The 288358-nt window shown below is 38.5% G+C and overlaps 5 protein-coding genes across 19 annotated transcripts; 2 read left to right on the forward strand and 3 right to left on the reverse strand.

The window, feature by feature from the left end:
• Positions 1–22120: 22120 nt before the first annotated feature.
• STAU2 (staufen double-stranded RNA binding protein 2) lies at positions 22121–192639 on the reverse strand. Of its 4 annotated transcripts, XM_051768593.1 has the most exons (15): positions 192530–192639; positions 173720–173927; positions 172528–172658; positions 167799–167958; positions 165355–165490; positions 142231–142390; positions 138127–138234; positions 131692–131904; positions 129148–129285; positions 125838–125969; positions 121863–121923; positions 107264–107571; positions 84160–84273; positions 24080–24168; positions 22121–23236 (listed from the first exon to the last, which is right to left on the reverse strand). In XM_051768593.1, the coding sequence occupies exons 2-15, from the start codon at positions 173916–173918 to the stop codon at positions 23143–23145; spliced, it is 2043 nt and encodes a 680-aa protein (XP_051624553.1). In that variant the 5' UTR covers positions 173919–173927; positions 192530–192639; the 3' UTR covers positions 22121–23142. The 4 variants fall into 4 exon arrangements, with proteins under 4 accessions (XP_051624553.1, XP_051624562.1, XP_051624571.1 ...); XM_051768602.1 differs by lacking the exon at positions 84160–84273 and having other exon boundaries at positions 192530–192621; XM_051768611.1 differs by lacking the exons at positions 22121–23236; positions 24080–24168; positions 192530–192639 and adding an exon at positions 71991–74421.
• A 571-nt stretch (positions 192640–193210) lies between these two features.
• Positions 193211–237361, reverse strand: UBE2W (ubiquitin conjugating enzyme E2 W). 5 transcript variants are annotated; one of them, XM_051769307.1, is made up of 6 exons: positions 236967–237081; positions 220689–220780; positions 216766–216868; positions 214062–214217; positions 212873–212948; positions 193211–194671 (listed from the first exon to the last, which is right to left on the reverse strand). In XM_051769307.1, exons 1-6 carry the CDS (start codon positions 237027–237029, stop codon positions 194649–194651), a joined length of 513 nt encoding a protein of 170 aa, XP_051625267.1. In that variant the 5' UTR covers positions 237030–237081; the 3' UTR covers positions 193211–194648. The 5 variants fall into 5 exon arrangements, with proteins under 5 accessions (XP_051625267.1, XP_051625284.1, XP_051625294.1 ...); XM_051769324.1 differs by having other exon boundaries at positions 193212–194671; positions 236991–237107; XM_051769334.1 differs by lacking the exon at positions 236967–237081 and adding an exon at positions 237248–237361 and having other exon boundaries at positions 193215–194671.
• An 11602-nt stretch (positions 237362–248963) lies between these two features.
• Positions 248964–263063, reverse strand: ELOC (elongin C). 5 transcript variants are annotated; one of them, XM_051769195.1, is made up of 6 exons: positions 262030–262137; positions 261641–261710; positions 254632–254694; positions 252915–253058; positions 251590–251737; positions 250474–251358 (listed from the first exon to the last, which is right to left on the reverse strand). In XM_051769195.1, the coding sequence occupies exons 3-6, from the start codon at positions 254633–254635 to the stop codon at positions 251247–251249; spliced, it is 408 nt and encodes a 135-aa protein (XP_051625155.1). In that variant the 5' UTR covers positions 254636–254694; positions 261641–261710; positions 262030–262137; the 3' UTR covers positions 250474–251246. The 5 variants fall into 5 exon arrangements, with proteins under 5 accessions (XP_051625137.1, XP_051625125.1, XP_051625155.1 ...); XM_051769177.1 differs by lacking the exons at positions 250474–251358; positions 261641–261710 and adding an exon at positions 248964–249189 and having other exon boundaries at positions 262030–262144; XM_051769186.1 differs by lacking the exons at positions 261641–261710; positions 262030–262137 and adding an exon at positions 262936–263063.
• Positions 262960–266845, forward strand: TMEM70 (transmembrane protein 70). 2 transcript variants are annotated; one of them, XM_051769118.1, is made up of 3 exons: positions 262960–263259; positions 264272–264383; positions 264772–266845. In XM_051769118.1, exons 1-3 carry the CDS (start codon positions 262960–262962, stop codon positions 265218–265220), a joined length of 861 nt encoding a protein of 286 aa, XP_051625078.1. In that variant the 3' UTR covers positions 265221–266845. The 2 variants fall into 2 exon arrangements, with proteins under 2 accessions (XP_051625078.1, XP_051625087.1); XM_051769127.1 differs by having other exon boundaries at positions 262960–263256.
• Positions 266846–266996: 151 nt separating this feature from the next.
• LY96 (lymphocyte antigen 96) lies at positions 266997–277871 on the forward strand. 3 transcript variants are annotated; one of them, XM_051769258.1, is made up of 6 exons: positions 266997–273345; positions 273612–273744; positions 274772–274861; positions 275794–275922; positions 276717–276769; positions 277766–277871. In XM_051769258.1, the coding sequence occupies exons 2-6, from the start codon at positions 273651–273653 to the stop codon at positions 277865–277867; spliced, it is 468 nt and encodes a 155-aa protein (XP_051625218.1). In that variant the 5' UTR covers positions 266997–273345; positions 273612–273650; the 3' UTR covers positions 277868–277871. The 3 variants fall into 3 exon arrangements, with proteins under 3 accessions (XP_051625218.1, XP_051625210.1, XP_051625201.1); XM_051769250.1 differs by lacking the exon at positions 273612–273744 and having other exon boundaries at positions 266997–269111; positions 273261–273345; positions 274815–274861; XM_051769241.1 differs by lacking the exon at positions 266997–273345 and having other exon boundaries at positions 273353–273744.
• The last annotated feature ends 10487 nt before the right edge of the window (positions 277872–288358 follow it).

Genomic DNA, 288358 nt, shown 5'->3' on the forward strand with positions numbered 1-288358 from the left:
CAGCTAACTTTCTAGCACCGGCCAAGCCCTTTTTTGGGGGGCAGTGTGCATCTGATCATGATTACAATTTGCTTGGCTACTATGAAGGTGGGTGTTTACATCAAATACGCTGTGGGATTCTCTGATAGTGGCAAGTACAATAAGCCACACTTTTGCTTTGATCAACTATTCTCATCAGGAACAAACTGATCAATGATAGCTTTTGGAAAGAGATTTTGTAGCAGGGAGATGGACAGGCTGTAAAGCACTGGACCACAGGGTTTCAGGGACAAAGGAAGTGTTTGGACAGCAGTCTGCAAGCAGGGAGAGCCAGAGATGAGGCTGGGACCTGCAAAATAAGCTGGTCACCCGGCAGCAGAAAGATTGTTCTCCTCAGAGTTCACTATCACTGTTAGTCACCGAGAAAATATTGGAAAATGTAAACTACGAGTAAACTTCTCATGGGCTAGAAAGCTAAGCTGATTCCCAGAGCATCCCCTGTGAACTGGAGATGGGAACAGCATACAACCACAGGCTCTGAAGTCAGTGACCCACGTTCAGTGACATGGCCTGAGCTTCTGTGTCCCCGAGCAGAGTCAGGGGGTTAGAGTTGACTGTCTCTAACCAGCGTTGCTGTATTTTCCTTTGTCTTACCATAGAACAGTGTGACCACGTGCTGTGAGTCATCCTAGGAGATTCTGTACTATTTTTCTTAGAAGCTCTTGTAGCAGAGAGAAGCTGTGAGAAGCACAAGCCTTGGAGGATCACAACTTATGAAGGCAACAGAGGAAAAGACCAATCTGTTATAATAATAGTTTAAACCTCAGGTGGTTTCCTGAAGTGTGATTTTGTGAGCCTCTCAAGGCCAGTAAGCTCACTGGTCCTGTTGCTTGTTTCTGCTGTGGACTCTTCTGCAGATGGACATAGATATTACAAACAGCTATTTTCTCATTTCCAAATGCATGTGTATGCCCTCACAGCATGGTGGTGGCATTTGGGAAGCCACTATAGAGGCTGCTCTTTGCCAGAGCGTCAGGTGACTGTTACGTGCTAAAGAAACAAAGACAGAGAGGGAGCAACACCTCCCTGTTAGATTTTTCCTGTCATGTGTTACCAGGTAATATTCCAAAGCCTTGCAGACTGCACAGCAGCGCTGACGATTCACCACTGCTTTAGGGAGTTCTGTGCTGAGCTGTGTCTAAACTCATCCCCGGTGTTAATGATTCCTGCAATGCTGCTGTGATTCATGCAATACCTGTTGTGTTCCTTAAATGCACCAGCTGATGCAGCACAAGCACATGACTCTCTTAACTTTTCTTGTTTGGTTTTTTTGCCCTTTTTTTTATTTTTAAGGGTTTCTCTTCCTAATGGATCATTGCAAGATAAGGATGGGTGTGGAAGAGAACTGAAATGTGACCTGGTGATGTTAGCATCAGCGGGCCTGCCAGCTCACTGTCTTTTACGGTGGGTGTTTCAGATTATTTAAGGACTTCTCAAACCAGAATAGCCACACCACTAACCACAGAAAAGCTTGGAACCTCGTACAGCCCCAGGGGCCACGTGCTAGCAAAAAGATAAAAGCTGGACATCTCTGTTGGACATGACAGGATCAATGCAGAGCATTTCCTTCATGCACCATGAGAGGATCACTTGCATTTTTCCACACAGAAATGTGCTCCCAGGGAGTCTCTGGGGGAATGCAACATACTTACAAAGGAGAGGGCCACATTTTAAAAAGATCTGGATGACGCTGCACCCCACAAGGGCACGGCAAAGCCATGGTGCCTGTTGCAGCCTGAGAGGAAGCAAGTTGTGCATTGGTGAACCCACCTGGGCTGGAGTGGCCTGCCAGTGCCCTTTTGTAGGAGAATCATAAACAGGCCTCATATTCCACAGAAACCTTGAGGGCTTTCTACTGTTCTGTGGGTTCATGGGAAAGTGCCATGACTTTTTTTAAAATAAATTTTCTTTTTTTCAGATTGTGATGATGTCAGTCCAGAAGTTTGAATCTCTGCCTGGCTCCTGCAGTCCCCATTAGCTTTGCTTTGGCAATAGCTGTACATTTGTTTTAACAAAAACAGACAACTCTTGCTGTGGCACTTCCTAGTGTTTTGAAACCAAAAGGTGCTTTTCCAAACACTTTGCAAAACAGAAGTCCTGCAACTGCCAAGGGAGCTAGAAGGGAGATGAGCAGGCAGCCAGATGGGTAGGCCGGCAGAAATGGAGGCAGAGCTGGTGCAATTCCATTTAGTGTTTTAACATTTTCAACAGAAATCAGTCTCTCTCTATATATATATGTTTTCATCAGAAAGAAAAAAACATTTATCTAGAAAACTTTTAACTAGCTGTGGTGGCAGGGATGGTACCGCTGTCTGGGCCAGAGGAACCAGAGGGGATCTTTCCCTTGTTGTTAATGAGCTCTGAAAGAAACTCTTGTAGATCACCAGACGAAGGCCTTGCAGTTCCTTCTATAGTCACGAAATTGCCTCTTCTGGACATACTACACACTGCATCATTGGCAGTGGTTTGGACTGAACCTTTAAAATTATGTGTCTGGTATTTCTGTTGACTAAGAACAGAGGAAGAAAAGAGCTTTTCATTACCCCTGCTCACAATGCTTTTCCCAATTTTTATTCCTCTTGATAACCTCAGCCATTCTCTGCTCCCAATTTAAAAAGAGTTGGGTGGATCTGGTCAAAACCACACTCGTTCCAACCGAACAAAGAGCTGCACTAAATCATTATGGTGACAAGAATATTCAGGCTGGGGATACATCTAGAGCTGGGAGCCCATTCTTTCACTTGAAATGGAAGAGGGGTATTTAATTTATTTGTATTCTTTTGAAAGTGTCCACTGAGATGACACAGGCACAAAGCAGACTCAGCCTACATAACCCTGAATGACAAGCCTCCATGTGGGAGATGTAGTGAAACCTTCCTGCTCAGTGAAACCCAGATTATTTCACAGAATTATCTCCAAAATGAAAATTGAATGTTGTGCCAGACAGAAAGATCAAGGTGTGTGATTTATCCATGTCTGCCCTGCCTCTCCAGTGTTCTTACCCCACCTTAATTCCTCCTTGCATGCTTTCTGTCTTGGACTTGTAAGCCCAAGGTGTTGAGGGAGAAGAAGGCTGTCTGAACTTTCATTTCCTGCAAGGGTTTCCTGTATGATGTAAGAATGAGAGTGGGAGCAGCAAACAGGTCCTCAAGCATTAACTGTGTCAGGATGTTTGAGATTGTGTGAAGCAAATGGTACTCAGAGGCTTGAAGGAAAGTTTTTCTTCATCAGTAAGTTTAATCATTAGGGAAATATTTTTTTTAGTTTTCCTTCTCCCCAACTCTCATAGGAATTTGAAGGTTAAGAAAGGGCCCAAAAAGCCGAAAGGAAATGTCCCCTCTCTTCAAGTTTATTATTGAAAGTGGCCAGATGTTTATTTGTGACTAGAAAAGGGAAGTTATATTACAGAATATGACACTTCAAACCCCATGGTAAAAACAAAAGTGAAAATGGAAAAGCAGTCAGCTGCATTCATTTACATTTGTGATCCACAGCCTGGGGCCCTTTGACATGAAGATAAGAACAGAATTTTTCGCATTTTTGTGCACTGTGAGTGTTGTCTGTCTTGTACATTTGATTGGGTATGATACCAGATGAATCCAAAGTCATCTGGAGTGGTGGGTGGTGGTACTGTAGTGGAGGAAATGCACTACATGAACTGGTTTGAAGTAAGATTATGTTAAGGCTTTTTTTCTTTCGCATTCCCACTTGGAGTACCCTTTTGTGCTTGGACTCAGACCTATGAATTGTTGCCTTGCATGGGATAAAAGGTCTGCTAAGAAAAGCGTTGTAAAGTTCTTCAGCAATGGACTAATTATTCTGGCACTGGATTCTAAGCAATAATCAGAGTAGGGGAGGTAGAAACACCCTAGCTTGTAGCTATCCTCCTAACTTTAATGAAGAGGCACCAGGCAAAACATCTACTTCCATTCATTCATGGATTCATATGAGCATTAAGGATCTTCTGCCATTGCCAAAGAATGAGAAGGCTTATACTGCCCTTTAGTGCTTACACCAGCAGCACTTCAACATGCCCACTTGAAATCATTTAAGATGTTTTTCATTTTCAAGGAACATGAAAAAGATAAATTCACCAGTGAACTCATAGGTTACAGCAGAAATTATACATGTGCCCTGACATCAGATTCGGGTTCCCTACACCCAACCAGTTGCTATGAACTTCTCCAGTGAAAGAATGTCCTGGAATGAAAGACACATTCACACTACAAGTATGATTCACCCTACTTTCCCCATAAGTCTGCACAAGAGCCAGACACAATTTTTATGCCATGAATAGCTAAAGAATATGAATAAGAGGTGAGACCAGCAATTCCTGTCCCATAGACTTCCACATATGAGCAGAATGTTGTGACTTCCAGTTATATCACCAAGTGCTGGATGTGCTCAGAAAAACAAATAAAAATCTCAGTGCTGTCAATCAGATTCTCTGCAAATTCTTTCTCACATATGGTCACTTTCTGTGCATGTGCATGCCAACTAAGTGTTGCTCACACAAATGCACACAGAAGTGCTGTCCAGAAGCATTTCTTTTGCTAGCCAGGAATTACTACCCTTGAATACATCTTGGATCTAGGAGATTTTAGACTGGAAAGGAGTTAAAAAGTGCTCATGTTTCTTTGAGCAATATCATGGAAAAAGTAAAACAAGCCCTGTTCAGGCCACACTGGGCATTCCTGTGTTAATAAATGAAATAGTAACAAAACACATTCCCAGGCACCAAAATATGTTTATGTTGCCAAATTTTTTGTTGGGGTCCCTGGCACACTTCTGGCTAATGCCAAGAAGCATTTTCCTAAAATTTTCCCTGCCTGTGTCAGGAGATGGCACAAGCCATGGACCAGATCCATTAGGCAGAATGAATGTGCCTATCCCATGCTTTGGTGGGCAAGAAAGCTCAGGAGTATGGATGTACCTAGAACATGCCTTTGGGTCTCAGGGTTGGCAAAGTTTGAGTTACCAGTATTGATATAGCTAGTGATGACAGAAAAATCAAAAAGATATTTGCTAATCCCATTCCCACTTAATTAGTCATACAAGCAGCATGTTTTGGAATACTACAGGAGACATACCAGAAAACCACTGGAGACAAACTTCACACTTTCTGGGGAAAAAAACCCAGCAAGTAAGGGGAACAAAGAGCATGCCCAAGCACTCAATGGAGACAGTAGGTTGTCTGGCATGGGTAAATATTACTCTGAGCCTGAGGGTCCTCAGGTGTGCTTTTCCGGTTACATCCCAGAGAAGCTCCTAGCTGTGTTCCAGGCCACACGGAGACAGAAGCATTCAGCTTATATTTGTGTATCACCTTGAAGATGTTTGAGGTTTGACTATTGCTAGTGACACTTGTGCCACAGGATAAGTCTCCTCCTGCCACAAGGCAATTCTCCATAAAGAGAAGCTACCTGAAAGAAGAAGAGAGGAGGGCCCAGAAGGCCACCTAAAATGGCCTCAAGTGTCAACTACTCTGAGTAAATGGGTACCTTTCTGGTGATACTGTTCCAAGAAATGGGATGTTATCAGAATGTCTGTAAAATCATCCTTGGTAACAAGATGAAAAAGGGTTGATAAGCCATTGGCAAAGAGATCTACATCAGCATTTGCAAATTGAATAATGGGGTGTCCTTTGAGAAAGAAGCAATTGCTTGTTCTCAAGGACATCTGCAAAGCAGAGGTGAAGGAACTGGGTGCTTGACTCAGTATCAGGTGAAAACACTGCCTGAACTAAAGGAACAAGACACACTCCTTACCATATCCATGTGTGATTTTCCAGGCAATGCAGTGGAGATGAAGAGTCGCTCAAAGAGATGTACAATCAATGTGTAAACAATACCTACCTACTCACAGAAATCAGAAGTCTATGGACAGTCAACATGAATGTAAATTACACTGGTTTTCACTAGACTTAAACTAGGGTGGAATCGTACAAAGGCTCTGGAGCAGCACAACACCTGTTAGTTACACTGAGTGCTGTTACAGCCTCTGTGAGATACAACTATTGGCTCTGTCTCATGTGTGTCAGCATTATCCAACCCAGCTGGTTGAAATATTCTGGATTGCTTCACAGATCTGGTACAGATAGCCTGTCTCTGAGTCAGTGAACTGCCAGGTCACAATGAAAACATGCTTTTCCTTCTGCTGTCTTTCTTCACTAGTAATAGCCTAATTTCCTTGGAATTTGACATATACAGGTTATGAGTGGGTTTGTACATTTTAATCTGATCAATTGCTCACAGTAATTCATCATTTTTCAAAAGTGAAGAAATAAAGGTATTTCAAAAGGAAAGTCAAATTCTTAAGTCCTCCATTTAGGCTGCAAAAAATATAGGAACTAAACCCTTGCTTTAAATATGAAATCAGGAAACAAATATGAGTGGTAGACCTGACACAAATTAGAGCAGACTTGATTTAGTTTGGGTATTGAAAGAGTTTGGTTTTTTTTTCATTTGCCATGCAGACTAAGGTAGGACTGTTCCAGATAATATGGAACTTTACAATAAATGGGAGGTAAAACTTTGATAAGCTCATTTGGCTTATTTTTCTCTAATAATGGTAACAAACAACAGCTGACACAGGACTCAGAGGGCGCCACCCAGCAGGCAATCTGCAGGACCAGGTCCAGTTGTGGTCCAGAGTTCAATGCCCCTCCCAAGTGTGATTTGTGCCAGATGGAGCAAATATTTGATACAGTCTTAGCTGGCCAGGACAAAGCTGAAGGGTAAACAAAGTGAGTTAGAAGAAGCCATTTCAACTGAAAAGAGGATCTTAGAGATTTGTGTTCCTGGCATATTCAATGGGGCTTTCCAGCACAAATTAACAATGGATCAATTTATATGTGCTCAGTGGATTTGGTCTCGCAGACCGAGCTCAGCCAGAGGATTCCAAGAACATTCCTTCAGGAGCAGTATTTGCCCTGGAACTGGATGCTGTTCATCCAGAAATACACAGATGAAGAAGCAGCTGCTAGAGAGGAGGCAGAAAACTGGCTTCCATGAACCCTGTACATACTGCTCTGTGTCTAATATCCATGAGGAAAGGAGGGATTCTGATCTGGCTCATGGATTTACTAAATGGTAAGGACAGATGATGAGTTTATGCTGCAAAGTAAGGAATACTATATAATATGAGTGAAATGTCAATGATGTGGGGAAAAAAAAGTGATACAAAAGAGTGCTATGAGTACAAGGCTGGACATGGCAGAAGCAGCATCATTAGTGTCTTCTATCACAAAACATGACAGGAAGGGGTAAAGCCTAGAAATGAGGATCAAGTCTATCAGTGAAGAGCACTTGAGATTGAATGACAGAAGACAGGAAAAGCATATGTCTATACTGATCCAGGTCAGACATAAGTAATGTTAAGATTATGGAACAGAAGGTCCAAACCTGGAGCAGCCTGTAGCTCATCTAACAGCAAGAGAGTGATGAGGGAGTGTGGGCTCATCCACGCAGCAGTTTTGAAAATGGGACAAAGTGGCACTGTAGTGCAGTCAGTGCTCAGCTATTTGCGTAACAGGGCCATGGGAGAAGAGCAGCACGAAGTGGATTCAGAAGGATTCCTGCAGTGACACTTGGATGGGTATACAGAGCCAGCCCAGCTCACATCCTTGTTACAGTAGTGTCAATTGGGCTGGGAGCTGCCTGAGCCTCTGTGTAGAGGTCTCCATGTTGCCATGTCCTTCATCCTGGGGACACAATGCAGTGACACTTGGCCTAGCCCTGAGTGCAGCCAGCTCAGGCTCAGGAGGACACATCTGTTCAGGCTCCACACTATCCAAAAACAGCTAAGCAATTTTCCAGCCCAGGCTGACTGTGGCATCCACGGTGGCCTCCTGCTGTCACTAATTTACAATTGTCCACCAAAGATGGAGAAGACCTGAGTGAAGTGGTTCTTATTACAGCTGGATGATTATGGGTAATGGCAGCTGTATATATGTTTATAACTCAAAAAATGATTATATAATATTTAAGCTGATTATTACTTGGAGACCTCTACATGCCAGTTGTAAAGTCAGTTGGGATTTAGAGCAGGTCTCATGTTTAATTTCTTAAAAAGCACAAAGCTTTTAAGGTTTAAGATACTGAAGCATCAGCCATGAATACACATATAACTGAGGAAGTTGTGGTGTACCTGTTACAAGGATGTATTCTGATGAACTTAAATGTGTGTCATGTTGCTGCCAATCACAGCAGAGTCAGAGAAGTGCCAATTGCTGGAAGTGACAGCTCAAGCTTGTCATGTCCCCTTTTCTGAAGCATAATACAAGCTGCCTCACTGGGTGGTGGATTAGTTTTGAAGAATTCCATTAGCTCTAGGTTCTAGAGACAAGTTCTAGAGCTCTGTGAGTCCTTATTCTCCTTAGCACATCTACAGCACTATTCAGTTAAACATTTGGAATGATAATCTTCAATTCAGGGGAAACTGCTGCTAGTATATGAATTTGTCATTGTCAAAATGTAAAACCGCTTAGAGACAGTGATGGCCAGGAAGAAATTATTGTTTCACAATGGTCATGAAAAGGTGAAAGGGTTTGCTTAGATAATTTCTAGATAAATATTCAAGTAAAACAAGGCTGGGGAAACATGAACCATGAAAATGAATTACATATACAGTTTATAATGCTAAATATGTTGCTCCTTCGGCTCAGAAACTTGAGTGCAATGTAGACATTGAAGTTTAGTCTGTTCCTGCTGAATGAGGTGGGGTACCCACTTCCCTGAAGTATTTTGGAAATCCCTATCCCTTCTCTTCATGATCTGCAATGCAGCATGTCTGTGTGGACTTGAAATACTTCCTAACACAGTCTTTCTTGCCTGCAGCTTGACTGAAGAGATTTGACCATGCTGCTGAGTATGTGCTTCCCAGACTGGTTCATAAAGGCAAGACTGTTAAATTCTGACACTGTCAAACAACACGTTGAATTTTCTTCAGTGGTCTTGAATCTCTGTGATTACATCTTTAACACATCAATAACTTAGCCTCTGGTTAGCAAAGATCACTGAAGCATGACTAATCAGCAGATGAAAGTGTCTTTGTGAGGATTAGCTTTAATGAAAAGAAAAGGGATAGTTATTTTGGTAGTTTGAAATCTTCCATAAATCAAAGCGAATACTGACAAAGCAGGTTCATACGGTAAGAATGAAGCTATTGTGAATAAAATTAAGGGAACAGCTACTTTTATATAAATCACAGGCCGGGACAGCATTTGTAAGAGAGTTCATGGGAACAAGATCATTTAGCTTCTTCAGGTGTAAATAAGTGATATTTAGCTAATGTTAAAGCATCCCTAAAGAAAAACAGATGGATGAAAGTCCTCAGTAGAGAGTTTCTTTTTTGGTTTTCATTTTCTTTTATTTTTTGCATGCAAATTATACATAGCTAGTTTATCTTGGACACTTTGTTCTGTGCAGGGATAAACAGCCTTAGTATTTACCACTTCTGGAGAGGAGGACATAGCCAGAGAAACTTTAGTCTGGACCCTGATAGCGGGTGTTTCTGACTGGTGTAAATTATAAAGTTTCTTGGTCTTCTGAAATGTGGCTTGAAGGAGCTCACAGGGGCCGTGGGGGTAGGGGCAAATAGAAAGAAATGCAAAATCCACACCTTTTGGAGAGTATTCTTGTTCAGCTCCTGAACTTTAGACCTCCTATATACTACTGGGTGGTTAATGTGCTGTATAAATAATCACCCCTTGAGCTCCTCCAGGCAGTGAGTCAGAGCACCCACGCTGAAAGCTTAACCTCTCCAGTGACTGTATGGGAAGCCTGAAGTTAGACTGCATGTGTTGATGAACCTAGCAGCTCCCTTCCCTTTATGTTCTCCTGTTGGTTTATGCTGTGCCTTCTCCATTGCTTTATTGTGACTTTTAAATTTAATCCTGTGCAAATGAACCCCAAACTAATAACTATAATATTCAAGTGTGTCTCTCTGCCTCTGACTTAATTGAACGACCTTTCAGGTAGCCTGGGGCAAATGGAAAAAGTGCTCAGATCCAGGTTCCCTTGCTTTCAGCTATGCTTTTTTACTGCTATCATATACACTTTTTGAAAAAAGCTATTAGAACATCCAGTCCACAAGTTGCAGAAACTGATGTAAATGGTTGATTGGAAATCATAAATGCTTGCTCATCAGTCTAAAAAAATGTGGCATTAAAGGTAAGGCTCTACATAGAAATACTGGCTTATGGTACTGCTCAGTTACCCTACTGGAGGGCTTCCCATATTCTGGAATCTTTCAGTTTGGGTGCCTTTTTTTTCTTTTATGCTATTTTTTTCTTGTGCTCTCACAGTACAAGTTTTCGTGAGACTCCTGAATGAATGATAGAGCTCTACTGAAGAGTTTGTGATCTAAGGTCTTACTCTAAGCTATTTAGAGTTCAGCTTTTAGATAATTTCCACATAGCTGAGGCTAATGATTATATAAATGTGGATCTCTTTTCTAGCTAGTGCCAATTTTTCTTTCTTCTGATACCAACATGCTTTGTGTTCAAAGTAGTGGAAAGGTGTACATGTGTGTGTGTATCTGGGTTCTAAAATCATAGTTTGATTATTGCAAGTTTTTCTAGGGAAATTAGAACAAATGACTGTGTGGTTACATAGGGACAAGAGTAGAATTAAAAAATAATTTTCATAGAAGAATTTACCATGCTGTCTGGTATAATTATTCTTCCATTAAGTAGTTTTTAGGGTCATGGTGAAAAAAATAAAAAAACCCAGACCAACAAAACTGTAATTCATGATGTTTACATGATTCATAATTTATAATGGAAAGGAAAAGGAACGTTATGTGAAAAAATGCTGTGCACATTTTGGCACAACATTCTACTGGTATATGAATCATGCTTGTCTTTGGTTAACTGAAGGGAAATAATCCCAGTAATGTATGTAAGGCAGTCATGCCCACATGTCTGGGGTTTTTTATATCCAGATTTCAGTGGAAAGAGAGATACTTTTTAAACAGATGGCAAACAAGTCCCTTTCCCCCCAACTACTTAGCAAATTTAATAACATAGCTAATTATAGGACCATGTATGTTAATCCATTCATGTGCTTACTCCATATATTTAATGTCACAAGACAAAGGGATCTATGGAATTGCTGGGCAATGGCAGCTAAATTACATCCAGACCATATTCCCTCTTTAAGCATACTTTTGAGACTGCATCTCTTGGGATTTCTGTTGGCAATTCAGTACAAAAGCTGATGTAAAATTCTATAGCTGCAGTCTGGAAGTGATGTTAGCAGAAGCTGAAATGCACTCAAAGACTATATTTGCCTGGTCTAAGATGATGTCCCATGTCACATTTATTCTCAAGGGTAAGAAGGAAGAAGGTGAGGACAGTTGCTCCCAGTGAATTTTCCCCTTGGCCGCTGGCTGCATCATGGGGCCAAGATGCTCCCTGGGCTGTTGGCAGGAGTACCACAACCATCTGATGAGTCTGGAGGACCATTCTCTCCCTCGTTCAGAGCTAATGCATGTCTTTTAATCTATCTGGACCCTCCACTCTGCTACAGAGGACCTGACCACAACTAATGAAATACTAGACCGAGCCACCATTGATTCCAGCATGTCAAGCACCTACTGAGAGCTGCCTGTTGAGGGTCAGCGAGTACGAGGAACCACCTCTGAGACTGTGAAGCATCAGCCCTGTCTTAGCAAGCGGGAGAGAGCATGAGTGCTTCTTGGTGGTGCCTTTCATGGTATTCTGCGTGCGTTACAGCTAAAGCATGTATGACGCCATTCATGCTTTGAAAACATGCCTCTGTGAGGGGAGAGGCGTGCTAATTACCTGTGAGGACAATGGCTCACTTCACTGTGACTGACAGTCTAGAGTACCCTGTACCAATAAAAGCCTGATCTCAAGTGTCAGCTGCTCTGAGTAAACATATATGGGGTTCTTACATCAAAAGCTGTCTGTACAGTAAGGAAAACAAGCTCAGAACCAAACCATCTCTTGGCCAGCCTTATATTTGTCATATGTAAAAGATTTGCCCATCAGGAAAGATCTGGCTGTTTACATCACCCATTCTTTTTATGTAGAATTCAAAGCATATTACTAAGAAAGTTTAAAAATTCAGGTTAAAAATGTGAAACTTGTAAGAGAAAAGAGTAATACTCTCTGGATCAGGTTAAACACCAAAAAAGGTAGAGAAAATTAAGAGTATTTGAGTTCCATAATCTATGGATCTGCCTACACGTATCTGTTTGCTTCAAGTGCCCTTTGTGATCTGTCAGAATTATTTAAAAACTCCTAAAAATGTATGGAAAAAATTTAGTCACGTATCACAGACTAGCTCAGGAAAGAGAAGAGTCTCATAAATCACAGAGGGATTAAGGTGGGGGTGTGGGGATTCAGAAAACTGAGGGTTGGTGATGTCTGTTTCTATGCAAGTGCCATCCTCACCCTCCAAGTGTAGGGGCGAGGTGTCTTCAGTTCATTTAACCATTGTGACACCCATTCAGTTCCCACAAAATGCAGAAAATTCAAAATATTCATGCTGCAGAAGCGACTGAAAGCTAATCTCCTGTTTGAGTTTCCCTGCTAATTTCCATAATATTGTTCATTTCATAATTAAAATTATTTTCTTCCATATTTTAACTCTTGGACCTCTCAGAAAGAAAAACTGTAGTGAGTTTACAGCTCCTACATTACCCCTCAGAAATGCAGGGTTTTTCCCCAGCCTATCTGTAAATCTCCACGTGGGGTGAAGGTGCTGCTGCTCCGGGCTGGTGCTCACCCTGTTTCTGCTGCAGGCTTGTACCCACAGACCAACAGTCTCAGACTTCTGTGCAAAAGCCTTCACTTGAAAAAAACCTTCCAGAAAAGATTTCCACTGAGACCAGTCCAGTGACTCAGCCCTCTCTGCTATTGCTGCCTTTCTCTGGGACACATCCCAACCCATGCCTTCACTCAGAAGGCAACATCCCCTTCCCACAGATGTATTTATCTGAAGTTCCTTGCAATCCTACAACAACCCCTCCCCTGACCTCTATATCCTATATTCTTCCTAAAGTCTGTAGGTTGCTTTTAAAAATAGAGCATGCCCTGGCTGTGTGTCTCACTGGGCAGAGGGCCTACTGCCTGTCATCCTTGATGTCTTTGTTACTACTTGTTTCAGCTGGTTGTTTTCTCGGTATTTAAAGGCTTTGTTGTGTTCCACACTTTCAATTAAGGAGGAAAAATGCTCTCTCTGTTGTAAGAATGAAACTGGCAGTTGTATGCTTTGGTTTGTAGCATAAACAGTTGCACAAGGATCCATTGGCAATCTTCCCTTCACTAAGGAGGCTATCAGCTAAATGTCACAGATGTGTCTGGGTCTTGCCAAGAGCTGGAAATGTACTGGGAAACTTCTGAAAATGCCCTCAATGAAAAAAAAAGCTCTCAAGGATGTAGTGGACATGTGCTAGCTGCAGCAGAGGAAGGAGACTCTGCGAGCATATGGTCAGCATCTCCTCTTGTGCATTCCTCCTTACCTCTGGAGTCCTCTTCCTCACGTAAGAGGCTGTGCCTCTCCCTTCACTTGAAGCCAGTCTTCTTCCTCAGCAGCTCGCTTCTTTCGTGTGGCCTATAAAGCTGAGCTTTTCCTCCTCAGTAACAGGATCACGAATAACATAAAACATTAAAAATGCCCTAGCCCCTTGACACCTTCATTATAACTAAAGCAACAGTGTGATCTTATTGCTGGAATGCTTGCCCTCCTTTCCCTCATCACCCATCATCACTTCATGGTTTAACTACAGCCTAATCCTGCAAACACTTCCTACCCAGCAGAGCACTTACCAGCACCTAAGTAGCCCACTGACATTGCTGGATTATTCCAGGTAGTACATTCTAGGAAAGCTAAAGAAGTGTTTGTACCACTGGGCTGTTTGGTTTGCAAGCTCTTGGGGGATATTACCTTTTGTCTATAAAGATGCACGCACACGCACAGTGCTGTATAAATAATTAATAATAACAGAACTCACATCAAACTAGCACATATGGGAATTGGTACCACTGACTGTTCTGGCTGCTAGAAAGAAAATCACAGAATTAGAGTTTGGAGGAAGCCTCCTGATAGTGTATCTGAGTTCATGGTGTTCACCTCATTTTAGGGAAGTGTTTTCTCTTCCTCTGCACAAGAGGAAACATTGAAGGACCTTCACCTGGCAAGAAATGCACAGGAAGCATGTTTTAAGTTTAACCAAAATTTGATTAATATCTCTCAAAGGTAAATTAAAGTTCTTATCACCCTGTGTAACCTTTAATTGCATAAAACAGGAGGTCTGGGTTTTATCAAACTATTGACTCTTTGTGTTAAGATTTCTTTGGCTTTCAGCAATGCTTCACAAACTGTTCCTTGGTGAAGGCCTTAAACAATAAAGTAACTGCTAATTTTATTTCCAATGGACTCAACCTTTTAGTTCTCAAATTTCTTGCACCCTTTTCTCTCTGAAATACAATGGAATGAATCTGAATGGATCGAAATGATCAAACAAAAAACTTCCAGGTTAATAGGAAAAACAAAGGCCTCCCTTTCTTTTAATATGATCAAGAAGGAAAATAAACCTAAGCTATTTGTTAGAACACAGTCCCCTCTTGACTTCAGATGTAATCTGGATCCATGAAAATGAGCCTTTTTGTAAAGATACTGAATATGTCATGATCATACATTTCTTAGGCTTACATCACCTGTTGGTAAGAGGGAAGTTCATCACTCAAGCACAGTAGTCATGAAAGAAGGTAGTTTCCTTCTCAGTAAGAAGACTTCTGTTTCCTTATGGGGAGGGTGACATACGTACATCACATCCAGCTGCTATACTTTCCATGTGCTTTTGCAAACCAGACTGAATTCTAAGATGCACAGGGTGAGATTACTATGAAATTTTTTTGCACTGACGGTGTCTTTGACTAGCAGGTAGAATATACTTTTTCAACTTCAAAAAATGCTTTAGCCACCAAAACATGGAAGTCACTGGGCTACTTTACATCTCCATGGAAACCATTCCATTTTGTACAGAGTAATCAAATATTCAGTGGTTCAGAAAGTATAAAAGTGAATGTGAGTAACTGCCTCTTCATTAGCTAATATTGATATTTCACTATTTTAAGGAAAAATCCTTAGAATACCATACTCTCTCTATCCTACTCTGCAAGTACCTAAGAACCAGGTAATAGAAACAGTATTCCTTTCTTGCTGATTTAGTAAACACTGAATAGATCTGTTCCAAATTGAGCTGGAGAGATGACACACAACTTCAGCAGAGACTACTGAGTAAAAAAGCAGATTTTTACTGGTAAGAGTTCCTCCTTCACCAGTACTTTGTATCTTGCCCAAACCAGTAAGAATCCCTGAACATCTACAGGACAGGGTATCCTCTCCTTGGGAGGAAGGGAGCATCCAGCTTCAGAGTCCCAAAGTGTCTGGAGTAGGAAACTGTTCATGTGGCTAAGCAAAGTGCTTCTGAACATGCCCAGAAATTGACCTATACATGGGAAATCTGGGATACATAGAGATTTTTCCATAGCTAGTTTGTCACAAGTAAGGCACTTAAACATTTGTGTATCTAGAACATAGGTGCTTCTGTTTTCAAATTGGCAGACAGATCATTTGTGTACATATATTCACATGTACATAGACACAGAAATATGTGTAGTTTGAATCCATTCACACAGAAACACACAAGTGTATATATAATTTTTAAGTATAGTGTGCATATATAATGATATACATGTTATATATATAAGAAAAAATTAGCTCCATTTTAAAAAGCCAGTACCTTTTTACAGATTTTGCAAAACTGCTATTTCGTCTTAATCACTCAACTGAAATATGAAGGACTTCGGTCTGTAGAAAGAACGCAAACCATGTTTTGCTTGGGTGAGGATTCTTAGAGGTTTTTGGTAAACCTCTAAAAATTTAGAAGAAATTAGCAAAAAAAAAAAATCATGAAAGCTATTAAGTCTCTGATTTCACAAACTCTTGTTCACAAAAAGGTTTTCACAATATTTTTGAAATCTGTGTGGAAACTTTTGCTTTGGATCTTGTGCAAATGAAGAATTTAGGAATACCACTGATGCTGAAGGAAGGGACAGAAGTCTACTGCACTTAACCTTCAGGTACCTGCAAAATCTGCCAGAAAATTTTATACATAAGGGTGTCAATGCCTTGACAGTGTCATTTCTCTTCAACAAGCCACTTATTTTTGTGGGTATTCACAACAGGCTGATAGATCTGCTGGTGTTTCAAAAGCAGTTTCCAAGTGACTCCAAAGGTGATACTCAAGATAATCATGCCCAGTAATGTGATCCAGTGGGGATCACATTTTCAGAAGGCATCAGAAAATCTCATCCTTTCTGGTATATTTTAACTAGGTCAGTGCTATTAATATTCTGGCCCTGAGCTGTTTTGTCTATGAGCTAGAAGAAACATTGAAACAGTAGCAACACAGTGCTGTGTTGATCACATGCAACAAGTATTTCACAATAATAAGAGTAGCTGTGTTGAAGTGAGCTGCATAAATTGACTGCACAGCCATAGGCTGGGCAACTTTTCTTTTGTAAGGAACTGTTACTTCTCTGTGCCCATGTAATTGTTTACCCCTAACATGCACTGTACATTGGAGCTGTAGTCTCTGCTTACCAGATATCTAACTACACTATTTCTAGTGCATCTGTAAACACTTCCCAACTTTACCAATTATCAGTGCAGTTGAACATTCATTTACCAATAACCCCAGCAATCTAACAGCTGGGGCCTCACTTAATAAGGTTGCGTGTGAAAGCTGGTCAAAGTATAGTTACTGTGCTGCACCTTGGATGGGTACTTCTTCCTTAACAAGAAAAAAATTCTGCAACTCTTACTTTGTATTTTGTTCCTGTATAGTAGAAAGTCAAGTTTGGTGTGCATTTTGTCATTTTATAAAATTAAATTGTCATTTTATAAAAATAAAAGGCAAGAAAGTTCAGTTTAAGTACTTGGGTTATCACAGTTATATTGGATCCAGCTAGCTACATGGCTTGGGGTTACAAGACTGGGTTAAAGTCATGTTCTGCTGAAGTCAGTGGACAAACATCTACTGTCTTCAGCAATGCCTCAATGAGCTCAGTCTTTCAGTTTCAAAAAAAAAGAAATCAGGTCTATTTTAGGCAATAGGTAATCCAATTTTTATCCCACAGACAGATGTCACATTTTGATTTCTTTTTCCCTATCATATTTAAAAATGTCTTCTTTGTTTTGAACCACACATGAAGACCTCCTATCTTTAAACCCAAATAAATTTTCAAAATTCAAATCTATTTCCAGCTCTGTTCAAATACAGTGAATTGGGGGTGTGGTGGGGGCTGGAAACAGGCAATTTTAAAACCGGGAATTAGATGACATTGACTTTACTATTATTGCCCTTGAACATTTTCAACAGCTACAAGTGGTTTAGAAAAAAGAAAATCTGTGCTGCACGTATAATATAGTAAATAAGCAGGTTTAGGTGATCTGTTTTACTGCACAAATATATATTTAATATATGGTACTGAGAAGCATAAACTGTTTTATCCATATTAATTTTCTTCTCATTTATTGTGTGCCGTTGGATAAAACTCTGTGGGTATTCAGGCTCCCCTAGATCCTGGTTATCATAAATAAAGGAAAATTTGAGCCTTAGACAAGTTATATTTTCAGGTTAGCAACCAGTCTGTTTTGCTTTCCCTCTTCTCATAAATCAATCATTGAGATCTATTTAATTAAGAACAGATTAGAAATATTTTTACTGTTATTTTTTAAATTTCCTTTGTACTGAAGTGCTATGGAGTTAAAACGCCATGCACAAAAGTGCACAGCCAACCATGACTAACCGCATAAAGCAAATAACAAGCTGTATGATCAAAAACAAAAGTCAGTGTCGTTCATGTGGAATAATAGAAATCATACCACCAAAACACTTCATACACGTCTCATCTACCGACGTACACACTTGCTCAGCTCCTATCACATGTCAGGAATGCAGTTACAAACAAAAAGGGACCTGCAGGAGAGGTAAATACCCAGAGGGGAAGCAGCATTTCCCCGTGTCTCATCCTGATGGTACCTTAGGCTTCAGCTTGGGGTTCATCAGCTGTGAGGAGGGAAAGGCAGAGCAAGCTGTTACTCAGGACATGCTTCTCTCCTTCCAGCTCTTCTAGAGAAGTCTTTGGGGAGCTATGCCAAATATACACATTGAACACTATTGCCCAGGGTAGATAACTTGCCATGTTTGAGCTGGAAAGCTGGTGAAAGACAGTCGCTACCCTTTCTCACTGGTCACAGAACAATGTCCCCCCAAAGCATACAAAATCATCATGTCACATTGTATTCAGGGCTCTGACATAGTCCCTGTCTTCACCATCATTAACAATCACCTTTCACTGTCTGCTCAGTTTTCTCAGGGGTTGTAAAGGCCATTCTTGTTTGAGCAAAGAAAATATTACCTGTTTATGGGGTGCAGCTGAGAGTGGGGGAATTGTGGATGTGGCTGGGAGAGGATAAAAAGATTTTACCAAGCATATTTTTTTTATATAGTGTTTTGAAACAAGCAAACAAAACCTCAACCCTCTGCCTATTAACTGGAAAACAAATCCAGTTTAAAATTTTTGCTCAACTCTCACTGCAGGAAGTGGGAAACTTTCTGCTGTTTCACGGGGAATTGGAGTAAGCCGGAAAGAAGAGCAACAACAAGCACCACCCACCAATAAAATGCATGTAGTAAAGCACTGTCAGAGAGATCAAGGGGTTTGCATACACTTTAGGAAGGATTAAATTTCATTGTCATTTCAGGCCATGGAGGAGGATATTCCATATTCCTGGAGTCATTCATCCCAACTACTCCCCTACTGATTTTCAAAATCTGTTGTGATGCAGCCCTTTCCTCATGCTTCAGAGGGGAGAGATGGCAGAGGAAACAAGCTCTCCTGAGGTTCCTCTCTACTGTTATCCAAAGACCCTTTAAAAATGCTGCTGATAAGCGCTAAATATTTTAAATCCTATGACTATGACTTTGATCAGAGGAAATTACATGCCAGTTTAATTCTCGCTAGAATTCAGTGAGGATTTCAGCACCACTGTAAATCGAAGGTGAATGCTGGGATGGCTGGGGACAGATATCTGCACCCTGTTTTCCAGTTCTGTGTCCCCAATGCTACCATGTTTTGGATTTGTCAGAAGCAGCACATCTGTCCCTTTGGAAATCAGTGCTACATGTGTCACTGTACAGAAGGGAAACTTCCAGAGTGTGTTGAGTTGTTGACAGGCCAGTGTGCTACTGAAGATGACAACTCAGATATAAAATTAACTGTGTATTCACTGTGTATTAACTGTGAATTCCTGTCCTTTGAGTCATATCAGATACCCCATTCACTCAGTGAGGAGCCTTTTCCTGTGCAGGTTCTTAGTTCACTGACCCCTGGAAGGTGTTGAGAAGATTTTCTGAGAGGATACCTGAGGGTCCTATTTTCTCTAGGACATAATTCCTCCTGATAAATGAGTATTATAGCTCCAGAACTGATGACAATTAGTGTTTTGAATCCTTAAAGTGTTGAACACAGTGCCATCAATAGTGTGCTAGATAGGAAAACTGCCTATCCTAGGCCTTGTCCCTTATTCCTGCCCTTATTCCTAAGCACCAGTTTGCACCTTAGATCCACTTCTGTAAAACATGGCATTTGATCATCTTTGAAAGTGCTCTGAGACACAGGATGAGGTGTATAGGATGTGTGCAGAAGAGGGAAATAAACTATACTTGGTGCTCGGCAAATAGAGATTTGACAAAGACTCTACCTCAAAGAAGGTATAATCTAAAAAATAAAAATAAATTAAAAAATATTAACTGCTGTCAGAAAAGTAAACAACCCTTTTAGAACTAATAATAACATTCAAACATATTGATAGCCTTCCAGGGTCCATCATTAGCTATTTATTAAAGAAAACTAGACATAAAGTCTGCTTTGTCCCACATGTACTTATTTTAGGAAGTAAAAAATTTAAAAAATTATCAGGTTACTGGAAGAAAATAAAGTAGTTTTTATATCATCGGATTTAGTTTCTCCCCGGCCTCTTTCAGATACTGGCAGATCAGGAAATCAGAGGAACAGCTGTGAACCAACAAGACGGAATATTGGAGACAAGTCCACTGGCTGCTGCAACATTTCTGCTGCAAGGATTTCCCTCAAGCTCTTGGAAGGTTGCTAGTGATTATGCCAAACTACATTTAAGGTGCATTCCTGTATATGCGTGTGAATGCTCCAGGATTTTCTTTGAGAAAAGAATTGTTGCAGTTGGACAAACTGAAAGCTCTTCCTTGACACAGAAACCTTGGAGGCCTTAATGACACCAAAATGACATCATGGTGTTCAGGTGCAGTATCTTGGTGAGCTGCATACAGAGGTCTTTGTGATGCCATCGGTACCAGTAGGGAGCAGGAATGCTTTCTTCAGATTATTCCAGGAAAAACTCTGTCAGCCCTCATTGGGGCCTCTTTGGTAAAGCTTTTAACCTGTGTGCTTGAAAGGTGCTTTAAGACTGCCATCTATGTGCATTTTACATAAGGCTGCACAGACTTGCTAACTTGTGATTACAACAATCTTTAGTAAACCCTGCATTTGGAAAATAGTTGGAAAACTTGCTACTGTATGACCATCCTCCCCCAGTCTGCTTCATGTTTCTACAGTTTTGAGAAAAAAATGAGCCCCTCAACTCAGTTACTTGCCTTGTCAGAATAAAGCACAGTTTTGACCAGCAAGAGAATTTGAAATATCAGTTTCATAACTGATCATAAAGAAAGATACTCTTTCTTTACTGTTGCCCTGATTGGAGGGGCTGAATGAGCCCTCTTGGGCTCAGACAGCTGGTTGCATGCTTTTGGTTGCATTTTGCTCATTTAGAGTGAGGCAAACGTCTCTTTGCTGCACTCCACATGCACTGGAGCAAGCCTGGTGCTCAGTGCAGAACCCACCTGTAACAAAGCAACTAATTTGAAGTTTACTGGGTACATTTTTGTGTCTGTAGCTAGAGAATGGCACCCAGCATCAAGCTTCTGAGCAAACCAGTACAAAGGGCTCCTCTGTAATGATGGGACAGGGAACACACCACAGTGGTTCTGTCAATGCCACAGAGACCACACAAGTCTCCTTGTCACATTCTCCCCAGTAAGCACAGCCTCTCACCCTTTGGACAGAGTTGTCAAGGAATGGCTTTGCCTCTTCCTTTTGTTCTTATTCTCCGTAGGAGGGGACAGTAATGCCTTTTGTATTCTGCATACTAGCAGGTACTGCTAAAACACAGACTGAGCCTGTTTCTGAGCTCTCTGATGAGGTGAAACAGCAGAATTTCTTCTCCAGTTGCCAATTAGGCAGGTAACATATCCCTGAGAAAGATGGTGTGCAAGAGCTAATTATTTTTGTATGCTGCTGCCTGAATAACTTGAGTCTGCCAGGTGCCAAATGGCTCTGGAAATCTCCCAGTTCTGTGGGAACTGAAAGGTTCAGCTTGTTCCTGACTCTTTTATGAAGTCAGACCCAAGAAAACTTCAAAATTCTAGTACAAAGGCTCCTTATCTGCTGGGGGTGAGACTGAATCATACCCATGAGAAACATGAAGTGGAAAAAAGGAACTCCATCCACTGATTCTGTGAGAACATGAGCCATGCTACCCTAAAAGCCTGTGCCAGAGGTGAATCAATGCCACCGTACCTCGCACTATTTCCTTACATTGCTGTTAGTCTACTTTCCTGCATGAGTCACTTGGGTTGTAATCCCTGGTTTACATGTTTCAGCAATCTTGAGCAATGTTGTTGTGACTGTTATGCAGCTGGGAGAAGCTTTATGTTTGTTGCATTAGGTCTGCATAAAATAAAGCATCCGTATTTTGGATAAAAATTGACTTAAATGCCAGCATGTCTGGTCTAACACAGTTAGTTTGCTGAAGGTGGTGGCATGACAAAAGGTAGGTTTGAACCCTGACTTTGGTGTGGTAGCCAGTCATTTGTTAGTTTGTAATTGTTTTCTTTTGTCTTAGTTGTCTACATGTGAATGATAAAGAAAGAGAAGACACTGTCATTGTACACATGAACTGATGTGGTTTTACTGCATTTGGCCACACACTTAAAAGAAATATGCTGGTACAGAGCAGCCACAGGTCTTATCTCTGCTGCCACTCCTTTCACAAAAGAATGATCTTTACATCAACAGTATTCCATCCTTGGCATGGTAATGTTGCAGTCCTCCCTTTTGCTCTTGGTCTGAATGCAGAGATTAAAAACACTCAGTTGATGCAAACGGTAGGTTGATACAACACACAGAATGGGGTGTAGATGTGCTTCACACAACAGAGAGCAGAATCGAAGGGGAAAATGTTGCTTGGAGGCAAGACGCCTCTTTAATTGATTATGGCAAGGAAAATCAAATACCATGTCTGCTTTTTTCCTGTAGTATATCGAGACTGATCATAACTAACATCTGTTCATGTTAAACAAATACTTGTCATGATTTAAACTTCTGTTTGCATACAACTCTGAGTAGTGCATCTTAAAGTCATACATATTCATATAGAATGAAGAATGCATAATGTCTGCATAAAAAGATAAGCTGTATGACTATATATGAAGACAACAACTACAATTCTCACAGCACTGTCATTGGTTAATTTTAAAATATTCAAGCATTATTTAGAAAACAGTAAGCTGAACTTAAAACTACACTACAAAAAATTGTATAACTGAACCAATGCTGACTTGTTTTCCTCAATATTAATCAATTTTAAAGTTTCCCTTTTTTTCCCCTAACACTTTTTTTCTAATTAGTTGTTATTTTAACCTCCAGTAACACGATCAGACTTCTTCTGCCTCTGGGTAATTGAGTTATACTCTGATCTTGAGTTCTAAGGGAAATGTTCAATTTTATTTTTTTTCCACAGTTGAATAAACAGTACCATGTATACTATCTCTTGTGTTAGAATAGTGTTGTCTTCACATAAGACTCAAATAATGGTATTAGTCATTCATTTCCTTGTACACATACACCCTATTGCGTGTTGACAGGTTTATAAGGATGCAGTGGCAGCCGTGGGTGCTGGGAAGCTCCTAGACGACAGCCTTTGAATCCTTGCAGTCCTGAGCAATGGTGCCTGAGTTAGTCTGTTTATTGTCTGCTTTCTCTCCCAGATGCTTGACTTGTCTGAAAGATTAATACATTAACAAGAGTGGTAAGGTTCAGGGTTGCACATCTTTAAGACATGTTTATTACCAGATGGCACATGAGATTCAAAGGTCACCATGGAAGGTAACATTTTAAAGTGAAACAACAATATTTATGTTCAAATACTATGCTGATGAGATCATATGGAAAAACGTTTCTGATTAAATTAGTTTATAAATAGCCACAATATATCTATTGAAAATTCCAAATGCCACTTCTAGTCTTACTTCTTTTATTCTATTACTTCCTAATTTATTTAGCAACACAAGACTACCTTCTTACATAAACAGACTAGCAGCTGGAAGAAAAATCTTTACTGGATGGACAATCCCATTTTCTTAAATGAAAATCCAGTGTGAAACTTGCTTCTATTGTTTACTACTTAAAGCCAATATTCCATATCACAGTTTTTTAAGACCTGAAAGAAATTTAAACTTTTAAATTCTCTGAGGTAAAATTCATCTAGCAGTCATAAGGACTTATTGGCAGACAGCTATCCTTATTTACAGGCAATATTATGTGCTACAACACATTTGACAAAAATCATGTTATGCTACTTACACAGAATCCATACAATGAAAAGAAAATCCTTTTCTTTAGCATTCATAGGAGGACTGACTGTCTCATAGCTCATTAGCAAACATTATCAGTAATGCTAAACTTGAAATCGTGTTTATCCTCTCAAATTGTCACAAACTGTATATAAATTCCAGAGGAAACAGTTTTGCATAGGTTTAAAGGGGCAACTAAGCTCTTAATTAACATTTCTTATCTACTATGCCACACAGGCATTAAAATGAAGAGGATTTAAATGGTACTTACTTTTCATGTGATCCGTTCTCAACTTTCATAGCCCCTTCCACTGGATCCAGTCCTTGTTCTGAAAACTGTTTCAAGGCACTTAACGCTGCCTAAAGAAAAAATGAGTTGTCAAAAAACCCAGTGACACAACTGTATTAACACCAAATGAAGGAAGGTGTGTGTTTTGATAAACTAAATTAAATTAATTTCCTCTACATCGAAGCCATCTAGGCTGCAGAGCGAATAGAGTGGGTACTCAACCCAGCCTGTGCATGGATTGAGGATATTTTCTTCTTCCTGAACATATGCGTGACTCCAATTGGTGTCAATTCAAGCTTCATCACCTACATAAAGAACATGATATACTTTCAGTTCTTGCCTTTCTGGCTCTCCAGAAAGCCTCTCCAGTTTCCCTATGTGCTTTCCTAGAACTCACACTTTCCAGAGCTCCTATGGACAAGCTCTTGTCTTGCAAATGTTTGCAGAAGGTGTGAGCACTGGGAAGAGAGTCAGCAGGACACTACTAATACTCCAGTATCGGGTCTCAAACATTACAGTCTGATGTCTTATACATATGTAGTGATGTGTGTTGAACAGGGTGAGCCAATATGAAGTGATTATGCAGCATCAGCAATAGAAGAACAATCAGTTTTTCTGTGCAAGTGTGTTCCTCATTGACCACCTTCTCTCTCATCTCCACGAGCCCTGCTTCTTCTTTCCCCTCTATCTCCTTCAGTAAAGGACAAATGATTGTTTTGTAATTAATTTAGCAGAGGTTGATTATGAAACTCCCTGACACTACGTGGCTGACTTTGTAAAAACACCTAGCACAATAAAACAGTTGAGGTCAGTTCTGTCACAAAGGTGAAATGTAAAGCAGCACTGCAAAATGGATTTTGCATTTTAATCACTTCCACCTAAGATGCATTCAGAACTAACAACAGGGGAAAGAAAAGGTAACTTTTTCACAGACATTGTGCCCTAAGGTAACACCTCAAGCAGTGGAATTGGCTGCAGGCCCTATGGTGCTGTTCTTCAAGGTGAAACAACAAGTGTTGTTTAGAAAATTGGAAGTTGCTCTCTTCTTAATTGTTGGCATAGAAAGAATCCATCTCTATCTTCATTTCCCTCAGAGAGGAGATACTCTTCTCAGAACAGGAGCTGCCATTGTAAAGAACTACTAGATTTGCTTTTGTACTAATTCTTTGCCTGGATTCTCTCAACAACTCCTTCCCTTGAAAGGTATGTTTATACAACTTAAATATTATTAGACAATGTGTATTTTGGTGAGATGAATAGCAGCACAAAAATTGCCAGGCTGTCCTGAAGTAAAAGACCATGTGTCCCAGATTTGTCTATAGTAAAGAGTAGCTGCTAAAGCTTCAGAAGGCTGTACAAGGTACTGTCACCCATAGTGCATGAAGATAGAATCTTTCTAGTCTGTGAAATTTTATGGGTTTTGCCCTATCAAAAAAAACCCCAAACAAATGGAAAAAAAAAACTAAACATTTTATAAAGTCTCTTGGTAAACCTCAGATTATCACTGTTACTTACAATCCACTCTACCTTTACCATGTGTTCTGGGTCCCCTGTGTGACACAGCTAACCTGCTCTCTACTTGCTTCTTCTACTTGCTTCTTCTTCACATCCATTGCAATAATTTCCCCCTTCATCTTAAAACTTCTGCTGCCCTCATCTTTCTTTTGAACCTTTTTCTATGCAATGGCTAAAGGCTGAGCGTCAGCTTCACCTCAATAACAACTCCTCCCTTTACTGGATCTTTACTTTTATCACCCATTGAGTTCCACAGAGAGTGAATTCTCTCTTTCCTCATTTCTTCTGGTTTTATTGACATTTTGATATATTTGCAAGACAAATATATCAAAATGTAAGACAGCTCTTTCTCTACCACCTTATAGTGTCCCTTTTAGTTTCAGATGTGCATTCTCAAATCTTGTAAGATCTATAAGGTCTTTCCATCCTTGATCTTGACTGCACAGCAAAATCACTCTTCAATCCCAATAATTTCTGCAGTAGCAACAAGGGTTTTCATGTATTCTCCTCTCACTTCTCTGTTCCAGTAATCCAACACGTCTTCATCCCAGCTTCTCTCATCTTCTCTCCCTGTGGTCCTTTTCATCACAATGCAAGCTCTACTCATAATGTGAGGATGAGGAGTGATTTGGATTCCTGTGCTTCCTTATACTTTAGTTAGCAACTATGAGAACCACACAATCCAATGGATAGAGACTGGCACCCAAGAATCTCCTGTCCTCTCATATTCATTTTTTCCCCGATGCTTATCAGCAAAACTATCAGAATCTCCTTCCTTCTCGTGTATGGCAAATCAAAACCCATTACCAGGTTGCACTGTAAGGAGAGAAGGAAGCTGGGATGCCTGCTCCTCCTACACATATGCTACCTCATATGTTTTTCGACCCACCTTGTTTACTTTTTAATATCCATTCTTAGCTTCCTGGTCTGATGTGTGAACTGTAAACTTGTTGTGGAAGAACTACGTGTTCAGGTTATTTGTTTGTACAGTGACTTGGATAAAAAGGCCCTGACCATAGCCGGTAAGAAGTAGAGCCAAGTAAAGTTTCATTGAAGCTTAAATCACAGACTGATCATATGATATGCAGAACAGTCTGGTCTTGAATAGGGGTAATTGAAATCCCCAAATCATCAAGAGATTAGTTAGACCAACCCAAACTTCCTAATTCTAGAATTGCTATGAGTATCTCTGTTACTACTGTTTTACTCACAGAAATAGTTATTTGCAAGGCATCCCACATAAATTACAGAGAAGCTTTCGGGGTTGCTTTCCAGCAAAATTGCTTTGGAACTTCCTGGAAGAATATTAGCCACTATGTCAATAGAAACAGATCAAGAGGGTCCCTCTCCTCTTCTAACACCAAGGGAAGAAGTACTACAATATAAAATAATGAACTCGTTGCCAGTAAGCAGGGATCATTACTATACGGGTGTCAATAAAGTAAATATGGAACAATTAGAGGAAACATAAAATGAAAATACGTTTTGAGGTATGTAATGATAAGCATGTTTCATACCAACACAACTTCCAAATGCTAATGTTCGTAACATGGTGCAGTCTCATTTCTCCATCTCACCCTTCTTCAAGCCATGCCTTTCCCAAGCTGAAATGTGATATAAAAGGTAAGATCTCAGATCTATTGTATTTGTGAAACCAAATATCAGAGGGGACAAGCAGCAGGAAAGCAGTCCGGTACCTGTATTCTTGATCTCCCAACTACAGGCATCAGGGTGTTTGTGTGAGCCAACCCTTTACACCATCGCTCATTGTTAGGCTTCTCACCTTTGCTGCTTTCAAAGCCACCACTCTCTCCAAAACTTTGTGCTTCTCACTACTGAATCTCAACTCCCTGCATCTTCTGCCTCAGTCCCACGTCTTCCCCAGGCTACTCCAGTGCCCCTGGTCTCCCCCTCCTTACTGCCTACCCCAGAGCGATGACATCTTTTACAGCAGAGGCAATCACCTCTTCTTCTTCAGAAATCTCTTCCTACCCAAGTCTCTGAGTTTTTTTCCTGTTGCTGAATGCTCTCCCACCCTGTTACTCCTAGCTCCCAGAGCTAAACTTTTCTTCACCGGGTTCTCCCAACCTCCTACACCTTACAGTCCCTCTTTATCTTCTAATCTTTATCTTCTTTATCTCCTAATGTGTTCCAGGTTTATATGAGAATCTAATTTCTTTTTCATGGAACCATGTCTTACTCTCCATAAGATACCTGTGGGGGAAGTCTAACTACTTATAACCCAACATTTGCAACAAGATTTGAATTTTGGGAAAGTTTCTTCTCTTTTTAAAATGTCCATTCGTGGGATGTAACTGAAGGGTAGCACAGGAATGGTAGAGAGAGCCTTGCAGTGCACTAAAGACTCCCCCTTTTCTTTCTCCCATAGCCTGCTTATATTTGGAAGGATCAGCAAGCTAAGAGAAGCATGTGAGTAAACAATACTTTGGATCTTAATAGATGTCTTTAATGTTTCTCCTCTCCTCATCATGCCCCTAGACAGACATGAAGATGCTGGATTCAGGAAGGAAGCTGGTAGCTGAGAGGCTGTGACCTGAATAGTCAGCAGAGTGACACAGAGCTCAAGTAATCTGCAGTGAAGAAGAGTTACATGCAGACACCAGGCTAATTTAATCCATGATTCAATTCTATTTGTCCCAATAGATTTACACCACTTGGCTTAAATATAACTTATGAATGGCAGATAACTTGGATTAAATGAAAAGGAAAAAAAAATAATGGAATATTCGACAGTGAATCTGGTGAACAATTTCCTCTTTTAAAGGCTCAACACTTCCTTCCATTGATATTTTTCTTACAATAGAGCATCTGCACAGATACAGAGAAATTTTTCTCTCCCCTGAAGATTTTACAATTGTTTTATGAGCAAAACCCCATAGGTTACAGAACAGATGTCCTTACACATTACTTGTATCACTTGTTTTCTGTGTAGCTACAACAGTGCCAAAAATATGATGCCAACAGGATGCACCGCACTGCTAGCTGTTTGTCTTGGCTGCCATTTCCATTATTAGTATGTGTGTGTATCAGGATGAGGATGGATGTTTCCAGTCATTTTTCAGCTTTCCTCAAGTCAATTGGCAATTAGTAAATAGCACTGAAACTTGTAAATATTCTTCCTGTTTCTCACTCTGGGGATTAAGTGTCTTATAATGACAGTCTAGTAACATTAGATCATTCTTTTAGTAAGAACAGCATACAGGCACTACACTAGCCCATGTGCATTTAAGATCACATCCTCATGATAAAATTTTCACATGTTTATTTTAGCACAGTATGCGGTTTGTGTTTTTCCTCTTAAATCTATATTACATTTCAGCTTATTCCATGAAGCTGAAAATTGTAAAAGTTTGTTGTTCTCCGTGGCCCTTCCAGTTGACTTTACCAAGGAGGTCTAAGACAATCCTAATAAACACACTGCTTGATACTGTTAGTTCACTGGTGATATGTCTCCGGACATTAGTTTTCTAAGTACATAAAAAAGCATATTCAGCTTGGCCTTAATCAGTGTTTTCTGAAGACATAAAATTATAGGCAGAAACAGCAAGACTGAATTGTCAGGGTACAGAGAAAGTCATGAAGGACAAAATTTTACTGTCTTGAGTAGCTGGGTCTTAGTTCAGGACTAGGTTTGCAGAGTCAAATGACTCATTGTGGTGATATTGCCTATAGTCACATGCCATATACATAAACACGTCTCTGCCTGTTGCCCAAGTTTAAGCTTGAGAACATGTTTGCATACCAGGTTACCAGTGATAGACAGGCATAACTCTAGCCCTTTATTTCAGCTGCAAGTCAAAAGCCTGGACAAGAGCAGAGTTAATGCATGAACAAAACTGGTAACAAGTGTATTTACAAACAAACCAATATTAATTTGTTTTCTAAGTCAAGAGAAAAACTGTCCCCCAAATCAGTGAGTTTCTTCCCCTCTTCCTGACTATTGAGGCCTCAAAAGGCAATGTCAGCTGTGCAATAACATTGCAGCAAAGCTGTCTGCATCAGTAACGAGATGCACTTCATGACTTTTTAATATGTGGATTTAAATTTCACATTTAAAGGCTATTGAAAAAAAACCCAACAATGTCATAGCTGTAGAGGTGAGTTTGCGGGCTCAGTGTCCCAAAACTGATCAACTATTTAAATTTGTATGTATTCAAAATTATTGTTCTCTGTGATTGTTTTTGATTTCTCTTGATGAAGAAAATTTTGACTAAGCTTCCACCTGGCTTTAACTTGACCACACTTGATGCATACAGAAATGCACAAAAGGAAGATATATTTCTTTGTGTAGACTTATATACAGACACACAAAGTAGATAAAATTTGACTCCTTAACATATCTACTTAATTCTCTTGGATTTATCAGGTTGGCTACATACAAGCTAAACAAAAACTACATACTGCAAGCAAATCCCTTTTTCCCACAGCTTCTGTTGTAAATGAATTTACTATATTGCAAGCAATAACTTCTGCTAGGATTTTTCACCACTTTCTTTATGAAACAGAACAGAAAATGTTCTGTTCTCTCCAGTTGATTAGATTTCATATGAACCAATGTTAACATCTGTTTGAAAATTCAGTTCAGAAAGATTTTTCAGAGTGCACAGTGTAAACCTTAATTAAATGACTTTAAGCTCTTTCCTCACACAGCTTATGATATGCATGAAAAACACAAGGTTATAATCTGATTAACTCATGTAGTTTACATGGAAATAGCGTTTTCCAAGCTGATTAATCTCTGCACAAAGGCGTAGTCACCTGATAGGCACAAGAGTTAAGGCTACTGATTGCACCTGTGAGAGAAACAGCTTGGAGGTTAGGAGGAGTACATTAACTTCAAGCAAAGAATGATGATTCAGAGATGTAGCTTAGAACAAGTCCCACATAGTAGTTAATGCTGCCCCCAGGCAATTCATGCAGCCAGAATTTAAATGACACACAGTCCATGTACTACCTGACCTTGCAGCTTTCGGGGGTAATCCTAAAGAGAGCATTAACTGTTCTTGAATAATTTTTCCAATATATCAAGCAGAGCTTGTATCAACAATAGCATGCATGTCACCATCTTCTACCTAGTTTTACTGCACATGTGTACTCATTCCTCCATACTTCTTAATATTCCGAGAAGTGAATGGAGTGAAGTACACTATTCAACATGGAATTTTATTTCCATAGGTTTTGATCTCCAACTTAAGTTCATCTACTTTATCTACTTAAGTAAAGGGTAGGTCTCTAACAGTAGGGAGAGTCAATTGGGCATGGCTTATTTTCACATGTGAACCACCACACTAGAGATCTGACCACCATTCTTGGGACTATGCAATAATTCTAGGAGTAATTAATGGCAATGCATTCTCTCAAAGCCTAAGAAAGAGCTGCATAATCATTTGGGGTGAGACAGTTCTATTGCTTTAAAGGTGATACAATTTTTTCCAGTCACAAAGAGAGAAAAACATGCTGAAAAGCACCTAAATTTAAAAATAATTAAAAGGTATGCTTTTGTATGAAGAGGATTTCATAAATAATATTGAAAGTCAAAACATAATTAAGTTTACACTAGTATAAGAGATTAACCTGGTAAAGAGAGGCTAGTCTAATTGCCAGGTTTAGGTTGTGTTCTTACTCGTGGATGGGAATAAGAGAAGAGAGTATTGCTAAAAGATCTAGATGGGACTTGGACTGTATGGGGCTGGTCTTAAATCTGTGTCTTCTCAGACTCCTCCCACACACATATTCTCAGCTGTGAGGCACAACATACTCAAGTGCTACCAAGACTTTTGCCTGCATGGCAATCTATGCTGGAAAACAGTAAGTTGGTACTTCTTCATGAACATCTCAAAAGAGCTTTCAGGTTTAATGCCAGTATCTGCTCAGGTATGTCTACATCCTCTAATGCTGAAGTGAGGTGTGAAAATTTGAACACAGCACCAGCAGTTAAAATAAATCTTAAACAAGGCTCTTTTCTCAGATAATTTCAGTATTTTTTCAGTGCATGTTCTATAGTTTTTGTCTAGAAATCGAGAAGTTCTTTTAAAGTAAATTTATTTCTAAATTTAAAACTTCATATATTTTCTTCAGTTGCTGCAATTTCAAGAATGAATACAGAAAGAATCACGCACATTGCAGCTTACTTATGAACATGAAGAAAAATATTATAAAATTAAATTTCCAAGCATTTACACTACATATATACAACAGAATTTCACCAGACAGCAATTAATCTTAATCTTGCTTCTAATTTTATATCCTTAGACAAAAAGTACTATAATACTAACTTTCATTAGTTAGAGAGAGATAGTTATCTAAGTAATATAGGTGCTTTCAATAATTAGAGACTTCCAAATGAGAGCATTTAGATGGCCAATTCTTGTATAGGTAGGTAGAGGTTTAAATCATGCCATTGAGACAACACTCAATCATGATTGAGAAGCTGCAGACAAAAAATTATAGGAGATTTTAAGAAACATGGCTTTAAATGTAAAACTGAAAACAGCAGAATGTATATCCTCAGGCAAAATCCTGCACCAGCACTGAAGAAAGGCCATCATCACTGATGGCTGGAAAATATCCTTGTCAGCTGTGTTCTCAGAACAATTTGGTTTATTTAATTATTTATTTGTAGGCATTTCTCCACATCACTGCAATAGATTTGCAAGTCTGCTGTCATTAACCCTATATGTATTGCAGGAGATTTTCACCTCTTCATTTTAAAAAGGTGTATTGAGGTTCTCAACTGTGTGAGTTCATGGTGACTTCTAAAATATGCTGCAATATACAATCTGCTTCATTTGTCTGACCTCTACAGTTCCATCCTGGTTTTGACATCACTGCCATTGCCTTCATTGCATAGGTAGCAGAACATAAATGGAGCAAAGACCATGTTATTCCCAACAAGGGAATGGGCCCTGACCCACATAGTAGTGTAGATGTAGCTAGATCTCTTAGAACAAAATTAGAGCTCTAAACTGAACTGTATTTAAACAAGATATAAGTATTTATTCTGTTATTTACATGGTTTTCTTAGGCAAATGCTCGTGCAGCGTGGTCAAAAAAAAGGGATATTAAAAGATTCATGCATTCATGGAGATCCACACCAAAATTAGTATACAATAATGTTCAAACTATTAATTATTACTCAATGCTTATATCAACATGATTACTTTTTCACTTAGTAAACTGAACTTGTAAAACACACTCACTAATATTTAAATACTTTTTGCCTCTCCTTGCAAATATCCTCTTCTTTGTGAGACAAAATGTCACTAAGGAACAGAGGTAGTTTTATTATTCCTGTTTTTAAAGTGAAGGAAACTGAAGTGAAGAGAGAGTGCATAAGCACATAAAGGGCTGGCCCAAGGTCAGGCAATAAAAGTAAGAATCAGTTTTAGTAGTTTACATGCATTTTGTCATAGCTCAACACAGAAAGAGGGAGATTCTGAAAAAAGGTATTTAACAATAGAAAATCAAAAAGTCTACGCCGCAGCCATTTAGTTCAAATGCCTCATGCCTGTCGCTATCACCCATCCAGCTATCATCTTCCCAATAATGCTAGGCACTTTCCATGAAATAGTGGAGAAAAGGACTCCCTTTAGGAGAAATGGACAGGTAAGAACCTCTCACATATTTGATTTTCTGGAATATTGTAAAGAGTACTTCCCGCTTCCCCCAATATTTAACAGAACTACCATTTTTTTCTTTAAACTTCACATGTTTTTATGTATAAAGACCATATACTTTGATTTAGACATGGGAGCAATTTCCTATATATATCAGATTCCTTTGTTTTATCAATTTCTGAATGAAAGAATATTTGTTCTCTCATACTGAGACCATTACCTTAAAATTCTAAGTGCATGTCAGTCTAAACATGACTAGAAACTTTGGTTTGAAGACAAAAGCAATAGATTACACTTAATGCAAAGCACTGCCCATTGGCTTCTTGAAGCAGCACATTGTAGCTGGAACAATGAGGGAGTTAAGGACGGTAGATTCTTGCATTACCACATCTGTAATGAAGATCATGTACTAAATTGTATCCTATCTTTGCTTCTGTGTAACTCTACTCCTGTGGCCCTCATATTGGCATTCAGAGAAGGATAATTCCAGAGCCCTAATGACCAATTCCCTTCTTCGTTCTCCAAGTCTCATTTTACAAGCATGCATGTACATCCAACAAAGTACCAAATCTAGATTGACAGCTAAAAGCATTATATTTAGCATATATGATATGTACTTAGAAATTTGAGTGTTTCCAAAAGGAAAAAGTTTTTGATTCTGATCTCAGAGTATTTTTACACTGCATTAACTGGTATTTTTCTCCTAATTGAAGTTGATTTAAGTGTTATCAGAGTCAGGCCCAAGAGCTACAAGACAAACTTTTCATCTGAAGTAGTTTGTAATGTAATTTTGTCCTTGCTAACTGTTGATGGCTTGTCCTCATCCCATTTCAACCTACAACCATCAGCTCCTTTAATGGAAGTGTCTATAAAGATCTTCTCTAAAATATGCTTTTGCAGCACACTTAATGTCTTTTAATGTCTTTCCAATTAAATCCAGATGTGAAAAGCTTAAGGAACAGTTCTCAGGACTGAAAAAGATGACATAAATCTTGCAGCTGACAGAGATCCCACTGAGCTCAGTTGGGGAAATTCACAGAGGACTTCTTGTGGGCCAGAAAAGCTGCTGGGTATAAAGACAGATGTGTATACTCCTATTAAAAAAATTTAAATAAAAACTGACTCCTACAATGAGGTATCCACAATTATCAGGGACATTACTAACTCAATCCCTCAATGTGCTGAGCACATCCTGTGCGGTACAGATTTCTCTCATCTTTTCGGGAAGCTTATCAGAGTTGAAGGGGGTCACATCTGTCTGGGAAAGAGCCCTTCACCTTTCAGGACTGCACCTCTTAAACCAGTGTATGGCCTGATACTGGAAAACACTGTCTGCCTTACTCTTGTTCTGCTATCAACAGGGAGATAATGTACTCGGCAAAGCCAGACTGCATTTCTGTCCTCTCTCCTTTACCTCCTCCATAATCAAGTCAGCAGATTAAATTGTGGTTTCATTACAGAAGAGTCCCCAAATGTGCTATTAATTAAAAATTCTTACCAATCTGATGGGAAGTTGGGCATTCTTAGTAGCTGACTACCACTGCTGGGCAAGTGCTGTTTGTCCAGATGTCAATTTGGCATTTGTTTTGCTGTAATCACTTGTAAACCCTCAGGGTTTTTTTATTTAATTTTTTCATTTTAACAGCAGTGCATTATCTTATTTCACCAATCCCAAATTAAATGTGGGCTCAGATAAAGCCACATCTTTCAGAGGGACAGGAAATACACACACACACAGAGTTCGCATTAAAGAAAGTCTCTAGAAAACTGCCCAATGCTAACAACTTTAATATTTTCCTACCTTCCTGCTACTTACTTACTTATTTTTGATATTAGTAAATTACCCAAACAGATCAATGATTTTTAAAGAGTTACATCCTTGTGAAGCAACAGAAACAAAAAAGGAAAAATGTTCCAGGATAGAAGAAAACCCCATTTGTAACTGAAGATTAAGTTTGGGTGCATGTTCATTAGTGACAGGGACTTCATTAGAGACATTTTGGAGAGTATTATTTAATTTAACTGCATTTTTCTAATGCCCATAGAGAAGTTTTAGCACAGTTGGTGTCATGAGTGAGTGTATGGAAACATGAAACTAAACACCTAAACTGAAGGATAATCTTATGTACTCAAGTACAACAAGAAGTGATCTGATGTGGGATCTGGACAGTAGTGCAGATTTAACACTGAAAGCAGCAGGCTCCTAAATACACACACAAAAGCTCTTGAAGACAAAATTCCTCTGTTTCACAACTTGCTTTATTTTCCACAATGGCCAGCACTTTTCAGACTATCACTCCTGCAGGGTTGAAGGCTGGATCTGACTCCCACCAAAATCACTGCTTCATGACCATCACTCAGGAGACACTAGGAATGCCCTTCCCTTGGAATGAGCTGCTGCTGCCATAAGGATCCCACTCTTGGCTAGCTCAGGGAATGAGCTCAAATCTTTTGCACTTTGCTGCCAGGGACCACCAGGCCAGCTCTGATTTATGGCTTTTTCTTTGCAGTTTTATGATACAAGAATGTTCACTTGTAATTACAACAGCATTTGTTGGCTCCCTGCCTTCACTTGGGTATGCACAACACCATATCCTTCATTCCAGACTTTTTATGTCAGTACCCCAAATTTGAGAAGAAAAGTACATCAGTATTACAAAGGTGCTGCAGACCTTGCTACTACTTAAAAAGGGGACTCATACATATTTTCTGGGGGACACGCATGACCAGCTGGATAAGACACTCAACTAGGAGTCCAGAGAAGAGCTAGTCAAAATCCTTCATCAGAAAAACACTAGATCAAGAAAAAACTTTTTATGAGAGTGTATGACTTTTGAGAAAAGATTTTTTAGATCCAGGATAGACTCTTCAGTCAAAATATCACAGACAAGAGCAATACATAACCACTGTACTTGGTGTGGCACAGTCATATACTTCTTGATTCTTCCCCATGAAGAAAATTCAATAGGTCTCTAGTTTTTTTCAAAGTAAATGAAAATACTTGTACTCTTGCTGTGTTTGTGGGATGAAAAATCTGTTTCAGTCAAAAGAAAGTGATCCTGCCATTAAGTTGCTGTATCACCTTGAAAAAACACTTAAGCTCAGTATTTTTCAGACATACACTTAGCTCGTGATTTTGAGATCATCCAGCACTACATTTCCATCCTTTGTGGTTTAAATTTGATTTTGGCATTTTCAGTAGAGGCATGACCTTCTTCAGGGAAAATTCCAGGTATTTTAGATACCATTTAATAGTTAACCGTCAAGCAATTTCCAAGTCTTTTAAACAAAGAATACTTCTGTGTTACCTTACTTTATAGAGCCATATTTGTCCCATTTTAAGTGGATGTGATTAGGAAGAAACACTAAGCTTAGATTTTTCTACTAAAGGAGAAAAGTTTAAAGCCAATAAACTGTACCTAGGATTTTAGCTGGGAGATGAAATAAAAGGCACATTTTTTCCTGGTCACTGAATTTTTAACCTGGGTCTGTTGCTCCTGCTGTTAAGCTCCTATACATTCCTTACTAGCCTGTAGCATCCAACAATCCCTGGCAGTCCCCTCTCAGAGCCTGGCATTAGAGGTGAACTCCAAAATAAAACCACTATTTGGGGAGAGCTAGTGTATGGAAAGCATCACTTATGTTCTGACAGAAGGCGGCAAATGAAAAGGTTAGTTTTTAAGAAGAGGACTTCTACAGAGTTTTAAAATTTTAGAATAGATGCATAAATTCCAACCTACCATTTGGACCTCAGAATTCTGGCACAATCTGAAAAACGTGGAAGACGCTGCTGAATTTGGTGGATAAAATGAAAGCTATACATTGTCTAGCTCCTTAGTACAGAAGACTAGAGGTTGAGCCTTATGCTTTGACTCAGCTTTCTATCCCAGGTATGAGAATACTTTTCAAGTGCCCCAAAGTTTGTCTTTATTGTACAGCAAGCAGGAAAGGAAACACTTTGGTTTTCTAGCAACAAAACAAATACTGTTTCTGTCCCTCCTATGCCTTTTGAAGCTTATACTCATATTTCTAATATTCTTTTTTCAAAGTAGAATATTTTAGCCTGCCTTTTTGCAATACAGGAGCAATAACATGACTTCACTGCTTCGCCTTTTACCTCAAAATCTTGTGAGGGTATTTGGGTATTTTCTTAAGGTGAAATAAAATAACCTGCCTTCAGTGGCTCATCACTCCAGTGATCAAGTTAAATTACAGCATTGCAGAAAAGTCTCATAATACATATTTTTCCCCTGCCTAGTTCAGTGCTGCTATTTTACACACAAATTCAACCATTTCTTTAGCAAATGTGTCTTGAGGTGAAGGATTAGTCTTCATAAAAAATAATTTAAAAGCAGCTACCTTCCTGTGCATTTTGTGAAGTGGCAGATGTACTTTTTGTTGGATTATTTTGTATTTTCTATTGCTTGCACATCCCCTTTTTAATGGAAAGGCCAAATTTACCTTAAGATTCAGCTTCTGCTGCTGTTTGTATGGTGATACAAGTAGGAACTGGCTGTGTGCATCTGGATTTGCTCTGCTACTATTTACTTCTGTCTGCTACTGTGGCACAGGCAGGAAAATAAAAAGAGTACTAACGATGTGGGATGGGATGGATCAGGCACTTTCAGTCATCTCCACAATTGCTGTCCTGTGTGCTTCTCTGGTAAGAATGGTATATGTTGGGTACTACGTAGCTCAAAAGTGCTTCAAGAGAGACAAGCAGGAACCAGATTTCCTCAAGAACTTTAACTTCTTGAATTCAGGAACCTCTCCAACTGGCAGCTCAGCAATGAAGATTAGACACTTCTTGACTCTGATTAACTGAGCTCTGCAACTATGGACCTGCTTTTACTCCATTTACAGTTACAGTCAAAAATACAGATATATCTCAAAAAACTTTACTGAACAGCTGACTTTTAGTCTGGAAGATCTGCTAACGGCTATTTTATCATTTCATCCTAGCATCTATTATTAAAATTCATTAACCACAGCTGTCAAAAAAGCTTATTCAAAATCTTGCTAGTTACAAAATAACCTGTCAGGATTAGATTCAATAAAAAATTCAGGTGCTTACAAATTAGGCGCTGTAAGAGCAAAGTTTTAAATAGCACATCCTTGGAATAAAATCAAAGGTCTAAAGTTAAGTACTCAGTTTCTTTACTCAGCATTAAGAGCAGAGACAGGTTTCTCTGAAGAATGAGCTGAGAAACCTACATGTTGAGTATGGAGCTACCTGCAGGCTGTGAGGTACTCCAGACCTAGAGGTGAACTCCTGGTTCTCTCTGGAGTTCAGCTGCAAAGCCAGGCAGAGACCTTGAAGCTTGGTCAGCTAGTGTCTACAAATACACAATCCTCTTCTCAAGACAGCTGGCTCTTCCAGCTCTCTGACAGGTCTGAGTAGAGCTCACTGTTTTCACTGAGAAGGTGACCACTGGAGAAGTGCATGGAGGTGAGACTCCCCTTTTTGTCCATGGCACAGGTGTGAGCACTCTTGTCCAGGGTGTAAGAGATACAGATTTCATGTTTCTTACCTTTAGGTCAACAAACTACACATCCTACCTCATAGGTGATGATCTAACCTCTAACTTTACAGATAGGGAAGATTCAGCTGTTGCAGAAAAAATAAGTCAACACATATGGGTCAAAGAGAAGAATTAGCCTGACTCCATAGGATAATGATCACAGTAGTTACTGAGCTGTTCTGAGGATCACCCCATGCTCCCTAGATAATTTCTGTTCTTTACCTAATTGATACCTTAACATTAAGTTCAGAAGCGACAAAAGCAGGAACTACAATCCAGTACTTCTGATTTTCAGTGGCTTCTTTAACCTGTAGTATGCAATAACATTCTTTCTCATTCTTTCTCTGAGCAATCCTGAGTATTTAAAATTTTTGTTATGTGGTGGCTCTGGTGATCTGCCTTTAGACAGTCTCCTGTGACATGTAACTATGAATACCTTAAGGCTGTGGAAGGAGCAGAGTCTGAGTTCACATTTCCTGAGTAAGTCTATGTTACTGTGAAAAGCATGGAAACCACTAGCAACTACTCCAACCACAGTCAAGAAGAAAAGCCTTCAGGATGCTGTTTCATTTAATATTGTTCTGTATGAGGTATGTTAATTAATATACAGTTATTTCTTAATAAAAGATTTTATTAAGATAAATAATAAAAATCCTTCACTATTCAAGCTCTCTTTATGCAAATGATTCCTATAAGACCACTCATGTATGCAAACCCTTTGAGAAGGTGCCAAGGATCAGGCTACATACAATTTTACTGCACCATGATAGAGTAAAATTAAGTTAGTTAAAGTCAACACACTCAGAATAAAAGCAGAAATACTAATGTAACTTAAATGACAGAAGAGACTAAAACATTATGGCCAGGCTCAGCTCTAAGAATTTAATAATTTTAGCTGTCACATAAACAGTACAATCAAAGCATGAAAACACTAGCTTTTTAAGGCTGCTACCAGAAACAGAGAAAAAACATTCATAACGTTATGCATATTACACAGTAATATTCCTCAAGGCTGAATAAGACCTAACTGAAACCATGCTTGAGATAACTGCTATGCTATCAAGTTACAGTAAAGAGAAGAGGAGATCAGACTTATTCTTTCCTTCACAATGAAATCAGTATAAACAAATCATATAATGTTTGGACACCAAACTCCTGAAACAAAGAAATCTAGAAAATCTCTTAAAACCACCCACAGACTCCCCATGCTGGTCTGTGATTATACAACTGGAGAAGATCATCCAAACTGTGATGTAAACCAATGTCAGTCTGCAAGGGATAGTACTACAATGGGTCTAACAAAAAATAAAGCAAGTCCCTGGAAGAGCCACCAGTAAGAAATACTTTCATGCTTATCTAACCATTTTCCCTGTAAATGAGGAAAACTTTTTTAAAACTCAGAGAAAGAAGACAACTTAATACCTACACTTAGGATGCAAGAGACTCACTCTCGTCTGTCTTTACTAGACTGCAAAACACAGCCAGCTAAATAAAAGTGAGCCTGGGACCAACCAAAAAAGAAAAGACTTCTTAATGCACTCCAATGCCTACTGCTCCTCTAGGAAATCCATTTTGTGCTCATTATTTGTTATGTGGAAATATTTACCCTTATTTTTAGAAACATATGCAAAACAGCATATCTTTTTTTTTTCCTATGGACTACTCACAAAAAGAGATCAGATGCTGAAAATCTTTCAGTTCTACCAGGAAAACGCAGTGTTTCTGTAGACTGTATTTCTACCTCAGAACTGTAACTTTACTCCTTGCCTGTCAATTGGAAGCAAACTGTTCTAGATATTAAAAAATATGTGCCTGTCTAGAAGAGATGTGAAAAAGTCTGCCCAGCTCTCCATCTATAGATATTGCCTCAACAGTGTAAACCTCTGTGTACCTCTTAGGTGAGGCTTCACAAGATTCAAGACACACAATATTAAGGATGCTAAAGCAGTGGACTTACCCAGTTGCCCTGAAGGTGGGGTCTATGACCTATCCATTTTTGCCCTGTTTCTACTCAATTTAAGATCACATAAGACCAAAAAGATGTTTTACTGAAATAAGGGGTTAATGATATGATACAAGTTAATGATATGTTTCCCTTTGCAAATGCTGTGACATACCTTTCTTTCTAGATATGCCATAGAGGAATTCGATCATTCGAACACATTTATGATAGAAACTCACATCATTAAAATCATCCACCCCTGCAAATTGGTTAATTTATATTTCCCTAACATTAATTTCATTCTTGTTTTTAAGCCACAATTGACTGAACTGTAACTTGGTATCAACAATGGGTATTAATCATAAAAAAGAAAACAAAAGAAGCAGTAATGAACTGACAGAGCTTGTTAGTCTTCTCCAGTAAGGGTGCAACAATTAGAAATACAGTGAATTAATATCAACCATTCAAATGCAGCAAAAAAACCCCACTCTATATAAGTAGAAGAAATGAAGAATGGTAGCTGACAAAAACTCAAAAATCTTGGAGAAAAAAATCTAATAATTATTATACTTAACAAATTATGAAAAGAACACTTCTTTAAGAAGATGGCAAAAATATTTTTTACTAAAATGAATAAATTGTAATTCTTAAGAAGCATAGAATCATAGAATCAACCAGGTTGGAAAAGACCTCTAAGATCAAGTCCAACCTTTGAAAGAAAGTATCTTCTGCAGGATTTACATAAAGTTTGTTCTTTCATATAGTCATATATGCTTCTTATATTGCTATATTGCTAATATTTGATCTTTTTTAGGTCTTATTTACAATATCATGCCTGTCTAAAAGCTGTGCTACTGGTGTCAGTATTAACAGCAGCTGCACGTTAACAATGCACTTGTACGTGAACAGTGTTTTTCAGAAAACATAAGAAAAAAAGATTCTATCTGTTTTTCATGAGCACTACATCTCCCATGTTTTAACTACTGTAATGATTTAATTGAAGTTTGTCATATATGAAGAGCTAAAGTCAAATAATTTCCCCTAATATTTTTATATGATTTTTCATATGCAATTTTAACATCAAATGTTTATAATTGAATATAAATTATTTTGAATTCTAAAGGCAAAATACAAGAGGAAAAAATGTATTTTTTTAAGTTCCACATTCAATCAAAGTGTAACTCCCTCCCTCCACTGGAGCTGGGGCAGGAAGCAGTCTTCAATAATTTTCAGAATCATTTGCTGATATTCTCTGTATCGCAGTTACAAGTTCACAACATACACTGCATATTTTAATAAACAACATGCTTACTTTGCTAATAATTTCTAAAAAGAGCAAACCACTCCTTTTAACAGCTGCAGTGGCCCAGATGTCACAAAAGCAGAATGCCTTTGCTATGCAGGGGAGGGAGGGGCAGGCCTTCCCTTTGCACAAGCACATGGATGCCCCAGCCAGCACCAGCCTTTCACAAGCACATCACGCCTGATGGGGTAAACATGGAATGAATTTATTCTGTACCAATGACAAAGGAGTTTCAACCTGGTTTGCTGAGGGAAAACATGCCTCAGTCTCCCCATTGCACTACAGTGCAAATGCTCAGTTTTTCTGATTTGGCAACAGGACCAAGACCTAGCCTTGAAAAACTGACTCCATAGAGAATATGACATGGATATGCCAAATAACAACTTACCAAGTAGTCAGAGCTTTTTGTTTCTGATGAACAGTAATGTTTGGCAGGCAGAGTTGCTGCTCACATTGTTTGGCTTGTGGGAAGGTTATATTTTCTATTGTGGTCCTTTTAAAGCTCTTAATACACTGTTAGACTAAAAAGAGCAGGCAACAAAAGTTCTGATTTCTCCTGGAAAACAGTGAAGTTCCTTCCTTGTAAAACACTGTGGAAGGTCCTACCTGGTACCAATAGAAACTCCAGCCCTCTGCTTTCCTTGGGAAGCACCAGCACACAGCTCCCAGTCTCCTCCTAAAATTATTAGTGTCTCTGTACCTAATTCACGTTTTTAACCAATTCCTCTCAGCAGTGAAAAAGGAGTCATCACACCCGTTTTACTGCTACTCTGTCTCAGTGTGCAGGTTGCTTTGGCTGACAGGGTGAATCTTATCTCTGGGCATCCAAAGAGCTAAGCATGGTGTCCAAGGGGAATGGAAGAAACAGGTTTTTGCCTCTAACATCCCGTAACTGGAAAAGGGTAAGCAGAGGGTGAGGTGAGGCTTGAGATCAGACAGAAACTGCTCTGTGATCCTCATCATGCAAATGAAGGACTTAGTCATGCAGTTTTCTGTTTGGAGAATGCTACCAGGCAGGAGTAACTTGACAGCTGAGCTCTCATAATAGTCACTTTGGATTCCTGTATACTCTTCAGTCCTGTACATTGTTTTATTAATTTGCATTCAGATGTAGAAAATTTCATGCACCTGCACTACACAGCAATAAACCCCATATCTACTAAATCTGCCAACACAGAAGCCAATTCAGCTGGTGGAATTATTTGATGTGGTCACTCACTACAAAGTGGGTTGAAAGCATAAACTTCTCTCAAGCCCACCACTGTGGAAATAACTGCAGCATTTTATTGATGTGGGCAGAACCCAAACGAGTAAGAGAAATTTTCAGCATGCTTGAAAAAAAAGTTACTTTTTAAACAAAGAAACAAAGTTCCTTTGTTCAGCTTTAACACATTTCTTGACTTGTATTACCCACTTCTCCCTTTCCCATTCCCAAGGAAGTTTCCATTAATCATCCCTCTAATGGAAACACTTGTGTCTGATCCCTGAGCAGTGGACACAGGCATAGTCTTGGGCTTACACTGAACAAGAAGCCCAAGGGAAGCCTAGCTGAAAAGTTTGGGAAAGCAAGGATGCCTTTTTAAAATAAACTTTGGAGAGGTCAGTGGAACAGCAAGGGGTCAGCACCAGGCAGCCATTGGGTGGATGGCACAGGAGAAAGACAACAACACTTGTCATTAATTATATCTGTTGGAATGCTACACATTTCCCCCCCCAAGTGGTAGTACTCCAGACATCCAAGCACAATCTCTCCCACGTCCTACTCGACCCCAGACAGGGCACATGCCAAGAAGCTTTCATACACTAAAAGCCAAGAAGTAGCTAATACAAGCAGAGGTTAAAGAATTTAAATTGTCCCTCCACTTTGAAATATTTTTTCCTTTAGTTCAAGGCCATCCTCATAACTATCTCCTTTACCAGTGAAATACATAATCCCTCAGAGCTAAATATGGTTAGATTTCTGTGCCCCAGCTAACAAAACTCTGACTTTCTTTGGAGAGGAATAACTACGAGGAACTGGACTGCTCAAAAGAAGAACTCCATTCCTAAAACTGATCCTGAAAGATCCTAATACCATGTACCACTTACTTAGATGTATCTGATCTGCAGAGGTGTTTTCTCCTATATACATTTTTTGCAAATTGTCTGCAAATGCCAGAGTGCATCACTACTGGTGATGCTCTTGTAAAACCTGGAACTAACCCTTCTTGTAAACCTAATTTTTTCATAAACAGCAGTATCTTTTCTTTTAATAAAAACTCCAATAAATTGTTGGTTGGAGAAGAAATGGCAGGCTAGTAATTAATGAATGGATCCTTCTCACTTAACCCTGAATTCACCAAGCACATAGTCAAATTTCATTGTCTGTGCAGAGGGAGACAGGTATCTCCAGAGCATGATTTATCCTATCCTAAAAGAATAGGTGGGAGGAATCAACCTCTGGAAATGCTTCTCTCTGTACAGAAAAACTCTTAAAATTAGCCCAACCTGGAACCACTGTAGGTGTCTGAAAGGTATACAAGATGCTTTAGAGACTGTTTAGTTTAAGAGGAAACTTTGAGTATTGTAACTCCAGCATAGTAGTTATAGATCATAGAAGTTACAAAATATGGAGTGATATTACCTGTGCACGTGGTGAAAATTTCTGCTTTTTTCTGCAGAGTGGTCTAAGATGTCTCAAAATCAGCTTGTGGGTTCTTTAGTGTATATGAAACAAAAAAACAGAACTTGGGGTGGATGGAGTGGGGAAATGTCAAGCCACACGAGAGAGGGGATGCTCTGTACACTGCAGTATCCTATGTTGCACTAACAGAACTAGACAGACATAAAAACTTGAGCAAGATTGATCTCTATATGCTAAGACTTGCTAATGGGTTCTGATTATTAAGTGGGGAAGAAAAGAAAGGCCTGCACTGGGGCAGGCTTCACTATAGGCCATACTACTCTGTGGCTCGAGAACAAATTCCCCTACAACGCAAGGAAACTCCCTACCCTAAATCCATATCTGTAAGTTTGCAGTAGAAAATAATGTATCTCTGTGTAGAGAACAAGCAGACCTTTAGAGAGAGACAATTCCTCCATCAGATAAAACACCAGACCATGTCTCTGTTTTCATTTGAATGATGTATCCAACAGGGAGTATTTAAACTGAGTGTTAATTGTCTGCCCATTCACGATCCAAGATGGGCTTTGAACCCACAGCCTTAGAGCCCAAGTTAAGTCATCAAATGTTTTTGAGAACTTTTCTTTAACTTTTTCTCTGTAGTTTTCAAGCTTTCATACAGTCATAAAACATGGGAAAAAACAGGCTCACTATACAAACACAAAATATTGTGGAAGAAAACATATGCTGTGGTAAGACACAGTATCCACAGGAAAGTATTAATCTTTTTTTTTTTTTTTACTGGAAAAAAAGGAAAAACTACCCAATGCAGAAAAAGCAGTAGCATTGTAAAAGTAAATTGTTAGATTCATAAAGAGCTCCAGAGTGAATGACAGCATTTGGTTCTTGGAAGTCTGTTCTTCAATCCCACAAGAATTGTGGGATTCAGCACTGAATAAGAGAAGTAAGAATAGGGCCTAAGTTGCATATAAGAATTTAAAAAGCAACCCTTCCTGCCCTCCTCTCAGAAAACAACAGCAAACGAGTAAAATAATGAGCCTAGGTGTGTTGATTTAAACCATTTGCAAAATTGCAGTTCTGAGTTGTGCTTGTATTAAGCAAAGCCCGGATGCCAGGTTTCCTCTCCTGTTCTGAGAAATTCATCATATCTAGAAACTGCTTCTGCAGGGTATTAAGAGACAGCCTAAAATACCATGTAAGCACAGTGAATTCACTACTTGAAATCCCAACGAGAAGTGAAAAAGACACCTGATGGAATAATCAATTTCAAAAAGAAGCACTCTTAGGTAGTTGAATTAATTCCTCAGATTTCACCTGAGACCTCATTATGAAAGCAAGTTGGCAGCAAAACACCAGTATGCTTCCTTCAATTTAGCTCCATGCTCTCCTCTGATAATGTGCATTGATTTTCCTGGCCTGTGCTACTTGGACCAGTGATGTAAGATACAGGCTTGTGAGATTTCTGTTTGGTAGTTATAAACCACATAGATTCATCAATTCACAAAGCCAGAAGGGAATTTAAGTTGGTCTAGTCTGTTCTCCTATGATACTGCTGTCCTTGTGTTTTGACCAGAGAAATCCCATTCTGCTCCACAGAATGTTAGAGACATTTAGAAGCTTCTTTCATGGGTAAGTACTTCTCTGTTCAGAACTCATTCTTTGTCATCTGAATTTGCGTACCTTCAGATGTTTGCTAGTGGTTCTTATTATGTCCTTCTCAGCTAGATTAAAGAGTCCCTGAGGAACAATTTTTTTTCTTTGTAAGCATTTTTTCTTAAAGAATCAAGCCAGTTCCCAGTTTTTTCCTTTAGACAGCACAGCAAAAGAGCTTCCAAGTCTCTCACCAGAAGGCATTTTCTCCACTTCCTTCAGCCACTTTTTTTTGGCTGTTTTTTGAACTTACCTCAGTGTTTCCATATCCCTTTAAAAATGCTGACATCAGAACTAGATGAATTCTTCGAACATCAGCCATATACAAGGATAAACCTTATATTTCATAATTATTAGTGACATCCATGTTTAAGTACTGTGATGGGACTTGTTATTCAATTGCCCGCCTTGATCAGTTACTTACAGGCTAAAATTCTCCATTCTGTCAGTATGGCTTTGATCCCTTGTTCCTTGATGATTAATTGTGCAGTTAGCTGAGTCAGGATGGACTTTGTTGAATCAGCAAGGCTTACCACATTGTATTCAACAACTTACCGCCATTTAACATTCTACTGGTCTTTGTGCTATCAGCAAACATTACCAAGATATGATTTCATGCTTACTTACTTCCAGACCACTGATGAACACACTGTATGTAACCTAAGACTGAAAATTAAAACTGAATTTTGAAGTGGCTTACTTCTGCACGTGTAGAGAAAGAGCAATACATTCTACTGTGCACTAGAAGACATTTGTCAAGATAACTCAGGATATGCTGTATATATAATAAATTAAAATTCCAGATCACATTTTCTGCCTCAGTCTCCAGTTTTTGTGTAAACTAATGATAGGATTGGAGATATTTATATTTGTCAAGAAAACATTGCAGGACAAGCTATCTGATTTCTGTGCAGATTATGTACATGGACCCTCCTTTTTGATTCTAGTACGCAGAATGCTCAAAATCCACGGCCTTCTCACACTTCCTTGGCAGATCAGGCTTAAGGATTACATATGGGATCAAAGACTTGAAATATGTATATTAGTCTGCCATTCTCAACAGAGTCAGAAAAAGGAAAAAAGAAAAAAATAAGGGATATGTAGCTCACACCTTTGCTATAATGTAAGAATAAGGTTGAATATTGCCATCAATGTAAGCTATCAAAACTGCAAGCTGGGAGCTTTCACTACTATACACCTTGTTAATGCAGAATACCATATTCTGCTGAACTGAAATATTTGAAAGTTTCCAAAGAGATCTTTCCTAATTGTGGTGCATTGACTCTGGCTGGCATCTAAGACTCACCCAGCTTCTCGCTCCCTCCCCCACAGTGGGATGGGGGAGAGAACTGAAACAGTGAAAGTGAGAAAAACTCATGGATTGATAAAGAGTTTAATAAGTGAAGAAAAGGGAGATAGAACCAGGTGATGCAAAGGCAATCATTACCACCTCCCACCAGCAGACCGATGCTCAGCCACTTTCCAAGTGATAGATACCTACAAAAGATTATTCCCCTGCTTTATTGCTGAACATAATGTTATACAGCATGGAATACCTCCTTGGCCAGCTGGGGTCAGCTGTCCCAGCTGTGTTCCCTCCTGAACTCTTGCCCAGACTGCTTGCACTGGGGCAGAGTGAGAAACAGAAAAGGCCTTGACTCTAGGCAAGCACTGTTCAGCAGCAGCTGAAACAGTGGTGTGTTACCAACAGTGGTTTTGTCATAAATCCTAACTGCAGCATCATACAGGATGCTACAAAGAAAATTAACTCCATCTAGATACAGTATACTACTGGACAACAACAGAGTGATACCAGATATGGAATTCAGATTCTGAAAGCAAGAAGTCAAGTTGCTAACAGCTCTGCTCTAGCTCAAGTGGGTGTTTACTTTATTTGGCTAAAGTTGTAAACAGCTTTATATCCTGAATTCAACAGCCTGAGACTGCAGATTGTTATAACTAACAAAGTTATGAATGCCCACCTCATGTAAACAATACTGTGTTTCTTTCATGAAAATAAAAGCTATCTGTATAATAACTGATAGGACTCTTCACATGAGACAAGGGTTTTTTAAAGCAAGTTGTTCTTCACTGAACTTGTACTACTTTTTTAAAAATAGATTTTACACAAACTGATTTGTCTTTATTGTCTCGCAGTCTTAAACTTCTTGCTCTGCCTGCTTCAGTATTTGAAAATCAATTATTTCAAAGTATTAATGTTAATAAGAGTTGGTTGCACAGTTTACTCTAAAAGAGATTGTTCAAAACATTCAAATTGCTTGAAATTCTTTAGAGTGGTCTCACATAGAAGTAAAGGCAAATACTATACTTATATCTTACTCTTTTATTAGCTTGCCAGCTCATTTTAATTTTCAAAACTCATGTACTTATATACTATGCACTATATAGTAGCAGCCTGCACTGTCTCAGTGACAGGATATTAAATAGCTTGCACTCTGTTTCCATTTAGTGTAGAAAGGAATCTAGGTCTGTTGTATCCAGAAATGGAATTAAGTTATCAGAGAATATTGATTTCAACATTGAAAAATGATGTGCCTTTGATGAAAAATTTAATTGTGAAATAAACTTAAAGTAAAAATGAAATAGAATGCCATCTGTTAATTTCAAATAAAGTATTGGAAATAAAAGACAAAATCAAGTTCTGAAAATTCAGGTTTCCGCATCATCCTCACTCAACTGTGATGTTATTACTGGCCAAAACAACTTGGTTTTGTTCCCATAGCTTAGCTAAAAGTTTATTTGTTGATATATGATCTCAGAAAAATCTTTCTCTGAGATTGGAAAACAGCTTAGACATCCAGCCCTTCCTTTGGAAAGGTTTTCTAAAGGCTCCATTGCTTTGCTCAGACTTTTGTGTCTGGGCTCATAATCTCGGAAAAGCAAAGCCATGAATCCCTTACAATTATTATTTTATATGAAATGGCCTGTTCTCAGGCTGTTATTCCAACCAGGGTGGCTGGCAAGAGAGATGAGGGTTATACCTACCTAGAGTATAACAGGCTCTTCCCACTAAGCTCCTGAAAGCTGACACACTGTGGATTTTCTATCTTATAAATATCCAGTTTAAGAAGAAAAAAGGATCAGGTAATCCATGAATTTCAGTGATATTGGGATCCCATTACAAGCAGAAATCTTCTAACATTCCATTGCCTGATGTTTCCTTGAATTGTCTCACAGAGTTCAGATTGTTGAACAGCAGGATTTGAAGTTTGGAGGAAGAAGATTTGGATACACTGGAATTCTTTGAGATGTGAACACCAGGCAGGAGAACAATCACAGTCCACTGATTTTCAGCCCTCAACAGGGCCAGATCCAGGATATTTCACTCACTTTGATGACTATTCCCAGGGTCTGCACTGGAGCAGTTCCTGGGGAGCACATGATGAATCCCACAGAAGCAGGTACCTGCCTGCTCCAGGGGCCTCGCTGCAATGACTCCCCTGGTCCATCTGCATGGATTATATCTGGGTGGCAAGAAGGCAGGAAGGAAGGCTGCTGGGCACCTGCTTCTTGTTCCTGTATGAAGCTGAGAGTGTGTACCAGTCTCAGGAGCTCAAAAATTCAAAAGTGATTTTCTAAATAGTGAGCTCAAATACTTTTGCCAGTCATTATATCAAATGGATCCAAAAGTCAGAGGAAGTAGGTAGTAGGGCTTCTTATTAATTTGACCGTGCAGATTGATAATTATTTTGTTGTGAATTTTGCTCTTTTCTAGACCTGCCAGAAACAGGATATCCTAAATTCAAGGTTTCCACACATGAAGGAAACATCAAATCACACTAAAAATATTCAGGAAAAAGAGCTCTGATTTACAGGTCATATTCAACTCTCATTATTTATCAACAGTGTCCATCCTCTAAGAAAAATTTCTAATTCACTGAATCACAGAATATGCTGAGTTGGAAGGGAACCACAAGGATCGTCAAGTCCAACTCCTGGCCCTGCACAGGACCATCCTCAAGAGTCACCGTGAGCCCCAGAGTGTTGTCCAAATGCTTCTTGAACTCTGTCAGGCTTGGTGCTGTTAAGTTTGAAGGAAGTACACAGGATGGTTTCGAAAAGTGGCTTTGTGTTCTTTCATTTAATATTAAATCTAGTTTTCTTTTTTTTCCCCTGAGGAAAGGAGGCCCACTTCTTTATGTTCTCTTGAAATATTTTTTTCTCACTAGTTCTGATGAAACTTCACTACTTCTGATGAAGGAGGAAGTGGAAATGCCAACATTTGATGCTGATTCAGAGGCACCCACCACAAGCTGTAAAAGCTGCTGCCTAAAAGAGATTATGTGTTCCTTGAACTATTATACATTTAGGGAGATATGAATAAACTTCCAAATTCCAAAATGATTGAAAAAAAATAGAAATACTCCCACAGGAAAAAAAAAAGAACAAAAGAGAAACAATGAAATGGAATCAATTCATGCCAAATTTTGCCAACACATTTTATATGAATAGATGTTAAATGTCCTGGAGTTATTTCTACAACTAGTCTACAAATAAGAAGTGTCAGTACAAGAAAAAATGGGTTTCATCTGCTTACTTTTTAGTTCCAGAACACTTACAAACCTATAGCAAAGAAAAATCCAAAAAGACTTCCATGTTCAGTAGATTATACAATGAAGAATCAGAAGACTAGTTTGTTCTTCTATAATTTAGAGCAGAATTGAGGCTGATTAAATCACACTAGACGCTGTACAGAGCATGCATAATGTGAAGTCTTCTTTGACTTCATCCTCTGGATCCTACATCAGAAAGTGAAAAATATCTAAAAAGGGACCAATTTTTCAGAGTTTTCTTAGTCAGATATTGTCTATTATATAGGCATGACAGTCACTTTTTGCTGAGGTTAGTTTCATTGTCATTACTCTCAATCATCTCTTTAAAATACATTTAATAGTTTCAGGACACTATTCTGTTTTTGATAAGAGCAAATTATTATCTACTCCTTCCTTTGAAAGTTCAGACAGAAAGAAAATTTAGAACCTTAATTTCACTAGTCCTTGGCACTTATCAGAGGATTTTTTTAATCAGCAAAGAACCATAGTGGCTGAAAATCTGAATGTAACAATCCAGGCATTACTGAACCAAGCTATTTCATAATATATTGCAGTTCAGTTTCAGTATAACCTTAAGCTTTATTGCATTCTTATGTTTAGGAGCATATTTGCCTTAGGCATACTATTTTTGACAGTCTAGAGTACATCCTCCATAAACCTAAATTCATATGGTAAGCTCTTATTCTTAAATCCAATTTTATCCTTATTTTGAGGGTAAATATAAAGATAAGGATCAGTTTCTATACTTGCCCTTAGCTTCTTCAGAAAAAGGAATGCAAACTGACAAAGCTTCTTTATTTCTACTTATTATTCTTATTACTTTTCTGCAGTTTAGATCACGATTTCTTTCACTTATACTGGGAGCCTACACATTGCACTATTTCTGCATGACTGCTTGTCAAACAAACACCCCAAACAACAATAAACAGCTCCATTTAATAATTAGAAATTCAGAATTTTTCAGCAGAAACAAGTAAAATACATTTTTTAAATAGAAGGTGACTGACTGAGCTGGAAGTTGGAGTTGTATGCCTCAAATTTAGGAATTGAGACAGCTAGAAGTAAAATGAAGTAAAACAAAGTCCTAAAATAAAGATCAGAACTCACAGTAATAAAGTAAACTTTTAGTAATAAAGCAAACTTTTAGTAATAAAGCATAGTCACACACATTAAATATTCAAAGTTCGTAACATGTTATGTAGCATGTGACTATACTCTCTAGACATACATCAAAAGTACTTCAGATGATCCTGTTCTGACTAGAAGGAGTTCTGACTACTCACAATTAGCATTAAATGAATAGGGTTTTTTACTAAGGGAGAACAACAAAATTGTATATAGGTAGCTCTGCCTCCGTTTTGGATGGTCATAAGAAACAGGATGAATGTGAAATACCAGTTTTAATTTACAAACAAGGCAACATTTTAGGTCTTATAAAGATTTTACACATGGTACAGGAAAGAAAACAAAACCTTCACAATGTCGTATGTTAGGAAACGATGCAATTAAGTCGAAGTGACAGTCAAGTTTCTATCTGAAAATTAGGGTGGCTAATCAGGAGCATTGACACCAGCTGGTTTTAGCCTCTGCATAAGAACCTGAGGTGGCAGTGACATGCCCTATGGGCCTCTCTCCATGACAAACTTCCTCCACACACTGCAGAGCAAAGTAGCACTAAAGAATTACTTGAGAGAAAGTCTGTCAGCCCCTATAAATTTGAGCAGAAAGGTCCAGATGATTTTAAGAGAGCAGTACTTGATTTTCTTCTAAGGAAGCTAACATAATGCAGTCCACTAGTTAGGAGCCTGCTGTGGCGAGGTGTTGAGAGCTCTCTAGTTCAATGGGCTGTAGTCAGCGTGGGATGCTGAGCACATTTCAAGTTGCTCCCTGAATCATGCAGGCATCCAATATGCTCACAACAGTTCTAGCAGTCACCCCAAAGATTTGCACATAACCCACGGACACAAAAAAAAGAAGGTTGAAGCATATGGCAAGATTTTTAATTTCTCTGAAAGACATCAGAGAACTTTACATGCAACCACAAAATATTCCATATTCAAATGCTTCAAGGCTGTTTGTAAAAGATCACTGTCATGCTGTGGGATTGATTCTTCTGTCATTCTCCTTTTGCTTTAGTAACCCCCTGCTGAGAATCTGAGTGCACTGGCTCCGCAGTTCTTCATGCGATAGCATTTATTGAAAGATACCAGCAAACACAAAGCTGTAGTTGGACGCTAATGCAAGTATAACTTCTTCAGATGCTAACGCAGGTATATGTATACAATTCCAATGGTTTGCAGGTTCAGATTTGTCCTGTCATCTACCCAGGCTGTCTGCTTCAGCTTAGTAGTTTTAGAGGTGTGTGTGTTCCCAAATGGGTGATGTGACAGCTGCAAAATTCTGCTCTTGCTCTCAGCCCGTTTGTCCCCTTTCATCTTGTGTGACCAACCAGCCCTGAGTATGCTATCTAATCCTAGAAGCTCCTTCTAGGACTAACTTATTGCCAGTTTTGGCCAGACAGCTGCTTTATCTTTCCCTATATCCAGGGCTTGCAAAGTGGTTGCAGCCACTTTGACTGACAACAAGAAGCAAGTTGCCTTACCATGCTAATCTTTGAGATTGTCAAAACAATCCACAGTGTGGAATGTTGACAATATGGTTAAACTCAGATCTTCTGCTCCAAACACAAATGTCCCTTATGCTTTAGGAAAGTCTTTTGTAAATCTTTATCACATCAATGGTTACACAGCTATTTCTCTCGATGCCAATATCTGCTTCAGTAGTTCCTTGCTTGTTTTCTCTCCACTCCCCCATTCCCATTCCAGACTTTGTGTTGCCCCAGCAATTACACTGCTACAATTGTCTATCAGGACATATCAATGACCAGCCTACAAACAGTCTGACAGGAAAAAAGTAATTACATTCAGAATTGGTTGGTTTTCCCATCTCATTCTTCCTACAGGCCTGAAGAGTTGCACCAAGATGAGGGGTGGTATGTCAGGTAGTTTCAACACTAACAGATGGTCTGTGCAACCATGCCTGATGTACTACATTAGAAACATGATTCATTGGGAAAGTGAATTCAGTTATACAGGCTGACTCACACCAGGAACCACAGGTGTACTGTGGAATAGTGCAACTATGCTTGGCAAGATGGCCAAGCCAACCTAACACAGTGTCTAACACACAACCTAACACTGCTAAAATTGGCTGTCCAATCTCTCCCCTCTCACACCGGGAACGTGCTCCTGACCTCAGTTTTCCACCACCATGGGCATCTGACTGAGCCCCAAAGGGAGTCGTACATCTATTACCATATTTTTATATGGTTCAATTTTTTCTAGGTCTAGACCTCTAAAATGAGTCCCCACAGGGACAGGTGCCATGCAAAGGAGACAGGGCAGTCATGCAGTTGGGAACAAGATGGTAGTAAAGGGATGAGACTGGCTCTTTTGGTAGCAGCGAGCAATTAAGCTGGTTTAGCTTTGGTGTCAAAGTACCTAATGACTAATGAAACACAAAGAAGTACTACCTGTCTGTCAGTCTTCAGCAAACATAAAAGGGCAGGAACATTCATTTTCCTGGCTTAACATAGTAACATGTGTTAGAACTGGGAAAAGAAAGTGGATTAATTTCTGCTGAGATGAGAGGTTTGGGAAGATAACAAGCATGGCTCATTAGCTCCACTAGGGGTAGGGAAGGCGAAGGTGCCTTTTCACCTAGGGGCTTAGGTAAACACAGAATTTTCCAGGAAAGTGCTTTAAGCAGTCAAGCTTGAGAGGAAACATCAGACTAATGTTTCCATCTTAGTTGTCTTTTTAAGTAACAGCGAAGATACATGCTATGAAAATTACACATATATGATTAATTCTGCTTATACTCTATCCCATGCAGGTTGTCATTTTAAATAGCCTTTTATTGATTCTTTGGTAAAAGGTTTCGGAAATGCAGCTTCTCTCAGTTGATGATTTGACAATATGGAGACTTTGGCAGCGATGCCAACTATAGAGTAAAAAGGGCTTAGAGTAAGATATGGCATCCCACTTAGTCTGAGATTTTCTACTTCTTATAAATGGATGTGCACTAAATGAGAGAAGCTAGGCTGTAAGATGGAGAAAGTCTTGTAATAAAATATTATGGTGCTCGGAAGTATGCTCTTCTACTAGGAATACCTGGATCTAGTGGAAGATGTCCCTGCCCATGGCAGGGAGAGTAGAACTAGATGATTTTTAAGATACCTTTCAACACAAAAAATTCTATGATTCCATGAATATAGACACAGGAACAGCAACAACAACGAATTAGCAAAAATTAGAAGAAGATTATTTCTCCCTCCTTCACTTTGCCCACAGCACAGCATCAGCTGGAGGTGGTCATCTGGGAGAAGAAAGACTCAGTTTATACTCTTAAAATTTGTTGTCGTTTTTTATCTGAAGTTTTATTTTCTAAATGTATGAACAGTTTTAGGAAATTTTAAGGTATAACAGTAAGGTGTATTTGGAATTAAGCTACCCTTAATTAATATGATAGGAGCCTATTTGGTTATACGGTGAGGTACAGGCCCATAGCTCATGCTTCTCACATGTCAACACTGGACATTTTAATTAGCACACATTTTTAAGTAGTTAACTCTTTGACTGGTTATAACACTAAATATAACACTAAATATAACTCTTTCAAGTCAGTGAAGATCCAGTGAATTTAGCTCCAATCTTTGAGGACTCCACAGAGTGTGGCAGGAATTTGGGCCATGGGTGACACTGTGCAGCAAGCGCTACCTCTATGGACATACATCCACAAGCTTGATGGATATAACCTGATAGGTTATCAAGAGCCTGAGCAGAACTCAGCATGACAGAGGAGCAATTTGTTTAGCTTTGTACCCTGGATACAGGTTTAGCAATACACTGACCACCCCAGTTAGCAGCTTACAGCACTGCAAATGGAGTTGAAGCTAAGTGCTTCTTCACTGGTGACATGCTTTATCATGAAGAAGGTCTGTCAAGACAGTTTTTCCTTTAAATTCTTCTAACCAAAGGTTCAGGGATAAACAACTGCCATTACAAACAGGATGAAACTGTGACTTCTCTCTTATGGAATCCAGGCCTTCAAAGTTTAGATGGTAATTCCAAGTTGTTTTCTTATCCAGTATTGCTTATTCACCTGTTACCGGCCCCACAATGTTTTCATTCAACAGAGAAAAATTTCCTTGATTCCTACCTCTCAACAAACAGAAATTAACTGACTTGCTTGCAACCATGCATGAAGACATTAGACCCAGCTGCTGTATATCTATAGCAGGCCTCAAGTTAAGATTAAAACAGTGCCAAGTAAATTGACCTAACCAGCAGTTTTCTCTGGAAAGAATACTGAACAGGACTGTAATATACCTCCTCTAATTTTCTTGTGTCAGCAGTAAAGATAACATTAGGTATTTGCTTCACATCATTTATGAAGGAAAAAAATTATTTGCATGGGAAAGTGTAGCAAGGAGCTGAAGTGGTAAGGGAAAAGCCCAGTGAAATGTTGGTTTGCAGAAGGGAATCTGGGACAAAAATAGTGAAGGGCATTAAAGCCTTCCCTTCGGTATTCCCTTTGTCCAGAGCTATACCCCACTGTGATGCCGATGCCTAAGAATTGCCTGCACAAAGCAGTCTGGGACAGGCTCCTGCTTCACTTGTATGACCTTACCCTGGGAGAGAGCTTTCATGGAGTGAGGATTTCACACCATTTCCCCATGCAAGCACAGTCCCAGCAGCAGAAAGTCACCGGGTTCCACCCTGAGATTGGGCTTCCGCATGGTCCCTGCAGCCATCATGGCACTGCTGGCAGAGATTACTAATTACGGCCACATGGGACTGTAGTGCTGACACCTGCCCACCCAGACAGAAACCTGTAGCTTCCTTCAGAGGGGCCTCCTGCAGACATCACATCTGAACAGCTGTCAATCATCCATGCCCCAGGCCAGATTTGTGCAGATGACCTGCAAGTGAAATACTTCCCCCTACTAATCCCTGGTAGCCACCGAGGGCTCTCTTTAACAACATAAGATATCACTGTGTCAAACAGAAATGGTACTGGTTATGAACCGAAAGTTAAGTTTTGTTTCCTAACAAATATTTATATTAGAGAAGAAGGCAACTCAATCAGTGACCTGTTCTTTGCTTTTAGTTTTCTTTTAGCCCACTGATTCTCAAGACAGCAATAGCTATAGGAATCACAGCTCCCTAGGGCCTGGCAGCTCCACAGTCCAGCAAGTGTGCCATATTACTGTGCCTGAGGTTAGGCCCTGGTGAAAAAAGAGCAGTAAGAAAGCTGAGCAGTGAACATCCAAGGGGACCAGGGATCAAAGGACACTCCATCTTCTGGCTTTGGAGGGGTGATAACAGGACAAGCAAAGTCTGTCTGTTAAATATGGTCTGGAGATGGTATCATCAATAGGGACTTCTTAACCAACACTGAAGGCAAAAACCCAAACCAAAATATGAGCTTGAAAGTATGTGAATGTTTAGCTATTCATAGCCCAGCTGATCTGTCAAGCCATGTACTTGCTCCCTCTGCCAACAAAATTATAAGGATCTAGATACTTGGGATTACATATGAGAGAGAAATTTTAATGAATTCAATATGACACCTTCATGTTGCTTATTTTATATGGCTACTCAAATACATATATTTTAAAAATATAAATGTATTCCTCCTGTGGGGAGACAAAAAAATGGCTATTGGCCTGCTGTTGAAAAACAGCTTATGTGGCAATTTTTAGCTAGATTTGGTTTAAAAATGAACTATGCACTTATAAAAAATGCATATTTTTCTAAAGAGAGACTTTCAAAGAGTCTTTTGAAAATTAGCTATGCATTGGAGCCAAATATTTCACAAAAAGAACTTGGAAACAATATACTGGTATTCTTTCTTGGATTACTCTCAAACGGAGGCTTCTGACTATAATAGTATGCAGCACTTGCATGATAGGGACAATTGCCTTGGAACTGAGAAATCATTTCTGCAAAGCACTAAAAATGCTGAAGATCAGCACTTTGTGGGTGACACTGCTGATTCTTTCTGGGACTAGTTAGTTGCTCAGACACTCAAACAGACTTAGTGCTACTGATGTATTTCAAATGTTAAACATAATCTTCAGATCTTAATACTACTTCAGCAAATGATTGTTCCTTCTAGCATCTACAGATAAATCCTTTAAAGTACCTTCTGCAACAGACCGGTGTTTGTGAGTATACAAAAATACTTCAAGAAAAGCTACGGATTAACTCTAGGTCAAGGTATATGTAACATGTAAAACTGTATTTTACTGGAAGCAGTTAAATCTATTGCTTGGGAATGGATGAATTACTTTTATAGAGAAAACACTTACGAAAAAATAATCAGGTAGATGTTTGTGGCCTAACAAGATTTAATGGTAAACAGAGGATCTATTTTAGAAGGCATATATGGACTACATAATTTTACAATGTCTTAGACTGTTTAATTATTCAGAACAATTTAACCACCAGCTTTTCCTACTCAGCTGCAACACTTCTAAAAAAAAGCTAATACTTACACATTAAAGTGATATTCCAGATAAGTAACTAGACTCCAAAAATTTTATGGTGAAGATTTAGAAAAGGATTAGCATAAGTAGCTGTACCGATGCTGGTTGACTTTCAAGTAACTACCCATGGCTTGATTTTTCAGAAAATATTTGCTCAGTTCTGAAAAATCAGTTTCTCTGATGAATTTTTTTTTAAACCTAAGCATTTGCAATCACAGGTCACTTGAAAATTTATTCTCACTTCCCACTAACGCTTTTTGATAACTACACTTTTTACACTTCTAACTACTAATAGTGAAACAGTGAAGAGAGAGTTTCTAAAAGTGAATCTTGTCAGCAAATAAATCATTGGTATGCCACTTAAATAGCTTCACTCTTGGCATGCTAAATATTCATGCTCTGATAAGATTTTGGCATGATCCTTTAATTACTCTTGCAAAGAACATAAGTAATTAAATCATGAAGTACTCAGAGTTCTGGGTATTGTTCCTAATCAAAGGCAATATGCCTATATGCAGAACATCACTATTGCTATTACAATGTAAATAAGGCAGTAATTCTCATAAAGAGATACCAAATAAATCACTACAGCATATTAACTCTGCAAACACTAAGTGTTTGGCTTTGTCATTCTCTGAAAATAGGGAATAATAAAATCTCCTTTAAAGTGCCTATATAAAGGCTGAAGAAGTAAGCTGCTTTCCTTACGGGTTTCTCAAACTCTGTTCTACAGCACAATTGGCTTTGTGTGTGTTTGGGGAAAAGGGGTCCAAAAGCTTTGTGAATTATTCAAGAAATCTAGAAGTCTAACAGAGGATATGTCCCAGAACACTTTGTCCCTGGCTCAGGGCCTCTGCTCAGCAGGACAGACTAAGGGAAAGCATAGTCTGAAGCCCTCTAATTGAGGCCTACTGGTGATTCTTTTCTTTGCATGGATCTCCAGCACCCACTTGCTTTCTCCCCATAGGTGCCAGTGTGGATGAAAAGCAGTCTTCTCTGCACTCCTTTTCTTTTGCCGTGCTTTCTTTCCATTCTCTTCTCTCTGGACACATGGATTAGGGAGCTAAAGAATTGGGCTCCAGGCCCCAAACTGTTTTATTCCTGCCTGTAAGTGGGATGCATACACGGAAAATTCTGGGTTATGTATGAGTAGAAGTGACCACCTACCTGTTGGTCCAATACAGAATCACAGGATCACCAAGACTGGAGGAGATCTTCAAGATTACCTAGTCTGATCATCAACCTACAGCCACCATAATCACCCTTAAATCATATCCCCAAGTGCCACATCCAGATGACTCTTGAACATTTCCAGAGATAGTGACTCCACCAACTCCCTGGGCAGCCTATTTCAATGTCTAACCATTTTTTCAGTAATTTTTTTTTCAAACATCTAATCCGAGCCTCCCTGATATAATTTAAGGCAGTTTCCTCTCACCCTTTTACCCGAGACATGTTAGAAAAGACTGACCCCCACCTCACTACAACCTCCTTTCAACCTCTTCCAGACTAAAGCAGTTGCCTCAGCTGCTCTTCATAAGACTTGTGCTCCAGACCCTTCACCAGCTTCATTGCCCTTCTCTGGATATGCTCCAGTACTTCAATGTCGTTTTTGAAATGAGGGGCCCAAACCTGAACACAACACTTGAGGTGTAGCCTTGCCAGTGCCAAGTAGAGGAGGATGATCACTGCACTGGTCCTGCTCACCACACTATTGCTGATACAGGCCAAGATGCCACTGGTTTTCTTGACCACCTGGGCACATTGCTGGCTGATGATCAGCCACCTGTCAAACAGCATTCCCAAGTCCATTTCTTCTGAGCGGCTCTCAAGCCTCTCCTCCCCAAGCCTGTAGCAATGCACGGGGTTGTATAAATGGTTATTTACCATTGTATAAATTCTAGGGAGGGACTATAGTACAGAAACAGATATAAATGCTTAGTGTGGCCCCAGAGCCTGCTCTTGGCAGCTCCTTATTCAGCTACAAACTTATCCAAATTCTGAGAGATCATCAACACTATCTGCTGCTATGCTGTCTATCTGTTGCCAATACAGCCCCAGACTGTGGAAAGGAACTGAGAACTGAGGCTAACAACCTAATCCTCAAGTTAAACCTATTTCATAGAGCTTCAACACTTGATCAGACATAGTCCATGAAACCGTAAAAAACTAAGACTGAAAGACATGAAGGCATTGGCTATGTATTTGCAGTATGGCACAATTTTTACGTACATGCTCATTCCATTCCTGTCTAATGCCACTCGCAAGATGGGCATATTCAAAAGAGTCACTCTTTCCCAAGTGTGTCCTGTTACAAACCCAAAGATTCATGATAAAGAAAATGGTAAATTGTGAGAATGCTCTGGAAGGCAGCAGAGCCCATGAAGTAGAGCACTGTGCCAGCGTTTATACTTCCAGGTTTGCCAAGCCTATGGTGGCTAACTTTTAGAAAGTTGATGAGCATCCTCATCCCTCATTTCCCTATCCATAACATATGCAGAATAATATCAGCTTTTTTGGTAAAGTATTTGAGATAGATATACCAGTAAAAAGGGATATGTGATAGGCAGGTCTGTCTTTTGAAGACAGGAGTTTCACACCTCATACAACCCTCTCTTGTCAGTGGAAAGACTGAAAAAAACTCCACACCTTTCAGTTTAAACAAATCTAAACATTCTTAATCCTTGGATCACACCTGGAACTATTTATTACCAAGATCTGATCTTGTGATGGGATTAGTTCAGCCTCAGTATTACAGTAACTCCACTGTGGTTTCACTCATAACAGGGAATAAAAAATACATACTTCTGGAGTTATGTTTCATATTAGATGGTGAGCATATTTGTATGAGCCCTCATTTTCCCATTCGGCTTCAGAGGATCCCATTACAGAGTTTTGTATGGTTACTTTCTACTTCTGCATTGGGTCAAGCTTTCCCCAGGGTACACTTCTAATTCATGGTCTTCTACATTATTATTACCCTTCTGACCTAAATGATTAGCCAAAGTTTGAGGCCCTGAGGGCTGTTTTTATTAGGAGAAGAAAATTAGGCATATCCAGTTAAAAAAAACACCTCCAAAGTCACCCACACCCAATTTCACTCCTGTTTCCTTCAATGCAGGAGATAGTAACAAAAAAAATCCCTGCCTTCCCTTCTTGAAGCCTTTTCAGCCAGACTCAGACCTTTGTAGGACTGCCATATTGATTATCTAATTCTTTCTTATTTTCACTTCTTCCTTCTTTGAGTTTTTTGCTATGCTTTTTCTCCTGCTTTATCTGTTTTTCTTTCTTTTGCTTTTGGCTTTCTCTTCCAGATATACTCAATTTCCACATAGATTAATTTAATAGCCAGTCATACCCTTCTTCCTCTCAGTTCAAGTGCCTGAGTGCCCTCACATATGCTTTTGTTTCGGGAAGTGAAATGTGCTAGAGTTTAGGGTGGAGGTTGCTATTGTTTGAGCCGCTTCTAGCATAAGCTTACCTGTTCCTTAGAGGAAGGATGTAACATTCACCAAGTTCCATGGTATTTCACCCACAGATGTATGCCACAAGTTCACATTTTTGGAATGCTGTGGAGACCTTTCTGGTTTGCTCACATATCCCACTCAGCTGACTCCAGAGTCTGAAGGCAAACAACACTTCTGCTGGTTGTACCAGGGGAGTGAGTGAAGGCAGCAGTCCTGTCCTCCCCCAGCCTCCTCTCCCTCGCTGCTTGCAGGATAAACAGCTGTAATAGCTCAAAGGAAAGTGTGGTAGAGTGTCAGGAATGAGAAGTCAGGAGTGGGGGAAAGGCAGGACAGTGCTTTTGGCACTGGTGTCAGTGCACCTGGCTTGAAGTATTCATTAAACTAGCCTCATCCATTGAAATATCCCTAAACTCTGAGCAAGCAGAAATGCTTGTATAGTGGATTCCAGTAGCTGCCAGTTCTAATCTGAGAATTTGGATAGGATTGGCATGGAAAAGCTGTGAATTTTTAAATTATGGCAGTTAGGTAGAGTAGCATAAGGGTCTCAATGCTTTCTGCCTGTCATAGTTAAATATCTGTCCAAATGAATTACAGAATATAACAGGAAACCTGCTGCTGATGAATTCTACCATGATCCTACACTGACACAAGGGGGTTTTGGTCTTTCACAGCTTTAGCAGCTGGAACCTTAAAAATTTTAAGAAGACCACTGTGAAAGAGAGGGACAATTTAGAGTGACTTGCCCAACATTAACAGTGGCATTTGTGGCACAGCACCCACATACCCATTTCCTAGCCCACCTGATCCCAGTGCTTTCCTCACAGCTGGAGTCCAACTATTATCTTGTGTCAATAAGCTGTGAAAACAGCTATAGAGAAACATATCAGAGAATGCCCTGCTATTATTTCCTCTTGCAGATGCACATTTTCAAATAAAACTCCAGCATCAGTTCTTGAGGCAATATATGCAGCATTCTCTAAACTGCTTAAGCAGTTGTGCTATACCTATAACCCCAATCTATAACACAAATATTAAAGCAGAAAAAGCGTGCATAAAATCTATATTACCACATTAATCTCAAAAGGACTTTTGGCTAATATAAAATTCAGTATCATCTTCATTGATGGTTCAGGGAAATAAAGTTGTAATAAATTGCCACAAGGCAAAGTACTAATGATTGAATGAGGCTACGCAATTAAGATGTAACTTTTTAAATCACCGTTGAGGTTAAATGTAGAAGAATTATGAGTAAAAGGGCAATTAAATGCCAGACTTTTCAATCTCAGGTCTCCTCATCAAAGATTCAGTTACCTAAATTGTTTTTCACTCTTTAGAGGAAGAGCTGGGTGTAACAATATTTCATGCCCCACAAGAGGAAGTAAAGAATACTCTTTCAAACAAAAGCATTACCAGGCTATCAAAATCTTAACAAAGAAAAATAAACTGATCAAGACTGATCTACCATGGCTCTCAAGTTCCCGAATTCCTAAATGTTAACATTAGGTGATAAAAGGGAAAAGAAGTGTAAAATGTAGCCATTATCATCTTCATATCGCAACTTCAAGTAATATATATCTTAATGAAAGGTGAGTTGCATGGGCAGTGCATTTGATATTTCTGTAACTTTCTATATAATTTCACATGGTGTATTTAAAAATACTTTCCTTTTGAAATAGTTTAGGATTTATTTTTGAAGAGAAAAATGGATTCACTTATGCTCTGATTCTGCTTATATGTCTGACTGACTTTGAGTAAAACTATTCAAATTTAAGTGTATTCAAGACTGTCAAGCCAATTTAAATTTTTTTCAAGGCACATATGAAAAATCTAATACTTACTGACTGAAAAACTAAACTAGTGCCAATCTACAATCATTCATGAAAGTTACAGAAATATGCTATGCATAGTATTGAAAATAGTAACCTTCTTCTTAATTTTTTTTCTTTTTCCAAATGATGATGTGCTACTACATTGGTATAAATCAGTATCAGAATTTTGTATTGTTATATCATATCCATCCAAAGTTTCCAAGGCATGTTAAGATGGAGCAATTTAACAGCCTGACTTGTTTTGTGAGGTTTTGTGCCCCTATCTCTAGCACGAAAAGAATGGGGGACATAAGAAAAGAAGTTTCTCACCCAAGATCAGTAATATTTCTATTTCTGCACTGTAAGATTTAGGCTACTATATCTGCATCATATAAACAAATAAAGACCACATGCAATTTTCCCTTAGGCAGAATGAAAAAGGGAGAAAAGAAAAAAAAGAAATAAGCATATTTGACAGATGCTAGTCACATCATTTACTACATGGTAAGCTGTTAGAAGGCGTATCTATTTCAAAACAACTAAATAAATTCAAAATTCACACCAGTTTGTTGCAAGAGCTCACAGTTTTTATTTTAGACTTGGAATGTGCTATTTTGCTCTAACTTAAAATAGCCACACACAACCCTCCTTTAAAAAATACCACACTGAAAAATGTTCCCTTAAAATACACAAGACAAAACTGATTCTCTTAGTGACTGAAGTGAAACCAAAGTATCTCTAAATAAAAAATTACTTAAAGAGTGGATAGAAGAGTTTAGGAAGATGGGAGGAAAAGAAGTATATTAAAATGCTGTGCTTTTTACCTTATGCAAAATAGACATCTTTATCCTCTCTCGATTTACACCACTAATGCTGTAGCAACAGTTGCAACTGTGCTGTATGAGTTTCACTGTACATCAGTTTAAGTAATTAATGTTATTTACTACTGCCATTCTCATCAGAGTGAAAAATCAGTTTTCTGGCTTTCCATAAACTTACAAGCCTCCTCCTAGAGCTGTTTACAAGAGCCTTTCCAGCTTAACATTTCTGAGATATGTAGGCAGCTTTCCTGACACATGGAAAAGAGTGCGAATTACTGGAGTATCCAGCATCATAAAACATGGTCACTGATATAAAACTGAAAATGTACATACCAGCTTTTTATTGTGCGTTTACAGCCCAATTCAAGTTTATGAATAAAGTTTCATTAAAAGCTGAATTATTGCATATTGGATGCACTGGCATTATATTAACACTAAACCAAAAACCAGAATCAACTTCATTTCTCTTGGCTCTACATAATGGAGCTTCTCTCTGTACATCTGTAATTTTTAAAAATTCCTCCTGCTTCTACAACAACCTTCTGCTAATTTTCTTCAATTTTCTGCTCCACTAACTTAAAAGTCATTTCCTTAAGAAAACAGATGACAGACAACCTGAGTGACTGATTATATTGTGCCATCACTTTGTTTTTTCTCTGAGGCCTTGGTTTAAGAGGATGGATGTTAGTGTAAATGACAGAAAGGGGAGCTTCGCATAGGATTTCAGTTCTGTTCAAAGACAAGCTAATGCAACCTTGCTGAGGTGCAATCAACTTGACAAATGGATGCTGTGCAGCCCTGTGCCTCCCACTGAAACCCGAGAGTCTGATTTACACAATATTCCCCCTGTAAACGGAGGGAAGCCCAAATTCCAATCAGACTTAACGCTGCTCGGCTGTATAATGGGTTGATCTGATAATTCCTCCCATATAATGAAATCTGATAATAGTGGGAAAAAATACATCAGAGAGAATGGAATACATTAATGAACTTGTAAAAATACACTTAAGTCTTAACAGATTTAATAAACAGAGGAAGGATGGCTCAAACCAGGAGTCTTCATATGTGGTCAGCAGTTCTCGGGTTTAACAATAAAGCTGACTGAAAATACAGAGTTTCTATTTACAATTGACTGCATTCACCACACCTTTTTTCAGATGGCCAGGAAATGAAAAAAAAAAAAGCATTTAAATATCAAAGTGAGCTTTGTAATATGTTTACATGTCTTGCCTTGTTCTGTTTCCCCTTCAAACTAAACTAATTCTATGATACAAGCTGTTTTCTCAGGGAAATGTGAGTCAGATAGAAATGTTTTCCTACCCGAAAAACAGGGTTTCACTTACTGACTGGAAAGAATAGGAAACATTTGCTTTTAGACTTTTAAGATTTTTTTTGGACTTTAAAAACAAAGACAATTCCATTTCAGAATGCTTTTCGCACAAGTTAGGCAGCTGGCACAAAAATTAACTGAATGTTTACACTACAAAAATGTCTCAGAAATCTCTATTACAATCAGTGGATTTTGTGTATTGTAATAAACTACTCAGATGGTCATTGTTCTCTACAAATAAATATTTTGCCTTAGCAGCTACAGTTGCGACCAGAAGCTGTTCTCACACATCTACAAGTTGAGTAGGGCAGGATTTTTAGGGTTTTATTTACTTTGCTGTTGTCACAAATAAAAGAAAAAAAGAAAAAACTTAGGCAAACATTTCATGCTGAAGTGAATGGATTTCAACAGCTGCTGATTTGGTGACATCGAGAACCCCAGTGGAGATGTCCTGCTGAATTAACGTCTTGGAAATGTTAAAAAGAAACTTCAAACAGCCCTTGTTTAGCAGGCGGTCGAGGCTCGCTCTCGGTGGGGATCATGTGAAGACTAGCAGAGCAGTCACTCAGTCATGAATCAGACTTGTCAATAGTTGCCTATTTTCTCAACAGGTGTCTCAATCACACGTCATAATCCTTCCCCCCACAGGCTTCTGTTTAACAGAAATGGCTATTGCACAGGACACTGGTTTTCCTTGTATGAGACATATACTGACTTCTTAATAAGCAGCTCCCTCCTCCAGCCTCTACTGAGCTTTATACTTGGTATAAACATGTCTCTCTCGCCTGTGTGAGCTAGCAGGAAAAGAACGAGAGCTGTAACACAGGAGCAAGGAAGCTTTTAATCCTTTGTTATTGCTGAAGATAAGCACGGCAAACACCGAGCGATCATTCGCTGTTTTGTCAGATAAATATGAAGGGCTGTTACACTGAGGTACCCTTTGTGAATCCCTACACATTTGGTACTTGGACAGAAAAAGGCCTCACTGACATAAAAGATCTTTCTGTAACTAAAGATGTAGGGAAGTGTTTCACATTAACTAAATAAAAAAATTTAAAAGTTTAAATTAAAAACCCAGGAAGCCATTTTCAAGTAGGTTTTTGTTGGGTTTTTTTGGGTTTTCTTGGTTTTTTTAATAACTAGCTTTCAATCATGACTTTTTGCAGAATTTTTTGTTATTAATTTTCTTAAGTTTTGAAATCCTCATTTCTTTTATAGGACACACACACACAGGTAATTACAGAAGTAAATCAAGTCCTCTGGGTCCCAGATGTCAGAATCCTGAAGAAATACAAGTCTTAACAGAAAATTTTAAATTACATACAGTTTTTATGCTATAGAAAAGTGCTTATGTCTGTGCTTATATCTGTGCTCTTTGAACCACATCAGTATTGAGCAAAACAAAAAGATTTTAAGAAAATTTTCTTTGCTTTCCTATCAAAAAGCAACAAACCAGTAAATATTGTACAAAGCATATTAAGCTTGTACAAATTATATCATTTATAATGTATCACCAAACTACTTTGGGCTTCCTCTTGTTACCTTTATTTTCCAATTTTACCTATTATATGTACACAAAATACTGATGAGCTGAAGTAATCTTCTGTATTTCTAGGCCAGTCTCTTCTTGTATCAGTGGAAGAAGTATGCTCATAAGATAATGTGGGCTGGTTAGTAGTAGCATGCTTCACTTTTGTAGTAACAGCTCCTGTAGAAACTACAGCTTCTACATGACTTGCAAATTAAACATAAAAGGAGATTTACAAAAAAATATATCAGCTCTATGCAATGTTTTGAGATCATAAGCTCCCTTGTATCAGACTTTATAAAAAAGTTCCCTAAGGAAGGTAAACTCTGCAAATGTAGCATACAACATAATAGTTTCCAAATACCTTTGAAATTCATGTCAAATGAAGTTAGACAGTAAAACTAGTGTAGTTTGATCATTCCAGCTGTATGTCAAAATTCTTCCACATTGCTGAATAACATGAAAGTACAGCACCAGTTTCTGTCACCCTCAATTTAAAAACTTTTGATATACTACCTTTGAGCATGGAGTTGTTTAAATACTATCTCTAACATCAGTAAACTGCATGTACCACCTGCACCACGACTTGAATTACTGAAACACAACACTACACAACTAAAGAAATCTGCTCAGATTTCAGCAGAAAAAAACATTGTTCTGAAGAAATTTATATCAAAAGAAAATATTTCAATTATATTTCAAATGTGAAGTATAATTTGTGTATTTGATGTATACTCAGATATTACTTTATACTGGATACACCACAATGACAAGGTATTTTAAATATGTTGACAAACACCTATAGTCTGGGCCAGGTCTTGAAAATGCAATGCAAGTGAATGACTTTACATACAAGTTACTCCTGTGAATTAATTTTAACTACTCACGAGTGCTTTGTAATGACATAGATACTTTTGTAATTTCTGTAAGAATGAATATAAAATATATACATTACTTACAATATTGTACAGACAGCATGTCAGTATATTCTTTTCTCTTTGCTCTAGGGTAAGTTGTAAGAACTCTGTTCTTACTCATAGTCCTAATTTTATTTTATTCAACATTGTATAAGTATTTTGACATAAGACTGGATTAATCAATTGGTTTCAACAGCATTGCTCAGATGCGTGCTACTTCCTGCGCATTTGTAGACAGAAAACATGAATTTTTCAAGTTTTATTTTCTCTGTAATTTTTGACACTATGTAAGGATACTATGCAGAGAATATGCCAGAAGATTATTTAGAAAACACAAATACAGTCTCAGCAAATGCAACCTTTAATGACATTTACTTACAAAACTTGCCGGACAGTGATTGATTGTTTCTGAATGGGAGCCCAGCCTCATACAAACCACATTCATCAAAAGCATCCTGATCATACCACCATATTAACATTTTGAACTTTACTCCCAGTACTTAAGGAATAGAACTTGTGAAATAATCAAATTTAGGGGAAATTGACTCTTGTTTTCTATGTATAATGATCTACATTCAACATGGATAATGCATTCTTGCTGCACTCTCTGCTTTTCTCCTAAGCACACAGTAAGAATTGATAAAAAAGAACCTATTTTGGAGTAAACCCCCAATGTTGACATGCAATCATTATAAAATGGAACTTTCAAAGGATAATCGGCAATGATGCAAATTCCATCTCATTCAGATGCAGCTCATTTATTCCAGAAAATGGACAAAATTATAATATTACTATCAAAAGTAACACAAAGGCTACAACAGCAAATGCTTAGACACATAGTCAGAATGACATCAAGAAATAGGAAAGTGCTATTACCAGTAGGGATAGCATTGATATACTAGAACTTGACGATGCTTAGCTCTAAGCTCCGAAGTTTAAAGGTATATTGACAGATTAGATGTTTCTGAAAAAGAATAAGGTAAGTATGTAAAATCTTCCCTGTATGTCAAGACTAAATAAGCTTAAGTTATTCTGCCTAGGAGACAAGGTGTGGGTAAACTAACAATGGACCTGCAATACCCACGATGAGAGAGATTTGCAGGGAGATATCTCATCTCAAAAGTAACAAAGACAAAACCAAGATCTTGTAAACGGTAGAGGAAGGTCAGATTAGAAGAAAGGTGCACAACTTCTCCCAGACTACAGTAGAGTAAGAGTGATACTGAGACTTTTTTCTGTCAGACAAGGAATGGAATGGAAACTTCAGCTGAAAACTCTGAAACCTTTAGCAAGTTTCCAGAGCCAACGCACTACCTCAGTGTACTTACACTGTCCATTTCATGACCTGAAAGAACCTTCCAACTTCTTCATATAACAGAAACCAAAGCACATCACCTGCTTATGCCATCTTAGCTGGCAACTTGGCTTGCTTACCTTCTAATTTCAATTTGAAATTAAGAACATGTTTAGGAATGCAGAAGTTTGTAACATACGACCTAGAATCTTGTTCCATCTGATAAAGACCATCCCCACCAAAATTGTACTCCTGATCAAAATGTCAGTCAAATAACAGTCTTTGATACTCTGGGCTGCCACTCTCTCAATTGTGAATGATTTGTGATTTGGAACAAGGTTTTAGAAGGTAGATATACAAGGGAAGTAAGAGGCATTGCTCAAAATGAGACCCATGATACACTAGCTCTTCAATATACAGCCCAGCACACTTATCTATTCTCAGGACAAGGGTCATGGATTCCTGTGATTTTGACAATGAGCCTTTACTTTTCTATGCTTCTCTTCACCTCTTTTTCTAAAATTATGAACAAAATTTCCCCCTTCAGTCACTTTTGGCCAGCAGGAGGCAATGAGCATGCAACTGCCAGCTACAATGTTTTGTAAAAGAAAGAGTAAAAGAGAGTTCAAAATACAAATTACTTATTCTACTAAAAAAATCATGAGATGGCTGGAAACTCCAGCTTTCATGGACTTTGGGCATTAAAAACTAACAGAGGAACATCAGTTCTTAATATGACTGTGTTCAAAGGTACAGTGTTTTACTCTCATTCACTTAAACAAGAGCCCAGTCAAAACAAAGATGGGATCCTACACCCAGGTGATGTACCCACATTTGGTATTTCACTTCAGATCAACCTCCATTCACATCAGTTGGACTTACATGTCTGATTCTGTACACTTGCACAGACCAATCCTCAGGTAATCTAACAGGACAACTCATATACAGACCTACATGAGTATGAAAATGTTTACAGCATCAGGACATTTGGTCAGAATTTCCTAATGAACTAATGATTTAAAAGTTCTGGGTGGTCTTTGTTTCTGAATACCATAGCATTAGGTATCTCAAATCAGAAATCTGGAATTAGAGGGTATATTTGAAATGTAGCCTTTAATTTTTCTCACAAGGCCTTGATTGTACTTTAGACTTTGGATCACTGTCTGTATTATTTCTGAAGCCTCATGACTAACCTTTAACTTTACTAAAATTGTTCAGACATCATGAGTGCTACTACATTGTTACACATGGCACTGTCCTTAAGCTGCTGAGGGAACATATCTTGCCTAAATACCTCAGCAAGTGATGACGACCTTTGAAACAACTTCTGGCAGGCTGTTACATCATACTGTTCCCTACCTTCTCACGCTTTTTTTCATTAAAATAAGTCTTTCAAGCAAATAATATATTCTCTTTTTATAATCTTTCACACTACTTTAAAAAGCTATCCTTTTTTATGTAATCAAAACAGTCTCCAATACCTTTTAATCACTTAGCTTTTCCTTGTCTAAAGTTGAAAGCTTATTGAAATTATCACTTTCCTCACCACCATGATCAGAAACTAGATGTTTCTTAGGATATTCCATAACTTCATCAAGTTCTATACTTCCTGTTTTTCCAACTGGATTCAGTACTGTTCTCTTCCACTGCTTATTTTGTCACATTTCCCAAGTTTTACTATAATCCAGTGCTTGTTATATTGCTGTATGTTCTAGAGGCTATTGAGATATGAAGCGCTCTTGGCACGTTATCCTAAAAGGCATATCTTGTCCACAGAAAACAATCTGCTTTTGAAGTTAACACTTAGCTTGCTACTCTTCCTTTCAGTGATATTCATTGATATAAAGTATAACTGTGACAATTCGATTTGGTCATTGGCTTAATGCAAGTTATTTTGAGTTTTGGCAGGTAAATAAAGTCCTGCTGTCTACTCAACTTCGATTTGCCAACACTATTAGGACAGGAAGATGTATGTCTAAACATATTGAAACACAGATTCATAAGGCAGATATAGTGTGACCAGTATGACCCAAAAAGTGTATTAAAGCAATCATTTCTCTAGCTGAAGAACTAACACGTATTGCATTTAAAAAGAGTGTGTTGAGGGTAAAGTGTGGACGTCCTTTGCCACACTGCTCAGCTGACTCTTTGAGGAGCTCCTTTGCTTCTAAAAACGCAGTCATGAACTCCGCTCAACAGTGAAAGTTACTTTCACTGAGCAACTCCACCATAATCAAGATGTCAGCTTTTGCTTTTATCTTTCATATTTGATTACAACTCTGTTACAACATTTGCTAAAGAGGAAAACTAGGAGTCCAAATTCCAACGTTTCTTTAAAATTCCAACTACTGTTCTTTACTGAATGTTGGTCATTTAACCCTCAGAAGCACTTTGACCTGAAGAGTGACACAAAGTCATCAGAAATAGGAAGGATGCAGCCAACATTTTTATTTTTCAGGATATTATACATACTTCTTTTATTCCAATTAAAAGTCACAGCAAAACAGTCTTTATGAGAAGCGTATGAATTTCGACTCTTTCCATCTACATTCATCTCAGGTGTTACCTTTTCTGAATGCAAAATGATTCATTTAAAAGTGTAACAAAATATATATTGTCCCAAACACAAATTCCTTACACTCTACTAAACACAGACAGGGATGGCTAGAGGCTACAAATCTTTAGGTTCTCCACTGATGCATAAACTAAACAAAAAAGACAACCTTACTTGTTTCAGAAAGCTTTATTAGAATAGGAATCTTTGAAGACAAACACAAAAGATTCTAATATGTTTAGATTTTATAATGTAAACAACTAATTTAATGCATCACTAGCAATATACAATAGTCGCCATCTTGCAACATGAATGCAAGGAAGAAACTGATGTAATCTGTGAGATATTTCAAAATAATTAATTTGAGAATAAAAAAAGAACTTTTATTGTGTAAACTCTCCCTGTTTGCCTTTTTAAAAAAGATCAGAAAACTGCAGCACTTGAACCTTTGCTAAATGAAGGTAACAAGCAATCTTTTGAACTGGCCTCTAAGAATGTGTAATTGCCTGAGAAAGGGTATTTGATCAAAAGCGTTTTAAGTGTTACTTATCAGGAGAGTTCCAAAAAACTCAAAATCCAGTTTATTTAAATGAGGGCCAAGAAACTTTCAGATTATCTTAAAGTAGTTTGACATGCATAAATTGTGTCTAAATTTGCCAGCATGTCAGCCTTCTTTGCTAGTATTTTTGTTCTGAAAGGGCAAACGGGATTTTAAGCGCTTTTTGGTCAAACCAACATTTGATGCCTCCTTTTAATTCCCCTAATGCTTTCTCAAGCTCATATCTTCTTGCTTAACTATTTTGCATCTTATAAAATTATAGCAAACGTCTTTCCCATTTTTTTTCCTATTATTTTCCTCACAAGTAAAGACAGACACATGATGACAAAAAAAAGGTTCTACGCATTGATCCTTATTTACATTTTATTTAATTGGAAAGAATGATCCTGTTTTGTGGTACATTCCAAAATCAAGTCCCAGGTTCTGCAGTATTATCAGCACTGATGAACTGAGGCACCCTGGGAAGCTCCACTCACATGCACAAAACTTTACATATGCCCAGCTCCCCCCTAAATGACTGACAGTGTATTATTATACTACTTCACATAAATGACAATGGGGTATTGAATCAAACATGACAACATAAAAATCTCCTCCATTCATAATTTCATACAGCATGCTGTGCTAGAAAAAACTACCCCAATTACTCAAAACAATGTTAAAGTATGAAATATTTAGGCAGTAGTCTGAAATAGGACTGACTTGATGAACAGCCCACTATTTTGAAGTAATTTCTAATCAGGTATTCTATGACCTCACAAATCAGCTAAAATCTTTACATTAGTGGGATAAGCCTTGTAACCAGCATCAGCAAAAGGTGTGATTTTTATCTAAGTGGTTGAGCATGGGGGGTACAGGGATGGCTCAGAGCCCCTCTGCTATCAGCACACAGAGACTTGAGCCTTCGGCACTTGTCTTACTTTATCAAGCAGCCAATATAAGAAATTCAGTGCAGCAGATGGCAAGATGTCCTTTATGAATCCACGCAATGTAACAAAGTTTTAAAAATCTTGAAGCAAATGTAAAGTTCCTTAAGAGACTGAAGAGCTAAATGCCAAGGAAGGGAAGCTCTTGTTTTGTCTGCAGGTTATGCTTAGAAGAACTACATGTGGGAAGAAGAAGATATTGTTTTGGGTGCCGCTGGGGACTCCATTTGAACATGTCTTACTACCTTAAATTGCCTTTGTAGCCGACCTGCCAGTCCCTGCTCCAGGTCCATGGAGCAACTTCCAACCATGAGGAAGCACACGGCTGGGAGGTTTGAACAATGCCACCACCAGCTGGATATGTACTGGTGGCAGGGATAGGGTTGGCTGTAGAGCAAAGTAAGCATATTCTTCCTGAAAAATAGGATGGATATTCTGCATTTTGAGCTTTAGATAACTTCACAAACTTGGAAGTTATCTGTTATAGTTTGTTTAGCTTTGTCCATTTGTGGGGAAAAACAAAGGGCAGGATTCACTTGATGGTCAATACTGGACTGCAAAAAATCATAGCTTAAGCTTCTTCAACTCCTAGGAGGATATGAATCCTTCTTTTCATGCTTCAGAAAAGGGGGGTTAATACAAAATGAGAATTCCCCCAAACTTTTCTGCTCATGAAGCTTTATTGAACAAACTGTTCAGTTAAAAAAGAGCATTGCACTTTGGTTACCACTTTGTGTTCCTGTGGCTACCCAGCTATGTTGCTCTGTAGCACAAGGAAGGTTCCTAAAGAGGGTTCATGGTCCTGTAGAGACAAGCATAGAATAAAGTTTACATCTTCTACACCTTGCATGAGTGTGTGAACCACTGAGGTTCCCACCAGTTTTGTGAATCTCAGCCATTTTCCTAGTTTCATTACAAATGCCCAAGTACAAAATTAATTATTTTTTTTGGCTGGAAGCATTTTTTCTTTATTTTGGACCAATTTTAACTGGTGTTTTTTTGAGGGGATAAAGGATGAGAGAGGAGATTTTGGACTGTAAAATCAATTATTTGTACAGCCGCAAGGATCTGTGGAAAACTAGGTCTCACAGTCTTTCTAATGATGGGAAAGAGAAAGAATGAATATGAAGAGATATTGATAATATTTAAAGTTTAACTTGAGTTCACTGCCTTGGTTTTGCTTGATACCTCTATTTTAGTGTTTATTATCTCAAGTCCTGGATCCTTGAGAGAATGAGTTACTTGGAAGCAGTCTTACATTTAGCATATGTGAAGGATCTTGCTGGAATGAAGCATTAGTACTGGAACACAGACAGTCTGTAAGGGCTATGAAATGAAGGACACAAGTACATGTGGAGCTTCTGGGGATGCAGAAACTCCTGTATCAAGTGAGGATATTGCACATTTGTTGCTTTGAAGAGAAGGTTAGTTGGTGACTCCTTCCTCTCTCAAACAGTGGGATGTTCTGACTTGACGATCTGAGAAACCCAATCCTCCAGCAATCCTACCTCTGCCAAGAAAAGACATGACTTTGCCTACAACAGACTGAGGAAGGTTCTTCAGCACTAAAAACATGGGCCAAGCTACATACAGACGAGTGCATAAGTTATGTAGACACAACAGGTGACAGGAGCTTGCTGTGGGAATGTGGCACTGGAAGACTGTCCAAGTTTACAGAAGTGCTTAGACTAGCCCACCACCAGGGCTGGTTACGTTGTGTAGACAAAAAGAAGGAAAAGTTGTTTAAACTCTGAACAGATAGTCAGAGGAAAATTGTACTGATTCAATGAAACTGAAGTGGTAGCAGAGAGGAGCGCTCAGTTTTGTTATCCCACTGTATTTCACAGTACATAAGCTTGGCTATTCCCCTGTAATTACTTATGATACTTGACCTCATTTATTTCCCTTTAAGTCTATTGTCAGAGCATTTATTATGAGATCCTGGCTTCTTGAAATAAATCCTTGAAATGAAGGAGTGTAGGATGTCAAATTTCATTTCTACTTGCACTGTGTAGATCAAGGGGTTTATGATGACTGTGCAAACCAAAAAATTTGAAATTTCATTTGTACTAGGTGCATGCATACAGCCAGCCATGTGATATTATTTCAAGAGAAGTGGAAAAATTAGGTGGCAAACACAATTTTGGCAAAAGCACAGTTCTTCAGATGCCACATGTGCAAATCATTATTTTGTCTTGTAGAATGGTTAAGGAAATGTATTTTGAAATGGCAATTATATAATTAGAGTCTTAAGCAACTTGACTGAATGACAAGTGATTAAACACATATCAACAAACAGATATAGCATTACTTTGATTAGTGTGTGGAAAATGCCACAGAATAACTTTGGCAAGCACAGACTGAGCAATAAAGTTGAGTGTATATTTTCCTAACAGCTTTCTTTGTCTAAAATGGAGGTGCCTACAAAATAGGCAGTTGAGTTTTGACTGTTAGTTTTAATTCATAACTTTGAAAGGCTTTACCAGCCCTAGAAATTAAAATGAACACGGCTACTAAAATTAAAATGCTGCATGTCAGTGGTCAAGATGAAAAATCTAGATCTTTGTCAATCCCAACTGCAAGACAAACTAGTGAGGGGGTAGTGGGGGCTCCATTCACTTGATTTTTGCTTCTATCTCTGTTACCAACTTTTGTCTAGTAGGTGTATGTCTATCCATTTTTAACTGTTAAGTAGGAGAAAAACCTACCTCTGTTGTCTTCTCTCTGTCTTTTCCTTACAGAGAAAAAGGTGTTAGATTTCTTGATAATATAAATGGGCTGAATCTCCTGCTGCAGTGTGACAAGGCAGAAAACTAACTGACACTTAGTTTCTCCAAACTTCTCCAATACCTTTCTCTTTCAAGCCTTTTCCCTTCCCTAATAGCCAGAGCAGCAAGCAAATTCAAGATTCTTACATTTCACCATTGTCCAGCTGAGCCTGAAGTAATGGCAAAACAAACCAAACCAGAAACAGATTGCAAACCAAGGATAGAGAACAGTTGGCCTTTGGTCCATGGAAGATTGGCTCACTGCATGTTGTTAATGCTTTTCTTTCCACTTCCACATGTTACATTGCACTGAAAGCCTCCTAAGGTATTTTAATACAAGTAACTACTAAGGGTGCAGTTCCAATACAGCTAAACTTCTGCAGGTTAGGGCTGCTATGACCCTGCTCTTCCTTCCTCCTTCTGCATGCCAACCCCGTTCTCCTCTTTGTGCTGGATCATGCTACTGCACAGTGAACAGCTTTAAGGGTACTAAAGAAGACAAACATTTCTACAAGAAAATCACTTCTTCAAGTGACATTTTACAAGGTGGGTAAGCTGAGGCAATAGCTTGCTACTGTGGAAGGGGACTAACTACCCCTCCTCTCCTCTTGGCTGGGCAGTCCTGATGTCTCCCTTGTTTCAGCTCTGGTACTCATCTAAGTCCCAGTGGATCATTTCAACTCACTGAGCTGGCTGAACACTAGTTCAGCAGCTTAGTAAGCAGACAGGACTGGAAATGAAGTAAACAGGAAAGAACAACCGAGGTAGAGCCTCTTACCTTGAAGATATTCCACAGCTGCCTGGACACGGGCCTGTTCTAGGTGGCCCTGCTTGAGCAGGGGCCTTGGACCAAATGACTTCCAGTGGTTCCTTCCCACCTCAACCATTTTGTGATCCTGTGAACCTCACTACTCTTGCGAAACCTCACTGGTAGTAGTCATGAGGATACTTCACCTTTTTTTTTTTCCCAACAGAGTGGGAAACAGCCCTCAAAACATACATGGTCTCTGCTTGTCATCAGTTACACGCCAAGCATGTAAGATAGGCAGAGACTGAAACAGTAGCATTTCATACCCTGCTGACACTGCTGTGTAAACAAACGCAGAGCACTGCATACACAGAACACTGAAAAATCCTATTATGCATCTTCAGGAAGAGGCACTCACATTGGGAAGCTCAGGAAGCTCTGAATGAGAGCACTGAAAGGGTCTGGCAAGGACATAGTCGTGTCTTCGTTTGCATTTTTTTTCCCCATTCGGCAGTTAATTAATAACTCACTTTTTGAAAATGGAAGATTACAAATCCCAAATATTTGATCTTGGGCTCATCAAGGAAAACTTCAGCAGCTGCCAGGGAAAAGCAAATGTTCTGTCACGTACATCCAGAACAAGATAATGAGAAACAGAAGATGAAGAATACGGAGAGAATGTACCAACACTTCCACACACAGTTGTGGGGAGCAAAGCAGATGAGGGAAAAGTACCAAATAGCAGACAACAACCCAGTGAGCCTAACTAAAACCTGATGGGATGACTCCTGACTGCAACGTCAACCTAAGAGACAGAAGAGTGAAGCGTGGTGCCATATACCAAAAGCAGTTTATATTTCTGTCCCACATGAACTGTGTCTCTTTTGGAGTGCTGAGCAGTCAGCTGTGGCCATGCCTGACCCACCCCTGAAGGGTATGGAGATGTCAAGAAGGCAGCTGCCAGTGAGACCACATTGGCAGGAGAAGGAGACCTAGTAGTGTGGGATGTTTTCACAAGGTCAGGTAGGAGTCCTGATGCTGAAGGGGCTGTAATGGAATTGCCAAGCTGTGGGAAAACTGCTAGAACATTTTTACTGAGTAAAACTATAGTTTTATCATTTTATTGAAGAAGCCACCTTGGAGAAATGATAACTGCATTTACAATAAATAAAGTAGAAATGAGCTGACAAGTGAAGTGCATAACATCAGCTAAGAAAAAAAAAACAAAAAAACAAAAAAAAAGGAAAAAGAATACATGTCTTTTTTAAAGAAAATCCTAAAAAATTTTCATTTTTTTTTACTATGTCCAGGACACAAAAACCCACTGTGAAGTAAATCTGAACATCTAGAAAATACTAATTTCTCCCTAGAAAAAAATTAATTTTAAGCAGGAATTAACATAGTGTCCAGTAAATCATCTGTTTCTCTGATGTGGAAAGGTATCTTAACAAAAAATGCAACCCCATTCATCTTTTCTGGTTATAGCACTGGACAAACTCTTATCCTCTGCATACTCACTGACTACATGTTTAGTTCATTTGGCTTTTGTAAATTCCCTGGATGTTGCCTCCTGAGCATGCTGTACAAACAATTCTCAGACCATAACAAATACAGATATGCGGACCTTCACATGTATCATGCATTTGCTGTTACAAGGTTCTTCTCAAACCTTAATGCCCCAAGCATCTTCCCCTGAGCCATCTCAGGTTTTTTGTCCCTTGAGAACTACTCCTGCCTTTCTTGTACTGAAATGACCTCAGGAACTGCTCACATCTGGGCATCACTGCTCTGTTAACCCTGCCCAGAAATGCCTGTTTGCAGGCCAACAATGATGGTTTGCTAGATGCCACATTTCAGTTTGCTTACCACTGCTGTCAAGCTTTCCATCAGTGATTTCTGAAACTGCTGAGCGTGGCATCTTCCTTTCAGTACAGCCCCTCCCTGCTGGGCTCTCTCATCAAGTCTATCTTATCAGTAGTTCTTCCACTTCTACAATTTCTGCCCCTGCTCATTCTCCTTCCAGCTATTTTTATACTAGAAAATTAAAGTGTTATTAGTGGTAGATTTATATACAATATTAAACAATTGCTATCTGTCCTACAGAATAAAAGTATTTTATTCTATGCATTGCAAAACACAGGAGAGTTCTAAAAATACGGTCTAACATACAACACAAATATAATTGATAGCATTAAGAAAGCAAGAAATAAAAATATAGGCATAAAAGATTCATTGTCACCCCTTTAACAGCATATCTCATTGGGACTACTAGGTGAAATAAAGAGCAGAAGTCAGTAACAAGCAAATGGACAGTATAGCCAGCTCCAAAAAACATGCATATGTTAAAACCTCCAAAATCATCAAAAAGTATTAAAAAAATGAGACTTTAATAAAATGCACTGCTCTTTGATCTGTCTCCTGAAACTTAAGTAGAGAACTGGTCACTCCTCAATGAACATCAAGTTACTAGGAGTTAAAAATCAATTTTACAGACAGAGTACTCCATGGCAAGCATTCAAAATCTCAAAATGGGTCTAAGTTGTTTTTTCTCATCACTAGGACCAACTTTTAAATAATTTTATTTAAAAATGAATGCTCATACTTTCAAATTGCCTGCTGTTCAGCAAGCTTTAAGAATGCACTCAAGATGTTTTTTCTTTCACAGCTATGACAACCACAGGGGTGTGATATGCCTGAAGAAGAGCTCTACAGTCACTCAGAGCTGAAACATTCAGAAAAACAGCAACTATTATAAAGACACCAAGGATGGTAAGATTGCAAGTTTCTAAAATATACATGCAAACATGGAAGCTGAGTCTGACATTGGCTTGTTCAAGATGTAGCAGAGCTATGTCACTTCTTAGATTGAAACTATGTCTCAGGCCATCTTGTTTGACACAGCCTATCAAATTTAACGTAGCTATCATTACTGTGACTCCAATAATATCTACTGAGTGAAGTACATCTACAAGAACTTCATGGTATTGACTAGAATCCTTTAGGAGAAATAGAAATCTCTATTTCCTTCAATAGTTTGCAATAGTTACATCTTCTAACAAATAGTTCTTAGTATGCCTGTGCTCGAGAATTTGAAAAACTCTTCATGTAACACAGTTTGCTAAAACTGTAAGATATTTATCTGCATCACTAACAAGCAATTCCGGTTTCAATACTTCGAGACACAGGTAAAACTCTGTAAGACTTTCAGACTACGCAGTAGAGAAGATGTTTGGTTTTTTGGTGGTGTTTTTGATCATCTGCTTAGCTCTAACTTTCTTTTTCCCACTCCTAAGGCCTTTAGACAGTCGCTGCCCCATTTCTCTACACTTTCTTAGTTTTCTGCTTCATCACGCCTATTTTTGCTTATATAGCCTCCTATCTATGATTTTTTCCCTTTTCTGTCTCCCACTTCTAATACCTTGAATTTTCTCAGTGACACAAACAAAAAAACTACCAGGACTTACTTTCTGTTATTTTAAATCACGCACTTTCAATTCATTCCTCAGGTTCACATTATAAGCTCGAAGTCCATCATAAGTCCTGAGAATAGATTGCCTCCGATGCCACAGCAAGGTAAAAAATACCAGGTTTCACTACCATTAAGGTTTGATTAATAAAATCACTAGAAAGTAGTGACTGTTTTAACTAAAAACTGCCTGTAGCTAAATTTCACTGAAAAAAACCTCCAAAGAATAGTTGCCATTAAGGAAAGAGAAATTTGTAATTATGGTTAGATAATGGGATACAGAAAATATAAAAAGAAAATAAAAACAAAATATTAAAGAAATCATTCAGGAAAAAAACCTAATTCTAAACCCTATTAAATTTCTACTGAAGAAGTTGGCACACCTGAATACAAAACCTAACAAAACATGTGGCAGGACAGACCGCAGTGGTGCTTTAGGAATGTTTCCCTTCTTTTGCCAAAAGAAAAATGAAAGATCAGCAATTGCTTCCACAATACTGCTTCATGAGCAAATGAGATATGCCTTGTCAATCAGACATTTGAAATACACACTAATTAGTGTATCAGTATGATATGTTTATATTAATCTGAAATTGCTCAGATGAAGTATGTGGGGAAAATATTTGAACTCATTAAAATCACAAGCTAAACCAATCTAAAGAATGAAAACTCCCTACAGAGGTACAGGAAAAGAGCAAGGGACTTGAAAAACTGCTGTGTCAAGTCTTGGCATATTTGAAAAAGCCAGATAATATACTTATATAGGATTGTAACTACTTTGGTATCTACTGGGTAAAAAATCTCCTACTGGATATGAGTAGAGAGACACATTACAAAAGACAAGTCCAATCTAAAAGGTATTCTATGGTGCTGGAGATGCCATTGGCAACATGGTTTTCTTTTTTTTTTTCTTTTTTTTTTCTTTTAATTTCTATTTCTTTTTTTTTATCAAGGTACATGATCAGCTACCACATACCACAGTACTGTGGTTCTTCTGCCACAATATAGTGACAAATCCGGTATATAGCTTTTTTATTAGATATTCTCACACAACAGATTTCACCCCTTTCCCACATAATATTTCAGAGTCTCATTCAGTTTTCCATAAAAAACTCTAGAAATTATAGAATCAATATTTTAGAATGAATGTGACAAAAAATATCTTCATAAGCACAAAAATAGACAATTCCTGAAGTCAAATTATGCCAGGCCTCACAGTTGACACAAATCACTATGTCTACAATGAAATCACAAGCTTCCAGGTGACTAGCCCATCCTAATCAATGTACAATACTACAGAGACAATTTAAAATTGACAGATTACGTAAGTCAAAGAAGATTTTCTAGAATTTGTTTTATATCATATGGATATCTTACACTTTTTTAACAAGACTTTAAAATGTGAATAACTTCAGCTTAACAAAGGTACAGCAGTTCTCTCTCCTATTTTTATAAGAATAATAACTATTTCAAATAAACCTACTGTGAGGGTAATTGTAGCAAACAAGGGAAATCATACCAATCACACAGGAACAAGAAAGAAAAGGGGACTTTTCCTTTCGTTAGTCCATTAATAGCTCTAATTTTGTCATCAACTTATTAATTTCAGTGCCTGACAAACACTGGATTTGCTAATGATTTTCTCTATTTATTCAGGTGATGGCAAATGATGTTTTAATCCAGTCCTGCTACCCCCTTATCAAAAACAACCAGTCAACAGCATCCCTCTTCCCCAGAAAATGAAATTCCTTTGACATTTAGGAAAAGGATGAGCAGAAATTTGTGTGTCCAGTATTTTCTTTTGCTCTCAGCTCAGACAAAATCTTTGCAAAACCGATTTGGGTTCAAGTAACACAACAACTACCCCATCACGCAATAGCAAAACATTTTTCTTTCCATTTTAAGAACCCTGTGGAAAATTGCATAACTAAAACCAATGATGAACATATTTTAAACTTCAAATTGAAGCAAGATGAGGGAATTCTAGCTACATAATGGCCCAAGCAAACTTAATTGGTACCTATTTGCAAACATGATATGATACAATCTTTATCTATGTGATTTTTATGAATTTTTTTTTCTTCCCAGAAGAATGTCCTGTTTGGAGCACTGAACGGGTGCATTTGGGATCAAACTAATGCTGCACATCTGGAATTTCCTAATTTCTAGGTGCTTGACTTTGCAGGCTCAATACAACTTTTTCATTTGGAAGTCTTAAATATATAATTATTCAGATGGCTTAAATGTGCTTTTTGCTTACAAAGTCTTTTTTTCTGTTTACATATCATACTCTAGCCTAAATAAATTTTAAGACAAAGGCCAAGCTGGCTGGTAGCCCAGAGTGTAGTTGTTACCAAATTGACAGGGACCACCTTAAATTCATTGAAATGTCTAAATATCATACTTGTGTTATAACTATACTTTAAGAGCCTGTCTTTACTGAAAGAAAAATGGAGCGGCTTTAGAACAGCATAAACAAGTTGCTGGATGAAATGAGAATTGAATGTCAAAGTACGGTCTGACTTACCACAGCTCTCCATTACTGTAAAACATCAAACACTTAAGGGCAGGAAGTATCCTCATGTTACCATGTAAATAACTAATGGGCTTAGTTCATGTTAACAACTAACTTAGGAACTTCCAATAAAAAACCCACCAAACACAAACATGACTGAGAGCGTCTGAAACTTCTCCAAAAGTAACTAATTCTGCTAACTCTTAAGGCGACCTTCCTTTTTTTCTCAAAGAATCTCGCATAGAGTCTGATAAAATATATGGTAAATGTGAACACAGTAAAATTTAAAGATGGCCTGTAAAGGCAAGTAAACATGGTAATTTTTTCTAATCTACTGAAAATATGAAAGCTGCAAGGTTTGGTTTAATGTTTTCTTCTACATGTCCTGTTTTGCTCTTAAAACTTTCAGAGTATCGAAGTCTTGTCTTCCTTTTATACATAAGAGTGTTGGTGGACAAGACAACTAGAATGGAAGCCCCCCCTCAGCTCCCATATGAAGCAGCAGGGTGACAAATTATTAACATTGAGCCTTTTTCTTTTCTTTTGGCTTTTTGCCAGAATCTTGAATTAAATGTTTTATCAACAGCCAAACAAAATGGGAGTTTTACACAGTCTGATTAAAAATGCCTTTCCCCTCTCAAATGCCAGTTTCTTGTGACAGATGATGGCTAGAGATGATGGTCTCATCTCTCTGCTTTTCCAGCTACTCACGATCTTCTAGCAAAAATAGGATAGACAAGACCTGATACACACATAAGACTGAACAAAACTTTTGTATAAACCTTACATCTGACTTTAAAGCAAGTTCTTCAGGCTTTCCTAATGTGTCTTAAAAATACGGAAAAGGCAATATAGTTTTGTCTCCATGTCACTCTTTAGATCTAATCAGGATTTTACTAGGGCAAGATAGGCAAATCCCACTGACAAGAGCATGCCATATGAAAAACACAAGACGTGTCGAAATTTAAAATTCACTAATGCTGACATTCTGGCCTTACCAGATATTAATAAAATTACAAGAGTGTGGGGTGAAGGTATTATACCTGGTCATGGCTGGCTTCAATGGAGCTTCCGATACCTTGGAAAGTCATCTGCACAGGAGACAGTGTCAAACAGGTCATACACTCTTTGCCATTTTGTCTATCACTGTAGTGTACCTATAACAGAATAACATACGTAATCTGCTAAACACCAGGTTTGTACAAGGGAGTCATGCTAAAATACTGTCCCTTTTCAACAAGTTTGTAAGAAGAATTCCAGACATTTACATTGAATTCATCTTTAATATAAAACAAGGAGTGTGTAAAATAGTCTAGATAGTCACATGCTGAACTGGGGCCAAATTTTCCGTGATATGTCTGTTGGATAGTTTTTGAAGTGCTGTGTTCTTCAGATTCTGAGACCTTTCAGACTGAATTCAAGATGTTATATGTATATAAGGATCTAGTTTGAAGTTATAGTTTCCCACCTACATGGCATTTTTAACATCACATTTTAGCTTAGTTATAAAACACCCATGTAAATCATTATACCCCCTAAAACCTGGCAATAATAGTTTAAATTTTTCAATTGTAATTCCATTTCTACTAAAATCCACTAACTCCTTTGACATGGCTAATATGGTATATTTCAATTAAATCAAAATGACAGGATAAAATGGAGAAGAATTCACATTCTTCTTGAGATGTCTAGGCTATCCTTTCCTAAGAGTAACTCATTCCCTACTGAGGTCAAGTTGCGCGTGTTGAACCTGAAGCTTTCGTGAAATACAGAGGAAGACAGTGCTTCTACTCGAATTATTCTCCTTGTTTTCAGGTTCCTCAGATGGTTCTTAAATCCCCTAAAGAAAGGATGGATTTTAATATGATGCGGAAAAATGAAATTAAATGTTGCCAGTGTTTCATTATTAAGAACAGGTTGCCACTCATGCTGAATTGTTGAAGTATTACAGTTCTCTGCATAGCTCCTGACTTCTAGACAGGCAGATCAAGCACTTTCTTCTGCAGGAGAGGTGGAATTTAGTTTATGGTGGTAATTTACATTGACTATGTGACCCCTGTCAGAACTGGAAAGAGAGATCAGCTCTGCTGGAGACAGACCTTTTATGTTGGTATCTATTTACAGCTGTATGGCTCTCAGGCAAAAGATACATGGTAAAGCCTCATCTTGACAGGCTAGAGAATAAACTATTATTTCTGAAAACAACTAGGAACCATATTAGGTTTATTCCTGTGGAAACAGTTTAGTGACACATATGACAATTGTACACCATGTGTATTAAATCCCCCGTGCCTAACTCTTCTCTGCCACAGGTGCAAATTGGGAATACTTCAACGGAAGTAAAACCAGCGCAAAACCGGCTGAGTGAGAGGAAAACCAAGTTGGTGCTATGCTTCAGAATTACTTTACTGACACCATATTAAACCAGTTTTGCTGTGGCCAAAAGTAAGATACAGAATGCAGAAGTCTTGTACTGTGTATAGAAATACTGATTTCATTCAGCCCTTCTTAAAGCATTCTGGATTACTCCTGTCTCTCTTCCTCTCAACCCCCACAGTATGTACCTATTAAATTGCTTGTGGCTCTCTGCCAGAAAAGCCATACTACTTACTTAGAAACCACAAGAGGCCCCTTCACATATACAATGGTTTAACTTTGATTAATTGAAAGAGGTATGAAGGTATGAAATTTGGCTGGCAAATATAAACTGAAGTTCTTTAAATGTCAGGAACTACTGTTATGACAAAGGTTTATCAAGCTTCCACAACTATTTCCAAGCTAGATATTCTACTGAGTATGTGTTGTGGGAATGCAGTGTGGAGAAATGGGGCAGCAAAGGTCAAGAGGATGACTGTGTACTGCAAATATGACATCACAAAAGGGGCAAAATCTGGTGACCAAGAACAGCACATATGGAGAAATGGGAAAATGGTATTTTCTGAACTGTATAGTACATTTGTAGGCTTATTTTTAATGAGAATAATATGAATAAGGTTACAATTTACTAACGTCCACTGGAATAAAGCAAGGTTAACAAGCTGAAAGAACAGGAGATATCCAGAGGAAAAGTCATTAGTACTACATGACACTACATTATCTACAATAGTAGATTTAACTCACACCTACTTTAGAGTCACACACTGAAATTAAAATAAACTCAGAATTTTGGTATCTTTCTAGGCTTAACTTTTCCAAAGGGACTTCATGCTGCACTTCTGGTCTCATCTCAATGTATCAAGGCCATTACTTTGCAATTTCTTAGACAACAGCCCTCTAATTATCTCTTGTTCTGTTGAAGCAATTGAGTTGAACCAAAATAAACACTTTCTATGTTAATAATATGAATAGTGATATAAAAAACAAAAGACTGGACTTTGAATGGGACCAGAATAAAACTATGTCCTTTCATCAAATCTCTCCAGTCTACAGATTTGTGCAGTCAGCAGAAACATTCAGACTTTTTCTCCATTTGGCATGCGCACGTACAATTCCCCAGTAATCCTATTTTATTATTTATCAGTCCAGCTGTTACAGTCTCAAACTATGTTATTTCTTTCTTCTTCAAGTTTGATCTGTGATCCAAAGTTTGGGGTTTTTTCCTTTGGTCAACTAAGAGTGCTAGGTATTTACCCATTTGAGCAGAATGCCCAAAATAGGCACTCAGAAAGAAATAGCAGTAGTGAAATAACTATCAAATAGCCCAAATAGCAGCAGATACTTCCAGGTTTTCAGCCAGCAGCATGTTGCAAATATTTTGGTTTATATGTCCATGCTATTATGACTAAGTGTGGGAGGAATCTGAACAACTATAAGACTAGTTTAAGAATATCAAGTCCTCTAAGGCAGGGGAACATGAGGGCACAGGAAATACTTGAATCAGTGTACCTGTGATCAAGGAGTGGTGACTGTAGGTTGGCCAAGTGCTCTGATGGTGATTACATAGCCATTACTGAGATTCATGACGACAATAATAACACTATTCTAAGTTCCTCAGTGCCTCAAGAGTCAGGAGTGTTTACCTACAGCTCATCTCACCACAACTCTGTGAGGCAGATAAGGCTGCTTTGTGGATAGACATTAAATGACTTGTCCAAATTTACTAGGCACTGACTGGAGTGAATGGTAGTGCTAGGACTAAAACCCATCATTAAGGCCTCTGGCCTAATCACAATTGGTCATTTTCTCTTTCCATATTATAGAGGTAAAAACAAAAGAGTTATGAAAATAATTACTATCTATGTTCAGGACCTAATTTTCTGGGTTCAGGTTTTTATAATTAAGGGACACTCACAGATTAGCTCAGTGCATTTTAAGGATTAAACAGCAATGAAATTTCACTCATTAAAATTCAGAGTTTTATTTAGATAACATATAAGCAGAGATCTGATAGAACAGCATTAGGATCTGGTCAGAAAACAATGGCCGGCATGGTCTGTAGCAAGGGTTGTGCAAGTTTCTGAGTAAAATGCAGGACCTCCAGCCTCAGACTATTATGAGTGATTTACACATAACTCTCCTCCAAGATTTGTCTACACAGCACAAAGCGGTGCCACCCCAACAAGATCCTGGCAATAACTGTAAATGAGCCTGCTCATTTATTGGGAAAAGCATACAGCACTGCCAGCTTTTCTCCCGGGTAACTACATACACCTAAGATAAATCATGTATACCCAGCTCAGGAATCCCAAACACAGCACTCCACTGCGCTGTGAGGGCAGGGCACGAATACTCCTTCTGTAAAATGCAAAGTGCATCCCTGGCATCAAAATAAAGAAATCAATTCTAGAAGTAAATTTTTCTGCAAGCACATGCCATGGATTTACTCACACATATATGATTACATGTTCCATATTCACAAGATGGAACTGTATGTTCTTTTTACAGATTGCTTCAGTCGGGAACAAGCTGCATGGTATGAGTACGTATGGAGGGGTACAACTAAACTGGCATGTGTATATAGAAATGTATGTGAAGATCTAAAACCATTTGACAGCTATGTTAAATTTGGCTCTTGTTTTTAATATTTTAAATTACTGAAGAGATGCAAATATTTTCATGGGCATTTATAGCTGCACATAAAGGAAGACATAAGATGAATGTTTACAATGTTACAACTGAATGTGGAATGACATAGCCAGAATTCTTAACTTTGCATGTTATTTTATAAAGGAAAGACTAAATTACACTGCATAAATCTGCATAAGAAATTACATTTAAGGTTACTTCTATCATAATGCTGCTCCAAAAGCAGGAAATTTCCCATGTTTTTCATATTTATATAAAGATGTCTCTTCTATCTACCTTTACTATAACACACTTTCCTACTTGAAAGTGTTCTGATAGAAACTGCAAAAAATATTGGAAGATTAATCTTGCAATAAGTTACTTTAAACCACTAGATTAATATGCAGTTTTGGATAATAGCCGCAGTTAAACTGCATAAATTATTCTGCAAATACAATGTCCCTAACTTCAAGAGTTGCCTTCAGCAAGCACTTCTGAATTTGAACATCTGTCCTTCTGCATGAACAAGGGCTATGGTTTACTGAGTCACAGCTGAGGAAGGTGAGAGACCTGTTGTACATACCTAGTACTTAAGCTTAACTATTATATACCAAAGTACTGTTAGAAACAAGCTAACTGCACTAACAAGAGTCTGAGGGCAACAAAAATAAAGGTTACTATTTTCACACACTGCTGCTTAGATGTTCACAGTTTGAAACACAACTTCTGTCGGGACAAACACTTTCTTTCTTGAACATTTAATAACTTACAAAAATAATACAAATTACCAAAAGAAAGAAGTCATCTGTGACACTAGAGTTCAGGTTTCCAAACCAAAAACTATTCTGAGTCAAAGCATCAGCAGGAGCCTTAGAATGCTAGACAGAAATAAACTAGGTAATAAAATGCCATTATGTTCAGCAGTGCACAAATCTTTTGGATTGACAAGCTTGGACTATTTTGTTAGAACAAAGGATGGTATTCCTTTAAATCTGCCCCTTAAGGGGAGAGGACCCAATTTAGTCCTGAATTTACAGAATAGTTTCCAAGATTTCATACAGGCTGCTGTGGACTTACAGTCACAAGAAAACTAGAATGGGCTCAGAGATCAGATGTTAAAACAGTAATTTTGATTTGGACAAGAGTTGCATGAAACAGTTTGCTTCCTTTAGCATCCTGGTAAAAAGTTGTCTTTTCCATATTGGTCTTTACTCTTCCTTTTTATGTGGTTCATCTACTGTTAGTCATGTCAACTACTACAGGAAAAAAATGAAACAATCCAGTTTGTGGTTCAAGTCTGTTTCACGAATATTTAATGCTGAAGAAATACTTCTGGCACAGAAATAAATTGAATATACTTGCTCATGTCAACCATTTTCTCAAAGCCAACTTTAGGAACTTTCACCATATAAGATTCTAGTACTTAAAAGCATGAATCCTTGTATTATCCACAGAGCTTTCCTAAGAAATAATAGATCAGTCTCTTAAGACACAGAGCACCGTAAGAGAGATTCCAAATGCCACTTTTCATTCTTACTACCTGCTTTACAATCCCCCTTCTTTTTCTTTTTTTTTTTCCTTTTCCTTTTTTCTTTTTCTTTTCTTTTTCTTTTTTCTTTTTGTGTGAGGGTAGAACAGGAGTACAGTAAAAACAAAAAAACAAAATTGGGGGAAAGCCTCTTACAAAAAGTAGAAACATAGACACAAAACCCAAGACCGAGTTGAAAAAAAAAGATTGTCCCAGATGAAATAATAAGACATACAATAAAAAAAAAAAATTAAAAATTAGAAAAAAAGCATTGAATCAAACTGTTTCCTGCAATGCTGGAGTTCCTTGATGTAGTGCGATTACTAAATATAGTATTTTACTAATCTCAGCAGGGTGCTGGCTAACTGCATGCCCGTCAGATGTTTTTAACGGCCACCCCCTGTGGAACAAATCTAAGGAGCGCATGAAAAACACCCACATTTAAAAAAGCCCCCTTGCTAGATCATTAAGGAAAGATAAAGGCCTGTACATTCGGATGTGATATATAACACAATCATTGTGTCAAGAAAACATATGTTTGATTAGTGCACCTCAGGTTCATTAATCGCTGTGTCTGCTTCACAGCAGTGGGCAGAGTTTCCACTGTAGCTACTGCACCAAAGGGTAAAGACACTTGGTAGCTTGAAGACTGACAGTTCAGCAGTAAATCTTGAGCTATTCCAACATGCCTCTCTTACACAGTTTGAATAGGAGCTGTATTGTAGCCTTAAATCTTCATTAAAATACAGTCCTAGGGTTTAGACTGAGAAACAAACCATTACTGCACCATAAATAGGGAACAAGCAGACAAGGTATTGTCACAGGTTACTGTGGCAGTATTTTATGTTCCTGACTACAGCAAAGCAGACACTTGACATCTATAAAAACAAGCGAAGTACAAATAAGAGCAAAAAAACTTACTTGATGCAGTTCCCAAAAGGAATATATAAAATATCTGGTAAATGCAAAGCAAGTTTATCATCTGAGCCAAAGAAGCTTGTATGTCCTTTTTTTCAAGCTATTTAGATATCCCCTGAATTCAGAGCTCCTGTTCCTGTGATTCTGCAGATCTGGGAAGTCTGGTCATATATTATGCGCAGTCAAGCAAAGGAGACCCAGCTCTGTCTTACCTCTGGGTGTGATGTTTGGTTTCACTAAAGAAAACATCAGCTAACACCACTGCCATCATAGCAGCATAGAGGATAATCAGTACAGTAAGGTGCTTACTGTCCTCCTTCCATCTGTTAAATCTCAACCCAGGTATGTATTTATAAAGACAGTGTCCCTCTGGAGTACATGCAAACTGAGCAACCATATTTACAACGGCTGGCATTGAGAGATGCAGAGACCTTTGCAAACCTATCAGTTTGTCTGATAAGGAAGCTGAAATCAGGAGATGGGACGTGACTTTCTATAAAAAAAAATAAAAATAAATCAGGCTTACATTGAAAACTACCTGGCTCCCCTGTTCATTTCCTCTGTTCCATAACAAAGATAAGTATTTTTTTGTTGACATAGGAGAGAGTAGCTTAACTACAGTGAGTTTAAACACTGAGTACAACCCTCCCCCTAAGTGAATAAGAAAATCATGAAAAAAATTAATAAATTAATTATTCAGAAATTAACACACTGTAAAGAACTACAGAATAATGTAAGCTATAGTTGACGTGGTTTTTGCAGAAACAACTTGTCTGCCATACACCTATAATTATTCAGGTAAAGACTGTATTTCCAGGGAGAGGAGTTTTAATTAATTTTATAATTCTCAGTCAAAGGAAACGTGAAAAAACTGGCAACCCTGAGATCTCCTATTTTCATCACATGGCTAAAAAGTAGGAGGGAAGTGAGAGATTCTGTGTTCTGCTAATAACATACACAGAGGACAAGCATGGTATGGAGCATTTTTGGAGGAGCCTGCGTCTTGAGTATCAATCTGAACAACTGACTGAGAGAGGAACTTGGTTAGTTTGGAGAGAGAAAATTGCTTTGGTTTAAAATAACTTTCTAGCAACAGCATGAATGGAAATGTTCTCAGGAACACACTTTTTCAGGATGAAGGTTGTCACTGAAGTGAAAAGCGAAGCAAGCATTAATGATTCTCTGTTTACAAACTGCATGTGAAAGCCTTGAACGCTGTGTTAATGAAGAGGGAACAGCATTACTGTGAAACTGTGAATAGAAAATCAGCTGCCTGAGTTTGCTCAGAAGTCTGATGCTGGTACAGACACTGATATTGTGCATTAACCTAGAAATAGGGCAGTATGCTTAAAGAACCATCCTATAATTAAAACAAGAAACAACCACTTCACTTCTGAAAATTACCCTGCCACCAAAACCTGGCCAGAGAAACCCAATACAGCTTCCAATTCTGAATGAGACTGAAAGAGATGACAGCCAAAAAAACCCCTTTTCTGAAAGTCTCAGCTTCAATCACAGAGAGGGGAATAAACTGTAACTTGTCTCTTTTCTCCTTCTTCACCTTTTCTTGTTGCTTCTCTTTTTAAGGGATTTTGCCTGAGAGCTGAGTTCCCTTAGTATAATTAAAGCTAAACCCCAGTCTGCTATGAATTCACCACTGCACCTTCACATTTTTGCCAACTGAAACTTCCAGTCTTTCAAAGTTTGGGCTCTATTCCAAGGCTAAGCCCACAGCTAAGTTATCAAGTCACATTAGGATTTACTGAGAAAGATTTTGGCAGAGAACACAGCCCGGTGTGTTTAGTGCTGGCTGCAGTATTTTGAGAGATCCTGATAGCTTTTAAACTTTCTCATACATAAACCCCTTAAATTCTAAAATTGGATATGGAAATATAGCTCACATTTTTTCCACAGACCGAGTTACATGAAGGGGTATGTGGGAGGATTTCGAATTATTATTTGTAAGATGCCAAGCAGAAAAGCTAAAATGTTACCAAGGTGACAACCACACCACACCTGGGGACCCACACAACACTATTAGCCAGTTATTCTGTTTACCTTCTTTCCTTTTAGAAACTGAAACAAAAAAAAGAGGCACCTGGCTGTTTCTGGAGGCAAGAAGAACAAAACTTTAGCAGTTCTTGAATAGAGGGCCTCTTTGCTTGTAAGAGAGAGAAAGGCAACGATGGCCAGAACAGAAGAAAGCTAGTTTAGACAGATTTCTGGACGGAAGCCAAGTAGTTGGAGACCTTGTGCTAGATTTGCATTTGTTTTCCTAATTCTACATGCTCATGAGTTAATTCAGAAACACTTTTCCTGCACCAAATATTACCTCCTACGGTATACTCTGAGAACAAATATGTTATATTTCCATACTTGTACACCTTTCCTTATGGAAACTCACATGAGAATGATTCTTATGGTTATTTTTTCTCAGAATGCTACCACTATTTTGACTTCCTTTGAGGTCAAAAATAGGATAATATGAACTAGATGATCCATAGTCCACAGAAACATTTCCAAAATAGATGAAAAATATAAAACCACTTTTTGTAGGTCTACCCTGAGTCACTGCCATCAACCTTGGTACTGCTTACCTTCCCTCAGAAGTCAAGTGATTAAGAAGACCCTATAAACCAGAGTGCAACAAAGTTCAGGTGCTTTGATTTTTACATGAAGAGGAACAAGAACAATTCTTACTATCACCTTGTTCTGTTTTATCTCTCCCTCTATTTCACATTCCCAACATGTTTTCTTTCTTTTGGCTAGTCATGTATAAATCAGGGTTTGGAAACCTTGAAGTCCTTTCCTATATAACACAGCCATTTGAGAACTTGATTTTTAGTGCAGCAGGACACCTGCAAGTTTCTGAGAGCCAGGTAAGGACTTTCAACTAACAGGTAGCCTGGAGTTCCATGAATCAGAAATGTCCCTAAAATTGTCAATAAAATCCTCACTGACCTGCTGCCATTCCTTGGAGGAAACTTCTTTCCCTGTAAATACAACAAAAAATAGTAGTTGTGTTGAATAAATGGCTAAGCTTTGTAGAAAATAACCTGATAAAAAGGTGTAAGTTCTCTTCTGAGCACAATGACTGTAAGTTGTGCTTACAGTCATTGTAAGGATAAAGGTAGCTCTCCTATTTCCTGACTTCTGCCCAGTGTCACACAGCTGTAAAGATTTCACTGAAGAATAAAAAGATGTACCAGTTTTGACTGGGATGGAGCTTGTTCATAGTAGCTGGTTTAGTGCTATGTTTTGCCTTTGTGACCAAAAGAGCATGGGTAACACACTGATATTTTAGCTATTGCTGAGCAGTGCTCACACAGCATCAAGGGCTTTTTTGCTTCTCACACTACCCCACCAGCAAGGAGGCTGGAGATGGGTAAGAAGCTGGAAGCAGACACAGCTGGGACAGCTGACCCCAGCTGAGCAAAGGAATATCCCATACCATATGGCATCATGCTCAGCATGGAAAGCTGGGGGAAGGAGGAAGGGGAGGGAAGAGGCATTTGGAGAGATGGCGTTTGTCTTCATAAGTCACTGTTACGTGCGATGGAGCTCTGCTTTCCTGGGGATGGCCCAACACCTGCCTGCCCATGGGAACTGGTGAATTAATTACTTGTTTTGCTTTACTTGTGCGTGTGACTTTTGCTTTCCTTATTAAACTGTCTTTATCTCAAACCCTGAGTTTTCGCACTTTTACCCTTCTGGTTGTTCTCCCGCATCCCACTGGAGGGGAGTAAGAGAGTAGTTGCATGGAGCTGAGCTGCCCACCAGGGTTAACCCGTAACTGTCCCCTCTGGCACCTAGTGTGGGGCATGAGGGGTTAGAGATAACAATAGGTTTGATCATAGTATGCTATATCAAATTTATATCTCTTTAGATATTAATTGTCAGGCTCCTGTGCTTGTCATGGGGCTTGCTTGCCTGGCTGTAGATTAGAAACTATTGCTCATTACTGGCTGCTTTTTGCTTCTGCTGTTTGCTTCTTCTGTTCTCCTTATCATCCTATTCTGCTCTGCCTGGGAACGTACTGATAACAAGAATGGGCTGGCAGATGGCCAGGGCAATGCTGCCATACCTGTGCTGGACAGGCTGGATCTCAAATTCACAGGACTGTGACTGTGGGTAAGTTCATGCTGGAGCAGGTACAACCAGAAACAGAGGTGGCCATAGAGTAGTCTGTGCCAGAGCAGGTACTTCCCTGCAGGGTCTGTGGCCTATGGGTATTGTCATTCTGGAGCAGCTACATCCCTAAGGAATGTAGAGAAGCCCACACTGGACCATATACTGCCCCAGTGGACTGTGGACCTGTGAATAATCCCAAGCTGGAACAGGGGCAAGGGGAAGAGTTCACTGCAATGAACTCTATGGTCTGGTCCAAAGGGACAAGGGGTGAAGACTGTAATGTAAATACCTTTAAATTTTTGTAACCAAGGATTTGAGTTGCATGTTACAAAAATTACTGTAGCAGGAATCCCCTGTTGCTAGCCCGGTTAGGAGCAAAGGGAGCAAACCCTATTGCTACAGCCTATTGTTAAATCCTACAACCTGGCCCAAAGGAACCTGGGGTGGAGACTGTAATGGAAATACCTTTAAATTGTTGTAACCCAGGATCTGAGTTGTGTTTTATAGGAATAACTATAACAGGAACCATCTGAACCAAGAGAGGAAAAGCCTGACAAGAAGATGCGAAAGTGCAGCAGTGACCCAACCTGAGCTGTCTTTGGTGCTCAGCAACTCCATACAGCACACCACCTCTCCTGTCCAGAGTGACCACCATAACAGATTGAATAAACATGGACTAAATGAACTCAATGGACATTTTGTGGACCTTTTAAAGGGGTGGTCCATAGACTAAGGGGATGATATCTGCGTATATATCACGGGATAGGAAAGAGTGGGTTGTTAATGAGGGAGTGTGGGACCTGAGCATGATGTCAATGGTATGGAATAAAGAGTGGAAATTACATTGGTTCTGGCTGGGATGGAGCTAATTTTCTTCATAAAAGCATGTGTAGTACTGAAGTTTGGATTTGTGACCAAAACACTTGATAACACACTGACATTCTTGCTATTCCTAAGCAGAGCTTCCAAGTCAAGGCCTTTTCTGCTTCTCACACCACCCCACCAGTGAGCAGGCTGGGGGTGCACAAGCAGTTGGGAAGGGACACAGCCGGGACAGCTGATCCCAACTGACCCAAGGGATATCCCAGACCTATGACATTCTGTTCAGTGATAAAAACTGGGGAAAGGTGGAAGGAGTGACATTTGGTGCTACAACATCCGTGTTCCCAAGTCACCATCACATATGATGGAGCCCCACTTTCAGGAGATGGCTGATCATCTGTCTGCCTGCGGGAAGTTGTGGTTGAATTCCTTGTTTTTCTTTGCTCGCACACACAGCCTTTGTCTTTATCTCAGCTCTCGAGTTTTATCACTCATGCCCTTTTGATTCTTTCCCTCATCCCACCAGGGGGGAGAGAGTGAGCAGCTGTGTGGAGCTTAAGCTGCCCACTGGAGTTAACCCACAACAAAAGTCTATAGTAATTGGAACATCAGGCAATAGTTTGTTAATTGGTGAAAGTGCAAACTTCCCATCAGAAAAAAATCCCACAGTTTCCAGAAGAGACAGAAACTGAGATAATGAGGACTTTGTCAACCATTTCTAAAGGTGTTTATACTCCCTGTGGGCAAGAGAAAAATATTGCTGTTGGGATTATTGTACTGGCCATTGAGCACGGCACAGTACAAACATACAGGAGGATAATACCCTCTGCCAAAGGCCAAGTTTCAATACTTTTGGTGATGACAGAGCACAACATCATTCTGCACATCATTTTACAGAAACTGATCTGAACAATGAGCAGGTACAGTCCTAGTACACCTGACTAAGACCCAAGGCACTGGGACAGGAAACAAAAGCCTGAATCCACAGCTTGTTTTACAGAAGTAAGTATTGATAATACATGGTAGCACAGTCACTCAAGCTATTTCAAGGGAATTAAAGAGTAAGAACTCATTATATTTTTCAATATAAATGTCATTATTTCTCTCTGCCCTTTGAGTGTTAACACTAAGGTGAATCAGCTGATCATAGTTCCCTCTGGCCCTGACTTTACGCTACTGTTTCAGAACAATTTCACTAATATTTGCAGTCTGGTCAATCCTGCTGGAAAATATGGCTTGGGGGGTGGGGTTAGATGCACAGTTATACACATAGAATTACTGGGGGGCTTGACCCCAGATGCGGATAAAGCAGTATTTTCTTTAACAGCCTTATTTCAAGTGTTCTCTAACACTATTCTACAAACATCTTCACTTTGTAATATCCTCATTTTTCCTGATTTTTGGAGATAGGATCTTCAAAGAACCATTCATCTAAAAACATTTTGCTGACATAGCTTTCAAATCTGTATAACATTAATGATGTCAAGACGCCTGATGCTATAATTTCAAAGGCTTCTCTTAATTATTGTTTGTTTTTTCTAATTTGAATGAGTGATGCGACTTTTGTACCCCTCAGAACTAGCCCATTTTCCATGATTACAATCTCAGCCCAACACTGGCCACGAACTGTCTGCAGCTGACACATCCAAGGACAGAACAGTATCGCTTCGTGATACAAAAAGTATCACTTTTTGGATGATTTTACAGCTTTAAATTACTTGCTATTAGCATCCATAGTGCCTGTGTCAATTTTAAAAATGTTATTTAGGTGCTTTTTAAAATCTGACCTGCTCAGATTTTATGTACAGATTTTATGTACAGATTTTGTCGATTATGTACAGATCAGATCAAAACTATAACTCTTTCCTTGAAGTTCTCTGAGGGTTGAATTTCCCTGAAATTCTCCTCACATACCTCAGTAGTTAGATCCAAGCACTCCCAAATCCAACCTTCACAAAGTGTTTAGTTTTGCTTAAAGCCACTGCAGTGAAAGGTTTGAGTTCAGTGTCAACCCTAATATAAGTGTAGAAATTTAGTTTCAGCCTACTCCTGCCAACAATTCAAACCCATGCCCTGAAATGTATGAGCCACAAGTAAACCTGACTCTAGAGCATCCAGCAGGACCTCTCCTGTACATGCAGTCACTTAGAAACATGTGCCGTTGGGGAAATGAGAAATATTTAGAAATGCCGAACAATAAACTATTAAGTCTATCAATTTATAAAATGGAACAGTTAACCACCAAAAAAGTGTGGAGAGGAAAAAAATAACTGTGTAACCATTGCAACCAAAGGAATACATCACATAGAAACTATATCCTGTGTGAGGTTTTGCTATGTAGCCACTACAGAGAAAAAGCTACGATCTCCAAGCCCCGCCAATGCACCAAGCCAAGTATGGCTGCAGCCATGCACTGGGACAGACTGTGGGCACTCAGTCATGGCTTTTTATATTTTACAGTCTTTGCTTCATGGAAACTCCCAGTGGAATTCCCTACTGGACTACTTGCTGGTTACATTTTGCCTAAGTAAAAAGTGGAGGTTCAAGTTATTCATGTGCAAACAGCTTCTCTAAATGTTTCCATTTAAACGAACTCTCAGAATAATTTACTGCACTTAAACAGCCAGCAGAAACAACTGAAGCTTTCCTAATCTGGTTACAAAACAATGGCCAAAATATCACACAGTCATTTAAAAATAACAGTTTTACCAAAACTAAATTTTCCTTTAAACCATTTCTAGTCAAAGTCTGCAAAACAATTAACTTGTAGATGATATTCATAAATATGAAGCAAGCACTAAAAATGCTTTATTCAGAGTTTGTAAAGGCTTGCTTTAAGTATTTGTGTTTAATTATCACTGGTAATTTGAAGCTTGAGCTTTGAAAGTATCCAAGCTAAACACCTGTTTTTCAGCGCCACTGAGCTGCTGCTTATCAATTACAAATATCTTTAGAATAATAAACCATAAAGAATAAAAATGCAATTTTTTTAGCACTTAACTATATATTGGTCCCAATAACTCTTAATATTCAGGGCTTACAATAGAACATGGCTGAGATCATACACAGTTTAAAAGAATTAAGTAACCACATTTTAGAGATGTGTCTCCTGCAGCTAAAGTAATTCAAGAAAACCATTCAAATAAGCAAATAACATTGTTTACATTTACAAATGAAACATCATATGAGTATTTATTGATTTTTTTAAAAAATTCAAAAAATACATTGTAACAGAACAGAATGTATACGTTCTTCAATGAAAGACAAAACTACGGTTATCATCTGGACCAGAATACAAATACATGCTAACAATTTAAAAATCATTTTGGGTCATTCAGGAAACATGAAACAAGCTAGCTGTTTGCAAATGTAGTAGTTATCTACTTAGTAAATAAGCCTGAGAAATTTAGCTTGCAAAGAAATTGGCTTTTAAACTCTTAAAGACAAAGAGCTTTCTAGGTTGAAATGGTGAAGAGACCTGTGTTGTGCACCTGACAGGCCACTGAGCCACTTCCCACAGAGATTCTATTCACTGCTCCACCTCGGCTCAGCCACCCATCAGCAGCAGTTTCGCATCAATAACCAGGCTTATTCAAGCAAGGTGTTAAAAAGCATGCTAAGATGATGTAAAACCATCAGTTACATACACAGTGGATAGATGTTAATAATTGAGATTCTTTACCAAATTCCTTGGTTTGTATTAGGGCCAAGTAAAAAGCAGTAGTCTAGTTCATGGATGAAACAGATTATACTTTTTGGCTCAAGGTAAGACCCTTTAAAAACAATTTCTACATAAGCATCTAGAATCAAAGCATGAAAAAAACCAGGACAAACACAACTAATCATTTTACAATAACCACATACTGTAGGCAAGTAGGAACCAAAACAGTAACATAAATTGTGCATCGGTTCTATGAAAATAAAGCATTACTAGTAGACACAAGCAATCTGACAAGATGTGAAAGTGAGCAGTGAGAACTCCACGGATTGAACTTCTTTTCATCAGAATTCATCTGTTTCTACTGCAGGCAGGTAACAAATCGAACTCAGGAAGACTGAATTCCTATTAGCAGCTTAACTCTACTACAGTGAGGCTGAGGCTTTTACCATTTGTTTCATTAAGAGACATTCAAACTAACGAAGCAAAAATGACATTTCAAAAATGAAGACCAAAAAAAAGCTGAATGTATATTTTAGACAGAAACAGTCTTAAGTTAAATCCACAACTGATGATATCTGATGTCATCATCATGGCTAGGCTTTGCGAACGAAGATTTGGGGAGGGCTCTACCCACGTTTGTTGCAAGCGTGTTGGATATCTGACGTAAGCAAATGTAATATATCTATGCTGCTTATACCAACAGAACATCTGACACTATTCCTTGAATCCTAGCAGCCTCTTTTAAGTCAATTCCCATTAATGCATACTTTGTAAATTACAAAAAAATCCATTATCAGGCATGCAAAAATTCCAACAGAAACCTCCCATTTCCAGAATTTGGTTATATGATCAAATTACATATGCTAGAGCATATGAAACCAACCTTTCAAATGAAACAAATACACAATTCTGAAAAGGGAAAAAAACCCAAACAAAACAAAAGCTCAAACCAAAAACCTATGACAGGAAAAATATATTTCTACATATCTTGTCCTATCCTCTGATGGTGCAACACAGTAAAATGAGCCATTACCCATATACACATATAAATTTTCATGTAATGTGATAGGGAAGAGGCTTCCTTTTCCCATCTTCCACACCGCAGAAATGACTGGATGTACTACAGAGGCTGCCACTGTCCTATGAAATGTAGAAATTGCTGGGTGCAGGTTATCAGTGATGAAGGACTCATGTACTGACCCAGTATGGTTCATCTTACATTCTATAATATTGACTGTGATGGCAAAAACATTCTGCATTGCTCTGACACCAGGTCTACTTTCACTACTGAGTAAAACATAGTTTTCAAATGTCCTGATCCCAGCCAGAATAGGGTTAATTTTTGTAGTACTTAGAAGGGGGCATGGTTAGGACCCAGAAGTTATTCTACACCACCTCACATCATTGCTGGGGGTGGGGAGAAGGGATTCTCTTCCAGGGAAAACAGGGTCCCTTTCGGTTGAGCAGCATGGTGGAGGAAGTGGTCGGATGTTGTTTATTGTCCAGGGCTTTCCGTGTGAATCCTTCATTTCTTGCACCCTCTGTCATTAGTATTGTTGCTTTTACTGTTCATTTTCTTATCTCATTGCTGTTTCCAGTAAATTGTTCTTATCTCAGCCCTTGATCTTTACCTTTTGGGCCTCCAATTCTCCTCTCCATCCCGCCACAGAGCAAGGGCTGGAAGGGAGGGGGAGAGAGGGAGTGAGCAGCACATGGTTTAGAGAGTCGCAGTGGGAGCACTAAATTGGGGAGTACCATTCCTAAACCATGACAGACTTTTTTGGCACCCAGTGTTGGGCACGAATGGTTGCGATAACAACTGATTTGCCCAGAGTGAGTTGGAAACAAACTTGATCTAAGCATTTGTTGTATTAGGCATAGAGCCACCGATTACAATGTTGCTTGGTCCGTTTATGTGCTTGTGGTACCTAACCCTGCATATATTCCCATATGTGCTGCTCACGATGTTTTTTTTCTGAGCAGGAAAGGGGATCAGGATTGCTTTGTTGCTGTACTGTGTGATATCAGCTTATGATATGATAACATCAAAGGCAATAAGGGTCATTTGGGATGTGTATTCAGTGTTGTTCTTTTGCCTTTTTCTCAGGTGCTACCTCTGGGAGTTTGTTAATAATCGTACCCAGTTTGAGGGGGGGAATGGGGAGGATGATTTTCCCCAGCTTTTCACCCCTTCTTCCTTCTTCAGGTCTGTTACAACAGCTTCTGAGAATTTTCAATTCCTTTTGGATGTTAAGGAAAGCATGTTCTTGTTGCTTTGTCTGCCAGGTCTCCTCAGTGTGGTCCACACCATGTTTAGTTAAGAAAGATTTCTAGGAAGGTCATTCAGAGATCCTCCCTGAGGGTGGACATTCATGAGTGGCATGGAATATGGGAGAAAATGGGCCAGTTTTGGGGGAAATTATCTGTTCCAATGGCATGGAAGTTCACTCCCGAACAACTACAAGACCTTGATAAAGTGACAGATTACTTGCAAGGAGAATGCTGTGGCAACTCCAGAGAGGAGCAACTTATTGAAATGTATTGAGCCCTGGCTACTCTTCACCGGACACAGTTCAATACTAGACAGCACCCTCATGGGGAGAAGGAAAGCAGACCAACAGGCACTGTGGCCACCCAAACTGCAGCAGAACCACAGGAAGCTTGCAGGCTCTTTCTCTGTTATGAGGAGAGATAAACAGATGCTACAGGCCTGTGCATAGGAGAGGACCTGGGGAGGGAGGCCAGTGAAGATAAAAAGCCTTGAAGAGAACAGGAGGAGTGTCTTTCTGAGGCAGTGCTTTTTGCTGCACTGCTAGAAGTTTTTCCCTTGTAAGTCTACTGTTCTTGACTTTGGAATAAATTTTCCTGAACTCCTTCCACTGCTTGGCATTTCAGGGGTACTTGTGTGTTATCTTACTTCACAATTAGGGAAAATTATTCTCTCAAGGATGATCTAGTAGTGCACCCAAGCAGGTGGAACACCATGGAGAAAGGTATCCAGTACCTGAGAGAATTAGCTGTGCTGGAGATAATCTATAAGAATGCAAATAACAAGCAGTCCCCTGTAGATCCAGATGAGGGCCAGTGTACAAAACCAGTTTGTACAGAGCATGCTATCATTGTACACCAACTCACGGGCATTGATGGCAATGAAAGAAGGAGAACAAACAGTGTTTCAGGTGACTACCTGACTCTGGCAACATGAAGATTGTCTTTTTCCTCCCTACTAACCTGAGCCTCAGCTGCAGAAAGACTGTCCAAGACTGCAGACAGATTCGAAAGACTCAAGGAAATTAGAGAAGAAATGTCCCATGTCCCGCCAGTGTGGACCAGACTCTCTTCTATTGGGAGCAAGCACTCCAACAGAAAGCTTGGGAGAAAGAGGGTACACACCACCAGGTAACCAATGGTTCTACGTGCATGACCATGAGGAAGTTGGATGGAAAACCCACCTCTACCGTAGCAGCATGGATACATGAGTTGAGAGGAAGAACAACCACTCCAAGAAATTCTTCAAGGATAGATGCCACTCCAGTTTCCAGAGGGCAAGTCCTCAGAATAGGAGACCTGATGTTACCTCCAATCCTCTTGAATGGACCTCCAGTTCATATTAACAATGAGCAATGAGTACTATTACCAGAACTTGAGGGGCCCTGCCTCCAGCCAGGTGGAGGAAAGGGACAATCAGATCTATTGGACTGTGTGGATCCAATGGCCTGGCACATCAGAACCAGAAGAGTGTAAGACTTTAGTTGACATCAGTGCACAATGTATCCTGAAGCCGTCAAGATATGTAGGGGCAGAATCCATCTCTATTGCTGGGGTACAAGGGGAACACAACAACTGACTGTACTAGAAGTTAAAGTGAGCCTGACTGAGAATGAATGGCAAAAACACCCCATTGTGACTGGCTGTGATGGACTCAATTGTTGTTAATGTCTTAAACACTGCCAAAATCATAGAAAGACTTTTTGTCAAACTGCGAGGAAGCAACTGCCTGTCTGTGACAGCACCCCTCTCCCAAACATGCTTCCTGATCGGAATCTGGACTGTGATGGGAGCTTCAGATAAGACTATTGCCTAATTTTCTCAGGTCGGAGGAGAAGTAAACAAGGCTCATCAGGTGGTGGAGGAGAAGAGTTTTGGGTGTGTGATTCCAAAATCTCTCCACACCAAACCAAAGGAATAATCTCCAACCACTCCCAGGAAGACCATGTACACACAGGACATTCACATGAGAGGCACCTGAGAAGGGGTCATAAACCATTAAAGACCCCAGACTCATTCCTGACATCTTCCACCACAAGAGGACTGCATGTGATCCAAGTGATGCAACAAATCCAGAGCCTGTTGCAAGAGACCGTAGAGCTTTTCCCTGCCAGGGCTGGTGCCTGGACATCTGAATGTATATTAATCCACTGGACTCTATGGTGTGTGGGACCCTCACCACCAAGAAGACCAGAAGAACGGAACACCACTGGGTCCATGGAGTGGTGATACATTTTCTATTTTAATCTTTCTCTGTCATGCTCTTTCTTGTTCCCCCCATCCTTTTTCTATTTCTGTCTCTCTCTCTTTCTCTGCCTCACATCTACTGTTAAATAAAATCCATACTATTGACTCTGGCATACGGTCTCATCTGCACCTTAATTTGGGCAAAGGCATTTCTAATAATTTTAATAACTGGATCATAACACTGGCCTAGGGACCCTGTGCATCCTTGGCACAGATTACATCAGGAGAGGGTCCATTTCAAGGACCCAAAAGGGCTTTGTTGGGCTCTTGGGATAGCTACTGGGAGACAGAGGAAATCAGCTGAATACCTTGCCTGGTCTCTCAAAGAACCCTTCTGCTATGGGACTGCTGAGGGTTGAAGAATAGTTACTGATGGCCACCGGAATGGTGCACTGTCAGCAACACCGCACCAACCGAGAGTCCGTGACCCCCATTGGTGAGATGATTCATGAACTGGAGAGCCCGGGAGTGGTCAGCAAGACTCGCTCACCATTTAATAGTCCTATATGGCCTGTGAGTAAGTCCACTGGAGAGTGGAGACTGAGAGTCTCTCAGTCTATTGTGGCCTGAACAAAGTCACATCACCATTGAGTGCTGCTGTACCAGGCATCCTGGAACTTCAGTACAAACTGGATTAAAGTGGTGCCACCATCAATATTGCTAATGTGGTTTTCTCCATTCCCTTAGCAGCAGACTGCAGGCCACAATTTGCTTTCACCTGGAGGCGTGTCCAGTACACCTGGAACTGACTGTTACACCCCAACTGAAAAAGAGATACTGGCAGCTTATGAAGGGGTTTGAGCTGCTTCAGAAGTGACTGTCAGCAAAGCACAGCCCTCCTCGTGCCCTGACTGCCAGTGCTGGGCTGGATGTTCAAAGGGAAGGTCCTTTCCACACATCATGCCACCCATGCTACGTGGAGTAAGTGGGTCACATGAGCTCAAATAGGAAACCCCAATCACCCATGGATCTTGGAAGTCATCACGAACTGTCACGAAGGTGAAAATTTGGGACTATCATGATCATCAGAGGAGGAGAAGGTGACATATGCTGAGGAGGCCTCACCATATAATCAGCTACCAGAAACTGAAAAGCGATATGGTCTCTTCACTGATGGTTCCTGTTGTATTGTAGGGTAACATCAAATATGGAAAGCTGCCAAATGGAGCCCTACATAGCGAGTTGCAGAAGCTATTGAAGGAACAAGGTGGACCAAGTCAGGTTGCACAGCTGACAGCTGTCCAGTTGGCTGTAGATATCGCTGAACGAGAGAAATGGTCAGTGCTCTACACTGACTAGTGGATGGTAGTAAATACTCTGTGGGGGTGGCTAGACCAATGGAAAAAGACCAATCAGCAGCACAGAGGTAAAACCATCTGGGCTCCTGAAGTGTGGCAAGACATCTCTGCCTGTGTAGAAAAGTTGGCTGTAAAAGTCCATCATGTAGATACACATGCACCCAAGAGTCAGGCTACTGAAGAGCATCATAACAACAGACAAGTGGATTGAGCTGCCAAGACTAAAGTGTCTCAGGCAGACATGGACTGGCAACATAAGGATGAGTTATTTCAGGTTTGGTGGGCCCATGACACCTCAGGTCATCAGGGAAGAGATGCGACATACAGATGGGCTCATAATCCAGGGGTGGACATAACCATGGACACCATCACCCAAGTTATCCAGACTACAGACTACAGCTCTACATGCTCACAATGGTAGAAGCAACCACTGGATCGCTGGAGACGCATCCTGTGCCTTATGCCACTGTCTGTAACACCATTTGGGCCTTGAAAAGCAAGTTCTGCAGCAACATGGCACCCCAGAGAGAACTGAGTTGGACAATGGGACTCATTTCAAAATTAGCCTTATAGAGACCTGGGCCAGAGAGCACGACAATGAGTGGGTATACCATATTCCCTATCATGCATCAGCATCTGGGAAAGCTGAATGGTACAAGGGACTGTTAAAAACCACATTGAAAGCAATGGGCAATGGGACCTTCAAACATTGGGATATACATTTAACAAAGGTCACTTGCTTAGTTAACAATAGAGGTTCTACCCATCAAGCTGGCCCCACCCAATCAAAACCTCCATGTACCGTAGAAGGGGATAAACTCTCCATGGTGCATATGAGGAATGCATTAGAGAAGATAGTTTGGATTAATCCTGTCTCAAGCAAAGGTAAATGTATCCGTGGGGTTGTTTTTGCTCAAGGATCTGGGTGCACTTGGTGGGTAATGCAGAGGGATGAGGAAACATGATGTGTACCTCAAGGGAATTTGATTTCTGCGTGAGAACAGTCTGTAATGTTGAACTGTGTAGTACTGGTTGCTGAATGACCTCTGTATGCCATAATTACCATGGACAGTGAGGATGGACTGCTCCAGATACACCAGTTGTGAGCTCCTGATGCAGCTTGCAATCAGCCAAGAGCACACCAGCCCTCCTGCCCTGGGAGACATCTAAGACGGATAGAATCCACAGTCATGGACTAAATGAACTCAACAGACATCTTGGAGGGACAGCCATTGACTCTGGAAAGGACACCTGTGCTTGTGTATATGTGTCTGTCTGTCTATCTATCTATCTATCTGTCTATCTACCTATCTATCAATATGTATATAGTTGGAAGGTGTAGGATTTGGGCATGTCATAGGGTGAATAATGTCCTGGTTCCAGCCAGGAGACCGTTAATTTTTGCAGTACTTAGATGGGGGCATGGCTAGGACCCAGAAGTTATTCTACACCACCTCATATCATTGCCAGGGGTGAGGAGAAGCAATTCTCTTCCAGGGAGAACAGGGTCCCTTCCAGTAGCATGGCAGAGGGAGAGGTTGGATATTGTCTGTTGTCGAGGGCTTTCCGTGTGAGTCCTTCATTTCTTACACCCTCTGTCATTAGCACTGTTGCTGTTACAGTTAGTTTTCTTATCTCATTGCTGTTTCCAGTAAATTGTTCCTATCTCAATCTGTGATCTTTACCTTTTGTGCCTCTAATTCTCCTCTCCAATCCATCACAGGGGAGGGGGAGCGAGCAAGCAGCTCATGGTTTGGAGAGTCTCAATGGGAGCACTAAACTGGTAAGTACCATTCCTAAACCACAACATCAAGTTACTACTAAGAAGTGCAGGGTGGTAAGCAAAGAAATTAATAACCCAGCCTAGACAACAAACACAAAGGTAAGGTGGTTCACTGGTACCTTCTGGATCAGAGTCGAAGGGAGAAACCAATGCCAAAGCAGTATGTAAAGCTTCTATTTCGAAGAGATGAAGACTCTCAAAGAAGTGCAAGTAAAAGGCATAATTTAAGCTTGTAATTATTTGAAGAGAAGACAAAGAAGAGAAAGATGGGCTGCAGTAAGATGAATGTACGGAAGGAACAAAAAAGAGAAGGAGGGATGCGTATATTGGTGCAGAGTTGTATCTCCCGGACCCAGAAACTGCCTCGGACACCATCTAATTTTACAAGATAAGTTACATGCATGCCCACATTCAAGAGGGCAAGAGTGAAACCTTGATGGCAATGCTACGATTCTGGCTGAAGAGCTTCATTTTCCCCCTCCCATACCTGAAAGCCTTGAATCCTTGCCAAATACTCCAGTTGTTTTGAAGGCTGCACTGTAGAACAGGGGGAAGCAGGAGATACTCCTTTTAGACCTATGGCTTCAGCAGTTGGGGACGTTCCATTCATGAGAAGTTCCCTGGCAATCGTAGCCGTGCTATTTGTTGTAGGAGATATGCTGAAGAAAGAGCTGGAAGTCTGGCTCATTTCTTTGGACGACAAATAGCTTACAGTGGTACCAGGGGCTGATTTGTTGCGGCTTGCTTCCATCTCTTGATAAACATCAGGAGAGAGATGGAGTATTCCCTTTGGTGCTGAAAATAAAACCAAAGATCATTCTTATTACTCTAAAATGGGTTTGACACATGTATAATTTTCATTAATACATTTTACAGTGAAAAACATAGTAAGAATTTAGAAGCAATACCTTTCTTTTCGCAGTAACTGTAAATGAAATGGCATAATTTATTTAGAAACAAAGCAGATCTGAAGCGCCCCTCTTTTTCCTCTTCCCCAATTCTTTTTTAAAAAGTTCAAATTTGTATTTTAACACTGTAGCTAGCACAGAATACACAACCTGAACAATGTTTCGAGACCTACAAACCATGAGGAACAGATCTTACTTCAAAATAGTAGCACAATCACTATTTACCCTACATTTTTCTACCTCCTTTCTGATACAGTAATCTAGGCTGTTTTTTCACAAATAATTGAAATTAGTCTGTATAAGCACCATTGCCACCAGAAGTAGTTTTAGTTTTCTCTCCCACCAACAGCTGCTGTTTGTATTCTCCTGCTGCTCTGTTGCTTATGCCAGCACCAGCACCTGTAGGACCATGTAGGGATGTTCATGAGAATGAGCTGTTGGAGGCAGAAGGGCAGGGTGGTTTCTTGCAGTAGCAGCTCTGCCTGATGTGCTGGCTTAAAGTGTTTGCTGAATTACTAGGGCAGCCTGTGGTTAAAAACCTTTAAGCTGCCCTGCAACCACATTGTTACTGTGCTAATGACTGATGTGACTGACTGCTCTGCAGTGAAGAGGAATTTATTTATTTATTTATTTAGCTCTATATAGGGCATCCTATAGTTTGCAAATAGCTCCTTGCCTTTGAGAATGTTTAAACTGAAAAAGAAAAGCATGTATGCGCCATCATTGATATCGACAGGAGTTACAATGAAAATTAAAAAGATATAAATTTATTTATGTGAATTACTTTTAAATATTTCCAGTGATATGTAAATTAGGAACAATGTGTCTACATTTCTAAATTTTAATACATTTTTAGAAAATATCTCAACCTAAACTTGTTTGGAAACATGAGTACATACTTGATCAGTTTTGCTGATATTCCTGTGCCTGGAAATGTGCAGAATTAAGTATGAAGTTTGCTAGTTTTCTTATACAATGAAGCATTTGTTGGAAACACAACTAACCAATTAGCTGATACAAGAGGAAGACTTTTTTCTTATTACTAATACATCATAAAATGAGCTTGAAATGTGTAATTTCTTATTAAGAACATACTTTAATCTTCTAGCATATATCTGAAAATAACATGAGTGAACCTGAGCCATATGGCATTTCATTCTAGGGATAATAAACCTGTTTGTTACCTGATTTAGTAATCCCAAGAGAAATCAAAGGGTTCAATGGTTAATTCACTTGCAGCACATATTAAATTAATTTCAGAATGTAGAATAAATTCAAAGAAGAGAAGGAAATTAATTTCCAGTACCTAGAAAGGATTCCTCTAATACTAGTAGCGCAAGTAGTACTTTTAAATAAAATGTCTACCACAAGGAGAAGACTCAGAAAACATTACCTGTAATTAATGTCCTCATTTTCAACTATACGGTGAAAATGGAAGTTCCTCACTGCCGACTCAGCAAACTGCTTACAGGTGAATCTTTTAATTGATTTACTTGCACATTTGGCTTTTAAATTCATATTGCTTTCAGAAATCTGGAACATCTGCTTATACCATTCACAAAGACATATCTGTTATTCACCTGATTGCTCTCCCCACCTACCTCTGTAGGGCTGGGGAGCTTGGTTGGACCCTGAACTCTAAGAGTGTTTTACCCAGTTTAGAACTGGCTCCAAAGCCAGTACACTGAACTCCAGAGCTGAACTCTAGAGCTAAACACAAATCCAAGACAATTGTACTCAGAAATATGGAGGACAGGATCCCTAAAATTTCTTTTTCTCCATCTGGGACAATTTAGAATATAATATTATAGATAAACAACTGTATAAATACACAGTATTATTTTATTGCACATAATCATTATATGATAAGACAGATTTTATACTCTTTTCTGATGCTATAGCCTCCAAGGCCCACCACTGCTCATATTTTTAAATAGTCTTACACAAGATATGACATTAGTGAAAATAAAAAAAAAGGATAATACAGATCTTGATATCTGATGTTAGCTTACAAAACCAAACAGCAACAATAATACTAAGTGGCAGATGTTCACCACCTCCTAAGAACTGCCCACTGTAAATCTGATTTCCCACAAATATTTCAGAAACAGAAATGAAAACTGAACAAAAGATAAAAGTCTACTTGTTTAGAAATAACATAATATTAGCCCCCCCAATCAATTTTAGAAAAACATAGTACAATATTAACTTCAAAAAAGTTTAAAGAAGTTTAAAATCAAATCCAGTGCTGCAGATGTCTGTTCCATTGATGTAATATTACTTAAAACAAACATTTTACATGCTTTCTCAGCCATTTCACTGTTTTTACATGATCCACCCAAATATCTAACTGCTGTCTGGAACAATGGTTTGGAATACTTCCAGATTACTAAGCTTTCTAAATGTTAAAATAACTAATATGCAGCATATGATGAATAAAAAGATATTGAGCCGAGCACAGCAAATGCTCCTAAAGTACTGACTTTAATGGTGATGTTAAATTAATAATAGTACTTTTACACTTTGCAACACCTTACTGTTAAAGACTTCAAAGTGCTTTATAAGCAATAATGAATTCAAATCATACGTTGGCTCTGAGAGGCAGATATTATATTAACATCATTGATTATCTCTGGAAACAAAGTAATGTAATATTCTAGACATTACATTAATATAGTTGCAAGATATTAACTTTTTATATTCAGGACCTATGTTTCATGAAGCTTCTTACAAACTTGTTTTAAAAAGCCAATAAAAACTTGGTCTCTTCGAAAACTTCTATCAAAAAAATATTAATTGTAATTAATTTTCTATTTTTAATATATTACTGAGGATTTTTTAACTATCATTTCTCACTGTTGTATGCTTACTTCAACTCGATTGTATCGTAGGAGAGTGTATAAATATATTTAGTTGCAGCAATAAAGTTATAACATGACAAGGAGTACAACAACAATAGAGGATTAAGTGCAAGAACAAAAGAACTCTTCAGAAATTATCTCAATGAGTCTTCTAACAATCAGTTGATTAAAAAACATGGGAGAAAAAAATACTATCCTCTAACACCTTTATGCATAGCAGGAGAACATCTCCAGGTGAGTGTTTTCATCCTCTTGTCAGTTTTCAGCAAAAAAAAAAAAAAAAAATTGGACTTTTCTGCCCACTAAATATTTATCCCAAACTAACTTCACCATATTCCAAAGGTAGAATTGTAATTACTAGGAGTCACAGGATCTGTAATAGACCAACAACATTGTACCTTCTGCTGGACATTAATTTAGAGGTAGATTCATGAAACATGTTAAAACAATTTCCATTTATATTATTTAAACCTGTGGGCAAATGTGCTACAAAAATACACAGGCTAGCTATGCAACGTAATTACTAACATTTGAAAAGCATGTCCTATTCATTGTTGGCTGTAATTGTTAGCAGTCTCTCACAATCTTCTGAAGTCTATGAAAACACACCAAAGACTTCTCTTACCTAAGAACAAATTTCTTCATCTTCCACTGTCTACTTTTGCTGTCAGTACTAGATAACTGCAACACAGTTTAGACTCCAAAGCAAATGTATGATTAACATACAAAATGGCTCAACTATCTTTCATAAGCCTTCCCCCGGAAATGTAATCTCAGTGCTTTACACCTTTTTTCATAGCAGCCATAGCAGAGGTGGTCTTCAAAAGTTCTGTTTGAGTGGTGTTATTTTTATCACTTATCCTTTCTCTGTAGTGTCCCCTTGGCTGGGAAAACAGGGGGACCTTTCTACAAAAGGGTCCTCCACTGTCTGGAATTCATGGAAAACAAAACTAACCATCAGAGGAACTTTCTGCATGGGGAATGGGGTGAGGAAGGAGAACAACTGACAATATTACCAAATGAGCCTCAGTGTAATAAATAAGACTGCAAAAAAATGGAATTTGCTGATACGGGGACAGTGACAAGTTACCCCACCATGATGGGCTACTAGATTAAGAAAAGTTCAGAGTGATGACAGTGTGCCCTGCATGTTCACAGGTATTAGTGTCTACACGGGTACCACTGGTGACTCATTTCTAATTTTCTGTTTCTGTCAGGAAGACCAGAAAACATCAGAAGTTGAGATTTCAGTTCTATCATTCAGCTCCACAAGATGGTCTATAGAATCAGGCTTGTGTTGTCAATCTGCACATACATATATATTTGTCTGCATTAATTTTCTCTTTTCTACTTGATCAAGTATCACGGGGATACATTTCTTCTGCCTTCGTTCAATAACTTCCCCTGGTTCAAGGTCACTCATTGACTTTTCATGTTTATGAACACTCGGTATATGTGGCCTAAACCACAACTTTATTCTTGCTTAGAGAATATAATTTTCTCTCTAGGCTCTTGCTTATATATATATAGTTGTTCATGTGTCAGAAGCAGTGTCAACTGGTATATGACTTCCCTCGACACTGCTGAAGAGCACATGTTCTTCCCTGCACTACACTGAGTGACATGGTGCATCAGCATGAAGGAGTGCTTTCATGTCTTGTGTAATGAGGCAGAGTAAAACATGATATAATTCTGTATGTGACACACTCATAAATTAAGTTTAGCACCCTGGTATTTAAAATAACCCTTCACTGGATGAAGGAAAGACTGTTCATAAAGAAATAATCAGTATTTTTGGAACTCAATAAAATATTCAATGGAAAATCATCAAAAAGCTCTTTCAGATTATGCTACCTGTATTCACATTGAATAAAGCCTTCTTATAATGTGCTACTTAAAGTACAGGGTAAAATCTTGTAGTAAGGCAATAAGAAGGAAAGCTTAGAACCAGATCTCATCCTGACTTCACAATTTTGTAAATTAAAATGGACAAGAACTTAAGAGGCATGGAGGACACTCACATGCAATAATTATTCCTTAGAACTGGCAGGTTCTCAACATGCCCTAGAATATGGTCCATTACAAATCCACTGACAGCAAAAGAGAGAATTTACAAAACCAAGTAACTACTTCAATAACAGGACTGAAAAATGTAAATACTGTAATAAAAAGATATTATCGTTTTATACTCACTCACTGTAAAAGCCTATTTATATACTAGAATATTTTCAAATTTTATTAGCTCAGTAGGAACTCAGAAAAGGTCAGTCAAACAATTGAAGAGGCAAATAGTATGGCCATTACGTTCTCAGCAATTGTCTACACACAATCTTGGCTTGAAATACCAGATGCAATCATTACCTACTTAACATAGCTATCCGTGGTATTTCTAAGTCACCAGCTACTCCAATATTCAGACATGAAAAAATGTTTTGTCATTACACAATGTCATTCAATCAAAAGATCTTTTCTACATGACCCTAAACAAACCAATGTTATATAAAGCCACTCATTAAAATACTAGTTTATTTAACCTTAAAATAACCATGACACTGAAGTAAATACTATTTAGTTCTCCATGAAGTCAGGTTGTGATATCTTTAATTTCACTGGACTATTTTCTGTACAGCCAAAACAGAAATTGCATTATTGAAGAAGACTTAAATTGTATAAATTTCTGCAACATTTGGCACTTAATTCTTGTGAGAAAAGTCTTTTGAATTCTCCCACAGCTTTACTCCTGCTTGGAAACATAAGATTTTGGTAAAAGTAAAACCTAGTGTTTGCAGTGGGTGATTTCCACAGGATATTCTATGAAATATTTCAAGACAGATGAAACATCTACACTGTAAGCTTCACGTAGTAATTTCTGCATCACATTTTTCCAACAATATGTCAGTGTACCACTTAACCAAAGACTAAGACGAAGCAGGTTCAGAAAAGAACCAATCTAAATGCAGAAGGGGGGACAGTTATTCTTATCAGTAAAGAGGATCAGCAAATTTGGAGCAGGAGCAAATCAAATTAATGAGCTGGTAGATCAAGCTGCTTGTAAAAGCTGCAAGAAAGTGATGTTTGTGGGGATAAAGCAATTAGGAGAGTGCCTAAGTGCAACTGCAGGTGACCTGTGCAGGCAAGACTACTATTCATTAACCAATTAGGAGGGGAATGAGAATGGTGATGATGATGAAAACAAAGGCATGACCCACACGAAGAAGAGATGAAAGAATGAGCAAGTCTACTAGACAAGGAGAGAGAGGCTGCTGAAGCTAAGAAGGTCAAGGGGGCCATCAACAAGCACAGCATAGGTATGAGTGAAGATGAAATCAGAGGAGGAGAAAGCGATGGGGGAGTGGAAGTCATAGGGACAAGACGTTTGATGTAAAGGAAAGGGAATGGAGGAGAGAGTGGAGAATTAAGTCTTGGTTCTGACAGCAATAAAGTCTCAGTTCAGGCAATTCAATTTTTCAAGGACATCATTATCCCAGACTAAGGGTGAGGTACATGGTGGGTTCCAGATTGGGAGGAAGGGCACAGGCAAAAGAGAAAAGACTTTAGAAAAGTGAAAGTATTTAGAGGAACACTGTATTCAGGTGAATTATGTGATCCTGCTCCATTTGGTCAGCTGAAGACAGAAAACCAAATGCAGATCATTTGCAGAACTACATAATTAAATTTGAATTTGAGAGTTAACATCAAAAATGAGCTCTGCATTTCTACATCACATGCATATTTTTTCAAAGGAATAGGCTAAAAACGTTGAATAAATGTAATTCATATTGGAATTTTAGGGGACTGGGAAAACAAAAAGAAATTATCTGAAATCATCTCTACCCACAGACCTGGCTATCTACTGTCATGGTGGCTGTTCCCTCTTTATACATTTTATACATCAAAAGTTTAATGGTTAAGCAGTCTCCTAGAAAGCTGACTCGAGTTCCTTCTCAGCCTGTGGGCATCCAAATCACAAGCCTCCCAGCCCAAGTGTATGTTCCCTACATAGGCAAAATCTATACTACTCAAGAACCAGGCAGCAGGTTGTTTGCAACAATTTTCTTTAATCTGTATCTAAAATATGCACAATATCTGTAAACTAGACAGAGAACACCAGAATACACCTCTGCATCTTCATTCACAAGAGCTTTAATCAACAGACAAACTACAGAGCCATGATTCCTTTAGATCGGTCCTTCCCTGTGGATTTCTTGCATTTTAATAGCATCTGATTTTTCCTTTTTTGTCTGCAAATCATATTAAATACACATCTCCCAAAGGTGGCTGCCATTATCCCGATTACTCTGCACCCCCTAAGTACTCTCCTTCTGCTAAATAGAAGGAAACAGATAAATCTAAGTCTCCCAATGTTCTGGCCATATGCTTAAAACACTAGGCACTTTATAAATACACACTAAACTCAGTAAAGAGAGCACCTCTGAAGATGCAAAACTTGCAAGACTTCAAACACCTAACTGAGCATCTCAAAAGGGGAAACATGGGAAAAGGAAGAGGACCACTGTGGTTGTCATCTTACACTCCAGAGTTGTGCTCAAATCCCATTCACACACAAAACCACTAACTTGGCTCATCAGTAGTTCTAAAAACAGGAAGTAAAAAAACCCACATTCTCCGTTTTGTTAATATGAGGTGGTTTTTAATATTAGGTGGCTTAGAAGTTTTTTCAACTATTTCCAAAAATACATGCAAGTTGCATTTAATTGGTTTTATGCTGGATAAAATTATTCTCATCATTAGATGAAACTGAAAAATAATAAATCAATTATTAATAATGGCAAATACAACATGGATTTCCCAGTTTCAGTAATTCAGGGAAGAAACAAAATTGGAGAAATCTCCTTTGTTTCTAAATTTAATTTTCCCTTCAGTTAGAAAGAAAACTTGATTAGAAAATTAGCACATCAACTTAGCAGTTACAAAGGCAAGGTATTTTTCAAACATAACCAGCTGTGGTAAGAGACTCTAGATAAGGTTGTGAGACAGACAGAGTGCAGACAAGTGGTTCAGCTGATGAAATTGCCCCAGTGATGGTATAATGTTCACCTGACTGTTTGCTAAAAAAACCCTCCCAAAACAGAACAAAAACCACCAAAATCAACAGATGGAAAACTACCCTTCTGTGCCCTGTGTTTCATCAAATAAGTGGTGTTGTCAATACCTTTTACTGTGGTTTCTATTCAGAATGCCAAATAATTCAGCAAATGTTTAGTGATGTATCAGTCTACCTCCTAGCAAGAATGCATTATAATTGACAATGTTTAGTAAGTTTGGAAGCAATTCAAAAGCCAAGTCCAATGCAACAGCAGTACTTAGAGAGTAAAAATGCATATGATCCACTGCAAATCACCTTTGAAATATACCCAAAAGAATTACATATTTCAGCAAGATATAACACACATAAATTCCAATTAAAAATGTCTGAATTACAAAACAAAAACTTTATTCCCAAACTGTAGATTTCCATTACTATTCATGGAAATACAGGAGTATTAAATTATCTACTGGAAGTTTTCACCAAAATCCCCAGTTGAAAAATAAACATATAGAGGACTATAAAAATGTCTTTATAAAACTAGTGAGAGCTAGAACTACAAAGTTCACATGAATTCTGTTTCCTTCAAAACGAAGATGCATTAGTATGTAAAATTTCATAAATACATGATTTATATTCTGTTTATTTTCTCCCAAAAGCTAATGAAGAAACAACTGAGTAAGAATCTGAATGCTACCATACAATTAGGGTTTACAATACCACCACATATTTTTGTATTTTTTATATTTCTTATATCCTTGATCTATTATTGAAGTAGATTTTTAAAAATACTAAAATAGATTTGATTTACAGAAAAATCTCAGATTTTCTCATCACAAACTTAAGAAACTCTTCAGAATATCTATTTGCTTTTTTATCTCCTTTTTTATTTTTTTTATTTTTTTTGTCACTAAGAACAGTTGTATGAGATCAAGTATCTTTGTTCCTTAGGAGATCATCTGCTCCTGCTGTTCATTTACCATCTGAAATCATAATCATCTGTTGGTGACAATCTAATCATCTTCACAGTAACTAATTTTGATGTCACAAACAAATGGCTATGATTTCAGGTGGTAAAGTAACAGCAGGAGCAGATGCACTCTGAAGAACAAAGACTAAAGTCATGCACAAATCCCTAGTAATAAAATGTTAGGCAAGAAAAACAAAGAGTCTGTCCTTCACAGAGAGGTAGGATTGCCCTGAATGCATTCTTTTTAATTAACAGTTTTTCAGTACTTACTTTGTGACTCCCAAAATTGTTGGAAATAGGTAAGGGAAAAACTATACTATAAAAAATCGAGGGTAGGAAACATATAAAAACAGTTATGGTAATTTTTTTCCTTGTCATAAATATGATATTAAAAAGTACTATTATTTTTTACTTTTATTTTTATATTGTTCTTCATAGCTTATCTACAGCTTCTCTAGAACACATACCATAGGATTTGTGTGATTACCCCATCCAGAAACATAAAATGAAAATATGTTCCCATGAAAATGCACTTTGCATTAGGATTGTTTATTTGTTTCATGTTTTGCTTTTGTTGATAACTGCTTAAGTCAAATCCAGAGAGATAAATGAGCATTCTGTTTACAGTAAACATCTTCTGTATGGGCTAAAAATGCTTCTGGTCTGCTCATAGTCTCTCAAAGTCTCTTCCAGAAGCATCAGGAAAAAAACTCAGTGAACATTCTTGCCATTTCACACGTAGAAAATGTCTAAGATATCCCAAAACAAGAAACAAATAGATTCATGCTTCATCTTTCTTTAAAATTGTGAAATGAAGAGGAAAGGTAAAGAAGTGAACCTGTGGGAAGAAGCTTTGCCGGTGAGTAGGAGGGACAGAAGTGAGGTTTGCCACAAGGATAACTGCAAAAGTAACATGATAGAGGGGAGCAGGAGAAGTTAATTTTCAAGAATATTTAATAGGGAATACTAAATATATATTGAGTGAGTAATTAGGAGGATACAGACTGTGGGGTTATTTCTCAGCAAAAACAAACTACATAATAACAGTGCAATGAAATCTGTTCTTCAACTGTACTAAAATATAGAACTGTTATGATTTTTGATTTTGTTGTACTAAAGTATACAACTTCCCTTTACTATTCCAGTTTTATTTGACTCAGATGAAAACAGTGCATTATGTGTACAAAGAAAGGGTATCTGTCTGCAAAAGTGTGGAACTTGTTTGGAACTGCCTTAAACCCTGCACATCACAGGTGCAGGAGACATCATGCATGTAAGTGATTTCTTTTATTCAAAATGAGAAGACACTTCTACTTTCCTCAGTTCTCCTCAACCACAAAGCTCTGAAGTTATCTTGGTCTCAGGGGCTTAGGGGAAGATCAGTGGGTGTGCACAGGGAAAACTCTTAATACTAGCTCTTCTTCAGGATTTTTTATGTATTCCCTATTTGGGAAACTAACACATCATACTCTACTAGAAGCAGAGAAGGCAAAGTGTTCATACGTAAACATGTACTGGCAGACCATTCCCATACAAAACATTAGCACCATTTATATAAGTAAACATGTCTGGAAAACTAGTGAGAAATGTCAAGTAGTACTGCATAGGTCTTCTCCAAATGCAGGAATCCTCTGACCTCAGTCACATCCTGAACAACAGGCCTCTTCATAGAGCCATTCAGTACAAAGGTATCAACTGAACTTACTGGTTAACTAAAAAAGATAGAAAAATACTCTGTATATTTGCTACTGTTAAGCTGTAAATTTTAAAGAAAATAACCTAGAAGAGAAAGGCCTCTCAGGAGGTGAAGAGTTAAAAAAATCAGTGAAAAAAAAGTATATCCCTACTGACAACACTTCGGGTTCAAACTGCTCCTATTTTGCAAGAAGATAGTACAGTCTCATTGAAATAATAAATGATACTGAAATAATCTATTCAACATCTTTGTTGGTGACATGGACAGTGGGATCAAGCGCACCCTCAGCAAATTTGCTGATGACACTGAGCTGTATGACACGCTGGAGGGAAGGGATGCCACCCAGAGGGACCTTGACAGACTTGAGATGTGGGTCCATGTAAACATCATTAAGTTCAACACATTAAAGTGCAAGGTCCTGCACCTGGGTCATGGTGATCCCAGGCACACCTACAGGTTGGGCAGAGAACTGGTTGAGAACAGCCCTGTGGAGAAAGACTTGAGGTGATGGTTGATGAAAAACTCGACACAAGTTGGCAGTGTGTGCTCGCAGCCCAGAAAGCCAACTGTGTCCTGGGCTTCATCAAAACCAGCATGGCCAGTGGGCCAAGGGAGTGATTCTACCCCTCTACTCCGCTCTTCTGAGATCCCACCTGGACTACTGCATCAAGCTCTGGGGTCCCCAACACAAGAAGGACATGGAACTTCTGGAGCAAGTCCAGAGGAGGGTCGTGAAGCTAGTAAGAGGACTGGAGCACCTCCCCTATGAAGACAGGCTGAGAAAGTTGGGGCTGTTCAGTCTGGGGAAGAAAAGGTTGCTTGGAGACCTCATAGCAACCTTCCAGTATCTGAAGGGGGCCTATAGGGAAGCTGGAGAGGGACTCTTCGTCAGGAACTGTAGTGACAGGACATGGGTACAAATTGAAAGAGGGGAAATATAGGTTAGATATCAGGAAGAAATTCTTTACTGTGAGGGTAGTGAGACACTGGAACGGGTTGCCCAGGAAGGTTGTGGATGCTCCAACCCTGACAGTATTCAAAACCAGGTTGGATAAGGCCTTGAGCAATCTGGTCTAGTGGGAGGTAACCCTGCACATAGCAGGTTGGGACTTCAGGATGATCTTTAAGGTCCATTCCAACCCCTTACCATTCTATGACTCTATGATACACTTTAATCACCTGATTATTATTAATGTCGCCTCTAGATTAGAACTCTCAAGAAAGGGGTTAAGAGATTAAGCACAGTGGTTTCTGAACAGCACTGTTAGAAATAAATGTTCTGTATTTACTGACATGCTAGCTACAACTCCTTTGAATTCCAATTTACTTTTAGATCAGAAGAATGGAAATGCAGGCATTGTGCATTATAAAAGCATCCCAGAATGAAAACCTCTTTCTGTACTGTGGCCTGTGGTGGCTGCAAAAAGTTCTGTGAGCATGTCAATCTCTGAAAAATAAGTTAGTTGGTCAGCACAGGTTTAAAACATAATTTTGTTGATCTTGTCTCCTGTTGAATGAGTTTGCCTTTGTGTTCTCCTTCTAGATTTGGATTTATACATATAACTGTCAAAGTTGTCTTGTCGGATGAAGCCTGAGAAAGGGATTGATTTTTCTCTTTGGTGTAGCAGATGATTGTGGTGTCATCTATAAATATCTTTGCTACAAGACACTGAAAGTATAGAAGAGAAAAGTCAGAGATCTTATTCTGCTGTATCAAACTCTAATATGTTAACATTTGAAGATATTAACATTTAAAGATATTTCACAGGCCTTGACTTAGAGATTTTGACAAGACAAACAGAAGTCATCTACAAGTATGGATATAGGTTGATGAAAGAGCTGTAAGGAAGCAATTAATAAGAAGTCTTAGATCTTGTAGAATACTTCCTTTCAGGGAAACGCAATGGTATGTGGTGAATCCAAGATCACTTTAAATATTAGCAAACTGTTGTGTAAGTTGAGGCACAAATAAGTCCTCCGGTCTTGTGTCTAGGAAGACCACATATATACTGAAATACCTTAAAACCTACTTTTAGGACCATGTCTTTCAGATGTGCATAGGCAAAAAATAGAAGGTAGCTCATGTGTGTATCCATCTCTAGTACAATCCTTAGCTGAGGGAGATAATGTTTGGGACTCTTAAGTTCAAAACTATACACAGTCCTAGAGAAAAATCCAGGGCTCATGAAAAAGTGAAGGAAGTACTATTTATATTATCTATGCCACTTTAAAGGTAAAAATCTAGCTATAAAGTTACCAAGTTCTATCCTACTCTTTACCTGTTGCAGTGAAACTCAATTCAGTCTTCACCAACAAGGTTTCTTGGGCCTTTGTGTCTCTTCCTTCTCTCAAGGAAGAGAGAAACTACCAGTAGTAGAATCTGATCAGAGTCAGGAATGCCTTGAGAAAAGATAGAGCTCAGCCCGTATAAGTCACAGAATCACAGAATCGCAGAATCCCAGAATGGGTAAAGCTGGAAGGAACCACTGTGGATCATCTGGTCCAACCTCCCTGCTCAAGTAGGGTCATCCCAGAGCACGTGGCACAGGATTGTGTCCAGATAGTTCATGTGTATCTTCAGTGAGGAAGACTCCACAGCCTCTCTGGGCAATCTGCTCCAGTGCTTGGTCACCTGTACAGTAAAGAAGTTCTTCCTCTCATTCAGGTGGAACTTCCTGTGCATCCATTGGACCAAATGGGATATACCTTAGCATTCTGAGTCAACCAGCTTATATCATTGTGAGGCCGCTCTCTGTTGTCTTCAAAAAGTCATGCAGATGCCTGGAGAAAGGCATCATCATCAAAACAGGCAGGCTGGTCAGCTGCACTCTAGTCCTGGGAAAATCATATAGTCCTCTTAAAGCCACTTGTGGTCACACAATGTGACTGCCTTTTATGATAAAATGACTGGATTTATGAAGGAAGGAAGAGCATTGGATGTGATTTACCCTGGCTTTAGCCAGACTGTTGACAATATATCTCCCACAGCATACTTGTCTCCAAGCTGTGATGTTAAAGTCTGGGTAAATAAATTACTAGATGATGGAAATCTGTTTGGACGGTGGTATGCTTTGAGAGACCTAATAGCAGCCTTCCAACACCTAAGAAGAGATTGTCAAAAAGATGGAGCCAGGCATATATACTGAGATATATAGCAGAAGAACAGGAGATGATAGTCATAAACCAAAAAGAGATGTTCTGATAAAAAAAAAAATTTAAAAATTCAGTGTGAATATAGTTAAGCATTAGAACAGGCTGCCCAGAGAAGCTATGGAATCTCTGTCCCTGGAGAACTACTAAAAAGACATGAGCAACCTTGTCTGAACTCTGTACTGACTATGTTTTGAGTAGGCAGCTTAGATGACCTCCTAAAATCCCTTATAAACTGAAGGATTCAATGATTCAATGAGTAAATAAAAATCTCCTTATTACTGCACTCATTCATACCTACATTCACACAGAGGACACTCAGGAGTTAATTCATCTAATTGCAATAAAAATCCTAAAATATTTAGAAAAAGCATTTCAATTGTCTCAAATACTCCAAATCCTACAGAGAGCAAGAGAAGTAAGTATAAATACAAATTTAGAAAGCAATACTTACTGTTATTCGTTGGCTCAGAAAACCCAACATTCTGACCATTCCAACTCTTGTTTTCTCCAAGCTGAAACAGGTAGAAAAAGACAAATAAATAAAGAGCAAACTACTCCCTAAACAGAACGTTCCTGTTTATAAATTTAGTTGAAAGATTCTAAAAAAGGATGACTTGGGATTGCCACATCCAAGTGGCAAAATTTTGCTAACACATCTTAATTTTTGTCTAAGGTTATTTGAGTAATGTACCCTTCATGAATAAACATTAACAACTATTGCCTAACACTGAAATAAAAATGTTTCCCCAAGGATTAGGCTCATCTAAATAAGTTACCAAATCAGACCTAAATAAAATTAAATATTTTAAGCAGCTCTCAACTGAAAACACAAACAGACAACAGAGAAATTACATTCTAAAACTAGAAGACCCTAATAACTGCCTACAAAGGAATGCATAAATGCTATAAAGTACTTTGGGTGTAATTTTATAATATTTATTTGCTGGGAATCCATTTAGTTGTTGAAGTGGAAGCAAAAATAGTTGCAATTTTCCATTATTTTAATATATTTTTGATGAAGCTAATTGTCCTCAAATTAATTTTATTATGTTTAATACTGGGTATTACTCTGACATGGAATAGGGGAGCAATTAACAGAGTTTCAAAATGAGGGCATCACTGAAGTCTACACAGTAAATAAGATGGCAGTGTTCTAGGTTTATTGTAGAAGTGGATAAACAAGTCCAAGCTTCCTCACTACTTAGGAGCTATTGACAACCAACTCTATGCATGTGAAACAAATGATCCTTTTCAGATTTCACTGGGATTTTGTATGCACACAGAAAACCTCGCAGCAAAGCAGGCTATATGCCATGTTGGCATATAAATTGTACAAAGCTGTAATCATTTGCTCTGGAATATGGGGTTGATTGTAAAGTGGAAGAGATGCAAAGGGGGATCAATGAGCAGAAATCTGCCTATGCATCCCAGAAGTTGTGTTAAAGCTGTTTAGATTACCATCATGCTGTAACGAAGAATACTAGATGATATGTTTTCCTTGGGAAAGAGCACACTATGCAAAGTAGCTATTCAAATTATTGTTTCCTTGCTTTTCATCATCATGTACGTCCAAAGTGCTTAGAGCCTTGGCATTGTGCAATGAAAACAGGGGATATAATATGGAAAGGGAGGACAGGTATTATAGCTGGCTTTTAAACTGGTCACCCACCTCCATGCACTTCAATTTCACATAACTTGTTTTATTCATATTAGGAAGCATATATATCTATTGGAAAATGTGGGAGACAATAGTTCTTCAAATGAATAAGCAACAGGAAATCTGTAAGTATGTTTGCGTTTACTGCTGTTACAACAGCATGGTTGTGTTAGGAATCCATACTATTCATCCATGATATGATACCAGCACAAGCGCACTGCTACAACATAAGAAGAACATATCCAACTCCCCTCATTCTTCTTTTTTATTGTTTATTAACTTGATCATGATGGGGAATTTAACAAGAATTCATCTATCAGTAAGTGACCCTTAATGTTGCTGCCTCACATGAATGCAATCTACTCTGTTTTATTCTCTCTAGGAGAACACAAGTGCCAAGAAGAAACAAAAAGACAGAAACATGAAAAAATTATAACAACTCTCCATTCTTATCCATGGAGCTAAAATTCTGACAGCTGCAAAAAGTCTCCCAGTGCACTTTCAAATTGCTCTCCTCAGGGCTCTGCACAAACATTACTGATTTCCTCCAGGAATAAGACTAGCTCAGAAAATAGCAGAGCCTTTACTTTTTTTTACCTAGATTACCTGTGCTGCCAGCAGCACCATGCATTGCTCTTGTAACACTCTTGGTCTTCATTAAAACTATGAATACAGCCACTATTTTTTTTTTTAAAGAAAGGAAGAATGGAATGAAAAGACTCAGGGAAGGAGGGACACTGAGGAAAAAGAAGTTGCCTTTTCTATTAAAATCATCAAAAAGCATACAAGTGAAATTGTCCATTTAGATGCCAACCTGCTACATCAGCCAGTCTACACTAGGTCCCATTTTGGATTCAAAGAGAGAAACAAGTATATTCTAATGGTGTACTTTATTGTGCAATTTATATGGAAGGAATTTTTCAGTGTTCAAATTGATAGAGATCTAAGAGCTATTTTCCCCCTTCTCCACCACAGTCTAGTTAGAGAATTAGAATGCTTTAAGCTACACAAACTAACTTGTGCATCTCCAAATATGTTCAGTCTGTTATATACAGAAGATAAAGCCAGATGTTCTAGATATTTTATGTCCTTAACCCCAACAAAGCTATAAAAATTTGTTATGATCTTGTTATGATACTGTCATTACATAAAATTTGAGTAGTTCACATTTTTTGGATACAGTAACATGTTTGTTCATTGTGTTAAGAATAGTATTAGGCCACTATATGCTATTCTACCAATCCTAAAATGTATACATCTGCAAGTATGTAATTAGACCTGATTTTCTAAAGGTAATGCACTTGTAAGTAATAGTTTAATAACTGTAGGGAAACCAAGCAGCAGCATCTCTTTTTAGCCCTCAATTTCTTTTAAGGATTTCAATGTAACCACAAGTTTCCACTGCGTAGAGCTCTCCAGAGCAACTATGTTGTGGGCTGAATTTTTTCAGGCTTTATCTCTGGAAAATACTGAGTAAAATTAGTTCAATTTAAAATCCAAGAATGAAAGCCTATGTTTTCCTACTAGGGGAAAAAAAAAAGTTGACTTCTCTGTTTTTTCTTGTTTTTCATTAAAGCCCTTTGGCCATATTGGCAGTGAAGAAAAAGCTGAAACTTTTATACTGTAGAAAGTATATTCTACAGCAAAAAAGTGTCAGCATTCTGGTGAAAATGAATTATCATTTGATTCAGTCAGAACCCTGTTTTTAAATGGCTATATCTGCACAATGTGTTCTCACTAGGAACATCATTTAGCTTCCAAGTACTCTGTTTAGAGTATTTCACACCTGTCTATGACTAAGACATATAGTGAAGAGCATAGTGAAGGTGAGTGTGAACAGTATACATATTGCTGCTACTCTCAGAGGAGAGGGAAACAGAAGGAGGTGGGGCCAAGTAACCAGCACAGCATTTATTTTTCCTGGCTAGAAGTACTGAACATATAGAACAGAGTACCTTCATGTATATATATACATATCAGAACATTCTGTTGACCTGAGCTAGCTAGTGTAGTCACAATAAACATGCAAGAAATTATCAAAATATATACACGCAGTGACTGCATATGACAGAAGTTGCTTAGAGTGACAGCTTAGTCGAATACCTTACCAAATATCTTTTCAGGATACAAAAGGCAAAATCTTTAACACCCAATTTTGGTTACTAAATCTCTTATTAATAAACACAAGGCAGGAGAGGAATGCTAAGTTGCACATAGTTAACATGGAAACACATACCTGCAACACATGAATTTAAAATGCAATTTCTTCTCCATAAAAAAAAAAAAGTGACACACATTTTCTTTATCAGTCATCAAATCTGAAAAGGCCATTCTTTTTCTGGAATGCTTTTAGTGCACATGTAATGGGAAGATAAACATTGACTACTAAGGCTATTTCATGTATGAAAATTACTAACATAGTTCCTTTCAGTGCTCTCGTGGATGCCCAAAATGGAATAAAAGCAAGAGGCACATTCATCCTGATTTGTAAGAGGAAAGAGATGCACACGTCACATGTACACTTCTCCACACACGCTATTCGGTGGAACTACCTTTCTGTTCCTAGTAACTCTTACAGGAGCAGAGGCTGCACTTACTAATAGATGTGGCTATAGAGCTGTAGCTAAATAAAGGCTAATTTGTGACAAGCAACTCCCTAAAATAGGGGATGCACAAGCTTAAGTTTCCACTCTTACTAAGTGATTAGCTGATACAGGCTAAAAATTTAGACAAGGGTAAAATACGGGCATTGTAACAATTGGTTCTCACCTTTTCTGGCTGGTCTTGAAGAGGAGTAGAGGCTTTGTAACCCAGTTGTAGCAACATTGCTTCTGCTGCATTTCTTTTAGCTATTTTCTTGTTTGGGCCTGTTCCAGTAGTAATATCATTGCCTACTTTTACCTTAAAAAGAAAATATTGATCATAATCATGACAAATACAAGATTCTTTAATATCACCATGTAATACACCTGATCTATCAACAGCTGTCAGTTCTTCTGATGAAGATGCAATCTTGAAAGAGTAAAAGTAGTGCAATGTGGGACTACAGTATTAGTTCACACAGAGGAGCTTGTTTAGATTTTTCAGAAGGTTCCCAAACTCATATCAAAGAGCCATATTTTTCTGTATCTCAGTGCTCATGTAGTTGCCTCTCTCTTCCACTAGCCTCTTGCGTCAACCCCTTTATGCCTGATGAACTTCTCCCCCACTCTTTCTTAATACTGGAAGTGCCACAGGGTCTTACTTCCTCTTTCTTGTAGGAGCAGCAGCTCCCCAGCATCATCAGGACAGTATCCAGAACAATGGAGAGACAAATAGTGACCTGGAGATTTAAATGAGAGTGGCTTCTAAGGAAAGATGAAAACCATATTTGCATTCCTCCCACTTGGTCACACTTGCAAGGAAGATGGGGGCTGGGACCACTTATACCTGATTAGCTTTGATCAAAACAGTCTTTGGAAAGAAGGCTCCTAGTTGGACCTGTGGTCTGTACAGCACAAAGGGTTTCTGACAAACACAATGCCTTTCATAAAATGAGGAGAAATTAAAGCCTTAAAATAAGGACAAATTGTAGACAATGGATAGCCACAAAGTGTGTGGCTCTAACTTAGTCCTTGGCTTGGGTACCATTTTTAAAACTTCTGGAGCTGTATGGGTCTGGTTTGTGACATTAGCACTGTCATTAGTATCCATTTATGCAATATTCATAGCTTTTTGATAGGTATATTTTATTCTGTCCATTAAGCCCTTTTATTTGCGAAATTGTCTCTTAAAATAGTGCACAGTTTCAAAAGCGTGTCAAAAAAAAGGAAATCAAAATAAAATAAAAATAATAAAACAGCCAAGGTGATCTGAACAAAAGAAACCTCAGAGGTCAAAGACCCAAAACAGCCTGGAAGGAGCTTTAAAAAAAATGCAAAAACAAGCATACTAACGTTAAATAAATAATAAATGTTATTTAATAGTTTATGTTATTAAATAATGCTTCACTTTCCTCAAATTATCATATATATATATATATATATTTTCCTAAAAGTTTAAATTCTTATTTACTCAAATACTTATTAATTCTAAATATTAAGAAAAGGATGAAAATAATAATCATCATGACTATTCCTTTAACGTATATATATATAATTAAGCAAAAAGTTTCAGCTACCAAAGCCAGGAATATTAATAATCTTGAAACATAAACCTTATCTTCTATGCAGTTCACAATAACAATTAGAAAATAGCCAATCTGCTACAAGTTTATATGCAATAAAATTGAGGGACTTTAATAGGACAAGACAAAATGATAATTTATAACATAGCTCAGAATAAATCAATGTGTTGCTATTTCTCAGACCTGTAAAACTGGTTTAGCTATTATTATAACCTCTATCAAGGATTAAAGGTCTGACTACAAAGAGAAAGATCTTTCTGAAATTAACTTTGGGAACAGAACACCAACTAATGTCATCAGAGGTTTTCTTCTGTTTATCTAGTAGCCAGGACAAGTAATTGGATCCATTTCATCACATCTAAACTTGCTCTTTGTGTGACAGATAAAAATGAACATATTATCTCTGGATATTTTACTTCCACATTCAATTAAATTAAATGAAAACATTGTTTAAGTAGTTTATACAAAGGTTTTTTATTCTGATAGGGTTTTTTGCATGCCATAATGGATCCACTGAGACTTCCTGAAGGCAGTAGAAGCAGCAGTACGATTTTAGTTTGAAAATACTGCAAAAGGGTGAAAATGGAGTTTAAAAGTATTCATAACAAAGCAACTGTTCTATGAAATTTCTTTGACTTTTTTTTCACAAGCCTTCTTAGATAAAAGGAATCTTCTACATATTCCCTGCTTTTAAGACTCTTTTTTTATTCAAATTAAAGATCTGAATTCCTCCAGCAGAAAACTAAATTCTCAACCCATTTTTCTAATACTAGGCTGTGTTACACTGTCCTCTTCTGAGGTCTCACACAACAACCACTAACTGTGGACAGTCCCATGGAGGTTTAAGCACAGGAAATGAGATTGTCTGTGACAGAATTGCTCTTTTTCAAATAATTTCAGGTTTCACAAAAAGTTGTAAATGCAAGATTACATTCATGAAAAGGATTCTGAAACAAAAAGAACCCAACATCTTTTGCTTCAGAGAGAAAAATAATAAATCATCAGGAAAGACCACTGAGGTTCGAGAAAATTAAGATTGCTAGACTATCTTCATAGACACGAAGGAGGAAGTTACAGATTTAAGTGAAAACATAACTAATTTTCTGGAGAAGGAGGTGCTGGAACATCATAAATTCTGCTTCTGATCAGAAGTGACATTTTGGTGTGGTTTGTAGACAACAAGTCAAAACATGTTGAGGTATGCCGTTCTGAGTTGTTCCGGCACAAAATTACCCTTGAGTGAAAACACAAAGGCACAGAATCCTTTCCTGTTCCTAATCTTTCTCAATCTGCCGTTGTGCTATCTAACAAAATATCACAGTTATATTAAATTTTTGTACATGTTCTTAATTTAAATATGAAAGAAACATTAATGATCTACTGTTTCTGTATTAGGTCCAGACAGAGGACAGCTGAAACACATGATAGAAGGCTTTTCTTTGTTGTATTTCAGATATAAGCAAAGCCAAAAAGAAACTGAAAATCTGAATATATTTACAACACTATTTTTTAAAACCAAAATGCTTGGTAATATGGAGATATTAATATCCATACTTCAGAATACTAGTTATTATTGCAATCCTCTGATCAACAACAGCCCAATTTTTTTTTCCAAAAGACAAGTAAATAAATCATGAACCATCAGAGATAAAACCAGCAAAAAAAACCATATGGAAAACCACTACAAGCAAAGTGCCTAGAAGGCACGTAACCAAATGGCCATTTGTTTCACCAAGACAAAGAAGAAAGTTTAGACAGGCTTTCTGATACTGTATTTCATTCTTCTCTTCTATAACTGACTTTAAAGCAAAGAGCTAAACACAGGAAGATCCACTTCATATTACGCCAACATCTTGCTTGAGTTTGAACAAAACAAAGCAAGTCCATTATGTCTAACGTGACAGCAAATGATACCTGCATAACAAACTCTCGACGGCGAGGCATTCCTCTCTCTGAAAGAAGAACATACTCTGGTTCCTTCTCCTTTTTGGCCTGTTGGATCTGAGCCAAACGACTGATGGGATTCATTCCTTGACCATATTCTGGTCCAGTCTAAACCAGGTTTAAGGAAAAGAATCATTATTTCAGTATATATTATACAATTACTACCCTGCTTCAATAAAACATTTACTTGGGTTATCTCTTTAATACTCCCTTTGAGAGAATAGGAAGTAAATTTGTAAATAATTTTCTGATCATGACACAAAAGATAAGAATCCTCAGGCTCAAAGCTGGGGAAAAACGTGGTCTGATACAGCTGCAGGTAGTGTGCATACCTGGCACCTGCAAGTTACAAATACCCTCATCTATCTGTGGAGGTCCTTATGAGGATGGATGAAAATCGGCAGATTCATCAGTCAATTATATCTTATTGCCCTACTTCTAGGACCCTTCAACCCAACCCTTTAAAATAGGTTGCACAATGCTGGAACATGCATTACACTACGAAGAGATGAGATTTACAAGAGATCAAAAAAGATTTATCATATATAATACAGAAGCTTCCTCTCTCAGCCTTCCTGCTTTCCTTCTTAGCACCCCTGCCTTCCATCCTACAGTGTAACTAAAGGTGCAGAAGGTTTACTCTGTGTGTCATGTGAGTTTAGCCTCAAAATACTTTTATAAAGTGAATGGCTAGAAATGTTGCATGTTGTGAACCACCGACAAAGTATTTCAAATGCTTAACAGACAATAATCCTCACAATAACATGTCAAAATGTATGGTTGGTGAGGGAATTGTTCTGATGGGGGAAAAACGAAAGAACTGACAAAGTCGTCTGTCCAAGATTACAGAGAAAAGTGAAAAACTACAATCATTACAAACTCTCTGGTTCTGGAATTCTTTTAATGAGTTATTGCTCACATGGCAAATGCTCTCTCAAAGGAAATAGCTATGAAAATATTTGTTTGTAGATCTTAGGAAGAAGAAATTAAGACTCACAAAAATTTAGTTGAAGTCATATTTAACTGATTTATATACCATAACACAAAGAAAGAACTCACAAATGTAAATGGCATTTGAATGTAGAATTGTTTTTATGTTATTGAGTTATTTCCTTTTTATGAAACCATTTGTCAGCTAAGAGAAGATGAGCACTCATGCTTCCTTGAGCTTCTCAAATAACAAGCAGTGTTGCAGAACCTGAAGACATTATCAGCAACTGAAGGCAAAGATTAGAGAGGGATATTATATTTAGAAAGCTGTGCAGCAAATCCTTGTAGTGTAACTGCTGAAGTAGTTAGAGAAGATGTAGGTGAAAGAGCTAAGACAATGTCATACACAAGGGCAGCTGTGTGGGCAAGAAGCCAGGCAGAGACAAAATGCAGGGCAGGCTAAATAAAGAGCCAGCCACAAGATACAGCTTCATAAATATATATACAAATAAAAAGAAGTTTTCGTTGCCACTTCTTTGATGCGTAAAACACTTCCAGGTTAAATTGAAAGAAAGGAGCACTCTGAAAGCATTTCAGAAGTCTGGATATTCGAAAAATAAAAACCTTCTACACATTCAGCTTATTCTGACAATTAGTGTCTCTTTCTAACAAGGCCAACTTTGGCTAACTAAATTTAAGTTCATAATAGTAAGTGGTATATGGTAATGTAAGGAATTCTTACATTATTATACCCTTAGCACCTTTCTTGAGAAAAACTTTCCAAAATGAGAAAGCCAAACCAAAAGCCTTTTCAGATCTGCCAGCTTTAAAGCTACATTAATGCTGATGGGTTTCCATCAAACAATTTTCCTGCCAATTTTTTCCTAAACGTTTTTGAGTTAGACCCCCAGAATCTTAATAGGAGATAGGTATCTAATTAAAGTAGGTTTTCTTGAAAAAATCATTGACTCTGTTTTGAAGGCAAATGAAAAGAGAAAGATAATAAATAAGTCCTCTGTACATTTTCCAAACCCAGTGTTGCAATCTCCAAAGTATTTGCTTACATTAAAGGGCTTTTCTGGTGGTTGCTCCTTCAGAACTCTGTACCTACTTGGTACACTCACTATATAGATTCCTAAGGGTCATACTTTTAGCAAAGTAAGTAATGAAGCACTAAAGTAGTACCCCCTGTATTTACTATTTCATGTATCTCTCTCCCTTGTCAAACTGGGGAGGGGGGAAAGCCCAGAGAGAGAGCCACTACATATGCTAGTAGGGCCTCCCAGAGGAGATGATGCTAGAACTTCACATGGCTGTACAGAGCTGCTTGGAGGGCTTGATCCTCTACTTAGACTTGATCCAAACCCTTGAAGACTTCAATGATGTGAGCTATTTACAAGCCATTATGTTTGAAAATACATTCTCAGGACTTAAAAAAAAGGCATATTAGCACAGGCAAACAATATTGACACTAACCAGTAACTGTAACAATATAGACAGAAAATGACAAATAAGCCTTCATTGATTTTAAATCTGACTCTTTGTGAGCAAACATCCTTAATTCTGTCAAAAGTGGACACATACCTTCAATATTGTTTTTGGACGCTTTTTAAAGTAAAGTTTTGGCTTTTCAATCACAGGAAGAGGAGGAAGTTTCTTAAGTTCTTGTAGGACAGCCATTGCAGCACGTTTCTTTGAGAGTTTCTTACTGTTGCCTTCTCCTTCTGCAGTGAATTCTCCTACTGTAACTCGTGTAACAAAGCTCTTCATGTGCGGAGGTCCACTTTCTTTAATCACCTTTTAAGAGAAATTGAGTCAAATCACCCTACAAGAAGATAACTTAATGTTTGAATCTCTGCAATGAACTTAGTACTAATGCAGTTTTCCTGCTAACTGAAGGTATTAGATGGGTTTTCCTAAAACTTGGACAAGTATTAATGACAGTATAAGATTTGAGGACAGAAAATTAAGACTAGTTAGATAAAGCAAACCTAACCACTATATTCAGTGTTTCACAGAAAATACCACAGATCTATATTTTTTAAAATATTTATAGAATAACACAATATACAACAATAATTCATATTTAAACCAAGGCTGCTGGTTTTTTCCCTTGTAAGGTGCTTCACACACTAAAGAAATTAAATCCATGAAGGTCTACCAGGCTTTGGCTATTTCTTTACATAAAACATATTCAAAACTGTATTTATATGGCACCTTATTTCAACCTGCTTATTTTTTTTCTATTATCATTGAAACATAAGATGTTCACAGTTCCAAACTTCAGTCTCAAAGATTCATATTTTTATGCTGTCCTAGCTGCAGGCAGCATGCCTACTCTTACCTTGCCAGAGTACACAACTCAGAGCGATATCCCATATATTCAAAGGGTTGACAGTTTTGCCTCCAGCAGTACCAAAAGAAATTACCAAAAGAGCTACCATAACTCACACAAAAGCCAATCATTTCTGAAAAAAATTTATTTATTCACTCCCTTCCAAACATATTCAGGATGACAGTGAGAAAACCCATGTGAAGAAGTACTTCTCCACTACTACAGGGCAGAAAGAAATTAATGAAAGTTGTACCTTCCTTTGGCTCTTTTTCTGTCTTCACTTTCTCACACACACACACACACACACACACATGCATTCATCTCCTTTTAGAAGGCTATACTGTAAGGATGCACTCATCCACAAATCACAGCACTGCAAGTGCTAGGATAGCCATCTCTTCATGTATGCACCGTTTACTGGTCTGGACAATGTCTATCAGGAATTAGAGACCTCATTTGGGAAAAGGTTCAGTTATTTTTGTTTGATGGGCGGAAGCAGCTACCTAATTTAATCTTTGTTATATGTAATATGTATAAGGAGACAATTAGAATATCTGACAGGCATCTCTTCATAATACCTTCAAAATCAATATAAATACCAATTTTTATCAGTAGATGGAATTATATCAAACCATTTGTTGAAGAAGAGTAATGCTTGAGTGCAAGGGAATTGAGGTAAAGGTGCAAGGGCCTTCTTGGTGTAATAACTATAGTTTTAATGTGCTGAAACCTTCAATCTTAATATTATTACAACATGTTTCGTATTAAAGTTCTTTTTATCAAGGTCGTGTCCCTTGCATTATTTAGTTTTGCTGTTGCACTGTAATGAGGTCTCCTAAGGCTTGTATTTCTTTTTTAAGCTCTCTTTTGTGGCAACTTCAGCAAATACATACCATTGCATATATCTATAAAAAGACATAAAACGAAAATTAATGGACAACTTTGTCCACATTTTCCCAGAATATGATGACATCTATGCCAGCATGGGATTTTTCTGTTGTAGTCCAGGAATGTTCCCACTCTGAGACTCCAGGTAATAATTTCAGAAGTGTTTTCAAGAAGTGTTTTCATTTGAAAGTTGCCCACTAGTGCTTCAGCATGAGAGAAGGCAGCAGCAGTGCTTTTAAGGCACTGACCCACACTGAGCCACGGGATGCTGCACTGCATGCACCAGAGCTGGGATGAGCCCAATTCCAGGCTCTCCTGCTCTCAGACACAGCTGAACACCTTCATTGCACTGCAGCGTTTCCCACTCTGTTTTACAGACATATCTTAATCCATCCCTGTACATTGCTATCCAAGTATTACACCATGCTGTCTGTAAAAATGTCATGGCTAAATTAACCTTACTAAGGTCCTTAATCTTTTTGTGGTTCTACTAATACCATTATATAGGTGTTTCTCTTTACATGAAATATATCATCATCATGGCTAGGCTTTGTGAACGAAGATTTGGGAAGGCTCTATCCACATTTGTTACAGGCACGTTGGTGGCTAATAAGGCCAACACGAGATAGACATGTCTGATTGCAAAAGGCACAGCAGAAAGACTCCTTAGATGGTGTATTCTGCAACACATGTTTCTTTCTGCGTTGTCTTTTCTCCTCGAGAGTGGTCCTGTGTGCTTTCTCAAAGGAAGCAGCAGCGTTATAGACGGTGTGTCTCCAGACCTCCCGACTGGGGGCCAGAGCAGACCAGTTATGGTGATCAATATGGCCAAGGTTGAGATGTTGTTTCAGGGAGTCATGCAATATAATGTATTAATAAAATATAAAAGAATGTCTACACTGACCAGATGAAAAAGGACAAAATAAGTTGCTTAAGAAATATAATTGCTGAGTTCCTAAAATATTAGTTTTATACAAGTTTTCTCATATATATATATATATATATATATATATATAAATGCACACATATATATGAGAGCAAGAATGTTAATACAAAACCAGATTACACTTTCATATACACAAAAATATATTTCTTAATATAAAACTAATGCATTCTGGTGTGTTTTTAATCTTTTAAATTTTAAGTATGTGACACAAGGTAAATAATTGACTGAAAAACATTAAAAACTGTTTCTTTGTTAGTGTGTAAATGGAAAAAAGTCTGTGCTGTCAATGGAATGAATCCCATAGGATTCAGATGGGATCTGGATCAAGCTAAACATCCAAATGTGGTAATTAAGCAAAAAAATATTTACCTAACAACATTTTTGGTTAACCCCAGATCTTTTTACTCCACATGATTTCAAACAGTTGTGCTATGAGCCTTGGGACAGAAAACACTAGAAAGAAATTCAACCTTTGCTATCCAAGAACACTATATGCATTAGGACATTAAACTATTTCCTCAGTTGAAAGATACGACCTGTGGACCAAATCATGGTTAATTTAAAGCTGAGAATTTGATTAAGGGTGACAGTTCAATACACTTTTCTTTTTCTGTTCCGTGGATTTAAAGAATAATTACAGCAAGAGAAAACACATGGGGCGAAAACACATCTAAGGTCAAATTACATCAAGAATGAATTTGGCTCAACTTAATGAATCATGCTGACAAATGTAAAACAGCGGTACGATTACAGTGAAAGAGTAATGCTGCTTCAATTATTAATGAGACTCCAGGTAGAAAATTCAGAGGATTACAACAAGATTAAAGGGACATTAAAGAAACCCCAAGAAATAGAGGAGACAAAAATCGGATCAACAAACCCATGTCACCTACATCCATGTATCCGTGATTATTTAAAAGTTTTAAAATACCAATACATTACCAGGTGCTTGTGTGGCCAGACATACCAGATTTTCTCAGTCAAAAAAAACCAACACCTGGATGTCTGGGTGTAAAACTGAAGTGAGAAAGGGTGACCATCATGCAAAACCCAAAACCCAATTAAGAGCTACTCAGTAGTCAATCATCCAAAGCCTTAATCCGAGAGCAGAAGCCAGATAGGTGTGAGACTTCCTGTTGAGAACCAGTCTCCCAGAGTCAGCAATTTGGACTGTTGCTGGTTCAAAATAAAGAATGTCTGTCTTACTTTGATAAGAGTGGGATATAAGCAACTGTATCTCTTTTTCCCAGTAGACCACTGGACAGGGATGGAGGGGCAGAAAATCTGCCTGTTCAGGCACTCTATGCCTTCACTCCTGATACTGACAATGAAAAAAAATATATTATTGTATTTGCTATTCTAAAGAAATAACACTACAATCCAAAGAAAATACTGAAAATAATATGACAATCTGAAACACCCCAACATGTTCTAATATGAAGCTGTTGACCTCCATTATGTTTTCTAGGATCACCAACTCCTTACTAACAAATAAGAAATAAAAAAAACATATATCTTGCAAAATAACTGAAAAATGCAAGACTTTAGCCTACTGCTAAAAAAGGAATAATAAGCGAAATGACCATTCTACAGGTACTCTTTAACAATTCCTACAGCAATCACTTCTGTATTCCTTCTTAAAAACTGTTCATTGAGAACCCCACAAATGCCTTAGAGCAGTTGCATTTTTACTTAAAAGCTGATGAATCAAGGTTAGCTAAGGATGCGCCAGTGAAAAGTATGGAGTAAAGCTTGTTCTTTGTTAGAATTCAATGTTTCTCTTTTAGTTAACAATTTAATAGATATAAACTCCTTAAAACTCATCCTAAAGTTCCTAGGCAACTAAAACTAGCCCTATTACATTAAACAGGATTGTCCATCCCTCATGCAATTCTGAGGGCACGCTTACATAGAACTTTACATATATTTATGATGATTACTTCATTACATAACACAGCACTGTTGGAACATTGGCTAAAGCTTTGTCAGATGAAGAAAAGACAAATTATTTTATAGCTACTGCACACAAAATAAAAGCTAGAAAAAGTTTTGATGCCTGCCTGGAATAATACAAGACCATTTGTAAATAAAATCCTATTAGAAACATCAGATCCTGGGGATTACCCATAATTGCTTAGTAGTTTTATTGAAAAATAAGCCAGAACCAAGTTCAATCAAAACTCTATTTAAGACTGTCACCTTTAGTTAGATTTAAAGGCAGGAAATAACACAAAACCTGTCAGGAGAGCAAGAAACTGTCTTTTCTCCATGTTGCTAACATTCTTTGGCAAGTGACACATTAGACTTTTCCTGTACTAAGTATCTCTGCCTTCATTTTCTCCTTACCAAATGCTCTCCCCTAAGTAAGCTGAAACAGGAATGAAGTTAAGAAGACATTCAAAGCATTATCCCTCTTTTCTTTCCATCCTCCAAGCTACTCTGTCACCAGTGACCATACATCTTGTATTTTAGCGCATTGATTCATATTGGAACTATTCCAAACACTTTTAAATATTTAAGGTAGAAAACAATGTGTGAAAACTGAAACTCTAATTATAAGCTTCCTTTTTGAAACACAGGCATGTGTTTCCATTATGCCTGTCTTATATAAGAGTTAGGTTCTTGGCATGTAGTGGCAAACTGATACTCCAACACGCCCCGACACCCCAGTTTCATCCTCAGATTTTACATTCTCTTAACTTTCTAACTAGCATGTATCACACAGACCATATATATGAGGCACAAACGCTTTTGTTATGCCAAGGAATTCCTTAGTCACAAATAGTATTCCTTGTCTTTGGCTCTCTGACCCACGTTATGAGAGATTTCTCAGATTTCTAAGAAGGTCCAAATAGCTCATTTGATGTTGGCCAATTCAGGGACATGGGCCAAACACGTCAGTAAGCTGCATACAGCACACTGTAAGGCATGCCACAGTTTAGTTTTTTTGGTTTTTTTCATATGCAAATACATGCCTATATTTTAAAAGGAAAAAGCACTGAAGAAAATAACCATCACCAATATAAGCACTATCCACATCTTTCATACATACTCAGTTTAAATGTAAAACAAAAAGCAGAAAAATCAAACATTAAAAAGCCATTTATATTAGCATTTCTGCATTTAAAAAAAACCAAAAAAACCCACCTTGGAAATCTGGTGTGTCCTACCACAACATTAGACTTTTACAACAAGCTTTTGTAAGAACTTTCTCATCAGAAAAATTTTTCTCATCAGAAAAATTTAGTATCACTCATTCTTCCGTACTTACTTAACTGATAGCATTGGAGCTATTCCAAATATTCTTTATTACTTAAGATAAACAAAGGTGTCAGAAGCAGGTTCATAGATAAAATCATATGAAACAAACAAAAAAAATCATGAAGGCTTAAGCAGAGATAAGAAGTCAAACAGAGTGGAATACAAAAATACTCATGACTTTCTGAAAACAGCACATCAGAGGCAAAATGTTTCAATGGGAACTTTTCTAGTCCATGAGTGACTATAGTTAAAGCAAAAACTTTGGCTGTTTTGAAGATTATTTCAAATAAGACTAAGTGTGGCTACCAATTCTAATCCCACAGCCCTATACAGAAGACGATTTAACTGTCTTTCTGCCATCCACTTGTTTGCAACCAAATATTAGGTCTCTAAGAGTTCTGAAAGAGCATCTATTTTAATAGTAAAAAATCAGTGTCTTAGACTGTGATACACTAACAATTTTTAATTTGTCATTTGCATGAACATTAAAGTCATTTTTATAGTGTATTACTATTATTAACTGTCTGCAGTTGTAATGGCACTTTGTTTTAATACTTCTTTAGTAAACATATAAAAATGTAACACATACCTCAAAACTGACAGGTATATTGCGCTTCAAAGCGATTTCAAACACTACACTGATCTCAGACTTGTTTGCATCTTTATCTTCTTCTGATTCTTTTCCTGTTTCTCCATTCTGAAAATGATGCATACATAATCATATCACAATTCTTAAAAGATAAAAACAATATATTATCCGTCTCCCCCAATTTCTCAAAGACTTTTGAATTCTCCTGCCAGGATGTAAATCAGCGCTTGTACATCTATCTCAGCACCCCATTATCAGACACCTGCTGACTGTGAAGCCATATATAATGTGCTCATGCTTCATAACAAAGGAACACATATACATTAATTTTTCATTAATTATAGATGGCAAAATAACAACTCTGGATTTTAGTCTTATTGATGACATGGATAACAATTATCTGAATACACACTTCTTGTGTCAAACATGACGATCAAACAGATCCTTCGATCTGTTTCTCAGTCGCTCTGTGGGTACCCCTTCTAAGCAAGGAAGAAATCTGTACTTCTTGGAAAGTACAGAAGACAGCATTTCTCTCAGAAGAAATTCAGTGAATCAGTCCCACACTTGGACTAGGTCACCAGGTTACAGGTGTCCTCAGCAGGTCCAGCTGGTTAATGGCCCCTCCCATCAACTTCCCTCTAGGAGTTATGACCAGTGTGAAAAGGTAGTGACAGAGAACAGCTTGCTCAACACAGAACATTATTTATTTATCCGTAGGAACATAACAAACAGAGAGGCTAAGAGATAAAAAAACAAAAGGCACATGCAAACATTATCCTGCCTAAAATTCAGCTTTGCTTTACACTTCAGGAAATATTAATTTTCTCAGACAACAACCAGCATAGGGATCAGTCAGCCTTTTGCAACCACTGCCTTTTGGTGTTTGTCCCCCAGGCTGCATTTCCTTAGTTCTCAGAGGTTTCACTTTCAGCTACTTTCAAACTGCAAAGCTCTGAATGCTTCAAACTGGGATCTCTCAACAACCATGTAACCTTGGCCAGGCTCCTAATTTTTTATTAGTGGAGGTAAACTTCAAAGACACTTGGGCTGAATTAGGTGGATTCCTGCAGAGCTCCCGTCTTACATAACAAAGTCTGATCTAAATCATCAGCCACTAGCATAGCTACAAAAATGCAGATACCAGAATTATAAAACACCATTAAAAAAGCACTAGGTTCTTCACATTAAAATGAAACTTATCAATCTTTTATCTATCATTCATTAACTCTTAATATATTAATCCTTAAGACAATGCAGGACCAAAAATCCAGCACTCAAGTTACAGCATGCAGACGTGGAGCACTTTTTGTCTCATTAAACTTTTGAGTCTGAAAAAAGTCATTTACATCCCTGACATTGATCTGGAGCTAAATGCAAAACAAAAAAATTATAAAGTTTATAGAACCTGCTGAAAACAAAGGGTGCAGTGAAAAACAATAACAAAGGTAGCTAGAATGAAGTTATGCAGGACCTCTAGCTCATTTCATACACTGAAAGCATGAATGTAGGTCATTACTTATAGGACCAGCAAAGCATTGATTAGGTTCACTGAGAAACATCAACAGAGTTAAAAGGACAATATTTAAAGGGGAAAATATATTTTGGAGATACAAAGAATGGAGTACTATTATTCTGTTAAAAGCCTTAGTGAGAATATTACTTGGTATTGTATTCAATTAAGTTTTGTACTTTATAAAGGACACTGATAATCAAAAAAGATGACAAAAAGAAGACATAAGGATGAACTACTGATTAGAAAAAACAACCTTGCACTGACACAGTATGAAAACAATCAGTTCTATAAAAGGATTCAAAATTACTTAAGCATAATTTGTAAATATATATGGGGGAGAGATTTTTGATACCTGTTTGTTACATTTAGCAAAGAAAATACAAATTAATAGAAAATGAAGCTAGGTGTATTCTAGAAGAGATACCTCACAAATTATCTTTGAAACAGGGAATAATCAAAACTGGCATAATTTACATAAAATAATACAATGCTCACTGGACTGTCAGCAAGCCTCCAAGTCAAGAACATTTAGGTTTTCTGGCTGTACTCTAGCTTAACCAGATATGTATAGTTTAAACTAGAAATTACTGTTTAAAATTTCATGATTAATACAAACACATCTGTCCAGAAAATACCTTATTGTCCCTCCTGCCCTTAAAATTTAACTCCTTGCGTATTTTTCCAACAAATACAGTAGAGAACTTAACTGTAAGTGGAGAAAAGAGAGGATCAAGACTTTGACGCTTAGATCTTAGTATTGAGCAATAAAGTTTCAAGCCTTAGACATATGACTTCCCTAAGGATGATGAAATATGTTCAGGAGTGCCTCAGGCACTTTGGATTTAAATTTGATCCTCATTCCACAACTGACACTTTAATTGTAAGGCCTTTCTTAGCCTCACATCTATGAGACAGCAGAGGTGCTTTGGCAGACACACAATAGCTCTTTTGTGAAAGCAGGTTCACATTCGCTGCAACCCTGCCCTGTTGGGTGATTGCTTCTTGTTTCTGCTCACCTTACGCTCTTCTACATGTTTGTGCAATGAAGTATTAAGACAGCAATATTCCTCTTCAGTGGTTTAATATGGATAAAAGATTTTATCCTTAAATAAGTTTTTTTAAAGAAAGGGAAAAAAGGGTACCTTGAAACGAAAGAAGAATATACAGAAGTCTGCATTAAGTAAACACGGCTATGAAAGCCGAAAGATAAACCTGTGTATTTCCATAGATCCCATTCTAGTCAAATTCATTGAGTTACTAATGGGATTACCAGATGGGTACGAGCAGGTCTGTCCTTGCTCCCCTCTCTACTCTCCTTGGGAGCACAGTGGCAGTGACTGGGGAAGAAAGAAGCTCAATCTCATAATGTAATCAAGGCCAGTCAGAATCTGATGTGTACTGGTTCTGATCCATGCACGATGTTTGAGGAATGACGAATCAATCATCTTCCACAGGTGACTCAAGATGGTCAGTTTTGCTGAAGATTTTACTGAGCTGGACCACGGTCCGTGGTGAGGGCACATACCACCACTGCATAGCAGCCCTGTGTGCATTTCACATGAGCAGCAGCAGGGAGAAGCCTGAACCTTGTCACCACAAAGCCCTTAAATTCTATTTCAACCAGCCCCCCGTTCTCTGGAGAGCTACACTCAGCTCCACATGATGCAATGCTCTGTACTCCCTCCATCATGATCTAGGCAGAGAGTTACCTCAGCCTGTTACCGCCAGTCACCCCCAACTCTAAACCATGAAGTGTCAGAGATGTTTTTTCATGATTCACCTGCAACCAGCCCACCTTCCCCTCAGCATAACCAAGCCACAGAGGTTTTCCTGACTGAGCACTTGACTTAGTCTCCTCCCAAAGGACACTTGCTATTGAGATTCTACAGGATCTCAAGTGGTCGTCAACTGCTGCACCAGAAACTCACAGTTCTCCCAGAGGTCTTGCAAGTATTTGGCTTCTTTGACTGGGAAATATTATTATATTTGTCCTTTCAATTTACAAAGATTATTCTGAGAATAATTTTTCTGTTAAATATTTTTTAAAATATGACACAATGTTTTAATTTTTAAGCAGCAATATACACCACTTATAAATGTAGCAGTGAGAAAGCCAATTATTTAAAAAGGTGACTAAAAGCCTATAACCAGGTGATCAATAACTGCCAATGAGCTCCATCAGGTTCTTAAGTACATTGGGGACAAGTAATTTCAACTGTAAAAATTGCATTAATGGCACAACACATATTTAAGGTTAATAATTCATTCTCCATAAAGTCACTGATTAAATGGACATTTTCTCCACTTTTGGTATAATTTCAAATATTTCATTTTATTTTGATTTTATTTTTTACTTAATCACTGTTGACAATCCTATTTTTAAAATGTCTACTTATTTTTTGTTATTTAAGTCTAGTGCTATGTTAGGTGTGCCTTTATTAAGAAATGAGTAATTTAGTATCACTTCTCTAATTACTGAGGTTAAAATGAAAAAAATACTAAAAATTAAACATTGAAAAACTGGCAATGAAATTATTCAATTTGGTATCTTCACGTGAAGATTAGGAACAGTTTTCTGAAATACAAACCTGAGGTAATTTTTCTGGAATAGGTTCATTCTGGAGAGCTTGAAGGGCCTTCATTGCAGCATTATGTCTAGCAGCTTGACGAGTCTTTCCTTCACCAAAAAACTCACTGTTGCCAACAGTTAACTGGACATAGAAAATTTTAGGCACTGGGCAATGATACCTGGAAAAAAGTCACAAAGAGAAAACAACAATAAAATTTAGGAATTTTAGCCAACCATTTAATATAATACAGAGTAGTACTTGCAGATAAAACATTATCTTTTCTCACAGAATAAGACCCAGTAGCCAAACACATGGACTGCACCTCAGCAAGGCAGTTGGTAACTCTGAGAGCAGCTCCTACATACAAACCATCTCCTCACCTACACTTGTGAGCTCTGCAGTGAGCTCTACTATCTATCAGCCCAACAGCCCAGCTCTGCTCTCTTCTTGGTTTGAGTCTTGGGAAGATGAAAACCTAAGGGGAACCAAAAATTCCAGTGGAAGCCACGCCTGGGAGACTACTTCTGTCCCACAGACAAGTGGCACAGAGGAAGAAGGATTGTGAGGTCGCTCACATGGAACTTGTCAGTATAGCTCAGCTCTAAGGGGCAACAAAAGTCAGGTGGTAGAGAATACACGTAGCAGAAATGGGTCCTCATTTGACAAATAACCTGTCCATATTTTACAGCAATGTAAAAAAGTCCAGGATTCCAAAAGCATGGCCAAAAGTAAGGTCCATTACAACAAAACTAGATTCACTCAAACACAGTACTAGATTCATTTAAACAAAGTACTACATTTTTCTCATTCCTCTTAAGGGATCCTTTTTAAAATGTGTTCTCTCTACTTTCATCTCTGGACATGGATGGTGATTTTTTGGTATGAAGACTTTCTGAATTTTCATTAATAATTGTAACCCATTTATTTCAACTGTAAAACAAAAAGTTTACCAGAGAGCAGCACACTTCAAAACCAAACAACTGCAATCAAGCACACCGGTCTCAGTGTCCTTGAACTTTGTGCCTAATTCTAAAAATACGTTTATGTGGAAAGAGCAAAACCATAACACTGGCTCCAACAAGCCTCTGGCTATAGGGTCTTGGAGGAGTGAGCTAAATTGCCTTTATGACATGCAAAAAGTGGGTATTTACTTTGATTTCTTGTTTACAGTTTAACACACTTATAGGGAATTATTAAGGCCTGGAAATGCTTTTGCTTATGTAGCATTTTCACAAAATTATAGAATAACTCAGGTTGGAAAGGCTTCCGGACATCATCTGGTCCAATGCAGCACCCAGAGCATGGTCAAGCTCTGAAATTACCCTGTCTTATTCAGGCATTGTCCAGGATATTGTGGATATCCTCAAGGATGAAGATTCCACAACATCTCTGGATGACCTTCCAGTGTTTGACCACTCTTTCTGGAAAACAATTACAAAGGTTCTACATGCCTAATGGAATTCAAACACCATGGTGCCATTAGTTAACTAAGCAGCTGTCAAACCAAAGAAACAGACAGTTCAACAATGTCAACTTCTGTCCCACTCCACTGTGTCCTTTGCTTCTGACATAGAGCATTCACCCCTTTCCTCCCTCTTCTTCTAAAAGTAAACACAATATCAAGACACTACCAATATGACAAAATCCACAATAAAAAAGTACAGCGGCTTCAGACTGAGATTTACCTCAAAAAGAATGTCAGTTTTTCAAATGAAAAAGGATATAGGGTATAAAGATTTCCCCTATCATGCTGTCTTGTAGGCCCTTAATTACTTGTGTGTATACAATTGGAGTGGGACCCCTTCAGTTCTGTTTAGTTGGTTTTAGGGTCTCTCTTGCCAACATCACCCTTAAGTTTTTGCCTACTAACTTGATCCATCACTTCTTGCTTGGTTATAGGTTAACTCCACTCTCTGTCACCTTAAGGCTCTATTGACCAGATTAGCCAACCTGTTGATAAAGATGCTTGTCCCACTCAGTCAGGTGGATCCCATCTCTTACAAGCATCGATCCTCAAAGAAGTTGCCATAGTTGTAAAAACCTGATCTCTCTTGTCATGCTTACTACGCATGTCCCCTTACAGTATCATTGGTGTCCACAATGAATCCTAGCAACAGCTCTGCAGCTAGTTCTGACTCAAGGTCTTTGATGCACCAGGGAGAGCTGCTCCAGATGGTGCTAGGAACCGTGTCATGTGGTGCATCACCACCACTGCTGAGCACACACGCACCATCCTCAGCAGTTTCTGACTTCCTTCTGCATGAACTGCTGTGCAAACTGCTGCATCTGCTGGTTGTCTCTGGGAATGGTGTTCTAGGCCCTGCACTTGTATGTGCTTCTCTGTAGTACCTGCTGAGAGGGTGCTTGACCCTCTCTAATCAGGAAACAACTGGAAGGAAAGCTCAATGTAGCTTTTGATCAGGAGTAGCTGACAACTTACTGGCAGCTGCTGAATCTTGCTAAAAGCCACAGCCTCCAGTAGCTATCCTTTCCCTGCAGCAACAGGCACCCTCAAGTTCCTTGAAGAGTTCCCAGAAATCCTCTCACCATCCCAGAAGATCTCAGATGTAGAACTAGAGCCTGGAAATGGCTGCATGTGTTATGCAGCTTAGTACAGGACAAGCCATATTATGCAAAAGCAGTAGACATCTTGATAGCATGTCCTATCTCATTACTTCACTATCTTCTTTAAATAAAAAGAAATATAGTAGTGCTGTTAGCAACTATATATATTTAGGGAAAATACAATATCCATCGGAAAATACAATATCCTGTTTCCTGTTGAGTTACTAGGCCTACCTTTCCCTCCATTGCATGCAAAGGAGGAAAGCACGTGAACTTAATCCACTTTATAAACTCAAATCCCACAACAGGCCTTTGCTTTTTCCCTCCCCCCTTCCCACCTTTTCTTTTAAAGAGTGTTTAGGGAGCTATTTATGTGATAATATGGAAAAATTATATTCAGCCCATGGCTCTAGAGCCTCGGCAGCTCTTTGACACTGGCAGAATGATTAGGCTTTTACATGGTTTTGATTAAACTTTTCTTGCTCTGCTTGGCCTCAAGCAGAGTCAACAGAGCACTGATAATATGAACATTGCCAGGAAAGTGCAAAGGAGCACCTGAAATCCTCAGAAAAGGGACTATATCTGCGAGGATATTGGCTTCTTTACAACAGAGAGCATGTCAAATAGAAACAACATCCTCTTTTCAGTGATGAGGATAGAGACTGTATTAACAAAAACCTCAAATTAATCATAATATTAGAGTCTGAAAGTACAGTGTGACAATTAAAGTTACTTTTCATAATGAATGATTCTGTATCCTAAAGATGTACACTCATGTAAAGAACAAGCCTATGCGAAGATAAAATTATATATCTGCCACTGATCATTAACAAACCTTCCCAATATATTATATATGAGTTACTACAAAGGGTTGAAATAATTTACCATCTTCTGAATGTTTATCTAGAATTTTTGATTATTATGCAATAACATATCAGCACAATATTTTCAATCTCATGTCAGTCCTACACTCCTCAGTCCTCTGTCACTCTCTTCAGCCACAGAACTGAAACAGTCAGAATTTCAAACAGCAACGCATCACATACAGACTCATTAGGCTTCTAAAAGTTTTTAAATTACCTTCATTTAAAAAATATGCATCTCCCTGCCTTCTACATGGTAGCTACGAAGGCTAGGATTTTCCTTGGAGAAAATTCTTATGTAAAAGCGATTCTCAAGTGATACTGGCACACTCCTCAGAACATAAGCTGACAAATACAGCCAAATGACAGAGGATTATAAGGCTAGAGGACAACAAAAGGACATGTGAAATGATACATTCAATTCAAGAAAACAAAGTGTGATAAAGGATAATACACAATATAACCTCTAAAAACAAGCTCATTTTCATCTGGCTCTTCTGGACATTTGTGATTCTTAAGAAGATTCCTCGAGTAGGAGGTCTGGAAAGCAGGTTCCCTTTATTCCCTCCAAGTTTCAGAGCATCAGTAATCTACTTTTTAGCTAATGCCACTGGTATCACTTTAGAATAGTCAAAACGAAAAAGGGTATTTGCTCCATGACCGTGACCTTGAATGCCAAGTTTCAGCAGTGAGTAAATATTTACAACTAGTTATAAACCCCTAAAAATAGGGGTTCATAACAGAAATGCTGACAGACCTTAACTAAGTTGGTGTGAGCGGGCGCCACTATAATTAAATAAATCACCAAGGTCTGTTGACAATTAGAAAACTCATTTTGGTTTGCCACAGAGACAAACAAAAATTCTGTTCATTATAATTTTACTGGAATATGATGTCATAACATGTAAGCATACTGAAACAATCTGCTGCTTTTCTAGCCAAAATATTAATTGCATACTAAGGAGCCCTTGGGGCCTCTTCCTTTTTGGCCATCAAATCCACTCACATAAAGACAAATAAAGTATTAGTACATATGTTATGTGTTCATACTGCATTTCCTGCATTTCTCTGGATTCCTCAATGCCATAAATGTTTCTGATAAATATTGTTACTTTATTTTTAGAAGGGGAAAAAAACAAGTGCAAGTTGCAACTCACAGAAACCAGGAATTTTATTTAGATTTAGCTTCATGTTAAAAACTCAGTGAGGTTTTCTCTGAATTCTAATGGTCAATATATTCTTCAACTATGTAAAAAAGAACAAATAAAAACAATTATTTCCCCACTACACAAGTTATTTAGGAAGTATTACCCTATTCCCATTTCATAATGCAAAGTGAAGAGGAACTGGGACCATTTTGGCCAAGATGAAGACCACTAAAATACAAGATACAACATGGTATGGGAAAGTCATTCTTTAGATGCCAGGTCAATGCTGAAAGGGTCATTCTCCACAGTTTTTCGCTTTGGTTCCTTTTCCATACGAACTCAATCAAGCTGGCAGCCCTGCTGGCACTGCTTAATCAGGAAAATGTTGTGGAGCTTTGTGAGTGGAGGGATAGAAAGACACAGACCATGCAGGGAGTAGGAAACAGCATTTGCTGTGGATAACTTTTTCTCCATAACATTTGAAATTTCTCTAGGGGAGCAAGTTGCTTAGTGCAGCTGTTCCCTGGCTATGTCCTATTTTTCTAAGCAGTCCATTAGCCACGTGCATGAACTCACAGATGTGAGTTCTATGTTTTGAAGAAGGAAACATCCAGTATAGTCACTTTTGTCTTCATACAGTGCATCTTCTGGTTCTTTCAGCAGGTCCACAACACCACCTGGGAACAAAGAGGCTCTCTTGCCCAAGTACTCCTTTTGAGAACTACAGTTCATTATTCCTGAATTGTGTCTACTACAGACCAGGCCGCCTGATCAAGGAAAGCCTATTGGTGAAGGCTTCTCGCTCCAGCTTCAGGAAGGATTGTTCTCGCAGGCTCTTGTCCTGCTGGGGGACTTCAACCACCCTGACATCTGCTGGGAAAGTAGCATGGTGAGCTGAAGGCAATCCAGGAGAATCCTGGAATCCTCTTAACCGGTCTAGTTAAAGAGAGAACTTAGCAGCAACTTAGGGAAAAAAGAGAATCTATTATCTCTGGAAGGAGGGTCAGGTAACTTGTGAGGACTACAAGGATTGTCACAAGATCATGCAGGGAGAAGATCAGAAGGGCCAAATCCCACACAGAACTTGATTTGGCCACTACAGTTAAAGACAACAAAAATTTCTATAAATATACTGGCAGCAAAAGGAGAGTCAAGGAGTGCCTCCATCATCTGTTGCATGCAGAGGGTAATATAGTGACAGGGGATGAGGAAAAGGCAGAGGTACTTAATGCCTTCTTTGCCTGTCTTTAATATCAAGACCAGTTTTCCTCAAAATAATCAGGTCCCAGAGCTGGAAGTTGGTAATGGGGAGATGAGTGAAGCCCCCATAATCCAGGAGATGGTTAGTGACCTCTTATGCCAACTAAACACTCACAAGTCTATGGGCCCTAATGGGATCCACCCCAGAGTAATGAGGGAACTGGCAAAAGAACTTGCCAAACCACTCTCAATCATCTACCAGCAGTCTTGGTTAATTAGAGAAGTTCCAGATGACTGGAAATTAGCAAATGTAAGGCCCACCTACAAGAAGCATGAGAAGGATGATCTGGGGAACTACAGGCCTGTCAGCCTGACCTCAGTTCCGGGCAGGGTTATGGAAGGGATCATAATGAGTGCCATCACACAGCACATACAGGACAACTAGGGGATGAAGCCCATACAACATGGATTTACGAAACGAAGGTCCTGCTTGACCAACCTCATCTCATGACAAAGTGACCCACTTAATAGATGAGGGAAAGGCTGTGGATGTAGCCTGTCTAGACTTCAGTAAAGCCTTTGACACTGTCTCCCACAGCATCCTCCTAGAAACACTGGCTCCTCACAGCTTGGATGGGTGGATTCTGATGGCCCCAGGGGAATCTCGTGAGGTTTAATGAGACCAAGTGCAAGATGTTGCACCTGGGTTGGGGCAACGCCCAGGCTCAATACAGAGGGGGATGAACAGATCGAGAGCTGTCATCCTGAGAAGGACTCGGGGGTGCTGGTGGATGAGAGGCTGGACACGAGCCAGCAATTCTTTACTGTGAGGGTGGTGAGGCAGTGAAACTGGTTGCCCAGAGAAGTTGTGGATGCCCCATCCCTGAAAGTGTTCAAGGCCAGACTGGATGGAGCTCTGAGCAACCTGTTCTAGCGAAAGGCGTCCCTGCCCATGGGCAGGGGTTGGAACTAGATGATCTTTGAGATCCCTTCCACCCCAAACCATTCTATTCTATGATGAATTAGTCATTAGGTTTTTCTCTTCTAGATTACGTTCACATCCTCCAAAAACTTTCTTAATGTAAAGTGAGCAAGGTATATGTATTGCTTTTAGCCGTAGACATCCCTTATTTGAATGTTGACCTCCTCTCAGCTACAAAGGTGAGATTTAAAAAAAAAACAAAAGCATGTATCCTTGTCCCAGATTATTCTCCATTTGAAAGAGATGGTGTTAAATTATAATCCAAATCTTTAAAAAACTTTGATTTAATTTGATTCAGTATTTTTTCACTATTTAATATTTGCTATGATCAGTTATGAAACCAATTTTGACCTATTTGTAGAAAATCTTTATGCAAAAGAATAGACTATGTAAGAAATGTAAAGAATAACTATGTGATGGAAACATAAAGAAACAGAAAGAGATTCAAAAGCATCTGTTCATTTTTTAAAAAAATAGTCAGAAAACATAACAAAGATGCTTCCCATTTTAAGACATAGAAACCCTGAACCTTCTCTATTTCAAATGCAAGAATGTAAGCAAATCCTACATTAAGCGGTCAAGATCCATGAGTTGCAGGCAACTGCATAATGTAATCCTCTTTATCTGTTAAGGTCTATTAGAAAACAAATGAGATTACGTGCCTCTGCTGGGAGGATGATCTAGAAGCTGAGTTGATACTTAGGAATCTCCTGATGTTCAGCTTGGCTATACTTTTACATACTTTGTTTTGTGTCAATACTATCTTTTAACTTATATAGCTTATTTACTTTTTTGTTGTTTACCCTCCAAGGTGAGCTTTCCCATTCCCTGACAGCCTTTGCTTTGCAAGGGAACAAGTCAAAGTATTTCAGAAGTCTTCTGTATAAAAGGCTACCCCAGCATCCTGGTAATCTTTCAGAGCCCTTCCCCATACTTGCTCCTGTTCTTAAATATAAAAGCCAAGAGCAGTGAACAATATACTAAAGGCTAACAGTGCTCTGGGTAATAGCAATGTTTATATATCTTTACCAGAAATATTTTGCTCAACACATCTTAACAATCACATTTGTCTCTCCACTAATTCAACCACTTTAGTTTTTCTTAGTTTATCTTCCAAATAGTTAAGAATATAACACTCCTGTTCTGTGATTTCCAACTGAATTACCCTTAGGTGACAACAGAGGGTATTAGTATTACTAGTGCCTATGTTATTAATCTTACATTTTACACTGGAAAGATCTAGTCTCATTGCATTTCTAATATATCAGCCCTGACAATCATCCAACTCTTCCTGACTATCTTGATCTTCCTGTGCAGCAATGACAGCCTTCTCCATCTCATGAACGTTTTCCTATTTTTTGAGCAAATACCCTTAACAAAAATAATTTAAAAGGTTGCTTTAAAACTAAAAGAACTGTACTTAATAATCTTCCTCCTAGTTTGACTTTTAATACTGCTGATTATTTTTCTTTTCCTTTCCCACCCTGCATTTCTTATACAAATCCCCATCTCCTTCAGTTTAATGAAAATATTATCCTTATCTAATGCTATAAAATGCTTAACGGAATCCCACAAATATAAGATTTACTTTATTCTCTTTACCTAAAAAAATGAGTTGACACATAACATGTGAGGTTAACACATTAATCAGACACAATCTACCTTTAGTATACAGTAACTTCAGGCTGAGTTTTATACCTTTTTACTTGTATGTTTTTATTTATACTTTCTTTTAAACTTTGTTATATATTAATGATGATTCTCTTTTCCATCTTTTTTTTCTTCTTTTTCTAAGCTAGAGGCTATGTAGTTCCTTCAAGCAGTACGAATAACTTACTAAAAAAAAAAATTGACTCATGTTTTCATGATCACAATATCGAAACATTCCTGAGTGAAAAACAAGAGGGAGGAGGATTCAGTTTAACATAACATTATCTAATGTGGAATCTTCCCAGAAGAATTTGTGATGACAAGATGATAATATCGCCACATCACTATTTCCCTAAATTCCAAGTTGCCCAATACAGACATTCTACTGAAATAAATATTTCATTATTTATTCTCTGCATTTACCACTACTTTGTTTACTATTTATAGTATATATGTATGTAAAGAAGTAAAAAACAGTTGCTCATGAAAAGTAATTAGGAGAAACCAACAGAAAGCTCCAGACACTACAGACTTTAACAGTCACGGATGAAGCTAACAAATAATGGAGCAAACATACTGAGGCAGCCATGGAGCACTACTTATAGAGAGATGCTTCCATGAAGAGTAAGTTCAGGTCTCTGCTTCCACTTTTATTGCTCTCTCTCCTTCAAGCTAAACCCCTGAAGTTTAGATGAAGCACTTGTCAAAGTGCCAGAAGGGTCTCAAAACCAGCCCAAATACCTTTTTTTTTTAAAAAAGAAAGAGAAGCTAGCGCAAGAGATACGTGAAGAAAAAAGAAAAAGGCTAAGAAGTAAAAGGAAAAAACCCAGGGAAAAAAAGGCTCATGAGAAAAACATTCAAAAGTTATGCACATTGAAAACTAAGATAGAAAAAAAAAATGTGAAAAATAACAATTAAAATCGAGAAGACAGCAGAGAACAAAATGTTATGCGCCTCTGAAGAAGTATTTTCATCTATCAATTGAATAACTAAGTAATGAAAATGGTCAACAAAACTTCAATTTATTCTTGACTACAAAACCAGCATAAATAACATAAGAACATAAAAAGAACACTGCCTCCAGAGTTTAAGACATTGGAAAATGTCAAGTGGACAATGCTGAAATGGAGATGGGGGCTGGGGGTAGGAAAAGATAAATACAAGGAAAAAGAAAATGTTCTTTTCCATGACACAAAACCAAGTACAATAGGAATAAAAAGGAAAACATAATGAAACTGTGATGCATGCTGCATACTTAGAGGTTAAAGCAGACATCCAGAAGACAAATATCTCAAACTCTTATCTACTTCAGCTCATAAAATTTCCCATGAACCGTATTACTCACTAATCTTTACAAGCATGCAGAGTGGTTACTAAGAATGCCGTCCAAATATCCATTACAGTAAAAGAACATAAACAATGCTGCATATCTGACTACAGTATCGTTTTCTTTTTACATAAGAAACTCCTGTAAAAAAAAAATCATGTCATTTGCCAGCCTAGACACTAATCAAATGAGAGAATGAAGTATCTCACTCATTTCATTTTATCATGTATTTATACCAGTAATGTAATACTAATAAAAATGTTACTAACAAAATCATCTCAGGCCTAGTACTTCACAGGAATTAATTAACCTGAAAGTCCATAGAGGAAGAAGGCCAAAGAAAGCTCACAGCATAATTCTCCACATCCAAATTAACCTCAATTCAAATAATTAGTGTGTACTAGGCTACATTCTTTTCCCACTTGGATGAATGTAAACATACAGACATAAAATTGCATTATTGTGAGTAAAAATTTAACCTATCACTTTAAACTTGGCAATTAAAGGACTGAAAGTAAGAATAAGATGAAAAATAATACTTAATTCTGACTTAGCAAGCCACCTCTCAGCAGTTGAGTGTAGTTAACTGAGGATGCACACTCTCCTACATCACTAGTTATCAGCTCTGCAACCTCTGAAAATGGCTTCTATCCAAAAATATTCCCATCTGTTACATCAGACTTGCAAAAAGAATGTGAGCTAGAGAGAGCTTGGGCAATTGGAAAGGGAGGGTATTTTATGTTGTCCTGCACATCATACCAGGATGCTGACCCAAATGTGGATGGCCTTATGAAAGAAGCTTAATCTACAACTGGGAGGGAAAGGGAAGGAGTCTGTTAATCAACCATAGAAAAGTCTGGAAGGGGCAAAAAGGTCAGAAACCAAAAAGATCAGTGGTGAAGTCTTTTAGTGCTTTGAATTCCCTTCTACTTGAAAGCATACAAAGAGCAGATTTCCTAGGAAAGCTTATGAATAGCAGACATAATATTCTTTCAAACTTTATTGTGCATAATGGATTTACACCAATGACTGACAAGTAAACAGAAATTCATTGTTAATAAAAATGCATAAGTGATGGAATGAAAGTAGTGGTGGTCACCAGTGAACAGCAACTTGTCTCAGTTGGTCCAATAAACACAATTTAGTACTGAATATTAATAAAGAAAAAATGCTAGATCACATTGGATCAATACACTAAAATATAAGATTGCAGACTTGCTAAAAGGTAGGAAATGTAAGAAATGTTTACAAGATGGGGTGGAAGTTTATTCTAGAAAGAAGGAACTCAAAAAAACCCTTGAAGGACAGAGATAACAAGGACTGTTAAAATGGAATCATAGAATCATTTGCTCTAACTATTAACTGAGCACTGCCAAGTCCTAACCATGTCCCTAAGTGCCATATCGACATGTCTTCTAAAAATATCTCCTGTGGTGGTGATTCAAGTACTTCGCTGGAAATTTCAGAAAAGAAATTTTTCCTAAATTGCAAAATGGTTAACATGATCTTTGACTCAGTAAACAAGGTCAGTACAGAGATTACCTTTACTGAAGGAAAGCAAGGTTCACCTCCTTAAGAATTCTCATTTCTGTTTCACTCACAGTAATGTCAGACTTGAATCTAAATCAGTAAGGTGATTAGACTCCACATTCTCCTCTTTTGTCATGGAACAGAACCTCAAAGCTATGAGCGTTTTGGGTTGGTTTTTGTCCAGAGGTGATTTCCCTTTTAATCACAACACTGAGGGATTCGGCCTCATTTCACTAACACATGTAATCCACACAAATCATGGTGCCAAAGTACCTGTGAGTGCAGCTATCATTTCTGTGACAATAAAAACCAACTTAAACTGGCATTCTTCTTTAAAATATCCTATAAAGACAAGCAGATCTTCAGAAGATCCTAAGAATTAGAATTTCAGAAGAGATGTCAACTGTACTTTCTTTCACAGAACACAAGTACCCACCAAAATCACTATTATAGACAACATTTTAAGAGAAACTGTTAACATAGTGGTTGCTGATTAAAAATTCTGCATTCAGCATCCATATATTCTGTTATAAAAGAAACTTGAAAACCTTTCTTCAGAATATTTAATACTTTCTCAATCTGTGGTAGAACTTTCAGTTCAAAAGCAACAAAGACCTTGTAAGGAAAGAGTTCAGTCAGATCTTACTGAGTTATAAGCTGTTAAAAATTAGCTACTAACCTTCTTTCTGCTTGCTTCCCTCGGGAAAATTATGGCAGCATCTCAAAGTAAAGTTTGAGCTTTAACAGCAGTTCATCTCTGTCATTACCAAAAAGAGCAGGCAAAGGAAAAAGAACCTATTTACTGGTAACCAAGGTTCAGGTTCTGGACACAGCAGAAATGCTGTAACAACAAAGGAGACCACATAGGTTTGTTTCCTCTGAATCCACTATCAGGTGTCTCGACTGAAATATCCTTAGTTCAGCAGAAGTATAGGAAAAAGATAAGAGTGAATAAAAAGTTAACTGTGTGGAAAGAACGAAACACACCCAAAATATTCCTGCTCCTGGAGGAGCACTCTGAATCAGTGCTTGTTTTTATACATACCAACAAGACTAGTCTTCTGTCCATATCCTGAAAGGAAAGCTGACTGTTTTAAAGGCAGATCTACGGAGATAACACCCAGTGAGTTGCAAAGCCAACAGACTGAAGAGATTCACAAGGTGCTGGGACAGGCTGTTGGCTCTGAAAATCTTTGGATTGAAGGTTTACAGGAAGTTTCTATAGTGGAAGAGTAGTGTTGAAAGACAGACATTAGGAAAGCAAAGATAAGGATTGTATTACACCGCTTTATGTTTTCAGCCTATGTGAGAACACGAAAAGTCACGTCTGAAACTTGAAGACACATCTGGAGCCAGATGTACTTTCTCCAGAGCAGAGAAAGATCTGAAGAAGTTGAAAGCCTAAAGAAAAGAACCCTGTTCACTGAACGAAGCTTCAGAAGAAATAGTCTGAATATCAGCCAAGGACCACAAAAAGAAAGGGCAGTCCCCTTAGCGGACAGAGCAAGAAAGCAAATGGTCTGGGAAGGTCACTGTATCCTGAAAGAAAATGAATAAAAATATTAATTACGAAAAGATTGAAGTATTAGGGCTTAGAACCTCCTGTAAAAAGAGGGTCAAGAGGTCATTGACAAAACTACTTAATCTTGAGAAAAGACTGTTTAGAATGTTGCAAGAGTGTAAAATGTCATGCCTGACACATTGCATTTTAGGCATGATGAGTGATGACGTATCTAGATGCTCTACAATTACGGTTAAAAAGATTTCAATGATACCAGGTAAGTGCATTGACTTGGAGAATGAAGAGACGCTGTACTGAGAATACTACCTGCAAAGCTTACCCTCTATTCTGTCAGCTTGATTTTTAGCCTACATAACATTAACAGCTGTCAAATAATACTGTAAATACACTCAAGAGTATATATCTTATTGATCCCTGATAGATTAAATGCACCCATTAATGCAGTGGATGGTAGTGACAGGATGCATTTACCAGAAGGATTATAGGCACATTGTGCCAGGACACATCACCCACCACCATTTTGTGCACGCTGTGGAAATTCATGATAACAGGGTGAGGGGACTGCAGAAAAATCACTTTTTGGACAGAACTTAATGGAATCTATAGATTCCATAGCAGAATCCGGGTTTTCTGATTCCAGATATATGCTATACAATTTAAAACACTGTAGAAATTAAACATTAGCTATTAAAAAATTTACTGCAGGAATAAATATCCTCTGTCATTTAAGGAATCTTAATTTGTTTTAAGCCAACCATACTAATCACTATTGTCTAAACTGATAGCTACTGGCAATGGCAAAGCTCATCACCTGCAAGCTCCCTTGCCACTGTTCTTTTGGGAAAACTATCTTACGACAAACAGATGTTTCTGCTGTTTTAAACCAACAGGAAATGGACTGACTCTCTCCCTTTTCCTTTCCTAGAAACAGATACTAGCAAAGAAAAATCCTAGCACAGCTGTACTCAACACTTTTCTTATAACAATATGTCTGTGTGGGAGGCAGGCAACGAGTGGGAACAAACAGGCCAGGGGAAGTGAAATGTAGCATGCAGAAGAAGAACACAAAGAATTAATTTAAAAGTCTTTGAGTGGATTATTACACCATAATGTCAATACACTAGCAGGGAAATAAAAGGGTGATGTACAAGACTTTGCTTTAAGATATGATCTGAATCCTGTCTTAACTGGTAATGTACAAAACCGAATCAACTATCAGCTGGCAATCTCAGTTCTTTCCAAGTGAATAGATGTTCAAGTCATCAGAAAGCTTCATTAGTATGAACAGACTGCAGGTTTAGTGGCCAAATTTCAGTCTTATCTTAAGGGAAATGTGTTTAGATCAAGCCTGAAGAATGAATTAATATGATGAAATGCTTTGTGCAGATAAACACTTCAATTGTCACTGCTGGTAAACTGGCACCTTTCACTCACACTAGATTTATATAAAAAAGGAAAACTGCCATTGAAGTTACTGCATTACAGTTTCAATTATTATGGGAGAAGAAAACTAGAAGAAAATGATGACACAAAGCCTTGCAGAAAACCTAGTTTTAATTGATTTATGCTGGAATTATGACATTTTAAAGTCATGAAAAGCTTCAGAATAGAAAAAGGCAACTTTCTTTGAAAGAAAGCTTCTGCTGAGAAATTCTTCCACAAATTCATGCTGCCATCTAATGGGCTGAATCAGCCATTTCCAGCTGAACAATTAAATTGTTAATCTGATCACTTGCATTATTCTTTGGACTATTCTTTACTTCCTTAAGTTTTAATTCTTTGAAATCCACATCTGTTGTTCAGGATAAAATGATAGTGTATTTAAGGAGATACAACCTGTTCTAAATCAAACTTTTAATTTCTATTTCCAAGTAGTTTTTAATATTTCCTCAAAGTTTTTTTGCCCAAATTGTTGGGAGGAGGGCAACAAATGCAGAAAGGAGTTTCTGCAAAGTCAGTCAGTAAATGTCTTTACTATCACACCTCTTCATCCTTAAAATGCAAATTTTAAGGACAACATTTTGCAACACTGCCTGGAAAAGCAGGCAAAGCACCTCTGACTCTTTCTGGCCTTTTTAGTGGAGGAATGTTGTACCCTGAAGCTGACAAATGTAGCAAAGTAAAAATCCCAGTGGCACCCTACACTGGTCCTGGTTTATTCTCCTATAACCAATTCAACACAACAGGCTCCAGAACTGAGAGTCCACTTCAGTTGGGAAGCAAAGGCACTGGTCTCCACAGCCAAACAGCTTTTTGTAGCAAAATACCACTTTATTCAATCAAAAACACTTTAGTACTTGCATGCCTGCCTCTCCTTAAAACTGTTATTATCCAGATATGTCCCTAAAGAGTTTGTTCTTCTGATACTTTTCTTGCCTTCTTCTCTCTGGGGATAGATTTTTATGTTTTTTCAGTCCTTCCACTGTGATAGTCAAATGACTCCCACTATAGTACACAAAATTACTGCAAATCTCAGGATTATTTCTTAGTGCGGGATTCAGCTCTAGATTCAGATGCCCAAATTTAGGTATTTGATTAATGTGTAGAAACCAAGTTGCTATTAAAGTGAAGCTCTGGAGAGATCCATATGAAATGCAGACAACCTAGTTTAAGGCATGATAAACATCATTCTAGACTAGTGATCGCTCTGATTAGTTATAATGGTTATAATGGGAGACTGAGTTTCTAATGAGCAGGCAGAGATTATTTGAAAGGCATCTGAGTTTGGATCTGAATTCCACTTGCATTGTAAAGAACCGCACCTAACTGCCTAAACACAAGCACACAGTACCATTTCAGATAGAATGGTGCACCTAAAACAGCCACATGATGTGACACAGGACTGATCCATGAAACAGACAAGCTTCCCATGAATAGCTGCAGTCCTAGTGGATTAAGTGAAATGCTATGATGACTGAACATCGGTTTTAGGGATTCCTTCAATCGCGTGCACTTAGCTATGCAGGGCCATTTGAAATGCTCTAGGGTATCTTGCCCGACCTTCAGCTGCCACTCTAGTAAAGGTCTCTTCTAGGTCTTCTGCCAAATCCACTGGTCCCATGTGAATGTCTCAAACACCCTACAAAGTCTCAAGTGGCACTAGAGGCCTATGTTTAGGCAACTTAGTGTCCTCACATCTGCCACAGTATATATGCTTGGGAAAAAAATCTGCTTTGTACACAGCTGTGCATAAAATCCTCCTCTCTTGCAGCAAGCCCCAACAGAAAGCCTCAATAACTGGAATTCAGCAACAGATAATAGGCTAATCATGTGCCTAGAGTCATGAAAAGTCTCCATGGAGTAATCTGAACTTTACATTTTCCAGGCTAGTGGCCGATCTAATCAATACTAGATCAAAATCTTTCAGATTCAACTACCCTTTACATTATGTGCTGGGCTATTTGTGCCTCAAATGGATGAAGCTCTCCATGTAGAGGAAGGTCTTCTGCTAGAAGGTAAACAGGGTGCAGAAGAACATCTAAAGGTCAGAAAAAATTCAGACTTCATTCTCTTCCTGTAAATTAGATAACTGGGTTGTTTAACTGCAGGTGTACTTTTGGAGATGACAATCTCAACAGATTTTTACATTGTCTCCTGCAGTGCAACCCACTCACTTCAAAATTTGGCTTCTACAGCTGTTCTTCTGGACAGATTTTGCTTTTTTGCCCCTCATAGGACTATGTAACTTTTGTGAAACAAATGAGGTTGGGTGAGGATTTAGAGCGCATTGCTATGCACTCATGTCAAGTAATACTTTCCTCAAATCTTTTTCCTTTTAATGTGCTTATTAAATCTTTAACTCAGCATTCATGGAAGAAACAAGCTTTTCATATTATTCCATTCTTTCACCATACAATCTTTTATTAAGATGATCTGACAATTTCAGTAATTTATCCAGTAATCACAGAGTCTATTCTCCCTTTGATCATTAGACTGGATAACATGTTGGTCCACTAGGAATATATTGCAGATATATTTGGCCAAAGACCAGCCCTCAAACTTTCTTTCACTATCCCTCATTTTTAAAGCCATTGTTCAGTACTCAGGCAGGTCCACAGGGCTGATAATTCCAGGAACAACTAAGTGTAAGCAGCAACTGAGTACCCAGCAGGTGAGCTGCCTACACAGTAAGTGGAAACTACATGCCCAGGTAGGGTGATGCCCTGTGCTTACTGGCCAGGCAGCATAGGTGGCTCCAGAAGAGGCAAGAATATGCTGCTGCTTTTTGGTTCTGAGTTTGGACTTGCAAAGATCCATTCATTAACATCAAAATAAAATGTGCCTGGAATGACAGGGCTGTGAAGAGAAAGAAAAGGAGGAACCTTCTATGCACTCTCTCCAATGCACTAAGGAGAAAGGGGACAGTCTTCCCCTCAACCTGTAGCATACAACGTATATTCAGGGAGAAACAACCACAGACAAGACTAACATGAATGCTCAGTGCAGCAGAAACTGTCCAAGTACACAGAAGCTGTAGTTTATCCTAGGGACACCATCACTTTGCGTGACATGCTTGCAGAACTATCACACCATCCAAATTCCTCAAAACCAAGCAAGAAACTGCTTTAATTACTTTATTTCCGTTCTTTAGCTTGTCATTGTTTTGTATTTCCTTTGTTCCTATATTTCACAACTGTTTTTAATTTTGAAAGCTTTTTTTTTTTTTAATAAAGGTTTTTCAAGCTCTCTAGATTGTGGTAAGACACATTTTAAGGAATTTTATACAAAAAGAAAATAACTTCTGAATTTTCCCAAAACACAAGGGTTGAGTTTTATGATCTCTTTAACACTACTTTCCATACTAAAACATCAAAAGCTGCTGTTCAGTTTGTAGTGGCTTTATTTCTTGGTTGAAAACACTTAATTTAGGTAAGTCTGTAAGATATAATTTGTTTTGTCACTTACAGACATTCTATAATTGAAAATACTGCAGGACAATTAAACTTCAGGAATAACTCTCTTCAATTCTAACCAAAGGAAAAAATAACTTAAAATAAAACAAACCAGAATTCAATGGTAACAAGGCAAGCTGGATGACCCTGCAGTCAGAATCAATACCTTATTTTATTGTTTAATCGCTCTAATTTAAACAGCCACGGTTTTAATTTTTCTTTTACATGGTTTAAGCCAACTGTGTTTAAGCCAGAGATGCAAGGGAATACGGGTTCTAGCACTGGCTACAGATATGAGAGTATGCACATGTTTTGTCCTCAGCTCTGCCAATATTTCTCAAACCTGACCTGCCGTTTCAAAGCTTGGCCTCTTCAAGTAGCGTGCCAGTTCTACTGAATCGTGCCAAATGGTGTGCTGACAAACACGCAAGCTAAATTGGTTAGCAAACCGTCCCTCAAAGCATCAGCACCTCCCTCCCCAGAGTCAGCCCGTAAAGCTCTTAGATAAAAGAAGCCATGCAAAATGCAACATTCACCATTTTTAGCTTTCCTGTAACATACAGTGTTTGAACTGAAAGGTTCCTTTGTACCTTTGTTGCAAAACTGCTTGAAACTCCAACCTGTGAGGCTTTAAATCAGTAGTATATAACTGGTAAATTTTGAGTACCTAAGCAGTGTTTTCCTCTATTATAATCTCCTCTAGGAATATAGAAACCTTTGTTAAATAAGAAGTTGTCTAACATGGCTGGATTCAGGATTGACAGGTTTTTTTAAATTTCTGCCTTATCAGAGGCCATCAAACTTCCTCTTATCAAGGTTGCATGGATTTTACTTCAATAAAGAAAATCCAGAGAGGACTCCCAAGCTGTCTCATCAGAGTGAGATGATAAAAATTTGAAGTTCTTATCTACACAGTGAAATGAACTGCAGCATACAGATCCCAAAACTACGAGGGACCTAAGCTGGTAAGTTCACATGATTCAGCTCAGCATCACACAGACTTTATCAGCCTGCGACAAGATGCAGTGTAATGGCAATGACCCAATGCTGTTAACAAGCTAGCAAGTACTGCATTCAGTAGCTCGAGTGAAGAGTCAGGTTAAAATATCCACACCTCCTCCAGTTCCTAGATGGACTGTATTTTATCTACTTAGCCACCCCCAAGAAGGGAGCTGACTCGCCCTGCACTTCCTAACTGAGCACACAAAGAGACTCACAAGGCTAACACCTTACCCTGGTGTAACACACTGTCTGAAGTGTCTTTCTGCCTTGCTGAGTTTTGTATTTGCAATTCTGTAGCCTGCCTTCCACTCATAATTCTGTAACACTTCACCTAAGTTGCCTGGGCACTGTTTTCCAGAACTTCCCTAGCTGCACCTTTCCCTTGCTGTTCAGTTCTCCCCATGCTGTTATTCTCAAGGCCCTTTTACTTCAAACACCAATACGTCAACAGCATTGTATCTATACTGTACTGCAGCCCTTCTCTGCCCTCTTCCTATCCCTTAGCAGTAGCTTTTGATGTACATTACAGTGCCCAATAACACACATGCACAAAGCTCTATAAGCGGCTAGCATTCAACATCTGCTCTCATGCAGCACTATCAGCATTGTAAGCAACAGGTAGTTTGAGCATGTCCTGATGAAAACCACAGAACTACCATGGGAAAGTGTTATGGGGAATACTTGCTGCATTGGAAAGAACACCTAGAGAAGGATGCTCATTTGGGACATTTCACCACTTGCTTTCCAAGCTGGTTACTGGCAAAACTTTCCCCCTTTTCCTTTTTTCCCCTCTTACTTGTTTGGTTTCCTTTCTTCTGTGAATGTAATTTTCACCTTCAGTATAAATTTATGCCATCAGCTGCAGATCTTGCAAATGGATCTTTACACGTTTGTATGTAAACCTGCTTTAACATCCTCTGTACAACACATTGTCCATATAAATATGCTCCACTGCATGTGAGAGTGTAGTCCTTCACATGCTTAGATCAACCTAAGCTGCCCTTAACCTCCAAACAGATATGCCCCCTCTCTGGTGAGGGCACAAGCTCTTGTGCGACTAGGTGAGAAGGTATCTAAGTACAGTTGTCAGTCTAGGAGTAACTTTTCCTTTCCTCTCCCCCCAAAAAAGTGATTCATTTCCAAGCAGCTCACCTTCCAGTGCTGGACCCAGGAAATATGCAAGGACACAAAGGCTATGGACAAATGAAGGAAAAGGAATCACCGCCACTTCAACATAAATCATCTTAGCCTGACATGGAATCTAGCCGTCAATTTTGCATACAAATAGCAGTTCTCAGATCACATTTCCATGAGATACTGAAAAGGATCTTTTGTGCCACTTGAAACACTAGATTTAACTGGTCTAAAGATATGCCCTGGAATGAACTTAATACTTTTTATTTTTCCCTCAAGCCACTCGTCTTGCCAGAACAGAAGTTTCCCTAATGCAATCTCCTAATCTTAATGTGCATCTTCACCTACTTGAAAAGCACATTTTTTTTAAACAAATATCAGTAAAAGGAATTCAGACAAATTATAACAGACTAAGCTTCTCACTTACTTAACATATTTTGTATCTGTTTTAATAACAGAAAATAATCTACAGTCAGAAACTGACAAAAATGAAAAATACTTAGTACAGCATATTACCTACAGTAATTTTCAAATCTTGTTTTCAACAGTCTACATAGTCTGCATTTACTTGGGGATTCCAACAAGACTTCTATTCTACTACCCAACTACCAAAAATCTGCAAACTAATGCTAAATACAACATGGCAATAGAAGAAAATAAATACAGCATGTTATACCACATGAACATAATACAGTGCTACAGCATGTGCTTCCTATTTGGAACTTCACTCACTCTTGTCACAGATCCAGAATCTGCCTCCAGACTTCCCTCTGGTGAGGGTGAGTAGGTGCACAGTGATCCTGACTGGAAGAGGTGCAGGATCCTGCCCATGGAGGAGACAGTGACCCACGCTGAGCCGCGTGGGCTGTGCTGAGTTGGCAGGGCCCATCCCCAGTACAGCTCATGGGACAGGATGGGGCTGTGCTGCACAAACCCCTCAGCCACAGGACAGACTTGTGGCAAGACATGGGCCCCTGGGCAGCTCCCCTTCAGTACCATCTACATGGTCTTGCCTTTATCTAACAGCACAGTGGGAACTTGTCACGTGACCATTGTTCCTGACTATTCCTGACAGGGTTATCTCCTCATAAGAAAATCCTGTAAGAGTCCACACGACCAGGAAGGGAAGAATCTCTGCTGTGGCTGAGGTCTGCATAGGATGCTGCACGTGGGACACAGTCCTGTTTGATCCACACCACTCAGGGCTCTCAGCATCTGAAGGGCTGGAAGAGTATCTGCACTATTCCCTTCTTATACTGGCAGCTCTAATAAATGTCATTTTAAAGGATGTCTTACAGTATTTAACTGCCTTTCTTACTATGATCATAATGGCCAAGAACCTCCCAATCCAAAACAAGATGCAGAACAATTATTTGCAGCACAGGAGTTCCCAAACATCACTATAGGGCATCATTCTGTTTCCTCTTTACTCTGGTGCTTGTGTGTGAGCTGGTGTATGCACAGGGGGCATGTGTTTATGCAGATAGACAGGTATATCCCATTATTTACTACTTAGTTTTTGTTTTGTATCAATTTACTAGACAGTATTATTAGCCATCCTGCACGGGCAACTGCACTCAAATAAGCACAATGAAGCAGGCAGGCAAGCAGAGTTTCTGGCCTTCTGTCCTACCGAGTCTGGTTTTTTTTGTGATCAGAAAAATCAAAGGCCGTTGGCTACCTAATGCAACCAGAAAAATAAAGTTCATGTATCATTTTACTCTAACACGGAAACACACCTCTCATGAAAGAAAGTTTCCAAAGAAGCAAACTTATAGATTGAAATAGACATACTAATAATTTTCTATGAAAAGAAATAAAATATTAAGAGTTAGTAACTACTGAGTGTTTTGAGGCTCTACTTCCACAAATATCTTTCCATAACTAAGTTCAAATTCCAGAATTCCCCATTTTATGCCTTTAACTAGCTTGCATTTTTTCCAGTCTAGCATTTATATCTGTCAAAGTAGTCTCACTATAAAAGCAATTCAAACAAATGATTTCTAAATATTAACAAAACTCATTTCAAGAACCATAATTAGCTTTTTAAACCATGACATATGTAAGCAGAGACTCAGGTCAGCAGTGACTAGAAATATAACACAAGTGATACAATTATCAGGCAGTGTTCTGTAGAGTAATGAAAGGGTTTTCTTCCAGGTTATATTATTCTTCCTGGTTATTATATATTCCAGAATAATACAGTTCTAGGTATTGCTGCTATAAAAAAAACCCACAACCAACTAACTAAACAAAAAAACCCCACCAACAACCAAAAAAAAAGAAAAAAAGAAAAAACAACAACAACAAACAAAACAACCCAGAATGAAATGTTAAAACCCTACACTAACCAAGTTATCATGATTTAAAAATCTGGGGAAAAGCAAAATAGAATTAAGTCAACTGAAATATTTTCCTTAGCCAAATCTGAAATGCTGCTTTTTCATTTTAAACTCCTTAATTTTTAAAGATTGCTGTAGATTCAATTTCTAATAAAAGAGTAATTTTGAACCAAACCAAATCAGAGTTTATAACCTCATTCTTTTTGATAATTATGAGATGCATAAAAATGAACAGGAAATTCATTAAGCAAAGCTTTATAAGAAAGGTACCATTCTTCACAGATTAAACATGATTAGAATGTTCTGATTTGTATTGTTTCGCTTTCTCTTATTTTACAGATCATACTTGGTCTCACTTTTGGAGCTCCAAAACACCTCATCCAATACAGTTCTTCTGTGGATAAGTAAGGAAAAATGGCAAAAAAACCTATCTCAGAGAAAGAAGTTCTTCAGATGCAAATTAACATAGCTCTGATTATGCGTTTCCAAACTGCGAAATACAGGATTTTTCCTAATCAAACAGTGAGGACGAAGGAAATGAGATCAAGAAAAGCAGTCAAAAACCCAGAAACCTGAGAACAGTTTCAAGCCAATTTTCAAAATGCAGCTCTTCCAATTTTATATCCAATTTGTAAGAAAAGAGTGCGTCATTTTTAATGATACAAATTCTAATCACATGACACCACTGCAAAGGAAAGCAAAATGCTCTGTCCTTTCACTGTCATGGCTGTAGAATGTAATTCCAGTATGCATATTAAACAAATAAAAGCACTGGGCTTTACATGTCTTTATTCCTTGGGACGAACTTAGGGCACCCATCTTCTTTTAGGAGATGATTATGAGTGTTTCTAAATAAGACTGCAGAGACCCTCCTCAGCAAAATCTTAATTTATTTTCACTGTGAAATAACCTAGAAAGTTCATGAATATTTAGAACATTATGATACAGATTTAAAAAAGAATCAAATCATAGAAAAAGTACAAACCTCTGATTGTACATGCCCCGGAAATTATAATTTGCTCTGTAATTGGGAATTGGCTTTGGATCCAATGGCCTGTAGATGGCAGGCTCTCCTCTTTTCATCGCCAGACCATTCAGCTCCACAGTTGGAGTTATACTGCCTGCAAAAACCAAACAATTTAAGTAAGGCACTTAAACCAGAAATATTGAAAAACTCAAGAGCAGGACTGAGATAATCTGTAAAGCGATAGCTACATTATAATTTTTTACTCTTAATTAAAAAGAAGTAACAAAAAAGACATTTCAATTTCCCTAAAAGATGGCAATATAGATCCCAATTCAATCACAAGCAACAAAAAAGAACAATTAGACATCTCAGTGCATTCTCTACACAGTTCAGGTGGATTAATCTTCACATATGAATGAGAAAGTCAGTGTAACAACCAAGCTGGTTATTCACTTTTCCAAAGTACTTATAATACATTATGACACTTTCTGAAAGAATTATAAAAATAAAAGGATAATGTCTCTTTCTGCTGAATACCATTAAATAAAACCACAAATAGGGCAAAGAGTCATTGAAACAAGCCCAATGTAAAATGCAGTCATTCAGGAATCTTACAAGTTAGAAAAAACGTGTTATTTGCAAGACTTGAAAACTTAAAACTACACCTAAAAACTAAAAATCTAATAGGAATGATCTAACAGACTGAAACACAGCTACTGGAAATCAGTGCAACTACAGCCATCTACTGGTGACAGAATACAAAAATAGAAGGCAGCCAGTACTCGCCCACTGCATCGTTTCAAAAATATCAAATAAAAAGCTACACTCTACTTCTACTACTTTTTTCTTTTTTTTTTTATACAAAGTTCAGCTACAGTAATCCCTACTTGCACTGTTGTAAAAATATCCTAAATGAGCTAAACGTGCATTCCAACAAAAAGGAGTTAATATTTCTGAAAATATTTTCATAAGGGATTCAAATAAATCTACCCTTAAAACAGCTATGACTAATTTTCCAGTCTGCCATTGAGGCTTTATATGCCAAATGATGAAAATATTTATGCAATACTTATTCAAAAACTTCTATCGACAACAATTCTTATATTTTCCAAAGCAAGAAATTACTATAAATTCAACTTCATAATAAAAATGCAAAATGTCATTCTGATGAGAAGATAGCTGTGCATATACAGTGCATCTTTCTTGGAGCAAAACTACAGTGCTAAATGACACAATTTTTTAATGAATTCTCTTAAAGCCTGTTTCTCTTATTATCAGATTTTCCCTTTAAGAATATGCTCAAAGCTAAAAAAACTCTAGAAGATGAATAATACTCTGCAATGTCAAGAATCAAACTCAGGATCCCTTTTCATAGAGGTCTGAGCCTCCTGCTTTCTAAACAGCTGAAGTCACAGTGATTGTGAAGGACACAGGGCAAAACCACTGTCTTTGGCCTGAAGAAACAGTGTACTAATCTCCAAAGGAGCAAGAGAATACTACCACACCACTCTAAAACAATCCTTCATAGCTAATACACAGGATAATACTCACAAGTTCTAAAGGAAACTTACTCCTACTTTTTTTTCCATCATGGAGAAGATTAACTGCAAAATTACTCAACTTTAAGAAAGTGATTGAAGAAAACTGTTTTTAAAATGGGGGGAAGGGCAGAGGGAAATAAAAAGGGAAGAAGGGAGTAGAGGAAAAAGCAGAGGGGAAAGGAGTGTAAAAAACAAACAAACAAAAAAGGAAATATGATGTTTTTCCCCTCACCATTTGCTTTCTATTAGTCTGAAATAAAAGTTATTAATATTTTTTATTTATTTTATCAAACAAGACAGAACAGATACTGAGCATGTAGATGAGATGTGTACCTAGAAAGGTTTTATATGCATTGAAGGCAACTCACTGGTAAAAACTCAACCAGTATATATTCTTTCTATTATTGAAACAGTTTCTAATGCCGTCTGTGAGCTTTTTGAAAGAACAGGTTGCTATGAAGGAAAACTCACAATGCAGGAAAATACATGTCAACGTTCTCATGACAAATCCCAGCCTTTTGTTTACACCACAGATGCAACTTTACAGGATTGGACTGGATAAAATTTCCAATTTCATTGGAAAATTAGCTAAAATAACTCCTTGGGAAATATGTTTTACTATGGTAATAACAGCCAATTCAGTCTCGTTTTCTGTTTACTGTTGATCATACACAATCACTCCGTATACATCTGAGCATTATCTAAATAATACACTCCCCTACAGTTCAACTATTTTAGGCATGCACATTAAAAATTCTCCTATGAAAACTCACTAGAAATTCTGCATAATCCTATCATACCTCTAAGATGGCAATGTTGATTCTCATCCTCCAAATTTAAATACATTGTTAAAATTACTTATTAGTGGTATAATATCCCAATACTTTAAGAAGATTTAACACACAGAGGAAATTGTCATACCTGGATTATTGTTTACATTATTTTTGGGTGGTCTAGGCGTTGGTTTGGGAAGGGTAGTTTCATTCAGTGCTTTGCTAGCAGCAGCATGTTGGGCCTTTTTAATACTGCTTCCTTCAGCTTCCCATGTCTGTTCTCCAAGAGTCAGCTGCACTGTGAACATCTTCAAAGACAAAGAACAGGTAAACACTGGCAAGATTATCAGTGTGGATTAGACCAACCTGTATAAAAACTTCCAGGGCTCAAGAGAAACCATGCTCTCTTTTCATTGGATTCAACTCCCAGATAATGCATCTGATTCTTCCAAAGATCAGTGAGACCTTATCAGTGGGCAACATTTGGCCTTTCAAATTACAAAGTTAAATAGCATAATGCTAATGTCAGCTGTCAAAGAACAAAATAATATTTAAACCAAGTAATAATAACTGCAAACTCATCCTCTGCTCTTGGAAGACTATATAGGGTCAGCTTAGAGCACATTTTTTCATACATTTGAAGGTGTTTTGTCACTTTACCTGTAGAAAATAGGTACTAAACATGCCACTGAGGAAAAAAAAAAGTAATTTTGTAATAATTATGAATGGGTATAAATGATTGCACACTCCTCAAGGTAGCAGAAAATTTGGGCCAAATAGTGTTACACAGTGAAAGAATTTCTCACATGACCTGATTTCTAAAAATAATGCATATTGTTAGGGCAAGAGTCACAACTCAAATACATTCAAAAAAATAGAGTAACAAAGAAAATAAATATTATCTTTTTTTAATGGAACTGCAGTCCTTAATGTAAAATCAATAGTGAGGACAGGAACCGGAAACATCAAGAGTTCAGATATTGACTAACAGATAAAAAACATGTATTTCAAAATCTGGGATAGAGGATTATTTCAAATAGTACCTATGCTGTGCAAATTGTGCAGATAAAGCTCAATGCATATTTAAGATATTAAATAGAATCTGTCTTCTGTATTATACATACATGTTTTGTCTAAATTTGAACATCTAAGAACAAGAGGAGAAAGGCTAAGAACTCAATATATTTGCCATATAAATTCCCTAGATATAAGACAGAACTTAATAGTCAGATAAACACAGTAAACTAAGATACACCCACCTCAGAAAATAGACCAACTTACTTGAGGTAACACAAAAAAAGCTACATATTAGTATGAGCAGGATATAAAGTAAAATTTTCATTTTGACAGCTCTATGATTTTTTAATTATTTAAACTTGCTAGATCCAGGACCAGGTACTAAGAGATGGACATGGTGAGCAGCCTTTACATGTGTCATTGCATATATTTTCATTTAGCATGTACATAAACAAGTATTTGAACACAAGTATGTATGTGCCTTCCACCTTAGCCCTATGCACATTCAAACTGAATGCTGTAAACACATATTTGTGTCTTAATTACAGGCTTGAGTTTTGGCTACTGTAATTTTCAGAAGAATAGTGCCAGTCCCTGTACCACAGTTCCTACTGCCATGTCCTTTTTTCCACGGCAGTCATGACAATTTCCTCACAGACAAGGAGAAAGAGAAAAATAGTCTCTTAATTTTGCAATCTGCCAAATCCTACCCCCACTTGAAAGCTAAACTGGGTATTAGAGCTAAATACCCATAATTATATTAATTACCTACAAACATACATCCTTATTACTAAAAGAACTGAAACTTGATTTCTGGATCTGGAGTTTGCATATTTTATATTTTTCAGGAAAGTACCAGTGTAGTATTTTTATAGAAGGAGAATAAATGAAAATATGATTAATAACTCTCCTCTTAGCGCTTAGAGCTAAAAAACAGGAATTTGAGATAATAAAGGGCTTATTCAATAAACTTCTGCAGTCAACTCTAACCTTCTCACTTAGACCATCTGTCAAAAAAACTCCTGCAAAAACCCACATATAGTAGTAGGTTTCATCCTTTAATTATAGGAATAAAACTGCCTAAACCCAAACTCTGGAGCAGCCAATGAAAACTCTCAAACCCTGCAAGACCAGAGCTAACACTTCTGCTATTGACTGAGAGACATTTCTTACCAGTTCTCTGAGGAATTTTCTATTCCTTTCACCAAACCTAATGTATCTGATGTCTAGAAAGCAGAAATGCAAAGGCCACTATGGTTGTGCTTGTTTTCACTCTGCTGTGTTTGCAAGGTCAATCTCTCTTAGCTCTGGCAATTCTTTCCTCCTCACTTCTTCTATGTAAAACTCTCTCCTCTATCCCAGCCTTTTGAAGTGCTACATCCCTTACCCCTTTCCCTCTTCTCTGCACCACCATCCACTTTCTTTTGCCACTGTTTCTTTTAAATTTGTGTCCTGAAATAACACTAACATAGAAGGACAGAAGACATGACTAATCTGACTAACATATTCAAAAACATTTATGCTAAAAAAGACTTTCTGATTTTTCTTATGATGAAGAATCCACCTGGAGGGCAGACTCCTAGAAACCCTAATTGCACTGTCACTACATGCCACTTCTCTCCCAACTCCACTGTTTCTAGTTTCCCATTTCACACCAATTGTCAAAACTTACTTCCCAGAGACAACTAGAAAAAAGGATATAAAAATTTACTAGCATTTGTGGTCACAACACAGACAGCTGTCTTGTAGAGCGTGTCTCAGAAAGCCGTGAAAACCACTAGTGGACAGGAACAGAGTTTGTGTAGGAGGAAAACAATGTGAGAAGCTCCTTAAATGGCAAAGAGCAGTAGCAGCATTATATCCTCCAGGTCATGCTTTCCAGGACCAATTCAGCTCTGTTTCACATATTCGGTCAGGTATATCATCATATACTAGCAAGACATTATATTAAGCTGCTAATAGTCATACTAAATTTTCTGCTTTTCATAGGTCAAAGTCTGCATAGTCTTATAATCACCTTTGTTCTTTTGTCTCTTGCTGCAGAGACCAAAATCAGACAATATTCTTCTGAGTCTACAGAGTACATATCTGCATTTTTTTGACCACTATGAGTGCAACTAAAAATAATGCGGTAAACCGAAAAACTGAAAAATTAAGAAATCCTTTGAAAATCTGGCTTTCAAAAATGCAGCTAATGCAGACTCAAGTAATTTAAATTATATTAGTGCCTCTAAAAGTAGTAACAAATATAAAATCATTAAAGTTGGAAAAGACCTCTTAGATCATCAAGTCCACTCTTTGACTGAACACTATCATACCAACTAAACCATAGCACTAAGTGCTGTGTCCAGTCGTTTCTTGAAAACTTCTGGGGATGGTGAATCTACCACTTCCCTGAGCAGCCCATTCCAATGCTTAACCACTCTCTCAGTGAAAAAAATTCTTCATTATGTCCAACTTGAACCTCCCCTGGTACAGCTTGAAGCTATGTCCTCTTGTCCTGTCGCCAGTTGCCTGGGAGAAGAGGCCTCCCGCCTCACATGTGAACTATTCTTGCCCTCATAAAATTTTAAGTATAACATGAATGTAATATAACTTAAATTTCTTTACTGCCGAGAAACGTAAACAGCCAAAACCACACCTTTTTGTACAACCAAAGCACTTCTTATTTCACAAAAAATAAATACACAACACAATAGCAAAAAATTACACAAAGCCCAACAGATTTAACGTGCCACAACCTAAAACCAACCAACCAAAGTACCCTGTGGTGCCAAACGTCTTCAGGAAGAGAAAGAGCACTTAAATTTCCATTTAAAACACAGGATCCTAAAAGTTTTCTGATTCTCAGTGGTCTCACACCTGCTGACATCATTTCCACCGGCATAACAGATTCGGGAATGCCAGCCAGACCAGGTCAGTGATTTGCATGAACTCTGCACTCACTGACAACACAATATGCAACTCAGAAACAAGGGACAATGGCAGAGAGCTAGCCCATGATGAGCTGAAACTGTTACTAATCTGCAGTGTGACCCCACTGTCTTTTGCCACTCTAGAAATACTAGGTAAATAGCAGCTACTAATTATGCCAGCGTCTTTCCTGGAGTTTTTCTGGATTTTTTCTCCTCCCCCAGTTTGCTCCTACCCAGGGAGGAAATTCAAAATTATATTAGGAAATTTTATGTCATGAGAATATTCCTCTGTGTTCCTCATCACCTGAAAGCAACCCAATTTGTACTTATTAAGTTGGATATTCAAATTGATATGAGAACTGACCAGAATTTGCTGTCAGTTCACCGGAAACTTTAATACTATAACCATATTAGGAGTCTTAATATCACCATATGTCTTAAAGTTGCATAATAATAAAGTTTGTGCTATATAACGCAAGATCCAAAGATTGAGTAACAACTTTATAGACACAGAACTGTGTCAATAAGCATGTCACAAACTACCTTTGTCATCATCTGCACTACCATGAAACAAGTGGTAGTTTGTTTCTAGTAGCTAGTTACCAAAGGCATGCTGACTGGGGAGCAAGATTCATCCAGCCTAAAAAGTAAATGCTCCATAAAGATTAAGAAAGGGTGGTGATACCCTGAAAAGACTTTCACAAAGTCTTTATAAACACCAACAAATACAAACTCAAAGCAAGGTACAAAATGATCTACAGGACTTAAACAGAAATACAGGCATACTTCCTAAAAGTGTAAAAAAACCAAACCAAAACAAAAAGAACTGTAAGAAACTCCTTACACTAGAAATGTAGCTGGGTGTGACAAGCACACTTGTCCAAACCATGACATTATCTGTTCAGCATTTAAGGTACGGCTCATCACCTGGAACTGTGACCTTACCTTGGCATGAGCAGGCCCTCTTTCATTCAGAAGCTTATACTGGGGTTGAATTCTATTGAAACGGGCTAACTCATTTACCAGACACATTGGAGTTTTCTCTTTGGGGTTTGCCATGTTATCTTGGAGAGGAGCTGTAAATAAAGAGTCTGTAAAGTTTTTGTGGAGAAATGTATTCTTCACAACTTCGCAAAGCTTTGCAAAAGCAGCATGCTTAGAAAAGAAAATACTTTGGCTAAAATACAATTTTTGTACATATGCTAAATATAATGTTTAAATACCATTTATATATTAATCATATGAGAATATGATTATGATTTTACAATAAAAATTTTGAATACATGCAATTAAAAAACCCCAACAACTATTTATTTCCAAAATGTCCCTATGACAGATGACAGTGTAGGGGAAATTATACATATTCTACATCTACTACATCACCAAAGTTTACTGTCAGCAGTATACTGGTTCCTGGAATTAAGTACTCTTCCAGAATGGTTTCTCAACACTTTGAAGCAGTAGTGGATAGTGTAAGAGTTATGAGACAAATATAGTTGATGAAACTCTGTGGCCCCCACTTGCTTCCGCCTGCTTCTTCCCAGGGTTTTAGACTTTTCTCACAAAAATGAAGTCAGTCTCAGAGCACTCCCAAAGAACACTTCTCCTCTCCCTTTAAGGATTTCATTCTGCTTTTTTTAGACCATTTAACTTTCTGCAATTTTTTTTCATTTGGTTTTTATTTATCCCTAACACACACTGTCATTTCTTGTTTAGATTTTTAGAACAACATTTCTGCATTTTATACCCAGTTCAGCATAGGAACTGCAGCATTTATTAGGCTACAAAGGAAACACCAAATACTGCCAAGCAGTCAGAAGACATTCTGTTCTGGGGAAGAGAAATAAACTTGGAGACCTTCCTGCAACACTAAAACTTCTCTATAAAGAATACACTCAGAATTTGACAAAATAGACATGCTCTTTTCTGAGATTTTGTATCATTGATCAACACTTCACTGTAAGTCTGAGCTCAGTTAAAAAAACTAACAGTTTATTTAGCCAAAATATTTTTCTATGGGTGTTTGGGTTTTTTTTAATTTTAATCCCCTTAAGGACCTAATTATTTATCTTTTTAAATTAAAAAGTCATCAAAAATTCATTTGACCACTGAAGAAAATATACCTGGACCAACTTACCTGGTGAGTTGTTAGAAGGTGCGGGATCCACAAGGCCGGCAGTAGGACTGCTACAGCTGGCAGCTGATTCCGAAATGGATCCATTCATTGAGGATGGCAGACTCAGTGTATTTGTAGTTGTAACTGGCAGGGGTAGCACCATAGGGGACATGGTGGGTCCAGACAGGTTTGCTGTAGTCTGCATCTTAACTTGTGCCATTGCCTGTCACTGCAATAAACAAATTATTATCAGCAGGGCACTTTGCATTTTGAATGTCAAATTACTGTAGTGATACTAGCAACACTTCTTTTTTGCTCCTGGATCTGGGTCACAAAACTGTCCACAAAAGTCATGCCTCTGCAAACATTAATTCCAAATGGATGCACAGAGAAACAGAGCTCAGAGCCAAAGAACATCACCGGAGAAGAACCCATACAGCCTGGCTCTAGGTTCTGTTGCTTAACAATGGGGTGACCCTGCCTGAAATACAGCAGGAAGAATGATTATTCTAGAATAAAATCCCATATAATCATTCTGCAGATGAGATTACACCTGCCAATTTCTTCAAAAGAGAAGTTTGTTGTCATTGCAACAAAATTTCATAGCAATCTTTTTCACTGTTTTTTCAGTAAAGCGCATATAAAATATCAAATAAGGCCACAAGAGAAAATCACTATTTTTTTCTGCCTTTTATCAAACTAGAAGAGAGAAAAAAATATAAGAAGAAAATGCAAAGAAATGAAAAAAACCACCAAAGATGCGAGTTCTGACAAAAATAACTGCTTATTCAGTCAACAGGTGGAGTACTTTAATCTGTGTATAAATTACTAGCACAGGTGTCAGGACTTCCTAAACTAGCCTTCAACCCAATGCCTAAAGCATTTACCTGGAATATGCCAGGTACTAATTGTGTCTTTTCATCTTCTCAAATTAGTATCCTTATTGCCAATACCTGTTCTCAGGTTATGTCTACACACATAAACAACTCAGGGTCAGGGCAGTGCTCCTTCATACTACTCACTGAGAGTATGCCCCTAGGCAAAATTTTTGCCACTGGGTAAAAACTCCTGTTGCAAAAACCATACAGGAGCAGTTCAGAGGTGAGCAGGCATCCCAGACAATCCACTCAAATAAACAAGGAACCAGTCATTCTCACTCATCCAGGCAAAAGTCTTGGGCTTCTCCTCTTGGCATAAGGAGCAGGATGATATATTTTATTCAGTAGCATGGACACAGACTGTATTATTTAGGGTTCATACACAAGAGATGATCTGCACGGAGTGGATAAAGAGACAAAACCCATGACAGCTGACTAGTGGCCCCTGGGGAACTGGGACCTCTCCCAGCAGCAGCTCTGATCCCACTGGCTGAGGCATAGGAGGAAAGGAGCCCAGCTCTCCTCCATCACAGGCAGCCTCCTTACCAATAAGGACTTATTGAAGTGAGCACGACTATAGACAAAATTTTGATTACAATCAGTATTTTTGCCTCTCCCACACTGCATCCATTAAAAAGTATCCAAAGTATCTTTACTCAGAGGGACAGTATTTCTGCATAAAGATCCCAAATCACTCATTACACTACAGAGTAAAAGTCCTTTAGCACAGTTGCACTCGTATAATGAAAATAATAAATCCTATTACTGTGACTCTGTGCTTTGGAGAAGAGGTTCAGACTGGAATGCCATTTTTATTACTGAGAAAAGATAGACAACTGATTTCATTCTCTGAAAAAGCAAAAGTAAAAAAAAAAAATGAAGTTGAGGTGCAATCACTTGCTCTTTGCATAAGTATCTTCAGTAAAATATTAATAGCCACAGATTTTAAAAATACATATGCAGTTAGCTGAGATATATTCAAATACTTTATGAGTTCAAAAATATGGACTAAATTCTTACTGTAAAAAACCTACTGTTACTTCACAGCAAATGCAATGTAATACAGCAATATTGTTAGAAAGGCCTAACTTAAAGACTGAGAAGGTGTATAACTACATAATTTTTTGGTATACTGTGTGTTTAATTCTGATTTTAAAATACATTAATATAGATTAGAATAGATTGAAAAAGTTTCTTAATTGTAAACACCAAAACTAGCGATGGCAAAAATCAGACCATACATCTTAAACATATTTAAAATGAAACCAACATAATAAGAAATATCATCACAATAACTGAAGTTTAAGAAACTCACAGTATTTGCAGCATTTTAGCTTATAAACATGAGTATGAGAAAGGCATCACTCAAATAGTTCTGTATGAGATACTACTGAACACCTAGTCTTGGGCCCTGCCAATTGTGAATTATCCTTTCAGCTTCCAGTATTTTGAAAGTTTATTCTTCAAGAAATTAGAACTTATTAATAATAAAATAAAATACTATATTCTATAGTATTGATGTCCTAAAGGGAGAAATTGTAGGATGGATACTATACTATTAAGGACAAAAAAGAAAAATCAGTTTGAGAATAGTATCAAGGAACAGTAAGAATGAACAAGATAAAGTTTGAGAAAAAAGACACCCTTTGTCCTACAGTAAAGTACATAGAAAATTCAACTGTGAAATCAGAATAAAATCCTAAGATATTGGGTGCTGGGCATTTCTTATATATCTAAAGCAGCAGAACTTCTATGAGAAACTATAATTATTTCATAAATTATTCTGTATAAGCAAAGACGCTCTGGCATTAATGTATAATATAACTGTAGGGAATAACTCTTAAGTGGATGAGCAATGGAGACAATAAACTTGTAATCAGTTAAAAATCCCACTAGTAGAGTCAACAGAGGGAATGCAGTTGACATAGTGATGTCATGTCATTTTCTCACTATCAAGCAACTAATCTCTGATGTCATGACAAAAGGGGACAAAAGCTATATGTCCCATCTTCTCTTCACATTTTCTCATCTACATACACCAGTGTTGTACTGTTTTATAAACAGTGAGGCAAAACCACTATGGGGTCTTCCAGCCACAAGCACAGAGTACACGATAAAATATGCTGCTACATAATAAAATGTAGGACCTGGGAGAGATAGAGATTTCACTAAGCTGGTCAGAGATGAAATGCAGTTATATAATCAAAATATTTTTAAATCTTCTATGCGGATATTTTTGAAAAATCTGGTATACACAAAAGGGATAGTTCATTTATTACACTATGAATACAATTCAAAAATCCTCTACACCTCACTTCAGATCGTTAACCCAATGCAAATCTCAGAAACTGCTACCTCTCAAGTGTCTCCAGAGGAGCTTCCCTTGATGCCTGGCAGTGGTTACGGACATTTGCACCTCTTGGAGAAAGCTGGACTGCACAGCCATGCCTGCCAGCTTTGTGTCTTCATTGCCAGCTTCCATGTCAAATCACCACAGCATGATATTTCTTAAAGTCTTAATCACATACATGTCTACCCCAAGTCTGCAAGTCAAAGTGCTGTCATTTTTGTAAAGCTATACTCCAGGGCTTATGGTGCCTTACAAGATGCTGCAATGGTTTTGCCTCTTAGTCTAACCTACTCAGCTGCAACAGAAATACTACAGCACACATGAAAAGGGATGCAAATATACCAGAATTGCATTTTACTTCACTTCTGCTTTTGAAAGCACTTTGTACATAGGCAGCTACACAGGTTTCATTAAACAGTTCACAGATCTCAGAATATTCTGAGTTGGAAGGGGCCCACATGGATCATCGAGTCTAACTCTTAAGTAAATGGTCCATCTGGGGATTGAACCAACAACCTTGTTATTATAAGCAGCATGCACTAACCAACTGAGCTAATCTCAGGGTCGGATGGTATTAACTTTCCAATTAAGTATGTACAAGCTGCGAATTTTCCTCCCACACTAAAAATGACCCAACCAAAATAAACTCATATTAAAACAACAAAACAAAACTGCCTCACATTTTGAAGTGAAAATATTGCTGTCAAATATTCCCAGTGGAGTGGTGAATGGGAGTTACGGTCAGTTCATCGCAGGTTCTCTGACACTCCATCCTCCTCAGGGGAAGGTTCCTCATATTCTTCCCCTGCTCCAGAGTGGGGTCCCTTTTACAAGAGACAGTCCTTCACGAACTTCTTCAACATGAGTCCTTCCCACAGGATGCAGTTCTTCATGAACTGCTCCAGAGTGGACCCCTTCCACAGGGTGCCATCCTTCAGGAACAGGCTTGTGTATGGGCCTCCCACAGGGTCTCAAGACCTACTAACAAACCTGCTCCAGTGTGGGCTTCTCTCTCCATGGGGACACAGGTCCTGTCGGGAGCCTGCTCCAGCATGGGCTTTCCACAGTGCTACAGCCTCCTTCGGGCATCCACCTGCTCCAGTGTGGGGTCCTTCATGAGCTGCAGGTGCATCTCTGTTCCACCATGGACCTCCATGGGCTGCAGGGGCACAGCTGCCTCACCATGGTGTGCACCACGGGCTGCAGGGAAATCTCAGCTCGGTGCCTGGAGCACCTCCTGCCTCTCCTTCTCCACTGACCTTGGTGTCTGCAGAGTTGTTTCTCTCACATATTCTCACTCCTTTCTTCTCTGACTGCTGTTTCTGTTGTGCAGCAGCTTTTCCCCCTGCTTAAATCTGTTATCCCAGAGGTGCTACCACCTACACTGATGGGTTCAGTCTTGTCAGCAACAGGTCCATCTTGGAGCCAACTGGCATTGGCTCCTCCGTACATAAGTGAAACTTCTGCCAAATTCTCACAGAAGCCACTCCTGTTGCTCCCCTGGTAGCAAAACCTGGCCATGCAAACCCAGTACAAACACTAAGTCAGAAATGCAGGATATTCTTTACTACTGTGAATACACTTGTATCATGTAAAAAAGCACCACACAACATAAAGAAATTGTTATAGTTTTTCTGAATATTATTATTTATTGTATTTTTCTGGAATGTTAATCACTTAGATCTTAAGATATAAAATATGAATTAAATGCTCAGGTGAAATGATTCTTAGACTACATCACAATAATTGCATAAACAAGGACAGATAAAGTAGATAAAACACCACAGAAGGCAGAAAACATGGACAATGACTTTTCAAACCAAACACACTTTTACAATGTGGAAAAATTGAAAAAGCAATATTAGAAAGACAAGTTGTTTTATGAACAACCAACAGATAGAGAACGGTCAAAACAGAAGACTGGACTTCATCTGTGCAGAAAGTGAAAATGCACATATGCAGTAGGGTGTCACCACACTTTCACACTGTTCTGTCATACAACCCAGCACACCAAATCTAATCTGTGTACAAGTATGTAACACACAACACATACTGCTTACTTGTGAATGGCTTTATAAAGGTAACAACTGAGGGCCAGCCACTGCTGAGCAAAAAAAGTTACTTGACATATCTTGTATTTTATATAACCAAGAGTTCTGCTTATACATTCTAATCAATGCCCATTTTTCACAACATTATTACGTTAATGATCCCAGGTCCTTTTCTGCAGAACTGCTACCAGCAAGTTCTAGCCTGTGTTCTCTGCAAATCTGACTGTTCTGCAGCTAATAACACTTTGTTCTTGTCTTCCTTGAATTCCCTTATTAAGAAAAAAACAAACCAAACCAAAACAAAAACGCAAAAAGAAAAAGACAATCATTTCAATTTTTCAGGATCACATTCTAGTTCCAAAATGTTTACAATTCTCCTCTAAGCCTGCTTTATTGCATACACAAATTTAGTAAGTGTACTGTTTCATCCACATCATTAATGAAAATATTGAAAGGTTGAGAAACAGCAATCCAATAGACTGGGGGTAGTGTCTAAGCAGGGAGCATCTCAAGGGTTTTTTTCAGACCAACTCCTGCTTTGGTTAGAAGCTTGTTAATGTGATTCTTCTGTTAAAGTCCCAAGTCACAGAACCCTAACAGTTAACAGCTTCCTAAGTAAGGAGGGTTTGGTTTTAGTTTTATCCTTAAAACTCCATTAAAGTTTCCATTCTTCTTCTATTCTCCTGATACTACTTCACTCATTCAGTTACACAAAAGTATAAAAATCTGCCTAGAGGTAAAACATATTTCCGGCGTGCCATTTCTCACATTTACAGCAAATATTTATACATACATGGACATTAATATAAAAAGTATTATAGAAGTACTAAGTCTTCTGTAATTTCTTTTTACTGTGTTATATCTAGCAGCTTATTAGGGGTTGACAGAAAACACACAGCTCTGCATTACCTTCAGCTGTTAGTTCAATCTTTTACGTTCTATAAAACCAAGTAACGAGATAGCCACACAGTAGCAGTTTAGCAAGAGTATGATTTAAAGTAACAATCAGCAGACGGTTATCCAGACTTATTAACAAAATTTATCTTATTTACACATTTTAAATAGGTAACACTGGAAAAACTAGGCACGAAATCACACAGGGTGTCTCTCTACACCTTCTAAAATATATAATTTTTCTATATTATTGCTGCTCCCCACTGTTTGTCCTCCCCATTTGCTCCTCCATCAATTTTGTTGCTTTTTGCCTTACTAATAGTGGTTTGCCAACAACCAAACCAATCTAATAACTTGCTGCCATAGCAGGAGACAATCCCACATCCTCTCTTCCCCACAGCAAAAATACTTTCTGTCCATGTATCTCACTGAACCAGTTCACACACAGGTGAGGAGGAACATCAGAGGAGTGCCTATGTCTGTACAAGGAGGGCCCTAAACTCCTGACCTGGAGTGAGTGCACGGCATTAGCCCTTTCAACTCCTGTTAATCAGCTTACCTTTGCTGTCATGACATACACTCAAGTTCAGCTCCTCCACACTGTTCCATACAAAACCCGTGATCTCATCACCAAGGACTCCATCTTCAGAAATCTGTGGCCTGGTTTCCTTTTTTTTTACAGTGCCTTACACTGGAGAATCTTAATTTCAGTGGAAATACGGACATAACTACCAGCTAATTAACAGCTAAGAAATACATGACAACAAATGAAGTTATGCCTTAAAAGCATTTTATTTTCCTGAAGTATAAGGTGTGGGAGGGAAATCACTAACTTTTATTTTAGTTGTTTTGATAAGATAATTTACAATCAGAGACAAAAGTGCACAAGAAAGGGAAGATGAATTGACACAGAATATTAGTGACTAATACTCAAAACCCAAGGCACTGCAAGGCTGACATGAAAGTTCCCCTACTTGCTCAGTATTTAACCCGGCCCCTGAAGACTAACTAAATACTACAGTTCCATACAAGTGCTTTCCTCTGCTCTTGGACTGGAGCAGGAAAGTATTGCAGATAAAGCCCCAGAAAGGCAAGGAAGGGCCAAGAGGCTGCAGTGAATGCTAGGTTACAACATCAAATCCCATCGTACTTTCAGATTTTATTGCCCATGGAGGACTATCTTTGGCAACTCCTATATACAGTCAGCAAGAAGCTTTCTGAGAAAAAGCAGGAAGGTATTTTTGGGAAAAAAAATCAAGTAAGAAATTGAACAGATTAAAAACTGCACTCATATTTGTCAGCCACTTCTTCAAACAGCAGTCAGCTCAATTTCCCTTTTGAATTACTACACAGGGCAAGCACATTAAAACAACAACAACAACAAAAAAAGATTTAATACTCAGAAAACTGAGGTAGAAACTGCTTCATCTCAGACTTCTTTCATCATGAAACCATATTGGTTTCTTAATTTCCAATGCAGTGTTGATCCAAGATACTACATAAAACATATGAGTCTCTTAATCATTGACCACATTACCATTATCACAGAATCACATTATGTGGGAATACATATTATTTTATCTGTCACTGATTCAATCCTTCTCTGAGAACTCTCTTTACAATAGTTTTGTGTAATTTTGAAAAGAAAAGGAAAAACCCAAACTAGACAAATAAAGTAATTAATTACGGAATCAAAGAGTAAAAACCACGATTTTCTCAATCGACAAAATGGCCAAAGGTGGGAATTTTTGCAACCATTTAACTATGATATGTTAGCAAGAGGGCTAGAACAGAAAAGTCTTATGCTCAATCAAGGTTAGATTCACACCATTTGAAATACATAGTATATGTCAGAGTAAATATAATAACCAAACATTTTGGATGTAGTAAATTGCTTACACCACTACAGCAAAGGACAAGTAACTAATACGAAAAATCTGTGATCTATAAGATCATCTACATGCACAGTGCATCTCACACCAGCACAGTTACCCATACTGCATGGCACTGCTGTACAGTGAGATATGAGGATTCAGGTAAGGATGAAAGACATCTACAATTTAGGTTTACAAATATAAGCGAGGTGTTTAAACCCACACTGGAGTAAAAGAAAATACAGCATGGAATTACCATGGTTTACCAGTGCCAACTGAGATGTCCTGAGATATCACATTTGGATACCTGCCTATTCCATCAGCTGCTGCTTCAGCAAGCAGACATCCTCTCAAAGACCCATGCTACGCCTGACACTGCATGTGGCAGACAGTTCAGAGAAACCCTGACATAAAGAGGCAATGAAATGGCAATAACCTATGTGTTTAAAGAAATGTGTTACACCACTAGTCAATACAGCCAGAAGACCCAGGGAGTTATTCAAGGTGATCAACAAGTAGCCTTCTAATTTAGGATTAGCCAATCACAGAGCTGAGGAGCAGCTGAGAAGCAGACAGCGTAACTTAGTTTCTTGAACTATGAGATGCCAAAAATACAGGCAACTGAATCCTATCCAAAGTCTACTGCCAAACTTATCTTCAACAAGTAAGTGCTCATGGACTTTATTAAAACTAACAGACACAATTACAGAAGTAAATAACTCCCTTGCAGAGAGGTTCCCCACTTAATTCATTTGCCTCAGATATAAGGAACGATGGAAAATGCAGGGGTTAGAGCACTGACTGTAACTGTGCACATTTTCGAAAACGTGTAAGAGTCTAAAAACTAGTAACAAGAGAAACTTCACAGAAAGTGGAGCATATTGACAGGCAGGAATGCCACTTTTCCCTTGCTTCCCCTGGCAACAGCAAGGCTGACATGAAAAAGCTGAGAAAGGAGCAACTCGGGCCACAGTGCATCTTACTGTGTACAGCAAAACTAACAACCCCAGCGTGTACAGAAGGCTAATCTTCTCTTCTAACAGAGGAATCAGTCAGGTCCTGTGTATACCAGGCAACCACTCAAGTGGAGACTTCACAGACAGACATGAAACAGAGCTCCTAAGTAGAGAAACTTTATTAATATTCATCTTGAACCATGGTGGAAAAAAAGGATTGCTATTCTGTATTGAAATGATAAGGGAGATCAACCAGATTATCAACTCAAAGATTTCAATGCCAGAAGAAAACTAAGAGATAAGGAAAGCAAATCTGTTGCATTAGAAACTGAGCCAGTTTGGCATCTCAAAGCTTTTCAACCTGTATATAACTCAAAGCCCAAGGGAGAAAATTAGTCTGGTTTATATAAATGTTTGCCACCTTACAAAGATAATCTCATCAGAAAGTCTGTCTCAATTTATTACTGCTGTCCAGAAAACAGAGAAGACAGTAAAAAAGCCATGGAAATTTCCAACAGGTAATATCAGCTAACCCAGTTCTCAAATTATATGCCCAGAACAGACTCTGGACCATCCAGATAAAACACTGGTTGAGATACAGTCATCAGTTTGACCGAGACAGATACCCTGAATTATTGGAGAAGAAAATGCAAAACTCCTCCATGAAACAGCAAGGTGATCATCAGACCCTTTATTGTAGGCGGCCTTCCTCATCCAAAACCCATCATGGTTTGAGGTAGATCCCAAAAACTAGCTTATAGATGGCTATAGAGCCTTACAGATCAGAGGCAGGACACACACACTGCCCAACATTAGGGGGTAATATCCTTCTTTGTATTTGTTTACTGCACCTGGGAGCAAGCACTAACCCAAAGCACAAGACCTGGCTGTCCAGTACTGTAACTTTTCAGCTCTCTTCCTTACCATGACTGAAAAACTACCTACGACTTCTTGAAAACAGAAAACTTGTATCTCCCCCAGACACTCCGCGATACACAGTCATATCTGTAACACTTCTAAAGTCATCATAATACCATCTTGCTGCAGATGCAGGCAAGTCACATTCGCCTTAGGTTAAACAAAAATGAGTTACTCTGCTTTCCTGAAGAAAAACAGTTGAAAAGAAGGGAAGCCTAAACCATTAGTTTAACAATCAATCATCAGCTCAAAAAATGTAGAAGGGGATTAAATGAGTAAATGAAAAAAACATGACTCAGAATTGATACATTGCCGCTACACATTCGTTTGTATCAAAGCTGTAATTGGTTCCTTATTTCTGATGTTGGAGTCTAATCAGAGCTCCTTCCAGGAGTCTAGTTTCTTATCTAACTAGTATTTTGAAATTTCTCTCATATATATTTCTAAAAGCCAGGGCTTTTTTAATTTTTGATAACAAGAAGTAGTCATATTCCTAAGATCTCCAATCAGCTTTGACTGATTTTAAATTACAAAATACTCATATTCTAAGTAAAACATCCCTCCAATTGTTATTTTGTCTGAAGCAGGCAAAAATTACTTTTTTACTTCATTCCCTAACTAGAAATTGCATACTATTAAAGGAATTCAGAAAACTATCTCAGTTTTCCTTGACTGCCTGTGATAAACTACTTCTCATATAATTTGAGAAAACAAAGTTTGGTGAAGTAGCAGAAACAAGCCTTTTTCTTTGAAAAAAGTTACATCTCCAGCTACTAGCCCTTCTCATACTGTAGTCACCTCCCTGTAGTAAACAGCTACAAGATCCTCAGGAAAGTTGGTTTTTCAGTGGACAAAGTGACAGGTGTTGTGTTCTTTTGTTAGAAGCACATAAAATTCTGGTTTATGCGCCTTTTTTTCTTCCCTGTGAGTGTACTTAAACAAAAAGAGTATTTCACAGCTAGAGTGATGAGGGCCCACCTTGAAGGCTCATACAGCTTCCAAGATGTTCCAGCTCTCAGACACAGCTGGGGTCAAATTGCCATCACCTGTTCATGAATCATTCCCAGAGTTCCCTCTTCTCTTAAGTCTTCCATAGACAGGTTTTGCAATACCTGGATGTAAGATAATGTTAACATACAGTTCATAGAGAGATTAGCTCCCTGCTCACTAGGAAACAGGATGGGGCCTCTGCTCACAGGCTTAGAGTACTTGTTAGATCAGAAGTTCTGCAATGAATTCAAAAAGCCTCCTCCCTATTATAAATGCAGCTCTCCCCAGTCAGTGAATAAAGATAAAATAATTACTGAGTATTGGATTGGGCCTACCAAGTGCTCTTGACTAAAGAAAAACACAAAATCAAAGTTTTCAACTGGAGAAAATTAAGTTTAGATATGCTATGTTTGGGAGCAAGATCTTGAAATGTTGCAAAATTTATGACGAGGGCCTGACTTAACAACAATGAAAACAGAATCCAAAAATTAAGGAAGCAGACAGATCATACATAGCCAGTGGTGACCTGCAGCAACTAACACTGCACTCCAACAAACAAGATGGGAAGAGACATATGCCTGGAAGAGTTTAAGAGAAAACTAAAGGAGCTAACTCATCCAGCCACATGCAGCAAGCAGCTATCAACAGAGTCCTCAAGCTTCCTGAGAATGAAAAGAATTAACAACTCAGCCTAGTTTACCAGGACAGTAATCACCTATTGATTCCTTGTAGCAAACCCATGCTTGGGACAGAAGTTATCAAGTTGCAAAATGAAACATAACCAAATAAATTACTTATCTTTAGAAGAAACTACAGATTATAGAAGACTTTGACTATCCAGGAAGAGCTAAAAAATCATAGTGGTAGACTTACAGATCCTTTCAGACCTAGCAAAGAAAGAAAACACTGAAGAAAAACTCCTGGATACATGATCAGTGCTAAGCATTAGCTAAACACTATAAACTTGGCACACATAGAGCACACATTCTGCTGCAGCACAGAGGCTACAGCAACTGTGAGGATGGCAAAAGGTTACTTTCTGGTTGAATCAGCAAGGAGGATACTAAAGTAACAACCAAGAACAGAATGGAAGAGTGCTGGTAAAAAGACATTCTGTTCAAACCGAGCACACTGTGAGGGCACAGAACCAGCATAACAAAACCAGGCTTCTTCCTCCAACTTATGTACTAGTGTTTAGAAGTACCAAGGAAGACATGTGATAAAATAGCAAATCTTCATCCATATTGCTGATGATTCAGAACAACTTGTTTTCCCAGACCAAAGGAAGTTATAAGCACAACTACTACAGGAAAAAAATGTAAACAAACTGTGAATTAAAATTTGGAATTCTCTCAAGTATTTTTCCACAGATGGAGTCAGAAATAAAACAAAGGACAACCCTGGCTAAAAGTGCAACCTGATTCAGTGGTAACATGAAATGATTAAAAATAATAGGACACAGCACCTAGAAATGAGTGAAAGTGAAAAAGAACACTGTTCGGTAACAGCACAGTCTCACTATCTGGAGACAGAACAGACGGGCGGATGATACTCTGAGCTGCCCTTCAAAGGAATGTCTTTCTCACCACTTGCTGTACTCTCAGGACTCCAAGGCCATTAGACTCAGCAGGGTAAAGTTAGCTTTTGTGACTCTGGAACCACCCTAAACTAGAGTGAAAGAAAACACTTGCTTTTGAACTTGCAGGGACAACACTTCTGTTCACTACTAGGTTAACACTCTTATTTCTTACCTTCAAAACCAAAATCAAATAAACAAAAAGCCCTTCAAAAGGGAAGGAGGACACTATTTCCTAGGATCTCCAACAGAACACCTGCTATTTAGCTACATATATCTGCCTAATACAGTCTCACCTGCTGCAAAAGAGGATGTTCTCTGTTAACGAAGGGTAGTGCTCTTAATGCAAAGGGCATCCAACATCCATCTAGGTTACGATGACACGTAGCAGAAGCTCAGGTAGAACTGTAGACCCCAGAGCTGTGGAGCAGAGATCTGCAATCTAGAACAATAGCAAAGGTACCCATATTTGAAAAACAAAGTAGGCCCTGGAACTCGGACTGCCTCAGCTAATCCTGTTCACCTGCAATGCTCTGTCCTGCCCTATCTGGGGTATATATTAGGTATATCAGTCTGACAGTAACTATGTTTCGCTTGCTCCTATCAGGAGCCTGAGGTGCCTGAGCACAGGTAAACAGCACCAGACAGTACTTTTTTGGTGCTAGATGTCAAAACTCCTAGTGAGCCCCGAGTTGGTTTACAAGCCTTGAAAAGGTTCAAATTACTACTGTGTCCAAGAAAAAAAACAATTTCAAATCAGGATGGGCAAGTTGCTGTTTATATTCTTTTTAAAATATCTAAATATACTTAAGTTTCAACCAGCTACAGCAGTTGTTTGCTCTCATGCCCACCTGTAATCAAGGTGAATGTTACAAAGTATCGAGGGGCTCTGACTGCAGCAAGATTCGAAGAGAACCAGAAAGAAGAATCAAAGTTTTATGCATAGTTTAATGGTCACATGAAAAAAACCTCCAAAGCCACCTCCTCTGGTGAACTGACACTGACAGTAATTTGTGGAATGGCCAGTTCCACAAGAGCCCTATAATGTAACAGTTGAAGAAAAGTGCTATATTAAATTCTTCTCCTGGGGCTTGGCAAATACCAGTGCTTGCCTGGAAATCCACATCTAGAACGCCCTCATGAATGATAACTCCATCAAGTCCACAGAAATGGGATCCAGTCCTCGCATCTTCAGTGAGTTCTCACTTGCTTAAGGTTCTAAGTGATAAAAACTGGCCAGGTGAAGAGGAGTGAAGACGATGTGGATCACTCTCCCTTTTGAAGAGGTCAAATCCTATATCTAACCCAGTAGATTCAGCTAAGAGAGAATCTTGAGAGATGTCTCTGAGAAACTGGGGCGAGCTTTTACCTGCCTTCTGATCCAGCACAGGCTTCTCACTCCTTTCACAAAGGTCAGACATCCTTAGCTGTCATACAGAAGCTGAGAGGACACTCATTTCATACAAGACTACAAAGTATCTTTCACTGAATTATAGGAAAGTGAGAAGAGTTTCCAAGAAAATCCCTCTAGAATTGATCATTACAATCCCAGGCCCTAAACAGGTACAAAAGGAATGCCTCTTGGGTATATACTCTTAAGCAAAATATCCCCTTGAACGGATATTGCCACCACAGATGAAATACAATTCCAAGCTGGCAGGTTTAAGTACTATCAGAGATACAAGACTAAAACAAAAGGCAGAGAAAATATTTTCCAGACTGGAAGGGAAAAAGTATCCAACCTAGTATCCAGAACTGAAAAAGGACCAGAAGATGAGAAAAAAGTAAAACAAACAAACAAAATATTATCAAGAAATTTTAGATTATTTCTTGCTCTTACCTCATCTAACAAAGCCAAAAGTACTACAGAGTGGTTTGGGTAGGGTTTTTTGATGTTTTTTTGTTTGGCTGGTTTTTTGTGTTTTGGTGGGTTTTCTCTTTTTGTATCAGAACAACTGGATACACTACAAAGTGACTCAACATTATATCAGCTCTGCACTTTCACCTTGGGATCGGTGTATCTTGATTTCATCCTTCAAAATGTATCAGTTGCATAGGTGTGTCATCTGAGTGACATGGAAAAAGTTCACTCTCACTTGCAGTCAGTTACTTATCTGGACAATTTCAGTTACTGACACCAATCTGCATGTTTAGTGTAGTCCTTATATTTGTGTAACACTGCTTTTTTAAACTGGGGTCATTATAGGGCAAACTGGGAAGTGCAAATACATAACAGGTGCCAAAAGTAAGAAACTAAGAGTAGCAATAAAATAAAAATTAGGTTACTCATCTCTCAGAGAACTCTTCTTGATCCAACAGGTGACCATTTCCACTACAGGAAACTTTTCCAGAAAATCTGGTCATCTACACCCAAAAACATTTCCTTCAGCCTGGAGGCAAACACCCTCCTCAAAGCTGGCAAGCAGCGAAACTGGAAGTGTGAGCACCATGATCCTTTGGAATTTTTCAGAAGATGAGACTGTAAACATACCCTTCAAGTGAGCATGAGGTACTATGGTAAAAATCTTAGTAAGCTATCTTTTCCCAGAAACTAAGGACAGGAGGTTAACCCACACTTGTCATAGTACTTGGCCACTGGTCCCTTGGCCAGAGACCTCTCCAAACAATGGGGATTTGAGCTCAAAAGCTGAATTCTAATCTGTCTAAAAAGTGCTCCGTCCCATCATTTTAATGGCAACTAAAATAGAAGATTATGGGGATACAGAAGTATACTGGAGTCACAACTAATTTATTATGAAAAAAAAGTCCTCTTTACCAGGAAAAAAATTAAATTTCATAATTTGATTTTACTTGGTTAAATATCAATAAATTTGTAACATTCTAGTGATATACTATACAGATGCATAGTTGACTAAAGTGAATGAAAAGATGCAGTATGACACAAGTGACCACACTGTGACCATGGAGTACACATTTTATCTCTAGGAAACTTTACAAAAACTACCAGCTTAACAAAAAAGACAAACAAAACAAAACCCAAGACACAAAACACTTTCTGTTGAGGTGAAGTATGAACAAACTTTAGCAGCTACAGACATGGTTGTGACTCTAGTATTACACTACCACAGATGGCTTTTCAAAATTCATTTTTACATTAGGACTTGTGACAAGCATTTTTTTTATTCTAAATAGTTTCCAGAACAACGCCTGACAAGACATCTCTCAGATTCTTACTGAACTCTTGATCTTTTAATGCAAACATACTTTGGATAACACTGATCGTGACTCAGTGCTGACAATGAGCAGACCCCCTAAACACAGAGCCCTTGACTTTTAATATATATATATATATATGTATTAACTACACTATACACAGGTTCCATTTCCTCTCTTCACAGAGTTTATCATGCACTCCCACTAATTCTATTCCCCCCCTTGCACCATATATCCTCTCCTTCCTGAGCAAAACTGCCAGCCCCATTCCCTGACCTGCCTTGTGCTCTTTAGGCACCTCAACCAAATGGTACTCCCCACTTTTTTTCCTTTTTTTTCAGTAGAGAGAGAAAATTCAAGAACTATTGTGAAAATTACAGCCTACGTATGATCCAAAGATTAGAAATGCAAAATAATTGGTTCTGGCAAAAGACAGGCCTAACACTCTTCCTATAGATCTTGCTGTTGCTGACAAGAAATCAATGTAAGCAGGGGAAGGAAAAGTGAAGCTCTGGTGGTTCATTAACAGAAGTTATGTTGTTTCAGTTACCCTAAAAAGATGCAGTTAGGTCCTTCCCCACCACATCAGTGAGACCCACATGAGGAAGCAGATACTTTGCACTCCAATGGAAGAAGATCCACGTTCATGTATCTATCAAATATACACAAAAGAAAATGGCACTAAAACTGCCCACTTTATAGGGCCAGCTCTCCAATGGGATGATATCATAAGAAGATATATTTTGGGATGAAGAACTGGACATAACTGATGAGAGTTTTCCAGTGTTTTCAAAGACTGACAAGTCAATAGCCACATATTTCGGGTAGGTCAAAACAAACTGTCTGGATAGAGCATGACAGGTGCACCTTTCCTAATGGTTAAAGACGCAGTCTTGGAATCAGAGGATCTGCTTCACTACAGCCTGTTCCCTAACCTTCCCAAGGTCATTTTTCATGACACTTGACAAATAAAACATCTAGTATTTGATTCACTTCCCACATTCACAATAATGTAAAACAGGGTTACGGTGGAATTCACTTTATAAACCTGTGTAGGAAAATCAAGTCTGATTTTTGTCCCCAAGGAAGTAACTGACTGAGTTAAATGCTTATTTAAACTTGCTCCAGTCATTAAAACACCTCTGATCAGATTTTCCTGCAAGTAAAATTAGAAACTTTCTTTATAATCTACTATCATAATTCAGGATGTAAGATTATTCAAATTTATTATTTTGACATAATTCTCAGGGGACGAAGTAGTTTAAGTTGGCAACAAGATATATAAAGACTTTCATCTCCAAACTACAGCCTGAGCAGAATCCAAACTGGATGACTTCTGCTAAAGCTGAACGACATTGTTGAAAAATAGTCTGCAAAGAAAAGAAAATCTGAATTGTCCCTTCTCCCCATAAACTATGAGCAAGCAGGCAGTCTCAATCCTGTTCCTAGTTGGCAGCAATAGGAATCTTCACAAAGGCAAGAGGAGGAATATCTCTCTCAGAGAGTTTTTCTAGGTCAAAGCTAAGGTTCAGTGGCTGGAAATCAGTACTGGAAATCATGCACTGCTGCTGACTTTCTAGAAAAAAAGAAGATTTCATTCAGAAATCCGTCAGCCTGGCACTGTTTACATAGGCAGCAATGTCACAACAAAGCCTGTATAGAACCTCCCTGTAGTTAGCAAATGATTTAAATACCTTAATATTACTACACTGGTGTAGACTGCTAAGCTGGAATTACCACACAGCCCAGGAAGACCTTAGTCCTGTGCAGCTTGATGCCACTAGTAACGTAAGCAAGATACAGCAATGTATGCTCACTAACAGAAGTGCAATGCAACTTTGCAGAGCAAACAGCCTTACTTGTGTCTTGCAACACTGTAGTTACTCATGCACATCCTTCAGTACTGTTCAAGACAGTATTTCATGCAAAGAGTGGGGTTACAACAGCAACACTTTATCTACTCTTTTGTACATCCTAAACTTTTTTTTAGTACTATGGTAGTTGCACAGGGAGCATTCCAAGCATGGCTCGAGAAGCTTACATCTTGGTATTCACAGAAAGAGCTTGCTGGCCGTAAGGCAACACTGGGCAGATACAATGTGGGAAATTTTTTGCTTAGGTATCACTGACTTGGGTGGGCCCCTGAGCACTACAAGGCAAACAGCTTCACTGCAGGATTTGCCCTCACAGCTCACCCCAAGCAGCCCACACTTTCCCAGGAGAGCAAGGCTGTGACTTCCAGGCCTGGTTGTGATCAAGACGAACTTTTTTCCACCAGAGACACCTGAACAGTGGGAAAACGCCACCAAGCTCCTGAGAAGACTGGACTAGGCACCTTCATTGGAACCCATCTCAACGACGGCCTCACAACCCTCGAGCCGGGTGAAGGCCGGCAAACTGCTCCGCTGCCCATTGCTTGGGAGTGATGCCGACATCCATTTTGGGAGTGGGAGAGGCCAGCACTGATGGCAAAGTTTAGGGCCCTGTCCGAAGTTTGGGGGCAGCGCAAGATGTGCGAAGTGAGGACTGACTAACACACACGTACAAACACACGCCGGCCGAGCTGCGAGGTCCGCGCCGCTGACCGGGCGAACGGCACACGGCGCCCCTCGCCCCGCCGGCGGCGGAGCGGCCACCCCGCGCCCCCGGCGCACCGGGCCGGGCGGGCCAGGGGACGAGGAGCAAGTTCGGGAGGCACAGAACTCCTCCCTGGGGTCTGGGGCAGGGCAGGCCCGCCGCGGTCCCGCCGAGCCCGGCCCCGCCGCACGGCCCGGCCGCGGCCCGGCCCTGGCGCAACGGCCGCCGGCGGCACCGGACCGGGAACGCGGAGCTGCCGAGGGGCTCCAGCGGGGGCTCCCCCGCCGCCCCCGGAGCGGCGGCGCTGCCCACCTGTGCCCCAGCCCGCCTCCTCCGCCCCTCAGCGGGCGGCTGGGGGCGGGCGGGGGCCCCGGGGCGGATGGCGGGGCCGGTGCCACCGCCCCCCGCCCGAGCGGAGCGGGCCGGCAGCGCCGTGGCGCAGCAGCGCCTGCACGGCCCCGGGGAGGCGGGGGGCGCCGGGGGCCGGCGGAGTCCTCGCCCGGGAGCCGCCGTGCCAGCGGGAGGAGAGGGCAGCCGGGACGGGGACTCGGACATCGCGGCCAAAGCCGCTCCCTCCCCTCCCGCCCGGTTACCTGCTTCCCGGGGACACTTTGGAGACGCCTCCAACATCGGCAAACACCAAAGAGAACTGACCCCGCCGCCGCGGCGGCCGCCGCCGGCCCCAACCACTGCGCCCCCCCCGCCCTCCCGCCGGCGCCGCCGCCCCGCCCCGCCGCCCCCGCGCCGCGCGTCGGCCCCGCCGCCCCCCCTGCCCCCTCCCGCCACCGCCCCCGCCGCGTCCGCTGCCCCCGGGCCGCTCCCGGAGCGCTCCCCGCGCCGCGCTCCCCCCGCGCCCGCCGCGCGAATGGCCCCGTCCGCCGCCCGGCCCGGCCGGCGGCGCGCAGCACCCCCCGCGGCGGCGCCGGGAACTGCGCCCGCCCGCCCCCGGCCCCGGCGGGGCCCGCGGCGCCCCCGCTCACCTTCCCCCGGCGGGCCGGGCCGGGCCGGGCCGGGCTCCACCGCACGGCGAGGCCTCGGCACTGCCGCAGGAGGCAGCCCCGACCCGGCCGGGGCGCAGCGGTGGGGGCCGGCTGGGCTGAGAACGGGGCTGAGCTCAGCTGAGCTCGCCAAGCCGCTCCGGCGCTGCCCCCTGGCGGCCTCTCCCAGCGCCGTGCACGGAGCGGGCCGTGGGGAGCGGAACGGGGAGCGAGGCTTAACGCCAGGGAAAGGAAAATAATGGCTTGCAGTGTTACAGGGAGAGCGGGGGAAAACAACACAGCACAGCAGAGAATGGGCCTGGTTTTATTTCTCCGAGCTGGTGTTACTCGTCTCGCTCTAGCTTGGACCACTTAACTCTCCAACGTCCTTCCCCTCTCACCTCCTTTCCCCTCCGAGACAGCTGTTTTCGAAGGATGGCAAAAACTCATAAGCATGATTCATGTCAAAATTTTCTTCTGTCTTGAATTAGAGCAAATCATGTTTCTGAAGGGGAAGATAACTGATGCAGTTGCTGGGCACTACCTTACAGCTGCCTGGAGGGAGGCTGCAGGAAAGAGGGCCAGGGATTGCAGCTGTGGAGGTTCAGCCATGTAGATTCCACGGTGCATCACTAAACCTCCCTTCCCAGCTGGGCATAAAACCTCCCACCTTGGACACTGTCAGGGCTCAGCTAAATAAAGTCCTGGGTAACTTGCTGCATTTTTTGTACAGCCCTACTTCCATGCCCTTCCAACTAATAACAGTCCTATGGTTCTGCCATCATAAAAATATTTATCTTGTTGCCATGTTTCAGGTTTGAATATCCCTTACAAAAGGTAGACCTAGATAGAAAAATGAAAAAAGGCAGAAATGAAAAAGTGCTTATGTAAAATTGAGATTAAAGTCTGAAGAGTTTCTTCCTTTACATTAGAAATTAATAGAGGGAAAAAAGAGGGCGAGTCATAGAAATTAATTTCTGACTATCATGAAAAAGATAACATTCAAATTCTTTATCTCAAAGTAATCATTTTATTGTTCATTGATAAAAGATTTCTGAGTTTAATCCACAATCTAATTTTTTTTTGTAGAAGCATCAGAACTTGAAGCAATGATCTTCCTACAAATCCTACTTGATTTGCTAGACTGCAGTAACAAAGTTCCTCAGGCTTAGAAACAAAAGCAGATTTTTGCAGGGGAGAAAGATGCCTATATCTTTTTACTATGCAACTAGGTTTTAATGATAGCTCATAACATTAGTCATAGCAAATGTAATTTAAAAAAAAAAAAACAACAGATAAGTCAGGTTGAATCAAAATGAATCCAGAGTTCATATTTCCTCCAGTATGTTATTCCGTGAGAAAATTTTTCTTTAATCATGACTTCACATCAAGAGGTGGATCAGTACTAAGCAAAAAAAGAAAAAGATGAAGTCTGACAGGATTCCCAAGCATGGTGTAGGCACATAGCCGAGGTGAATTTTGGTAGTAAGCTTGCATATTGTAGGTAATTTACAACACCGAAAACATACAATGATAGTGGCAGAGCCGTATTGTGAGTATCTAAGTGATAGCAAGGTTTTATTCACAGAACACTAACATTTACAACTTGTTTAAACACACTTTGGGAATTCAGCATTTGCTAAGAGTTTTATACATACCCTGTATTCAGCAGCAGCAGTTCGTCATCCTCCCCTTCTCATTCCTCCACTGTTTTATTTTCTGTTTCTGAGATTCCTTACCCCTTAATTAATTTAAGAACTGAGGACAGAAGTATACAGTATAATACAATTTCTCATGTATTCTTCTGATATAATATAGTGATATAATGTAGCAATGGATAATAATGCAAGTACTTTTCATTAGGCTACTATGAAATTTTGTGTGAGTAAAGTTCATTCAGGTGCTGAATCAGGATGGTGCTTCCATAAGTCTGTAGGGGTTTTTGTTTGTTCTTGGGGTTTTTTTTCCTTTTTAATTTTATGTCTTAAAATTTTTATTTTAACTACTATTAGTAGTTTGAAGAACAACCATATAGTATAACATATACTTAGCATGCATGTACCCAGCAGAAGAATGCATCCAATGAATGTCAGCATCAGGTTACAAGGGAGGTTTTCTGAACTTTCTGCAGAGACAGATGTAATTCCAACAAGCCTACAAAATCTCCGATCTGTTCTGTTATTTCAATACCTAAAATTTTTATAATATTGCTATTGCTACACAGCTAAAGGCTTAATTTAAAAATGTATCTTGAGATACAGGTATCAACTCAGAAAAGTCTTGTATCTTGATATACATTTTGTGGTGCAAATGGAATATAGCTGAAACAAAACTGAATACAAAAGAGCAAATTTTATCCCCAAATTTACCATATATGTATATTTTAGAAAAGAAAGGATATTTTACAATACTTTTAAGTTCATGTATTCAGCTTTTTTAATGTTTCCAGTAAAATTGGAGCTTTACATATATGAACAATTTAATTACATTACTAATATCTTCTTTAGATTTACTGTACCTTTATGTTTGGGGTTTTTTCTGCTACTGCTGAGACATAGGATAAAGGCTAGTCAGTACCTCCAGTAAAAGCAGCTTATTACAACCTAAAACCTTCTCATTTTTGCAAACAAGATGCATAGTTTGTATATACTCATTCACTCTACTCCATTAGTACACAACAGGAGTGTCATGACTTGCCCAACAATCCAGTTTCAGTATGCAAGTTGTTAATAGGAGTGATTAATTCAGTATGCAGTTTGAAAACAACAAAAAGCCACAGTAATGCCTAAATGCCTGCACAAATACCTAAGTGAGGGAAAGGATACAGAGTAATTCCATTTGGTCTCTATACACGAGTGCAGGACACTTCAAGACACTAGGCCTTGTCATTTCTAATCTCAGATTCATAACAAAATAAATTGGCACTTTCACACTGACTTGCAAAAATCAAAATATTTTAGTTTTTACTGATATATTTTATTGTTAGAATTGTAATTATAGAAAGTCATCAAGAAATGACTTTCTACCCCTCAATACACTTTGGTGTAACAAACCAAATCAAACCAAGCAAAAATAAATGCCCAAAGAAAATGTCCAGACAGAACTGCTGGTTGGAAAGAACATCTGAAGTTCTGCTCTACCACCCTCCTTGCCCCCTCAAACTAGGACCAACTTTAAAACTAGATCTGACTTTGGAGTTTGCAGGTTGCTCGGTTTCCTTTTGAAAATTTCCAAGAGCGGAGATTTTACAGCCTCTTCCAGAACCCTGCTCCAGGGTTTGACAGTTTCTTTGTAGCTGTACTTTTTATATATTAAAGAACTTGGATGATATTTTGATACTAAATTTAAAAGCGTAATTAAGCTAATAGAGTGCTCATAATACACCAACAGGGAGCAAACAATATATTTTTTACATTAGTTAGTCATTCGACTGAATAAAAGCCTCTAACAGCTTAATACCAGAAGAAATAATTTTTAAAATAATATTTTATATAACATTTTTCCAGTAATTAAAACATATTAGAAAAGTAAAAGCCAGGAGTTTGGGATTATATTTGATTAACACCCAGTATTACTAACAAGCCTAAGTCTAGTCAGGTCACGGTTCTCTGCAATAACAGGTGCAGAACTGTGACTATGAAAGTAGATTTTTGACTACATTGCATGTCATACAAGTGCCTAGAACAATTTACCACTAGATAGTACAAGGACTGAGAGGCATGAACAAACCAAGATAAAACAAACTACGGGTAAATACCATGCAGAGTTTTTTCAGGTAACAGAAACCATTTATTCCTTATGCTCCAGTGAAGACTCATGAGCAATGAATTTTAACAACTGATGTTAACACGCTATCTTTCATGATTCATGTCCAAAATGCAAGTTCCCTAAATCAGATGAATCACACAATCACTTCAAGAATCTAAATTAAGTGAACTAGAACTTGCACTTGTCAGCATATATTCAACTTTTTCCATCACTGATGGTATAAGGACATTGTACAACCTCTAAGTCCTTATTTCCCTTAGCAAGTATAATTTTTTTAGAACACACCAAAGTGAATCCAACCAGAGTGATGTGCTGATTTTGCAATCACCAGCTTACATCTAGGTCTCTTATCATCAAGGTACCAATGCTGTTTCTTCATTAGTTGACCCACTGGCCCAAATTCAGATTGCTTTGCAGGTAGCATTATATTTCCCAGTAATTATTTGCTCACATTGCTCTCATACAGCAGTGCTAGGAATAGTAAATCCTTGTGTAAATAAAGGCTTTGCTTTACCCTTTTAATAATGCTAGAGAAATTTTAAAACTATACTGGTAAATTATTTTATAGGAAATATTACGAGTTGTATAACACATTCAGAAAACCCCACATCACTCATTATTGTAGTTCATGTATCCAAAACTGCAGAAAAGCTAGCATTAAGTCTCTAGTTCTAATTTGCACATTTCTTTTGTGACAGTTATTTCCATAATTTTCCATTTATTTTCAACACAAGGTACTGTAAAAACTTTCTGTACATTCACCTCACCTTCTCACAATTATAGAAAATCTAACGATGTGTATTTATACATACCTAGTTAATATGCATAATAACTACATAAATTTGTGTGTGTATATGCACAGATAGTTAATAAAAGTTCATCATGTATTATAAACACCCTCTCATATATCCTATGTGGTTTCCTGATTTAAATAAATAAATAGAAACTACGAGATTTGTATTACTTCTGTAAAACACAGAGCATAGAATGTTAGAAGAAAACCAAGATAACTCAGGTCAGCCAGGGCTTCACATCTCATGACTACAGCAATGAAGACAAATGTAACTACAGTTTGATAAATCAGCAAAAATAATACCAGAATTAGCAACCTGAAGATCAGTGTATCAGTTTTCCATTACAAAGCACACACTCATTTAGGAATGGCCCATTTCTGCATTACTAAGCATTGCTACTCGATGAGACTACACTGGCTTTGCTCAGGAGAGAACTATGGGAAAGCCAAAGAGTTATTACAGGCCAAAGCAGCAACAGATTCTATAAGATTAAATTCCTGTTTACAACCCTGCGGGTCTTGGGGGTTTTTTTTTACCGATAGCATTCTGACTACATAAAAAGGCCTTCAAACAAGTCCAAACATGATGCTATTTTTACTGACAGTGTTGCATGAGAAGATCATGCCCATTCTGAAGTGCTTTGGATTCTCATTAGTACCTTTACAGCAGCACTTCAAACACAACCAAAGTGACACCAGTAATATCACCAGTCTGTGCATTGGTGTCAATACTAGTTATATTTATTGGCACAGTCGTCCTGGTGAGAGACTGTACCTAATCATACCTATAGACAACCTTACCAGTAGCACACTGTAACAGACTAGGTCTCAGAGAAAGTAGGGATTAGGCCTTTTACATCTTCAAATAAATTAAGGCAAATTTTGGACATGAAAATTAAGTATTTCAATCATCACCAAACACATTCTTGTGGTGACATTAGATTTACCTGATACAGATAAAGAGATAAAAGGACACAACTAGTTCAAAGAGAATTCAGTCAGTAGAAAAATGCTTTCCATTCTGCATAGTTTGTTTGCTTCCCACCCATTTACACTGCTAAATACCTTTTATTGAAGGACAGTGGAACAACTCTGCAACAAGAGGAAAAGGACTTGTATTTCTACCATTTTGTAGAAGTAAAAAAATTACTTACAGAAATTGAACATGGTTATTAATTTATACAGTAAATTAAAACTATATTAAATTAGTAATTTTTAAATTATTATTCTCTTGGAACAAGAACTACCTTAGATCTACATGAAGTCCAACTGTAAGAGCAGAAAAGAGAAATTGTCTGTACCCAGCATTCATACAGAAAAAGGGTTCCCCCTCCTCCAGCCCCAGAAAAAAAAAGTTCAGAAGTTGCTAGTACTACAAACATGACTCAGTAAATGACTTAAAGGACTTATCGTAGTCAATAGGAACAATAATAAAGCATTGACTACACGTGTTCCTAAGTATAGAATCTCATGAATGGAAACACTAAAAGCAAGGACAACTGGCAGCATTGTCACTCAAATGATGTTTATTTTTAGAGGATTACTGATGCCTGCAATTTGCCATTAGTACTATCTCCTGCCAGCAAACACTGGCTTCATTCTCAGTCTGCCCCATTTTCTAACTGATGGCTCTTAAAGCAAATACATTTGTGCTACTTCCAGGGACTGCAGCAACACAGCTTCAGAAAATGTGAAGTGTAACTGAGTAAACAGCAGGTATCACATTTGCTGAAAATACAGGATCTATGCATGTCACACCTACAACAAATGCAATTTAAGTACTTAGTTTCGCCTACAAAGTAGACATTTCTATGAGAGTTTACCATGTAAGAAATTTGCCGTATATTATGTATGTTATAGCAACCAGCACTGCAACTTTTTCAGAGGACAGCAGTGAACTAATAGTGTAACAATGTATTCCGAGAGCGAGACAAATCATATTTATATTAGATGAAGTTGGTTAAAGCTGGCTTCACATCATTTCACAATCCTGCCTAAATTAAGAACCCACCCCTTAGTAAAGTTTTTTGGGTCTGCTGACAAAATTATAAATTACTAGCTGTAATTAAGCACAAATACCATCATGTACGTAACCCAACGAAAACAGCTGGACTAAATTCTATTGCTATATGAAGGTGTAATACAGTAGACATTAAGATCTGCAGCAGTTCTAACTTTATAATGAATTCTTTTTTAAGGAACAGTCAGTGCAATGTTTTCCATTAATGAAATAAAAAACCCCAACCTTACCCTGCATTGTCACCAAACCATCAGTTTGCCATTATGTGCTATTGGAAGCTATAGGAACTCTAGGACGTTTTGAGAATTTGCACAAATGCCCTAACTGGATATTTTGACTAAAATGTTGCTGTATAGCACATCATTGAGCCAGACATTTCCCACCCATCCAATAATTTACCAAAAACATCAGTTTTACAATGGTTCGATGTTGCTGAATTTGACAATTTAAGCAAGAGTAAACTCCTACATAATTTGAGAAGTTTTGTACTATTCTACCATTAAATTAACACTAATCTACTACCTGGAACAGCAAATAAAAATGCTTAAAAATGGAAGTTATATGGTAGATCTGTACATTTCTGCATTTCTCTGAAAGTTTAAACAAGTGCAGAGCCCACAGGCCTTCACAGAAATTAGGGAAACATCACCATGTCTGAAAATGTTTCGATTATTCAAAGCCTATTAGGACAAAACACAAGCAATCTAAAAGGCACTGCATCTTTACAGATGGATAAAACTGCCCCAAGACTTTCAAATCAGTTTCCTCTACACTTCACTACAGTTAACAGAAAGAACACTTTAGATAATAAATTCCAAATCTAGAAGGAGGTAGCCTGTAAGTTTCTACTTCCAGGCAAAAGCTAGCAAATTCTCACTTTCTTGTATCCAGACTATTTTTAATGCATTCTTTACTTTTAAAAACCACAACAAATGAAAACCTAAACGTTGATGGGAACCTGCTCTTTCAAATGAAAAGCTGTAACTTATAAGGTCCTTGATACTGTGTCAAGTAAGGTATAACGATAACATACATACAAAGATTGATACACACTAAAATCAATCCAGATTAATGCATGGCCTAAGCAAGATTTATTACCCATCTTTAGTATGTACACAGAACTACCATGAAGACCAAAACCAAGAAATAAAGATCTATGACAGAAAGAAGCAGTGTTCTGTGGTGCAGACCATGCAGCAGGACTCCTTTCAGAGGCCAAATCCTGCCATAATGCTTTTTAAGTATAAAAAAGAAAGAATTAAGTAAACGTTTTACCATTTGACAAACTCGTAACAGTGACAGGACGCATTACTCAAAATCAAGTACAGTGCATTAATACAGTGCCTTGAAATACACAGAAAGCCATCTCACCACAAAACAGTATGGAACTGGCTTATACAGAGATCACAAATTTTCCAATTAGATCATTGGTTTACTCCAAAGAGAACCATGAGACATTAAACTTTGGGTGCACAGATGCTGCAAGACTGGGCTGCCTGGCACAAGACAACTCTTGTTATCCTTACCCGGGTACATCCAATACTGGATAAAAAGTTCAGATGGATTTACATTTCAGAAATCATTCAGGAAAACCTAGGCCTTACTATATTGCATGCTACCGTCACTAATGTAAGGAAAAGTGCCTTCTGGATGAAATGACATTTCATATCAACATCCAAACAGTAAGCCTTTATAATGTTCACTTTCAGAAAGTGTCGCAGAGAAATGAGTTAAAAAAACCCCAACATTACAAAGCAGCTGATAGGAAACAAAAAGAAGTAGATGATGTATTCAGATGAGTGTAGGACCAATCCAGAGAAGCTTTTAGGGAAAAGAATTACAAGCTTTTCTACAGAGCATTCCCCAGTAGTACCTGAGATAACAGGAAGACGTGATTTGGTCTATTCCTACAGACTAAAGAAAGGAAATTAACAGAAAGAATTTTCCAAATTACAAAATCACATAGCAAAGTACTATATCCAATCTGTTTTTCATTTGCAAAACTTCAAAATTTCTTGTCAGGCACAGTATGAGGGCCACTTTGATCAGTTAACTAGGGTTTCTGAAAAAAATTGCAATGGCAAAAAGAAACCTATTACTTCAGTTTCTGGAGAGGGCTATCCATCCTCTGAGTTGTTAAGTTTGATAGGACCAGTGGTTTTTCTTAGTATAGCACATCCCAACAAAATGATACCAGTTTTCATACAGGACCTTGATCTTTCAGTTGCATCATGACCATAGTTGCGCTGCATTTGCCCTCTTCCAACTTTGAAGAACTTCTTAACATAAGAATTATAGATTGGTGCAATTACTGATGTCCTCTTAAAAAAAAGGCCCAAACCTGAAAACCCAAAACCACACAAACCCAAAAGCACCATGCCACCAGCCACCGATTCACTGAGAATATTCAGGATGCTATCAAACTTAACTTCCAAGAACTAGTTATTCTCCCTCCCACCCTACTTTGTGAGCACAGCTCATCTCCATAAGGTATCCTCATTGTGTTGGTCAACAGAATTTGCAGGAGTGTTTGAAAGATCATTCCCAGAGACTGAATTATCATTTGAGGAACCCGAAGTCATTTATTATTCCAGTATAATCCTTAAGACAGTAGTTACTGCTTGGGGCAGATGACAATGTGCAGATACATAAAAGATTAAAAGAGTTATAGTCCAAAACCCAGTGCAATACAGAATACATCAGTGTGACTGCCCCCAATTTCTCCTTCCATCCCATTTCCCATAAACTCAAAACCTTATGCAAATCAAGACTTTAGGCTTGATATACTCTGTATCATCTGGAGATATTATAATTTATCTGTCTTTGTCACTTGTTTACTTCGTTATGTATACTTCCTGTACTGCTTCTCCCAGAGTTCTGATCTTGAAAAAATTGTCTACACCCAATAAACAAATATGTACTTTATTCGGCGCATATGAAGCACAGCTACCAATGTTTTCTTCAGACATATGGACAGTAGAGAATAAGAAAGAGACTCAAGAGCTATTCACACTTCATCACCAGTCAGAATGACAGCTGTCACACACTTTTCACCGAGCCAGTAAAAATAATACATTAAGATCAAACCCACCAGGACTTCATCCATCCCTTGAACAAGACCTTCAGGGGAAGGGATGAGACGACTAACAGTGTGGTTTTGCTTTGAAAATCTCCTACCACAGTGCAAGTCACGCTCTTAAAGGATACAACAGACAAATGAGATCTATAGCCGAGACTTGAGTCTCAAGTGTTTTCTGTATTAGATGACTGTAACTACATTTGGCTTTCTATCTAAGCTCCAGGACATTTGATTCGTAACAGGAATGCCTTCCTTTTGGAAAATAACTGGCCATTTTCTGAGTAGCTTCACTGAATCTGTAACTCTGATTCAGGCTTGACAACATTGGTCTGATAAAAACCTTACTAAAAATATCCTAACAGAGCAATGCCAGAAGACTTACTACTTTGAAAACAAAACAAAACAAACATAAAAAAATGCAAAAAGCCAACCTGTTCCTGGGCACAAAAACTCAAGGCATCTAAACAGAGAGGTAACAGATCACTGGAAGGCTTTGAAACAACTTCAGAATTTTTACTAGAAAACAGTTAAAACAGACAGGAGAGTCCCCCGCCACAGGCTGTTACAGGCAGTCCAGACCTCCAGCTCAGGCTTCTCATAGCACATAACTCACCTTCTGCGTAACACAAGGTTTCTAGTACATTATGCAGAAAAGCCTAAAGATACAAATCACGTTTCAGCCATCACCTCCCAAACCCCAGCTGCACAGTCCTTTCCATTTTTTGCACTAGCTCTGAAACTCTTGATTATGCAGCAAGCTGATTCAGCTTGTTAATTGAGAAGAAAAAATTTCACTTTTTTTTTCAGTTTTCTACTGGTTTAACAGGCTAGATCATCTCAGTGCAGACTTGACAATAAAGTTAGATGCAAGGTAGGAATGTAAATCATTAGACTGGAAAGGAAGCAATACAAATTCCTCCTTCTCTTGTAACAACAGGAACCATGCTTAATTTTATCTTTAGGATAAAATGCCCCTGAGAACCTCATTAGCAGCATCCAGATAATATTGTGGTCCTGGGAAAAGGCCCAGAATGTGTATCTGAACAGATTTAACTCTGACTACCTTGCACAAAGCACTTCGAAGGGCTTCAACAAAACAGGTTCCCAACTGCTGAAGACAAAAGTTTTAAGGTCTTATCATGGAAATTTTAAATAACAAAAGACAGGCCAGCATGAGGGAAAGAACTGTGGTCAGTGTTATAGGATTTCAGATTGTAACATCTTTCTTTGAGGTCATCATGATGGTTTTCAATTATTCACTGGATTCCTTTCCCAGAAGTGTCTCCTGTAAGCAGCTCCTTCACTAGCTGAAGTCAAGTGAAAAATGTCACTTCAAAAGACAAAGTTGCACTGCAAATCACCCAAGTAAACTGAAGGGGGTTAAACACAATCTAACCTACTACCACTGACTCACACCTTAAGAGCTCCTGTGGAGTATTATACTAAAGAGACTGTGGACACAGGCTTATATATCTGATCTCTACACTGATACACACTGCATGATCAATTGGATTTTGCATTTATTTTTTGTTTCATAAATACAAAAATTAATATCTGAATGAAACCTACACGGGTTTCTAAGGAAGCCACTTCATGAAAGCAGTTACTTTGGAACTACAGTGTTACTGAAATTCTCTTCCTTTGTAATTTAAAAAAACTTCACTTTAAGTACCTCCAGAGAGAATTTGTTACAGTGAATCAACTGTTCAAAATCCCTCAGACACTATTTTAAAAAGTACATAAAATCTGGAGGAAAAGAATAGGGCAAGTGAAGATTTTCCTGCATTGCTATTATCTGTAAAATGAAATAAAAGCAGAGGTAAGTATTTTCAAAATTTGTATTTCTGAATTATATTTCAGTACAGTAAAAGGCGGCTCGTGATATTTCTACTCTTGCGTTTTATAAAGGTATTGTAAAGCCTGACGGTTTGTAAAGTTAGTAGTAGTCCTAAAAAAAAACCAGGCCAACAAGTACCTGGCACATGAACTAAATCCAAAGTCTCTCTTCCCATGCTGCTGTGTGACTGCAGCTGAAGATGGAATATCACTAAGGCAGCTTAATTCCCCTTATCCAGTTCAACACCTAATTATTCAGGTACCACTGTGTATTAGAGCAAATCCAAACAGGACTGGGTGATATGGATTAAAAGTAACTGGTTTTAAAAGAAAGTTCATTCAACCTACTACTTAGAGTGATCAGGATTTGTGAGCATGGAAACACAACATAATGCTCAACTGCTTTGCCAGATGAGGCAAAAACTACACTGGTTTTCCCCAAAGCTAGAAGTTATATAGTTACACTATTGCAAACCTTTTAATAACAACAGGACATGTTCTAAGAAACATGAGAGCCACAGGTAGTTTTCTTTTTTCCCTTCTGTTTTTAAGACATCATTTATTTTGATAAATATTTACATATTAAAAAAACCTACCAAGAACAGGACTGCAAAGTCTTATTACCAATTATATTTAAACTTTTCCTGGCAGACACTTGTTTACTCTACTCTTTAATATGTAATTACTGACATGGAAACTCTATGGTCTCCTTAAACTGTACCTTTAAAACCTAAGATGTGAACTACAGTTTGTCAGACTTTCAAAGAAAGTAGTAAATAAAAATTAAACATCCAGAGCAATCTTCATAACACATGATATATGAATCTTAAAAACTTATTTTTTCATAAAAATATGCGTTTTAGGTATAAAGTGCTTTGTTTTTTACAACACAGAAGACATCATCTCTTGAACAAAAAATTGTACAAAACTGAAAGCAATTATCGGTATGAGGCAGAGGTTTAATTCAACAGTCCTGATATATGCTAACAAAGAAATAGAAACTCTCCTCCCACCACTGCAAGCAAACAAGAACCCTGCATCTGAAACTTTCTCTGTAATATTTGAAGCGTTCGTCATACAACCAAAGAACAATAATAAGGAACTATTTGATCATCTGTAAGAAATGAAAGCATTACATCTTAGTGATTTTTTTTAAATAAGCTATTTCCTTCAGTTGATACAAGAGATACCCTCTGGAGAAAGAGGAAATACCTCGCTGTTATCCCAATTCCTCCCCTGATACGCATCACAGCATTTTAGAATGACTGACAGCTTTGTCTCAAGAGTGGCTGAACATAAGGAACAGTGCTTCTGCACTCCACCATGAAAAGGTCCACACGTATTTCCAGTCAAGGGTAGTAATCTATTTTAAAACAAGAATTTATTGTGTTATAGTATAAAGACACTAAACACAAAACAAAGTGTTTAACAACATGAATATTGACACAAAATAAAAGCAAGATAGTTTCAAGCCAACTCCGTAACCATTTCATGTGAGAAATTCCAAGTGAAAGAAAGTTACATACACAAGGTCACCCTAGGAAAAGGATGGCACCTTCAATTAATTCAAGCCCTATTTCAGGACATCATAGCATTGTCAGAATAGTTGCATTATTTTGAGGGCTTGAGTGGTATATAGGCTTTGCCTTGGCCCTCTATATATATGCGAACTTACCCACAGATCTACAAGAGAACCAATGGAGGCATTTCTACTGTAAACTAAAAGACCTGAGGTACATTCTTTTCTAATCTACCTTGCACTTTTTTGATCTAAGTATATTATAGGGGGCGGGAGTTTATTAAAGAGCAGCATAAATTTGGTTATTTAACTTCACTATAGTCCATGTGATAGCACAGGTCAATAAAACGTATAATGTTTTGCACTACAACACCCATCTTTGACAAAATACAATACAGTATGTCATAAAGCTTCTATGAAACCATGTCTTGTAGTTTCACAAGCTACTATATAAAAAGATAACTGAATCTGAGATGTACTTGAGCCATTTGTACAGACATTACCTGGTGTCACATTAAGGTCTCTTTCCCGTAGACTGGTTTGATAGGATCCATTATGTGAACCGTTCATACATTAATTTCTCAAAGATGCATCAATTGTTTCAATTAATACAGAGCAGTTAACATGAATATACAGATTAAGTATAAGATTACTGCTCTTCCATATGAAATGTTTCCAAAAATAACCAGTTTGATGAACTCACAACAATAATATTTTGCTAAACAAAAAGTTGGAGCATAAGTATTTCATTTGTTTAAAACTATTTTTTTTTGGCTTCTAAAATGAACTGAATTCTATGTTTAAAAGGCTCGTTGTGAAAATATATACACACATCAAATTCATATCCAAAGCTAGATTTTACCATTGAGTTTTAAAGGCCAAGAGATATTTTCAGTACAGTAGAAAAAAAATAGCAGTTCCTGAAGTTTATTGTAGCCTCACTTCACTGCCAGCATCTATAGTCCTGTTGCTGTACAAAATACTCCTCTGAAGCAAATCCATCTGAACTCTATCCACCCTGAGTTTAGCATCTATACTTTTTTTTAAAATGTTTTAAACAATAGGTAACAGAGAAGTATGTACAAGGCTATAAAACATGTCAGTTATCATACAGCAGATTAAAAAAAAAAAAAATCAGTCTTTTCAGCCAATTTTCTGTTACTGTAGTAATTCATTCTGGATTGGGTTTAGGGATTTTTTTTTGCTTTTGTTTGTTTGTTTTTACATCAAGTAGCTACTTGATTTAGACATTCATGCATTAATTGCTTGAATTTCTTTTTGAGTGCAACAATAAGGCAACAGTAAAAAAAATTATAGAAATTTTGCATATGTGTAAAGGTATTAAGTTTATAAAAGTGCTTCCTAAAAAGACAACCTAATTGCAGTATCAAAATATTACAGAGTGCTGAGAACAACTATCATTTCAATAAATGTTGCTCCACAGAAAAATGTCTGATTTTAGGCTTTTTCCCCTTTTTTGGTGAAGTAAAAGCCCGGAAAAATTGCCATGGCTGCATGGGACAAGCAAGTTAAGAAAATATACTTTAGTCTAAACTTAAATAAGAAGGTCCACACTTTTTTGTGAAAACTTTAAGCCTCTGTCAAAAATGTATTTTTTTTTCTTTTTATAGTACAGGATTAAAAGACAAGATGATGCTTACAAGATAAAGAAATAATTTACATGAAAATATCTTCTGACAAAGCTTTTCAATCAAAATATTGTTTTGTAACATTCAAACATGACATACAACACAAAAGAAACAGTGAATGCAAACAAAAAATGTTATATGGATTGCTTTTGAACACATAAATAAATGAAATATTGGTGTAGGCAGTAGGGCTCATGCTGATGGCTAGCAGGAAATAACAGTGTGCAATCTATTTGGAAAAAGCTCTAAAGTACAAATTACAAGCCCAATTACGGACTGCAGCAAGTTCAGTTATATCACTGCCATCCTCTATCTCCAAAATAAATTCTTGTTTAAATCACTCATACCCTAAATTACTCATACCTTTGCTTCAGAGATATGAATAACTATATACAAAAAGTAGTTTTATTTCACCATAGGGATAACATTGTACCTCTCTGCCAATGTCACTTGAAAAGCCGCCCATGTCAAAACAATTTGACAGCAGATAAACAATTCAATAAATATGTAATGATCTTATTACAGTCCTTCAGCTAGGCATGTTAACTCATGCTGCTAGTTTTGTGGTCACAGTGCATAGAATCCAAATATAAAAGAATGGGCTGGATTTAAGGTAATTGTCAATCCCTTGCTTATAATCCAAATGTATCCAAAACTTTCGTAAGCTCTGTCATGCGTCAATCTTTTTTGTGGCAGGAGCAAAACCTTTCCCTGGTACAATGTCCATTGCCGGCAATGGATGCACCAAAACCGCCAAGGAGCTCAGTGTTATTGCACAATATATGAAGACCTGGAATTCTTCCAAAAGCTTAAAATAAAAATAATGGAATTATTCTGACATTTCTGGACACCTGCATTAATACTGTATGACTAATAAAAGCATGTCAGTTGCATGGACTGAACCAGCGATCAACATGCGCCCAGAATGCACACTAGTAAAAATGCAGTCAAAGGAAGTAGTCTTCATTGCCTATAGGTCACTTCCAGTCAAAGGTTAAAGTTCAAAGACTGAATGATCAAAGTGCTCATTTTCTCAGTAGGACTATCTTCTGCTACGAGGATCACAAAATGGTGGCATCAACATGTGTCATCTTTAAAATAAAAGAAGAGCATTTATGGAAAACATATAAACATTCTAATTCTAAATTAGTAAGGTGCTATATGCAGAAACAATTCCTAGCATAGACAGTAACATGCAGAGGAAATTCAGGAAATACACTGATTGAATAATTCTATCGTTTTGTTCAATACTGACGCAGGGGAAAAAAGAGATTATCAAAAACTAAACTTCTGAAATACACATACACCACCAAAGATATTAGCATTAGCAATTATTCCATTAAAAGGACAGTCATTTCTACGCTCAGTATTTAGAAAGCCACTTGCCCAGAAAATGAAAAATCAAATATTCTTAACATTTTGTATCTTTGAAGTACAGTAGGTCCACACCAGTTATCGAATTGAGACATCCTTTTATAAGGAATATATAGGGATAAGAGCAGGCAGAGTGGGCTGCTTCTGATGTACGCTCAACCCTTTAAACATATATATCTATATATATATTTATACACATGTATATTCATTTATTTCTCAAGACTCAACACAAAACTATAGCTGACAGAGTTACGCAACAATAGTAGGTTGCTACTATAATCCTAAAATCTTAAACCTAAAAATAACTGACATATGCTACATTTCAGATACTGTGATTGGACAGAATATATTTTAAAAATGTGTATTCTATGCAAATCTTTTCTGAATTATGCTCCATATCAAATATTTGTCTGTGAATGCTCTCCCTTTTAAACGTTCTCCTTCACATATCAACCTGCAGTATATTTGTACCTGCTAACAGTAAATACTGAGTTGTTAACAGAAAGCAAACTTACTGTCTGCTTATTTTTAAAGCACTTGTAACCTCGCACACCTAAAAAATGTAGCCCTATAAACATTCTACATTCTCACGGGAAAACATTATGTCGTCAATATTATTACTTGTAAAAAACCTTTTCAATTTTATAGTAGGCTACTGTACATGTTAAGAAAAAAAAAAAAAGGAGAAGGATGCAACAGAGAGAATGGGTATTTAAATGGTGCACTAAAATTTTAGGACAAATACCAGAGAAAACACTTTCCACTTAAGGAAAAACAAAAACCAAACAAAGCCCCCAGCCCAAAAGCAGTAAGGAAGTGCTAGATGAAAATAAACACCACTGCCCCTTTTTTCCACCAAAAAAAAAAAAAATCTACCTCCTGACAAGACCAAAGCCAGGCAACAGTTTTATGAAACTAATTTCAGTCTAGATGCCCAAGTAAACTTTATCTGGAAGATCCTTTTCTGTCTTTAACATAACATGAGCACCTCTCAGATTGAAATTCAACATGAAAGTCAATGTACAGTTGAAACAGACATTGGGTAGGGCAGACAATCCAGAAATACTTTCAGTTATCAAAGATCAGGAGCTTTAAACAGGGCTTCTGAGGACATCATTTTGGAGCAAATAGGGTTCCATGACTCTGTTTGTGGAATAAGTTGCTGCATTGAAGCAGGGATGAAATGAGATTAAAAAGTTCTGTAACAAGCTAAATGCAGACACATATTTACATGTCAGAATATGTCTCAAAGTGCCACTTTATCACTTTGTGTTCATATGGGTTTGCTTTACATCAGGTCCCAACCATGCACTATTTTGCTCCCATGTAAATAAATTCTGGGTACCTACTGGAAAAAAATATTTTCCTTCAAATGTATGTATTAATACAGATGACAGATTTCTTCCTATCTCTTCAAAACACAGGGATCCAATATCACACTGAAGCTAAAGCAGTACAATGGCTAGCTGATACCAGAAGGGGCAGAACTATTTTGCATCTCGCTCCATATGTTCTTATATTAGCACTAGCATTTAATTTCATCCAGTGGTTAACCTTGAACAGCTGGTTTTCTTTCTCGGGTGGGATTGTTTTTTCTCCCCTCATTTACCCAGCCAAATGTGGTTCAACCACAAGATTAGATAAGTGACATTTCAGTTGAAGCGTGAGCAGAAAATAAAGATGACAGAAGCACCTTTTCACACTTCCCATTTTAGTGTAACCCAGCAGTTCTTCAAACTCGTTAAGAAAACACTGACAACTTAAAGATCATGCCTTGGCAGTCTTGTTCTATGTCTACATAGGAGAAAAAAAATTACTTGTAACTGAGAGAAAAAGCAAATGACACACAAAACTCAAAGGCAAAACACTCGAGCAGTGGACATCAGGTATGTGTAATTTTTTCATGTAAGAATTTAAGGTGGGGAGGAGCCCAATGAACTTTTAATCAGGAAGCAAGACAGTATGAGTTATTTAAATGAACTGACTTGCCTCAGGTTGGTTTTTAGGTTGCTCTGAATTTGAGGAAGGGTAGGGTTTTCTAACATTCTGAAAAAAGCCATTGCATAGTAACTTCATAGTGATTAAATTACTCATTCAGTGAACTATAAGCACCTTGATGGTTTTGAGTCACAATAATACCACAACCTTCAGAGTCAGAGAAACCCCATTTCTTTTCATACTAATTTGTTGTTTTGCTTGTTTAATGTAAATTGAATTTAATGATTAAGAAATCAAAGTAATATCTGCAGACTGTTCTCCTTTTATGGAGTTCTATTCTAAATCCATATGAGACTAGTACAAATTAAAAGTAGACAGAATGTATTTTGATCACAAGATATAACCAATAAATGGAACTTCACTTGTTTCTTTTTAAAAATAACTAGCAAGTGGAAAATAAAAGGTAACAAAAAGTTTCCCAAAACTAAAAATGGAGAAGCACCAAACGCATTACAAGAGTGTGAAAACAGAGAGAGAAGAGAAAGTGACTGCTGTACAATCTGGTGAAGATAAAAGTCCCATCCTTGTGGGCAATATGATTATTAATCTTGGAGTCAATTTTAAAAACAACCACATGATAAACAGTCCCAAGTTTCTCAAAGACATCTTAATCCCATGGCATACAGCACTTTTCTTAATGTACCTGAAGTCACCTTATTTTAGAGATACTATTACAGTATTATGAGAAACAGTTTCATTCTGTTACATTACCATATATGAAAACCCCATGGTCTTGGCAAGTATTATGAAACACTCAAGTTTTTTTTGTTAAGGCATTCATGGGGTTTTAACAATCTTAAGAATTTCAGGGGTGAAGGTTTTGGCATTTGCCTCTCCAGTCATGAACTTTCACTGTCTCAAAAAACCTGTTCTCATTTCACTTAGGGGACAGAACATGTCCCAGGGTGGGGAGGGAGTGAAAAACAGAAGATGTCTTATGATGGAGCCTTCAAAGAAAGGCAGTGATGGAATGAGCTCTCCTGCACTATGCTAGCATACAGTTTTACCTGCTCTAACACATCCCTTCCCAAAATACTGGGGCTCCCCATAACTACCATTTGAACAGAATTTTCCTAGAGAAAATAAAGAAAGCATTGCTTAGAAGAGAAACAAAGCACAGCCCATCTCTACCCCCTCCTTCTCTCTTTTCTCACCAATGGAGTGGACAAGACAAGCACATACAACCAAGTGCAGCTCTGGGCAGAGGGTGACAAAAAATGAGGCAGAAGAAAGAAATCACATCGTATAAAGCAAGACAGAGAACACATGCAAAAAAACCCAAGAAACCACAAAACAAAATAAAAAAGCAAACTCCCAAATGAAAACTGAACAAAGAAAAAAACCCCAACATGACACTAGTACTGCAGACACTGTAGTAATTTTAGTTATGGTTGGGTTTTTTTTCTTTATCATTTACATGGAGAATCTTATTACTATATTATTGGGTATTAGTTTTTAGGAGCCTTTAAAGTCAGTCAACTGTCCCATACTGGAAATTCTGATTAAGAGTGGAAATGTATTAAAAGACACAGCTGTTTACAAATATATAGGTATCTTTTCAACACCATAAAAGCTCTTAAAGTGTTAATAACAACAACAAAAAAAATGGGTTTAGAGCTAAACTTTGTTTTAGTATGTCCCTTCCCCAATCCCAAACTTGTCATGGACTAATGCGGTCTACAAAAACTTTCATTCAAACTCTATCCTACAATTTAAAACATATGAGTTTACATTTTCACCAGGAATTATTAAAATGAGATATAAAAAAATCACAGCAAATTATCTCGGAAACAGGATTTTAATAACTCTTTGAAATTAAAAAGAGTTTTAATGCTTTGAACACATTTATCCCACTTTCCTACATTTTAATTGCCTTCAGCCTAAAAAGAACTTAAAAATTCCTGGTCCTAGTTAAATACTTACCATGATACCACCATTTTGTTTTCTTTGGATTCTTGTTACATGTTCTTACATAAAATGAGTTATCTGGAGGTCGCCTCTGCAACAGAAGAAAAGACCTACAAATAATCAAACAATCCTCATATTGTAATACACGAGCTATTTAATAAGCTTTTGAAAGGTTACCATGTGAATGCAGTGAAAATGACATAACAGGCAGGACTAGACCTTTGTCAAGAAAAATCTCTTAAAGATCCAGGTAACAAATGCTTAGTGGAGATACTCCAAGAAAAACATTAATGAAAAATACCAAAGAGTTTGGCAATAAATAGAGGAAGAAATAAAAATAAAGAAAAAAAAAAAGAAAAGAAAACAACCCAAAAGAAAGAAACGGCTGTTGTTCAAAAAATCCCCAAACTAAATTCCTTTGCAGTTTGAAATCTAATTCTCATGTATTAGATCCAATTCACATCCATAAGGCTCAGCTTGGAGTGGGTGAAAAAAACAAACCTTAACATCTATATCTAAATCCTTACTTCATATTCTTCAGTTTTCTTCATAAGTGTCATCATTATACAGAACAAGTCATAGGATAGAATACAATATAAAGCCATTTTGGAGTGTTTTTTCAACTACATGCACATGACTAGGACTGACTGGGATGCAACATAAATAGGTATGTTTAGATAGCACACATGGACAAGCTCTGACCACATCTAACTTCCACAGATAGCCCACTGCGAAAGAAATGGTCAAGAGCAAAAGGACAGTCTCTTTACAAAAGGTCTAAGGTAATAGTGTCATAAGAAAAAAGGTAAAATGAAAACTATCAAGATCACTGAAATAGCACAGATGCAAAGCCTTAGAAACATCTGCACTAAAGACATTTCAATTCATTTTGCACCACCTCTAGAGACAGGATAATTTTACATAGAATTGTCCTAAAACATGATTGAACTTCAGTTAGGAGAACTAGATGGGTTCCATTTGTTCCTCTTTTCCAATATGTAAGCAGGTTACCATGAAAACAGTGACAAAGTATTTACTGCACTGTTTATTCTGAAGTTCTAGCTTAGTATTTTTTCAGCAGTAGAAATGTAGATATAGTAGTTTTGCCTATTTTAGAATCTGAGAAATGAAAATTTCACTTTGCAAAGTAGAAAACTATTAACTTTTACTTTTTCTACTCCAACAGTGCTGAAAAAGCCCATACCTTTTCTTTGCAGCTGGAAAGCATGCTAATAATGCTAAGACAAACAGATTGCACTGAGAGAGCTGGAGACCAGTCTTCCGTTAGAATGGATAAACAGATATGACCATTGCTATAAACATGAGGATGAACAGGAATATTGTCTCCAGTAAACATGACCTAAAAAAAAAGAACAAAAATACCTGAGACTTATAGTCCACATTTTAAATAAAACTGTATTGTTTTTAGGAAAACAATATAATCTTATTTAAGGAGCAGGTCTGTCATTTTCACTTACACTAAATAATACACTTTACCACATTAGGTTTATTCACTTTTGGAAACTATTAAATGAAATGTAAAATAAACAATGGAAGCCTAAATAGCTAGTGATGATGGAGTTGAATAAATGATATAGAAGATTTCCTATGAATACTTATACAGCATAGAAAAACTCAAAGGTAACTATGTAAAACCAATGAACTAAACCTTTTATATCTTGCAGCCTCAGTCTTTTATGCCCTAAGGAATACAGCTGCCTAGCCAAAATACTGGATTTTAATGATTCTATAAGCCACAATGTTGTACATCAAGAAGCACAAGGAAGAATCACAAATGAGTATTTCTATAATCTTGGACACAACAGAAATTAAGTTCTTACTAACTCATCCAGGTTCCAGCATCAAGAGTAAAATTAAAATGCATCCATCTTATCAACTATAAAATAAAGGACTTGTGAAACTAAAGTTTGTTACCAAATAGGAAATACTTTTAAATTTTTACTTCAAATGGAATATATTTTTATTTGATGTGGATGAACATGGAAGAACAGCATTTAGAACCTTAACTCCTCTCTACTACAGGAAGTATCACAGTCAAAAAAAGATTAGAAAAGGAATTTTGACAACTATTGCTCTTACATCAAGATTTTGTTGAACACATTGTTGGTTCAGGACCAAGGGAAATAGAGTAAAAGTGAGATCTTCATAGCAGTATTAAACTCCTGAACATCTTTTCCAGTGTAACCACTGTCATCTTTTAGGCAAAGACAAAATAAATCTCTACCACTCATAACCATAATACCCAGAAGTCTCTTAAGTGTTTCTTAAGTTATATAGATACGTGTACAAGTATGCAAACAGGTACACAACATACCCACCTCATCACTGACAACAAGACAGAAGCAACACCCTCATCATATAGGAAACAGAAATCAGAGAGCTTAATTTATCTGCCAAATAGAAGACATGTTTCTAAGGCAGAAGAAAAACTGGATTCAGAATAATCTTTCATAAGTCTTTTAACCTCTTACTTAAGCCTTGAAGAGCTTACCTTCAGAATCCAGTAATGTATTTCACTTGTAACTAATATCTTCCTTTTACATGAAAACCAGAATTAGACATACTAGGTAAGTAAAAGCATGCATGCTGTGATAGACACATACATTTAAAAGCAGAAAACAACCAAGTGATTAAGCAGCAGAAGTGTAAACTGTCAAGTAAGTCACAGTAAGTAGATTTGCCAGAGAGATAATTATGACCCAGAGGTTCATAGCACAGAATGACCTTACTGCACAGCAGCATTTTAAAAAGTGAAATTCTAGCCATCTACAACAATCAAATATCCAGTACTTAAATTTTTAATTGTTTTCTGTGCTAAAATTCAGTGTAGATGTATGGATCTAATTTGATGCTTAACAATAAATTGCACAGAGCCACACACACAGCTTGGGTAATGAATACAAACAGTACCTACTTGGAATCAAATTAAAGTGGCTACTCTCTTGTGGATCACCTATGAGTAGTTCACTGCAAACCTGATGAGGTGCAGAAGTACAGGTGGCCAGTTTGTTCTTTGAAACCTAAGACTGAAAAGTCAGCATCCTAGTTTTTATCACAGTATCCAAAAATATTTAATGTTTATGGTTTAAGTGTCTCTCACAGCTCCACTCTTCAGTTTTACAACAAATAAAGAGAAGTTGCAGAGTTCACTCTTAGAACTTTGAGCTGAAACAGACAGGACAAGAACTGAGGTTTTCTTCCTTTTCTCCTTCCTTTTTTAGAAAAGAAGAGGTGACTACTCTTATCAGCCTTGTTTTGAAACATTTCCCTCAGGTGACAGAGGGATGGATGTACACAGCACATCCTGCAGTCTCTAAGTACTGCTGTCCCTTCAGTTTAGGCTGTCATGAAAGCAATGCAGCATCTCATACCTCAATTACCAAACTCTTTGCAGGCCTCTCAAACATGTCATGTATCTATGAGAATCCCTATCAGAAGCACAGTATTTCTTCAGCTATATTAATAATGGCAGCAGAGAAGATGCGATAGTCTTAAAAACAAACTAGAAAAAAATATGTTAAAAGCAAGAAGAGATGGGACAAAGCAGCAATTTGTGGTTTACCTGGCTCCTATATCGCAATAAAGGGGATCTTCCTATTTACCCTGTGTTTGTCTCTCACATAATATAGATATCAACCTCAGAGAAGCCTCCAGATTACACTACTTTCATCTCCTATGAAATCAGGTAGACTGTCAAAGCATTGTACCTCGCTGCAGAATCATTTTTAAAAGAAAAGGTATCTGAGTAATGCATTTAATACAAATTAAAGTAATTAAACCTCACATCAGGATATGTGGATGATATAACACTCAGCACGTGTCATACAGATACAATATACAGATATAATCCAAAGGTAATGTTAAGCAAGGAAGAAGGCAGCAGTTACCTGAGGCGAATCAAAAGGATACCGACTACTAAACTTAAATAAAAGCTGAAATTTCTCCCCTTCATATAGTGTTCCTGGAGCACCTTCCATGTCTACAATCCACCTAAGGAACAGGGAAAAAAGCTGTTAGTACTGTGGACTGACAAACTGTGGTTTTATTCCTGGAGCACAGGACAAACCAAATCAACTACAAATCAGAGCCAAACCTTCTAAATTCGTTATTAACATTGTAACAGTCACAAAGGTGAGCAATGCATCAAGTCTACATTTGAAGGAAACAAGCTTGGTATTTTACATACAGGCATTGATATAGTGCTGCAAATTATACACATGACTTGAACTCAACACAGATCCATCAGTTGAAATAAAAAACCTGTTTGAAAGCTTATTCCTACATAAAAACAGGCTTGGAAGGAAACAAACTAGTACACGTTTTCTTTCATGTTGTTTTTCTTTCCTTTTCTGTCACGGAAAACATCAGCACAGTTTATTAAAACAAAATCTGTATCCAAGGGGAAAGGACAAAGCTCATCTTGTACTTTTATCTATGAAAAGCTCAGAAATTCAATAGTACCTGGCAGGTAATGAACCAAAACTGGAAAAGCTAATAGTATAAAAAGGAAAAAAATTAAAAGGCAAACAAAACAAAAAAAAAGAATTATTTGCAACTGTAATAGAGATAATACCTCAGCATATCACACTATTCTTTTTCCTCTGTTTCTGGTCCTTCCATCATAATAACATGAAAGTAACTGACAGGTGGAGTTGCCAGGAGAAGAGAATCATAGAATCAGCTGGGTTGGAAGGGACCTCCGAGATCATCAAGTCCAACCCGTGATCCTCTACTGCTGTGGTTGCTAGACCATGGTGCTAAGTGTCACATCCAGTCTCATCTTAAAAACCTCCAGGGACGGAGAATCCACCACTTCCCTGGGCAGCCCATTCCAATGCCTGATTACCCTCTCTGTAAAGAAATTCTTCCTAATATCTAACCTAAACCTCCCCGGGTACAGCTTAAGACCATGCCCTCTTGTCTTGCTGATAGTTGCCTGGGAGAAGAGACCAACCCCCACCTGGCTACAACCTCCTTTCAGGGAGTTGTAGAGTGATGAGGTCTCCCCTGAGCCTCCTCTTCTCCAGGCTGAACAACCCCAGCTCCCTCAGCCTGTCCTCACAGGACTTGTGCTCCAGTCCCTTCACCAGCCTTGTTGCTCTTCTCTGGACCTGCTCCAGCACCTCAATATCCTTCCTGAACTGAGGGGCCCAGAACTGGACACAGCACTCCAGGTGTGGCCTCATCAGCGCTGAGTACAGGGGAAGAATCACTTCCCTGGACCTGTTGGCCACACTGTTCCTGATACAGGCCCGGATGCCATTGGCCTCCTTGGCCACCTGGTCACACTGTTGGCTCATGTTCAGCTTCCTATCAATCCAAACTCCCAGGTCCCTTTCTGCCGCTTTGCTTTCCAGCCACTCTGTCCCCAGTCTGTAGTGCTGCATGGGGTTGTTGTGGCCAAAGTGCAGGACCCAGCCTTTGGCCTTGTTGAACCTCATCCCGTTGGAATGAGAAGGTGGCGTTCAGTGTAGGGTTTTTATTGTGGCTGGGTTTGGGTTGTGTTGTAGTTTTTTTAATCCAGTTAAAAATAGATGCTTTGAATATTGTTCAACACATTCAGCAACATTCTGCTAACTTCTGTCATCTTACAGAGTTCTACCATTGATCCTTTGCAGCATCATTTTCTCATTTTCATTTTTCACCCTTGATTGAGTTTTACAGATTTGAGCAACGTGATAAGGTAAAAATTCAGCAAGAGACTACAAAAATGGTCAGACAAGTTTTACATCGACTCAAGGAAGGCAGCTGAGATTTTGCAGAACAGCAATGTGCTCAGAAAAGTTGACATCTCCAGCTGGCAGCCCTGATGATCATATTCCCAACCTCTTCATCTTCCTGTCATATATACCCTCCCTGTGTATTTAAATCATGCACATTTTTTATCTTCCCCTCTATTATTCTTTGGGCTTCGGGAGATTTTTTTGAGAAAAACTGCTTATCTAATGAACTGCTAGCTGTCACACTCTTCAAGAGGAATGCAACTTCAACAGTAGCACAGTGATGGCTGTCATATATTCCATATTTTTATTTTGTGAAGACACCTTCAATTTAATCTATCTACACTCCAAACCACTTATCTCTTCTTATGCCTTCTGCTTTTACATTTATACACATGGTGCACCAATACTCTTTAGATTTACTGCTGCTTGTGATCCAGAAAACTTTCACTTTCAAGTTTTTAAAATAGTTTACTTTACTAAGTAGAAGATAACTCTGCCTGGACATTACTCTTTTTCTTTTATGGTCAAGGAATCACTAGAACCCATCTTTCCTGTGTGCTTTATGGTTTAGCCTTCTCAAATTTCTAATCCTTGTGTATTTAAAATAGAAGTTTGCTTAACATTTTAAATGACCCAGTTACATCATGGGATCCAATTATTTTGTTCAACGTCTTTAAAACCCAAACAAGTATTGCTCCACAAATTTTTACTGCACCAGTTCAAACTGCAACTTCATTAATGAACTCAGAACATGCTAGCTGACACCAAAAACCTTCAAAGAGAAAAAAATAGAATGTTACTTGTGACAGGAAGCTTTTAGAACAGGGATAGTTTCAAAATCTAGCAAGACTGCAATCAGGAAGCTTTTAGTGTGCAAGGAATTGAAAGGTATAAAAAATGTACATGACAGAAATAATAATGAGACATACTAAGAAAAATTAACAAACTGGAAAAAAATACAGATATTTTTTTTTCCTTTTCCATCTGCTGTGAACTTTGATTTAATGGTCATTTTCTGTTGAAGTGAGTGAAAAACACTTGCAATATTAGATTGAGTCCTTTTTGAAAAAAATTTGAAAACCCGAAGTAGAGCAAGAAACACAAGCTGCAATTCAGCAATTCTACAACAGGTTATTACTATTTCTACCAAACTCTGGGAACTGCTATTTCGATTTTTTTTTTAGTCTTACTCATCTACATGAAGTACCACAAAGACCAGCATCACTTAAGAAGCAATACAAGTGTTTGATTCAGTATAATACAAGGTTTAGAAAAGCCTCATGTAACATGGTCTGAATGATGCCACCAAAAATGCAGATGTGAAACATCAGAATTCAGCTCTATGGTGTTTTTAAATCAATCCATCAATAAGTAACTGAGTCCAGAACATATAGCCTGATATCTACACTCTCGTTAATGCTTACAACTGCTAAATTTTAAAAATTTGTCCAAAATTAAGCTAAGAAAATTATGAAAAAGGAATGTTAACAGTCTAAATCTTTTAAATTTCAGTCAGGTAAAAAAACCAGTTCAGTTCCAAGAACAACTTCTGTCCATTTCAATGGACACAGAATATTTTACCATGTTTCTCTTCCCATTTCACTAATCATAAAAAAAGTTAAGGCAGGGAGAAAAGCACAAACAAGTGTACCCAGACAACTTTGCTTTATAAGAACTTTCCTTCACTTGCTTTAGAGAAAGAAGGTAATGTAAATTAACAGCTACGACATACATTCTACACAAATAACACAGAACTTGTAGACAGCTACTCCATTATGTCAGTAAATATAAAGGCGTTTCAGAGGTTAGTAGCTATGAAAGACTGTTATTTTATTCTAAAATATGCAGGGGCTTTTACCAACTGACAGTTTGTTAGACAATAAAAAGCCAAATAAAAATTTAATAATCACTATCCAGTTCCTGAAAGTGTCCCAACACATTACTGCAATATGCTTATTAAGGAGAGCAACGTTTCATTGTCTACACTGAAAGCAAAAATTTGTGATACTTGAAGTTGGTGGAAGTGACATAAAGAGAACTTCCCTTACTTACATTTTCAGCATAGCAGAAATAAGATATGTACTTACTGTGTAATTGAATTTTGTACACTCTTTTCATCTAGAGTCATTCCTGGAGGTGGATCATTTTGAAATGCCAATAGTTCTTTCTGTAATCGTTTCTATAAAGAAATTGTACAGAATAACTTAAATTCAACAATAAACATGCACACTAAAGTATATTTCACCAATTATTAAAAGATAAAAGGAGTCTTATTTGAAAATTTAAAAACAAAGTGAAATTGAAAGGTGAGCAAAAAGGAAGACTCCTCTCCTAGAAATTTAACTGAAAAGTCACAGGCAAAAAAGGTCACAGGCTTTAAACTTACTTTTTGGTTAAAATGAAGTGGCATTTACATTTGCAACACTGCAACGTGAAGATCTGTTTCATGACAAACTACACAGATGTATTAATTATTTAGTCATATTACAAAGATGTCTATGAGAGCTCTACACCTAGCAGAGAATATTTCACATTCCCACGATAGCATGAGAATTATAATTAATTCTACAAGATTTTAGCAGCACAACTCTCCCTCCTCTATGTAATTTAAGACACTTCTATCTGGCATATGTGCAAGCCAGAGGACAGAACAGAAACTAAAACAAGACTAGGTGAATTGCAGAACACAAACTATTTAACAACTGTATAGTAACTGCACATTAGAACCTACAGAGTCACAGTATATAGAAAAGAGTTATACTGGTGACTCAGGTAATTCTTACCTATTTTGACAGGGATAAATCAATTGCTAACTGCAAACAGCTGCTTCACTAACAACTATAAGCACTGTTTCTTACAATCTATGGAGCAAGGGAAATACAACCTCTGTGAAGTGCTGCCATTGGCACTGCTTTCAGAGTGTATTTTCTCCACATAAACAGTTATGCAATATGCTTTGTCATTTCCAAGCCATGTAGATGACAAAAAGTTCAAGGCTTTCTCGTTTCCTACTTTCCTTTTTCCTATCAATCATTTTAAGGTTTACCACCTGCAAGTGCACTTCAATCACCCTACTAGTGAATATGATCTTACACTCAAAAGGAATAAAAATACATGGTTTGGGGGTTTAGTATCTCATTTCCATTCAATATCCAATTTTTTTTAAAATATAGGTTTATCACGCATTTGTAGATGTTTTCCAAACAACTCTTCCAGAAGTTAAAAAAATCCACAGGGGAAAATAAAGTGTTGATTGGTAAACTTAGAAATGATGCAGTATCTTATCAATATTTTTGAAACTGGACTACAATAAATTCAGCCACACAATTCACAAAGAAAAGGCCCCCACAGATTAACAATTTACACTCTGAAAAATACTGAAATAATTTTCTGTCTCTATTAAGCAGTCCTGAAAACTTGCTTTGGGCTTCTATTTTGAAAGTTTCCCCTACCTTGAACATAGATACAATATAAACGAACTGAAAACCCAATGCTAGCATTTTCATATGAAAGCTACATACATTGCTAACACACTGAAAAACAGATTAGAACACTAGTGTTTATCTTTTGCTTTCTGCACAATTTAAGAAAATACTAACAGTGTTTTTAACACCAACTATTATGAACTAAAATGAAAAGGAGCAAGGTTACAAAACCATTTTACAAATCCTTAATTTGAATGGCAGATGCTCATTTTTAAGTCAATTCTCTTTCTGGCACTTCCCCAGACCACCATCAAATAAACCTCAATGGCAGTCCCAGTGCACGCTTTCTCATATAGAGAAATATTTTAAAAGTTCAGAAATGAGAACTTTATACAATAAGGGAAATTCAAACTCCCTTAAAAAGGAGATTTAGTTGAAAAATAGTAAGGAACAGCAAATAATTCAGTAGATCCATTTACTTATCCTTGTAGACTAACTATACAACATCTTTATAAAAAGGAGCCTAAAATCCATTTGAGAATTGAATTAAAACCAGTCACATTAAGCTATCAGTATCTGACAGTAAATTGGAGAGGAAATTTTGTTTTATATGTATCCTACAAAAAATTCCAAATTATCAACACTTAAAATATCCTCTCATTCCAAGTTTGCACCTTTGTCCCTTTTTCCAGCAACCTTCTTTTCAGTCAAATAGTCTCAGTCATTCTTTCCATCTCACCAGTGTGAATATATTATCTGACTGCTTCACAGCTTTTCAGTTCTCACACACTATATTTATAATTCTTTCTAAAAAAACAGTAGCACAAGGAAAAAACAATAATTATAATGTGTACTTGATCATCACAGTACCACTGAAGTGCTCTGTTCCTCTGATCCTAAAGCGTTTGCTGATACTGTCATGAGGGTCTGTCCAGTAAACACAAATAATACATACAGACAACATACTGCTTCTCATAATTTCCAATACAAAATGGAAAAACTATCCCAGAGAAATAACAGGAGATACTATTTACAATTTAGGTCAAAAGTATCACAACAAACACATCATATTTTAACAGACAAAAAAGAATTTATCATTTCCAGGTTAGCCAATTCAAACAAGTATCAACATAAGCCAAGAAAGGAAGTTCAAAGAAGGTGTATCCACTCCCACCCCTAAAAAATGCTGGAAAACTGGAAACAACAGATAAGGAGAAGGCTGAGGTACTCAATAACTTTTTTTTTGCCTCAGTCTGCAATGGCAACCTCTCTTCCCACACCTTGCAAATGGATGGACAGCAGGATGGAGACTGGGGAAGCAAAGTCCCTCCCACTGGAAGTAAAGGTCAGGTTCATGACCACTTGAGGAACCTGAATATACACAAGTCTCTTGGGCCCAATGAGATGGAAGCAAGGCAGCCTATAAAAAAAGAGAACTGCTTCTATTGGACAAAGAGATACACTTTTAAGATACGAGTTAAGCCCATTATTTGTTGGGGTTTTTTCCCCACAACTGGAATTATAAAATATACTACCCATTTTACAATTATCTACTATTCCATTAACCATGCCATACAAGTTAATCATTCCTTATCTGATAAACATAGCTGGGTATCTTTAATAGGCTTTCACCACATATTTTCAAAACTTGCTTATTTTTCTATCAAGCATCAACTCAATTATTTCTGTATAGACTAACAAAGACTAAAGACCTTTTCCAGAACGAGAGTACTCTACAGCAACTGGAACAAAACTGTAGAGGGCATCCTGGCCTACTAACCAAAAGTCATTCAAATAGTGAAAAAATGTTTAAAGAGACAGGCTAAGTAATATTTAGAAAATAATCTTTTAATCAACCTCTGTAGCCAATGCATTCCAGGGTTTCACTACCCTGATGGTATAAAATGTTTCTTTTGTATCTTACTGGAATATCTCATGTTCCAATTTGTATCTGTTGCCCTTGTCTTCCCACTGTGACTGTTTTCCCTGATATTCCCGTATTATGTTGTTTTACCCATCCACAGGATCTCTCCTTTGCCTTCTCACAGCTGAAGAAACCCAGCCAGTCTCCCTGTACATCACGCAGTTCAGCCCCACTCACACTGCCTGTCATCTGTTGGATTCACTCCAGTACACCAGTGTCTTTCCTGTATCTTGTGCTGTGGCTCCCTACAGACAGCACTCCAGATGTGGTCTCAAGTGCCAGGGAGAGAGAGAAAAAATCATTTTCCTCGAGCTGCTGGCTGCATGCTAGCACATACAGTCCAGCATACAGCTACAGAAATTCAAAAAACTTGGAAGATATTCCCTAAAGATATCATGAAGAACTATTTTTTTCTTCCTCTCTTTCTTACAACTTATAATAATTTGTCTCCTGTTGTGTCTCATTAATAAAGAAATTGGATTATCAGGAGACAGATCTAGTTCAAAAGAAAATCTCTTAAATGAAGCCCTTAAAGGCTAGATTCATATAGTTTAATTAGGAAACTGAGCTCCTCGTTACCATAGTAATTCAGAAAACATTTGAAGTTTAAATTAAAATACTTGGAATTAATTCCTCTCCAGTGTTTAACAGTATTTGCACTAGCTGACCAAAAAGGTTACAAAGAACATTGATTTTCTCAGAGCAACACTAAGTAAACTTGCATTATTAGCTTCAAGATTCAATGATAAACTTTTAAAAAACTTGACTCTGGTATATCAAGCCCATACACATCAGCTACAAATGCCATGCTGCAACTCACATTTGAAAAGGAACAACTTCAGTGGTGGAAAAGCCTTCCTTTATCTGACAGCTATGAATATGGATTCCCCTCCCCCAAAATTTTGGAAATTAAAAGCAACATGCACAGTTGGACAAAGTATAGTGGATTAACACTTTTCAGACAATCTTCACTATCTCATTTGTAGAATCTTATAAACTTAGGACTTGAAGATACCTCAGAGAAGTCACCTCTCCATCTTCCTAATATAAGGATGGATCAAAGAATCTTCAAATACCATTGTAGTTAAAAGCCTTTAATATTTTTCAAATCACTTTATCTCTTGCATTTGTAATTGGAAGAATTTTCTTCACAGTAAGAGATCTAGGTGAGTTGAATTAATTATTGTCAAATTACTTTTCTTAGGGTTTCATGGATACAAAAGAGTTCTCTTACTTATTTCAGCTCACTTCTCACCTTTCTCAATCTCTACTCAACTAAACACATAATTCTTTCAAGCCAATGCAGACTGCCCTCAAAATACCCTTAGGAAGGTTCTCTCAGCTTGACAGAACCAAACACCCTCTCTCCATCAGACACCCAGTCTAAACAACCACCTACAATGGTGATACTGTGCAAGGTGGTCTTTGTGGTTCATAAGAAAAAATACAGTCCGCTTATTTATACCCTATTTTGCTTGTGTGCTTATTCAAAAGTCACATTAACGCCAGTCGAAAATATTTGCACAGTTAGAATACAGCTACTGCTACTCTTTTACAACAGTTACGGCACAATGAAGGAGAAAATCATGTTAGTTCCATGTGATTCTTTTTATGAAATCCATTTTGGCTACTTGTTTTTGCTAATTGTCTATTATATGCTACAGGTATCAGAGACAATTTGGTCCAGTGACTTCCAGAAGTAACCGTTTTGCATGATAGTAGAAAAATAAAATAAAATTTATCATCTGGAAAGTCACCCAAAAGAATTGTCAAAAACCTCAGATTCAGTTGCTCAAACGCTTAAAATAAAAAAAAACTAAAAAAAAAACCAAAAACCAGCCCACACAGCTGATTCCCAGTGACTGGCATAATATCCGATGTCTAAAAGGTATTGAATCTGTTCTTTTTGTTTGGTGTGATTTGTTGTCAGTTCAAGTATTTCTGTCATCTGTTCTTCGCTTTCCTTTTTATTCATTCAAAGCTCATCCTCTTCTTCATCTTTCTAATAATTTATAAAAACATATTTAATGCTTTTCAAATATGTCAATTTAAAACAAACCATGAGTAGATTTCCCTCATATGGTTGTCCCCTTCTTTCATATTGAGCTTTAGCAGCAAATACTTAGTTTCACTTTTCTGTTCTGTACAGAGCCTCTTCAAGTCACTGAATACAGGTCTTCATGCCACCATCCTGACTTTTACCATTACCCCTATTTTTTTCCCCTATGGAGACAGATTGCCACGGTAAATTAGTATTTTCTTCTAGAAACCTGCAGCCCTTCAACTCTCTTAATTATCAGGAGACTTCCTTTATTTACAAACATCCAGCTACATTGAGACAAGCATAGCTAAAGTCAATACCACAACTACTTTTGGCTTTTTCCTTACCCTGAATCAGGAATAGCATTTTTTTAATCACACACTCAAGTTGCTTTTAGCCTCCCAATCCACTCCTTCAAGTCAAAATACAAGCTAGTGCAGCTATTCATTTCTGAAGTAACCTCCAAACTTTATGATGTTTTCCATACACTGATATACTCTTGGAAGCTGTGCTTGCTTTGCTGTCCTTTTCACATCGCAAGACACTCTTTCCAATGGTTCTGCTAATCCATCATAAGATTTCATTTAGAAGTACCCTTCTGCTTGTGCATTTTCTATTTAAAGGGATTGTGAAAGAAAACAGACTACGATAATGGAGTTGTTAACATAAAGGGATGCACAGGCAATCTCAATTTCACCTTTTCCTCATTTTTGAGAGAGAATTTTATGTTTAAAAATTCTTTTAATACAACATTCTTTTAATTTTCAAATCAAACCAAAACTAAAATGTATCAAATTGATTAAAACATTCACTATCTAGAGGGAAATAGAACCGCTGTATAGGAATATCAGAAACCCAAGACTGGTTAACACCACAGTCCTTCAACTAAAGGAAAAGGCAAAGAGAAGTGACACAACCAGTAGTTTATGCAAGTATTTTCAAAAAGGTGGAAGTCTCTGAAACCAAGATTACTTATTCACCTGTCTGTGTAGGAAAGGATGATTCAAGGATGCAAGCAAAGAACACAGCTTAACACTGATCCAAAGATCAGTTCCAAAAGGAAGTTTAGTAGCTGGGACATGACTGACATAATTAATATCCTGTTGCTACTTCTGTCAAACAGGATTTGTGCAACTCCTTCAGTTATCCTCCACAGATTTTTGAAAGTCTCAATTTCATGAGATTTCTCAAAGCATATGGAACAAAGAACATAAAATTAACTGGTGTCAGCAGAGTAAAATTCCTGCCAGCTTCCCAGACAGCTCACAACCACCTCTATCAGTTCAATCCTGGTAGACAGCAGTGGTGATAGACAGCACTCACTGTCTGTCATGGTTCCAGTTAAATGTATCTCTAAGCAAAAATGCACATCCTTCTTTCTCCAAATTGGCAGGCATCTTACTTGGCCACCTCTGGAACTGGTGTGGTTGTGTCTCGAATGCCACAGCTGAATTCGCACTTGTGTTGATTCCTGGTGAATCACATAAAGAAGCAGCAGGCAGGGCAGAAGCATATAAAAAAGATGCAACATATGAAAAGGAGGAGAGGGTAACAATTTAGGACTGAAAGAAATTTAGAGGTTGGCAACATGAGTATTTCAGAATCAGTCTCCTAAAAACAGATAGTTTGGTTAATGTGCACCATTGAGCTGGATGTTATATCACATAAATGCTTATTAACAGATACAAAATTATTTCACTGGTCTATGTGTCCCTGTCAGCTACCTCAAAAGGCAATAAACTATTCCTACAGCACATAGAGCAACAGCACCATCACATTTCCCAAAACCAAGAATCTTTTTTTCCAAATCTACCACAAACTAGGATCATACCCATGGACAGACAGACTAACAGACTTTAACCACAATACCCCACAATGAAACAGTGCAAAGGTATTTTCCTCCCGCTTCATGAAAACTTACCTAGCTCTTGTAGGTATGTGCAAATTATCATTCTCAGTGCCTTTAAAAGGAGTCTCACAATATCAGGTGTCTATTTCCAGTTCTAAGCTCATTGTCAGAACTCTTACAAAAGCTTTGCCCCTCCCTTGGAAAACTGGAGCACAGAGAGTTAAAGTTTAACAGAGCTTTGGGCAAACGAAACCGAGTATAGTGAAGTTATGGGGGTCACTACCAAGTACAACTGATGTACAAAGAGCTGAAAGCAACTAAGCCAGATAATGAGTGTTGCTTCAGGTACCCTATTGTACTTTGCAGCTGGAGTGGGCACAACATACATACACTGTTGCACTGGCTTTGTTGATTACTAGCAAAATATTAACGACATAATCCAATCAAGTTTGAATGTGTACTCATGCTCCTGGCTTATCTCCTATTAGAACTGAAATTACAACCTTATAAAGGTAAATTATACAAAGAAAATAAAATTGCGGTTCTTGAATATTTCACTTTTCGGTGTTTCAAGAAATGCAGCAGAAAACATGCAGTGTCTTCAATTGGCAATATATTAAAAGAGTAAATTATGAGCTATCTTAGTCCAATACTTTACCTCTGAACCACCCTTAATATGGGATTGAAAGTCTATCTTAGAGACTTCTCTTATTTTTGAGAAAGTAAGAAGAAGAAAAGCTGAGTTTATTAAACCCAAAGGAGATCCACCACAAGACATTAAGGGCAGTGGTAAGAATTCAGTAGAAAACAGATGCGGGAAAAGCAAAAATACCAGTAGGGCAGAAATGTACTAGCAGAGCAGAAAGGGGAAAATGGGCAAACAGCTTCCTTCCACTTCTGCTGAAGGAAAACATTCCATTGCTACACCTTCTTTTACCATTAAAACAAGCTGTGATGGGCAATTAAGTTGGAATGTGGAAGCCTTTTCACCTGGAGTGGTAGAAACTAAGCTAACCATGTCCAGCTAGGTACATGAGAATATGAAGAAATGATTTTTGGGGTGTCCTGTGCAGGGCCAGGAGTTGGTCTCGAAGATCCTGATGGGTGCCTTCCAACTCAGCATATTCTACGATGCTATGAAACTGAAAGATGGAACAGCAACTTCACAGATAGGAAGCACAGGTGTTCAAAACATCTGCACTTGAATTTTGTTAGAAACCTTCTATTTCTATGCACTCGAATTCCCTTCCCTTTGTTGAAACAATGCAAGAAAGGGGTGGCTCTCCAGGGCCAAACCTTCCTAGACACTGTAAACTCAAATCTTAATCTGGCTCAGAGATCAAAGAGGAAGAAAACAAACTCATAAATAGTTAACAGTTAAACGTTAATCCCACTGGGGTTCCACTCTTCTATTTTATGTTGGTAAAGCTGCTGCACCCTAGGGAGACCTAAAAATATTTCTTCAGTAATTACCAACGATTGTCTTCCACTCCCAAAAATTTAAATGCACACAAACTCTGTTAGCACCAAAACACTGTCAGTAATATGATAAAGTCCTGGCAAAGTATTTACATTTCACTTATGAGCTACAGCCTGTCACCTCCTTCCTCATCCAAGTTACAAAATGTTTCACAAAAAACATCCTTTATGTTTTGAAGAAGATACGCAGGAGATAGACTTTTTCCAAGCACTCCCTCGCCATACAGAGACAAACAGCAACCTTGTACCAGAACAGGAGGAGCTGGTAACAGGCTGTAACGACAGTGTTGTACAACACCACCATGTTGATGCATAAGCAAAGCTGTTGCTAATCTGCTAATACAAGCTACTAGCCTGAGAAAGACCGGTACCAACTCTATTTTCAGTATTTCAGTTCTTACATTCACACATTTCTTACTGAAAAATGCCTCAAATCCAGAATATGAAGTACTAAAACACTGGGTAGATAGTTCTGCTTTTCAAACTAAACTCCTTTACAGGGAAAAAAAACCCACAACAAAAAACCCAACATATTTTAAACAGTTAAAGTATTGCTGGAACTGACTGCATGTTACTCTCTGATTAGAAACCTAACTTTAAATACCAAAAAACTCTCAAACAGAAGAGAAACAACAGAAGAAAAACAAGAGAAACAAGGTAAAGATTACCAATGGTGATATTTAAGAAAAAATTACCTGCTACACTCCATCTTGCTACTTAAGAAATCTAAAGAAATGACAGTTCCGACAATTTTTTGCTTCCTAATCAATTAGGTTATTCAATAAAGTCCTTGCAGATTATGTCTCGTAATTCAGGCAAATAATTTGGCCCAGACTCCCGAACACAAAAACCATCCAGACACTTGAATATCTCAATCCTGCATGAATTTTTCCTATCAAAGTTCTTCCGGTAAGTTTTAATTAGGGCCCAGAGGAGGAAAGACAGATAATTTTCTGGATGTTCTCAGTTAAAGCCTGAAGAACACACATAACAAAACAGCTTCACAAAATATTCTGTCCATAAAAAAGTAATACCAGGATTTTAGTTCAAAGAATTGTTTTCCAGTTTTATCTATTTTTGGCTGAATAGCAGGTTTTCAATCTGTACTGAGAATGCAGAAGCAGATTAGTCTCCTCCTTCTCATTTCTAATAAAACATGTTAACATCTGGTAACCCAGTTCTAATGTTATTTTCTCAGACCAATCCAGACTTCAAGTTCTGAATGTCAGGCATTTTGCACATTTCTCTCTTTTTAAGGGAACAAAACGGCAGGCATGAATCTTTTAACGAGCTACTTACAAATAAGTTTCCACCATTAATCTTTTATTCTTCTGAGCACTTAAAAATTTCTCAGTTTAATAACAGAATATTGCTCCAAGGTATTCTAAAATATTTGACTGAAAGGTGAAAGCAACACAGTCCTCTTTTGAAGGGAAAAATATACTTGACTTAAGATCACTAAGAGACAAGATCAACCCGAAATCTTAACTACAGTATAGTTAAAGATAAATCACAATAACTATACACACACAAAGAAAACACTCTATACAGTCTGAAAAGCTTTTTGCCAGATAATCAAGTTTTTTACAATGAACCTGCCATTCGAAAGCAAATTAAGTGGAATCCACTACTACAGAATCAAATGGAACTGACAGCACGTCATCTGCTTTGTAAATGGAGCCTTTAAATGCACCAACGCCCAGCACAAGCCTCACACAGCAATAAAAAGTTAACCACAGATAATTTTATCTTTTAAGGAAAAGAGTCAAGCACTATTTGAAGTGCTTCAGTTAAAGAAACTTTAAATGTCTTGCAATTCCTGATTTACCACCATTAACTTCTGTCCTTTCTTCTTTAACACATTAATACTACTCCTAGAAAGGCAAATTATAAGGTCCCCTTCCTACCTCCCCTGCCACCCGTGGCTGATACCTGTTTTTCATGCTAGTGATTGAGGTCACCTGAGAGGAAACACAAACAAACAAACAAACAAACAAAACTTCAAAGGCTTGCACAGATTCCAGAATACCTTTTTGAACAAAAGAAACAAACAAACAAAAAAACCCCAAACAACTGCAAAGGCTCACACAGATTCCAGAATGCCCTCAACTATCAAAAAGAGGCAGAAGACAGGTTACCTGACCTTAACTCTATCACAAAGGGTTGCTTACTGGGTCTTTTTATTTTGAAACATTTTATCTATTTATTTTAATTTGCTTTTAATAAATGAAGTTGTAACAGGTTTCAGTGAATGGATAATATTATCTCTTCCTCCCTTCAAAAGACAAAAACTGAACCTCCAGATGACAGTTCTGTCACAATCATTCACTACTTCAAAGTCATGCAAGATGCACAAAACTTTTGGCTCCAAGTACTAAGCAAAAGACCTTCATCATCCTCTTCCCCTCTGCCCTAGTGGAAATTTTAGCTTGTAATCTGCTTGAATGCTCATTTCTCAGCTGTAAACCAAAGATATGTAAGAGACATGATCATTTTACTGAACGCATTTATATTTGTTGCATACAACCATAATTATGGGTAAGCTCAGTTGGAGTCATGCCTTCCCTCTTCCACATTAATAAGGGTAATTTAATCTCATAATCTCTGTGAGTAGTTGCCAGCATGGCCTATACCTGTATAACATTGAAAGGACAGTGAAGATTCTTTAGTCTGAAAGTCTTAGCTCAGTAGAATTTGAGTAAACAATTAAAGAAAGAGCTTGATCACCGAGTTGCGCGCATTGTTTGAGCTAAGCTGCTTTAGCTTATTAATTACAAACTCACAGAGCCTTCCAAGGGAGCAGCTTAACAAGACAACATTCCCTGGCTTTTGCAAATCTATTGTGTTCTATTTTTCCCTTCCCTTTCCCTAGACTAGCTAGGCCTAAACACAAGCACAAGACAGTATAAAACTGTGAGCAAAAAATACGTGCACTCAACCAGAATAATTTTTTTTACAAGAAATATCTGCCTGCTTTTATTTTCCTGATTGAAATTGTACACATATTGATGAGATACCAATGTTCAAGGTTACAGGTTGAAAGCATTCATGGTTTTCTACATTTTAGCTGTAAAGTTGGTTTATTTGGAAGCAAGAGCTGCTGATAACGCTCAGGGACACTGGTTTCAAGAAGCTTTTCTACTACTGCTTTCTTTCTCGGAAGTGAATTCTTCCAATTTTGGCCAAAAATTGTGCAGCTGATGCACAGCAAAGTTATTTCCCAAAATTCTATTTACACAGGCAGACACAAAAACAAGTAAATGAGACTCCTTAGGGCCTGAAGCTGTAACTTTCAGTTTATTTATCTTTACTGAATAAAGATCATAAATTTTAAACTTCACGTGATATTCAACTCACTTAAAAAGTACTGCCAAGATTAAATTAATTCTTCTTGGCAAAATGACTATAAATTTTGCATTTATCTTATTTTACTATAGCATGGCTATATGCCAAAGCTAATACACTGCATATCAGTACAGACTGATTACCGAAGGTTATGCAAAGGACAAAAGAAATGCTTTTTACTCTCTACTCATTCTAGTCTCAATTCTGCCACTTGCATTTTTCAGCTTAAAAAGTTACTGAAATTCTTATCTTCAACAGTATTCCACCAATGGCAGCACTAAATACTTCATGCTGTTGTTAACTACAAAAAATTCCATCAGCTTTATATCCCAGAACTTGTTATATAGCTACCGAAATTGCTAATTTTCTTTTGGTTTTTAAATTTTTTATTTGAAACAATACAAATAGCATCCGGTACTGAGATGTTTAAGAGTACAGAATACATGTGCAGCACCACTGAAGTTCCAACTGACTGAAAGCTTTCCTCACTTAAGGTTGGGTTTCTTGGGTTTTTTGGAACATACATTAAAAATAGTTTAAAACTTTTTCCTGGACACATCTTTTAAATAAATTACTGCCAAATTATTAAATAAAAATGCTGCCATTATTGAACAAAGACTAAGCAATAAGTAATTATTCTGAGAACAGCTGGAACACAACTCCCACTAACACTAGAAGGGCAGGTAAAGAATAGAACCAAGAAGTATAACTAAAAGTATATGCATTTTTTCTTGAGATTTCAGTGGCCTGCAAACATTTCCCCCATCCTCTACCCTACTGGCAAAATATTGGTGTGAACCTTGTGAGAAGCTTTTACATTGCTACTGGTTTGCATTTTGTGATAAAAGTTTCTTGTGATCTCAAACTGTAACATGAATTCTGCATTGTCATCTCACACAATTATTTTACTGAATGGCTGTTTAGACACACATTTTGAAAAAATTTCTATTGGTGGAACAAGAATTTTCAAGTCACACTTTATTTTGATGTGTGCATGTAATTTGATGGTGGCCTACTACCACCAGTTTTCAAGGGGATAACACAGAAGCACAGTGAAAATCTAACATCCTACACTCTTTACTAAATTTGTGTCATTAATTACATCAGCTCTGTATTCAATGAGATTTAAATACATACATGTACAAATCTCATGTGCCTAACTTTAGAAAATAAATGAGAAGTTATTGTGGTGATAAAATGCACACTGAAAACTGTTCCCATAAATGAGTTTAAACAGTTTTTGCAAATATGTCCAATCATAATTCAGGGTTTGTAATAACCTGGTATTAAAACTGAAAGAAGGTGAAAGGTAGAGTGTATTATTTAAAATGTCAGTATTATATATAAAGTCAATCTTTCAAATTTACTATGGAAAAAGTTGATATCTGCAGGTTGAGGGAAAGGCTTTAATTATTTAACACTTCATACAGTAATTATATACTTTCTGTACATTTTCAACTGAGCTTCCTTAGCTCTATTTTTCACCTGCTCTTCTATTCATAATGCAAGTTTTCTGCTTCCAGCTGTTCTGAGAAAAAACTATTTATTGTTTATGATTTCTTTAGCATTTGCTTTTAATGCTTCAGATTCCTGAAGATGCTACATCAAATCTCCTAAAGCAAATTCATTCTATTCACTTGTTCTACACTACTTAAAACCTTTTTGGAATATTTCTGTGTGTTTTTTTTTTTTAGGAGACAGTTGCACAAGCTTGGGCTTTTTCTGGGAAAAGTCTTGAAAAGAAACACTCTTCATTTAAGGCGGGGGGTTTGTTGGCTTTTTTAAGAAAAAATATGATTTGCTTAAAGTCACACAAAACAAGTTTAAATCAGTTCAGCAGTGGCAAATGAGCAACAACACTGTGGTCAGAAAACAAAATACACAATTTCATCAACACTGGTTTCTATCATTGCAGGAGAAAAAAGGGTTACAGAAAACTACCATTAAAGACTGTCCACACAGACAAAAATCACAATAAGTTAAATGATACACATAAAGGCTCAAAGTCACAAGTTTCACAAGTTACTACGAATCCACTGAGCTGCAGTAACTATTCAGGTTGATGCTCAGTGCCACTGGCAAGAAGAGGTGATTTATTACATTTCCAAAACTTCCCTAGTAGGCTGACTTAGAACAGGCTGATCAGATAACTCTAGTAACTTAATCAGAGACGTTTCAGTGGATCTGTAAAAATAAAATGTAATTAACACAGGGCATCATACATTTTTTGCATAAAATTACATCTGCTTAAGAAGTAACTAAACTTACTTAATGTACCAATATATCATTTTTATCAATAATATAAATAATAATGCCAGTCCATTGATAGACTATTGGTATAGTGAGAGGCTGCAATGAGTTGCACAAACATTTTAGTTAAACACTGGCTATTTAAAAACACTGTACTTAACGGAAAAAGGACATCTTTTTGTGTCAGGCAACTTGCATATCAGAAGTTAGCACTAATTACAATAAATTAAATGATCCTGAACCAAAAAGCCACTTAAATTACATAAAAGTTTCCTTTGTTAAACTTTTTTCCCCACTGAAGATATGTTAATTAATAGAAGAATCCAGAGCCTTGAAATCTTGCTCACTTGAGGGATATGTCTACTATTGAGAAACTTACTAATTTTACAGTTCACTTAGTAAACTTTTATTTATCTTTCCTGTTTACAACTCCTTTTCCAATTTGCTAAACTACATTACTAAATCAGTAGTTTACTAAACACAGGAAAAAGTAATTAGAGCATCATACAATTAGCAACATAGAGAAAAAACCTCTATAAATGCCCTTCAGTCTCTCATCAAAAGACAACAGAACACTGTGCAAGAAAACAGAAAGTGTCATCTTACAGCTGGTATTTCTAAAATGAAAGCAATTACAACATTAGACTTACCACAGCTGTAATTTCAGGAAGTGAGTACTAACTTCCACACATATCTTACTTTTAGGCAACATTTGTCATTCGTGTATCCTAAACAAATCCATGTAATTTGTAACCGTTTTTTCCCCTTTACAGAGAGAGCAACAGGAATTAGGGTGAGGCAAGTTGTGGAAGGTCATTTACTAGGCCAGAGACAGCAATACAGCACAAGTTTGCAGAGTCCCACAAAGTGCCTCCTTCACAGTTCACAGCCATCATTTCCCCAATTTTAACACAGTTTTATAAAAGATACTACTTAATAAATTATAGCCTCTGTTTTGCATTTGTGCTGGTGGAAGTCTGAACATAAGAAAAAGAGCATTGCAAAAATGCATTTGTCAGATAGAGCTAACAAAATCAAGGCAAATCAGACTACCTGCCTAAGCAACTGCTAAAAGAAGAACATTCTGTACAGTATGTTCAAGTTCTTGATCTCATTTCATTTCAATAACTCTGAAAGACACACCATGGGCATTTTTTATACCTCTAAACTTCATTAGTAGAATTTTTACCCCATGAAGATCAATGCTTGGACATTTTAACTCTTTTCAGCTATGCTAAATCCAGGTTATTAGGACAGTTAAATGAATTTCTTCCATTTTGTACATTCTTTCTGGGCTGTTCCATTACCAGTGACAAAAAAATGTAAGTTATACTGGACCAAAACAATAAAACAGAAGAGCTAGCATCCGGATGGAAAACCGTAAGTATTCAAGGAAAAGCAGAGCAGTTGCTGGTGAAATAAGACAGGGGCCACTGCCACAAAACCCGGTGATCTTTTCTCCTGCCCCAGTCATAATAAATCACCACCCACTCAGAGCGGCACACAGTGAAAGTGATCCATTCTCCCAGAGCAATTTCTGCAGCCCCTATTTAAGAACCCCTTCGGAGCAGGTTTGAATGAATAATTCAGCTGGAAATACCTGTCAAGCAGCAGGATGGTTCATGCTACTGCACCTACAGCCACCCCATCCGACCGAGCAAAGCCAGACGCTACCCGTCCACAGGGCTGGCACCACATCGCAACCCCATTTTACGGAGGGAAAGAGAACCCCACCGGCAACACGCGGCTTGGAGCAGGATCTGCCTGTCCCAGGCCCCCGTGCCCAGGAATTGCAGCGCCGGAACCCCCGGGAACGCGGAGCTGTCGGTCACGGTCCTCACGGTGCCACCGTGACCGTCACCCCGGCCGCCCACCCCGCACACTGCCACGGCGCCCGGCGGAGCCGGGGCCCCTCGCACCCCACCGAAGGGCAGCAAGGTCCCTTCGCCCTCCCCTCGCCCCCCGGGGAGCGGCGGCACCGCCGCCAGACCCCCCCGAGGCCCCACTCCCCACGCCCTCGCCCCGCCCGCCGCCGCCGGGGCCCGGCCTCACCTCTCGCAGGCCCTCGGGTCTCACCTCCATCCCGGCGCCAGGCCGGTCCTTCCCCGCCTCCATCTGCCCTCCCTGGCCCCGCTGCCCGGAGCTCGCCCCCCTCAACCTCTGCCCCGGCGGTTGCTCCGCCCGCACCGCGCTCCGCAACGCACCGCGCGCGCACGCACACGCCCGGCGGAACGGTTCCTCCCGGCCCCAGCATCCCCCAGCCCGCCCCCACCGCAGCCTGGCCCCCGCCCGGTCCCGACGCTGCCCCGAGGACTCCGCCACAGACGCCTCACCTGCATCGACGCCATGATGGATCCTCCTCCCCCTTCTCCCCCCCTCCCTCTGCGCCGCCGCCGGACCGGCCCCGCCCCGCGCGCTCATGGTCACGTGGCCGCGCCCACCCGTTGGGCGGCCGCGCGTGCGCGGGGCGAGGGCGGTGCGGGCGGGCCCGAGCAGCGAGAGCGGTGCGGGCGGGCGGGCCGTGTCCATGAGGTCCCGGTTGCGATCCCGGTCTCGCTCCCGCCGCCGCCCTTGCCGGCTGCGGTGGAGGCGCCTCATTGCGCACACCGGGAGGCTCCCCCCGGTGCTGCCCATCCCTTGGCTCGCCCTGCGGCCAGGCCGGGAGCTGCGCCCAGGGCTGTCCATCATCGTCACCCGCGGGGACGGGATGGAGCTGACCCCCCGCCCATCCTCTGTTTGTGTTTGTATTTAGAGCTGAGCCCAAAGTTTGTAAGGGATTTAGTTAGTGCGGGCTGTGCCCCTTCTGCGGGTTTCTCTGGGCTGCCCTCACGCCTAGTGCGCCCCGGTGGGAGATCACAGAATCATGGAATGGTTCGGGTTGGAAGGGACCCTACAGATAATCCAGTTCCAACCCCCTGCCATCGGCAGGAACACCTTCCACTCGATCACGTTGCTCAAAGCCCCATCCAGCCTGGCTTTGAACACTGCCAGGGTTGGGGCATCCACGACCTCCCTACACAACCTGTTCCAGAGTCTCACCACCCTCACAGTAATGAATTTCTTCCTAATATCCAGCCTAAATTTCCCCTCTTTCAATTTGTGCCCATTACTCCGTGTCCTGTCCCTACAGATCCCACTGCAGGTCGGATCGGGGATCCGCAGCAGGCGCTGCTGGGCGGGCTCAGGGCACTGGCAGAGGGAGAAGGGCTGGAGGGCGGTGCCGGAGGACTCTCCCGGTGGGGGGTTCCTCCTGTGGGCTCCCCTCTGTGCTGCTCTGCCACAGCTCTTTACATAATCTGATTTTCCTGCACTGATGGTGTACGTGCAGGGCTATATTTTAAGTGGGAGCATTTTTGTATTCCACGTTTTCTCTCCTGGACTGGCATAACCTCTGTCCTTTGCACCAGGTGATTTTGCGGTGTCTGTGTAGGTGAAAATAAACAAGCAGCATTTACTGGAATGATTGTGTGCAATCAAATTAAACAACTTGCGGAAACACACTTCATAAAGCTGTTATTCCTGCTGTAGTATTTCAGATTTAACGGATCCTCAAGATAAACCTACAAAATGTTTATCCAAAGACAAACCTATGAAATCCATAATCCCAGGGGTTATGTAAAGCCAAGGATTTAACAGAGAAACTGATTTTGTAGGTCATTATAATCTCCATCTCTTGCTGCACATTCCAAAAACATTGGACTCCCTTTCTCTGTCCCTTTACACCCCTCCTTTCTGATGATGCTAAAAAATACTTGTGTCACCTCTGCTCCATTGGTAGCACATGATTTTTCCTTCAGAGATGGCCTGATATGCAAATAGTTAAATTACTGAACAATTATTAACAGTTTATATTTACCTTTGAAATCTGCTTCTTTAATTTTAGACCTTGAGAAGGGTTCTGCATCTAAAAGCCTGCCTATCTTCTTTAACCAAAATATATAGTGTCATGCAAGTACTACCTCTGTGTACAAGTTTTACCTTCTGGTATGTTTTTATGCATCCTCAACTTTGAAAACAGCTAACTGGAGGAAAACAAAACAAAAAAAACCAGCACAACACGATATCAGCTTCCAAGTTTATCCAGCATCAACAATGTTGTTAAAGCAAGCATACAAACTTTGGGGGTTTGCTTAAAGGGAAGAATAGAAGGCAGCAGGAGTGTCCTTACACTGTGAGGCAGGTGCAGAAGGGAACAAACCTCTTGGCTTTGCAGGAATTTGCTGTTAACAGAATCGTGTTGATTTTTGAGTAGGAAAGATTAGCCTACCAAAAGTAAGGATGGGAAAAGTATTGTCGTGTAAGCTGCAACCTATACCTTTTGCCCTCTAAATTCAATTCTCATTCACAAACTGTGGGCTCCTTATGCCATGCAACCTAACATTGCTTTACTGTGTTTTCCCTGGGAGTCAGTATTTATTACTGTATGATTTTGCAAGATCATTTGCGTTGCAGAGGGTTTATTGTATTAAGTAGACACATAACACCTGGTAAAGGTTTCTTTTTCTTGCAGTTCTTCAGAACTAACTTAGGCCGTCACAGCATGAAGTGGAACATTGCTGTTTCTGTTTTACTAGTTGTTGTTTTGCATGATCCAAGCATATGTTTATCCTAAAATACTTCTCTTAATGCCATATGCCACAAAGATTGCAAGAACATCAAGTTTAAGCAATGGACATGTGTTCAGCTGTAAACATGGACATATTGACTATCTGTGCTGATGTAAAAACATAGCGAGATAAAGCTGATTTCAAACCATTATATTCAGTTTCTTAAGCCTGTTCCAAAAAACCCAGTTGAAGGTCAGAAGACAGAAAGCAGCATAAGCTTATGAATGCCAGCACACTTCATAGAGTGCAAGCTTGGTTTTGCATGGAAAGATCAGCGCACTGTATTCAGTACAAATATGACTTCTACTCTGTAATAAAGAAAAATTATCTCTGGATGAAAAGCTGCCTTTGCAAAAAATAAATTATAGCTTTTAACTGCCCTTATGTCCAAGAAGTCTTTTTTACCTATCACATGGAGATTTTCAATGTTAAAAACAAAGCACCTACCACATTTTGGACTATAGTATTATTTACTGGCATAATTTCATCTATGCTGCAAATCCCATTCCTGAGGATAGCAGGCATGAAAAGCAAGGGGCAGTTTGCCCTTCATATATAAACAGAACATGAATTCAGTACTACCTACTCAAGCTTAACTGGGTATGTAAGAAACTAAAGCATTACTCTGCAGCTGAAACTTGTGACCAGAATCCCTCATCCCTGAATTCACTTTGAGTATAGTTAATTCCTACAGGACTACCAAAAGTGTGTGTTATCACTGTTGTCACATCTTTGTTTTTTAAAGTGTCATGCAGTGCCTAATATATATGTGCAACATTTTTAGCTCCATGTCATCATGGGAATAGGGGCAGCTGGAGAATGATCCCTGTGCTCTATTGGTTTTTCTCCCTTTCCCTATGTCTTGGTAGCCTGGCTTGCAGGGAGTTGTTTTAGTAAGTGTTTTTGTACAGTACATAATGCTATAGGGAGTAGACAATCAGTCCCATAGCACAGTAAGAAAACAAACACTATTATCAGACTCCTAGAAAAAAAATTATATGAATATCAGTATTTTCTTCCTTAAGTTATCCAGTAATCCCACTAAGGAAAGGCCCAAAATCCCAAAGAGGGTAAATTTCACAAAGAGTTGGTTATATTGTAATTTGGTGTTCATTTCAGTGTTGACCTTTACTTATGCAAAATGTAGATGAAAACACTTTTGCAGTTAACCCTTCCGAATCTGTTGCAGCTGTAGAGATGGGCAGCGCAAGTAATTTGGTCTTTAAAAAAGAAAGCTTTAGTATTTAGATAAGGCAGTCTGATCCTGCACCAGTCAACCTAAATTTCGCCAGAGACTTCAAGAATTGGAGTCCTGGGTGCCAAATATTCAAAACTTCAGGGGTAAGAGGAATTCAGTCTGCTATCTTCATTATTTTAGAAGCTATCTTGCACTGATCTGATCAAATACATGATTATGACTCATTTATTGAAAACGTATGGAGCAAATAATGAAAATTGTACCTCCTACTGAAACTGTTTCTGTAAATATTCTTGATCTAAAAATCCACATTTCTTCAGAATTTGCATAACCTTAGGTTTACAGGAAAAATGCAGCTAATGTTCAAACACAGATGTTCAAACATGCTCAAACATTGTTAGATAATTTTCTGATATATCAAGTCAGCTTCATAAAGGTCAGATATGTTTCTTGATTAGGGTGCCTGTAATTTTATATTTTACTCCCTATGTTATCCATAATGTTTTCAAACATTACCAAACTTTTTTTTCCCCTCTGCTCTCACTTTTTTTTCTGTATCATTTTTCTACACACTGAACTGTCACTGCCTGCTTCTTTATAATTTCTGCCTCTATAACAACATCGGAACTCAATGTCTTTTGTGTGCATCCACTGTACTTCTTTAGCTTTCCATCTTGTCTCCTTTTTACACAGAAGTCAACTGTACATTCTCGTTAACCTCCTCTTATTACTCGAGTGGCATAGCAACCATAATCTGCAGAGCCAGGAGGCCGCAGCTCATGAGCACAGAGGACTCCCTGCCCCTCACAGGAATTGCACCAACTGCTTCTTCCACTCCTGCCTGCCAGTTTAAGGAAGGCACTGAGTTTAAAATCTGTGGAAATAAGATCTGATAAACAAGCCTGACGCACCAGCAAAAACCATCAACCAAAGACGCAGAATCAAACCAAGACAAAATTATATCAATAATATAAAAGAAATATATTGCACACATAGCTAAAATTCAAAATACCCTAAATTTGCAAGATGACTTTGAGATGTTGAGATTTTATTTTGTTTTATTCCTTAATGATAATACAGGTTTTTCATCAATGGCATATCCCATTTTCATCCTAGTTCTTAATAGTAACAAGCACATTATCATTTCAGTCCCAGGACTGAAGTGGATGAAAAAAGTCTAAGAAAAAGAAAAGTTTCACCTTATTTCTGATCTGCTACAAGTGCAGTGCCTGCAGAAGACTGTTCTTAGATGTCACATGCTTCCATTTCTTCTCTTGTATAGCATTTGACAATTTTGCAGCCACTGGGTAATCCGTGACTTTCAGTTTATCCACAGGGAGACTAAACTACCAAAACAATTTTCCATCAGATCAGAAAAAGAATTTGTTATATTATGTGGACACAGTTGTAATTACTGTGGGGGAAGGAGGAGGACATGGGGCTAGGGAAAGGAGTGGAATTATGTGTTTTAGTAATATGCAGAGTCAGAGGATGAGTCAGGTTGGAAGGGACCACAGTGGGTCATCTGGTCGAACCTCCCTGCTCAAGTAGGGTCACAGAATTACAGAATATGCTGAGTTGGAAGGGACCCACAGAGATCATCAAGTCCAACTGTCAGCTCTGCACAGGACCATCCTCAAGAGTCACACCATGTGCCTGAGAGTATCATCCTAATGCTTCTTGAACTCTGTCAGACTTGGTGCTATGACCACTTCCCCGGGGCCCCTGTTCTGGTGCCCAACCACCCTCTGGGTGAAGAACCTTTCTCTAAAATCCAACCTAAACCTCCCCTGACACGACTTCAGGCCATTCCCCCAGGTCCTGTCACTGGTCACCACAGAGAACAGATCAGTGCCTGCCCCTCCTCTTCCCCTCACAAGGAAGTTGTAGACCTCAATGAGGTCTCCCCTCAGTCTCCTCTTCTCCAGGCTGAACAGACCAAGTGACCTCAGCTGCTCCTCATACGGCATCCCCTCAAGGTCCTTCACCATCTTTGTTGCCCTCCCCTGGACAAGCTCTAACAGCTTAATATCTTTCTCATATTGCAGTGCCCAGAACTGCTACAATATTCAAGGTGAGGCTGCCCCAGTGGAGAGCAGAGCAGGACAATCCCCTCCCCCAACCGACTGGTGATGCTTTGTCTGATGCCCCCCTGGACATGGTTGGCCCTCCCGGCTGCCAGGGCACTGCTGACTCATCCCAGAGCACATTGCACAGGATTGCATCCAGATGGTTCTTGAATACCTCCACCGAGGGAGACTCCACAACCTCTCTGGGCAATCTGCTCCAGTGCACAGTCACTCACATAGTAAAGAAGTTCTTCCTCATGCTCAGGTGGAACTTCCTGTGCATCAGTTTCTGCCCATTGCCTCTTGTCCTATTGCTTGGCACTGTATGCTGTAATTAACAATTTGTACTAATTGTCAAGCCATGTTTTTTGGCATCAGTAGTCCTCTAACTCTTTTAAATGCTGTAAAGATAAATACCTATGAAGAAAAAAGCTATAAAAAATTAATGAGGATTGTGTAGGACCTATACTCAATTAAGTAGATGAATGCAGTAAAAAGTGCAAGGTTATGTAATTACTAAAAGCTCTTCCACATCAAAAGCATCCACAGCCCACGTGAGCAGGTTGATTACTGTGTCTGTTAAATCCAAGTGTTAAGAAGCTGCTCAGTAAGAATCAAATATCATTATCAATTAGGAATTTTATTTTACCTTTAAAAAATGTGAACTGGAGGCTTCTCAGGTGATCCCAAGAGTTACACACATACATAGTTCATGTTCTTATTAGGAATGCAAACAAGCAACTCTGAATTCATAAGCAGTGAAGATACTGATACAGAATTTTCGAAATTAAGTAGCTGTTTGGTCTTGCTAGTCTAGAAGCAAAACTGCAGAAGAGGCATCTCCATTAACCTGTATAGATGTGCAATAAACTATCACAGTTCCCAAGGGCTGAAAAGCAATTCCTCCAGCTGTGCACATCAGGCTGCACACTACCCTCACCGGACCCTGCACTACTTACTGAGCTTGCAAAATTTCATTTTGCAGACCTGTACACCAAGATGACACTGGTCCAGCCTGTTCATTTGTTTATTTAATGTCCCTCGGGAAAGACTAGAAATCATATGGGATATGATTACGATGAAACAGAGCTATGATATGAAAGCAGAATGGATGAGCAGTTACTTGACTATTTCAACTATGTATTTTCAGATGGTTTTCTCCTTAAGTCATAGTTGTTTATGACAAGTCAAATATTTTTCATTATTTAAGTACTCTATGACAACTATGAAAGCAGTTTAAATGTTAAATATTGATATATCACTTTCATGTTTCATTTGTAGCAAACTACAAATAATTCTGACTCAAATGGAGTGTCATTTCTGGAAAAGATTATATGTCAACTTAGCATGGTAATGCCGGAAGTTTTCCCCTGTATAAAAAAAGAAAATAAATCCTTTGTGCCAAATGCATTTAAATTCTAGATATTTTTCAGGCTTGGTGATACTAAACAAAGCTGAAAACTTTTTACTTAAGAGTGAATTAATTTGCATAGCAGGAATGTCATTCTTTTACTAGACAGAGTAACAAGAATATGTAGCAACATAAGACAAGAAATATGTATTACTTACAGTTTTGTATAGTGGTGATTTTGGAGATAAACATTTTCTATTAGTGTAAATAGGATACCAACAGTATTTTTGTTATGGGAACAAATGCCCTAGTTATTAATCCTCACCTGAAAAGTTTTAAATTTGAATTAGCATTAATGGAATTAACAGCACTTGTTTTTAACTTCAAAGTAACTTCTGTTTGAACAAAGAAATTAAAAACAAATAAATAAGGAGTAGGATTAATCCATGCTTGTATTCCAAAAAAACTGATCTCACAAAACTATTCTGGAAAATAGTAACTTTAGCACAGTACTGTAGATTTTAACTTATCTAAAAGCTCTCAAGTTGCTACTTTCACTGAACTAAAAGGCAATACATATTTCAGGGGTAATTTTAACTTAATTTTCCAATTCTCTCCTCAACAAGTGAAGCTATAAAACATTACATGATGAACATCTTGAAAACTGCCCAAGTACGTAAGTTCAATAAGATGAGACGCTGAAGTACTCTATTTGTCAGAGAAAAATCATGACCTTGTATCTGTGATCTCCTCCCATGTAGTGTGGGAGGAAAAAAATCCTGTGTTCTGTAAACACAAAACAGTAACATGGCAATGACAGGAAGATATATCTTTTTTCTTTTTTTTTTTTTTAATCTCAGTGACCTTTCTCCCATAGAAGATTACACAAACTGCATTTTGGATGTAAAATACACAAAGCTTGATTTCTTGACGCATAACAGGTCTTAAAATTCAAATTCATAAACTCACCATTCCTTTCTCTGTGCTCCCTGAGTGATGACACTGAAGCTTTACAGGTGGCTGGTAATAATCACAAAATCTACTATGTGCTCTTTTCCAGCTCTTCCAATCGCTGTGCCACACATTGAGTTCACAGGATTGGTATCTTCACATAAAATTGCCGTCTAACAAAATACATTAAAGAAAAAAACAACTCCAATCCAGCTGATAATTTGTCAAAATCCTTCAAAGTTTAACTTTTTCCATGGGAAAAAACTACCTAGTACCTTTTTTTGCTAATTGCAAAACTTTACTCTGTCTTTAAAAACCAGCATCCTAGTTTGTCTTCCAAATCCACGTGATCTTTTAACGAGTTCCTACTGTTTTTTCTTACTCAGTTGTTGAAACCAAGTTTATATCACAGCCTCCACCCTTAGTTTTTAGCAAGGAAAACTGCTACTTCTCATTAGTTCCTACACACTAACACTGTGTTTTTGTTGACTCTGTAGTAACTGTTACTCCCTTAAATTATACTGCAACATTTGAGACCTGACAAAATAAATAGAGGGACACAAAACATGGATTGAAAAGTTAACTTTCCCACCCTGCTAATTTCCTTGTCCACTTTATCTATCACATAAACCAACAGATTTAGGGAAATGTTTGGAACACCCTTTACACAGGAAGAGTAAAAACAAGAAAGGGTGAAAAAAACAAACAGCTATTGCTGCAGTTTAGGCATGTGAAATACAGTATACAATGATAAAACACAGGCAGAAGCAACCAGTTTTCCAAACTTATGACTGTTAATTAAGAAATGCCTTTCAGATATCATGTCCAGTACAGCTGTTGAATATAATGGCACAGTGAATCCAGATGATGAATCCTTTTTTCAACTTCAAAACCAAAAAGGAATTTCATGTCTTGTGGAGTTCTGATCATTCTGGATGCACAGACTATACTGGAGACCATCAGAGACTTCTTCAGCAGCTTGTTAACATTCAAATGATCACAAACCATAACAGTTAGTAAAGAATCTGGAAGTTTCTATCACTCAATCAGCAGTTAAGTTTAAATCTTGAACCATCAGATACAGGACTAGCTTACTAAGTAAAAGGAGTATTATGGGATGCTTGAAGTCTTCAAAATATCCTCAGCAAGATATCCTTGAAGTATCCTTGAAAGTATCTTCTTCAAGCCCGTTCAGGAATACCATGCCTTTTTAGTACTTAGTTGTTTCTGAGAACTGCGGATACTTGTAACTCAGAGCAGCACAAAGATATCCAAACACTTCAAATGTATGAAACTCTTCAGAACTATGAAAAAAACCCACCACCTTTAATTTTATACATGCAGTTTCACAACCTAAATACTAATTACATTGCCATATACTATAGCCATGAAAATTATGATTCTGCACCTGAACGCTTCCTCTGAGGAGTCATAAATCAAAAGAAACACAGGTTTAAAAATTTTCAACTTTGAAATTTATTTAGAACTCAGGGGTTAAGCGTGGTAAGTTTCCAATTGTCTGATAATAGCATACCCATGTAACTATCACGGAAATTGCACTAATTCCCTCTGCCCCCCTCCCACTTAGAAATCTGCTTAGTTTCAACAGCCGGTGGTTTTGCAAATAGTGCGCTCTGGGACACTACTGCGTTTCCTGAGTGTTCGAAGCTACTGTATGATACATTAAGCTGAAAGAAAACCAACCAAATTATTATTCAGAGCTAAACCAGCTATTTTACCTTACTGCTGAAGTACAGAATCATAAAACGCAATGTATTTTAACAGGAAATTGTTTCGGAATGCTTAAAAAGGGGAAGAAAGAAAAGAAAAAAAAAAAAAGAAAAAACACCATTTTAAAAAAAAATGACATACTTTTTGCTTTAATTTCAAACTATATAATTTTAAGCCTCAAGTCATTAATCTCAAAACTATTAAAAATGGCCAGTGAACTTAAGACTCATTCAGATTGATATGTAGTTGTGACTAAAATATCCATGTCAGTATTCCTTGACCTTGTAGGGTATTCCTAGCAGCTCTAACAAAAGCAGCATAGCAGGGTATCTCTGGTTTATCTTTCTAGTGCTCTTGAAAATGAGTTACTAACAGCACTGACCACAGTGCTTACACACAGGATTCCAGACAATTGCCCTGCAATGCACTTCAGCTTTATCGTGCAAAACCAATCTGGTCACAGACATCCCCACATTAAACACATTAAATTGTGCCAAAGTATGTGATGTGAATAAATGTCAGCTAATCTATCAACACATAGATAAATGTCAGCTTGTCTATCAAGCATTATTTAAGCCCAGAATAAAATTTCGTTTGTCAGAACTGAACTCCTCCATGGGCAGACAGCATAGTCTCTGTAAATGACTAGTTTTCTACCAGAAAAATCTCTTCAAAGTCGTATTTATGTTGAGAAACAGGTTTAGAGGGGAGTTTCAGCCCTCTAAATTAGCCATGAGTTAATACATCAAGAAAGAGGTCCCACCATCAGTTGGTGGGATTTTTCCATGATAGACCACAACCACTTCTTGATCAAAACAAAGCTGAAGCACAGGCGGCTGATGGAAATGCTAACTACATTGTTCTTGCATCATTTCTCATGATGCACTAGATTTATTCTCATTTACACATGGTTTTGGCAGAAGCATTCTTCAGGCTGCAGCTGACCAAAAAGCAACTTCTTGTCTCAAGCTGTTTGGTTTTTCCTCTTTATGGAAACTTGCTTTGAACAAAGAACTCATAATACAAGCAACTGCCAGCAGGAACTACCAAGAGATGATGTGTTCCACTCTAGTATTACATCAGTGGCTTGCCAATCCTTTTCCCCTAAAACGTTTGTAAAAACATTGGAAAGACCTATGAAATTTATAAAACAGCTCCTTAAACATCTGCTTAATGCCCTTTCCTTCAAATATAAAAGACCTCCAACATTTTAGGGTCTTTTTCTGTGGGTACAAGGGAGAGGTCAAGGAAGAGGTAAAAGGTAAGATAACTGATATCTTTTCAGCTGCTATGTTACAAAATTTAAATGACTACTACTCTAAAGATTAAATACAGACTTTACATAAACAATCAGAACAATGGAAATAAACCATAACTGAGGTCATATAAAAACCTTATCGGGTCAAGTGACAGTATATTAAGAATAACCTTATATGTTATACAGAAGATAATATACATAGATTGTAACAGTTAGTTTTCCCCTTAAAAGTCACTGTCAGTAGGATCACAGTCTTACTGCACAGACAAGTGACGGGAATATTTGAAATTACTAACAGGGTAAATTTATGTTATAAAAGAAAAATGTATCAAGTACACCTTTACATATGTCTACACTATGACTTAAATTAAAAGCCTTCTTAAACATTCTCCTACATACTCCACTTTCACCCTAACTGGAATATCACTGCCAGTATACAAACCTAGGGAGGGCACTTCTAATCTAGTGAGTGTAACTATTCTAAAGGACAGCCATCTTAAAAAGGAGATTAAGTTCAGATGTTTAGAAACTTTAAAAATAAGAGAAAGTTAGAAACCCTAAACAGCTACTCGTATGTAACTATAATTACCTTTTAGAGAATATGAGACTAAACTCCAGTATTCGCTATGCTCATTGTATTAAAAGAAAGTTCTACCACACCTAAAGGATAAGGCATAGCCATCTACTAATTGGCATATTTGTTTATTTGTGAAAAGGTCCTTATTTGTGTAAGCAGCAAAACAAACTCCAACTGAAAGATTGCTATATGCAAAAGAACTGAAGGCAACTGCCTCTGCAGTGAACTTTATAGTTCTCAACAGCACACACGCAACATGCTATCTGAAAAAAGTTACTAACTGAACTACATGTATTAAATACTGAAAAAAGTTTTACATTTTTTTATTATAATTTATTTTATTTAACAATCTAAGAAGTTTGCAGCCATCAGAAGTTCCAGTGCAATTTCAGGTGCAATTGGGAATTCAGGAATCTCCGTAGAGCTGTTAGTATAGCGGACCTTGTAGGTGAAATACATGCATACTTTGGATAGGACATGGGATGGGATCTCTCTAAAATTGACCTCATTTGTTTCATTTTCTGCAAACTGTCCTGTAGAAAGAAAAAAAAACAACACAAAAGAACACCAAAGCAAAAGTCAGAATCTCAATTCACTGCAAAATGAAACACACTAGTACACTAATACAACACATTCTAAATAGACCTGCATAAATCCCATATTCCAGGGGATTAGATTCTCCGTTGTAAAGCAGGAGGTGCCATATTCAGAGCTCTCAAGAATATTAAGATACCCAGCATTACAAAGTGTTTATTTTGGCTGTAGCCTATTAACAATATTCTGAACAACTACACCAGAAATTTAGGTTTACTTCTAATGTAGCTGATATGTGTTCTAAAACTGTAGTGTGCTCAGTCCTAAAGGTTCTGAAGTTCACAGTAACAACAACAATAAAAAGACATCAAATTTCTAACTGTCTTAATGAAGGGGAAAAAAAAACCTTTATAGATGCACTGTGTCTGCACATGCACACCCAGCAGTAGTCCCTTCTGTGACTCACTAGCTTTGAATTTCTTAGTTTCGGGCAGATTTGACAAAAGGGTTGAAACCTCAAAGATGCATTAACTTGGTAAGTTGTGAAAACAGGCAGGCAGCAGGGATAGAGAAACTCTAGTTGTACTGGAGGAAAGGTTACATACAGTACGAGTTCTTCGCTATTAGATATTAAAGAATTTATCCAAAGCTCAAATCTCAAAACACAAGTACATTTGAAATTAGCTTTCTATAGTGCCTATAACTATGAAACCTGGATGATACAAAGTCATCCTGTGGTTCATCCCACAGCCTTTCTACTGTTATCTTTGTTTCTCTTTTCCTCACATCTCTGGACTTTCAATAAGCTGAAAGACAACACAAAAAATACTAACATGAACTCCATATTTATGGAAGACTAGCAGTGTTTGGTTCCCATTATTTCTGTAGGCATCCCCTTCTAACTACAAAACAGAACTATTTACTAATGTCTACACAGATTTGTGTGGAAGTATCTGCATGCACTGAAGGCAATCTGGCTTGAATTCTAGTACAGGAACAGTCGGAAGCAACAGAAGAAATGTTAGCATATTGGCAATTGTCACAGCACTGGAACAGAACACTTAAACATCAGTGCAATTATGACCTACTGAACTAGACAGCAATGGTACTTTCCCTTGTGAATGCATTTATCTTGCTAGTTTTTATACAAAATATCCTTGAATGCTGAGTCCTTTACAGAGTCAGTTTCTAGCCCTCTAAGCAGGTTACTTTGCCTTTTATTCCCTCGTTGAACAAATTCAGAGCAGGTCTTGTAACTACTCTTCCTCTTGCCTGTCTGGGAGGACAACATGGAGTGGATCAGACACAAAAGACATTTTACATACTTTCAAATGCAACCACTAAAATAACAGCAGAACATTAAGCTGAGAATTTTAATTGCTCAGTTTGTCCAAGTATTACTAAGTAATTTTAAAATGTATTACACAAATAGATCTCTCCAATAATCCTCCTCACCAGAACCTAAAAGAGAACAGAAGAATGACCATATTCAGATCCGAGCTCCACACAGCCCACTGCCCACCACTCCAGTGGCTAAAGGTAAAGACACAAGATGAGGGTGAAGAAGAGAGAAAGCCCATGTCAACTTCTCCCTGTTCTCTCCTCCAAACCTTTTGGTCTTCAAAAATTAGTTTAGACACTTCTTAACCCAGACATAGTCTCATATATTCAATAACACACAAGGTCCTTCCCTTCTGTAAGTTTATCTACCCTTGTCTCAAAGGAAAGCTAACTTTCATCATTAGGCTCAGGAATTCCTTGCCATAGGATGCTGTGAACATGTGGCCTAAATCTAACTAGGCAGCTGAGCACCACACAGCCACTTGATCACTTGCCCCAGCTGTGGACAAAGGAAGAGGAAAGGAAGAGTAAAAGCAAGAAAACTGGTGGGTTGAGAGAAGAGAAAGAAAACAAAACAAGTTATGCAAAGGTAATCATCACCTCCCATGGGTAGACTGATGCCCAGCCAGTTCCCAAGCAAAAGGTGGCTAACCTTCTGTAGTGGGTTTCTGTGGCTGGGTTTTGGTAGCAGAGGGGGCTACAGGGGTGGCTTCTGTTAGAAGCTGCCAGAAGCTTCCCCTGTTCCGCGGAGCCAATGCCAGCCAGCTCCAGGATGGACTTCCTGCCACTGGCCAAGGCCGAACCAATTAGGAGTAATAGTAACGCCCCTGTAATCACATATTTCAGAAAAGAAGATTGTTGCGCAGAAGAAATTCCAGCCAGGGAAGAGTGGAGTGAGAACACAGGAACAACAACGTAGACACCAAGGTCACTGCAGAAGGAGGGGCAGGAGGTGCTCCAGACGCTGGAGCTGAGGCCCTGCAGCCCGTGGTGCAGACCATGGTGGAGCAGCTGTGCCCCTGCAGCCCATGGACGACCACCCGGGTGCAGAGACCCACCTGCAGTCCATGGAGCAGGTGGATGCATGAAGGAGGCTGTGACCCCGTAGGAGGTCCAGGATGGAGCAGGGTCCTGCCAGAGACCTGCGGCCCATGGAGACGGAAGCCCACGCTGAAGCAGGTTTTTCCCAGGTAGGACTTGTGGCCCCTGTGGGGGACCCACGTCAGTACAGCTCATTCATGAAGGACTGCACTCCATGGAGGAATGACCCATGGGACAGCAGTTTGGGAAGAACTGCTGCCTGAAAGATGGACTCACGCTGGAGAGGTCCATCAAGGACTGTCTCCCATGGGAGGGACCCCACAGGAGCAGGGGAAGGACTCCTCTCTCTGAGCAGTGGCAGAAACAAAAACTGACCACAACCCCCATTCCCCGTTCCCCTGCACCGCTGGGGGGGAGGAGGGAGAACAAGGAAGGAAGGAGGAGTGGGGGGAAGGTGTTTTTAAGACTGTTTTATTTCTCACTCTTTGGCTCTTATCCTGTTAGTAATAAATATTAAGTACTGTCCACACTTTGATTACCTTCACGGGCAAAACAAGACTCAATCACTGACCTCTCCCAGCTCTTATCTCTACTCATGAATTCTTAGCTGGTTTTTTTTCTCTCTCCTCTGTCCAGTTGCAGAGGGAGAGTGAGAGAGCAGCTTCAGTGGGTACCTGGTATCTGGCCAGGGTCAACCCACTACACCTCCCTAATTCCCTCCACTCTCTTTTTAACTTTGGAGCATGATATTATACGGCATGTAATATCTCTTTCACTAGTTTGGGTCATCTGTTTGGTTGTGCTCCCTCTCAACCTCTTGCACACCCTCCTGTCTGGAAAGTCATTGGGTGGGGGTAGAGTGAGGAACAGAGAAGGCCTGGAGTGCATGCAAAACAGCTTTCAGCAACAGCTAAACCAGAGGTGTGTTATCAGCACTATTTTGGTCACAAATTAAAGCACAGAACCACATGACCTGTTTGTTATGCAGCAAATTAACTCCATATAGAATACAAGTTCCACTGGAGGTGGCAATAAAAAACTACCAGCTTGTTCGTTTTGAACTTGACAGCTACACATTTCATGTAGTACCCTCAAGTTCTCATACCATGAGAAACTAGTAGCAATGATACTAGACGATCACTAACTTCCCAAAAGAAGAGTTCAATTTTAAGTCTGGTAGCACAATACTCCACAGAGGTGGACTGTTCTGCTGGAAACAGGAACTAGGCAGGATCTGGAAAAGTTATCATTTATGCCAGCTTTCACTCACTGCACAATAAAATATCAAACTGTCCAAAAGTGAAAGCAAAGAATGTGAAGGTTCTAAATCTTTTGTACCTACCCGGTCCACTCAACATAGCTTTTATTGTTCCTGATGTTAATGCATGCTCTCTTTTTACGATGAACTCATGGCCATCGGAGGATATTAACTTCACATACATAGCATCTGGGCCTTCACACCCACCATATGTTTTCTCTTCTCCATCTATAATGGAAAAAAAGACCATGGTTTGAGAACACAATATACTGATTCACAACACTAATAATGCAAGTTGCAGTCTTTTCTGTGACTACGTTTGCAAAATGAAGAATCCAAATGCAACCAGAAATGAGACAGAAGCATTTTCCATATTTGAGGACTTTGTACAGAATCACAGAACATTCTGAGTTGGAAGGGACCCACAAAGACCACTAAGTCCAACTCTTAAGTGAATGAGGGGATTGAACCCACAACCTTGGCTTTATTATCGCCATGCTCTAACCGAGTTAATCTCCTCTGAAACAATCAGCAATCTGTTTTAAGGTAAGAATTTTTGCACAAGTTGGAATTTCAAGATCTCTCCTCTTTCATTCCTCCATCACCAAATTCTGTCATGATTTCTAAAATCTATGTAGGGATGAAGTTTTCCTTTAGACATTCTGAAGTGAATTGAACATGCTACTGATTCCCACTGTATCATACTAAATGTTTAGTATGTTTATCATACTAAAACTTGCTAAAAGTTACCTAAAGACATAGCTGATATTTAAAAACACAGACTGCAAGGAAAAAAGTGCTTTCCAAAGCACAGGTAAGAATAAAAGCAGTCAGTATTCCTGCACTGAAGAAATGAAGATTCATCTTCCCTCACTGCCCAACCAGCCCCAGAACCACACAGCATTAGTGCATACCCATGCTGTGGTGGAAAACAGGGAAACTGCCAAAGCACTAAACCCAAGGAAATTTGGAAATTCTCCCCACAGCAGTTTTGACTGTGCTTTTTCTGTTCCACTAAATACCCGCTCTTTACTTTTCTTATCCAGAAGCCTTTACCCTCTTCCCTTTTTGTTCCTTCATTTATTCTATCCCAACAGCGCTACCTTTAAAAGCTGAATTACTGTTGCCAGTATAGCAAGCAAAACATTCCCCCAATCAAGTTGTTTTGTGAATTTGAAATTAAAATTGAATTACCATTTAGTTATTGTCAATTTTAGTAAAGTACTGTCAGTGCCAAACATGCTAAAACACACTCAGAAAAAGTACAGATAAAACCAGAATCTGTCCAATCTCATTTCATTAACCAGTCATTTGTAGAGGCAGATACAACAGTTTCAGACGTAGTCATATCACACACGATGTAATTTACCAGAAATCAGTTCTTATTATGATCTCTTGAGCCAGAATTCAACAGGCTGACCTTAGCTAACAAACAAGCAAAGAACTACTTAAAACAGTACACAGTGAAATTTTCTTGTCCACTATCTAAAAGTTTAGTGCAATAAAAGCCTAAAGGCATTCCTATTTTAGCATGTACATTTTTAGGACTATGCATGTTAAGCAAGTGAAATGTTTTGTTAGATGGATACACTCTGAACAAGTGTTTCCATAAATGAACAGTCACTTGAGAAAATTCTCCTACAAAACATTTGTAGGAAGTTCCACTTACTTTTGAGGCTGCAAGAAAAACAGTGACAAGATCAACATTTAAAGTCTTACAATCCAACTCTTCTACTAATGTGAGAGAGAAAATGCTTCAAATCACAGGAAAGCAGAAAACACTCTAAGACTATGAACTTACCCATTCTCTTCCTATAAAAAAAAAAATATTCCTTTTCAACTGCAGATTTTGCAACAGGAGCGTCTGAAAAAACACAAGAGGCAATATTTTGAGTCAGCAGTAGCATTTTTAAAGTCACCTTCATTTATTAGTCTTTATGTTATCATAAACACTCTTCAGAAAAGAATATGATAATACACAGCATGCAATGTTGATGAGCAGTCCGTTTGGAAAACGGAAACCTATGAAGTTCACCAATGGAAAATGCAAACACCTGCACCCTGGGAAAAATCACCCCTGGCACCAGTACTGTCCAGAGGTCGACCTGCTGGAAAACAGCTCTGCGGAAATAGACCTGGGAGTGCTAGGGGACAAGCTGAACATGAGCCAGCAGTGTGTCCTTGCTGCAAAGGTGGCCAACAGCACCCTGAGCTCTGTTAAGAGCACTGCCAGAAGGCTGAGGCAGGTGATCTTGCCCCTCCACTCAGCACTAGTGGGACACATCTGGAGCGCTGGGTCCAGCACGTGCCAGACTGAACTGAGTCCTGCAAAGGGCCACAAAGATGACTGAGGGATTGAAGCACCTGTCACACAAGGAGAGGCTGAGAAAACTGGGGTTGTTTAGGCTGGAGAAGACAAGGCTCAGGGATCAGTCTAATCGGTATGCACTAAATACCTGGGCTCCAACCTGTCCTTCCCAGGAGATTGACAGTTCCTGATACCACCACCCATGTCACCCAAATAATCTACTTCAGACATTTAACGTAGGTATTCACATGGTAAGTTAACCAGGAGCTTCCATAGCTTATACACTGACATCCAGCTTGCTGCATACATATTTTTCCATAAAAGTGAATCTAAAGAGTTAGAGAAATGGAAGCACTTATGTGCAAAGCAAATCTAACATGTTCAGACACAACTTATATTTCTTTACCCTGAACTGCACCTCTGCTGTGGAAAAGAAAACTTTGGAAGAGAAATTCCACCCACCCACCTGCTGTCCTAAAATTTCTTTCATGTCAACAGCTGCTCTCTAAACATTAACCCAATAAAAATCAATGAACTACTATTGTGTGCCCACAGATTCAGGAAAACAGCACCAGGGAACCTGGAGGGTTTCCCAGCTGATATTCAAGGTTGAGGGCAGCAAAAGAGACCAGAATAGAGACCACTCCCCACATTCCCTCCCTCCTATGTTTCTGGTAATAGTTCAACAAGATAATGTAAGCAAGCTGAGGAAGCTGCAAGCTTTGGAAGAAGCACTACAGACATCGCTTTGCTATTGCTGATAACTTCACTTCTCCACAGCACTTTGATACTGATTTGTTCCATTTCCCTTTTTTTATAGCTACAAATATGAAAGAGCCTGAATGTTGCCTCCATCTTTCACAAAAAGGCACTTTGTTATGTACACCTAACCCAACTACACACGCATAACCAATAGTTTTTAATTGTCTGTGGAGAAATGAGCAAAATTCATCCTTCACTTATTGCTGCTGTCTTTGGAGTGTTAAATGCCTTCACCATTTTCAGTAATTCCAGGAACTCATCTAAGGAAATCACATTTGGGTGCTGGAACAGTTAGGGCCCAAAACTGATGGGATCTTTCACCCTATTCCAACAGTTTTTGTAAGTGGGAAATCAAGCATCTTATTGGAGAGTATCTATTGCTGAGGAACTGAAGAGATACCTTACATTATTACTTCTACTTTGCAGAAGAGGATCACTTCTGCTATCACTTTTTCTAGCCACAAAACCCTTCGCTATATTCCAAAAGAGTAGTGAAACCACTTATGATTTATAAATAATAATAATTAAAAAAAAACCACGGAAGCAATACTATTTTTTGGAAGTGCTGGTGAGGATAAAATGTTCCTTGGTTTACAATACAAGTACTGTTACTAAATAAAGGAATAAAGAAAAGTTAGTGGGAATGCAGATATATTAAGACCTTGCAAGGTAAAAGCATAACTTGAGGAGGCTAATGCATTGAAAGTGGAGAACTGAAAAGAAATGTCTACACAAAAAAAAATTAGAGCTGTCCCAAAAAGATGCAATGAGCATTTTAATAAATCAAATGAAAAGTGCTATGATTACAGAGAGGAAAAAAATACAGCAGTTAACAAAGAAGGAAAAAAACCTAGCAGGTTTGGTGGTCTGAATTCAGTTGTTCTAAAAAGGAAAACAGGATAAAAATATAGTACGCCTTAGTAAGACTTAGGACATACTGAACTATTCCAATACCTAAAAATTAATCAATCATTTTCCTTGAAAAAAAGATGCAATCTGGACTCTTACATCATATGGGGTTAAATAAATATGACGAGAGGTAATCTTAAAATGAGAAAGAAATTTGCTATAAGACTATGAGAACACAGTATGGTATGGCAAACATGGAACAACTGGGCTAGAAAAGAACTACTAGTTTCTTCAAAAAATATCTTGAACTTTTATTTTAAACAGTGCTGCCAGAAAACAACAGGTAGATTTGGATGAGATGGAAGTGAAAAGCATTGCAACAAAAGGGGAACAAAGCATAACACACACAAGTGACCAGTCTTGAAAAACGGCATACTAGAAACTCATGAAATTAAATGTTATGAAGTGCAAGATTCCTGTATGCAGGGACCAATACAATCTTCTTTCAGGTAGTCAGGGCTTGTTATTTGGGAATATAGACGTTCTGTGGTCAAGTAGAGACTGATGCAGCTCTAAGGAACCAAAAGAAAAAAAAAAGGTGGGGAACAAAGAGGAAAAGGCACATTGAGGATTTCTTTGCAACAGAGATAGATATGAGCACTGTTGCACAAGAGCAACAACTCGTCTGGAATACCACACACAATTCTGAATTCCAGGTTTCAAGAAAAAGAAGTTCGAATTACAAGAACTACAGGAAGGAGCTATTGATATGACCAAAGAGCTTGTTTTATAAAAGAAAAATTAGTCTTCCTTACTCAGCGCAGCAAAATAAAACTGGAATGAAGATAAATATAAAAATTCATTAAAAAGATAAGCATCAAATAGGGAGAACTATGCCAACATTGTATCTCAGTTTAAGTCCAACAAATGAACATAAACAAGAAATATAAAGGATGTAGGAATCATTGTCACTCACAAATTCTCAATTGTCCCCATAGTAAAAAGAGTATGGAGGGAAATTTTCTGCACAATCTTTTTTACTTGACAACAGCATGGCCTTAAGGTTTAAATAATAGGTGAGAAACAGAAGAGTCAATAAACCTTGTATGTTGTTGTCAGAGACTGAAATAGTTAATGATTTATGCATTCTAGGACTGCCAGGAGACTTTTGCAGGCTTTTGCATTATACCTATGATGGGCAGCTGGGTCCATCTCCCCCTCCAGTGCTGCTGAAGGTGTCGAGCCCTGAAAAGGCGACAAGAGCCGTGTTTACTGTGCCCTCCACATGAACTCTGCGCTGGCCTGTCCGAGATGTTGGAGGTTCATGGCATGGCCCATTAAAGCCCATCCCCTCGCCAATTCTGAAAGGTGGGAAAAACCCTTCTACTAGGCCCCTCACAGGAACTCTGCGCAGGCCCAGGAGACGTTGGAGGCTCCTGGCATGGCCTGTGACACTATCCATGAATATAACAACTCATAACTTCTTTGAGTGTGGGGGCTTCCCTCCTTCTCCCCCAACAGACCAAGGCCTCCACTTCAACTGACAGACATGGAAGCTGCAACTACCAAGTTCCATGGCTGGACCCCGTGGGCAGTGACTATAGACATCTTTCTACTCTCAGCTTTTCTTTCCCTTACCCTTATCCTTTCTTTCCATTCTCTCCCTTATGCATTTTCCCTAAAGGTTATCTTTATGCCATATTGCCATAGATGAAAAATATAGATGATAACACCCAAAATGCCAACATACCTGTTTACCTTTGAAACAAAATTGTTCTAAAATAAACCCTACATATATGTTTTCAAACACCAATTATTCAGTGTTGTTTCACTCTAATCCACCCCAAGGGATTTATTAATAAGAACCTGGGTTACCCCCCCCGCCCTTTTCTGGGGCAGGTCATAACAGTTGTTTTCCAAGAAATTATTTTCTTACAGTGTATTTTCCAATGTAATGTTTATTGCAAAGCATATCACTACATTTCCCTTCTGTATAACTAAAGCAGCACAAGTAACAGCATTTGTCAAGCCAATATGAAGAAAGAGACTCTTAGATTTCTGAAGATGCCTGGTAACTACCTATATTTTAATTACTTTTCCAAATATTATAGCTGTCCCTGTCTGACTTCACCAATGAAGCAGTTGGGAAGAGAACAATGCAAGTTTTGAGAACTTGTATTTATTATATATTTTTGACTTGACTATTCCAGACTCCTGCAAAGAACCTTCAAGAAGCTTATGTGACATTACCAATTAGGTAGATCAGCTCCCTGACTTTAATCTCTAAAAAGCACATATATTAGGTACTGCTGTTCTGCTTTGCCTCCTTAAAAAAAAAATAAAAAAAATTTGCAAAAACTGCGCTTGTTAAGGGAAAGTTTACATAAAAGGAATATGTCACTTTTTTATCTATGAGGGAGAATATAATACAACTAAAATCAGCTTATTTGGCACACAAAACTTACAGCCAGTCTAAAAAGGAAGTTCTTGCTGCAGAAAACAACATTCTCATTGTATACTAGAGAACTGAAAACTGCCACAAGTTGCCAGAATATTTACAGGTATGAGGTAGACTATAACAAAGTATCACAAAACACAGCAACTAAGCCACAGGAGGCAAGTGTTCTTGTTTGCATACTTTAACATCTTCTTCTTACAGCTCTAAGAAATACCATGGTGTATTAGTTTAGTTCGATCTCTTCCCTGCTTCTCTTGACCATCAAATGCTCGAACAAAATCGAAACACGTCCACGACCATCCCCCCCAACTCCCAAAGTTGCGAGCTCATCTCCCAGGCTTTCCCAGAAATTCCAGAATATCATTTCCTTGTACATGCTGTATGTTGATGAGAGTGGAACAGACTGGAAGGACATATGTAGCTGAACACTAATGTAGCTGAACACACACAACCACTGTACGGCTTCCAGAACCCCACTGCTCTGTTCTGGTCAGTACAAGAAAATTAAATCTATGCAAACATTTCAAGCACCCAGATTCTTTGATCCCATAGGAAAACTCTTTAAAAAAAAATCACATTCTGGTTCAAGGAAACTCAAATGGCTTCCAACTCATCAGCTACAGCACATGCACATGGCTTTTGTATTGCTTAGCTGGTGACATTTCTGTACTCTAAACTACCACTTTCCAGAAAATGTGTGGCAAATAACACAAATTCCTTCATAATTCCTACGTTAGTTTAGAAGCCAACTGTTGACAATTTTTTGGGTGTCATTTGTGCATCAGTAAGAATTCATCAGTTATCAAAGGTTGCTATGTGTTGCAACAGAAGCCTCCTATTGTTCAATGCTAAATTCTATCCTGTCCTGTACAATAATTTGTTTAAAAACAACACTTCAGTTTAGCATTCACTACTCACTCTGCATCAAAAAATAATTAATGTAAGTAGGGATCGAAGCATATTTTGAAAAAACACAATGGGTAACTGGCATAGCATGACTTCCAAATCAGCTGATTCACTATTCCATACTCACAGGCACTAAAATTCAAACTTTTGGGGTCACTGGAATGCAACAGGAAGGTAAACTAAAGGTGAATGTTAATTGAGATTGGTGATAGGATACCATGTATGGAGTATCAAAGATCCTACTTAAGATTTCTTTTCCTGTCTAAGGAAACTTTCCTCCTCAGTAGTTCCCAAGAAAGTTTCAAGAAAAAAAAAACAAATGGGCAGGGGAGCATTAACTGTTTTCTTCCAAACATACAATAAAAGCCCTCTACTGTAAGCTCTTGACAAAGGCTGCTGGCCTGCTGCAAAACTTTATAGGGCATGGATTACTGCCATCTTTTTACAGGCATTAATCAAAAACTACTGTCATGCAAACTACCCCACAGTGAAGATAATTAAATCCCAAACCTTTCTAGGTGCAAAGTGAACTTGTCAAAGTACATCAAAATTCCTTTATTGTAATCTGACAAAACCCAGACTTTTATGACAAAACTTAAGGGTTTCTTGTAATATACTCTGAAAACTACAAAACACAGTAAAACACCTGAAGCTGAGTATCCTTTCAAAAGATACTCATTTACCTCACTGCACCACTGTTAAGAGTCTTCATATTAAGACTACATGAAACTATCTAAATCTTTTCATTACCAACCCTGGCACAAAAAAAATTAAATCTCAAATGGCTTTTCTCTGATGCAACAAGAAAAAAACTAAGTGTTGAAGTGCTAAAAGTTTCTAAAGATTCTCTTAAAGCTCTCGATGGACATGGTAGCAAAAATTCTATAACTTAAGCACACTAAAAGGCTGATCCCAAGGCATAAGGTATGTGCTACATGTGCAAAGATGGTAGGCAATACACTACAGAAAAACTAATAAAAACTTATTCTCCTTATAATTAACTCTTCAGTTAATAAATGTTTATCCCCCTCAAATTTTTTTGGCCCTTATTATAGCAAAAGGAGTAAATTGGAAGCACGTAAGGAATTATTCAGAAATAAGTGCCCAAAGGGGTTCTTATCTTAAAGGTGTCTCGCCTGCCTGTTTATCTGTGTATTTCTGGTTTGCTTCCAAATTTCATCACAGCCAAGTAAACAAGTGGCATATAACTATCTAGGTCTCCCCACAGTGCAAAGTTTAACTTAAATCTACAGTACCAAACATACTTAATAAATATTTAATAAAAGTTACCTGATGTGAGATTAAATTGGCTGTCAAGGCAAACTGCCAGCATCACCATTGCCCTTTCACAAATATATATATGAAGCGAGCAATAACTTACTAATGCTCAGGTTCCTTTTTTTTTAAAGCAGAAGCTCCCTTTGAGGAACACACAGTACGCAAAAGCTTATTTTTATTGCAGGCGTATCACCCTTTTCCTTGCTTTGCTTACCAAAGAGCCAAAGTACTTTAACCAGCACTTCTCACCTTGGCACAACAAACCCTGGAGGCGCAGCCTAAATTCTTTCGGCCTTAGCTTTTCCCGTCTCTCTGGGGCCTGGCGCAGGAAAAGGGCGAACGTCACTTACGGCAGGAGTTTGCGAGCGATGCTCAAACACAGCACAGCTCCGGGGAGCCCCTTTCCCGGCGGCGCCAGGATCCCAAGGAAAAGGCTCTGGGGGGAGAAATGCGCTTTTCGCCACCACCCCGGAGGGGGAACCCCGGCCTGGCACCGCGCCCCGCACGCCGCGACGGCTCCGGGGGCCGCTCCGGCCCCTCCGCCCGCCCCCTCCCGCCTGGAGCGGGGCGAGGCCCGCTGCCCTCTGCGGCGGCTCCCCGAGGGGCTGCCCCGGCCCGCGGGGTGTCTCGGCCCTCACCGCTGGTGCCGCTCCCTCCGCGCCCCTCCGCGCTCGCAGGGCCGCGCTGTAGGCCCAGCTGCCTCCGAGCGCTTCCGCCCGGGCACGCGCCGCTTCCGGCCCCGCCCCCGCCGCGCTCCCGGCATGCCGCGCGAGCAGAGCGGTGCATGCTGGGGCGCGTAGTTCTAGGAGGGGGCAGGGGTCGGCCCGCCGTGGCAGGGCTTGGGAGTGCTGTTCGACAGCGGCTGAACGTGAGCTGGCCTGTGCCCAGGCGGCCGGGAATGCCAGTGACATTCTGGCCTGTATCACGAATAGTGTGTCCACCAGGCCCAGAGCAGTGATAGTCCACTGTACTCGGCATGGGTGAGGCCACACTTGGAGTGCTGTGTCCTGTTCTGGGCCCCTCATTTCACAAAAGACATTATGTTGCTGGAGCGAGTCCAGAGCAGGGCAACGAAGCTGGTGAAGGGTCTGGAGCACAAGTCTTATGAGGAGCGGCTGAGGTAGTTTAGCCTGGAGAAAAGGAGGCTTGGGGGTGGCCTTGTCTCTCTCTACAACTACCTGAAAGGATGCTGTAGCCAAGTGGGAATTGGTGCCTTCTCCCCAGTCACAAGCAATAGGACAATAAGAAACAGCCTCAAGTTGCACCTGAAAGGATTCTGTAGCCAAGTGGGAATTGGTCCCTTCTCCCCAGTCACAAGCGATAGGACAATAAGAAACAGCCTCCAGTTGCACCACGAGAGGATTAGATTGGATATTAGGAAAAATTTCTCCAGAGAAAGGGTGATTAGACGTTGGAAGGGGCTGTCCAGGGAGGCCCCTGGAACTGTTTAAGAAGAGACTGGATGTGGCACTTAGTGCCATGGTCTAGTAGACAGGGCGGTGTTTGGTCATAGGTTCGATTCGATCTCAGAGGTCTTTTCCAACCTGAGTGATCCTGGGATTGCGGCGATGCTGATGCGGGGCCTGCCGGGGTCGCCGCGGAGCCGGGCGGGCCTTCCTGCGGCCGGAACCAAAGCGCATGGGGGCGGCGGCGCGTCGGGGCTGCCGGTGCGGCACCGCTACACGCTGTGCCGGTGCGGCCGCGGCCCCGCCATGTTGCTGCTGCTGCTGCGGAGGGCCGCCCCCGCCGCCGCTGCTCCCGCCGCTTGCCGCCGGGCCTCCACATGGCTCCAGGGCGCCGCGCACCGCGGGCTCCCGGCCGCCTGCCGCCGCCGGGCCACCCTGCCCGCCACCGGGCCCCAGCAGGTTGTGTGTAATGTGGGGACGAGGGGAGGAGCGGGGCCCTGGGGTTTGCGGCTTTGTCCTTACGGAAAGTGCGGGTCTGAGGAGGGAAGCGAGGTGGCACTCGGGACATACCTGAGATCAGCCCCTCTGTTGTGCTCTGGTGAGACCCACTTGGAGTGCTGCGTCTAGCTCTGGGATCCCCAACACAGGAAGGACATGGACCTGCTGGAGCTAGTCCTCAGGAGGGCCACCAAGATGATCAGAGGGATGGAGCACCTCTCCTGTTAGGAAAGACTGGGAGAATTGTGTTTGTACAGGATGAAAAAGAGCAGGCTTAGGGGTGCCCTAATTGCGGCCTTCCAGTACCTGAAGGGAGCCTACAGGAAAGATGGAGAGGGACTTTTTACAAGGACATATAGTGACAGGACAAGGGACCATGAGTTCAAACTGAAAGACGAGAGGTTTAGATTAGATATTGGGAAGAAATTCTTTTCTGTGAGGATGGTGAGGCACTGGAACAGGATACCCAGAGAAGTGGATGCCCCATCCCTGGAGGTGTTCAAGACCGGGTTGAATAGAAGTCTGAGCAACCTGGTCTAGTAGAAGGTGTCCCTGCCCATGGCAGGGGGCTTGGAGCTAGATGATCTTTAGAGTCCCTTCCAACCCAAACCATTCCATGATTCCGTGATCAGAGACCTAGTGAGTGTGGGCACCGTGAATATCTTCCTGCAAAGCCATGTGTAAGTTGATTGCAGGCTGAGTTTTTGGCATTGGGGTTGCATACATTTAGAGCTAACTTGGAATATTTACATGGAAGATTATTGAAACAGTTGGGGTTTGTGGGATGCTCTGTAGTGTAACCTAACTTTAATCCCTAGTCTAATCTAAGATGCTGGGAATGGGTTCAGGGCAAGGAGAAACCTTGTGTGTGTGTGTATATATACACACACGTATACAGACATATATATGTGTATATATAGATAGGTAGATATAAAGTACTGATGTTTCTTGGCCATGTACTGCTTTCATCTTCCAGGTTACGTCTTTTCAAGGAGTGGCTGTTCGCAGCCTCAGCACATCCTCCCCTCATGAACACCCAGAACACGGAAGATTAGTTTATAAAGGAAATTTGGCAAAGACAGTGTTAGGTATGTGACTTGAAGTGCTATGTATTGCCTTTATTTTGTTTGTTTTGACCACGTTTGGTAACTGCCTGTGAAGTAAGAACTTCATAGTTGTGCATAACAGGTGGTAGTGACTGCATCAGAAATAGAGCCAGCAACCAGCTTTGATAAACCCATCACAAATACTCTGTGAAACGTGAACATATAAACAAATCAGAATGATGACAGTGAGACAGGGCTGAGCTTTCAAGAGTTTCTCTGTGAGCTTAAAAAAAAAGGGAAGGGGGTTTTCAGTAACTTCATCTGTTCAAGTAATGCCATTGTTATATGATAGCTGACCATATGTAATTGTAGAGAAGATTGTCCTCTTAAGTGTTAACCTTTGTTTTCTTTTTGTTCTGTTTTTATGTAGGTGTGAGGTTTTTCTCTTACTCCACCAGCATATTCAACCTGTTCATGATGCCCTACATCATGCTCAAAAGTGGTATTGGAGTGGAAAGTCTGCTTATGCAAGCTGCCTTTTATGGGATGATCGGGTTTTTTACATTTGTAACTCCAGTAACTTTGCATGTCCTTACAAAAGGTTATGTGATCCGACTCTATTACAAAGATGAAAAGGACACCTATACAGCCATTACCTACAATGCCATCTTGGCAGAAAAAGCAACTGTTTTCCATCAGAAAGATGTAAAGATTCCAGACATCACCAAGATGTTTACAACATTTTATGCTAAAACAAAATCAATGCTTGTTAATCCGACACTTTTTCCAAATCCTCAGGACTATAACCATCTCATGGGCTATGACAAATCCCCGCTTTTTAAGTTAGAGGAGTTAAAGGAAGCTGATGAAAGGAAATAATTTGAAGATAATGAATGTCAGTGTCATTGTTCTTAATGCAGTGCTGTGTATGTAAAAGAATGTAAAATTCTATTACACTTTCTTAAGTCAGGAGTTTTCCAAATGCATTTTGGAATGTATTAAAAAGACCCTTTTTTTTTAATATTATGAACAATGTGACGGTTTCCTCAGAGTTAATGACATAAAATATAGTAAAAAAAGGTGCTTAGTCTGTCTTGCACTTATTTATTCTTGGCTTGATTTTTATTGTTAGCTCTCCAGAGAACTGTAAAATGCATGAGCTGTGTGGCAGTCTCACCAGCTCCGTGTCAAAGGAAACCATTTGTAAGAGAAAAATGATCAATAGTCATTACCTAAGTATGTAGTTAATCTCCTAAGCCTTAAGTATTGTACTTAATCCAAAATCATCAGGCTTTTTTGTCAATGCTGTTGCTGGTGTAAAGGGAGTGAAGATGGCTTTTCCTTCCCTTTGCAAGACCGTGGGAGGAGTCTTTGGAAAGCAGACAGATATTCTTGCTAGTTCCTGCTACAGCCTCCTCCTGGAGGAGAGAAGATAGGGAGAATGGCTGCATCACAGTAATCTCTGGGTACTCACAGCTACTAAATGGTTTCTTAAGGTGGAGTCCCACTCCGAGCAGCCCTGTCCCCAGAGGTGGAGAGCAAGAAGCCTCTCTTTGGTTGGGCTGGGGAAAGCACCTTGGCATCAGGTTTGCTCTGGGAATATCCCATCAAGAACAGGTGCTGTGCTTGAACTGACTCAAAAAAAATTCTGGCAGCTAGTGGTTGAATTGGATTCTGTCAGCATTTATGTAAGGTGGGGAAGCAAAATAGAGTATCCTGTAGAATACTGTTTAGATCTTGTGCCTTTAAAAAACATACCTTTTGATTTTCAGTACTGCAAAGAAAGCTACCTCTAGTTCAACTGAACAGAGGATCAGATCTTTTTGTGTGACTAGACTGGTTCTGCATGCCTGAGATGCAGAAGCTGGATTTAAATATTTTAGCCCAAGGCACATAAACTGACAGATACTTGTTTTCAAATAATGAAGGGCCTAAATATTTTGAGACTTAAAAATTACTGAATAAAAAAACCCCTAACAATTCAAATTAATCCTTTTGTGTTAGCAGTGCCTTTTGTAATAAGTAAATCTGATGTTTGCTACTAATTAAGATATCCTGGTACTGCAAACAAAGAGAAAGATATTATAGTTACCATTCAAGATGTTCCCTAAGTTCTAGCTGAAAATATATATTTATAAGTCTAAACGTCTTCCAATGCTATTATTTCAATTTCACGTTGTAGGATGATATTAAACCACTGGTTTTGAATGTTGTTTTTCTGACTGTTGAAATTGCCCTCAATGTACTCGCTGAGTGATAAAAACGCAAATCATCCCATCCCAATATTTTTGAGGCAGTTCTTTGTGTTGACACAGCTATAATTGTAAAAGCCTGATTGAGCCCCATTAAGCCAGTATCACTTCACGAGTAGCAATAATATAAAAATCAGATTTTCATAAATTACATGGAACCTGTGAGGTCAGTAACAAACAATTCTGATCACCTGATTGTACTAGTTATGGAAATGATGCTTTGCATCTAATTAAAAGTACTCTTTCCATGTCTGATGCATTCACTCGCTTCTTTTGGTGCTTGCATTGAAAGATGAAGTCAACTTCATCTTTTAGTGCCAAATACAGGGAGAACAGGAAACAGCGTTTGCAGAAGAAGGTAAAAGAAAGCCCCCAAAAATGTATTTATGTGCCCCTTAGGTAATATCTTCTGACTGAAGAAAGTTTTAATTGTTAAATTTGAGATTTGTCCAATTCAGATTTAAGCAGCAGTAGTAAGATACCTCCATTCCACTGGCTAAGTTTCTCAAAAAAGTACAGAAGATAAATATTATTTCTTCTGCTTGTGTTCTGGCAGTGAAATGCAAGTTAAACTAGTAGGTGGCTTTCTGACACACAGATGATTAAAATAATATTAAAAAGTCCAGAATTCTGCCAGAAGATAAATTATACAGTCTCAGAAAAATACTTCATACTTCCTAAGTGCAACTTGGAAATAATAGAATAGTACTTTTATGTTAAGAAAAGAGAAGACCAAGCTTACTGAAGATACACAATATTCTATCTGCTTCTACCTTGTTTGCTGCTACACTTAGGCTGTGTACTCAGAATCATAGGATCATTTATGTTGGAAAAGACCTTTAAAATCATCAACTCCAACTATTAACCCAGCACAGCCAATTCCACCACTAAACCATGTCCCTCAGTCCCACAACTACATGGCTTAATACCTCCAGGGATGGTGACTCAACCTTGCCCAATGCTTGACAACCCTTTCAGTGCAGAAAGTTTTCATATTGCCTAATCTAAACCTGCCCTGATGCACCTTCAGGTTGTTTCCCCTTGTCCTGACACTTATGACTTGGGAGAAGGGACCAATCTTCACCTGCCTGCAACCTCATCTCAGGCAGTTGTAGAGGGCTATAAGGTCCCCCCTGAGCCTCCTTTTCTCCAGATTTAACAATCCCAGCTCCCTCAGCCTCCCCCGGTGCTCCAGACTGTTCACCAGCTTTTTGCCCTCTGTTGCAGAAGTATTACTATCTACTAGCATTTTCATCCCTGGAAGTCACTGATATTTCTTTGGGTGTAGGTAACTTGTGTACAATACGGAAGAAACAGTTTATAAGATCTAGAGAATGTGCTCATCGTGGAGATATTGAAGGAAATACTGATGGAAGCCCAGTTTTCTGAAATATTTGATTTACAAACTGTCTTATTTGCAAGACAACACCTATGAGGAAGGCTGCGAGCTCCTGCAGCCTTTCCAGGACCAACCAATTACTTGTCTATAGCAGCTGAGTCTTGCATCTTGCCCTGGTACCAGTTTCACTTAATCTGGTGTAAAGAGCAAGAACGTGTGAAATAACTCAAACCTCTTTCCTAGACACGTTTCCTATCACCTTCCAGCCTTAGAATCTTCCACAGAAGTGGAATCATGACTGATTTTTTTTTTTCCCTGGGAAAACAGTCACGATATATGCAAATTTTTCTTTTCAGTCTGACTACATGCTATTTTCTTGCTGCTAGCCCTCTCCCTTTTTCTTAGGTTTTTGGCTTTGTCCACATTATTATTCATTAGTCCCTATCTGTTCTTAATTATGAAGTACAAAGCTTCTTGTCATTCTTTAAAGTTATTTTTTAAATTGAATTATCCCACAACCCTCATCCTTTTCTTGCAAATGTAAAAAATTTTGATGAGAAAATTATCCCTTTTTGATCCTTCAAAGAGAAATCTTTAAAGCTCTGAGGTACTTCACACTCCTAATCACACTCTGAAAAATTAAAAGGTAACTAATTTGACTGGAGCTCACTTTATTACAAACCACAGTCATCACATTGGCAAAGATGAGGAAAAAAATCAGTAGATTTTCACATGGCACCGTGAGGGCCTAATTTAGGTGATGGAAACTTTGTGAAAATCTATTTGTGCTGTTAAAATTAAGAGCAGACGTGAATTATTACAATTGCTCAGTATAACTTAATAGATGGAAACTTGGTAAGCTGCTGTAATTTGGTTGCTCTGAAGTTCTGTGGTCATACCACAAATTTCTTCATGCTTCATACCATGGATTTCTTCATGCCCCCACGTACAGCACAGCTTGCTGCAGCCCGCCTGAGAACTGGGACAAGTGTGCTAGCTAGGAGTTGGATCCACTATAATAAGATTATCCCAGAGCTATACAGACCTCAGCAAGCGGCTATTTTAAGCAAGGAATAACAGAGAACAAGAGCAAACAGCCGCAAAATATGTCCAGCTGTCTCCATTTCTGGAATTCCAGGGTGGACAGTGTTGCTGTGGTATGCTTACTGTCAGCCTCAGGTAGGACACATCCCTTTCTTCTCCCTTCACCCTCTGCTTTCTCTTCTTTTTGACAACTTTAATAGTTTAATGAATATTTTAGAGTATAACTATAAGCTTTAATCCTAAACTTGGCTTGGAAAACACAAACCATAAGCCTACTGGCAAGAGGCAGTGAGTTATTTCCAACATAATTGTTTCCACAGGATACCACCTGGTATGTATTTGCTCCACTTTAATAGTCTCCAGTGGTTTAATGTGATATATTCAAATCAAACCACTAAGCCAAAGTGCATACAACACTTAAAAAATATATTCAGAATAATGCACAGCACTTTTTCTATCTTTCAGCAACTACTTGATTTCTTTTTCAAGTGCTACCAACTCACCACTGGATATGTGCTAGTGCACTGCTCTTGGAGCGGACTCTCCTGGCTCGCTCAAGCACTTCATCAGCTGCATGTAGAGGAGATGAAACCTCTACCCCTTTCTTTATCCTTGGGCATGACTTTCTCCTTCCACTATAGACATTGTCAAAGATGGGTTGAGAGGATTTTAGAAGAAAGTCTACAGTTTTCTATTCTTCATGTTGATAGTTGAGTGTGGTTTTGTTCAGTGAATGCATGCCTTATGCCTTATGTTGGAGTGCCTTCAGCATCAACCTAAAGCCGGAATCAGAATAAACATATCTGCTTCCAGATGCAAAAAGATCTTCTTCCAAAACTTTCAGAAATAGTCCTGCAAGAAAAACTAAGTTATTATTGCCTATTTCCTTATTGAATAAATGTGGATAACATCTTAAAAGAGTTTTCCATTAAAGTGACATTTTGTGACAAGCCAAGAACTAGGACATAATCTTTAAGTCTGTCTGACTAACACTTGGAGATGGAGTACTTTCCTCTGCTATACTGGTGCACTGTTATTTATTTTTCTGTGATGGGATATTATGATCATATATATTATAAATCTTTCCTGAGGGAGATTTCAGTGACTTATAAGAGTTTATCTGGTCAAAAACTACTCATCTGCAGTCAACAATACAAATATGAAGTGATTATTTTGAAAAGCAATGACAAGTAAGTTAAGTACTTTTTAAATGTATCAAGAAAGAAGATAAAAGTATCGTGAATTAGTTTAAGGATTTTAACCAAAAATCAGTGAGAAGGCTTGGAATAAACTTCTACTTTCAGCATTTCAGATGTAGAGAAATTAAAAGTCATTGTTATAAAGTCCTAAATTCTCTAGACTTGGATTTATTTTATGTACTGTTGATTGGATATCAGAGTTGGTCCCTACTGAATATTCTTGTAAAGGATTTCAAAATCACTGAAATAAATTGTCACAAAATTTTAGTGAAGTAACATTATTGTGTAGCTCTTTCCACTTCCCTTTCTCTCCTTTTCACCTTCCTTTTGGATCAGTGTATGTAAGAAAAAGATTACAGTATAGAAAGAGGTTTTAGTAAAATTAAAATATGTAGAACTTTATATCCTTCTCATGTAACCTTCATATTGACTTGAAAGGGAGAGAACAGACTCTTCACACCACAGTGCACTAGTTTGGGGCTTTAGTGAGCATCACAAGAGGTCACTTCTGTGAATAGCATCAATAGAGGACATCAAAAGCCACAATCATCTAAAAATGAATTTGGTGAAAAGATTTAAAAATTATTTAAGTTATTTTGATTTAATGACAATTTGACCAGACACAATGGTCAAGATTTTTGGCTTGATCATCAGTGATATTTAGCACTGATACCAGTAGCAATTATTGTTTCTGTCTTCCCATTTGGACAGCCAGATCCTTTTAAAATGTAGCTTCCTTAGCTGATTTTTTTAAACATTGTAATAGTCTTGACTTGTACAATAAAAGTGCAATAAGGAAGGAGCAGAAGAGGGTACAGTGGTTTCCCCATGTGTCTGTCTATCTGAACCACCAGGGGGGACTAATTCCTCATCTATATCTTTACTACAGCAAGTGTCTGAAAAAAACACCTATGCTTGAACCACGTCTAGAAAGTCACTGAGTTCAGCAGAGAGGTTGTCTTCGTTTATATTAAGAGAGCTTTTATCTAAAATCTTGTAAATTTGCAGTAATCTTTCCAGTCTGTGCAGCAATGCCAGCACAAGTCTGACCATAGAGGGACGCATGTTCAGCTGTGTAATCGTATCTATCGGTAGGGTACGGTCAGTGCCATCTCATGACTTCTCCAGACTGGCCTGTGACTTGTGCTAAATCTATTGGACTGACAGAAGACTCAGCAGAGAGCCTGGTTTGGCTTCTTACTGCTTAAACTCACTCCATAGCAGTGACCATGGCTTTGTGATTGAAAGGAATATTTTTTTGACTGTATGTGCACAAGGCATCTCTTCTTTAGTGGCTGCTTAATCACTCCTTTGTGGCTGTCTCACTACTCCATTTCTTTTTTCCAACTATTACAGCCTTCCTGATTTATTTCAACTTCACTGCATATTTTACTATTTTTAAGCAAGATTTGGCTATCTTGAAAAAAAACCTGTTATTGCTATGATCACAAAGGATTAATATGTTTTATAGTATCCTGTTGAACAACAACAAAAATCTGCGTGTGAAGTATGTACTCTGGAGATCTGTCAGGAAAGTTGTATAATTTTGAATTTCTACTTAAAAACCGAATGCTAGAAGTTCCTTTTAATTTTGAACTCTGTCAGGCTACTGGGATTCTTCTTGTGGTCTATAGAAAGATTTGGAAATACTGAGGAGAATTCTCTAGCCACATTAATTTTTCAATTTTTTATTTTGTGAATTATTACATGTATGAACTCATTAGTTGCTGCTTTCAGGCACTTGTAATTGAATTCTCACCTTCCTTAACTAGTCTGGGAACTCTGCCCATCTTCTGGGAGCAATCAGTCATAGTTTTGTGCGTGTCATTATTCTGAAATTATCTTTTGTGTTACATGCTCAGACTTCTGAAAACCAATTTCCTAATATTTTACTATTTTATGTTTTTAATATGTAAAATATTACTCTGGTATACACAGAATTTGTGAGAATAAAAGCTTTTAGACACTGTGATGGGAAGTGGGAAGAGTCAGAACAATTGATTAAGTTATATTTGTTGTAATTTTTATTAAGTTTCCTGCTTAACACAAACTCAAATACCTGTGTATTTTATATACTGCTTCTTTTTTAAAAAAAAAACCCTAGACAATTCCTGATCTAAGAGGAACCTGCAGATATACATGCAAATCAAAAAGGTAACTTGTGAGAAATAATTTAATTTCTGTAAGTCATTCTCCCATAAATTCAGTAGGTTTCTATATTTTATTATAGTGAGAAAGAAAATTTAATTGTTTCCTGTCAGTTAGATGGTGATTGTGCTCTCTTGATGAGGTATTAGCCTTTATTTGATCTGTTTCTGTAGCTGGGACTAGCAGTGTTGCCAGGTTTGTGCAGTAAGTGCTGACCCAGTTTGGTCAACCTAATTGATATAACAGATACAGGCAAAATATATTATTCTTTGTGTAATGCACTAACAGACAGAAATAAGGGGATGTATCTAAAGTGCTTTAAGAGTTTTTGTTTCGGTGTCTCAAACTTGAGTATCAAAATCTGCAACCTGGAACGTTTTCAGCATCCCAGGATAAAATCAGGTTGTAACCTATCTTCAGTTGTGACAGGTAGATTCTGTGTTCTTATTTGAAACATCCCAATCCAAATTTGACTGCTTTTGTTAGTAATTGACTAATATTCGGGGTCCACCTCGACCCAGCCTTTGCATGGCTCTGAGCTGTTGGGCAAACCATACAGTGCTGCTTCTCCAACAGAGACTGTGGGGAAGTCTGGGAGAAGGTCGCAGAGAGACTCTGGTAGGCAGTTGTGGGAATTATCAGTTGTAATTTTATGGGTTTTTAAGTTTTCTCTCCCTAAGAAAAATAACTGTGATAGATACAGCTTTGAAGGTGGTAGCTGTCGTCATGCAGGACATCAGTGGTTCTACTCAATAACATGTCAGATGGTTGTGTTCAGCTCCATTTGGAAATATATCATCTAATTACAAATTTCTAGTGTGTTCTTAAAGCACGGTGAGCTTTGTGAGAAATTATTATGAAAGCTTGTGAGAGTTACTGACTACATATTGGTAAAAGAGTGGTCTTGGTTTTCATCAATTTTTCTTTTCTTTAATAGGTACAGGAAACTCTGTGTTTGAATTTATGCCTTTAAAAATGTTACACCTGATGACTCAACTATACTTGCCCTTTACATACTTCTGGTAATCGCGTTTTTATTTCCGTTCCCCTTTTCACACAGTTTTCTCTTTCACTTTTCACCCGTGGCTTGAGCTGCGTTGTCTGGGGAAAATATAGCAACAAAAGCAGAAATTCTTTTTCTTCACAAAATTTATTGTGATGATAACTGAGGGGGCTGCAGTAGGATTAATTAAGATTGCAGAGAATTTGAAAAAATAACTGAACTTTCCCTGAAGACATGTGACTGAGGATGACTGTGCTGAATTTTGTTCCTCTTTCCTCAAAACAGAGTTTTATTCTGTTAGATACTGAGCAAAACAAAGTGATTATGTTTGGACTTATTTTTTTCACTTTATTCACCTCTGGAGTTGGTGAATTTCTTTGTACGTCATCAGATCTTGAAATGTCGTATACTTTTTGTGGTAAGTAAAATATAGCTAATTCTTTCTCTAAGTTTGCATGATAATTACTGTAGACTGAGGAAATGCAAATTTTCTTTCAAATTTCTTTCTGTGATGAATACAGAAAAATACAAAAAAGTTCAGCTGAAGTCTATTTCTGTTATTAATTACCATATAACAGGAATTATACTTCATAGGCATAAATATTACCACAATGCTGGTTCTAGCAGCTAAGACAGAGAATTTTACCCTCAAGGAAAGCAGGCATGTTTTGGTTCAGGAAATATTAGAAGATAATGAATTTAAACTTATTTTACAATTACTCTATTGTATAAATTATGCAAATTGAGTTAACAAATATATTACAATTAAAAGGTTGAAGTATATGTAAAAGAGGAGGGAATGTGATATTCTGCTTTTCTGGGGTATCAGGTTTTGGGACAGCATAGTGTGTACCTTCTTGCCATGTCTATGTCATGGGCTGATATTTTGCATATTCTAAAAATGCTAGGTGGTCACTCATAGAGCAAATATACTCAAAGGTTCATTTACCTTATCCTAGAAAATATGCTGGTACGTTAAAAACATTTTTAGCTGTTGTCAGCAGGTTTATATAGGTTCCATGGTTAGCATAAGTTGGGATATTTTCAGCAGAGGACCATGCTGGTTTAATGCTACTGAAGATTTTGTGTATCATCAAAAGACAAATAAAGACATTTTTTCCTGGGTTTTGTGTGCAAAATATCACCAACCAAAAAAATTGAGTTTTCTTGTTACTTAGAGATACTATTTTGGTTTTACTCTCTAAACATATAAATAATTAATAATAAATTTTCAAATACATGTTTAGTATTTACTGCAAATATTAGACAATTTTATATATTGTCTAATATTTTTAATATTATCTAAGACATATATATTGTATATACCTTATATTAAATGCATTTTAAAATGTGTGCTTGTTGTGAGTGGGTAAATACATATATTTTTATTATTTTCATGGAGAAGCCTATTCACGCTATCAATTTGAAATATTGTTTTCCTATAGATTCTACAGCTCATACTTTCATGTTTAATTTGACACCTTGCAGCATCATGAAAACAAAGGTCTGGAAGGCTACTCTTTACTGGATTCCAAGTGAGTCTCTCTTAACTAGACAATTATAATCTGGAAATGCAGAAAATCAAGTACAAGTGGAAAGCTGGCACTTCATCCAAAATGCCAGATGATTTAGGAAATCAGTTTTTGTGACTGAAAATGGAATGGATAAACTTGGATAATGATGGACAGAAATTATGATCTGTGAAAATAAGTGTATTTGAGTTTTACTTGTTGGAGCAGTTACTAGAGCCCTGCATGGAGTCTGGCACTGTATGTGCAAATCTGAGATGGTTCAGGTGTATGTGCATTTGTCTGGGAGAAGCAGACAAGGTTTGCCACACACAAGCTCTTCTGGCCTGAAGAAGTCCCAAGTCTTTTTAAGGAGAGAGAATATCATTAGGCCATCCAAGTATGGCAGAACTTCTGTGAAGAATATGTGTGTTCCAGAGGCTGGAAATGGTACTAGATTTGTGTTTGAACCCAACTGTAATCTTTAAACCCAGTTTTAAACTGGCAAGCTGAGTTAATGAAATGTTTATGAAATGATTGTATCAAAAACTTCACCTTCTGAATATAAACTCTGGAGGTGGACTAGGTTTTCTTCCCTAGAAAGATACCTTTATGATGGCTATCAGCATTCAGGACATGCAACATGTGCCTAAAAGTAAAGCCTTCATCTGAGCATGTGTTTAAGTTAACTGTGCTGTTATCTTTGCTGAAGAAATTAAAACAGATTTTGAAATTAGTCACTCAAATTTTTTTTTATTTTTTTTTTTGAAAATTATCTCTTTTTTTTTTTTCCCCTGAATGTAACAGTTTTCAAGATACATATTTTTGCCAGTTTTGGGGGGAATCTTTAAAAAATATTGTATTTCAGAGAAAACTATATTTTATCGAAGTGGCATGTCTGCATACGTGTTTTTTCTCCCTGCTAGATATCATGTCCTTACTTGCAATGTTTTAATTAGGAAGTGACATCACCTTTTTGAAGATTGTCTTCCATGTCTGGCGCAACGGTGAAAGAGCGTTTAACTGGAAGCATCTCCTGTGCAGTGGAGCTGACGATGAATACTCATCGTGTGAAATGCTGAAAGGAGGTCGGTGTGCCATCAACCCATGCAAACAGATTTTTCTCTCCACAATCTAGGCCTTGCTTGGCAGACAGCAGACTTCAGAGCAGCCAGTTCTCCAGTGCCAAAACCCCATTAAAAGAGAGAATGTCCAAAGTCTATGTTTTAACATCCTTGTACTGCAGTTTCCATCTCCATAGATGATAATTACTAATATCCTTCATCTCAGTATGACACTTATTATTAACATTTATAAAATGACATGAAAAGACAACATTTGACTGGACTGTACAGAAAACTTGAGAGGGACTACTGGCACTACTAATATGCAGAACACAGGTTATTTAGGGTTTTTTAAGAAATTCTCTCCACCGAGGTATAATGCTTTTTTAAATAGAGAAGAGTCAATCCTCTGGTAGGGGCTACCCAGCATAAATGTGGCACAGGCTCAAATCCAGAGAATTCAGGCAGGATGTCAGACTTAAGGCCAAAAAGGACCTGTGAGGAGGTGAAAATACGCAGTCTATGTTTTTCTTTCTTTAATAATCTATATCAGTTCTCTTCAGATTTAACACAGTAAGATGTGTTTGGAGGAGATGTTGGAGGAGCACTGTGGTTAATTTCTATTTTCTAGCGTTATTTTGACAAATAGTCAGAGCTCTGAGAGAAAACCAGGTGAGTGCTTTGTCAGTGGAAGAGTAAATGACATTGGCAACTGCTGCTGAGAGATATACCATATTGCTTTGAAGTTATTTAGGCAGTCTGATTGATGACTTTATGGTTAAGTAACCATTTGTGTTATAATTATCTCTGTTTTACAGAAACACTTGTAGAAGAATTTGACATTAAAGGTTTAAGAATACAATTTCTAAAGGTACTTTCTGACATTTTATATAAAGAAATAATAATAGTAAAATTACATACTTACAGGTGTATATTTTCTGAAAAGACACATTCACCCAAACTGTAGAAAACAGAAGAGCAAATGTCAGAACACTTTCTCATTGAAAGTGATGAGTCTAAAATGGTAGCATCCTTGAAATGCTGGATGTCCTCTGGTTATTATTTCTCTATTATTCCTCCCTTATTTTATAGAAGAAAAGACCAAAGAAATCAGTTAATGTCACCTTAGAAATCAGTTAATGTCACCTTAATAATTCCATTTTAATTGGTAAATTGTGTTTCCTTTTACCTGTTTGAGTAAATCCATTCATATTTTTTCTGCCCATTTTGTTCTTTATTTTAAATTCTCTTCACATGCTGGTCTGTTGCTCCCTGAAACCATTTTCGAAGATTTGAAAATGGATAACAATATCCAAAAGTAAAAGCAGTACTCCAGTGTTAAACCAAGAGCAGCATCAGTCATCAGGTTGACCCAGTCTCTTACAACACCTGCCCCATCAGCTGCCTGAGCCTTTCCAAACCCTTATCGTCCCTATTAATCCCTACAAATGTCACTAAGGAGCTCCTACTGATACAAAATCTCCAGCCTCCCCTTGTCCCAAAGCCCATGGGCCTCTAACAGTGTTGGACTCCATCCAACCCAACATCTCTTGTAACCCCAGAGCTGGTAGTGGAGAGGAACATCCCCTGCCATGAGCAGTCCTCCAATAGATGAAGTGCTTATGGCAGACCTGACACTTCCCCATAGGACTCTGCTAGACCAGAGACTGCTGTTCCTCTGTACTCTGGTCATAAGAAGAAAGTTGAGAACTATTTTTTTATGTATACTCATGTATCTGAACAGTACATGATGGGAATGTCTTTTTCAGTCCTAACAGAAATCATTAGAACCATTCCAAGAAGCTACCTAGACAAGAGTGGGCAACACTATGCACTAATTTTCTTGTTTTTTTCTTGCTTGATTTAGGGCAATTATAATATTATTATACAAGGATTCTCTGATGATTCTGAGAATAATATGGTCATATGCTTGAATTTCACCATGATAGTAAAACAAGATGTTTACTGAGTGCGACAAACTTTTCAAATAATTCAAGAACACTGAGGTAACTTCTGCAAGCAACTGGAATCCAAGCTACAAAGTAATAAGCAAACTAAATTTCCTGAGGTAGAATACATCTTGTGCTGTCTGGAAAACTATATGATATATAATCTTACTCGTTTATAGAACTACTGTAGTCAGATGCTCAACCAACGTGCACAAAATCTCCGGGTATCAGGCATTCTGATTAATCCACAGAATAACCCTGACTGGATGGCAGGCTGAGGACTGCATTTTGGTGCTATGCCTTGAGTTATGATAAAGTCAAGTTCTTCAGACTGAGCTAAACTAATCATGAAGTTTGGAAGTTTTGAAGTGCAAGAATCAGAAGTTCATCAGTACTCAATTTAAAACACAGCAATTGCATTTTGGAACCCTACCATAAGTTGTTGGGTTTTTTCCTTTTAACAATAAAACTTTTTTGTACAATCAATTTGAGAAATGTTTTTTATTCTCCTGTTTTCTGATTAACTTTGGATGTTTCCTAATGTTCTACTCTTTTTATACCAAGCTAAAACAGAGGAGTAACAATTTGTTATGTGGTTCTAGCTGATGTGAATAACATCCAAAGTGGAACGTTTCCAGTTGCACTGATACACTACAGCTGAGTTTAGCCATCCAGAACCCTGAACTGCAACCTCATAGAATGTTTTTAGCTCTTGCTCAGAGTCCAAGGGGCAGAGGCTATATGAGCTGTTTCCTTCAGATGCAGGAGGATGGTGTCGCCCAACAGGTTGATCTGTTCCTCATTTATTCCTCAAAAGCATGTCTAAAGCTTTTGCTGTGGCTTTTGCCCCTTGGGAAGCCCAACAGTGAGTATCCACCTGCCCTCTCTGCTGCACCTCCACACCCAAGACCTTGGGTAAGACTTTGGTGGAGTATGAGATTTGATTCTCAGGAAGAATGCTGTCCTCTTCATCCTCAGCCCCCAGCCAGTGGTTGCTTAGCGGGTTCAGAGACTTTTCCCCAACTGATAGGACACTGTTGAAGTTGCATTTCGTGCTGGCTGCTAGTTCATGCTGTGTGTAGCAGATTGCTTCCAAGTGCCTGAAAAAAATTAAAAGCCAAAACAAACCAACACTCGTTCAGTCCACTAAATATCAAGCATAAAAATTAGCAGAAGTGAAGCTTTTAATCTCACTTTACACTTAAGGAAAGATGTTTTTCAAATTTGGTATGAGAAAACTCAACAAAACCCCCCCACATCCAAGTATGCAGATACTCCATTTAAAACTTTGTTTTAGTATAGCTAGTTAGGCTAAATAAAGCAAAATCATCAAGAGTCTATAAAAATAGAAGTAGAATTTCATCTTGACTGGAGACAAGAAGCTGTGATTGCATCCAAGTGGTGATGGCAAAGCATCTGTGCTTGCCTTCAGTCCACAGACCGTTGCAGGAGTAGTCCATGATAGAGTGCCATTGCAGCTTCTACTTACATTTGAGCTAATTTACTAGAGTTGTGATAAATTTTTTTCTTAATCTGAAATATCAATCAAAAAGCAGCCAGAGAACATGATAAGCAATACCTACTTTTCTTCTTTTTGAAATAGTGTTACTGGTTAGGAAACAATCTTACCTTATGATGTCCCTTTGTACACATCTCACATCATTCAGCGACTACCGGGTGAAGTATCAAAACCATTTTTAATGACAAAGTAACCTGAAATTTTTGCAGGCCTGAATTATTCAGGATATAAGAAGAAATGTTTTGTTTATGTCATGGTTTGAGATAGTCCCCAAATCCAATTCCCTAGCTCCATTCCCCCTCCCACATCTCAACCTAATGTGAGATGGGTTTTTCCAGACAAAACACACCAGACTCAAAGTGGGGGAAAGGGAATATATTACAATGACTGTACAAATAAATACCATATCACATTATACACATGATCACAACTATCTCTACCATGACATATGTATTTACAGTGGATCAGATCTCTTCTCTCCTCCAAATAAAAGTCCAGGAGGGAAAGAAGGGCAGATCCCTTTCAGTCTTTGAACAGCAGCATCTTCTGAGGCAGCAGTCTGTCTGTCTTCTCCACATGCAGCAGCTGATAGCTGGTTTTCTGCCAGCATCCACGAGGGAGGTATTCAAGCCTCTCTCGGCCCCATCGCCTCCAACCGAGGGGTCTTCCGTGGGCTTCGTAACCCCAGACAAGGTCGTTTCACCATGTCATATCACGAAGACACAGGGGGGTCTTCGTGACGGTCTGGTATCTCCAGGAGACTCAGCTCCTTGCAGGGCCTCTGTGCCCTGCCTTCAGGCTGCCACCGTGGCAGCAGTGCAAGGGGGGAGCCAAGGTCAACTCCCCCTGCATTCCTCTGGCCGTCCCGGTCCAACTCCAGGACGCTCTGAGCTTCTCAGCTCCTCTCTCTCTCCGGTGCTGCATGTCTAAAACTCTTCTCCTACATAGGAGTCCATGTCCCTCTTCTCCAAGAGGGGTCTCAAGGGAGTTTTAGGGGATCTGGTACAGTCTTACCCCCAGAACTCTGTCTCTCAGACTGCTGGCTCTCTTTCTCCTCGGCTCTCTTTCCAGGAGTCTTCTCTCTGCGGTGCTGCATGTTGTTTCTGCTGCTCCTTCAGTTCAGGTGTTATCTGCTCTGGCTCTCTGCCACCGTTTCTCTGGTCAGAGCCGGCTGCTGCTCTGCGCCCATGGAGAAAACATCTCCCGGCATAACTACAGGCACCTAGCCCAGCTTTATGCTGTTCCAGGTCCCTGCAGCCCCCCCCAGCCAGGGGCTGGGAGGCCCCAGAGGGCCCAAGGGGCTCAGAGCCCCTTCCTCATGGCTCTACAACATGGCCACCTCTCCTCAACAACCAAACTACAGCTCTTCTTTTCCGGTGAGCTTGTGGGATGTTGACATTTTTGCAGAAGCGCCCATTGGACAGAACTCCAAAACTTCCAGGGGTTTCCACCCCTTGAGGTCTACCACTTTTCTAGCCTCTGGGGGAAAACAAGATTCAAACCATGACAGTTTATTAAGCAGCAAAGTACCACAGGTGGGAGAGACTAACAACTCCTGAAGATCAAACACATCACATACTCTTATGGATATTACAGAAAATTTACAGTATATGTAAAAGTATAAATAGAACTTCTGTCTCTAAATAGAGACATTTACAGATAAACATTAAGCATTCAGTATCTTTCATAGCAGACTTTTATAGTGTAGATCTTCAGCTGAAGGATTATGATTGCACATGCCAGCAGATAGGATTGCAAGGCAAAGCACAGGAGCCACACTTTATAAAGCAAAGACCTTTCAAAAGTCCCAAGGTTTCTCCTGTGTACAATCAAAGTATCTGCTTATTGCAGCGCTGGTGGCTGCTGCACCACATTCCTCCGTGGATAAGAGGAGGCAGATTTTGGAAGACGTGAGATCACCCAAACAGCTTACCCTAAAACCGCCGTGATATTGTAAGGGTGAAGGGCAGAGCTGAAGGCAGAACTTTTCTCTGCATGTCAGGTTCCCAGGACAGAGCTGTGAGAAGGCTTTCCTTCCTTCCTTCTGCTGTTGTCCAGAGTTGACAAGAGTTATCACTTTATGTTCCTCTCCAAACTTTCCTGAGCCCATATTCAGGGCTCTACAGCAGAGAGGACTCTATTTAGGATGAGGTGAATTACTCAGACTCTGTAAAGACTAATCTGAATGTTTCCCTTTTTTTCACTTTATTGTCTAGTAAACTTTGATTAATTTTTTTCTTCTTCTTTTTCTGCCTCTGTCCAGAGTTGGAATGATGTGAATGCTGTGAAGTAAAACATTAAGTGAGTATTTCTTTCTTGAAATATTCAGTGAGACCTACGGACCTTGAGATTTCTGTGTTTTGCCAGGAGTTCCAGGGAGCAGTGCAAAGACCCTCCCGTGCAAACTGAAGTAAATCAAAGAAGGCCTTATATTTGACATACTTGTCTGAAAATAATATCTAAAGCTTTCGCAAATATCTCTTTTTTTGTCTCCCTCATTACTGTTGTTTTTAAGCAGCTGTCAGGATTTGCTGCAGATGGGAAAATAGCTTTTCTTCACCCCCTCACCCTCTGTCGCCAAATATGTAATTATCAGAAGAAGCAGTTCCTGTACAATGTGGTTTCCAATAAGAATGCACACTTTTTGAGCTGTTATTACAGTTTCATTTGATAAAAGCAGTAAAGCATACATAATTTCCGATCAGAGAAGTCCTGCTGACCGCAATAATGTGTACATTTGATGGTTGAAATTGTAACATCATTTGAGATTGACACAGAAAGAAAATTCCATGTAATTCAGGTATTACAACAGCATATCTTGTGTTCAGGGATGTACTGGAAGGCATAAGCAATCCTTCAGTCACCAGTCAGCTTGGCTAGCAAAAAGCACACATACTCATACAAATAAACTATGTGGTGCCTGCAGCAAGAAGAAGTTGGACTTGATGATGCAGGACGTGTGTCCTGATCTGCATTACAGGCATCAAAAGAGAAACATAGCAGCATTAATCCCTTTTGCATGATCTTGTTCTTGGGCAAAAATGCTAGCAATTGCCTTGGAAGGGTCTATGTAACATATTATGCTGAATGACTTCAGCTGCTTCATTCTGCCTGCGTGTCCTTGCCAGCACAAGTGAGTTCAGGGGCAGCAGATGGGGTAGTGACATTTCTAATGGAAGAGATAGAGATGGAGGGAAGGAAGGGAGGGGGATTCCTGCCTGCAGAGCTTAGGGGAGAGAGGAGAGGAAAAAGGAAATTTGGAAAGTCTTATTACTGGCAATAGAAATTACTGGACTTTGGAAATCCCGGATAATAGTCAGTATGCACATGTACTTGTCTTGTGGATCCCAGGCATCCTTGTAGATTCCTTGGTGCATGGCTCCTGTAGACGTGTGTGTTCATAACCTCTTTTCTTCAAGATGTATTTTACTACTGGCAAAGAGAGAACTTTTATATATGTATATAAAATATATATATTTAATATATATACATATATATATACCTGCATGCATGTATTTGGCCAGGTAGTTTATACAGCTTCCCAAACTTTCTGTCTGGGAAAAAAAAAACCAAACCCACAATTTTTTTTCTTTGGGCTTTAGCCTAAACAGCTACCTTATCTACAAGTGTTGTGTTTTTAAATTTAAATTTCTTGCTAACATAAGTTCTTATGGCCATAACTAAGGAAGCAAAACTTTTAATAGCAAGCTTGGCTCTTTGCTCACAGTAGGGAACAGTCACTCATTCTATGTATTAAGGTTCCTGTCCCCCCATTTCCCTGTGCTGCACAAAACCTTTGAGTACTACAGAATAGATGATATTTTTTTCTTAACTTTTGACTTCTGCTAACTAAGTACATCCACTGTGTGTTTTGTTCTCTGAGAGGTTTGACATCTCTCCTGAAGAAGTACCTCCATACTGATTATGAAATTGGTTTAGTTCTTATATACATTCTGTTCAGCTAATTTCATTTAGATTTTTCACTGTATTACCCATAATTTTTGTATTTTTAATATAGCAATGTAGTTTAACAATTTCAGTAATGCAAATTAAGATAAAAACCAACAATCACACAAACCCTACAATAAGTAAAGATAAATACAGAAAAGCAAAATTTTAGCATTAGTCCTCTGAAAGCAAGAGAATTAAAAAGTCTGCCCTTCACTTATGAGATGCATAAAGGGAAAAATAATAGAACAAAACATAGTGCATATGTTTTTCACTTTGACTTTGAATTAATTTGACCCTATTTTAGAATGATGTGGCTTTATTTCACGTCTGAAAATCAGCTGAACAGACTGGTATTTATCTTTTCTAATCATATATCACATTGAAGCAATCTGCTCTATGTCAGTGCATATTGCATGGAGTGGAATTTTCCTTATATTGTTAAAGTAGTAAAGATGCTTAAAAGCACAGACATAACGTAGATAGAATAAGGAACATCATTAATGAAAGTTTCACAGATGACTGCCAGCAAATAGACCGTCAGCAGCAGTATTCCTTTCTGATTCCCTAAGCTACCTTCCAGTGACCCTGGCTGCTAGTTATACAGCTTCTCCAATCTGTAAAAGCTTTGATGATTTTAATATTCTAATAAAGGAGGAAAGGGTATCCTAAAAAACATCTAAAGTAATAGCTTAACTAGAAAAATCCAAAATATTAAAATGAAGAAATAGTATTGTCAGATGAGTAATAAGGACAAAAAAAGTGGTTGTGGGAAATAAATAATTTTGATAGCTGCAGAGTGTTGTGTATTTGTTTTGACTAAATAACTTAAAAATAGTAGGCTTGAATTCATTTAAATTTGAGACACTTCAGCAAATAAGAAATATTTTTCTGCTTTTTTGTTTTTGACAAATAGGCATTTTTCAAGCAAAGATCATTGTGTCACAAAATCACTGTGATTTTGCTGATAAGCCAGGAGTCAAGCTGTGGTAGTTGTACTCATATTAGTATCTACTTGACTCTCTGAATTGTCCTTTTGGATAGAGATGCACAGGCCAGTTCTAAATGACTTAAATGCCTTTTTCTGGAATTGATATGTGAAGGGCAACGTTACAACTTTGCAAACAGTACAACAGGAAGCAAGTTGTTGGGAGGAGCAGATCAAACCACATGTTGTAACTTTGTAAATTATAATTTTCTTTTGGTACTTCTGGTTTTATAAAAGGTAAATGCTATAACAAACAGAACAAATAAACAGACTGATATGCCTCCTCCCCATGCAACTTTAGGAATGTATGGATAGGGTAACCAACATTTAGAATGGAGAAGAATAGAATAGAATAGAATAGTTCAGCTGAAAGAAACCTCAATGATCTCATCCAACTGCCTGACCACTTCAGGGTTGACCAAAAATTAAAGCATAATTTAATGGCATCCTGGACCTGCTGTGCCAACTTCCGATAAACTCTACTAGGGGTGTTGAGCATCTCTGCATCTCATTGAAGCTGAGAGCTGGACATGCTCAGCAGTATATAATTTTATATATCCCAATCTTAGCACAGTCATAATGCACACTATTTTATATAAATGTAGATGAGAACAGCATAGATGCTAAGTGATTTTAACTCATCATGTTACGTGTAGGTGAGTCTGTGATAAAATAAAGATATTTCCTTCCAGGCTAGTGTTGGTTCTACAGCAAATGTTTTATTTGTTTAAGATGCTGAGCCTGGATGTCTGGAATGGGGAGCAACACAGGAGGAAATGTCTTTTTCTGGCTTCAGTGGAAGGGAAACACCCTGCAAAGTCTACAGTCATTGTCACTGCCATGATGGGAGTGGAAACATGGCTGCTCCCTGTTTTACTGTTTCTTCTTTGATGGGTACCACTAATCATTGTGATAGTCCACTTCTTCACCTAAAAATCACATCTGGGGAGAAAATGTGGAATAAAATGATAAATATGATTTCAGTTTTGAAAATGTGGAAGTAAATAATGAAGAAAGTATAAGTGGTGTAAACGGTACCAAAAATATACAATAAAATCCAAGCTATTTGAAATATTTATTAAAAAAATGTAGGAATATACATGAGTCAATCACTAATATTAGGTTGATGCTGAGCCACGGAGGAAGCACGTAGCAGAGCGTGGGCAAGGATCCCTTGTCCACAGGAGGGTGCTTGGTTTGTATGCTAATTGTGACAAAACCTGCCCCTTATTGCTTGAGCATCCCCTCAGCTTGGTGCCAAGCCTTCTGGGGAGAGGACTGACTTGGCTGCAGTGATTTGTCCTGTCACCAAGGTCAGAGACCTCCTATGCTGCATGTCCCACTGGCACACTGGAGGTGCCCCTGGGCTGCTCCTGCAGTCACCAGCTTGGGTTTGGGCTCGATAACACCTCCCTCCTTCTCCTCTAGTCTCTGTTCACACTGAAGGAGGAAGAGGATGCTATCTCTTCTGTAGGTATGGAAACGGAGAGTCATCAGGATCTAGCAACAACTGCAAGCACCTCTGCCTGTGAAAGTAAGGCTGGGAAATATTATTACCCAGAGAAAGCAAAGTGAACAGAATTTGTTGCCTTGGAGCAACTGTTTTTATCTCCAGCAGGGCTGCTTTGAATACTAGAGAAACTAATAGCCATCCAAATTAAAAACTGTGTCCAACAGTTATGTACCAGCCTAGTGTGCTTATGCTGCGAGAAAGCAAGAGAACAGAAAATGATTCAAAACCCGTCTCCAAAAGTGAACAAGTTCATTAAGTTGTATGGTGGCTGCTGCAATAAAGGTATTTTATAGAGCAAAGTGACTTCTGTGTTGGTATTCAGATGAAAGCTGTTGCTCTGGTGAAATCAGGAAATGTGTCTTCTTTAATGTAATTTAACAGGAAGCACTTTTGTGTGTATGTGCATGTGTGTGTGTGTGTGTATGTGTGTGTGTTGTGGGTTTTTTTGTTGTTGCTGAGGTTAATACCGAGAATACTACTGTAAATATACCCTGCAATGACAAGTCCATGAATATTATTTTTAGATGCAGCTTTGCCATTATTTTTATGGGCTTAGTATTAACTTAAAACATTTTTTCTTGCTTCTACTGCTATCTCCAGTTACCATGTCCATATCAGCCACATGCCCTTATGCATTATTTCAATTTTTCTTTTCAAGACAAGTTCCAGCTAATCCATATAAATATCTTCTTTGAATTTTATTTGACTACTAGGCTAAATTTATTCTGCATACAGCTTTTGTATATAATACATATGGCCACAAAATGATAGTTCTTTTCATCACAGATGCTAAAAATGTTCATTCATAATGAAAAATTGAAATAAAATATTAGCTGATTAAAGAAATAATATATGTGAGTGTATGAGTATATACATGTGTACATAAAAGCTTTAGCAGCAGACATAGCAAAGGGGCTGGAGCTTTGTTTTAGCACTAGCTGATGCAGATCAAGCTCCTAGTCAGCCTGATGCAGTCACCTTAATGCAGGTTTTCCCTTCAATCTCCTCATTTGGGTCAGGGCTGCACCTACCTTTACATGAATACATTGAGTTTATTGGTATGGAAACCATTTTTGTGTTAAAGACCCTCTTTAGGTCTTGCCATTTACTTTCTGTACAGATATGCATCTCATCCATAAAGGTAAAAGACCACTTGAATATTTTCTGAACCTCATGAAGAGCAGAAACAAAAAACCCTCACAAACTAATAAAAAATCAGAAACTCCAAACAACCAAACAAACTAACAAAAAACAAAAAAACCACCCAAACACTGCTGACCTGGGAAAAATATACGCAAGTTATTTCTCTTTGCAAGCTGTACCTTGTGCTAAGATGTGTTAAGCAGCAGCAGCTTAGAGTATTACAACATTCAGAGTACTGAAAAATCCAGTGATAAAATGAGACAGTTTATTTGAAAGCGCATGCCAGAGGTTCTCAGAACTGGTTCCTGTCTCTGGTTTTATTGGTCATGGCCTGTTTGAAACTGAAGAAAGAGCACTTTTTTCTATTGTTTTACAACTATTGGACAAATTCCACATGGTGAAAGTTGATACAAACACATTGACTTTATTCAGAGCCAAGAAGTCTTTGCAACAGTTACAGTGAGGCCATGTGACATGATGCAGTTTGGACAAGGTTTTTTAAGTCTTGGAAATTAATCTAAATTTACATTTCTACAGAAATTATTCAAATAGCTGTTCCACAGCATTAGGAATTTTCAATTCCTAGCTTTGAAATGTGACACTCCCCTGCTTGCTAATAGGCTGTGTAGTTGCTAATGAGCCAGTATGGGACCACAAAGACATTCCTGTTAGTTATAGAGTGTCTGTATGGCCCACATGATGACAAGAAAACATTCCCATATTTTTCATTGAAGTTCCAAGAATAGCTAAATGTTTATTCAAAGACTCTGAAAAAAGAAGATCCTTACAACTCAAACCAGCAATTTTCTAAAGGTGATAACTTTAGTCTTGGGATGATAACTTCCTGCTACCACTGCTGTCAGTTGTGGCTGTGAGTGGTCCTTCAGATTCGCTGGTGAAGGCAACCTGTGCAATGGGGGAACTGGGCTACCAAGTGTGAGTCTGCTTTAGGATGTGACAGGAGAACTGAAAGGTGATGCTCTTGCTAGAGCTGAATTGTCCATTAATTCTCCTGCTGAGTCTTGAATAATGTTGTTCTGAGAGGGGTTTCACTGGAAACCGGGATACATTGTAGAGAGAGCTGCAGAATCTGGAGATCCCAGTTTCATTTCCTGGGTGGCTGAACTGGGGAGACATCAATTTCAAGCACATTTGGCAGACCAGAAAGCTGGGAGACTACCCTGACCACACTACACCAGGCACAGCTCTGACCCTGACTAGTTAGATAAAAGCATGTGTGATTGATCCTCCTCATAACAACAGACTAACACATAACCCAGCTGGACTGGACGTTTATTTAAATGTAGAGACTTCAGTAACTTGCAGTCCTTCCCAGCTTTTGTACATGTGTCTTCTCTAAAGTAATCTCCAAAAAACTTTCTTTTAACAAATTTTACTTC

The sequence above is a fragment of the Manacus candei genome, unplaced genomic scaffold (genome assembly GCF_025592945.1).
Source record: "Manacus candei isolate 608988 ecotype Guabito, Panama unplaced genomic scaffold, ASM2559294v1 h1tg000008l, whole genome shotgun sequence".
NCBI classification, from domain to species: domain Eukaryota; kingdom Metazoa; phylum Chordata; class Aves; order Passeriformes; family Pipridae; genus Manacus; species Manacus candei.

Coding starts and splice junctions, on each gene's coding strand:
- ELOC (XM_051769186.1), bottom strand. Junction 251,738..252,914: donor AGCTATGTTGAGTGGACCGG/GTAGGTACAAAA, acceptor GGTCCCCCACAG/GGGCCACAAGTCCTACCTGG. Junction 251,359..251,589: donor ACCTGCTCCATGGACTGCAG/GTGGGTCTCTGC, acceptor ATGTGATTACAG/GGGCGTTACTATTACTCCTA.
- TMEM70 (XM_051769118.1), top strand. CDS start 262,960: ATGCTGATGCGGGGCCTGCCGGGGTCGCCGCGGAGCCGGGCGGGCCTT. Junction 263,260..264,271: donor CCACCGGGCCCCAGCAGGTT/GTGTGTAATGTG, acceptor TTCATCTTCCAG/GTTACGTCTTTTCAAGGAGT. Junction 264,384..264,771: donor TTTGGCAAAGACAGTGTTAG/GTATGTGACTTG, acceptor GTTTTTATGTAG/GTGTGAGGTTTTTCTCTTAC.
- STAU2 (XM_051768593.1), bottom strand. CDS start 173,918: ATGGCACAAGTTAAGATGCAGACTACAGCAAACCTGTCTGGACCCACC. Junction 165,491..167,798: donor TAATGTAAACAATAATCCAG/GTATGACAATTT, acceptor TGGTTTTTGCAG/GCAGTATAACTCCAACTGTG. Junction 107,572..121,862: donor TTCTGAGCCAACGAATAACA/GTAAGTATTGCT, acceptor TTTTATTTTCAG/CACCAAAGGGAATACTCCAT.
- UBE2W (XM_051769307.1), bottom strand. CDS start 237,029: ATGGAGGCGGGGAAGGACCGGCCTGGCGCCGGGATGGAGGTGAGACCC. Junction 216,869..220,688: donor GTACAAAATTCAATTACACA/GTAAGTACATAT, acceptor CCTGTTCCTTAG/GTGGATTGTAGACATGGAAG. Junction 194,672..212,872: donor AACAAAATGGTGGTATCATG/GTAAGTATTTAA, acceptor TTCTGTCCTCAG/TTCTTAAATTAATTAAGGGG.
- LY96 (XM_051769241.1), top strand. CDS start 273,573: ATGACTGTGCTGAATTTTGTTCCTCTTTCCTCAAAACAGAGTTTTATT. Junction 275,923..276,716: donor GTGTGAAATGCTGAAAGGAG/GTCGGTGTGCCA, acceptor TCTGTTTTACAG/AAACACTTGTAGAAGAATTT. Junction 276,770..277,765: donor TAAGAATACAATTTCTAAAG/GTACTTTCTGAC, acceptor TGCTTGATTTAG/GGCAATTATAATATTATTAT.